The 286,525-nt window shown below is 40.6% G+C and overlaps 1 protein-coding gene and 1 non-coding gene across 14 annotated transcripts; one reads left to right on the top strand and one right to left on the bottom strand.

Moving 5' to 3' along the window:
* The first annotated feature begins 49,115 nt into the window (after nucleotides 1-49,115).
* NUBPL (NUBP iron-sulfur cluster assembly factor, mitochondrial) lies at nucleotides 49,116-286,282 on the top strand. Of its 13 annotated transcripts, none has more exons than XM_017348248.4 (11): nucleotides 49,121-49,356; nucleotides 49,852-49,999; nucleotides 55,025-55,059; nucleotides 109,975-110,065; nucleotides 158,722-158,761; nucleotides 158,848-158,938; nucleotides 226,955-227,048; nucleotides 249,808-249,893; nucleotides 273,285-273,405; nucleotides 277,393-277,475; nucleotides 283,156-283,832. In XM_017348248.4, the coding sequence occupies exons 1-11, from the start codon at nucleotides 49,249-49,251 to the stop codon at nucleotides 283,324-283,326; spliced, it is 1,068 nt and encodes a 355-aa protein (XP_017203737.1). In that variant the 5' UTR covers nucleotides 49,121-49,248; the 3' UTR covers nucleotides 283,327-283,832. The 13 variants fall into 13 exon arrangements, 11 of the variants coding, with proteins under 11 accessions (XP_017203739.1, XP_089165935.1, XP_017203737.1 ...); XM_002717939.6 differs by having other exon boundaries at nucleotides 49,126-49,356; nucleotides 283,743-286,282; XM_017348249.4 differs by lacking the exon at nucleotides 277,393-277,475 and having other exon boundaries at nucleotides 49,122-49,356; nucleotides 283,743-286,282.
* Nucleotides 148,227-148,328, bottom strand: LOC138844846 (U6 spliceosomal RNA). The gene has a single exon (XR_016218776.1). It is a non-coding gene; the product is annotated as a U6 spliceosomal RNA (small nuclear RNA).
* Nucleotides 286,283-286,525: the final 243 nt, after the last annotated feature.

Raw genomic sequence — 286,525 nt, 5'->3', positions numbered from 1 at the left:
TAGCCTATTGAGCTGCGGCACCGGTTTCACTTACATTTGAATCTCACCATTTTACCAAAGTATCATAGAATTTTGAAATTTACTTCTAATTAAACAAATTTTTCACTCAAAAGAAGAAGCTCACATAAGATCAATGAGCCAATGCAAATTAGATGGAGGGTGGAGGACTTCCAATTAAGGAAGCATTTTAAAAAAGCATTTAGTGTTGTGCATATTACTCAAATATATCAGGTGATTGGGAAAGCCACATTTCTCTAAACAGGAGGTTAATTATATACCAAATGTCTTACTAGTTATTAGTATCAAATTGAAGTATCTGTTATTTAGAGAATGGAGGTTCTTTGTGTATGTGTCGTAGAGAAACTGTAATTCAAATAAATCACTTCTAAAATTATGAGACACAGATTTAGGTACATTTTATATTTATTTACAACAAAATTGAAGGTTCATTCTCACCTTTCACCCATATTTAAAATCACCTTACCTGGTTTCCATTTTAATGAATTGTATTGACCACTAGAGGGAGAAACAAGAAAAGCTTTAAAAATGTTGATAAACCTGAGAGATGAGTTAAGTGCCAGCAGTGAATCATTCTAATTGTAGTGAAATATGGATTCAAGCAAGGCCTTGGCACATGCTGTGTGTTGTTGGTGAGCTAGGGACAACATGGCTCCCATAGAAGTAACGTGACAGAAAGAGGATGCGACTTCTCCAAAAAGTGAGAAACACCACGTTCTGTGGTTGACTAGCTCAGTTACAGTTTTGTTCAACTTGTGCCTTTGCCAAATATACCTGTCGGATATAAAGCTGTCTGATGAAAAAGTTAATTGCTTCAGACTTCCACGGTGGGAAAAGGCGAGAAAAATGGCAGTAAAAGAAACCAGTTTACCTAATCTTTTCATTAAGTATATTTGGCAATTAGTGCTTAAAATTCTAGTTAAATTTATACAACAGTTAAGGAAAAGTGATGGAAAATTGTCACCAACTTTATCTTAAACCAGCGTTTATCTTGAACTGCTCAATATGTGAATTCATTGAGACAATTTCTTAAACTCCATTTACTTAATTAGAAAATGTCTGATTATGTTTTTCTAAAGAAATTACTGGCTTTTTTAGCTGTAAGGAAAATGTATAAAATATATTAATTCAACAAATATTGAAAATCTACTCCTGTAAGGTACATGAGAGGCTCAAGACTGACTTGAATGCATACAATGTATACCTTTTTCTAAGTGTATAGACTACAGCCTATTTATATAAATCAATAAAACAAGGGAGGTGTGGGCCACACCCTTAGAGAAGCGGAGTCAAGGCACCTTATGTGTTGAGAAGGAAAACTCATTTCTAGTTTAATGTGTCTGAGGGGCATGGTCAAGGGTAGGGAGTATGAAGACAGTAGGTTTCAGAGGAGGCTTCGTGAAGGATGGAGCATTTGGACAGGGCCTGAAAAGATTTAGGGTTTAGAAATGTGGCAATTACAGAAAAAGCCTTTCAAGTGCAGGAAGTAGAATGAGCAAAAGCATAGAGGAAAGTTCCTTTTGTGCAAATGCAAAATGTATAAATACCGCAAGAGGAAAGAGCAGATAATCTTAGAAGATATAGACCCATGGAGTTGGTGATGTGGTACAGCGGGTAAAACCACTGCCTGTGGCCGGCGCCGCGGCTCACTAGGCTAATCCTCCACCTAGCGGCGCTGGCACACCGGGTTCTAGTCCCAGTCGGGGTGCCGGATTCTGTCCCGGTTGCCCTTCTTCCAGGCCGGCTCTCTGCTGTGGCCAGGGAGTGCAGTGGAGGATGGCCCGAGTACTTGGGCCCTGCACCCCATGGGAGACCAGGATAAGTGCCTGGCTCCTGGCTTCGGATCAGCGCGGTGCGCTGGCCGAAGCGCGACGGCCACAGCGGCCATTGGAGGGTGAACCAACGGCAAAGGAAGATCTTTCTCTCTGTCTCTCTCTCTCTCTCACTGTCCACTCTGCCTGTCAAAAAACAAACAAACAAACAAACAAACAAAAACAAACCACACACACACATGCACACACAAAACAACCACTGCCTGCAGTGCCAGGATCCCAGTTCAAGTCCCAGCTGCTCCACTTCCCATCAGCTCTCTGGTGTGGCCTGGGCAAGCAGTAGAAGATGGCCCACGTCCTTGGGTCCCTGCACCTGTGTGGGAGACCTGGAGGAAGCTCCTGGCTCCTGGCTTCGAATCAGCACAGCTCTAGCTATTGCAGCCAATTGGGGAGTGAACCAGTGGATGGAAGACCTTTCTCTCTCTCTCTCTCTCTCTCTCTGCCTCTACTTCTCTCTCTGTGTAACTCTGACTTCCAAATAAATAAATCTTAAAAAAAAAATGATGTAAATCCAGGGTAAGGTATGTGGTACAGTGGTGAGGATGCTACTTAGGATGCTTGTGTCCCATATCAGTGTGCTAGGGTTCAAGTCTTAATCTCTGCTTGCAATTCAGCTTCCTGCTAATGTGCCCTTGACTTCAGTCTGGCCCAGCCTTGGCTATTGTAGGCATTTGGGGGGTGAACCAGTGAATGCAGGACTCTGTGTCTGTCTCTCTGTTTTTCAAATAAATAAAAAACATTTATTTTTTTAAAAGACCAAAATGTTTAAAAAAAAGTCTAACATATGGCATAAATTCAGTTTATCCTGTAACTGTTTGTGATAGTTACTCCTATGTGTCAAATTGATTGGGCCACAGGGTGCCCAGATATTTGGTCAAACATATTTTGGACATTTCTCTGAGGGAGTTTTAGGAAAAGATTAACATTTAAATGCCTAGACTGCACAAGGCAGATTGTAGCACAAAAGGTTGACCCTTCCCTTCCTCAAGTGCAGGTGAATTCTCCTAGCTGACAGCCTTAGGAATGGGACTTGACTCTTCCTGGTTCTACGATGGCTGGCCAGCCTCCATACTCACTCTGGGACATCAACTCTGCTGATTTTGTATTTTTCAGCTTCCGTAATTATGTGAGCCAATTCCCTAGTATCTATTTATCCATCCATCTTAGTGGGCTGTTCTCTGAAAAACTCCAGCTATACACTGTTAACACTGCTTAAAAATATGGGGCAGGTTTTTGGCACAGTGGTCTGGAAGCTGCCTGAGACACCCAGATCCCATTGCAAAGTATCTGTTTTGAGTCCTAGCTCTGCTTTGGATTCCAGCTTCTGCTAATGTACACCCTGGGAGGCAGGAGGTGGTGACCCTAGCACTTTTTCCCTGCTACCCATGTGGGAGACCTAGATTGCATTCTGGTCTTCTGGTGTCAATCTGGCCAAGTTCTGCCTATTGTAGGCATTTGGGGGAGTGAACCAGTGGGTAGAGATTTTTCTCTTTCATTCACTCTTTCAAGTAAATGAAAATAAATTTAAAATTTGAACTTTGCATTTCATAAGTGTTTTACCAGTTTGTAAGGACACTGAGATAGATTCCATATTTGTCTAATATCCATTCTTACTTTCATTCATCAATATTTTGATAGAACGTGACTTGTTACAAAAACCTAACTACCCCCAGGTTCCCTTGCAGCTAGATGTGTCCGTATGACTGAGTTCTGATCTATGACAGTGTTGGGTTCAGTTTCTAGAAACTTTTTTTTAAAAGCTAATTAAAGGAACATGTTCAGCAGTCACACACTTTTTTTTTTTTTTTTTTTAAGTTTTATTTATTTATTTGAAAGGCAGAGTTACCGAGGGGCATTGGCAGAAAGGGAGAAGTCTTCCCTCTGCTGGTTCACTCCCCAAATGGCAGCAATGGCCAGAGCTGGGATCATCTAAAGCCAGGAGCCAGGAGCTTCCTCAAGGTCTCCCATGAGGGTGCAGAAGCCCAAGGACTTGGGTCATTTTCTACTGCTTTCCCAGGCCATAGCAGAGAGCTGGATTGGAAGTGGAGCAACCAGGACTTGAACTGGTGCCCAAAGAGGGGATGCTGGCACTGCAGGTAGTGTCTACCTGCTACACCACAGCACCAGTGCCAGTCACACACTTTTTCCTCTTTCTCCCATCATTCCTTCTTCCTGACTTCAAGTAGAACAGCTTTCTTGCAACCTTGAAGATGAAAGCTACAAGTTAAGGTGGTAGAACAGGAAGTCAGAAGGAGCATGAGACTTTCTGGAACATCTACATGAGCTCTAGAATCCTTTCTCTGTAATCACTGTTACGTGAGAAATCAATTCAATGAATTAATTCATGAAATTAAGACTTAGTTAAGCAATAAAAATATTGTATGATATCACAAGAAAACCTAGTAGTAATTTCATACCTGTGTAATTATACATATCCACAACAATGAGTATTTTCACTAACTGTCCAGGATAGGATACCATGTTAGTATTCTTGATTGCAAATAACAAAAACTTAGCCTTGCTAGTTTAAACAAAAAAAGAGGATTTATCGATTCAAGTACTGGGAATTATACAGGGTTTGAAATCAGGTTTTAGTCAATAGCACTGATTAGGTCAGCTCTCTTTCTCCCTTTCCTCCTTTATCTCCTTTGCTTTCCTGTGTGTGCTGGCTTCTCCCCTATGGAAAATGAACTTCCTCCATGTAACTGGAGAAACTGACTAACAAAGAGCTCCAGGCTTGTGCTGGTCCAAGGTCAGCAGAGAGAATGTCCCACTTCTGTCCATATGTATCAGTCCTGGGGAAGGACTCTGCTTTTTCAGGCCTATGCGATGTGCTCATCCAGGGGAGGAGGAGCCTAAGACAACCGTGATGATCAACCCCATCAAGACCCCTGGACTAGAGAAGCGTCAATGCCTCAAAGAAAAAGTGAGGTATTGACGTCACAACATTTGGAAAAGCTAAAACCACTCTTCATCAGTGACTATTTTTACTAGTAAGGTGTTCTTTCTTGTTATTCTAATTTACTGTTCTTTGAAGTTGAGGATTTTTTTTTCTATTTATTAACTGTATTTCCTGTTTTTTGAAAATCTCATCTTTAAGACATTGATGATATATTGATGAGCGATCAGTAAGATAAATTGGGCAATTCTCTTTATTTTGGATATGATCCCAATTTTTTGCTTGTAATCTAATATCCTGTACTTGCAAATGCCATTCACAAGGCAGAGAAAATATATATTCCTTATGATACCTATGTAGACATATACTAAATGTCTTAAATACGGTGAAAACAGTAGTAATGGTGCTGAACTTTAATCAATGAGTATACTTTAATCAGATATTATATTAAGGATGAAGAAGTTGAAAACACTGTAGATTCTGCCTTCTAGACGCTAATTAAGATTATTTGAATATACTTTCTAATAAAGCTTCCTTCCCTATTATACTGGCAGATTGGCCCATGAGTTGGTCCCAAAGACTCTGAATTATTCAAAATAAGATTTAAGTGTACATTCAGGATTTAAGCTCTAAATTAAAGCTTAAAAGTAAAGCCAAAACATTTTAAAAAGTAGTCTAGAGGATATTTTGGTAAACATTTAAAATATGTTATTGCCTTTTCATTTACTAAATATTCATTAAGTTGGTGTTTGTGGCCATTATTGGTGCGTTGCTATAGTCCACATGGGAATTCTTGGTTTTGGAGAACAGGGGCTGTGCCTGCAGATGCTCTAGTTCTTTATTTTTAGGCTTTGGTGTGAGGGTAGCTCTAGGGTATTGCTCAAGGCAAAGAGATGAGAAACTCAGTCATTACTGTGCACAACTTTCCTCACCTCATTGCACCAGAGTGAATTCAAATGCCCTTCAAGACCTACAAATAAATTATGTGTTGATCATGCCATGTATCAAATATATTAAATCACTTTGATTCTCATCTTCATTTCAGGAAAAAGCCCTATGCTAAAAGGGAAAGAAAATAATTTCTCTGGCTGTTAGAACTGCCGTGTACCTGTGGTCACGCACCCTGATGTGCTACTAGTTACTGAGATTTTTTTTTTTCCTTTGTAGAGTATAAATGAAATAACAGGTAAAAAATGCCTGGGACATGTTGCCTTTTTCTTTTAAGATTTTATTTATTTATTTGAGAGTCAGAGTTACAGACAGAGAGGGAGAGACAAAGAAAAAGGTCTCTCATCCATTGGTTCACTCCACAAATGGCTGCAACAGCCAGAGCTGGACCGATCTGAAGCCAGGAGCCAGGAGCTTCCTCTGGGTCTCGCATGTGGATGCAGGGGCCCAAGCACTTGGGCCATCTTCCACTGCTTTCCCAGCCCATAAGCAGAGAGCTGGATTGGAAGAGGAGCAGCCGGGACATGAACCTGGGCCCGTATAGGATGCCAGTGCTGCTGGTGGAGGCTTAGCCTACTACACCACAGCACCGGCCTCAGGCCTTCTGGTAAATATTAATTACATCTGCATTCATACTCTTAGGGCTTTTTCAGGGAAGTTTCCAAACTTGCTTTTTAGGCAGTTACATTTCATATTTAGCCCAGAGGAGATCAGATTTACTTTCCAATGGATACCTGGGGTTCTAGTTAGTGTTATATGAGGCTAAAAACACCCTGAGAGCCATGTGAGTTTGTATTTCTATACCTTGCTTGCTTTTCTTCAACTGCTTAGAATTTTGCATTTTGTCCCTTGGGATTTAGCATGGACTCATGTTCTCTCAGAAATGTTTTCTGACCATTTCCATTTTGTCATGACTTAGGCGCTCCTTGTTGATGCTTCTAGGACATCTTACACATAATCATATAATTGAGCTCTAATCTAATTGATTTTCTTACTTGCCTGTCCTCCTGTAATTTCAGGGTAGGATGCAACTATCGTATTCATTATTGAAACACTATGGCCTAGCAGAATACCTGCCCATGGGTACTCAGTGAATAGCTATCAAGTGGATGAAGCCACTGAAGTTTATCTTTGGTAGCTCCTCATCGCCCTACTTGTTTATTTCTCCTTTGTAGTGTCCAACCCTGTCCCACCTGACCTTGTCATTTTTTCGCCTTCGTCCATCCTCCTTTTGCCTTGCTGATGGTTTCCTTGCCCAACTCTTGATCGATCTGAGAAATGAGTTTGCTTATGGTATAAATTTCAGCTGATTGGAGGGTGGTAAAGGTATTAATCATCCATTCAAAAGCATAGCATCCTTCAGTAATTAGCAGAATGATTTCCATGCATTAGGTACTTATTTAGATTTTAGAATGATTGTCTTTTATTCATTTATAACATTAAGACATTAGATAAATTTTTAAAATATAGAATTCCATGAATAATAAAAATTACTTGTGCAGTACCATCAGTATTTTAGTACATTGACAGATGCAACAATTCCTCTCTATGTATATATACTCTTTGTTTTTGCAAAATCAGGATCATACTGGATAAATTCTTTTTTTAAGGTTTATTTACTTATTTGAAAGGCAGAGTTAGAGAGAGAGAGAGAGAGAGAGAGAAACAGAGAAGTCTTCCATCCTGTGGTTCACTCCCTAAATGGCCACAACAGATGGGGCTGGGCAAGGCTCAAACCAGGAGTCCAGAGATTCTTCCAGCTCTCCCATGTGGGTACAGGGAGTCAAGGATTTGGGCCATCTTCCATTGCTTTTCTGGGTGCATTAGCAGGGAGCTGGATTGGAAGTGGAGCTGCCGGGACTTGAACCAACACCCATATGGGGTTCTGGCATCGCAAGTGGTGGTGGCTTTATCTGCTATATCACGATACCAGCCTGGTATAAATTCTTCTATGCTGCTTTTTGCATTTAACATCATATCATGGACATTTAATCATGATATTAAATATCCTTTTATAATGTATTCATTCAAAATTTATGCTTGGACATTCAATCCATTTCTAGTTGTGTCTTTTCAATTTTTTAAAAAAGATTTATTTATTTACTTGAAAGAGTTGCACAGAAAGAAGGAAAGGCAGAGAGAGAAAGAGGTCTTCCATCTGCTGGTTCACTCCCCAATTGGCCACAACAGCCTGAGTTGCGTTGATCCAAAACCAGGAACCAGGACCTTCTTCCAGGTCTCCCACATGGATGCAGGAGCCCAAAGACTTGCGTCATCTTCTACTGCTTTTCCAGGCCATAGCAGACAGCTGGATCAGAAGTTGAGCAGCCAGGACTCAAACCAGCACCATTATGGGATGCCAGCACTGCAGATGGCAGCCTCACCTGCTATGCCACAGCACAGGCCCCATCAAATATTTTTTAAAAAATATTATATTTTTGGGGCCAGTGTTGTGCACAGTGGGTTAAGCTGCTGCCTACATTCCATATCAGAGTGCCAATTTGAGTCCTGCTCTCTTCCAATCCAACTCCTTGCTAATTCACCAAAGAAAGCAGGGAGAAGATAATCCAAATGCTTGGGTGTCTATCACCCATGTGGAAAACCAGAATGGAGTTCCTGGTTCCTGGAATTGGCCTGGCCCAGCCCAGCCATTGTGGTCATTTGGGGAGTCAAGTAGGGGACAGAAAATCTATATCTTGGGCTGGCGCTGTGGCACAGTGTGTTAAAGCCCTGGCCTGAAGTGTTGACATCCCATATGTGCGCCGGTTCTAGTCCCGGCTGCTCTACTTCCGATCCAGCTCTCTGCTGTGGCCTGGGAAAGCAGTAGAAGATGGCCATGTCCTTGGGACCCTGCACCCATGTGAAAGACCCAGAAGAAGCTCCTGGCTTCAGATCAGCGCAGTTCCGGCCATTGCGGCCATCTAGGATGGGAACCAGAGGATTGAAAGACCTCTCTCTCTGTCTCTACCTCTCTCTGTAAGTCTCTTTCAAATAAATAAAAATAAATATTTTTTAAAAAGAAAAAATCTATATCTTTCTCTGTCTCTCCACCTTTCAAATAAATAAATCTTTTAGAAAAGTATTTTACTTATTTGAAAGAGGGTGGGGGGAAGAGAGAGAGAGAGGGAAGGAGAGGGAGAGAGAGAGATACCTCCCACTTACTGATTCACTTCCCAAATGCCAGACTAAAGCCAGGAGCATGAACTCAATCTAGGTCTCCCACATGGGTGGTAGGAACCCAAATACTTTAGCCATCTTCTGCTGCCTCCCAGGGTACGTATTAGTAGCGGGCTGGAGTTAGGAGCAGAGCCAGGATTTGAACCCAGGTACTCTGATATGGGATGTGGATGTCCAAACCAGTGTCCTAACTGCTACATCAAATGCCTGCCCCTAGTTTTTTCTTTAACAAGCAAATTTGTGATGAAAATTCTGTGCATAAATCTGTAATTTCCATGAGATAAATTCCCATGAGAATCATTTGATCACTCTCTATGAATATTTTAAGGTCTTTTGAGACATACAGCCAAGCCAAGTTCCAGAAATGTTCTATTGCTTCATCATTCATCTACTCATTTTTGTAGAGATTTATTTATTTGAAAGCCAGAGATACAGAGACAGAGGGAGAGATAGAGAAAGGTAGAGAGAGAAAGAGCTCAAACCAGTGCCCACACGGGATGCTGGCTTTGCAGGCGGTGGCTTTACCTGCCATGTCCCAACACTGGGCCCTCATCCCCTCATTTAATGAAGGTTTATTGAGCCTTACTGTGTGCTTGTCACTGTGTACAAGATAGGAGAACAGGCCGGCGCTGCGGCTCAATAGGCTAATCCTCCACCTTGCGGTGCTGGCACACTGGGTTCTAGTCCTGGTCGGGGTGCCGGATTCTGTCCCGGTTGCTCCTCTTCCAGGCCAGTTCTCTGCTGTGACCTGGGAGTGCAGTGGAGGATGGCCCAGGTGCTTGGGCCCTGCACCCCATGGGAGACCAGGAGAAGCACCTGGCTCCTGGCTTCGGATCAGCGCGGTGTGCCGGCCGCAGCGCGCCGGCCGCAGCGCACCGGCCATGGCAGCCATTGGAGGGTGAACCAATGGCAAAACGAAGACCTTTCTCTCTCTCTCTCTCTCTCTCACTGTCCACTCTGCCTGTCAAAAAAAAAAAAAAAAAAAAAAAAAAAAAAAAAAAAAGAAAAGAAAAAGATAGGAGAACAATATACTTAATGTTTTTGCCCCTAAGGGACCTACATTCTACTGAGGGAGACAGATTAAACACAAATGAAAGGAATGAAAGCAGATAAAAGAAGCACATAGCATTTCTGGTGCTTGAAGGAAACTGAGAGTTAGGACCACACTGTGGTTCCAGTGGCGAGGGAAGGCTTTTCTGAGAGAGCCTGTTTATCTGAAACCTGAAGCACTGAGAAGGTAGCAGCCACGCAGGTGACGTGGACCATCTGCTGGAAAGCCATGGCAAGCATGGCGTGAGGTTGAGAAGGGTGGGCAGGAGCCACTGGGCCCACTCATGGTCCTCTGTGAGGTGACAGGGATCTATGAGAACAATCCAATCATGACAACATGGTTACAGGCATCAGCAGGAGAATGTCCTATCACTGTTAGTGAATGCCTGCTTTTTAACAGGTGTCTCCCTGGCACACTCTGCTTAACTCAAAAGAAGGCCTTCACTGGTCCACCATGGGAGTTCCGTGGATAGAGGGCATTTTATATCCTCTCAGATCACATTTTATATAGGGTGGCCTATATTTCCCACCTTAGATGTTTCTTCTCATGTTATGTCCTCTTCCATCGATGCCCAAGAGCCTGCACAAGTGTTTTGGATGTACACAGCCATCAGGCATGGACCATGGTTCATTTTGTTTCTTCTTCAATTAAGATGAATTTTTTGGGTTGATTATCTTATCTCCATAATAGTGGAATTCGTTAAGATGAATTTTAAAACAAATATTTATTTATTTTAAATGTATTTAAAAGGCAAAGAGACAGAAAAGAGTGGAGAAGATCTTTTTTTTTTAACTTTTATTTAATGAATATAGATTTCCAAAGTACAGCTTATGGATTACATTGGCTCCCCCCCACCCACCCCGCCAACCCCAATGACTTCCTTCCCACCCGCAACCCTCCCCTTAAGTGGAGAAGATCTTCCATCTAATGTCCCATTCCTCTGTCTGCAACAGCCATGGCTGGGCCAGGCTAAAACTGGGAGCCTGGAACTCAATCCATATCTCCCATATGGTAACAGGTTCCAAGTACTTGAGCCATCCCTGCTGCCTCCCAGAATGTACATTAGCAGAAAACTGGACTGGAAGTAGAGGTGGGACTTGAACATCATATCAGGTACTCTGCAGCACCTTAACCACTGTGGCAAGTGTCAGCCCCAAGATGAATTTTTAAACATTTAATTTAAATATGCTTGTCACATTTATTCTCTCTATATATCTCTAATATATATATTAGATTTTATATCTAAATTTATTAGATTATATAGTACATTACATAATTTTGTATTATAGACATAAAGAGAGTGATAATATATGTGAACGTTGAAAATAATCTTTTGTATAGAGAATTAATAAGGTGTTAATTCCAAAAAAGAAAAGAATTATATCTGAGATGCATATTGACATTCAACAGCCAGAGCTGTTTCAAAATCCAAATTCCTGGCTTTGATTAGATTGTGTTTATATTAGGAGTCAGGCTCTGTATTCAGCTTTCGGATTTATTTTTGAGTATTGTGCACTGATGTTTACTGCACGCATTCAGATTTATACATATTTATAAATGAAAAGCTTATTTATTTATTCTTTTTTGGATCTGAATTTTATTTCCTTCTTTCCCATCAAAAAGAAAATGATCCTTTATTAGAATTCAGGCTTTTTCAAGGCCAGTCTGAAATCAAACAAGATTGTAGTGAGAAGAGCATTCTTTTAGCTCTTCGTCTAAAAAAGATCTAGACGATACTATTCTGATTGTTCCCTTTGACAAGATATGTTATGATAAACAATCAAAACAAAACTGTCTTGCATAAAATCAAAGAGAATCAACAAATACTTTCCGAGTGTCTGCAATGTAGCAGGACCTGAACAAGTCAGCAGGCTTCTGTAGGGCAATGGGGAAACAGAATATGGAATCCCTGCACTGCAGGGGCTCATAGCCCAACAGAGATACAAAACCTGGGGTTACAGGGAGGCTGAGGACACTGACAGCTGTGCTGCACCTGCCCTTGGTCATCCTCAGTCTGCCTCCTTCATCTCCCACAGCCGGTCATCACGAAATTCTGTTTCTGGATCCTTCCGATGGGCTCTTGATAGATTCCGTTGCTTTTGTTCTCTTCCCTATCTTCCATCCATATTGCGGACAGAAAGAACTCTCTAGAATGCAGACATGATTAGATTAATTACCACTCTTCGGGGATTCAAATAACAGAACTCATTTTGTATTACTTAAGCAAAGGGGGTAATTTATTATTATGACTACAGCGGTGACTCCTGGGCCCCAAGAGCAGGATGCAGCTGGGTCAGGTAACAGAATGAACCAAGACGATTGTCCTTTCCTCTGACTCTTGTCTTTGCTCCTGCTTGCACGCTTCATTCCTCAGTGTAGACCACTTTTTCTTATTTCTGGTTTGTGTGGTGGAAAATGACAGCCAGCCTCAGCCTGGAATCTTTCAGTTCCCATTCTCAGTTCCTCAGGGAAGGGACTCGCTGGACCAGCGTGGATCAGGTATCCTGGCTAGATCAATCACTGTTGGTGGTCACGGCTACCTGGGAGGGACATAGCAACTGAAACCGTATTGCTGGACAGGAGTAACCACTCTCAGAAAAGGGTGTCTAAGCAGACAGATCAGGGGGTATTTCTTAGGGAGGCTGCACATGTAACTTGATGGAAGCCTATGGTTGTATCAGAGGTAACAACAACAAAAAAAAGATGGCAAAACTGACAGTTTGGGGCCAATTTTCAAGAATCTGTAGAGTTTGAACTTTATTCTGTAGCCATTGGAGAACTGTGGTCCATAAAAGGGAGTGACATGACAAAACATGGCTGGGATAATTAATTTGGAAGTGGATGAGATGAATTGCAGGAGTCAGACATGATGATAGGGGCTCTGGAAGAATGTGAGTTAAAAAAATCCTCAGAGGGGCACAGAGTACTTGGACATAGGTTTCTATTTTTTGTCTTTTAACCTTTGTGAAAGCTTTGTGATTATGATACTGTTATGGAATACAACAAAAACCAGGTCAAGCATTTCATAGTTGTTGAGGCTATTGCCATGTAGTTCTGACAACTCTCTCATGTTTCTTACAGTTTCAAATTTTCTTTCCACTGGGATACACAGGCTAGGATTTTGTAGTTCTCTCTCCTGTTCTCCCTATCCAGCCCTAACACATACTGGGAGGATTTTTATTAGACATAGAAATGAAGCTGCCAACTCTGAGGACTGGGTAGGCGGAGAGGCAGCGAGAATGACAAAACAATGATAAATTGTTTTCAATTCCAGATTGGAGTTATTGTAACAAGGGAAAAGCTAATATCATCAACTAAGAGTACTGTTAAGTAAGGTATTTTTCAGGAAGCTTCCATAGCCCTTTCTGTGTAAAGTTAATTTTAGCATTTGTCACTTTGCATTATAGTTATCTATCCATGTGTTGGCTCCACACTGGGCTTTGGAGGCTGTTCCCCAGGGCAAAGAATCTTGCTTGTTAATCTCTGTATTCATGGAGATTGGCACAAAGTTTGACTTGTCATAGGTGCCCAAAAATTGAAGATCTCTCATTCAAGGATGGACTTTTAAAGGCAGGTCTGTGTTTCTTCATACCCCTGCTAAAGCACTTGGAATGGGTAATTTAACCAACAATACTCATCCATCATTTCTAGCCTTTCCTCTGTCTTGATTCTTTGGATTTTTATACTAAGAACTGAGATCAAAGAGAATGCCAGAGAACAAGAGGGCCAGGGTTGGATGAAGAATATTCTGGGGGCTTGAAAAGGAAGAAGCAAGGGGTTATCTGGGATATGCGAGGACAGTGGATGGGAGGAATGTCAGGAGATGTTAAAAAGCATTGATGTGACCTGTGTCCTCTCTTCATAGTATTTGAATGACACCAGTAAAGTACTTGCCTTATTTTTTAACTCCTTTTTGTTCTTAGATTGGGTTCCTTTGATGACACTGTTTTGGGATAATACTATAAAGGACACCGGTGTGTATCATGTAAGTTTTGTGTTTATTTAGTGAATATCTATGGAAGAAAGGGGAAGAAAAGATAGAGTGAAAGATGGAAGACAATGAGGCTTAGAAGAAGACAGATGGAGGGATAAAGGGGAGCACTTAATTTCATAGAGGGATCATGACTCTCAACCATACTCCTCGATGTCCACTTTGAAACGGATGTAGTCCATTGACATGTTAATTTGTTTTCAGACACTGGTGAAATTCCATGCAGATATAAGGGCCTGGCTGAGTTTCAGTGAGCAACAAAAACATTAGGACAAGCTCATTTTGCATTAAGAAATTCAGCTGATACTTTATTATAAACAAAAGGAACACCAGATAGTAAATCTCATTAAGGAAAGGCAGCATTTGCCATCTTAAAAAGAACATGCTTACAATTTTTCAAAATTTTGTAGTAGAGGGCAGTACTCTTTTTTCTAAAGAAATTTTCCTCTTACAATTCAGAATTTTTATACAGGAACATCATTCCTGGGATAAATAAAAATATACTTGTTTCTGAATGATATATTTAGATGTTGAGGCTAATGAGGTATGGGCTATACCTCGAGGGGCTTTAAAATGGAACATTGGAAACATTCAAAGGGCAAAAGAAATAAAATGAATTTCAGGAATGAGTTAGTTTTTAGGGTCAAGGGTAGCTGCTGCTGTTACATAACATAATTCTGAATAAATAAATGGTGAGTGTGCATGCACAGGCTCGAAGCTTGTTTTAAAAGTTTCTTGAGGCTTTTTCACATTTTAAAAAGTCAAGCTATTGATTACAGAGTCATAGAACTTTATAAAAGAAAGGGACCTTTGAGGTGATCTTGTTCAACCTTCTCAGCTTACAGCCTACAATATGCTATTGAGGGAGAAGCAAACTGAAAAGTCTTCAGAGCTGGTTCTCTGTTGGGTTAACAATTCTAGGCCCAACCATTCCTTCACCAAATCACTACAACACAGAACTTCAGAAACACAAAATGAACAAAAGCAACAGCGTCAAGCCTCAGGGGTGGCTGGCATTTACAACATCCCTTCCCGCTGAGCTGACACAACCTTGAGTCAGCAAGGCCGACTTTTTAAATTGAGTTTGCCTCTGCTTTATCATGGTGGATTGAGAGGTAGGAGACCACTCTACTTGAACAGTTGTACGGCCGGAGAAGAATTATTCTTATCCTCACAAAATGTGGCCCAAACAAACATTGCCAGATGGTTCCATTAGAATATCAAGTAGTGAGATTATCATATCAACCTGAAGGCAGAATCTGTAGAACAGGCTGGCGTGCCCCCGCTGACACATCTATACGGTTAGAAATGGTAAAACGCATGTTAGTCTCATGAAACACACAAGTAAAGATAGTTCTATGAGCAAAGTGCACCTACATGGGAGACCCAGAGGAAGCTCCTGGCTCCTGGCTTCAGATTGGCCCAGCTCTGGCTGTTGTGGCTATTTGGGGAGTGAACCAGCAGATGGAAGACCTTTTTTTCTGCCTCTCCCTCTCTCTGTCTATAACTCTACCTGTCAAATAAATGAATAAAAATCTTAAAAAAAAAAAAAAGAGGTAGGGATCTAATTTCATTCTCTTTCCCTATTTCTACTTAATTTCTGCACTCTTAGGCAACCAGGAACTTACTCTCCATTTTTATGGATTTTTCTTTTCTGAACCTTTCATATAAACGGAATCATACATGGTCTTTTGTGACTGGCTTATTTCAGTTGGAATAATTTTTTTTTTTTTTTTTTTTTGACAGGCAGAGTGGACAGTGAGAGAGAGAGACAGAGAGAGAAAGGTCTTCCTTTTTTGCCGTTGGTTCACCCTCCAATGGCCGCCGCTGCAGCCGGCGCACCGCGCTGATCCTGGCAGGAGCCAGGAGCCAGGTGCTTTTCCTGGTCTCCCATGGGGTGCAGGGCCCAAGCACCTGGGCCATCCTCCACTGCACTCCCTGGCCATAGCAGAGAGCTGGCCTGGAAGAGAGGCAACCGGGACAGAATCCGGCGCCCCAACCGGGACTAGAACCCGGTGTGCCGGCGCCGCAAGGTGGAGGATTAGCCTATTGAGCCACGGCGCCGGCTGGGAATAATTTTTTTAAAAAATGGTAATATTTTATTTCATTTAATTGAAAGGCAGAGAGAGAGAGAGATTTAGAGAGAGAGTGAGAGAGAGCTTCCATTCTCTGGTACACTCCCGAAATGCCTGTGATAGCAGGGCCAGGCCAGGCTGAAGCAGGAAGCTGAAACTCAATTCAGGTTTCCCACATGGGTCTCTAGGACACAAGTACTTGAGACATCACCTGCTGTCTCCCAGAGTGAACAGTGATAAGAAGCTGGAGTAGAGAGCAGATCTGAGGGATACAGTATCCTAACTGCTACACCAAATGCTCACCCTTGCATAATTTTTCTAAGTTTCATCTATGTTACAGTATACTCATATATACATCATTTCTCCTTGTTGAATATATTAATTCATGTGGATATGGCATATCTTGTCATTTGATGGACACTTGGATTGTCTCCACTTTTTTGGTAGTTATGGATAGTGCCGCTATGAATATTTGAGTGCAAGGCGTTGTGTGGACATACATTTTCAGTTCTCTGGAGTGTAATTGCTGGCCACATGGTCACATGGGAACTGGTCACATGGGAACTCTAAGCTTAGCCCTTTGAGAAACAGACTGTTTCCAAAGGGACTGCTGTTAGCATGCTATGAGGGTACCTGTTTTCCATATCCTTATCAGTAGCTATTAATAAGTTAATAATTATTATCTGTCCTAGTGAGTGTGACATGGTATCTCAATATAGTTTTGGTTTGCATTTCTCTGATGGCCAACCAATGATGTTGAATGTCTTTTATGGGCTTATTGGCTATTTGTATATCTTTGGAGAAGTGTTTATTCAGATCTTTTAGCTAATTTTAAAAGAATTAATGAACTTCATTTTTTTAGAGCAACTTGTTGAAGTATATGGAGAAAATGAGCAGGAAGTTCCTATTTATTCTGCATCACCCCTCCTCACACACATACATATGTGGTTTCTGCTATTGCTAGCTGCTTGCATTAGTGTGGTGCATTGTTATAATTGATGAGCTAATGTTGATACATTATTACTTTTTTTTTTTTTTTGACAGGCAGAGTTAGACAGTGAGAGAGAGAGACAGAGAGAAAGGTCTTCCTTCCATTGGTTCACCCCCTAAATGGTCGCTATGGTCGGCATGCTGTGCCAATCCAAAGCCAGGAGCCAGGTGCTTCCTCCTGGTCTCCTATGTGGGTGCAGGGCCCCAACACTTGGGCCATCCTCCACTGCCTTCCCAAGCCACAGCAGAGAGCTGGACTGGAAGAGGAGCAACCGGGACAGAATCTGGTGCCCCAACCGGGACTAGAACCCGGGGTGCTGGCACTGCAGGTGGAGGATTAGCAAAGTGAGCTGTGGTGCCAGCCATTACCTTTTTTTTTTAAAAAGATTGATTTATTTATTTGAAAGGCAGAGTAATAGAGAGGCGGAGGCAGAGGCAGAGGAGAGAGGTTTTCCATCTGCTGGTTCACTCCCCAGATGGTGTAACGGCCAGAGTTGTGCCAATCCAAAGCCAAGAGTCAGGAGCTTCTTCTGGGTCTCCCAAGTGGGTGCAGAGGCCCAAGGATTTGGGCCATCTTCTGCTGCTTTCCCAGGTCATAGCAGAGAGCCAGATAGGAAATGGAGCAGCTGGGACTTGAACCAGCACCCATATGGGATGCCAGCACTGCAGGCAGCAGCCTCACCCACTATACCACAGTGCCAGCCCCAATATTATTAACTCAAGTCCAGAGTTTACATTAGGGCTCACCATTTGAGTTGCATATTTTACAGATTTTGGCAAATGTATAATGAGTTGAATTAATCACTGCACTATCATACACAGAAGCTTTTCTACCCTTTAAATCCCCTGTGCTCTACCCATTCGTCTGTCTAACCCTCCCTCCCCAAAATATTTATATATTCGAGCAATCACTGATCTTCTGACAGTCTTTTTCAGAATGTCTTATGGTTGGTATGATACAGTACATAGCCTTTTCACATTGACTTCTTTCAATAAATATGCATTTATTGTTCCTCAGTGTCTTTTTTTGGCTGGATAGCTCATTTCTTTTTATTATTGAATAGCATTTCATTATAGGGTTGTGCCACAGTTTGTTTATCCATTCATCTACTGAAGAATATCTTGGTTGCATCTCAGTTTTGGCACTAGTAAGTATCTTCTAACATTGGTGTGTAGATTTTTGTATGCACATATGTACTCAATTTATTTGCATAAGTGAGTACAATTGCTGGATCATATGGTAAGAATATGTTTAGTTTTGTAAGAAACTGCCAAACCACTTTCCAAAGTGACTGCTCCGTTTTACATTCCACTGGCAATGAATGAGAGTTCCTGTTGCTCCTTTTCCCCATTTATAATTGGGCTGTCTTTTGATTATTGAGGTTTTTTTGTTTGTTTGTTTCAAAGAATTATTTGTTTATTTGAAAGACAGAGTTACAGAGAGAGGTAGAGCGAGAACGAGGAGAGAGAGAGAGAGGTCTTCCATTCTGCTGGTTCACTCTCCAAATGACCGCAATGGCCAGAGCTGAGCTGATCCAAAGCCAGGAATCAGGAGCCAGGAGCTTCTTCCTGGTTCTCCCAGATGGGTGCAGGGGCCCAAGGACTTGGGCTATCTTCTACTGCTTTCCCAGGCCATAGCAGAGAGCTGATGGGAAGTGGAACAGCAGGGACTTGAACTGGTGCCCAAAGAGGGGATGCTGGCACTGCAGGCTGAGGCTTTAATCCACTACACTGCAGCACAGGCCCCCGATTATTGAGTTTTAAGAGTTCTTTATATATTCTGGACATAAGTCTCCCATCAGGCATGTGAGTTGCAAAATTTCTTATTTTATGGATTGTCTTTTTATTTTCTTGTCAGTGTCCTTGAAAGCCCAAAAGTTTTAAATTTTTTATGAAATCCAATTTATCTTTTGTTTCTTGTTCTTTTTTGGTGTCTTGTCTAAAAGGGCTTTGCTGAATCCAAGATTATAGTTTATTTCTGTAGTTTTCAAAGAATTTTTCCAGGTTTTAGCTCTCTGATTGTTTTGTGTGATGATACACTACAGTCCAGCAGCATTTGTTGCAAGGACAGTTCTTTCCTTGTTAATTGCCCCAGCACTCTGGTTAAAATCAGCAAAGCCGTACAAGACAGGGCTGCTTGTTGAACCCTCTATTCTGTTCCATTGATTTGCATTTATATCCTCATGCCAGTAGCACACTGTCTTGGATATGGTTGCTGTGTAGGAAATTTTGAAATTGAGAAGTGTTGAGTCCTCCAACTTTGTTCTATTTTTCTCAGTATTTTTTTAATCTGTTTTGGGTCTCTTATATTTTCTTTTTTTTTAAATATTTTATTTATTTATTTGAGAGGTAGAGTTACAAACAGTGAGAAGGAGAGATAGAGAGAAAGGTCTTCCATCTGCTGGTTCACTCCCCAAATGGCTGCAATGGCCAGAGCTACGCCGACCCGAAACCAGGAGCAGGAGCTTTCTCTGGGTCGCCCATGCAGGTGTAGGGGCCCAAGGGCTTGGGCCATCTTCCACTGCTTTCCCAGGCCATAGCAGAGAGCTGGATCAGAAGAGGAGCAGCCAGGATTAGAACCAGCGCCCATGTGGGATGCCGGCACTGCAGGCGGAGGATTAACTGCTGCGCCAGGGCGCTGGTCCCAGGTCTCATATTTTCACACAAATTTCAAAATTGATTTGTCAACTTCTGTAAAGAACTGTAGGACTTTGACAAGGATTTTATTAAATATGTAGATCAATTTTGGAGGGCTATTGCCATTTTTTTTTTTTTTTATTTTTTTGACAGGCAGAGTGGACAGTGAGAGAGAGAGACAGAGAGAAAGGTCTTCCTTTACCGTTGGTTCACCCTCCAATGGCCACCGCGGCCGGCGCGATGCGGCCGGCGCACCGCGCTGATCCGATGGCAGGAGCCAGGAGTCAGGTGCTTTTCCTGGTCTCCCATGGGGTGCAGGGCCCAAGCACCTGGGCCATCCTCCACTGCACTCCCTGGCCACAGCAGAGGGCTGGCCTGGAAGAGGGGCAACCGGGACAGAATCCGGCGCCCCGACCGAGACTAGAACCCGGTGTGCCGGCGCCGCTAGACGGAGGATTAGCCTAGTGAGCCGCGGCGCCGGCCAAGGGCTATTGCCATTTTAATAACAAGAACTATGAACACGGAGTGTCTTTCCATTTTTAAAAAAATAATTTTGGCCGGCGCCGCAGCTCACTAGGCTAATCCTCCGCCTTGCGGCGCTGGCACACCGGGTTCTAGTCCCGGTTGGGGCGCCGGATTCTGTCCCGGTTGCCCCTCTTCCAGTCCAGCTCTCTGCTGTGGCCAGGGAGTGCAGTGGAGGATGGCCCAAGTCCTTGGCCCTGCACCTGCATGGGAGACCAGGAGAAGCACCTGGCTCCTGCCATCAGATCAGTGCGATGCACCGGCCGCGGCAGCCATTGGAGGGTGAACCAAGGGCAAAGGAAGACCTTTCTCTCTGTCTCTCTCTCTCACTAACTCTGCCTGTCAAAAAAAAAAAAAAAATACTCTAATTTTGTTCAACAACATTTATCGTGTTTAAGTCTTACCCTGAAAATCTACACTTATTCCTAAACATTTTATTCTTTTTGATACCATGTAAATGCAGTCTTAAAAATTTCATTTTTGGATTATTTATTTCTACTGAAGAGAAATAAAATTAATTTTTCTCTATTGATCTTATATGCTGCAACTTTGCTGAACTTATTGATTAGCTATAGATTTTAGTAGATTGATTATGATTTTCTACATGACATCATATCATCTGCAAAAAGAGGTAGTTGTACTCTTTCCTTTCTAATCTAGATGATTGTAATTTCCAATTCTTTCATATTTGATCTGGCTAAAACCTCCAGTATAAAATTGAATGAAAGTGATGAGACCAGAGATCTTGGTCTTGCTCCTGATCTTGGGGAAGTAGCATCCTGTCTTTCACTACTAAGTATAATGATAGCTGTGGGCTTTTTATAGATTTGTTTTATCTGGGGAAAGAAGAAACAGCAAGGAAGCAGTGGAAAAACAGATGCTGATGGATGTTTCATTGGCGGTCCTGTGCTCTGGCTTCTGGACAAAGCCCCAAAGAGAAGGTAAGCCCTGTGATTGTCTAAGACATCAGCCGACAAAGCCAGGCTGTGCTAACTCCGTCCAGGCAGAATTCAAGTGCAGCATAGAAGTTGATAGAAGTCGTAGGAAAATAAAGTTATATTTCTTGCCCATCCAATTGTGAGCTGAGATTCATTATCATTGTGTCATTACTAATCACTAAACAGCTTTTATATGAAGTCCTTTTTACTCATAACCAACAATGGGTATATATAATAATAATTTTCAATAATATATTCTTGTGTGACTGTTCACTCAATATGAATCAATCCAGTGTCTTATTGAATAAATTTTAAAAATGCTAAAACATTTTTTGTAGTTAGCATTGGTTTTTTTTCCTTAGGTATCCTCCTGTGGCTATAGAAGGGTATCTTGAATAGATTTGGAGTCATAGAATAATATATTTATAGAAAAGACAATCTCATTTTACATAGAAGTCAATTACATTTTAATGTAAAGGCTTTTGGAAAGCTGACTGAAGATTTGAATCTTGGAACATTCCCTTTCATACTTTCAAATGAAACATTTATTCATCTGCATAAAATTAAAATTATACTTTCTTATTTTATAGGATTTTTGTGTAATTGGTAGCAGGATTTTCATGCAAAATGTGGGCATAGATTATGGTTTTCCTAGCAAGATAATTACTACAGTGCATTTTGATTTTAAAAATCACTTAGGTTCTTGAATTTGATTCCATAATTCAAAGCAAAAATATTTTAAATATGGTTTTATTCTTCCTTTTTATAAATTTATCCATTTTTAAGACACCTATGTTATTTTATCTGAATGCTTACTTGTTGAAAACTTGGAAAATGGGCAGGTGTTCGGCCTAGTAGTTAAGATGACGGTGGGGACACCCGTATCCCGTATCGAGGTCCCTGGATTGGAAGACTGGCTCCAGCTCCTGATCCCAGCTTCCTGCAGACCTTGGGAAGCAGCGGTGATGGCTGAGTTAATTGTGTTCCTGCCATCCGTATGGGAGACCTGGATTGAGGTTCTTACTCCCAGTTTTGGCCTGGTCCAGCTCTGGCCATTGCAGGCATCTGGGGAGTGAACCAGTGGATAGCAGTTCTCTGTCTATCTGTCTTTGTCTTTTTTGTTTTTTACAAAAGAAAAGAAAACAGAAAAGCATTGATACTGTGTATGATTATTATAATACAGTGGGTCTTAATCCTGGGTATGTTGGAAGCAACCAGGTTACTTTTTAAAAATAACAACATCTGTGTCCTGTTCACCCCTGGAGCGACTGTGATATTCACTGAAAGCTCCCAATAATTTATTGTACAGCCTCGGCTGAGACTGTTGTTTTAATGGTAGCCATAACCAGTGAATTTTATGATATTCAAATTTGACCTCAATGCAATGTTACTTTCCCACATGTGAGCCTTTTAGTGCTAAAACCAGGAGAATCTTAGGCTCGTCAATGTTTAATGCAGAAGAGATCAGCTTCCTGGATAGAAGAGGGCTTTTTCTCCTCCTTGGTCAAGGTCATTTGAGAAGAGAGAGAGAGATGGTGCTGGCTTTTTGCCATTTTAGGAGGCACTCATTGCTGCTGCTTTGCCATACTCTCCTTCACTGTCTATTTGCTCTTCAGCTTCACACCCCACCACCGCATGTCAGTCATCCTCTTGGGGATGACCAATGACTTCCTCGTCTCTAAAGCCAATTTTCCCCAGTGTCTGTTGCTGAGACTTCCCTCCATCTTTCCATGTGGCGTAGTAGGAGCTGCTTTTGCTGTATCCTCAAATGATTCGCATTTCCTTTGTTGGCTCCATTTCTTCTTATTCTTGTTCCCTAGGTGTAGGCATTCTTCATGGTTCTGTTCTTGGCTCTCCTTTCTTGCCTAGATGTGCTTATGATTTCATCTGATGCATTTCTGTAGATATTTTCTGTTTCCAGTAGCTATTATCATAACTGGGGCAGCCTTCCCTTCTTAGCATCCCTGGCTTCACTGGAATAACAGGAGAGATGATCAGACACGGCTTATAAAATCTTAGAAAACTTTTTCATGGTGAGTCCTGGTATGATAGGGGGCAGGAAAAATTCACAGGAATGAACTTTGACAAAGGTTTTTATCTCCTGTCTCAGTAAATCTCAAACTGTATGAAACTCTATTGTATCCCTATCAACCAGCAAAGTGCCTGGCATATAGTGTGTGTGTATGTATGTATATGTGTATATACATATATATATATATATATACACACAAAAGACTAATGCATCTTCAATAGCAACACTTTTTAAGTAGCTTCTAGGTTCGGTCTCTCTTCAACTACATCACGAGAAAGAAACTAGCAGAGGGGAATGGGAGGAATCTCACTGAAGATGAAGAGGTTTGTTCTGAGTGTATTCTTGAGTTCTTTCAATATCTTGTGATGCATAACATCTACTCATGAGCCCTGGAAGTGTTCCAGGGTGGATTTACATTATTTAAGATGAAGGTGTTGTCATTCCAATGTCCATCAAACCTCAAATTTCCATAAATCTTGACAATACTAACTGTATCCCAGTCCTATCAGAGCTATACACTATTGGGTCGGTAAAAGCCTGTTAGAAAGGGAGTGTAAGGGGAAGACTTTGACGTCATGTCTCCATCTTGGTCTGGGAAGACGGTGGACAGGTCATCTGGCAGAGGCATTATTGCCCCTTTCCAAATGTCCCTCTGTGGGGTTAATGAGTACCCGAGATTGTCCTAGCTCTCAATATTATTGACCTCATTCTATCTGTGATTTTACATCAGTACATAGTTTTAGCATGTGCTAGTTGTTCCAAGTCCAGTCAACTCTAGTTGCCTTGACAAAATAGAATGTTTTTTTTTTTTTTTTCCTGTAAAACTGAAAGAATGTGCTGGTTATATCCAGGACATAGCATGACCTGGAAGGCTCAAGTAATTTGGGTTCCTGCCACTAATGTTGGATGAGTTCCTGGCTCCCAGCTTTGGCCTGACTCAGCTCCAGATGCAAACATTTATGGTGTGACTCAGTGAATGGAAGCTCTCTTGTGCATGAACTCACTTGCACTCTTTCTCTTTCTCTGTGCCTGTTTGTCAAATAAATTAAGTAATCCATTAAAAAAGAGAAATATATCTTGTCTTATTTCATGACTGTGACCTTCTCTTTTAAATCTCTGGCTGTTAATTAGTATTATGAAAGGTTTTCTTCTGCTATCTGAATAGTGTCTTCTGAGTTCGTTTTTCCTGTTTGTTGGCTTTTGAGACTGCAGGTACTCCTCAATTGTTGAATGACACTAGCTTGTCTTTTTAAATTTGCGAAAAGATCCTAAAAAAGTTGCATGGAGCTTTTTGTAGTAAGCTTTTGTGGTAAAAGGTTCCGAAGTAGAATTATCTTTAGATCTTTTCTTTTGGGCTTTTAATTTCTCCAAACAAGAATCCTGAAAAGGGGTACAGATACATGCAAGCATGCTGGGAGCAGGATGGGTGAAAGGGCTGCTGGGCCCAGAGTTCACTGCCTACACCTTCACTTAATCCTTCTCAGCGATGTGCTGGTTAATTTTAACAACTAGCTATCCCAAAGGGTGTGGGAGGAAACATTGTTTTATAGCATTTGCCAAAATCTGCAATATAAATATTCCCACAATGGCCAACTTCAAACTAATAACATTGTGCCACTCAAAGTGGACTTGGAAAACTGTGCACAGTAGCTCACCATTATGTAATTTTCCTATTATACAGATAGACGATGTAAATAACATCAAGAACAGATAAAGGTCAAATATAGTGGAAATGATTAGATTGCTATAAACTTTGAGTATCTCTTATTTTTTAACTCAATCTATTGATTTGTAAGTTTGTGTTCATTTTTAATTGTTTTTAAAAGATTTATTTATTTGAAAGACAGAGTTGAGATAGAGAGAGAGAGAGAGAGAGACATAGAGATCTTCCACCCACTGGTTCACTTTCAAAATGGCCACAGGGACTGAAACTGGCACCCATTTAAGATGTCAGTGTATGGTTGGTACCTTAACCTGCTGAGTCACAACACTGGCCCCATAACTTAATTAAAAAAGATTTATTTTATTTATTTGAAAGGCAGAGTGACAGAGAGAGATGGAAAGACAGAGAGGGAAAGAGATCCTTCATCCCCTCGTTCACGCCCCCAAAATCTGTAATTGTTGGGTCTGGGCTAGGTAAAAGCCAGGGGCCAGGAACTCCATCTTGGGCTCCCACATAGGTGTCAGGGACCCAAGTACTGGGGCCATCTTCTGCTTTTCCAGGTGCATTAGCGGGGAGCTGGATCAGAAGCAGAGCTTCTAGGACTCAAACTGGTGCTCTGATAGAGGATGCCAGTGTCAGGTGACAGCTTAACCTACTGTGCCAAAATGCCACCCTCATATGTGATATTTTTTTAAATTTAATTTTAACAAATTAGCGTGTTTAACATCTAACTTGCAAAACTCCTGAAAATTTAGAAATCAATTCTTTTTAGCTCCTGAGTTATAGAGCATCCCTGCTATTTCTATTCCTAGGTCTAATCCTTACCTGACTTCAATGGGTCTGGTGTCCTAAGGATCTTCTATTGCTGATTTTCTCCTGAGAATATAGTTCTGGTAATCTGCAGGGAAGTGGAATTGAAAAATAATGAGTGGTGACATAGGGGCTGGTATTTAGTTATGTGGTTAGGATGTCAGTTAAGATGCCTGGGTCCCAAATTGGAATACATGGGTTTATTTCCTGCCTGCAGCTCCTGATTCTAGCTTCCTGTTAATGCAAACCCTGGGAGGCAGCAGATTATGTCTCAAGTAATTGGCTCCCTGCCACCTATGTGTGAGATAGAGATCCTGTCTTTTGTCTTTGGCCCAGCCCAGTTCTGGATACTGTGGGCATTTGGGAATGAACTAGTGGATGGAAGATTAATTAATTTTCTCTCTCTCTCTCTCTCTCTGTCTCCCTCTCTCCTTCTCCTCCTCCTCCTTCTCCTCGTCCTCCCCCTCCTTCCTCTCTCAAATAAATAGTTGTGAGCAAAGCTGGGGATCTTCAGTTTCCTGTATAGGTTTTTGACAATCCTTGTATTTTCTGCCCTACACCTACCTCTTGCCTTCTGTGGGGCCTCACACTGCAAAGTCCTGCGCCTTCTTTGGCTCTGTCAGTTGAACAAGCTTCTCTGCAGGTGCATAAGAGGAGTGCTTCTACCCTTCCGAGGCATTTGCTGCTGTCCCATCTGCTTCCTGTCTTCTAGGATATTGACACTATTTATTGATTACTGTCTTCTTTTCCATTCTTTTCTGTCCTTGTGGGTTTATACCTTTTACATTTCCTTTCCACATTTCCGTGGTCATAGACAATGCAATTAGCCTTGTGTAACTGGAAGGATAGCTCAGTAAGTAAAATCTGTTGAATTAAGACTCTTACAGGGGCTGGTGCTGTGGCATAGCAGGTACAGCCGTCTCTTGCAGTGCTGGCATCCCATGTGGGTGCCTGATCAAGTCCCTGGCTGCTCCACTTCCAATCTAGCTCTCTGCTATGGCCTGGGAAAGCAGTAGAAAATGACCCAAGTCCTTGGGCCCCTGCACCCACGTGGGAGACCTGGAAGAAGCTCCTGGCTTTGGATGATCCCAGCTCTGGCCATTGCTGCCATTTGGGGAGTGAACCAGCAGATGAAGACTGATTCTCTCTCTCTCTCTCTCTCTCTCTGCCTCTCTGTAACTCTGCCTTTCAAACAAATAAATAAATCTTTTTTTTTTTAAAGTGTGTGATTGCTGAACATGTTCCTTTAATTAGCTTTTAAAAAAAAGTTTCTAGAAACTGAACCTAACACTGTCATAGATCAGAACTCAGTCATACGGACACATCTAGCTGCAAGGGAACCTGGGGGAAGTTAGGTTTTTCTAACAAGTCACGTTCTATCAAAATATTGATGAATGAAAGTGAAAATGGATATTAGACAAATATGGAATCTATTTCAGTGTCCTTACAAACTGGTAAAACACTTATGAAATGCAAAGTTCAAATTTTAAATTTATTTCTATTTACTTGAAAGAGTGAAAGAAAGAGAAAAATCTCTACCTACTGGTTCACTCCCCCAAATGCCTACAATAGGCAGAACTTGGCCAGATTGACACCAGAAGACCAGAATGCAATCTAGGTCTCCCACATGGGTAGCAGGGAAAAAGTGCTAGGGTCACCACCTCCTACCTCCCAGGGTGTACATTAGCAGAAATTAGAATCCAAAGCAGAGCTAGGACTCAAAACAGATACTTTGCAATGGGATCTGGGTGTCTCAGGCAGCTTCCAGACCATTGTGCCAAAAACCTGCCCCATATTTTTAAGCAGTGTTAACAGATTTCTCCTTATAAAGTTAACCTTTCTTCCCACCCTTTTGATACTGTATTTTTTTTTTAATATTCATTTTAAAGGCAGAGTCAGAGAGAGAATGAGAGACAGACAGAAAGAGATCTTCCACCTGTTGGTTCACTTCCCAAACGGCTGCAATGGCCTGGGCTGGGCTAGGACAAAGCCAGGAGCCTGGAACTCCATCCAAATCTTCCATGTGGATGACAGGGGCCCAGGTACTTGGACCATCTTCCACTGCTTTCCCAGGCCATTAGCAAGGAACTGGATTCAAAGTGGAGGGGCCAGGACTAGAACTGGCACCTATGGGATGCTGGTGTTGCAGGCAGCAGCCTAACCCATTCTGCTGCAATGCCAGCCCCTCATACTATATTCTGTGGAAGGAAGTCATTATGTTGTGTGGGGCATCATGCTGAAACTTCTTGGGCGGGGGGAGGATCCGCATTAAATTATTTAACAAGAGAGATTTATATCTTCCCCCATTTATTTATTCATCAATTATTAATATCAGTATGGATTCATGCATATTTAATACTTTGGTTATAACCTAATGGTATTTGATTTACTGTTCACATTGTCACCAGCCTTGATTATTGGGAACTCCTTTGATTGGATCCTGTGTCGTTCTGATATATTCCCATCATTGTGTTTGGGTGTTTTTGCACGTGTTTGTTTTTAGTGCTTCCTTACTTTATTGCACTCCGGGCTCGAGGTAGTCTCAGCTCACCTTACACATATGCTTCTCCAGTCCTAGAGCCAGCCGTTTCTTCAAGGAGCATTGTCTCCTTTTCCTGGGGCATAATAGTATCTACACTCTTTCCAACCACTTTTTCTTCCTGACTCCTTGTTTAAACTTTACTTTTGGAAATCATATTACTAGTCAGTGCTTGTTTCCGTTCTGATCTGGATGGGATTATCAAGATACAGGAACTCTAACTCATAGTCTTCTTTTTCTCTTGCACAGGAGATAAAAACAGAGCCTCAAGTAAAAATTGTGATTGTAAGAACACTGAGTGTTTCATCTCTGATAACACTCAGTCCCTGAAGGGGGGCGTCATCTAATATGAAAGAGAGAAGCACAGCTCAGGGAGCTGTAGGATCAGGCTATGGTAAAGAGCTAGAGAAAGCATGATTTTGACTCCATGATTTTTGTCCCAATTTTTATTTTGGATATTTAGCATTGGAGTTTCATCTCTGGGAGGCCTAGGATATCTTTTTTTTTTTCACCAAGATGTTGTTATGAAAAATTCAAACATTTATGAAGGTTGGAAGAATTTTAGCACTAAATTATTTTATGGTGGCATTTACTAATAGCATCTAGATATTATCATTAAATTTTTACTATATTTGTTCCATCACAAATCTAGCCAATTGTGCCATCCATCTATTAATACATTTTATTGATTTACTTTGATAAATTTATTTATTTGAGAGCCAGAGGGAGAACATGAGCGAGCCAGCGAGACAGAGAATTCCCTGCTGTGAGTTAACTCCTCAAAGGCCCGTGATGGCCAGGCCTAGGCCAAGGGCCAAAACTAGAGATGGGAACTCAATCAAGATCTTCCATGTGGGAGGTCGGAACCCAATTATTTGAGCCCTCACCACTGCCTCCCAGGGTCTGCATTAGTAGGAAGCTGGAGTTAGGAATTATAGTCAGGACTCAAACCCAGATACTCCAATGTGGGATGTGTACCTCTCTACTTATGACTAAACCACTAGGCTAAATGCCTGCCCTGTTAATCCATTTAAATTGCAGGCATCAATTTAGTTCCCCTTAAATACTTCAGCATGCATATCAACAACTGTGGCTTAATATAGTATTTGTTCACAGTTTTTAAAATAAAACATTTACATGCAATGAAATTTGAATATTTGTTCATATTCACTAAGTCTCAACGGATACATATGCATGGGTAACTCAAACCATTATGACAATATACAATGTTACCATCACTACTGAGTTCTCTTATTCCTCTTTCTAAACAATTCCAGTGCTCACCTCTTCCAGAGGAAATTGCTATTCTAATTTTTTCTCCACCATGAATTAGTTAGATATACAATTCTATTCTATTTTATATGACAGAATTATACAGTATGTGCTCTTATACATCAGGTTCCTTTCATGTGAATGTTTTGAGATTTGTCTAATGTTGCGGGTTTTGTTCATATTCATTGTCTTTTACTTACAAATACACTACAATTTTAAATCTATTGATTGATTCGGGCTGTTTCTTTTTGGTGTTAATGTGAAGACCTCAGTAATGAACATTCGTATTCAAGCCTTACCACTCATAGGTATTCATTGTGTTTCCTTGGGAAAATGGCTAGGAGAGGAAATGCTGAACTCAGAGTAAGTATGCTTTTAGATCTTTTTTTTTAATATATAAAGAACTTAATTGGGGACCGGTGCTGTGGTGCAGTGGGTAAATCCACCGCCTGCAGTGCTGGCATTTCATATGGGCACCGGTTGGAGTCCTGGTTGCTCCACTTCCGACACAGCTCTCTGCTGTGACCTGGGAAAGCAGTAGAGGATGGCTCAAGTGCTTGGGCCCCTGCACCCGTGTGGGAGACCCGGAAGAAGCTCCTGGTTCCTGGCTTCGGATGGGCACAGCTCCGGCCATTGCAGCCGTCTGGGGAGTGAACCAGCAGATGGAAAACCTCTCTTCTCTCTCTCTGCCTCTACTTCTCTCTCTGTGTAACTCTGACTTTCAAGTAAAATAAATAAATATTTAAAAAAAGAATTTAATTGGTATTTTTAGATTCAGGAAAAATTTTTTAAAGATTTTTTAAAATTTATTTGAGTGGCAGAGTTACAGAGTGAGTGAGAGGAGACAGAAAGGTCTTCTATCCACTGGTTCACTCCCCAAATGGCCGCAATGGCTGGAGCTGGGCTGATCCATAGTCAGGAGCTTCTTCCGGGTCTCCCACACAGGTGCAGGGGACCAAGCACTTGGACCTTCTCCCATTGACTGATCAGGTCATTAGCAGAGAGCTGGATTGGAAGAGGAGCAGCTGGGACATGAACTGGAGCTCAGCTGGAGGCTTAGCCCACTATCCCACAGCACTTGCCCAGGTTCAGAAACTTCTAATTGTGATTATCAAATGTATTTTAATTTTATTTCTTTTTAAATATTTATGTTATTTATTTGAAAGGCAAAGTTAGAGAGAGGGAGATATAAAGAGAGAAAGTTCTTTCATCTGTTGGTTCACTCCCCAAATGGCCCACTGGCCAGGGATGAACCAGGCTGAAGCCAGGAGCCAGAAGCCTCCTCCTGGTCTCCTGCATGGGTTCAGGGGACTGGAACTGACACCCATATAGAATGCTGGTACTACAGGACTATGCCACAACATTGACCCCAGCATTTATTTATTTTTTTAAGATTTATTTATTTATTTGAAAGTCAGAGTTACAGAGAGAGAGGTCTTCCATCTGATGGTTCACTCCCCAATTGGCCACAATGGCTGGAGCTGAGCAGATTTGAAGCCAGGAGCCAGGAGCTTCCTCCAGGTCTCCCACATGGGTGCAGGGGCCCAAGGACTTGGGCCATCTTCTACTGCTTTCCCAGGCCATAGCAGAGACCTGGATTGGAAGAGGAGCAGCCAGGTCTCAAACCGGAGCCCATATAGGATGCCAGCACCCCAGGCCAGGGCATTAACCCGCTGCGTCACAGCGCTGGCCCGGCCCCAACATTTAAATCTTACAATGGTAGACCATCTTCCAAAGTGGCTGTGCTATTTTAAATTTCCTACAACAGGGAAGGGCATTTGTCTAGTAGCAAAGACACTGCTTAGGACACTTATGTCCCAGACTGGAGTTCAGTTCCTGGCTTTAGCTCCTGATTCCAGCTTCCTGCCATTGCAGATCCTGGGAGGCAGCAAGGGATGGATCTGGATAGCATTATGGGCTCAGTCCTAGCAGTTGAGGGCATTTGAGGAGTGAATCAGCAGATGGGAGCTCTGGCTGTATGTGGTCTCTCTGCCCCTCAAATTACAAAAAAATTAAAAGTCTGAAAGTACCAGTTAGTACCCTCGTCAGCCTTTTATTTGGTCAGTTCTTTAAAATGTAACTGTCTAGTGTGTATGTACTGACATATCATAAAGTTTTAATTTGCATTTCTCCATTGAGTAGTGATACTGAGTACATTTTCTTTTACTTATTGGCCTTCATGAAGCTTTACTTTTATGAAGCATCTTTTCAAACATTTTCATCAGTTTCTTAACTGGATTTTAAAAACTGTGAATTGTGACATTTCTTCATACTCTGGATAAGTGCTATCCAGTAGACTTTTCTCCTTTGTTCAGTTTGTTAGAGTGAAATGTTCCTAGTGCAAATGAGGAACTTAATTATTTTTTAAAGATTCAGAAATGAAAGAGTTAGAGAGAGAGAGAGAGAGAGAGAGAGAGAGAGAGAAAGTCTTCCATCTGCTGGTTCACTCCCCAGATGGCTGCAATGGCTGGAGCTGAGCCAGGAGCTTCTTCCGGGTCTCCCACATGGGTGCAGGGGCCCTAAGGACTTGGGCCATCCTCTGCTGCTTTCTCAGGTGCATTAGTAGGGAGCTGGATTGGAAGTGGAGCAGCTAGAACTTGAACTGGTGACCATATAGGATGCTGGCGCTACAGGCTGGGGCACTGCAGCACTGATCTGGAGGAATTTAATTTTTACTTCTGTTTCATTTCAATTGATTTACATTGAAATAACTACTTTGATTAATAACAACCATATTTGATAGTGTAGTTCTAGCTAACGCTCCTTATCAGACATGTTTTATAAATAAATTTCTTCCAGTCTGTACCTTGCCTGTTCATTTTCTTAATGGAATTTTTAAAAAGATTTATTTATTTATTTGAAGACAGAGTTACAGAGAGGCAGAGGCAGAGGCAGAGAGAGAGAGAGAGAGGTCTTCCATCTGCTGGTTCACTCCCTCGATGGCTGCAAGGGCCAGAGCTGCGCTGATGCAAATCCAGGAACCAGGAGCTTCTTCCGGATCTCCCATGTGAGCGCAGGGGCCCAATGACTTGGACCATCTTCCACTGCTTTCCCAGGCATAGCATCCAGGACTCGAACCGGTGTCCATATGGGATGCCTGCACTGCAGACCGTGGCTTTACCTGCTATGCCACAGGGCTGGTGCCTAGAATCCTTTTGATAAGGAGAAGTTTTAAATTTTGATCAAGCCTAATATTTCAAATTTTGTTTTTAATATTTGTTCTGTGACCCATCTAAGAAATTTTGGTTACCCATGAGTCAGGAGTGAGTCCTGCAATTTGCTCTTTTTCAGGACTGCTGTTTTAGATAATTTAGGTCCTTTGAATTTCCATGTGAATTTTAGAATTGGCTTGTTAATAACTGAAATTATAACTTGGATTTCATTGAATCTATAGATGTGGTGATAGAAATAGTTATTTTAATGTTTCTTAAAATTTTATTTATTATATTTATTTGCAAGGCAGAGAGACATCTCCTATCCATTGGTTTACTCTACAAATGCTCACAATAGCCGGGGTGGAGCCAGGGTGAAGCCAGGACCCCAGAACTCTACCAAGCTCTCCTTTCTGGGTGGCAGGGATCCAGCTACTTGAGCCATTGCCTGCTGCTACTCAGGGTTTGCGTTAGTAGGAAGCTTGGGATTGGGAGCAGGGCAAGGACTTGAATACCGGCACTCCAATACGGGACGTGAGTGTCCCCAAGCAGCCTCTTAATCACTGTGCTAAAATGCCTGTCCTTATTTTGATATTTTTCATTTGAGATTTTAGAGAGGAATGTCTACGTAGGTTGAAAGATTTTAGATGAAAGATTTATACGATCTGAAGAGAAACCAGAGTATAAGGTTTATAGATTTTTAATACCTTGTCAAAGAGTCAAACAGACTCCGATCAGTCTTCTGTGTTTTAGGTCAGAACTGAACCAGTAACGGTCTCTGTTTCCTACATTTTTGCACTGTGTCCTCAGCAGGTGTTTGAACAACAATTTTATGAAGAACTTGGGGTCGGAGCTGCAGACCCCCTGGATCCTGAAAAGTCAAGGATCTAGGTTCTAAAAGATAAAACAGAAACCATTTCTAAGATGAATCAATGATGGAAAATATGAAAAATTCATGTATAAATCTTTGACTTGTATCCTACTCAAGGAAGGCTTTTTCTGGTCTGAAGCATTTCCAAACTATTTGCTTGTTTTTCCTCAAAAATTATTTTAGGAACGTCAAGGTACACGACTTTTTTTTGTCTTTAATTCTTACTGTAATTCAGTAAGAGCTTGGAAGACAAATCTGCAGATTATTTGACTCAGTCCCTTCATGTTGTATGAAATAAGTAGATCTGAGGAGTTAGTGATTTGTACACGATCATACAGCTAGCAGTAGAGTTCTGCCCGTATTCCAGGCTTTCCAATCTCTCAACTCCATTGATAGTTCCACTGAGCATTGCTGTTATAATATCTAACTAGCCAGTAATTCTGAGTCCCTACCATGTACCTCCCTTTGTACTCTGAATCGTACAAATTATTACGATGTAACTCTGACTTTCAAATACCACAGAGTCCTATGTAAGATAAGATAGAACTAACAAATAGTGTGAGGAGCTAGGTAATAAAGTTCAAACTTAGATAGAATTAAAGATAAAGTGGTAAGGATAAACTGGCATAGAAGTGATATTGTATCTCATTTTAAATAAAACTGGCTGTGGTAGGCATTAGTGAATTGTGATTGAAAAGTGGCTGTACAAGAGAGACCTGGTGGAGATTAGCTTTGCTATCAGAATGTACCTTAAGTTCATGTTCTGTTAAATAAAATGTGAACAGCTGTTACGGAAGATGAACACCTGATGAAATTATCAGAGACCTTTTTTTTTATGGCAAAAGAAGGACTTGAGACAGAATTTCAGGAAATGATGAAATTAGGAAGGGCAGAGGGAATAGAAACTGCTATAACTGGGAAATGAACATTATTTTAATGAAAACTTGAATACCTTTATAAATTAAAATGTGATTTAAAAGTAATTGAAAAGAAGGACGTTAAATATGTTTATGGGTCTCTGAAATAAATTACTTTTAATCAAAGCTAATGAAACAGAGTTCTGTGACAAGCTTAGAGGTAGACATGCCTACTGAATTGAGTAGTGGAGTAGGAATCTAGATTTCTTTTTGGGGAGGGGGTATTATTTTCCCCAGGTGCTTCTCTCATGGGAGCTGATTTTCATGGGTAATAAGAGATCTTCATTTCCATTTTACATTCAACAATTTGTCCCCAAACAAATCATCTAACCTCTCTGATTTCTCATTTCCATGTCCAGAAATGGGACTAACAGATTGAACAGATTATGATTCAATAGTGATTCTATTTGGATATTTTTAGGTATAAATTCTGCACAGTTCTCTGCAGCATTGATTTGTATTGTCTTCAAAGATTCTAATAGAGATTATTCTGCTTTCCTTGAGGTGTGGACAACTTTATGATATATGTGCAGTGTTTAATTGAATGTTTTATATGAACTAAATCATCTTTCATCTGCAGGGCTGATTTCCAGCTCTGAAGTTAGCTCTTATTTAGAGTATCATTGGAAAATTCTTATTTGTATTACATTTTATTTGTACCTTAAGTATTAAAAATTGCTTTCTTCATGCTTGCATTCAGATTAATTACATTATTGAAGAATGGTAATGGACTGTTAGCGCAGGCTGAGAACAGAGCTGGAACTCTAGATTCTCACATAACCACAGAAGAGGAGACTATTTGGTTATCAAATGAAGAGCAGAATAAGAACCATAATAGTATCTAATTTTTCTTTCACTTGGATGTACTTGTGATAAGCCTTTCTTCTAAGAAAACAGAACTTGGTTTGTAAAGTAAATATTAAATATATTAAGTATAATAATATTTTAACATTTTATGGGTTTCATAATGTCATAAAAGCAAATGAATTTTTAGTACTCAAATAATAACTTTGAACAAAGGTCAGAATTGGCAAAGGATATCATTTCTTTAACGAAATAGGCACGTTCCTTCTCACCAAAATGGTGAAAAGAATTGCCCATGGAAACCAAACTTTGATTGTAGTCTTATTCTGATCTGAACTACTGAGTATGTCATTTATTGCTGCATAAGAAATTATCATGAGTTTGGCTTAAAAACCACACATTTGTCACTGCCCATTTTCTGTGGGTCATAAATCTGACCAGGAAGTCATTTACTTCCTGGTCTCTCCCAAGGCTGCAGGTAAGACACCAGTCCAGGTTAGAATCTCTTTTGGAAGCTCACATGGAAAGGATCCAATTCTAATGTCATTCAGTTGGTTGAAGTCAGTTCCTTGCAGCCTTTTGGACTGAGCTGGCTATTGGCTGTTCCTTGCCATGTGGAGGCTGTTCCCCAGGGTAATTCGTACATGCAGCTTGCCCACTGGCATTTGACGTAGTGATTAAGTCCCAGGATGTCTGCATCCCATATTGTGGAATGCCTGGTTTGAGGCCCTGCTCCTTCACTTCTCATACAGCTTCCTGCTAATATGCATCCTGGGAGGCAGCAGGTGATAGTTTACGGAGCTGGGTCTCTGATACCCACGCCGGAAACCAGGATTGAACTTCTGGGTCCTATTTTGTTGTAGACTTTTGGGGAGTGAACCAACAGATGGAAGATAGCAGTCTCCACCTTTCAAATAAAATGAAAACAAAGAAATAAAAATGTTTTTGGCTTGTTTTGAAATTTTTCCCTCAGAAACCTCTTATTTAAATATAAAAACTTCATGCATTTTGTAACTATAACTTTAGGAACATAGTGATAGTGATTCTTCCCACAGTACCCACTCTCCCAACCCCACTTGCATTCTTCTTCCTCCTCCCTCTCCTATTCCCATTCTTATCTTTTACTAAGATCTATTTTCAATTAACTTTATACACAGAAGATTAACTCTATATTAAGTAAAGAGTTCAACAAATAGTATGAAAAAAAAGACCTGTTCCTCAACAGTTTTTTTTTTTTTTTTTTTTTAAACAGGCAGAGTGGACAGTGAGAGAGAGAGAGAGAGACAGAGAGAAAGGTCTTCCTTTTTCTGTTGGTTCACCCTCCAATGGCCGCCGCAGCTGCGGCCAGCGCATCGCACTGATCCGATGGCAGGAGCCAGGTGCTTCTCCTGGTCTCCCATGCAGGTACAGGGCCCAAGCACCTGGGCCATCCTCCACTGCCTTCCCAGGCCACAGCAGAGAGCTGGCCTGGAAGAGGAGCAACTGGGACAGAATCCGGCGCCCCAACTGGGACTAGAACCCGGGGTACTGGCTTAGCCTATTGAGCCGTGGCACCAGCCCTGAGTTGCTGAGTTTAAGCTTCATTCCATTGTGGTCCAAGAAGATGCATGATATGATTTTGATTTTCTTCAAATTTGGTGAGACTTGCTTTATGGCCTGTGGTCTATCCTAGAGAAAGTTCCATGCACTGGTGAGAAGAATGTGTATTCTGTAATTGTAGCATGAAACATTTTGTAGATATCCTTTAGGTCTATTTGGTCTCTAGTGTTGATTAACTGTTGTTTCCTTTGCTGATTTTCTATCTAGTTGATCTGTCCGTTGCTAAAAGTGGGTTATTGAAGTCCCCCATTACTATTGTAAGGGAGTCTATGTCTCCCTTTAGATCTATTAATATATCTTTTAAATAGTCAGGTGCCCTGTAATTAGGTATGTATGCATTTGTTATAGTCACATTTTCCATTTGAACTAATCCCTTAATCATTGCATAGTGCCCTTCTTTATCTCTTTTAACAGTTTTTGTGTTAAAGTCTACTTTGTCTGGTATTAAGAGGGCTATGCCAACTCTTTTTTGGTTTCTGTTGGCATGGAATATCTTTTTCTATCCTTTCACTTTCAGTCTGTGTGTATTTTTATTGGTGAGATGTGTTTATTGTAGGCAGCAAATACATAGGGTTTTGCTTTTTTCCCCCATTTTTCCAGTCCATATTCTTAAGCCATTTGCATTCAAGGTGACTATAGATATGTAATAACCTGACCCTGCCAGTTTTCCATAAATATTCCTATTGCATAGTTTGAGTTTCCTTTGTACTTTGTACTTTTACTATCCCTCTGTGGATTAGTGGAATGTCTGCTCTTTCAATGAATAGCCTGAAGCATGTGCTGGGTGTAGTCAGGGAGCTCTGGTCAGTGCTCCAGGGTGAGGGGAGTATCCAAGGTCACTCCCAAATTGGGCATGGTAAATCTACTCTTTTTTTTTTAAATTATTATTTGAAAGACAGAGTTACAGAGAGAGGTGGGGGCCGGCACCACAGCTGAATAGGCTAATCCTCCATCTGTGGCACCGGCACACTGGGTTCTAGTCCCAGCCGGGGCGCTGGATTCTGTCCGGGTTGCTCCTCTTCCAGTCCAGCTCTCTGCTGTGGCCCTAGAGTGCGGTGGAGGATGGTCCAAGTGCTTGGGCCCTGCAACCGCATGGGAGACCAGAAGAACCTGGCTCCTGCCTTCGGATCAGTGTGGTGTGCTGGCTGCAGCGGCCATTGTGGGGTGAACCAATGGAAAAGGAAGACCTTCCTCTCTGTCTCTCTCTCTCACTGTCTACTCTGCCTGTCAAAAAAAAAAAAAAAAAAAAAAAAAGAAAGAGACAGAGAGAGAGGTCTTCCATCTGCTAGCTCATTCCCCAGATGGCCGCAATGGCTGGAGCTGCACAGATCCAAAGCCAGGACCCAGGAGCTTCCTCCAGGTCTCCCATGTGGGTGCAGGGGCCCAAGGACTTGGGCCATCTTCTACTGCTTTCCCAGGCCATAGCAGAGAGCTGGATTGGAAAAGGAGCATCCGGGACTAGAACTGGTGCCCATATGGGTGCCAGTGCTTCAGACCAGGGCCTTAATCTGCTGTGCCACACTGCAAAAGGGGAGGTTTACTCAGCTCTGTTGGTATAGTCTTGTTAGGTAGGAAGTCAGAAATGAGCTTATGTTTGTGTGACAAAGGCCTAAGGAGTTGACATCTAGGTCCAGCATCCTCATCTCAAAGTCATCCCGATGACCTTCAGGTGCAGCCCAGTATCTGCACTTCAAACGCCCTGCCCCTTCTACCCAATAGCCATCCTTCCTCTAGGGCTCCTCTAAGGCGGGGCAACACCAGCCAGGCTTCCCCCTGTCTGATAACTTCAGGAGGAAAACTCAGAAAGGAATTTTTCATATTTACATCCAAAAATTCCTTTGTTCAGGAGGAGGAGAAGGAGAGGGGGAAGGGAAGGCAAGACCCATCCCCTTAAAAATCCTGGCCTCAACCAGACTGCGCGCTCAGCCCTCTGCCTCTCTGCTGAGCCGCCTGCCTGGCCTGCCCAGGTGTGATCTCTCCACTCAACCATGTAACCCCGCTCTCCCTCAGTCTGAGCGACTGGGACACTCTCTCTCAGGTTCTGTCTAGAGAGGTGCCCATCCGTTCGTATGGATGTCCCTACCCTGATAAACCTTGCTATTTTGCTTTCCACTTACTCTCTGTCTCACGCCTGAATTCTCTCTTGTGCAAAGACAAGAACCCTTGCTTCTCTGGTAACAGTCTCACGCTCACCTCCTTTCCTCAAAGGAGACCAATGCCCAGGTGCTTGCCCCAGAGTGAACAATATTAGCTTGCTCTGCCACAAGAACCACACAAAGGATCCGGGAAGGTGTGAGCATGGATCCTGCAGCAGTGCCCCTCACAAGGGAATCAGGGAGCCCCGAGCATGTGGAGCCACTCACAGTGGCTGCCCACAGACCTGGCCACACCCTGGGCCCTCACACGCAGCCTGTGTTTTCATGGTCCCAGCACACAAGGCTTCCACAGTTACAAGCACCCATCCCCCTGTCAATTCTTGCAGCCAGACTCAAGTGTCTCCTCTCCACTTGTTGCTGGGCACGCAGATACCAGCTGGAGAAGCTGTTATATGTGTCCAAAATGGTGCCCTGAGTATGTGGAGCCACCCGCAGTGACTGCCTAAAGTCCCAGCCACACTCTGCATCCTTACATCCAGCCAAAGTGTTCTCATAGTCCCAGCATGGGGACCCAACCCCCTGTCAATTCTTCCAGTCAGACTCAGGCATCTCCTCTTGGTTGGTTGCTAGATGCCTGGACAGGAGCTGACGTAGCTGTTATGTATGTCCAAAATTGTGCCCACCTGTCCTCAGCTAGTTACAGGATATTGGTGCTGGGTTGTTGGGGAGAGAGAAATGTGCCCCCCTTTCCCTCTGGGTTCATGGGTACACTGTCCCCTATGGGGCTCCAAGGCAGACTCACGCCAGGTTCTTCCCACAGCTTTCTCGCCAGTGGCTTGGGCTGCTGCAGTCTGGTCTCACCTCACTCTCCAAGGCTGGTGCTGAGGCTCTCGGTTGCTGGGGTCCTGAGTTGTACACATACACATCCTCCATGTAAATCCACAGAAATAAAAATAGTAAATAAGAACACCACAGGAGTTTTCAAGATGGCAGAATAGGGAGAGAATTTACTGCTTCAGTCTAGGGGAAGATAGTTTAAAAAACAAGTGGAGGGAGTGCAATTTCAGGGAATAGTCAGGGAGAAAATGACAGAGCAAACACCACACAAATTTGAGGGACACGTTGGACCTACGCGGCAGCTTGCTTCTTTACAATTGGCTGAGGGGTCTCCTAGCAAGACGGAAATTACAATTTAGGTAACATAATCACAGAAGTGACATTCTATCATGTCCACTTGTGTTCTGTTGATAGCGGCTTACAGGTCCTGCTCATTCTCCAGGGAGGAGGATTACATCAGGATGAGAATACCAAGAGACAAGGATTACTGGGACCATTTTAGAGTCTGTTGGATAAGAACTGATTAACTTGACACATGGTATAGGCAAAAAAGAGAGAAAGTAGGTTTAGACTCTCACTAACAAATTATATTCAATTAATTCCATAATCCAGAAGGAACTAGTTGGATTGTTTTAGGATTGCCAGCTAGCTACTTTTCTATGGTATAATAAACCAGTAAGTATGAAGTACTACATATGCTATTTTTTTCTATTATTTTTCATTTTCTTCTGTGCTGTCAGCTATGAAATGAGAAAGTCTCATATCAGATCCTGGAAAAATAGTAAAGAATTGTACTTCAGAAAAGTATATAATCCTTTAAAATTATTTGAATACTGAATTTCACCTGCAAATACTGTTGATTTTGTTATACTAGTAACTTATGTTTATTAAAATGGGATTTTCAATAGCATTTTGCCAAATTTTCACCCTGTAAAAATTTGCCTTAGGTGAATAAAACAACAATTCTTTCATATGACTAGAAATTTGCAAAAGCGATTAAATGCAGCATTGATATAACAAAGTCTTTGATTTTGATTAATTGACAAGACTTCATCAGATACCTAAAAGAGCTGTTTATATTCCTAACCAGGTTAAAACATCAGCTATTATACTCCTTAAAACAGTTAGGCCCCAAGTGAACATATTTCATGCAAAACCCTTTTAATCTGTTTTGAAGACCAGCAAAGGCTGGCAAAGCATAAAATGAGAGAGATTAGAAGTTATTACTTCAATAGTGGTTGGATTGTTGAGTTTTAGTTAGTGGATGGGATTTAATAGGATTGAGAGTAAGTTCATTAGCTTGTTTCATGGGTGGCCAGTAAAATCCCATTTTCAAAATGTAATATAGTTAAGCCACGAAGAAGATGCTGTGGGAAATTGACCCAAATACTGCCTGTAAGGGTGATTGGTATGAATTGGAGCACTTCAAGCAGCAACAGAAGACAGAAACAGAGATAAACTTCATACTTTGAGGTTTTCCAGTCTACCCAAAAATAAATTGATATTATAATCCTTAATGTTGATCTTTCTGCTCTATTGGTCTAAATAAGAATATACAATGTATTTTGAGAGGTTATAATGATTTGTAAGAATTCCTCATTCACCTAAATGGGTTGAATAGACTTTGAACCTGCTATGTTTATTATTTACAATATATAATATTTTAATATATGTTATAAATTATAAATAGAAAAGGTTAATAAATGAAGCAATAAATTTGGTATAGAACACCAACTAGACTGTGATATTATCCTAGCCAGATGATTATAGAGGACATGCTCACATTTTGGTTGCAGTGTATAACAGACAAAAAGTTGCATTATTTCCTTTTCCCTGAAGAAAACCCAACTTGACATTAGCTGGAGTGACGGTTTGATATCTTGGTGGGGTTGGGCTTTGTCATTGTCCTTGGTATTTCATCTAAAATGCGAATAGGAAAATCTCTTCTCAATGTGTAATGAAGCAGGATTTTAGCAAAATGTTGTAGAATTTATGTACTCTAATCTTTAGGACAGATTTGAGAGGTGGGGAGGGCTTGGTTGAAGAGCATATGTTGAGAGTTGGAGAAAATGAATTAAAAAAACAAAAGCATGGGAATGCTAAGTTTCCATATGTAGCAAATATTTGCCTTGGATGACAAATCTGTCTCCCAAATTCTGATTGTGTGACTCCTTTCTCAGGATAGGTTCCTCTTTGAAGCTTTAAACCTTAAATGGAGATTATACTAAATTTTAATCCAAACCTGTGAGCTTCGTCCAAAGATTCAGCTCAAACATACAAATCAGAAATTCAGATGTCCAGTCACCCATGATTTTCTAGCTTTCGAGATTGGCATTTGGAAACTTATTGTGTCATATTTTAGATGCACATTTTTAGTCATGTGGAGGCAAATTTTCAGAAGTCTACCCAGTTAAGAATATATATGTACATTTGCTTTGTGTGATTAAAAATTATGTATCTATTTGTGAGACAAAGAGACAGAAAGACAGATCTCCCATCTGCTGGTCCACTCCCTGAATTCCCTTAACAGTCAAGGGGTCAAAGCTGGGAGCCAGGAACTGAATCTGGATCCTCTATGTGGGCAATAGGTAACTAACCGCCATCACAGTTGTGTCACATTAGCAGGAAGCTGGGATCCGGATCTGGAGGTGGGTATCAAAACCAGGTACTCTGTGTGATGTGGGACTTGGGAATCCTGCCCAGTGTCTTAATCTCCAGGCCAATGCCCAACCCTACTTTGTGTAACTTTTAATTAGAAAAATGAGGAATTTCTTTGACTAGTTGATGTGAACTAAGACACTGAAAGTTTAGCAAAGTCTTTGCTTCAGGAAAGATTGCAAAAAACTTCCTTGACTAGGTTTCCTGTAGAGAGATTGACTCATTGGGATGACACTCACTTTTACAGAATAACTCTGTATTTTAGTGTGCAAATCAGTATTTGATGTAGATAAGGGACAGTTTCAAGGTTAGAGTCAGGAGCAGAGGTTTGAAATAGATCACGTCATGAGGAAGAGTAAGGTCAATTAGTGGGGTTATCCTTTGCACAAGTCCGAAAGATGGGGTGAGGTTTTCTTTTTGCTGCCCTTTGGATAGGATGAGAGGTTCATTTGTAGGCAGTATCCTTAAACTGAAGGAAGTGACATTAAGTTTTTGAGCCTTATTTACATATTCAAGAGAAAAGAAATTGTTCTTCTTTAGTGAGTCGAGCATGGGAGTGAAGAGCATGTTCTCAGCTGTCACTGAGACAGTTGGAGGCTTTTGGACAGGCAATGGGGTAATCTCATTGTGTGGCAATCACACTTCCAGCGAGTCTTTGGTTACTTAAAAAGGTTAGTTGTATGTTTTTAAGGAGGGATCAATCTAGCAGGTGCAAATACATCCCTTCTAGAAAACAATGTATTATCCTGTAATTCAGAGACATACAAAGAAATCCTCTTTGTTTTCAGCAGTGTTTATCTATTTATGCATTTCTGTCAGGGTGGTTGAAACATAACCTCTTTCAATTCAGATTGCACTAGGCTTGTAACTAAGTTACAGAGAGCCTGTGTAGTATCCAGATGTCCACATGGTAAAGTGAATTTAATCCTCAAGGTCTTTATCCATTCATCCCAGCCTCCATGGAGATGCCAAATACCTAACTGTGCAGATTGTTGCTAAGTGTTCCCTCATTCTTGACCTTGAGGTCTCTTTAGGATCAGCTTTCTTTCAGCTACTTCTGTGGCTCATTCAGACTTGTCTGCTTAAATCTCACACTCAAGCATGTATATTCTATGGCCCTGCCATGGTACTGAGCTCTACCTGGGAATAGGGGCATTGCTGCTGCTGTTCTCACACCCCCAGAAGGATTTGAGATCCTGTTATCTCCTCCCCACTGGGAATTGACTTTCTGTGAACAGGGCAGAGGTAGTCACAAAGTATGAGGATTCTTTTTAGGAGCTGTAACAGGCATAGATGATTTTAGCTCAAGTAACAGTAACGCTAGCCAGCAGTGTGGCTTAAGAAATAATCTCACACAAGAAGCCTGGAGATACAGACAGGGACTGGCATTCAATTCCACTAAGAATTCGTCTTCCTGACATTTTTCCATTGTCATTCTCAGTTTTTGGTGTCTTTTTCTCATTGTGTTTGTCACCATTGTATTTTTTTTGTTTGTTTATAAAACTGCCACATCTTCAGGTATCACACCCATGGGTAAGGTGGGAAAAAGAAGTGGCACCAATTGTGTTCCATTGTATCATGAAAATGAAAACTTCCTCAGAAGCATGCATCCCTGAGGATTTTCTTTATACTTCATGCTCAGAATTAGTCACCCACATCTGAATGACACCCAGAGTTAGCACATGACACTGGGAAGTAAGTATGTGGATTTCCAGTCTCTACATTTGAAGGTGGCAAAAGAGAGGGGCTTGAGAAAGCTACGGGTTATTTAGCTATGAAGTTTGTCCTAAGAACCCATGGACATCTAAGTTACCACTTCTGTCTGATCTCAGGAAGTTTTCCATGGTTCTTCAGGAGCCCCTGAGACGACTCACTCAATCCCCATTTCTAGTTGCCTCTCCATTGCTTTCCTCTACTCTGCAACAGAGTTAGAGACACCTAAATGCTTGATTTCTCAGCGTTGCTTGCTTGTGAGAATAGTCATATGACCTGGTTCTAGCCCATTTGGGGTAAGTGTGTGGAGAAATGGGGTGGGGGAAGCTTCCTTTCGCAAATTAAAAAATGCAGATGCTCAGAAGGGAAAACTCATAACTTGTGTTTTTCCCTTCTCTTCCTATAAGGAACACAGCCTTAAGGCCTGAAGGTACAGTGGCCATCTTGCAGCTGTGAGGGGATAAACATGAGGATAACAAGATGTTGAAACAAAAAGAATTAATGTGGTACGTGATGACCCTCGGGATCTACTGTATTAGCTCTGTAAGTCTGCCTGTGAATCTTTGATAAGGGACTAACATGGCCCTTCTCCTTTAAGACAATCATAGACTTTTCTGCTACTTGCAGTCAAGCATAACACTAAAAAAGATAGGAAAGAAACCATTTTTTTTTAAAGATTTATTTTTTTATTTGAAAGGCAGAGTTACAGAGAGGCAGAGGCAGACAGAGACATAGAGAGGTCTTCCATCCTCTGGTTCACTCCCCAGATGGCCACAGTGGCCAGAGCTGTGCTGATCCAAAGCCAGGAGCCGGGAGCTTCCTACAGGTCTCTCACATGGGTGCAGGGGCCCAAGGACTTGGGCCATCTTCTACTGCTTCCCAGGCCATAGCAGAGAGCTGGATTGGAAGTGGAGCAGCCGGGACTTGAACCGGTACCCATATGGGATGTCAGCACTGCAGGCGGCAGCTTTACCCACTATACCACAGTGCTGTCACCCCCCCCCCCCCAGGATTTATTTCTTTATTTGAAAGTCACAGTTACAGAGACGGAGAGGCAGAGGCAAGTGGGGGTGGGGTGGGGAGAAAGAGAGTGAGAGGAATCTTCCATCCACTGGTTTACTCCCCAGATGGCCGCAGCAGCTGGGGTTGGATCAGGCTGAGACCAGGAGCCAGGAGCTTCATCAAGATCTCTCACTTGAATGCAGGGGACCAAGGAATTGGACCATCCTCTGCTGCTTTCCCAGGTGCATTAGCAGGGAGTTGGATCACAAGTGGAGCAGCCGGGACACAAACCGGCCCACATATGGGATGCCAGGGATGCTGGCACTGCAGGTGGCCACTTAACCAGCTGTGTCACAGCACCGACCCCGAAACCATGTGTCGCTCCCCCTCTTCGTGGAGGAACGACACAGGACCCTGCGTTGTTCTTTCGTCTGCTCGGCCCTCCCCGGGTTTGCTGCTGGTTCTTCCCGGGTTGGCTACCGACTCTTCCACCTCCGTGGAAGGGCGGTTCCCCCTAGCCACTTTCCCCACTTCCGCGGGGGAGCGGCACACCGCCGGCCGGCTCTTCTCGGGGGCTGCACAGGTGTTCCTTCAGATAGATGTTCCTGGTGCATGCTGTCTGTCTCCTCCTTTATAGTCCTCTTCCACCAATCCCAACTCTGCTACCCACACGCTGCTCTCCTCCAATCAGGAGTAGGTCCTACAGTTTATTGGTTGAACTGGAGGCAGCTGTGTAGAAGCTGTTTCTCCCTTCTCAGTGCCATATTGTGGGAGAGCAGATGCATAGAATAAGTCTTAATTCCAGTAACTTAGTCTAGTCCGAGTTGCTCCCCACACCATGCTCTTATATCATCATGAGGTCTTCCAAATCTACTGTCTTTGTCAGAGCTGTCCTCATTCTCCTGAAAGTTCCAAAAATTCAAAGTCAAGCAAGCAGTTTTTTTTTTTTTCTCTGACATTTTGCAGTGTCAGGCATTTCTCTGTGTCTGGAATGCCACATAATGGAACTGGTACCCATATGGGATGCTGGCATTGCAGGCGGCTGCTTTACCCACGGTACCACAGCACCAGCTCTGGGAAAGACTACTGAGATATAAGCACTTCTAGGGCGAAGATTCTTGGTGATTATTAAAAAAATATCTCTCACAAGTAAGCAGAATCTCAACCACATTAAGGCTAAGGCAGAAAAAGAATTTATTGGGTATATGTAATTATATCTTAGATCTAAGCATGAAAAGTGCAGCTGAACCTCACTACAGACTACAGTCATGAGCTGGAAAGTTGCTCTGAACCATGCGGCTGTTCTCCCATCCTTCCATGGACACAGAGACTCTTTCGATCTGCTTCCTTGTTCTCTATTGGCCTTTCTGCTTCTCTGGAACATGGTTGAAAACAATCATTGCAGCTCTCCCAGTTCAAAAGCAAACTAAGAGTGAGCAACATTTATTTCTTATGTTCTCTGGAGAATCTGATTAGACCAATTTTCAGCTGTGTGTCAATCTTTTATTGGATTAGTGGCCATGGCCATGGGGTCAAATGGGGTCAAGCAAGTCTTAGGAGCTAAGAAAGAATACTGTTTTGAGAAGAAACCATGAGGATATATGTGGGAGGCAGTGAGTATTGGAGAAGAAACAACGGGCAACTCTGCTACTCTCCTGAAATTTTAATCTACTGTACTATAAACCAAATCAATGACTCTTTCTCCAAACATTATAGTCTCACGTGTTCCTTTCCTATGTTCTCTCTCAAGGAATGCCATCCATTTATCTAGTTGCCTAAGTCATAGAGCTTTACACAAGAAACAAGCATCACAATAGTTTTCATGTATTGGCTGTGTACGCTATGTGATAGACATTCTACATTTTTAAATTCAACTCATTACAGCCCCATAGCTAGGTATTATGTGTTTTACTGATAAGTGAAATCTAGAGATGTTAGTTCAAGGATTCAACATGCCTTTTGGATTACTAAAATAATCTATGTCTTCTTGCCTCTGACATTCCTCCACTGTTGCCCTTTCAAACATTTTTTTTAAATCTAGTAATCATAGTGATATTTCCTTTTTCTTATGATTTATTTATCTACTTGAGAGGCAGTGTTACAGACAGAGAGAGGGAGAGACAGAGAGAGAGATCTTCCATCTGCTGGTTCACTCCCCAGATGGCCTCAATGGCCAGAGCTGGACTGATCTGAAGCCAGGAGCCAGGAGCTTAGGTGCAGGAACCCAAGCACTTGGGCCACCTTCCACTGCTTTCCCAGGCCATTAGCAGTGAGCCGGATCACAAATGGAACAGCAGAGTTTAAACCAGTGGCCATATGGGATTCTGGGTCACAGGCAGCAGCCTCACCCAATACACCACAATGCCAGCCCTATAGTCCATTTCTTAGCTCTGTACAACAACTTCCTAGCTGCTTGTTAATTCCTGTTAATTCCTACATGTTACCACACTCAGGATTCAGCTTAGATGTTACCCTATCGGAAACCTGACTAAATTGAACACCTTTTTTTTGTACTCCGGTGTCACCTGGCACCTTTCTCCTATATTTTTTCACACCATAATGTCATTATTAGTTAATTTATTATATCTTTTGTCTGGGTGGTAAAATCCTTGAGAGGAAGGTTGATTTCTGGTTCAGTGTTGAGTATCCTGACTACAGTAGTGCTTGGCATGTAGTAGTTACTTAAAATATATTTCTTAAATGAATGGATCTAAGGTAGAAGTCTGGGGTGGGTGTTTGGCACAGTGCTCAAGTTGCCGTTTTGGGATGCCCTCATCCCGTGTCAGTGTGCCTGATTCAAGCCCCCATCCTTCTTCTTTGGCCCCAGCTTCCGTTAATGAGCACCTAGGAAGCAGCCGATGATGGCTGAAGTACTTGGGTTCCTGCCACCCCTGTAGGAGACTCAAAGGGATTTCTGGGCCTGCTATTGCAGGCACTGGCGAATGAAACAGCAGATGGAAGAGCTCTCTTGCTGCCCTCTGCCTTTTAATAAAAGGGAAAAATAAAAAATTTGGAAGAACTTTCAAAGGTATCTGGAGAGAAACAAATATTCAGCATTTCTTGTTTAGGGAGTAGATCATGCTGACAGCTGTTCCTCTTACCCTTATGCTTTTGGCCTACACACCAAAAAATACTCATAAACCAAAAAGTTGCAAAACTATAAATTAGTTGAGCAAATATTTCACAATATACGTGATGTAAAACAATAAGCTAAAAGCGTCAAACCTAGTGTAAGATAAAACTGAATGGAACACTAAAGTTATGAGAGTAGGGAAGAAAAAGCAAGGAAATAAGAATTTTTTCAGAGTTTACCAAATGGAATGTACTTTGCTGGTAATATCTCATTCATGCCTTACAGTCATTCTTTGAGATTGATGCTACACCTGTGTTAAAAGCAATTAAAGATCAGATTAGAGCAAAATAAGGTGAATGATCTTGTATCTTTGATACAACAAATATCAATAAACAGCAAATATAAGAAATTAAAATCAGTCCCGAAAAGCAGCCTGGCAAATATGTGAGCATGAGCAGTCTTACACCCCAGATGGTCCTTTTGCTGGGTCTGGCTTCCTGTGTCAGCTTTTGTGATTTCTTTCACTCTCTCATCTACTTTGGAGGTAGGGATATTTCCTCTCCTACCAGCATGAAGTCTATCTCCTCCCCACCTCAAGGTCTTTTTGAGCGAAACCAGCTTTCTGACTTATCTCAGCTTTTGCTAGTAAAGCACCTTGACCTCTCATTCAGGGAATTATTAGAGACATAAGCAAGGCAGACTGGTGAATCACGTAGGAAAAAATCGAAAGGTGAAATCTTTAACTGAGGCCATGTTTGAGCGACCATGTAAAGTACGATGCAATAAGAAAACCTAGAGTCATTTTCAAGTTCCACCATTTCCAACTTCTGTTCAAATCTCAAATTTTCCGTTTCACTTTTCTTACTAGCAAAAGAGGATAGTAGTAGGTCCTCTGCCGGGAATTCTGTAAGGACCAGCTGAAATGTATGCGAAAACGCTTCGCAAACATTTGGGAAAACGCTGCAAAATGTATGTAGCTGGCTATAAACATAAATGCAAGTTGGATTCCTGGGCTGAGGAAACCCAGACAGCCGGTTGCTATGGAGAGGAAGCCGCGTGTTGCCACGTGACGTCATTACCCTGCGTCCGCCGCGACGGCTTCCTGGCAGTTCTCAGGGCCGCGTTTCGCGCCATGGGGACTTGGCAGCGTTTGGTGCATTTTGGTGGGGCGTCGCTACTGGGTAGTGGCGGGGCCGCTGCCCTGCTTCGAGGAAGCCGGGCTTTGGTTTGTCGGCGCCAGGTCCGTGGTGGTGCTGGGCAGGGGGAGGCGAGCTGGACGGCATTGTCTGCCTGCAAGGCCGCAGGTGCCCTGGCCTTAATCCTCGTGGGCCCGCGCCCACTCGATGCTCTGTAGACCCCAGTCTGTACGTTCCCACTTTCCAGGCTGGCACCCTGGCGTGGCCAGGCAGAGGCGGAGGGGGCCTGAAACAGATGGCTAGAACATGGATGTGCATTGCACGTTGTAGGTTGAACAGAAGGAAGACACGTGGAGGCTTTAACTGTCAGACTCCGTTTTTGAAAACAGCGTATTCTGGTAGATAAATTTCAGTTTTAACAGTGTGTCTGCAGTTGTGATCAGTAGCAGTAGGTAAATAGCAATAAAAAGCCGAAATAGTGGATTTGAACAGAATCCGAAAACAAAGACCTCTTAATTTCAAACTCCGAATTTTTACTTTTACAGCATGAAAATAGAACTCGTTTAATTTTTTTTAAATCTTTTTTTTTTTTTTTAAAGTTATCTGGCGCTGACAGCGAGACCCTAAAAGAAAGAAGAGCGCAAATTATGGCCCGAGGACTTCCAAAGCAGAAACCGATCGAAGGTGTTAAACAAGTTATAGTTGTGGCTTCTGGGAAGGGTGGAGTTGGAAAATCTACTACAGCAGGTATTATAGGATATTAATTCTGATCCTGATTAAGAATTTATGCCAACTGGCAAGTGTGCCTATTAACATTATGGCTTTATTTATTTATTTTTTTAAGTTTAGTAGTTATATATTTGTGACGTTCCTAACAGCTGATTCCTTAGTGTTAGGTGTTGCTAGTTACAGAAGCTTAGATGTTTGGAGCTCAATAAAAACAGATAAGGAACCTGATGACCTCTCCACTTGACAAAAGATGGTCAGGTTGCTCAGCAGATCTTAGTTCACTTACCTGTAGAACGGGGTGTTGGTAACCTTTTTTTGTAGAATGATATGTAAGTTAACTAAACTACCCACTTAACCTAGTGTCTCCTGCATTGTGTTAAATAATTGGTTGCTTTTATTTTTAAACCATTGAGTAACTTGAGTACTAAATTATTTCTGTTCTTTGATGTTCTTTTCTAGTTTTTATGAGTGTACAAATAGCTATGTATTTGCAATGAGGTTATTTGTTATTGTGACCTTTTTCACTGAACTATAATTAATTTTCACCATTTATAAAGTCAGCATAGATGTAATATTTGAAAATGCTTGAAAGGGATTAATATTTTACTTAAAATGTCATCTAGCCTTCATATGTTTTATATTAATGTACTATTAATAGCAAATATTTTTGGTGGCCCTTTTTATTGATTTTAGTTGTCACAAAAATGCTGCTTTCAGAATTCATACAGGAAGTACTACCAGAAATAGAGTTAACAATCAACACTAAATAACCAGCATTGCCAAAAATTTTCAAAAGGATCTTTAGAGTTAACAATCAACACTAAATAACCAGCATTGCCAAAAATTTTCAAAAGGAACCTTTTATTTCTAAAAAGATCATTCTAGTATAATAATATAAAAGGAAAACTTCTTTCTTACTAACCTTACTAACTAGAGATAATTCGTATTACTATTTTTAAGCTATTTTGTGTAACTTGACAAAAATTACACGTATATCAAGATGTTTTGATATATGTGCACATTGTGAAATGATTTCACAATCAAGCTAATATATCATCATATTACCGTTTTAATATGTGTATGATGAGAATACTTAAAATCTCAGTGAATTGCAAATGTACAGTATGTTGTTATTAGCAATTGTTACCTTGCTATACATTAGGTCTGCAGAACTTATGCATGTACAAGTTTATACTCTGACTTTCATTATATCCTTGCAACTCATATTACTAATTTGGAGTCATAAAGCACTCAAATGTTATTTTTGTCTCATACTGAATTTTCAATCATTTCAATGCAAATGATTGCTAATTCTCACCCAAATGATCTTTTTTAACCCTTTTTTAAAAATGATTTATTTACTAACTTGAAAGTCAGAGTTAGAGAGAGATTCTATCCGCTGGTTCACTCCTCAGATGATTGCAACAGCCAGGGCTGTTTATTTTTAGGCATTTGTGGAAATACTCATTGGTTTTCTTCTCTGATCTCTTATATCTTTGAAATATGCCTCTGTGGCTTAGTGCAGTCTCTGCTTCTTCATTGAATATCCAGAGGCTTGTGCTAGGAGGGACCAGGGAGATCCTGTCAGTGCTCAAGGATGGCGCAGGTGTCGGGGCCAAGTTGGGCGTGGTAAATCTCCTCTGTTGTTGGTGGGGGGAGAGTGTGATCACATCGCCTGGTGTGATCACAGCCTCACCTCCTCCCTGCCAAGGTGATCAATGCCTGCAGTTAGCCCACAGTGGCTACACACCCTACCCACACAGGTGCATGAGCCACACAGACGATCTATATGGTCCCCAATGTGAGCATGGAACCCTCTTCAATGATCCACCTCAGGTACTCAGGGAGCTCTGAGTCTCTGAAGGCAGACCAGTGATTGCCCCAAGTTCCAGCTATCCCTCACACCCTATTGTGTAGTCACAGAATTCCCACAGTAATATTACACAAGGCACCTACAGCCCTGTCCATGGAGAGAGCAGATGTGTTACCAGAGCCAGCTGTCTGTTGATGCTCTGCCTATACAGTATGAGTCTGGGTGCCTGTGATAGACTAGGGAGAAGGTAGTTCTTCACAGGCCTAAGTGGGCACCCTACCCCTGTCAACCCTCCAGGCCAGACTCAAAGTCAGTGGGGACTGTGGATTTATCCCTCTGATAAAATCTCTTTCGTCTCACACACGCATGAGCCATACCAGCATCTACTCATGTTTTTAAGATGGTGCTGCTGGGGTCAGTGTTGTGGAAGTCGTGGTCAGTGTTGTAGGAAGTTAAGCCTCTGCCTGTAATGCCAGCATATTGTATGGGCACTGATTCATGTCCTGGCTGCTCCACTCTTGATCCAGCTCCCCGCTAATGACGTGGGAAAAGCAGTGGAAGGTGGCCCAAGTGCTTGGGCCCCTGTACCCATGTAAGAGGCCTAGAGGAAGATCTGGTTTTGGCCTGGCCCAGCTGCTGCTGTTGTGCCCATTGGGGAGTTAACAAGTGCATGGAAAATTTCTCTGTCTTCTCTCTATGTTACTCTGCCTCTCAAATAAATAAAAAATAAATTAAAAAAAAAAAAAAAAAAGATGGCACTTCCTCCTTGCTTGTCACTGGGTGCTCTTGTTGGGGGATGAGGAGAAAGAAATGTGTTCTCCCTTCACAGGGTTAGGTGGGTACCCTGCCCCCCTACTTGCTCTCCAGCCCAGACTCAAAGTCAGTGTGGTCCACGTTGTGATGATATTTGATATTCTCCTTCAGGGAATACCACCAGTGACATGAGCTGCCACAGACTTCTCTCACCTCTCTGCAAGAAGATGGTATCTCTTCTAGCCCCTGGCTGTAGGAGACACTGGGGCTGTCCCTGCTCCCTGCTGCGTGTTTACACGTCTGTGCTGCTCCACAGTGTCTCTCTTTCTATAGAATTTCCACTGCAAACTTCTGTCCAACTCTATCCTGGGAATTCATTTTCTGCTTTTCTTTTAACTTCCTTTGATCAAAATTAACACATCTTTTCCCTATTCAGCCATCTTGAATGCTAATAAAGGTTTTATAATTATTAAATGAGCTACAGATTCACCCAGTTAATGTTGTTAGCTCCATGTCTGAATTGTGAAAGTGTTTGGTAGACGATTTGAAGAAATTAGGGTTTACCAAATATTGTACTTTTAATAGACCCCCAATCTGCTACTATTTGATAGATATATTGTTAGAAAATGATTAGTGATTTGTACTTAATGAATTAATGCTATAGCCTACACATTTTTGTTTTTTTCCTAAGGGCCTATGAATCATCTCTTTGATATTTTGTTTCCAAAATCTAGAAGATCTTAGTATTTTGGTTCTAGAATCTGCCTCTTCCTGTTTTTTTGAAGATTTGTAGTACATTTACCTTTTTCAGTTGTGTGAATCGTGATGCATGTACTGTGATCAAATGGACTGGGTAAAGTGGAAAGTGTTTTCATGATCAGAGCCATAAATTCTTTGAATTTTGCAATGTAATTTTTATGTATGTCTGCTGGTATTATATTTCTTTCCATTATATCCATTACATATATTTATACTTGTTCTTTCTTTCTTTCTTTCTTTTTTTTTTTTTTTGACAGGCAGAGTGGACAGTGAGAGAGAGAGAGAGAAAGGTCTTCCTTTTGCCGTTGGTTCACCCTCCAATGGCCGCCGCGGCCGGCGTGCTGTGGCCAGCGCACTGCGCTGATCCAATGGCAGGAGCCAGGTACTTCTCCTGGTCTCCCATGGGGTGCAGGGCCCAAGCACTTGGGCCATCCTCCACTGCACTCCCTGGCCACAGCAGAGAGCTGGCCTGGAAGAGGGGCAACCGGGACAGAATCCGGCGCCCCGACTGGGACTAGAACCCGGTGTGCCGGCGCCGCAAGGCGGAGGATCAGCCTAGTGAGCCGTGGCGCCGGCCTATACTTGTTCTAAATGATTTAAAAATTCCTACCATTTGAATATGTATGCTAGAGATATTTTATGTTAGAATGATGACATCTTATTAATACAAACATGCTCAGTGATTCTGTTGTATAAATGCAGGAAGAACCTAAGTTTAAGACGAATTATTCTCTAAAAACTTCTGCTTAGAAGTGAGATTATGTTTAACCTATCATGTACCTGAAGCTCAGAATTAATTTATAATTTATAAGAATTACAAATTCCATGACCTAGGTTAAGTACTTTACATTTAGTATTTCATTTAAACCTCACACAGTTAAGAAGTAGGAATTACCCTTATTCTATAAAGGAAGAAACAGGCTTATTGGTAAAATAACCTTTTCAGGTTTACACAATGGAAGTTCATAGAGATTTGAACAATCTGCCCTAAAGATTTATGTTCTTAACTACTTTAGAGGAAATACCCCTCACATAATTTAAAACATTCTTCTCTAAGGAAATGTGTTTCACAGTATTCTAGTCTACTGATAGCAGTCTTGGAAATATGCTATTTGTGGCCCTTTCTTCTCAGATATCATATATCTCTAAAGCTGGGCTAAAGATGACTTTGGGATTTCTGCTTTCCTCTTTTATGTCTCTGGGATTTACTTGCATAGGTAGTTTTGGGAAAGGATTTTACTTTTTTTACCTTTTTCTCTTCCCTCTGTGTACTGTGGCCAGGCCTTTTGTATACATGGGTACTTATGAGTTAAGTACTTTGAAGTTCAGTTTTAGCATTTATGTTTCAAGGGCAATAGGATCATATCTTTTTATTATAGCTACCTTTTGTATTAATATGCTGTTGAAAATAACTCAACTAAATATTCTCTTAATATTTGTCTTAAAAACCAAAGTGGATCATTTGAACAAAATTATAACAGATAAGTGGACTATTTAAAATTATAATTTTGGTGCAGGCGTCGTTTGGTTATGTGGGAAAATTATTTTTTGTATGTTTACTTTCTGAATACTCTCCATGTCTTTGTTCTTTACTGGTAAGAAAAATATACTGAAAATTTCTATGCTTTGCTTATTATTATGTTGAAAGTATTAAAAGACAAAATGAATTTTAATAGAAGGAAAGATACTGACTTTAATTACATTTTTGTTTCTTACAGTGAACCTTGCACTTGCATTAGCTGCAAATGATTCAGTAAGTGTTTATTAATAGACATACTATTTATTAAATTTATTAAAATATTTTTAAGGCAATGATAGTATATTAGTATTTTTAAGTTAGTCTGTCAGAATACATTTTGTATACATATGCATTATATATAATATATAATGTATATATCATTTACACACTATACTTAATATGTATGTAATTAATGTAATATGCCATATATAATATATTATACATACATGGTGTCATTTAAGGCAGTTGTATGTCTTTATGAAACTTAAAATGTTGCTGTTAGTATGGTTTCATTTAATAGTAATGATTGTGTATTTAAGTGTTGCCTATATATTATTTGCTAGATATCACATTAAAAGGCTTCTGTGTTCTTGCTTGGAAGCTATGTCTCAAACCAGTTTTCACCGTCTATAATCTACTAAAGAGTTGTTCTAAGGGTTCAGTTGTAAAATGGGTAGTTCAGTTTTCTTTTAAGACAATAAAAGGTATTCTACAAGTAACATATGTCTATTGAAACAAAATTCAAATAAAGTATTTGAGTAATATAAAACCAAAGGTTCATATTGCCCCCCTTTTCTTCAGATGGCTTACTGTAGGCTGTAATAATTTTATGTGTATCCTTTTAGTTCTTGTTTTTTGTTTTTTTGTTTTTTTTTTGTTTTTTTTTTTTTTTTTTTTTGTTTTTGACAGGCAGAGTGGACAGTGAGAGAGAGAGACAGAGAGAAAGGTCTTCCTTTGCTGTTGGTTCACCCTCCAATGGCCGGTGCGGCCGGTGCGCTGCAGCCAGTGCGCTGTGGCCGGCGCACCGCGCTGATCTGATGGCAGGAGCCAGGAGCCGGGTGCTTCTCCTGGTCTCATGGGGTGCAGGGCCCAAGCACTTGGGCCATCCTCCACTGCACTCCCGGGCCACAGCAGAGAGCTGGCCTGGAAGAGGGGCAACCGGGACAGAATCCGGCGCCCCAACCGGGACTAGAACCCGGTGTGCCAGCGCCGCAAGGTGGAGGATTAGCCTAGTGAGCCGCGGCGCCGGCCCAGTTCTCCGTTTTTTCATGTTAAGTTTAAAAATGCATGTGTATATGTGTGTACATGCATCTTTCTGTGTTATACATCATTTTTAATGGCTGCTGCATTAATGGTTGACTGTATGTATTTCATCAGTTCCCTGAAATGTTTGGGGTTGGTTCCCATTTTTTTCCCCCTTAATTTACATGGAGCTCATTGGAATTCTTATATAGTATTATTACAATAAGTAATGATATTTTTGTAGGACAAATTCTTGGCAGTAAAACTATTAGGTCAAAGATAAATACATTTTATTTTTCTAGGATTTATTTATTTATTTGAAAGAGCTACAGAGAGGCAGAGAGGCAGAGAGGGAGAGAGAGAGGGAGAGAGAGAGAGAGAGGTGTTCCATCTGCTGGTTCACTCCCTAGATGGCCACAACAGCCGGAGCTGGGATGATCCAAAGCCAGGAGCCAGGAGTTACTTTTGGGTCTCCCACGCAGGTGCAGGGGCCCAAGAATATGGGTCATCTTCCACTGCTTTCCCAGACCATAGCAGAGAGCTAGATTGGAAGTGGAGCAGCTGGGACTTGAACCGGTGCCCATATGGGATGTCAGCACTATAGGCCGTGGCTTTTATCGCTGTGCCACAGTGCTGGCCCCTCTACATTTTATTTATTTATTTATTTATTTTATTTATTTATTTTTTGACAGGCAGAGTTAGAAAGAGAGAGACAGAGAGAAAGGTCTTCCTTTTTCTGTTGGTTCACCCCCTCAAGTGGCTGCTACAGCCCGGGCGCTGCGCCGATCCGAAGGCAGGAGCCAGATGCTTCTCCTGGTCTCCCATGTGGGTGCAGGGCCCAAGCATTTGGGCCATCCTCCACTGCACTCCCGGGCCACAGCAGAGAGCTGGCCTGGAAGAGGAGCAACCGGGACAGAATCCGGCGCCTCAACCAGGACTAGAACCTGGGGTGCCGGCACCGCAGGCAGAGGATTAGCCTAGTGAGCCGCGGTGCTGGCTGTACATTTTGTTTTTAAAAAATTAATTGATTACTGCATTTGAGAAGCAGAGAGACAGATATATAGGACTCTTCCATCTTCTGGTTCACTCCTCAAATGTCCATAATAGCTGGGGCTGGGCCAGGCCAGAGCCAGGAGCATGTCTGCCACATGAGTGGCAGGTACCCAATTACTTGAGATGTTTCCTGCTTCCTCCCAGGGTGCACATCAGGAAAAAGCTAGAATCAGGAGCAGTGTTGGGACTCAAACCCAAGCACTCTGACATGGGATGTGAGTGTGACAATTGGCATCTTAACCACTAGGCCAAATATCTACCTGATATACATATTTTATAATTAAAAACATTTATTTATTTGAAAGGCAGAAAGAGAGTTCTCCCATTTGCTGGTTCATCCACAAATGCTCACAACAGCCAGTGCTGTGCCAGCCTGAGGCTGGGACCCAGGAGCTCAGTCTGGATCTCCCAAGTAGACTGTAGGGACCCAAGTAGTTGCGCTATCACCTGCTGTCTCCCAGGGTGCATTTTAGCAGGAAGTTGGAATTAGAGGTGAAACTGAGACTTGAATCCAGGCATTCAGATAGGAAGTGTGAGAATCCCAAGCAGTGTCTCAACCATGACATCTTATTTTTTTTTTTTTTTTTTTTTTTTGACAGGCAGAGTGGACAGTGAGAGAGAGACAGAGAGAGAAAGGTCTTCCTTTTGCCGTTGGTTCACCCTCCAATGGCCGCCGCTGCAGCCGGTGCACCGCGCTGATCCTGGCAGGAGCCAGGAGCCAGGTGCTTTTCCTGGTCTCCCATGGGGTGCAGGGCCCAAGCACCTGGGCCATCCTCCACTGCACTCCCTGGCCATAGCAGAGAGCTGGCCTGGAAGAGGGGCAACCGGGACAGAATCCGGCGCCCCAACCGGGACTAGAACCCGGTGTGCCGGCGCCGCAAGGTGGAGGATTAGCCTATTGAGCCACGGCGCCGGCTTACCATGACATCTTATTACTGCACCAAATGCCTGCCTTCAGTATATGTTATATACTCTTGAAATTTAAATTGTATAATGTGCTCCTGAAAGTTTGCTGTATCTGTTGTATCAGCTATGAGAATACACATTTTTCAGACTCTCCTTAATGTTAGGTATCTAAATATCTTTTTAGATAATTAAAATAAAAATATAAAGGAACATTTTATTTATTAAACAACTTTGTAAATTTTCATTTAGTGATTAAAAACGTACATACATTTCAGAATTTTTTTAAAAAAAGTTTGTTTATTTGGAATGTATAGTTACATAGATATAAATCTTCATCCCAAATGGTTGCAACAGCCAGGGCTTGGCAATATCTGAACCAGGAGCCCAGTACTCCATTCAGGTTTTACATGTGGGTGGCAGGGGCCCAGGTATTTGGACCATCATCTGTTGCTTTCTCAGGTACATTATCATGGAGTTGGATTTGAAGTGGAAGTGGATCAGCCAGGACTCAAACAGATGCTCCTCCTATATGGGATGCTGATGTTATAAGCATTGGCTTAACCTGCTGTACCACAGTGCTGGCCCCCATTTCAGAATTTATTTTGGTTTCTCCTTCATACTTACTTGATGAAATACAGGCAAAAAAATTTTAATGTTTTATCATTGCTATGTGACTTCAGTTCCCAATAGATAGCACTCTGTTAATCAGTTTTTTCTTACTATAATGAAATGCCTGAGGCTGAGTGCTGAGGAGGTTTGTTTGGCTCACAGTTCTTTTTTTTTTCTCCTTCAAATTTTATTCTTTAAAAAGATTTATTTATTAATTTGAAATGCAGGTTTACATAGAAAGGCAGAGGCATAGAGAGAGAGGGGTCTTCCATCTGCTGGTTCACTTCCCAGATGGCCACAATGGCTGGAGCTGCGCTGAGGAGCCAGGAGCTTTTTCCAGGTCTCCCACACAGGTATAGGGGCCAAGGACTTGGGCCATCTTCCACTGCCTTCCCAGGCCACAGCAGAGAGCTGGATCGGAAGTGGAGCAGCCAGGACTCAAACTGGCGCCCATATGGGATGCCGACACTGCAGGCAGTGGCTTTACCCTCTATGCAACAGCACCGGCCCCTGGCTTGTAGTTCTCTGCTGAAGATCTCACAGTGGATGGCCTCACAGTGATGTGAGTATGTCAAGAGAGAGCGCTCACGTAGCAGAACAGGAAGCCAAAGAGCCACACTGGGGACTAACCAAGGCCTCACAAGAACTGTGTTAATTCCTTCTGAGGGCCAGCCCCTGACAGCCCAAGCACCTCCCACTTGGCCCTGACTTTGAAAGTGTCCATCACCTCCCACATTGTCACGTTGGAGACCAAGCTTCTATCACAGCCAAACCATAGCAAGCACATGTGGAAAGCAATGTGTGGTGTCTGTGTCAGTGTACTGTCAGTGTATGATGTTCAAAATCTGCTAGCATCCAGAACGAGGCATGTAGATATTCCTGTCTTTTGATGTTTAGTACTGTTATTTCTGAAAATTGGAAAAGAATCAAGAGCATTTAAAATATTTTGTTTATGTAAATTTTATTCACTATAGAAACAAGTAGCATAATTGGACATTTAGAAAAGAAGTTGTAATCATGTTAGAGTTACTCCTCTAGTATGAGAGAAAATTCCAATGTTGAGATCAGAAGTTTTCTTTTTAAATTTCAACACTTTTTTTTTTTTTTTTTTGACAGGCAGAGTTAGACAGTGAGAGAGAGACAGAGAGAAAGGTCTTCCTTTTTCCGTTGGTTCACCCCCCAAATGGCAGCTATGGCCAGCGCGCTGCACCCATCCAAAGCCAGGAGCCAGGTGCTTCCTCCTGGTTCCCATGCTGGTGCAGGGCCCAAGGGCCTGGGCCATTCTCCACTGCACTCCCGGGCCGCAGCTGAGAGCTGGACTGGAAGAGGAGCAACTGGGACAGAATCCGGCGCCCCAACCAGGACTAGAACCCTGGGGTGCTGGCGCCGCAGGCGGAGGATTAGCCTAGTGAGCCGCAGCGCCAGCCAACACTTTTTCTTTTATGGGGGACGTATTTTCTCATATCCTATCTCTGTCTTGCTTGAAATTCATGTTTTTTTGTTTTGTTTTGTTTTTGTTTTGTTTTGTTTTGTTTTTAAGCTATCCTTGAGTCCTTCTGTTGTTTGCTGTTAAGAATAATGGCCAGCCAGGATTGTCTGTCTGCATCCTAATTCCTGGAACTGATGAATATGTTAGCTTTCATGGTGAAAATGACTTGCTAATGTGATTCAGTGAGAGATCTTGAGACAAGAAGATGATTCCACATTTTCTGTGAGGGTCTAGTGTATACCTAAGGATACATATGAGTGGAAGAGGGAAATCGGAGAGTCAGGGAGTGATTTGATGTTGGAAGGACTCAGTCCAACATCTAAGAACTTTAAGATGGGCAAGGACCATGAGTCAAACATGAAGGTTGGCTTTCTGAAGCTCGGAAGGGCAAGGACATGGATTCTTCCCTCGAGCCTCTAGAAGGAATGTAATTCTGTCTGTAACTCAGTTCACTGGAAGTCAGTTGGACTGCTGTAATAATTAATTACAGAAGTAGGAAACTAATACATCTATCAATTTAACTCTCTTTGTTCTTTAATTTTCAAAGATGTATTTATTTTGCCTTTATATTTGATAATTTAACTGGATATAGACTTCTAGGTTAAAAATGATTTTCTCCCTGAACTTGGAAACAGTATTCCATTTTCTTTCTAGCCTGCTGATGAAATGCCTGATGCAAATCTGATTCATGTTCTTTTGTAACAACATGTGTTTTCCTCCTTAAGACTGTTTAAGGTTTTCTTTATGAATTTTAAGTTTAAAAGTGTCACACATATGTGTTCAGTTGTTACTATTAGAAAAATTTACCTGCTCAGAAATTGGTCCTGCAGTTCAAAGCTTGAGTCTCTTTCGGTGTGGGGAAAACTCCTGTTTATTGATTACTTCTTGTGTTGTTTGTTCTTTTTCCAGAAACCTATTAGGTAGATATTGATTCTTTATGTTTGTTAATTCTTCTCTCATATTCTTCATCTCTTTGTCTTTTGTGCTTTGAAAGGTGCCTTAGACTATTTTTCACATTGCTATATTGGATTTTAAATTTTTTTTAAATTTGGAAATTACATTTTTTCCCAATTCTCCAGCGCTGTTTATTTTCTACTTGCTATCTCCTGAAACAACAAAAAAATGGTTTACTCTTTTTGTGATTATCTCCGAGGATGCTAATTAGAATTTTTAATAAAATATGTTTCCTTTAATGGTCTCTGTTTACTTACAGTGGTGGTTTTCATAATGTGACTCTCTGGCCAGCAGAACCAACATTACTTGGGAACATAAAATCTTGAGCCCCACCCCAGACCTACTGAATCAGAAATCCAGGGATTGCAGATCTGCCATTTGTGTTTTACTCAGCCTTCTAGGTGATTTGATACTAAAATTGGAGAACCATGGATTGAGAGTTGTTTTTAAAAAACCTCTAATCTGCTGTTAGCATCCTTTTTTGTTTTCTTTTGTGGTGATTATCTAAATTATTTTTTATCTTGTCATTTCAGTGGAATTCTTAAAAAAGATTTATTTAAAAGGCCAGGTGACGGAGAACAAGAGGGAGAAACAGAAAGTGAGAGAGTGAGAGAATAAGAGCAATGAGAGAACATCTTTCACCCATTGGTTGACTCCCCTAATGCACATATTAGCTGGGGCTAGGCCAAACTGTGAAGCCAGGAGTCAGGAACCCCATCCAGGTTTCCCACATGGATGGCAGGAACTCAAATACTTGAGCCATCATCTCCTGCCTTTCTAGGTGTGTTATTGATAGGAAGCTGAATGGGAAGCAGAGTAGCTGGGCTTTGAGCCAGGAACTGCAATTTGGGATGTGGCCTTCTCAAGTGGAGGCTTAACCTGCTGTGCCACAATGCCTTCCCTGTTTCAATGAAATTTGAAAGACAAGGGAGATAAACATGTCTGTTTATGCAATCTTATTGAGGAAAAAGCTAATAATAATTTTTTCCCTAGCAATTTTTTTCTTTTTTAAAAATTTATTTATTTGAAAGGCAGAGTTGCACAGAGGCAGAAAGAGAGAGAGAGAAAGAGAGAGAGAAAGAGAGAGAGAGAAAGAGAAAGAGAGAGAGAGAAAGACATCTTCTATCCACTGGTTCACTCCCCAAATGGCCGGAATCAGCTGGGCTGAACCGAAGCCAGGAGCCAGGAACCAGGAACCAGGAGCCAGGAGCCAGGAGCTTCTTCCAGGTCTCCCACATGGGTTCAGGGTCCCAAGGACTTGGGCCATCTTCCACTGCTTTCTCAGGCATATTAACAGGGAACTGGATTGGAAGTGGAGCAGCCAGGACTTGAACTGGTTGGCCATATGGGATGCTGGTACTGCAAGTGATGGCTTTACCAGCTGAGCCACAGCGCTGGTCCCCCTAGCAATTTCAGTTAGGGCATTTAGTCACCAGGGAGAAAGGATTCTGTCTTCTTTAAAGGAGGAAGGAAACAGGGAAAATTTAATGGTTGGGGAGGTAGATAAATTTGTAGGTGTGTTCTATTAATTTGGTTAGCATTTTAGCCAAAGCTTTGAATTTTAAAAGCCAATGTGAATAATAGGGGATAAAAGGTGAAGAGAAAAGTAGTTTGAAAGGGATTGATACCATACCTTCAAATTAAATGTTGCTTTTTTTGTTTGCATGTTTGTTTATTATTTTTAAAATTTTTATTTTTTTTTTGTAAAAAATGCTGTGTTAAGCTACAGTATATTGGTTTCTTGAGAGCAGAACTTTTTTTTTTATTTGACAGCTAGAGTTATAGACAGTGAGACAAAGAGACAGAGAGAAAGGTCTTCCTTCCGTTGGTTCACTCCCCAAATGACCACTATGGCTGGCGCTGTGCTGATCTGAATCCAGGAGCCAGGTGCTTCCTCCTGGTCTCCCATGTGGGCGCAGGGGACCAAGCACTTGGGCCATCCTCCACTGCCCTCCTGGGCTGCAGCAGAGAGCTGGACTGGAAAAGGAGCAACCAGGACTAGAACCCGGGGCCCATATGGGATGCCGACGCTGCAGGTGGAGGATTAACCAAGTGAACCATGGTGCCGGCCCCTATTTTTTTTTTTTTTTTTAATTTATTTATCTGAGAGGCAGAGTTATGGACAGAGAGGGAGAGACAAACAGAAATGGCTTCCATCTGCTGGTTCACCCCCCAAATGATCTGAAGCCAGAAGCTTTTTCCAGGTCTCCCACATGGGTGCAGGGGCCCAAGCACTTGGGCCATCCTCTACTGCTTTCTCAGGTGCACGAGCAGGGAGCTGGACCCGAAGTGGAGCAGCCAGGACTTGAATCAGCCCCCGGTTTGGGATGCTGGCACTGCAGGGGGAGGCTTAACCTACTGTGCCACAGTACCACCTTTTTTTTTTTTTTTTTTGGTATCAAGCAGAGCGTGTGTGAGAGAGAGCTCCCATCCACTGGTTTACTCCCTGTCTGCAACAGCTGGGGCTGTACTGACCTAGAGCCACGAGCTGGGGACTCAATCTAGGTCTCCCTCGTGAGTGACAGGGAACCAGCCACTTGAGCTCTCACCTGCCACCTCCCAGGGCTTGCACTAGCTGGAAGCTGAAATCAGAGCTGGAGCTGGGAATCAGAACTTCGCCACTCTGATATGGATGTGGCCTTAATCTGTGACTACAAACTATCCCTCCCGCAGCATTGCTAGTTTTGGTGAGCTGAGAGAGATTAGTTTAGAATTTTCTGTTTTTGTTTTTTAAAAAATTTTTTCTTTGAGGCGGCAGGATGAGAGCTGCTTCATCTTTTATGCTTATGTGTATGATAGGGAAATGAGAAATAAGAAAAGCAGTGAGACTATTGATGGGCCACTTCGTCAAAGCATTTAGTATCCTTAAGTTTTTTTTAAATATGTTTGTAAAATCTTCCTGATGAGGATTTTATGTATTTTGTGATCCTGATTAAGATGTGTTTTTCTCCTCTCATTTTTTGATGTTTGGTATTAAAGTTATTGTAGACATTTTGAAGAAGAAAGCTAAAAAATATTAGCAGTATATAATGATCATTCTAAGATAATAGTACATACATACACTAGTATTTTATATTTGGCTGCTGTCTTGTCCTCTTTAAGAAATCAATTGGAACATGGTGCTGCCATGTATTGCTTTATGAGTTAAAAGTTCCAGTTAGAATGGTGTCTTTGGAGCCTCTAATAGTGATTTATTACCATGGCAACTTTATTCCATGGAGTTCCTGTTGTAACAGGGGTCTCTGACCTGTTTCTGCTTGAACCAGTGTTGCTTAAGACCTTGGTAACTCTTTGCTCTCATCTTTTTCAATGATTTGTGACCATTTTTCAGTATTGGAGTGGGAGGATCTCAGAATGTAGCCCTGGAAACTATTCATTTTACTTTTTTTCTAAGATCATTGGCAGAGTTACAGAGAGAGGGAGAGACAGAGAGGTCTTCCATCTGCTGGTTTGCTCCCCAAATGGCCACAACAGCCAGAGATAGGCTGATCAAAAGCCAGGAGCCAGGAGCCAGGAGCTTCTTCCGGGTGTCCCACATGGGTGCAGTGGCCTAAGCACTTGGGCCATCTTCTACTGCTTTCCCAGGCCATCAGCAGGGATCTGGATCAGAAGTGGAGCAGCCAGGACTTGCACTGGCGTCCATGTGGTATGGCGGCGGCCACAGGTGGATGCTTAACCTACTACACCACAGTGCTGTCCCCTCATTTGGGACCCAGTGTTGTGGTACAGCAGGTTAAGCCGGCACTTAGGATTCCCACATCCCATATTAGAGTGCTGGTTTGGGTTCCAGCTACTCTGCTTTCCATCCAGGAAATGCACCTGGAAGATAGATTACAGGCCAAAGTAATTGGGTTCCTGCCGCACATGTGGGAAACCTAGTTGGGTATCCTGGCTCCAACCCTCTGCCTGGCGAAGACTTGGCTGTTGCAGTCATTTGGGCAATGAACCATTGGTGGCAGATCTCTGCTTCTCTCTCTGTCTCTAACCTCTAGAAGCCATCATTTGTAGCCTCCCAGTGCATCAGCAGGGAGCTGGATCATTAGCAGAGTAGCTGGGACTTGAATGGGCACTCCAGTATAGGATATAGGTGTCCCAAGCAGTGGTTTAACCTGCTTTGCCAGAACACCTGCCTCTCATTATACTTTTTTAAAAATATGTTAAATGTTTTTTAAAATTAATTTGAAAGGCAGAGTTACAGAGAGGAGAGGCAGAGAGTGAGAGAGATCTTCCATCTGCTGGTTCACTCCCCAAATGGCTGCAATGACAGGAGCTGGGCCTATCTAAAGTCAGGAGCCAGGAGCCAAGAGGTTCTTCTGGGTCTGCCATGAGGGTGCAGGGGCCCAAGGACCTTGGGCCATCTTCTACTGCTTTCTCAGAGCATAGCGGAGAGCTGGATTGGAAGTGGAGCAGCTGGGACTTGAACTGGTGCTCCTATGGGATGCTGGCACTGCAGGTGGCAGCTTTACTCACTATGCTACAGTGTCTGCCCCTCATTTTACCTTTAATGTTGGCTTTGGTAATGTCTAAAGTAGATGGGGTAAACCCCATGGAGGATATGTAGTTCCATTGGGGTATGGGAGGAAAATTTTGTTTATTTTAATTTTTATATTATTTTAAAACTTTATATATGCCTTATAATTTATATAATACTAGTACAGTAGTTCTAATATAATTTATAATCAAACATATTAACATATATTGAGGATGTACATTCAAATTAAAAGAATATTTCAGAGCCAGTGCAGTACATGAGCTCCACAGAGACAGTGCCAGGACAAATGAGAGCTGGATGGGAACTGGGTGATTCTGTGTGTCACTGAGGAAAAATAACTGAACATGGGCAAAGGAGGTCCTAAGAAGCCGAGAGGCAAAATGTCATCGTATGCATTCTTTGTGCAGACTTTCTGGGAGGAGCACAAGAAGCAGCACCCAGATGCTTCCATCAACTTCTCAGAGTTCTAAGAAGTGCTCAGAGAGGTTGGAAGACCATGTCTGCTAAAGATAAGGAAAACTTGAAGACACTGCAAAGGCGGACAAAGAGAAATGAATACCTGTGTCCCTCATAAAGGGAAACAAAAAAGAAATTCAAATATCCCAATGCACCCCAGGGTCCTCCTTTAGCCTTTTTCTTGTTCTGTTCTGAGTATTGCCCAAAAATCAAGGGAGAACATCATGGGTTATTTATTGGTGATATTGTAAAGAAACTGGGAGACATGTAGAATAACACTGCTGCAGATGACAAGTGGGCTGATGAGAAGAAGGCTGCTCAACTGAAGGAAATCTATGAAAAGGATATTGCTGTGTACCAAGCTAAAGAAAAACCCAAGGCAGCAAACAAGGGAGTTGTAAGGCTGAAAAGAACAAGAAAAAGAAGAGGAGGAAGATGAAGAAGAGGATGGTGATGAGGAGGAAGATGTAGATGAAGAAGACGATGATGAATGGATTTAGAAAAGTATTTTGTGGATTGAGGTAAAAACCTTAACTGGAATAGAGTAGATTTTCCTTGCCTTTTATACTCTTTTTCAGGAACATAGGGACATAGGGACATAGGACATAGGACATAGATGAGTAGAATTGCAGAGAACAATTTGAGAATCATGTGTGCTCTGCCTCAAAAACTGTATCCAGAAATATATTGGAGCTGGAGAGTCAATTGTTCGATTTTCAAGAGTTTTATAAATTCAGTACATACCATGTTGTTAGCTTGAAAAAGGCCATAATGGGAGTATTTAAACCCAGAACATTGTAACACTGAGCTACCCCCTCCTAGGCTGGTTGTTAAACACTTGTTGGTGCCCCACTGAGCATACATACTGATGATCTGATTTTCTGATACTTCTTTTTTCTATGTCTTCTAAACCACCTTTATTATACATTTCATTCTTTTAAGGTGTATATTTAAGGCATGGTAGGGAGGAACACAGAGATTGGGAGAAGGAAATATAAAGGCCACTAGAAACTGTTGATAAGCTCTGTAAGAGTCCTAAGTTAGTTCACTTTAGTTTAGCGAATTTATTGAGCACCTGAAACACTTCCAGATACACTGGGAATGTAATGAAAAATAAAACTGCTTTGTAGAACCTCATGGCCTCTAAGGCTACAGTCACAAAAGTGTTTTATGTACATAAATATGTATACAGTATAGATTTTTATAAGTGAATGTCTGTGTCTATCTAATCTGTATTTTTTGTGGTATATAGCTGAAACCTGCTCAATAATAGTTTCTTCTGTGAATGAGAAAATGTTAATGTAACATTTAGGGTTTTATTGTGTTTCATAACCATAGATACTGGGTACTCTCAGGCTTTATAAACTAGTGAAGACAAAAGGAAGACAAATGTCTGAAAATGAAGAGCTATATCTATGTCATACATAATAGTAAATGTGCTAAAGATGAGTAGCTTTATTCCAGAGAAAAGTAGTCTTTTTTCCTCATAGAGCATTTTCATGAACACAATTATATTTGATTTTCACAGAAACCTGTAATGCATTCCACGTAGTATTTATCACTTTTATAGTTCTTATTGATTCTGGCCCATCTTTGCCACATTTCATCAGCCAACAAATATCCTTGTTTCTATCTCTGTAATAATGTATCTTTTTATTTCCACTATTCCCACTTCAATTAAGGCTCATGTTACTTCTTTTTGACTCATCCATTCATTTATACCCCAAATAATGATTGAGTGCCCACTGTGTCTCAAGTGTCTGGTTTGGAGTGTTCAGAAATGAGCGAGACATACAGTCCCTGCCTTAGAGGAACTTACAGCCTCACACACCCTGCTATGACCTCTTTCCTGCCTGTGCTCAAATCCTTCTTGTGTGTCACGCCAGATTGGAGTCACATTCCTCCCCTGCTCTGAGTCACAGCTAAATGCCTTCATTGGTATTTAAGATCTTGTATCTGCTGGCTCCAGTCTACCTTTGTTGGTTTATTTTCAGCTCTTCTATTTTTTTTTCCCTCCTGAAACATGGTAGGGAAGGTGAGTGGCAGCTGCAGATATGGTGCTGACCTGAGCTGTTCGTGGCTTCAGTGAGCTTTTCTCCTAACTGGTTCCTGTGCTCTAGCTAATCTGAATTATTTGCCAAAACCAATTTGGGCTGAGTATACCATGCTCCTCAGAGCTTATAGTTTTTCTTTTGACATTTCTTCTGGAATGTTCTCTTGACCTTTTTTCAGCTATATATGTCCTATTTCCCAGGCTACCGTGTATGACTATCTTGGTTATGTCCTACACAAGGAGCTTGAGTGATGACAGAAATCCCAGCTACTCTCCTCTTGATGTGCACTTGTGAACTGCCTTCTAATTCACAGTGAAGCACTGTATCAGCTAGCCTTGCCTCAGTGGAGTGTTCCCTGAATTGTCCCCAAGTGAAGGACCTTTCTCTGCCTCTGAAACCCAGTAGTCCTATTTATTTGTATTATTATTATTGTACTCACACGGCCACTCTGGTAATGTCTTTAATAACATGACTCATGTTAGTTGAGTTTTTATTTTATCTAGCACTATTTGTAGTTGTTTTATATGGACTAATTTAATCCTCATGATGTGGCCCTTAGCTCATTTCCTCTTCAGAGCAGTGACATGAAAATAGGTACTATTATGATTCCCACTGAACATGAGGAAGCAGAAACACTTAGAAGTTAAGTAATTTGCCAAAGATCACCCAGGAAATAACACAGAGCTAAAATTTGAATGGTAACCACAATAATGTGTTCTTTTTATTTTTCATTTCATTTATTTTTTTAAAGATTTATTTTATTCTATTTGAAAGGCAGACTTACAGAGAAACAGAGGGAGGGAGGGAGGAGAGAAGGGAGAGGAGAGAGGAAGAGAGAGAGAGAGCGAGATCGATCGATCGATCGATCTTGCATCTGCTGGTTCATTCTCCAAATGGCCACAAGGCCAGGGCTGGGCCAGGCCAAAGCCAGGAGCCAGGAACTTCATCTGGGTCTTCCATGTAGGTGCAAGGACCCAAATACTTTGGCGGGCTGTGTTCTGTTGCTTCCCCAGGTGCATTAGCAGAAAGCTGGATCAGAAATGGAGCAGCTGAGACTTGAACTGGAGCTCATATGAGATACTGGCATTGCAGGCAGCAGCTTAACCCATTGTGCCACAGTGCTGGCCCCAATCCTGTGTTTTTAGCCCCAGTCTTCTGTTATTAATCTACTTGCTGTGCTGCTCCTACTTTAGTTAAGTTCTAATGATGAAGAATTAGGTTGTCCTCATCTGTGGCCATCCTCAGCAGATAACACAATGCCTTGTGAGTGTTTGCTATGTGGATGAATTGAGTATGTAGAAGGTGTTCACAGTGTGTAAGGTGCAAAATTTTGTTTTAATTTGCTTTTTGAGGAATGTGTGGGATGGGAGCATTTGTTTGACTTAGTGGCCTACACATGGCCATTGCAGCCATTTGGGGAATGAACCATTGGTTGGAAGACTTTCTCTCTCTACCTCTGCCTCTCTGTAACTCTGCCTTTCAAATAAATAAATAAGATTTATTTATTTATAAGATTTATTTATTTATTTATTTGAAAGGCAGAGTTACACAGAGAGAGAAGGAGAGGCAGAGAGAGAGAGAGAGAGAGAGAGGGAGAGAGAGAGAGAGAGGTCTTCCATCCTCTGGCATTGTGTTACCTGCTGAAGATGGCCACGAATGAGAACAACCCTGTTCTTCATCATTAGAACTTAACTAAAGTAGGAGCAGCATAGCAAGTAGATTAATAACAGAAGACTGGGGCTAAGAACACAGGATTGGGGCAGCACTGTGATATAATGGGTTAAGCTGCTGGCTGCAATGCCAGTATGCCATATGAGCTCTAATTCCTCTGGTTCACTCCCCAATTGGCTGCAACGGCTGGCACTGTGCTGATCCAAAGCCAGGAGCCAGGAGCTTCTAATAGGTCTGCCACACGGGTGCAGGGGCCCAAGGACTTGGGCCATTTTCCACTGCTTTCCCAGGCCATAGCAGAGAGCTGGATCGGAAGTGGAGCAACCGGAACTTGAACTGGTGCCCAGATGGGATGCTGGCATGGCAGGCGGTGGCTTTACCTGCTATACCACAGCACCGGCCCCAATAAATCTTTTTTTAAAAATAAATATTATGCTTTTTTTTTCTCTGAGAAAATACAGCACTTAAAATAAGTGAGGTAAGGATAGGAAATGCTCAGCACAATGGTAAGTAAGTTCTAAATCAATTTTTAGTATGAGTAGCTAAATTAAAGTTTTCTGTAAGTAATATTTCAAAATAAAAGTAGATATGCATTTTACTTACTAGGCTGTTTCAGTAAAATTTCTTTTGAGTTCCTACTTGTTTTCCATCACTAGAATGAATCATTAACTAGAATTTTAATTATACTTAAAAATGGAAAAGGAAGCAATATTATCTTCAAAGAGTTTGTAGTCTTTGTTTTTTCCCTATTGATGTTAATCTGAATATTTATTTTTTCCTATGGTCACATGTTTTTACATTTATTCTTTCCAGATGTACTGCTTTTTTCACAAATTGTGAGTGGTTATTTTAGCATAATTAAGATTATCTAAGCTTTTGAAGTTCTGAGATCATGTTAGGACAAACTAGGAAATTTTAAAGATTTAGGTTTTGGTATTTATAAAATTGAGCATACCTGTAACAGAACAAATGATAGGATCTGTCATATAAAGAACATATTATAAAGAAACTGCATGGAGTCCAAACTTTTTTTGTACTCCCCCAGAAGCTTACCATTTAATTCTGTTTTCCCACAAGCTTTTTGAAGTACCTTCACATATCACCTCTTATAATTCTGTGATATTTTTGATTAATGGTTGTACGTGTAGTAAACAGTCTAGCTTTTTGGTATGGAACAGATATGATCTTGATTCTGTTTCTGCCTCTTGCAAACTGAATTGACTATTGTCTACCTACTTCATAAGGTTGTTGTGAGTATTAAAGGAGATAACCATATAAAGTGGACACAGCATTGGAGTCTGGTGCAGAGTGAATGCCAGTAAGGGCTACTCTTATTAGCTACTACAAAGGCCAGCCTGTACATACTTTGACAATCTGGAATATTAGTTATGATGTAGATTTGGACTAATATGGACGAAACTATGTTCCTCACAATTACATATGGGATAATTTGTAGTTTTAAAGATTATTTATTTGAAAGTCAGAGTTACAGAGAGACAGAGAGATCTTTCATCTGGTGGTTCACTCCCTTAGATTGCTGCAATGGCCAGAGCTGAGCCAGGCCGAACCCAGGAGCTTCATCCAGTTTTCCCAGTGGGTGGCAGGGCCTAAACACTTGTTCTGTCATCCTCTGTTCTTTCCAGGCCATTAGCAGGAAGCTGGGTTGGAAATGGAGCAGCCAAGATATGAACCAGCACCCATATCACCCATATGAGATGCTGCTGTCGTGGGTGGCTGCTTAAGCTGCTGTGCTGCAACACTGACCCTGATATGGGAAATGTTGATATAAACTACTTAGTTAAAATTGATGAGATTGAAGCTTATTTTTTTTTAATTAACACCAGCTTTTTAAAGGATTATACTATAGTAAAGTATCCTATTTTTAAATTTTTTTTTAACTTGAAAGGCAGAGTTACAAAGAGAGAGGGAGAGACAGAGAGAGAGAGAAGTCCTCCATGTGCTGGTTCACTCCTCAAATGGCTGCAACAGCCGGGATAGAGCCCAGAGTTTCTTCCAGGTCTCCCACATGGGTGCAGGGGCCCAAACACTTGAGCTATTTTCTACTGCCTCTCAGGAGCATTAGTAGGGAGCTGGATCAGAAGTGGGGCAGCAGGGACTTGGACCTGTGCCCATATGGGATGCCAGCACTGCAGGCAGTGGCTTAACCCACAGTGCCGGCCCCCTTACTGTTTTTATTATAACTTAGAATTATGTACATAGATACATTTATTATGAAAAAAGTTTTTGTTTCAGTATTATGGTTAGCCATTTTGGGAGGAAAGGTACCTTATTTGTGTTTACAGTTATTTTAATGCTAGAGGAGAAACTGGGGCAAAAAGTTACATCCAGAGGAACGCTTGCAAAATCATTTTCTTTTGCTTTTTGTTCTTTCATTCAGAAGTAATTCTTTCTAAGAAGTGTGTTTTATGTTTATAAGTACATTTGAATTCACAAATTTTTGTATTTATAAAGGAGACAGAGGGACTCAAAAATATTTTATAAGTATAGCAGGAGTATCCAGCAAAACTAAGAATTTCTTTTAGGATAAGAAATAAAAGTATCATTGTTGATGAATTTTCTTAGAGATATTTTATAATTGTGGTGTCTATATACATGCATTCATATGTAGTAAATAGATTTCTGATGAAATTGCCTTTTCTCTTACCCCTTAATATATAGGTTTCTTTATTTATTTGCAAAGCATTTATTGAGCGTGTTCTGCTTGTGATGATGGAGTATGCAAAGTTCAAAGAGCCCAGTCCCAGCCTCATCTTAATTTACAGATGGGTGACTGGGGGAGGTTGTTTGTAACAGTGTCTCTCTTCAACTTTATAATTCTTTGCTTTGCCTCTATTCTAATTCTCATTTATCCCAGACACACCTCCTAATCTTTCCCTATCTTGTTTAGTCTGTTTTTTTTTTTCAATAAGGCTTTTTTTAAAAAAAGATTTTATTTATTTGAAAGGCAGAGTGAGAATGAAAATGAGAGAGAGAGTAGAGAGAGAAATTATATCCACTGGTTCAGTCCCTAAATGCCTGCTAGGGCTGGGGCTCGATGAGGCAGAAGCCAGAAGCCGGGAACTTCATCCAAGTCTCCTGCAGGGACCCAAGCACTTGAGCCATCCTGTGCTGCTGTCCTAGGTGTACTAGGAGGGAGCTGGATTGGAGGTGGAGCCAGTACTCAAACCTGAGCTCTAACATGGCATGCGGACTTCGAATTCAACTTCGTTTGTAGCACCTTAACCTATGTGCCACAAAACTGGCCCCTCTCCTTAAGTTTTTATCCTCTTCCAGCTTCTTCATTCCCATCACATGGTCTTGCTTCCTATTCCACATGGAAAAAGGGCTTTGCATTGGTAACTTCTTTAATGTTCTCTTCCTCTCTCAAGTATATCTTAGTCAGCTTTTCAGTACTGTCACAGAATACTTAAGGCTGGATACTTCACAAAGAAAAGGGATTTATTTTGCCTTATAGTCCTGGAGATTCAAACAACTTGATGCAGACTTTGATGAGGCCCCCCTGGCTGTCAGATCATGGAGTGTGTGTGTCTGTGTAAATGGGTCTCTCCTTATGAAGACACTCAGATTCCATCATAGTAGCTTCACCCTATGACCTCATCTAATCCTGTCTCTTTCCAGAGGCCCCACTTATAAATACGAAAATTGAATTATGTTTCCATTCTTAATACCACTTTTGAGTTTAGGGGGACGAATCATATTCAAATTGTGGCATTTCTTCCCTTTCTGTCTCAGAGAAAAGTGATGTCAGTCTTGATACCTTCATCTGTGCTCTTGATTCTGTTTTTGTTTGTTTGTTTTTGCCTCTTCTAAAACTTTGATTCCTTGATTCCTTTTGGTTAGTTTTGACTAATTCCTTCCCTTTGGTCTATAGACCTACTCATCTTTTGTATACACACTGAGGTATAACGATGTGTTTGTTGGATGGGTCACTGAATCAGACCTTCTGTAACTCCTGCTTTCCCTCAAGCTGCCATCCTCCCTATTACTTTCTAGTTACATGCATATTTGAGAGTCTCCCCTGGCTATGCCAGTTTACCCAGTTCTTATTCATTTTTCAACTATTTAGTTTGTTCTCATATCACTACACTACTGAACCTCTCCTACCCTAGTTGCCCACAGTTTACCAAATACATGAGGGAACTTCAAAAAGTTAATAGGCAAATGGAATTCAACAATGTTTGTTTATTTATTTATTTTTGACAGGCAGAGTTAAACAGTGAGAGAGAGAGAGAGAGAGAGAGACAGAGAGAAAGGTCTTCCTTCCATTGGTTCACCCCCCAAATGGCTGCTACGGCTGGCGCGCTGTGCCGATCCAAAGCCAGGAGCCAGGTGCTTCCTCCTGGTCTCCCATGCGGGTGCAGGGCCCAAGCACTTGGGCCATCCTCCACTGCCTTCCCAGGCCGCAGCAGAGAGCTGGACTGGAAGAGGAGCAACCGGGACAGAATCCAGCACTCCTACCGGGACTAGAACCCGGGGTCCGGTGCCGCAGGCGGAGGATTAGCCTAGTGAGCCACAGCGCCGGCCACCAATGCTTATTTTTATTTTTAAAATATTTATTTATTGAAGTTACAGAGAGAGAGAGAGAGAGGGAGAGAGAGCGCTCTTCCACCTGCTGGTTCACTCCCTAGATGACCACAACAGCCGGAGCTGGACCAGGCAAAAGCCAAGAGACAGGAACTTCTTCCAGGTCTCCCACATGAGTGGCAGGAGCTCAGACACTTGGGTCATCTGCTGCTTTCCCAGGCCATTACTAGGGAACTGGATCAGAAATGGAGCAGTTGGGACTCAAACTGGCACCCATATGGGATGCTGATGTTGCAGGTGGAGGCTTTACCTAATATACCACAATACCAGCCCCAAAAGATGTTTATTTTGATGCAAGATATTTTGAAATACATCTATTTTTCCCCCTCAAAATGTGCATTATTCGAATGTTTTGAAGACCTCTCATATGCATGGATTTTAGTTTTTTTGTTGCCAAAGTAAACTTTTAATTCCATTTTCCACAAACTTTTTGAAGTTCTCTTATCTTTGTTCCTTTCTCTCTTGATTCTACTTGATTTCCTGCTGCATTTGATATCATTGACTATAGGTATAGACACCTTAAGAGAATCTTTATTTGCCTGACTTTTCCAACATCATTCTGTCTGTTTTATTTTTTATTTTATTTGAAAGGCAGACACACACACACACACACACGTACACATGAGGGAGTGAGGGAGAGAGAGAGAGGGAGAGATCTTCCATGTACTGGCTCACTCCCCAAATGCCTGCGACAGCAGGGCTGAGCCAGACCAAAACTAGGAGCCAGGTACTCAAGGACCTGGTCTCCTACCTGGGTGTTAGGGTCCTAGGCACTAGAGCCATCACTTGCTGCCACCCAGGGGACACATTAGCAGGAAGGTGGCTTGTAAATGGAGGTGAGAATCAATCTCGGGCACTCTGCTATAAGATGTGATCATCTCAAGTGGTGGCTTAACCCACTGTACTACAATGAGCACTCCCAGCATCATCCTTGAATCTCCTCTCTTTCTTTGGCCCTTTCAGTTTCCTAACTTTTCACGTTGCTTCAATAATTTACTTTCTTATTTCCCCCCTGATACATCCTCCCTTTGTCTTCATATACTGTTTCTTCAGTCTCTACCTCTTCTTTAAAGACCCAGATCTTGGGGCGGGTGTTATGGCTACTTGGGACACTCACATCCTGAATTGGAGCACTGGTTGGAGTCCTGACTACTTTGCTTCCAGTCCAGTTCCTTGCTCATGCATCTGGGAAGCAGGAGATGATGGCTCAAGTACTTTAGTCTGTGCCACCACTTGGGAGACTGTGCTGTTGTGGCCCTAGAGCAAATGGAAGATGTCTCTTCTCTCTCTGTCTCTATCTCTCCAATACTCTGCATTTTAAGTAAATAAATGTCTTTTAAAAAGCCCAGGTTCCTCTTTCCAGAGGTTTACTCAATATCTGCATTTCATATTCTGTAGATATGTCAAATTTAAATGATGTAAATGGAACTGCATAATTTTCTTCCTTTCTAAAACCTTTTGTTATATATTATTTCGTAATTCATTTATGTACTGCCACCACTTGTTTTGATTATTGATCAGTATTTAACACACTACCTTAAACTTAATCATGTAAAGGAACAACTGTTTTGGGAGTGGGCATTTAGAATTCAGGATGCCTGCGTCCCATGGAGTGCCTGGGTTTGATTCTTGGCTCTAGCTCCTGCCTCCAGCTTCCTGCCAATGCAGACCTGGGAGGTAGCAGTGAAGGTTGAAGTAATTGACTTCCTGCCATCCTTGTGGAAGACATGAATTTTTTCCCATTTCTTGGCTCCTATGGCCATCATTTTGGGGAATGCACTAGTGGATAGGAACTCGCTCACTCTTTCTCTCAAATAAAAATTGAAAAATACAGCAGCAACCATTTTATTATGCTTATAGTTTCCTATGGGATAGAAATTTGGACAGAGTAACAGGGGTGGCTTATCTTTGTTTACAATGTTTAGGGCTGACTCTGGGAAGACTGAAATGGCTAGAGACTGGAATTATTTGGAGATTTTTTTACTTACATGCTTTGGAGCCTATTCTAAGATGACTTGAAAACTGAATTCAGCTGAGATCATTGATTGGAGAGCCTTTTCATGATAACTTCATGTTGCATGAGGTTCTTCACAGAATAGCAGCCTCGGTGTCATTGAATTTCTCATTGATAGCTATGAGCCAAAAGTTAGTGTCCCAGTAAGTAAGGAAGCTGTTTGGCTTTTTCTGACCTAGACATGGTATTCAGGCTGGTTTCTTTGTTGAAGTAGTCATGCTTCAACCTTCCCAGGTTCAAAGTGTAGGATGGGGAGAGGAGAGGATACAGTTCACTTCTGATGGGAGGAGGATCAAAAACCTGGAAACCTTGACATCATCCTTGTTTTGCTTCTCTTTCATCCCACTCCACTTTTTGATGTCATTTACTGAGTGTTGACCTTTTTATTTGAGAAATATTTCCTTTTCTCATATCATGAACCTAGGTAAGGATTTTATAACTTTTTAAACTGGTCTATTTAGTCTCTCTCACCTTTAATGAAATAATGATTCTCCATATTGATTATAAGATAGTTCCTATTGCAGGTAAGCCTTTGTCAAAATTACTTTGCTTGCTTCTTAAAGGCTGATTCTGCTTGACTTTGTACTGCTCCTTTGCACTGACTGACTTCATTGCTGTCTTCACCTAGCTCCTGTCATCCTTCAGTTTTCGTGTTGGAATGTATTTCTTCTATGAAGCTTTCTGAATTGCTTCAAATAATGTCACTTCCTCTGTTGGTTTATATGTTTGTCTCTTACCATTGCAGTGTCCATGACTTCCATGAGGTTAAGGACTGTATCTTAAATCATCTGCCACTATTGCCTAGCCTATCATTACATATTCAGTAAACACTTGCCAAGTGATTGAAAACAGATTACACTTTGGTGGAATTTTCCAAAGATTTGAATGAGTTATTGGGTTTTTTAAAATGTCCATAAACTTACCAAGGACTACTTTTTGCCTTGGGAGAATTGTGCTTAGAGAAGCTTTTAAATAAAGGAGTTTACATCCTGTGCTTCAACATTTTTATTTCTGTTAAAACATAAACAGCAAACTTCCCCAAAGTTTTATGTTTGAAATGTTATTCTTATGTATCAGAAAATTTAGAGAGGTGGGCAAGCATTATATTTAAAATATGCTTCACTAAGATTAAAGGCTATGAGAATAAAATTGAAATCCAAGAAGTTTTGGTTTTGATTGTAGCATTTTAAAGCTTTACTTTTGGCCATGAACTATTTCATATGACAGATTTTGTTCCAGCCTGTTTCTTTCTGGTCACGAACGTGTGATAGTTCACTTTTGGCAGTTGTACTGTGTGAAAAGGACTGGGGTCAGCACTGCTGTGCGAAATGGGTCAATGAGTGTTCACATGAAAGGGAGAACGGTTTTAAAGAGCCTTTATTTATTATGGTGTAACAAGACAGAATAATTAAGCGCTTGAACCTTTCACCATGTTCTTGCTTCCTCTTTCATCCCTTAAAAGCTTTGCCAAATTAACCACATCAACCAATTTTTATAGAAAATGGATTCCTGTTTTAAATAGTTCTTTAGTTATTATTCATAAGAAGCATCTTCAGAAAGTCTCTCTTTTGTCTCTAAAAGGACATAAGTTTTCCTTGTACTTCAGTAAAAATCATAAATGGCTGCTTACAGAGAGCAGGCAGCGTGTTCTACTTCAGTGTATGATAAAGTACAACCACCTATTTTTCAGCTGAGCTGGAAGAACTCTATCTACTGTTGCTTTAAAAGGTGATTTTATTACTGTCAGAACAGATAACCAGCCAGGATTTTCTGAGAGCAATAAATGACAAGGTAGATTATTGCCTGTGGCTCTGAAACAATGTAACATTCTTGAGTTAAGGGAAGAAAGTACTCAGGTAGTCTTTGAAAGCAGTGTAGAGGGAGTGCATGGAGATAAGGTTGCTCTGTTTCCATTTTTCCTGAATAGAGCAGGAAGCAAGTACTGGAACAGCTTTGCCCACACATTTGTGCTGGAATGTTTTTGGAGTGTGAAGAGGCTCTTTGGCAGTCACCATGGAAACTGACCAAGGTGCTAGTAGCCCTGTTCTTTTTGGGCTATTTGGGGTGGCTTAAATAAAAGATGACCACCATGTATAATTCTATTCTCTATACATATGTGTTTTCTTTAAAAATGATAAAAAAAGAAATGACACAGCTTACTTAGGGGAGAATAGGATACCTGTTTCTATTGGGATGTTTAAAATGTTCTATGTAGCTGAAGAGTACCCTGTCCAAGAAAAAATGAAAATTATCATTTTGGATGGACATAATTCCATTGGTCTGTGATTTTTTTTCTGTTGGCCTCTTTGCTTATATGCAACAGGATAATAACAAATGCCAAATTTCCATTTACCTGCTTAGAGATGGAGAGGGATTTGTTGCTGAAATTAAGGCCTGTATGGAAAGCCAAGACACTCTGGCAAAAAAAAAAAAAAAAAAAAAAAAAAAAAGAAAAAGGACCTAAATGAAAGATCTCTATGAGTGAGGTTCCAGTGGAAAGAACAGGTCTTCAAAGAAGGAGGTACCTTTCTCTGAAGGGAGGAGAGAACTTCCACTTTGACTATGACCTTCTCTAAATAAGATAAGAGTCGGAGAACTCAAAAGGCTTCCATAGCCTTGGAAACTCATGACTGGAGCATAGGGAGATTACTGATGCCATAAACAGGAGTGTCAATTGGTAAAGTCAACAACAGGAGTCACTGTGCACTTACTCCTCATGTAGGATCTCTGTCCTTAATGTGCTGTACATTGAGATTTAATGCTATAACGAGTACTCAAACAGTATTTTTCACTTTGTGTTTCTATGGGGGTGCAAACTGTTGAAATCTTTACTTAATGTATACTAAACTGATCTTCTGTATATATAGAAAATTGAAAATGAATCGTGATATGAATGGAAGGGTAGAGAGCTGGAAAGGGGAGGGTTGCGGGTGGGAGGGAAGTCATCGGGGGGTGGGGGGAAGCCAATGTAGTCCATAAGCTGTACTTTGGAAATCTATATTCATTAAATAAAAGTTAAAAAAAAAAGAAATTAAGGCCTGTGTATTATTTTATTATATCATTGCCACGTGAAAGGTGGTTTAAGTGATGGTGTCAGAGACTTAAAGTTAAAGATATCTTGGGGCAATTAGATACTCAGGTATTATAGACATCTCATAATGCACATTCTAGCCTGTCTAGTCTGTAGCTAAAATAAGGGCAGGCTTCATGCTTATGGTAATCTTTGGAAGTCTGGACCTTGACAGTCCCTCCTATTCACTCTGGGGAACTGGTGAAGCAAGGAGGAAGATCTGGACAGAACCATTCTGGAGAGTTATCTGGTGATGATAGAACAGTGTTTTTTTAATTAGTTAACTTAAAAAAATTGAGGTGAAATTCACAAATATAGAAGAGTGTTTCATTGTGAGGTATACTGATTGCTTTAGGAAGGGTTTGTTTCATTTTCAAGGTCTAACCTTGACTAAGGTGACAAAATGGGATCAGTGATAGGCAATGCTGTTTTATTTATTTATTTATTTGAAAGGCAGAGAAAGACAGCCAATCAGATAGAGATCTCCCATCTGATGGTACACTCTCTAAATGCTCACAACAGTTGAGGCTAATCCAAGCTGAAGCCTAGAGTCGGGAACTCAATACAGATCTCCCAGGTGTGTGGAAAGCACCCAACTACTTGATCTGTCTCCTGCTGCCTTCCCAGGTATGCATTGGCAGGAAGCTAGAATTGGAAATAGAGCCAGGACTTGAACCCATGCACTTTGATATGGATGTAGGTGTTCCAGGCGATGTGTTAACCACTATGCCTGCCCCATGGGTATGCTTTTTAAGATAGGGTTCTTGGGGAGGTGGTCTCAGGAGACATGACATTTGAGTAGAGATCTGAGTGAATTGAAAAATGGGATACATGAAGAGCAAAAGCCCTGAGGTGGATGCACTTGGATTGTTTGAGGAACAGGAGGAATGTCTGTGTTAGGATGGATAGAGGAGTAAGGTAGGTTGGGGCATGTTATGGTGGTTCTGTATGGTAGAAATTGGATTTTTTTTTTTTGAGTATGATTTATTGGATTTTTGACCAGGGCAGTGACCTTATTTAATCCTTAAAAGGAGCTGGCTCCGATGGAGAGAATACACTATAGGGGAATAAGAGAAACTAACTAGTTTCTAGTGTTAGAATCTAGGCTAAAGATGGTAGCTTGGGTTGTAGTGGTAGAGGTGGGGTAAGTTCTTGGTCTCCAAAGATATTTTGAAGGTAGAGTCAGGAAGACTTGCTGTTGAATTAGATGAGGATGGTAAAGGAGAGAGGTAGCCCCCACCTTGGTTTTTCTTTCTTTTGCTATTGTAAAATATACATAACATAAAATTAATCATTATAATCATTTTTTTAAAGATTTATTTATTTATTTGAAAGTCAGAGTTAGAGGGAGAGAGAGAGGACTTCCATCCACTGGTTTACTCCCCAGTTGGCCACAAAAGCTGGAGCTGCACCGATCCAAAGCTAGGAGCCAGGAGCTTCCTCTAGGTCTTCCCACATAGGTGCAGGGGCTCAAGGACTTGAGCCATCTTCTTACCACTTTCCCGGGCCATAGCAGAGAGCTGTTTGGGAAGTGGAGCAGCTGGGTCTCGAACTGGTGCCCATATGGGATAGCTGGCACTTCAGGCCAAGGCATTAACCCACTGCACCATAGCACCGGCTCCCGTTATCTTTTTAAAGTGTGCAGTTCATTGGCATTAAGTATATTCATACTGTTGTACAACCATCACTTTTTTTTTTTTTTTTTTTTGACAGGCAGAGTGGATAGTGAGAGAGAGAGACAGAGAGAAAGGTCTTCCTTTTGCTGTTGATTCACCCTCCAGTGGCCGCCACGGCTGGTGCGCTGTGGCCGGCGCACCGTGCTGATCCGAAGGCAGGAGCCAGGTGCTTCTCCTGGTCTCCCATGGGGTGCAGGGCCCAGCAGAGAGCTGGCCTGGAAGAGGGGCAACCAGGACAGAATTCGGCGCCCCGACCGGGACTAGAACCTGGTGTGCCGGCGCCGCTAGGTGGAGGATTAGTCTAGTGAGCTGCGGCGCTGGCCACAACCATCACTTTTATCCATCCCCAGAACTTTTTCATTATACCAAATTGAAATTACATATTCATTAAACAGTAACTCTCCAATCTTCATCATGTCTAGCCCCTGGTAACCATCATCTGCTGTCTATCTGTATGAATTTGACTAGTCTAGGTACCTCCTGTAAGTGGAATCATAAAATCTTTTTCCTTATGTCTGGCTTATTTCAGTTAGCAAGATGTTTTCAAGGTTTGTCCATGTTGTAGCGTATATCAGAATTTTATTTCTCCTCAGTTTGAATGGTAGCAGTATTTCCTGAGATGGAAAGGGGTTTTGAAGGAGAGGATGTCAGATAAAATCAGTTCTATTTTGTACATGTGAAGTTCAAAATACCCGATAGACACCCAAGGGAATGTGTTGAGTAAGCCCTGATATTAACTTGAGAAGAGGTTGGAGCTGGAAATTTAAATTTAGGTATTATCATAGGCCACAGATTTGAATAAGATCACTTGATCACTTAACCAGTAGTACATTGTAGGTTGTGACAAAGGAATAAATATATTTTAAGGGTTACCTAAGTTGCTAAATATTTTCTAATTGGTATTACACACTGATTTTAAACAGTTGTTTGCTTATTGTTTTGTTACCCAGTTCCCTTATTTTCATTGGCTTAAAATAGTGGTAAAGTTTGTTTCAGGTTCTCTGAGGAATTAAAGAAAAATTGTGTTAGGATGAATTTGGTACTGGTTGGAATGGTTATTTCCGGCCGGCGCCGCGGCTCTCTTGGGTGATCCTCTGCCTGCGGTGCCGGCACCCTGGGTTCTAGTCCTGGTTGAGGCGCCGGATTCTGTCCTGGTTGCTCTTCTTCCAGTCCAGCTCTCTGCTGTGGCCCGGGAGTGCAGTGGAGGATGGCCCAAGTGCTTGGGCCCTGCACCCACATGGGAGACCAGGAGGAAGCACCTGGCTCCTGGCTTCGGATCAGCGCAGCGCACTGGTTGCATCACAACGGCCATAGCGGCCATTTGGGTGGTGAACCAATGGAAAAAAGGAAGACCTTTCTCTCTGTCTCTCTTTCTCTCACTGTCTAACTATGCCTGTCAAAAAAAAAAAAATGGTTATTTCCAAAAATTACATAGGAAAGAAATTTTATTATGATGGAGACAATTTGAAAATTAATAGGTGCCAGTGAAAATAGGACAGAAAGGCTTGTTTATGAATGGAGTATTTTAGTGAGCAAACACCAGCAGTGCATGATGAATGGTAGCACCTATCCAGGGGACAGGCAGTTTTGGGGAAAAATACTTGAACTTTTTTTTTTTTAATAGCAGAAAGGGTTTTTAGTTAGACTGTTGGTCTCTTTGCTTTCCAAAGGATTAAATTTCAAAAGAAGGATCAGACCATTCTAGTGGGGTGAGATGGGAGTGGAGGAAATATTTGGAACAAGAGGGATGTTTGCAGCAGTGCTGGGGCAGAAGTTTTCCTAGACACTATTGTTCATAGGCATTTGACCAAGGACTTAAGAGGCAAATCTTAGTCCTACTTGTTTTTCTTCATTTAATGAGAATCGCTCAGCTTGATTAGCTCCCAGTTTTGTCTTTACAATAATCCCACCATGAAGTGTGTGAGTCCCGACTCTTAAAAGAATCTTCCCTATTAGAAGAAATATTTAATTTGTTAGCATCAGATTTTAAGTAGTAGTCTGTAGTAGAAATGTTTTCCTAATGGAAAAAAAGGAGTTTTGTTTCATGTTACTGAAAGATGTAAATAATCAAAAGAAAAGGGAAAATTTGAGAATCTAGATAGTCTAACAAATGCTATTTTTAAGAGAGGAAATTGAAATCAGGAAAGAATAGATTTGCTTGGAAACAAGTCCTATAAATGGAACTCGAGTAGCTAACATCTGCCTCTGACAAAATCCCATGCAAGGCTGTTCCTTTTTCTTGTAGTCCTTGAGTTAGGGCTCTGACATTTTCATATTTGCCATGGAAGTGCTTGTGATAATTTAAATGGTGTTTTATTTTTATACATGATTAGATAGGGGAGATGGAAGCCAGCTGTTGTTTAAGTGTGTGTCTTATAAAACGCTGCAGGAAATATGACATAGGCAATAGTAAATCAAAGGTGACAGTGTATTGCTGAGGCTCATGAACGCAGGAATGGGGCAGATAACCTTGATTGTCTTAAGTGTCTTGATTTCAGCTTTGGCAGAGTTGAGTAGGTTATTCCATTACATCACATCATCTGTGGTTTTATGATTTAGTTTGTGAAATTGAAATCTCAACACATTCCTTTAAAGCATGTTTGTTAACTACCTGCAGTTTGTCAGATATGGTGGAGGAATTTTGGGTAGAGTGGTGAATAAGACAGACCAAGTTATATATTTACATCTGTGATAAATGCTACAAAGGAGAAATCTTGGCAGAGAGCATATGACAGGATACTGATTCTAATCTGAGGACTGAGAGAAGACTTCCCTCAGGAAGTTGTAGTTAGCACATCTGCCTTCTTTCAACTGCCTTTACTCTCCATCACATTACTTCACTTTATTTTTTTATGGTAATCATTGTTATTGCCACAAATTCTTTTTTTTTAATATTTATTTTATTTATTTGAAAGACAGAGTTACAGAGAGAGGTAGAGATAGAGAGAGAGGTCTTCCATCCGTTGGTTTACTCCCCAAATGGCCTCAACGGCTGGAGCTGCACCAGTCTGAAGCCAGGATCCAGAAGCTTCTTCCGAGTCTCCCATGTGGGTGCAGGGGCCCAAGGACTTGGGCCATCTTCTACTGCTTTCCCAGGCCATAACAGAGAGCTGGATTGAAAAAGGAGCAGCCAGGATTAGAATCGGCACCCATATGGGGTGCTGGAGCTTCAGACCAGGGCTTTAACCCACTGTGCCACAGCGCCTGCCCCCACAAATTCTTACTATTCATCTCCTTCCGTATCCTCCCTCTCCCTTCATTATAATGAAGCTCTTGGAGGGCTAAGACCTGAAAACCATAAGTTAAAGAACCCTGGGGAAGTGGAAGTGCCTAAAAGATCTGTAAGGTTGCAGTCAGTGTGAGACGGGGAGTAGCAGCTTTGGAAACCATGTTAAAATTTTTTGAATGTATTCCAAGGGCGGTGGGAAGCCAATTTAAACAGGATATAGACTTGATTTGCTTACAAATTACTTAGATATTTCATGGAGGATGGGGGAGGAGGTTGCTGTGAACACAGGAAACCAGTTTAAGATATTACAATAACCTAAGAAGGACAGAATGGTGATGTGTTAGACTCAGGTGTTGGCACTGGAGCTGCAGAAGGAGCTCAAGTTGCCAGGTCTCTATTCCTTTATGTATTGGATATGAAAAGGCAGATCAGGGAGGCAATGGTGACCTCCAGTCCAGGTTTCTTGATGGTACAACTGAATTGAGGTCCATTTGATGCATTTTCCCAATACAGCTGAAAAATAATATGCAGATTTTCAAGTTGGGTATACAGAATTGCCCCTGCCTATGAATAGTCATAAATGTGTTGAACTCTGCTGGTCATCTTTTATTCAAAGTAGAAAGCACATTACTTTTTGTCCTGTATTGTTTTACGTACTCATGAGTCACCTACATCTAAAGTCATGCTAATTTTCACAATTGACTGGAGTCCTACCAGTTTTTTTAAAGGAGTTTTATTGATATATAATTTGAATATCATGTAATTCATTCATTTTCGTTATAATTCTGTACCTTTTAGTGCCTTTTGCATTTATGATAATCGATTTTAGAACATTTTCTTTACCCCAAAAGTAACCTTCTACCCCTTGGCTATAACCTGCTCGATTCTCCTATATGCCTAGCCCTAGGCAACTACTAATTTACTCTGCAGATTTGCTGATTTTGGACATATCACGTAAATGGAATTGTCTTACCCTGGGTTTCTATAACATACTACCATACAACAGGTGGCTTAAATAACAAATATTTATTTTTGAAGTTCTGGAGGTTGTGAAATCCAAGATGAAGGTGCTGACAGGTCTAGCATCTAGTTGAGGTCCTGTTGTTTTGCAGATTACCTTCTTCTTGTATCTTCACCTGGTGGAAAGAGTGTGAAAGATATCTCTAAACCTGTTTATTAGGGCTATTCCTTCATGACCTGATTATGTACCAAAGGCCCATCTCCTGATATTTTCACTTGGGGTTTAGGTTTCCAACATATAAATTTTGGGGAGCCACAGACATTAAGTCCATCTTAGGAATCCTGCAATATGTGGTCTTTTGTGACTAATTTCTTTTACTGACTATAGTGTCTTCAAGGTTCCTCCATGTTATAGTACAGTAGTTCCTCCCTGTCCGCAGAGGCTATGTTCTAAGACCTGCAGTGGGTGCCTGATCTGAGGATAGTATGGATCCTTATAATTTAATTCCTTTTCTATCTTAATGAAGCACTTAAATACTTGAGCCATAACTTTTGCAGTTTGAGATGTGACAGCAAAACTAGCACAAATTTGTTTTTCATCTTCATGATTTCACATATAGTATGATTTCACATATAGCAGATTAATTATTACTATGTTTTTTTTTTTAAAGATTTATTTATTTGAAAATCAGAGTTACACAGAAAGAAGGAAAGACAGGGAGAGAGAGAAAGAGAGATAGAGACAGAGCGAGTGAGCACTCTTCTAGCTGATGGTTCACTCCCCAGATGGTCACAATGGCTGGGGCTGTGCCAGGCTGAAGCCAAGAGCTTCATTCACATCTCCCATGGGTGGCAGGGGCCCAAACACTTGCGCCGTATTCTGCTGTTTTTTCCAGGTCATTAGCAGGGAGCTGGATCAGAAGTGGAACAGCTGGAACTTGAACCAGTGTCCATATAGGATGCCAGTGTTGCAGGCAGCAGCTTTGATGCTATACCACAATGCTGGCCCCATTACTGTAGGTCTTAGCAACCTCAGCATATGATTTGTTTCTTTCCTTAAGTCAAGAACTTTCCTAAAGGAAGCATTTTATGGTTTCTCTTTGGCACGTGAGAATTGCAAGCATCACAACTCTTGCTTTTTGGGACCATTATTAAGTAAAATAAGGGTCACCTGAACATAACTAGTGTAATACCACACCATGATGGTTGATCTCATAACGGAGATGGCTACTCAGTGACTAATGAATAGGAGAGTAGTACATACAGTGTGGATACACTGGACAAAGGGATGATTCGTATCCTGGGCTGGACTGAGTGGGACAAAGAGAGATTTCATTAGAATAGTGTGTAATTAAAAACCTATGATTCACTTATAGAATTTTTCCTTTAATATTTTCACATTACAGGTGACTGAGACAACAGAGAGTGAAACCACAGTTAAGGGGGGGGGGACTACCATATATTCCAATATCTCATTTCTTTTTATTGCTAAGTATTATCCTATTGTAAGAATATACCACATTCGGCCGGCGCCGCGGCTCACTAGGCTAATCCTCCGCCTAGCGGCGCCGGCACACCGGGTTCTAGTCCCGGTAGGGGCTCCGGATTCTGTCCCGGTTGCCCCTCTTCCAGGCCAGCCCTCTGCTGTGGCCAGGGAGTGCAGTGGAGGATGGCCCGGGTGCTTGGGCCCTGCACCCCATGGGAGACCAGGAAAAGCACCTGGCTCCTGGCTCCTGCCATCGGATCAGCGCGGTGCGCCGGCCGCAGCGCGCCAACCACGGCGGCCATTGGAGGGTGAACCAACGGCAAGGGAAGACCTTTCTCTCTGTCTCTCTCTCTCTCACTGTCCACTCTGCCTGTCAAAAAAAAAAAAAAATTAAAAAAAAAAATAGTATAAAAAAAAAAAGAATATACCACATTCTATTATTACCTCAGGTGATGGACATTTGGGTTGTTTCTACTTTGGTTAGTATGAATAATGTTGTGAACATTTGTGTTCTAATTTTTGTATGTACATAGGTTTGAATTTCTTTCAATGAAATTGCTGGGTCACATGAAAACTCTATTTAGCTGTTTTAGAACCTATCAGGCTGTTTCACATAGTGGTTGTGCCATTTTTCATTCCTATTTTTTTTTTTAAGATTTACTTATTTATTTGAAAGTCAGAGTTATTCAGAGAGAGGAGAGGCAGAGAGAGGTCTTCCATCCGATGGTTCACTCCCCAATTGGCTGCAACGGCTAGAGCTGTGCTGATCTGAAGCCAGGAGCCAGGAGCTTCTTCCGGGTCTTCCACATGGGTGCAGGGGCTCAAGGACTTGGGCCATCTTCTACTGCTTTCCCAGACTATTGCAGAGAGCTGGATCAGAAGTGGAGCAGCCGGGACTCGAACCGGTGCCCATATGGGATGCCAGCACTTCAGGCCAAGGCATTAACCCTCTGTGCCACAGCGCCAGCCCCCCATTTTTCATTCCTACTAGCAATCTTTGAGGATTTCATTTTCTCCACATCCTTATCAGTACTTATTTTCTGTCTTTTGGATTATAGTCATCTTCGTGGGTATAGCGTGCTATCTCATGGTTTCTGTCTGTGTTTTCCAATAATGTTTCTAGTGAGCTAAAATGATAATGAGATTGAAGGTGGGCAGTTTGCTGGCTGACATAGAATTTTTTTTTTTTTTTTTGACAGAGTTAGACGGTGAGAGAGAGAGAGAGAAAGGTCTTCCTTTCATTGGTTCACCCCCCAAATGGCTGCTACGGCTGGAGCTACTCCGATCAGAAGCCAGGAGCCAGGTGCTTCTTCCTGGTCTCCCATGCGGGTGCAGGGGCCCAAGTACTTGGGCCATCCTCCACTTCCTTCCTGAGCCACAGCAGAGAGCTGGATTGGAAGAGGAGCTACCGGGACTAGAACCTGGTGCCCATATGGGATGCTGGCGCTGCAGGCAGAGGATTAACCAAGTGAGCCACGGCACCGGCCCCTGACATAGAACTTAAGGAGTCATTTTAATCACTAGATAGTTTAGATATATTGGTATATACTGTAAGTATTTGACCTTTTGTAAGACTTTACATTGTCCTTATGATTTGCACACTCAGCAACTTACAGTTAAAACATTTTGTTTTGTGCCTTAAATTCAATGATTTTGAGGTACCTCAAAAATGAATTTTCTAAAACCCTCAAATATTTTTATTACAGCTTTCCTTGCCCTTTAAAGTACAGTCATCATTCCTTTGGTCATTAAACAACATAGTCAAGAATATCTAAGTGATTATGGACAAATGTAATTGAACAATCCAAGGCCCATCATATCCTAGACACTGTTTACCCGTGGGTACTCCCTTTAGGAAGCCTCCAGCCTGTGGGGAAAACAGTCATATGTATTACATATATGTAAGGAAGAATGTGGCAAGTGCAGCAGTTGGTAGGTATAGAGAGAGTTTGTCAATACCACAGCAGAGGGAAATTACTTCCAGTTCTTGAAAGGCAGTACTTTGAATGTGAGGTAGAACTTTGGCAGGCAGAATTATAGCAGAAAAGTTCAGAATGGCAGATAGAAAGAACTATGTGAGCAAAGTTGTAGTAATAGGAAATTACAAGCTATTTGAAAAGAATGGACTTCATTTAGTGTATGGTGTATTGGGATAAGAGGGCTGGTAGGGAGTCCAGTTGAGGAAAGCTTGCATACATATGACATATAAAGGAGTTTGGTTTTATCCAGTGATTAGTGGGTTACTACAGAAAGTTTTCCTCTAGTGTACTCTTTGTGATAAAAATATGTTCTTTCCAAAAGTAAGATTTGCAGTGGTGTTGAGGAACAGGATTAGATAGATTGGAGGCACAAAAGGCTGTTGTGGTAGCCAGAGTCAGAGTTTGATTATCAACTAAAACTGACTTAAAAATAGGAGTTTCACATAACAGGAGGTCTAGAAGTTATAGAGTTGGTTAAAAAGCTACTCAGCTATATCAGGGGTTTTGGGGTAGGGACATTTCTGTATTTCTCTTAGCTTAGTCCTTAGGGTCGTAGATGGTTATCTCAATCACAAAGAGGAAGAAAAACGGTATAGTCCCTTCTTTGTTGTTGAGGAGGAAAATTTCACTGGGGACTACCTAGTTTTACTGACCAAGGTTGGGTCTCAATACCATGTTTCAGCTGTAGAGAGACTGGAAAAGTGACAGATCTAACATTTCCCACCTTTATAGTACAGATGAGCTTTGCCCATGAAAAGAAGGTGGGGGTAGGGGTTACAGTTGGGTAGCAACCAACAGTATTCACAAATTATGTCCTCTAGTTAATAGTAAAAAGACAAAGAAAGGGATAGATTTAAGGGATGGATTAGAAAGGAGGGATGCATTGAAGGTGACTCCAGGCTTCGTTGGTGAATGAAAAGATGGTGATACTGTTTCCCAAAATGAATTTCCCAATCTAAAATTGAATTAGGTCCTTTCTCTCTTAATATCACTTATTTGAATCTGAAGCTTGATGTCTGGGACCCTATAATCCCACTTTTTAATCACTAAACCTGATAGAAAATAGAGTAGGCATTTGGAAATTATACAGTTTATTATTATTATTGTTATTTTTAGATTTATTTATTCAAAAGTCAGAGTTACACAGAGAGAGAAGGAGAGGCAGAGAGAAAGAGGTTGTTCATCTGCTGGTTCACTCCCCAGTTGGTTGCAATGGCTAGAGCTGTGCCGATCTGAAGCCAGGAACCAGGAGCTTCTTCCAGGTCTCCCACGTGGGTGCAGGGGCCCAAGGACTTGGTCCATCTTCCACTGCTTTCCCACGCTATCACAGAGAGCTGGATTGGAAGTGGAGCAGCTGGGACTTGAACCGGCGCCCATATGGAATGTGGCTTTACCCACTATGCCACAGTGCTGGCTCCAGTTTTTTTTATTATTATTTTTTAAAGATTTTTATTTATTTATTTGACAGGTAGAGTTACAGAGTTAGACAGTGAGAGAAACAGAGAGAAAGGTCTTCCTTCTGTTGGTTCACCCCCCAAATGGCTGCAACAGCCAGAGCTACACCGATCTGAAGCCAGGAGCCAGGTGCTTCTTCCTGGTCTCCCATGCAGGTGCAGGGGCCCAAGCACTTGGGCCATCCTCCTCTTCCTTCTAGGGCCACAGCAGAGAGCTGGACTGGAGGAGGAGCAACCGGGACTAGAACCTGGTGCCCATATGGGATGCTGGCGCTGCAGGCAGAGGATTAACCCAGTGCGCCATGGCACCGGCCCTGGGTAGCAGGGACCCAAGTAGTTGGCCCATCGTCTGCTGCCTCCCCTGGTGTACATTAGCAAGAAGTCAGAATCAGGATTAGAGTTGGAACTCAAGCTCAGGCACTCCAATATGGGATGCGGGTGTCCCAAGAAGCATCTTAACCACTGTTCCAAACACCTGGTCCAGTACAGTGGTTTTTAAATACAGTCTAGCACCAGTGCCAGCTTGCTGGAAGAGAATCGTCTAGGGGTTTATTAAATAAATCAGAATCCCTGAGAATATGTATTTTTAGGTCTGTAATTTGACCATCGATTTTGTTAACAAGATCCACAGGTGAATCTGATATAAAGCTAGATTTGGGAATGTTTGTTTGGTGGGAAAAACATACATGGGCTTTGGATTTAGGCAAACCTGAATTTGCATCTCAACTCTTCACTTATTAACTGTGAACTTGGTCAAGAAACTTGACCTTTCAGAGCTCAGGTTTCTCCTCTGTGAAATGTATTATAAAAATAATGGCTACTTTACAGAATTTTTGCAAAATATAGAAAGAACACTGCAACTAGGAAGATGGCATGAAGGAAGGGTTCAAGAACTGAATTTGGTTATGTGTGTCTACCAGTAGTAAGTGTTGTGTATTTGATTTCACATAGAAACACAGATTTGTACAGTGGGAGCAGATATAAAATAAGAAGCAGAATTCTTCTTCTTCTTCTTCTTCTTTTTTTTTTTTTTTTTTTTTTTTAGTGGCTCAGTGTCCATTGTAATCAATAGCTAATTTCTTTTTGGCTCTGCTGAATCTTTTCAGAATTGAGTAAGTGATTCTTTATTTTCTTAACTGCATTTTTGACTGTATTATGTAATTTATATATAAGCATATAACTTGGAATGTGGCTAATATCCCAAAAACTCTAAATCCAATTTTTGTGAAATACCTAATGTTTAGCAGAGTATTTTTTAAAAAGATTTATTTATTTATTTGAAAGTCAGAGTTACACAGAGAGAGAAGGAGAGGCAGAGAGAGAGAGAGAGAGAGAGAGAGAGAGAGAGACAGAGAGAGAAGGGTCTTCCGTCCGTTGGTTCACTCCCTAAATGGCTGCAGCAGCTGGAGCTGCATAGATCCGAAGCCAGGAACTGAGCCAGGAGCTTCTTTCAGGTCTCCCACATGGGTACCCACATGCCATCTTCCACTGCTTTCCCAGGCCAAAGCAGCTGGATCAGAAGTGGAGCAGCCGGGACTCGAACCGGTGCCCATATGGGATGCTGGCACTGCAGGCTGGGCAGCTTTACCCGCTACGCCACAGGGCCAGCCCCTAGTAGAGTTATTTTTCAAAATGACCTTATATAAAATCTTAAACAGGTTAGGTTTCTTGCTCTTAAACAAGCAATAGTCAATATCATTCATATAAAAATATTAAGTGCACATTAAGGATCATTTTGTTATTCCCAAAGCCTACATTATGTAGTTGCCTGGGTTAATAATTAGAATGTTGGTTGGTTGGTTGCTTTGTGTGGTAAATGCTCTCTGAGAATGCGTGTTTATTTTTCCTGCTTCAGTTCATAAAGAGATCTTTGTGAAGTGAGAAAGACACGGACATTGATACGTGCCTTGTGCTTCGAATTGGACTGAATTTGTCTTTGTAACCTGTGGTGGTTACCTGCAGACTCTGAAGGTGTACTGCCTGGGTTCCTCTCCCAGTGCCTACAGTGAGGGCTGTCTGACCTTGGGCAAGTTATTACATAGTGTGTGCCTCAGCTTCCTCAGTGACAGTTACCATATACTCACTTCATAGAGTTGGCATAGTAGGCTAAGCCTCCACCTGCAGCACCGGCATCCCATATAGGGATGTCCCAGCTGCTCCTTTTCCTATCCAGCTCTCTGCTTATGGCCTGGGAAAGCAGTGGAAGATGGCAAAAGTGCCTGGGTCCTGCCTCCACATGGGAGACCTAGAAGAGATCTTTGGCCCCTGGCTTTGGATCAGCTCAGTTCTGGCTATTATGGCCATTTGGGGAGTGAAACACAGATGGAAGATCTGTCTCTCTCTCCCTCTCTCTGTAATTCTACCTCTCAAATAAAATCTTTAAAAAAATTTTTAACAACCTAAAAATACTAATCACTTATGTGATTCATATAATCTTCAAGTAATGTTGATTTTCATTTATCAAAAATGTTTTTTACTTCTTTTTTTTTTTTTTTTTTTTGACAGGCAGAGTGGATAGTGAGAGAGAGAGAGACAGAGAGAAAGGTCTTCCTTTTTGCCGTTGGTTCACCCTCCAATGGCCGCCGCGGCCGGCGTGCTGTGGCCGGCGCACCGTGCTGATCCGATGGCAGGAGCCAGGAGCCAGGTGCTTTTCCTGGTCTCCCATGGGATGCAGGGCCCAAGCACCTGGGCCATCCTCCACTGCACTCCCTGGCCACAGCAGAGAGCTGGCCTGGAAGAGGGGCAACCGGGACAGAATCCGGCGCCCCAACCGGGACTAGAACCTGGTGTGCCGGCGCCGCTAGGCGGAGGATTAGCCTAGTGAGCCGCGGCGCCGGCTTGTTTTTTACTTCTTAGGAATAGAATTAATAAACTATTTTTGAACTTTGAGTAAGATTTTTTAAAAAAGATTTATTTATTTATTTGAAAGTTAGAGTTACACAGAGAGAGGAGAGGCAGAGAAAGAGAGAGAGAGAGAGAAGTCTTCTATCTGCTGGTTCACTCTCCAGTCAGCTGCAATGGCCGGAGCTGAACCAATCCGAAGCCAGGAGCCAGGAGCTTCTTCTGGGTCTCCCACGCAGGTACTGGGGCCCAAGGACTTGGGCCATCCTCTACTGCTTTCCCAGGCCATAGCAGAGAGCTGGATCAGAAGTGGGGCAGCTGCAACTCGGACTGGCGGCCATATAAGATGCCAGCATAGCATAGCTTTACCCGCTATGCCATAATGCCAGCCCCAAGAAATTATTTTTTAAAAGATTCATTTCATTTATTTGAAAGGCAGAGTGACAGAGAGGGAGGTAGGTACAGAGAGGGGGAGAGAAAGAGATCTTCTCTTTGTTGGTTTACCCCCTCAAATGGTCACATCAGCTGGAGCTGGGTCAGGCTGAAGCCATGAATCAGGAACTCTGTCTAGTTCTCCCACATGGGTGACAGAGACCCCCACTTGGACCATCTTCTGCTACTTTCACAGGCACATTAGCAGGGATTTGGGTGAGGAATGGAGCTGCTGGGACTTGAACCAGTACTCTAATTTGAGATGCTGATGTCACAGGTGGTAGCTTAACCTGCTATGCCACAGTGCCAGCCCCTAGGTGTTAATATTTTAAAGTAAATTGATTATTGATCCTTATTTTAAAGTAGTGCATCAGGGTACAGCTAACCAAAGATATTTAAAATATACTTTATATTGCAATATACAATAGCAGTTCAATTGTGATTAGCTATATAGTTATAACTAACTTACCTGGTCTTGGGTAATATTTTTATGGCCTTGTTTTTAGGTAATAACCATTGTCAATTGAAATAAAATGTGGCTGTTTGAATAATCAAAGTGAAAGTTTATTCAGAATCAAAGATGAGTACTTCAGCCCCAGAGGAAAGTCTGTCAGAATAATCTGAATGGCTGCTCCAAATGCTCCAAAGACAACTTTGTAAACGTTTTACAGAAGTGATTTCTGCAGGAAGCTAGTTATACATCAAAGCGGTGGTATTGTGCCTCTAGTTATGCTTTACATAGCATATTTTGTTATAGTTTGAAAGAACAATGTACTTGGTGTAGCTAAACAACCTTCATTCTTATGGCATCTGGAAGATGCCATAAGGAAGAGGTAAGTTCTGGGATGGTTAACTACTCCCTTAAAGATTGCTCTGAGGGGCCTGAACTGTGGTTTAGCCGGTAAAGTAGGTAAAGCTGCCACCTGCAGTGCCAGTATCCCATATGGGCGCAGATTCGAGTCCAGCTGTTCCGCTTCTGACCCAGCTCTCTGCTGTGGCCTGGGAAGGTGGTGGAGGATGGCCCAGGTCCTTGGGGCCCTGTGCCTGCATGGGAGACCTGGAGGAAGCTCCTGGCTTCGTATTGGTGCAGCTCCAGCCATTACAGCCATCTGGGGAGTGAACTAGCAGTTGGAAGACCTCTCTCTCTTTTTCTGCCTCTGCCTCTCTGTAGCTCTGCCTTTATAAATAAATCTTTAAAAGCAAAACAAAAAAAAGATTGCTCTGAGATATGAGGAGTGTGCTTCTATTTATCATCTTCTTTAAGCTTCTCACCGTTTTAATTAATTAGTTAATTAATTAGTGAGTGTGAAAGAGAGAGCCCTACCATCTGATAGTTCACTTTCCAAATGTCCACAACAGCTGCAAGTGGGTCAGGTTGAAGCTAGCAGTCAGGAACTCAGTCCATGTCTCCCATGTTGGTGGCAGGGATTCAACTACTTAAGCCATCACTTGCTGCCTCCCAGAGCCCATATTAACAAGAAGCTGGAGTTGGGAGCTGAGAGTTGGGACTTGATCTCAGGTACTTGGATATGGGATGCTTTGGATACGGGATACAGGTATCTTAAACGCGATACAGGTATCTTAAACGCTAGGCCAAGTGCCCCCTACTCCTACTCCCTGCCATTTTTAAGCTTTAAGCAGAGTTTCTACAGTCATGGGGTGAAGGTTGCTGAAGTCTCGCTGATGTAATAGAAAACCAGATATATGACTTTTTCACAGCATACAACTAAACCATTCTGACTGATTCTTGGCCTCTATAGCTTTAATAAGTTATATAACTTCAATATAGAATGTCTTTAACTTTACTCATAATGGTGCCTTGAGGATTTTTCATAGTTTTTTTGAAGTTTCATTTGGTTTAGTTATATCATTATGTTTTTGAATATAGTAAGTTACTTCATTTATGATATTGATGCCATCTGTTAAGTAGAAGATCTAAACCTAAACATTTAATATATTTTATTAAAAATATAAGTAGTTATATTTGCTAACTGAAAACCATTAATGTGGAGCTGGCGCTGTGGCATGGTAGGTTAAGCCTCTGCCTGTGGCCCTTGCATCTCATATGGGTGCTGGTTCATATCCTGGCTGCTCCTCTTCTGATCCAGCTCTCTGCTAATGGCCTGGGAAGGCATGGAAGATGGCCCAAATGCTTGGACCCCTACACCCACCTGGGAGACTAGGTAGAATCTCCTGGCTTTGGATTGGCCCAGCTCCTGCTGTTGTAGCCATTTGGAGAGTGAACCAGCTGATGGAAGACCTTTCTCTCTGTCTCTCTTTCTCTGTCACTCTGTCTCTCAAATAAATAAATTTTTTAAGAAGAAAACCATTAATATATATAAATAGCATTAATTGACTTGGGACAGCAAATGACTACCTCTTTGGTGTCTTTTAAAAAAATTTTATTTATTTATTTAATTGAAAGATAGAGAGGGGCCAGTGCTATGGTGCAGCAGGTTAACACCCTGGTCTGAAGTGCTGGTATCCCATATGGGCGCTGGTTTGAGACTTGGCTGCTCCACTTCCGATCCATCTCTCTGCTATGGCCTGGGAAAGCTGTAGAAGATGGCCCAAGTCCTTGGGTCCCTTACCCGTGTGGGAGACCTGGAAGAAGTTCCTGGTGCCTGGCCAGGATCAGCTCAGCTCTGGCCATTGTGGCCAACGGGGGAGTGAACCATCGGATGAAAGACCTCTCTCTCTCTCTCTCTCTCTGTAACTCTGATTTTCAAATAAATAAATAAATAATCTTTAAAAAAAAAAAAGAAAGAGAGATCTATCTGCTGGTTCATTCCCCATGTGCCCACAACAGTTCATGCTGGGCTAGGCTGATGCAGGGAGCTGGGAACTCATTGTGCATGTACCACATGGGGGGCATAGACCTAGCTACCTGAGCTCTTACCTGCTGCATTAGCATTAGCAGGAAGCTAGAATCAGGAATGGAAATGAGACACAAACTCAGGCACTTTGATAAGGGATGTGGATGTCTCAAGTGATGAGTTAACCACTTCATGAAATGCCTACCCCTATAGTGTCTTTTAAAAAATAAATTTAAATATTTTTCATTATAAAAAAGGCTGAGAAACAGAGTGAGCTTACATCCTCTGTCTCACTACCTAAATGCCCTGTCCAGTTAAATTTAAACTCCTAAGAATAATTGTGTGTTAACAGTTCAACCAATGGTATTAAGTAGAATAAAAAAATACTAAAAGGAATAAAGTAGTAAGTTATTCCTCGACAGTCAGGACAAGGGCTGATCAAGTCATTGTTTCTCATAGTGTCCATTTCACTTCAACAAGTTTCCTTTTAGGTGCTCGGTTAGTTGTTGCTGATCAGGGAGAATATATGATATTTGTCCCTTTGGGACTGGCTTATTTCATTCAGCATGATGTTTTCCAGATTCCTCCATTTTGTTGCAAATGACCGGATTTCATTTTTTTTTTACTGCTGTATAGTATTCTTTTATTTATTTTTTTATTTTTTTGACAGGCAGAGTGGACAGTGAGAGAGAGAGAGAGACAGAGAGAAAGGTCTTCCTTTTGCTGTTGGTTCACCCTCCAATGGCCGCCGTGGCCGGTGCACCGCGCTGATCCAATGGCAGGAGCCAGGTACTTATCCTGGTCTCCCATGGGGTGCAGGGCCCAAGTACTTGGGCCATCCTCCACTGCACTCCCTGGCCACTGCTGTATAGTATTCTATAGAGTACATATCCCATAATTTCTTTATCCAGTCTACTGTTGATGGGCATTTAGGTTGATTCCATGTCTTAGCTATTGTGAATTGAGCTGCAATAAACAAGGAGGTGCAGACAGCTCTTTTATTTGCCAATTTAATATCCTTTGGGTAAATTCCAAGGAGTGGGATGGCTGGGTTGTATGGTAGGGTTATATTCAGGTTTCTGAGGAATCTCCAGACAGACTTCCATAGTGGTTTTACCAGTTTGCATTCCCACCAACAGTGGGTTAGTGTCCCTTTTTCCCCACATCCTCGCCAACATCTGTTGTTGGTAGATTTCTGTATGTGAGCCATTCTAACCGGGGTGAGGTGAAACCTCATTGTGGTTTTGATTTGCATTTCCCTGATTACTAGTGATCCTGAACATTGTTTCATGTGTCTTTTGGCCATTTGGATTTCCTCTTTTGAAAAATGTCTGTTGAGGTCCTTGGCCCATCTCTTAAGTGGGTTGTTTGTTTTGATGTTGTGGAGTTTCTTGATCTCTTTGTAGATTCTGGTTATTAATCCTTTATCGGTTGCATAGTTTGCAAATATTTTTTCCCATTCTGTCGGTTGTCTCTTCACTCTCCTGACTGTTTCTTTTGCAGTCAGTACAGAAACTTCTCAATTTGATGTAATCCCAATTGTTAATTTTGGCTTTGACTGCCTGTGCCTCTGGGGTCTTTTCCAAGAAGTCTTTGCCTATGCCTATGTCTTGCAGGGTTTCTCCAATGTTCTCTAATAATTTGATTGTGTCGGGTCATAGATTTAGGTCTTTAATCCATGTTGAGTGGATTTTTATGTAAGGTGTAAGGTAGGGGTCTTGCTTCATGATTCTGCACGTGGAAATCCGATTTTCCCAGCATAATTTGTTGAATAGACTGTCCTTGCTCCAGGAATTGGTTTTAGATCCTTGATCAAATATACGTTGGCTGTAGATGTTTGGATTGATTTTTGGTGTTTCTGTTCTGTTGCATTGGTCTATCCATCTGTTTCTGTACCAATACCATGCTGTTTTGATTATAACTGTATATAGTAGTATGTAAGACATTTTCTTTACTTCTTCTTATTCCACAAGCACACAGATATATGTACCACACTCACCTAGCAGAATAATATAAGGCTTTGTATTAAGATGATCTTCAGACAGGTTAAAAAATCCCAAACTGCTTCCCTCCCTGTATTATCTATATGATTTTAAGTAGAAAGCATTAGCACAACATGCTTTGAGATTTGCCATTAGAAACAGTAGTAATTTAATTTTTAGTAGTTCTAAAGAAGCTATTGAAAGGTTTTTCCTCTTCAATATTCCTTGGGTTACCTTTTACATTTCTTTTGGTAAAGTGCAGGTTGCCGCCAGTGATTGATTGTCTCATTTTATTCAAGGAATTTGCTTATGTGTTAAAACAGTTATGCTACTTTTACATTTAATATATTATTCTGTAGTTTCTTTTATAACATACAGGTGACATAACTATTGTGCATCCTTTGAATTTCATTATCTGATTCTGTCTAATAAGAATTTATATTGAAGCAGGTGTTTAGCCTATAAGATGCCTGAGTTCCACATTGAAGTGCCTTGATTGAATTCCCAGCTCTGGCTTCTGATTACAGCTTCCCCTCAGTGCAGACTCTGTGAGGAAGTGGTGATAGCTCAGATATTGGATTCCTGCTACCTGTATAGGAGATCTGGATTGCTATGGGCTCCTGGCTTAAATCCTGGCCCAGTCTCAATTCTCAAGAGCATTTGGGGAGCTGTGGGGAGCAACTGAGACTAGACTAAATTACTGGAACTAAGACTAACACTATGCATCTGATCTCCCACAATATGGCGCTGAGAGAAAGCAAACAACTTCTACGCAGCTGCCTCGCTAATTCGACTGATAAACTGCAGGAGCTGATCCTGCTCCTGATTGGAGGAGAGCAGCGTGCTCAGCTTGTGGGCAGCAGAGTTGGGATTGGTGGAAGAGGACTATAAAGGAGGAGAGAGACAACATGCACCGGAAAACATCTGAGGAACATCTGAGGAACCCCTGAGAGCCAGCCGGCAGTGTGCCTCTCCTCCGCGGAAGTGGGGAAAGCGGCGGGGGTGCCGCCCCTCCGCGGAGGCGGGTGGGGGTGGGGGGCTGGCAGTAACCCAGTTAGGGCCTGGCAAAAAGAACGGCGCAGGGTCTGGTGTTGTTCCTCCGTGAGAGGGGGAGCGACAGGGAGCAATAATTAGATGGGAGTTCTCTCTCCCAGCTTCTCAAGTAGATAGAAAATTAAAAAAAGAAAAAGCAAAGTTTATACCGATATTTTGCAGAGAAAATTTCTCCCTCTTTTTTTTTTTTTTATAAACAGATATCTGTTTACTTATTTGAAAGACAGAGTTACAGAGAGAGAGAAAGTAGAGACAGAGTTCTTCCATCTGCTGGCCCACTCCCCAATGGCCACAATGGCCATGGCTGGGCAGATCTGAAGCCAGGAACCAGGAGCTTCTTCAGGGTCCCCCATGTCAGCACAAGGGCCCAAGACCTTGGGCCATCCTCCATTGCTTTCCCAGGTGCACCAGTAGGGAGCTGGGTCAGAAGTAAAGCAGGGCCGGCGCCGCGGCTCACTAGGCTAATCCTCCGCCTTGCGGCGCCGGCATACCAGGTTCTAGTCCCGGTTGGGGCGCCAGATTCTGTCCCGGTTGCCCCTCTTCCAGGCCAGCTCTCTGCTGTGGCCAGGGAGTGCAGTGGAGGATGGCCCAAGTGCTTGGGCCCTGCACCCCATGGGAGACCAGGATAAGTACCTGGCTCCTGCCATCGGATCAGCGCGGTGCGCTGGCACAGCGCACTGGCCGCGGCAGCCATTGGAGGGTGAACCAAGGGCAAAGGAAGACCTTTCTCTCTGTCTCTCTCTCTCTCACTGTCCACTCTGCCTGTCAAAAAAAAAAAAAAAAGTAAAGCAGCCAGGACACAAACTAGTGCCTATGTGGAATGCTGGTGCTGCAGGCTGTGGCCTCACCCTCTATGCCACAGTAGCAGCCCTTCCCTTTTTTAAAAAAAGATTTATTACAGAGAGAGGGAGAGACAGAGAATATTCTGTTGACTGGTTCCATTCCCTAGATGGCTGCAACAGTTGGTGCTGACCAGGCCTGAAGCCAGGAGCCTGGGGCTTCTTCCTTGGTTCCCTCATGGGTGCAGGAGCCCAAGCACTTGGACCATCTTCTCCTGCTTTTCCCAGGCCATTAGCAGGGAGCTGGATCAGAAGTGGAACAGCTGGGACACGAATTGATGCTCATAGGAGATTCTGGTGTTGCAGCCATCAACTACCTCCTTTGCCTCGATGCCAGCCCCCTACCCTATGTCCTTGAGCAATAAGGAAGGCCCTTAATTCTCAACAGGGCAAGGTTGGTCTCCAAGTAGAAGAGAGCAGAGCACATGGAGTTTGGGTTAGAGAACCAGCTGCTTGGCTGCCATAGTTTTGACTCTGGAGGATGGCACAAGGGCTCTGTATATGATTCCCGTGACTGCTTTTCCTTGGAGGAGCTGCTATCAGGATTATAAATGCTATTTCCTGCATTGCAATTTAGTTAAAGACACATAAGGAATTGATGTTTGTTTTTCAGTGCTTTGCTGCAGTGCTTTATCTGTTTTGGGAACGGTTCTTATTTAATTAGGTTTTTAGGTCCCCTGGCTTAGATTCTGCCAACAAAATGACAAGTTGATATTAAAAAATAAGGTGACTATTATATCTAGGGCTGTGTGTCTATAGGCATGTTTTTCTGTGTTTTGTAAATGTTCTATGATGATAGAACGCTTCTAATTTTCTCTGTATTTGAAGTATTTACTTACTAAGGACATTAGGACATTCTTTTAAAAAATATGTAGACCAAGGATTTAAGTTTTTTTTTTCCTTAATCTTAGTCAAATCCACTTCTCCCTGTTGCTTACTAAATGAAAATGTGGAACTTAAAGCTTTGCTTCCTATTAAAGAAGGTGCTTCTTATCCTTCTCTGGAAAGGTTTTTTTCATTTTCTTTTAAAGCTCCAAACCTCTCTGTAGCCTTTTTAATATTTAAAGTCCTGTTTTACTTGATCTTACTAGTTTGCAGATTTAAAAATAACTGTCTTTTTGGTTAACTTTTCATACCATACTACATCAGTGTCCACTCATGTGCCATATGATATTTGTTAGCAACAGGCCACATACACCACTGGGGTTCCATAAGACTATAATTGAGCAGAAATATTGCTATTGCCTGGTGATGTAGCAGCCATCGTAACACTGTAGCACAACATACTAGTGATATGTTTGTGGTAATGCTGCTGTAAACAAACCTGCACTGTCAGTTGTGTAAAAGTACCGGTTTAGTGCATCCAATTATATAGGGTCCATAATACTTGTTAATGATAATTAAATGACTGGTTTATGTATTTACTGTACTTACTATTATTTTTGAATTTACCCATGCTACTTAAAAAATCCTTACTGTAAAACAGTATGCTCTTTTTTTTTTTCCTTTTTTTTTTTTTGACAGGCAGAGTGGACAGTGAGAGAGAGAGACAGAGAGAAAGGTCTTCCTTTGCCCTTGGTTCACCCTCCAATGGCCTCCGCGCTGATCCGATGGCAGGAGCCAGGTACTTCTCCTGGTCTCCCATGGGGTGCAGGGCCCAAGCACTTGGGCCATCCTCCACTGCACTCCCTGGCCACAGCAGAGAGCTGGCCTGGAAGAGGGGCAACCAGGACAGAATCTGGCACCCCGACCGGGACTAGAACCCGGTGTGCCAGCGCCGCAAGGCAGAGGATTAGCCTAGTGAGCCGCGGCGCCGGCCTAGCAGTATGCTCTTAACATGGGCTGCAGTCTTGTGTATCTTGTGGTTACTTTCTCTCTTGCTTGTACCATCTCTCTTGAGCTTGATTTAATCTTGTTTTATTTATCATGACCCTAGCAGCAATAATCTGTATCATATATATGCCACATAGTCTAGGTGTGTGATAGGTTATACCTTCTAGGTTTGTGTAAATATTGTCTATGATGTTTGCTTAATGACAGTCTATCCATTCCCATTTTAAGTGCTGCATGACTATATCATATTTTTTGTTTTTCAAAAGTTTCTATATTCATTTTAAAGGGAGAAAGGAAGAAGGGAGGGAGGTGAGAGAGAGAGAGAGAGAGAGAGAGAGAGAGAGATCTTCCATTTGCTGGTTCACTCCCTAAATGTCCACAACTGCTAGGGCTGGGCCAGTCTAAAACCAGGAGTGTTGCAGTTGATTTCTCAACAGTGTTGCAGTGGATTCGTTTCTGAGAGAAGCGTGGTGGGGGCAAGAGGCACGGAGTCACCACACAGACCCCGGGAGTCGGGTGAAAGCAGGCTTGAGGCAAGCAGCCCACAGACTCGTTTATTTCAGTTAGTACACTAGCTTATATAGCCAAGATCAGCTAATCCGGTCAAGGGGTGGTCTGTGCCCCAACCAATCACAGCCTGTTGCCAGGCAGTTTCCAAAGCCATCCAATCACAGCCTGTTGCCAGGCAGGCTCCGTTTGCCATGTGGGTTTCAAATCCATCCAATCACAGCCTGTTGCCAGGCAGGCTCCGTTGCCAGGTGGGTTTCAAAGCCATTCCTGAGTAACTGATGCTTGCTTGCCAGCGGCCATCTTGGCATGGCCTTCTCATTCCACCACACAGGAGCTAGGGACTCAGTCTGGGTCTGCTGAGTGACAGTAACCCAAGGACCTGAGCCACCACCTGCTGCTTTCTAGGGTATGAATTAGCAGGAAGCTAGAATTGGAAGCTGGATGTGGACATCCCAGGGGCATCTTAACCACTGTGCCAAACATCCATCTCTCTATCATAATTCTTTTGATAGCAGCCCACCATAGTTATTATTTGCACAAGATTTTCTTTTATGAAGTCCTGTTTTCTGGAGTTGAAATTACTAGACAAATGAAGATGATATTAGAATTTCTAGGAAAATTGGTGGTTAGGAATAGACTGCAAGGAAATTTATAGCCTCTTTTTTAACCCCATGTGTTTTTAAGTTTGTATATATGATATAATTCTAAGTCTTATAACTTAAAATGATAGTACAGAAGTATTAGGAGAGAGAATTTTATAAAATCATGGAATGTTACAGCTAAGAGGGAACTTTGGGATTATGTAATTAGCAATTCTGATAGTCTGCAAAGGAACACAAAGAGGTTTTTAATTCATTTATAAGTTCATTCATTCATTCACCCATTTATTTTGAAAAACATTTAATTCTTACTTTTGTATATATTTGGTGATATCCATGCTCTTATATAGACAATACATATCATAATTAAATTAAATAGTATGTTAGAAGGTTATTGGAGTAGACTGGGCTGGGGGAGAGAAATGCTTGAGTCTGGCTTTGCAGTGTAAACCGTTGAGCAGGGATTTGAAGGAAGTGGGCGGGTAGGCGGTGTGACTGTCAGGGAGAAGGAGCAGCTGGTGCAAAGGCCAATAGGTGGGAGCGTGCCTAGTTTGCTGTTCAAGGAATAGTAGGAAGGTCAATGTGGCTTCTAAAGGAAGTTGAGTGGAGCAATAGGAGATGAAAAGTTAGTAGAGTTGGGATGCAGAAGGTGGCTGGGGATCTGGCTGTATTATGTAAGGTCTAGTAAATGATTGTAAGAATTTTGCCTTTAACATGAATGAAATGGGGGAAGGGATTGGTGTCAATGAAGGGTTTTGACCAAAAGAATGTTGGTGTCAATGAAGGGTTCTGACCAGAAGAATAACAGGATCAGACTTACATTTCAGCTGAGTACTTCTGGCTGTTCTGTTGAGAAGAGATGCTGGAGTAGGATTGCCAGATTTATCAAATAAAAAAGATAGGATATCCATTTAAATTTATATTTCAGATAAACAATAATTTTTTGTATACATGTCCCATTCAATGCCTCTAAAATACTTTAAAACAGAACCACTTTAATGTGACTGTTGATTACTGTGGATTATTATTGCTGTGATCCTCCTGGTCCCAAGGCTTGGGCCCTTACAGCAAATTTTCACCTCCTTTTTTCCTGTATATTATGTATTTCTGTTTATACATTGTGGTATCCTTTTACCCTAGAGTGTTACACAGGCAATTTGTTGGAATCCAGCCTAGCCCTGGTGAATCAGAATTTCTGGAATAAAATAGGGAATCTTCATGACTGCTAGCTATTGTAGTTTCTAGGTAGTAGTTTCTGGGTTGCAGTTTCTGGTAGTGAACAAAACATAGAAAGCCCTTACCCTCGTGGAATTTACATTCTAAAGGGAGGGACACAATCAATAAGTAAATGTATAGTATATTGAATACCGATGTAGATGCTAAAGAATCTGAGAAAAGCAGGAGGGGAAATGGGAAATGGGTGGTGTGGTGGTGAGGTGATTGCCATAATTATTTAAAAAATGGACTTCCATACCAGACTTTCCCTTGGTCTGTGAGGGGAAAGAGAGAGAGCGAATGAGAGAGACTCTCCCCTCACCAAGCTTTTTGTGATCTTCAAAAAGTGGAGTGGTTACATGGTCTGATTGACAGGTGGCTTGATAGGATTACATGGGTTTGAAGAAGGTGTGGCCTCGAGCTCAAGAACTATCAACCTTGGGGGCTGGTGCCATGGCTCACTTGGTTAATGAGGAGGCCAAGGCAAGATTGCCATAATTAAATAGGGCAGCCAGTGAAAGCCTTTACTATGTGGGTGTGTTGCGTTAATGCTTGAAGGATGAGAGCGAGACCACGTGGATGGGGGAGTTGGGGGTCGTGGTGGTGGCAGGAGCAGAACTGCAGGCTGAAGGAGTGGTAACTGCAAAAGCTCTGAGGCAGGTGCAGGACACATGTGTTTAAGAAACTCCAAGGGGCAGTGTCTGCAGTGAAGTGAAAAGAGGGAGAGAGGAAGCGAAGAGGAAGATACAGTTGAGTGGCTGGTGGTTGTTAATGGAAGGGTTTTTGCTATGTTGTAGAAAGACTTGGATGCTAGCCCAGCGTTGGTGTTCTCTCTGGGCTTCCCTTTCTCTATCCCTGAAAAATGAGTAGAAGACAAGAGTGATCCTTCAGGTTTCTTTCTGCTGTATGATAGAGTATTCAATTTGAAATCTAATATTTCCCCATATCTATATTTTTAGCTTTTTTGCATCAGTTGCTGTATCATTTGGGATCTTTCCATACTTTCTGTGAAGTCATCTCTGATGTGCTCCAACCAACTGGAAGAACTTTTCCCTTTGTACTGCCTTGGTTGTCTTTCTTTCCTGACTGGAAGATTTAGACAGTGCTTTGATAGACAGCAGGAAATTGTTCTCTTATCATCTTGTTCAACCCTTAGTTCTTCTGACAATCAGATTCTTATTTAATTCTAGCTAATAGAATTAGGAAACACGCATTTTTCTCTACTAAGAGATTGAAATTCTTATGGCAGCTTGACATAAAGCTAGGGAGAAACTGAAAGATGGAGGAGGCTTCAGTCAACTCTAAATTGAATAAATACCAATTGCCAGTCTAAGATTAAATTGAATATAATGTGCACGGAATCATGGGAGTCTTACTGGCTACTTCTGTGGAAAGGATGACCTTTAGGTAGCTCTTAAAGGAGTGTTTATTTAGAAGTAATTGGGTGGGAGCGCTCTAAGGTGTTGTTTTGATAGATTCTATTAGCAGACAACATGGATAAAAGAGCATGTCATGAAGCTTTACAGTCTTCTGTAGTATAAATTCTGTCAGAAGAACAAAGCAGTATCAAAACTGTTGTTGGAGCCTTTGAAATCCAACACAAAAAAATAGGGCTTGTAGGCTCTCAAATTGCAGCTTTCATGCAGTAGTAATGAAACAGGATAATCACTCTGAATCATTCTGCCACCTTTTACAGCTTTCACAGGTTGTTATAAATTGTAAAGAAACAAATTCAGAAATCTAAGTGATATCTTAGGGGTTTGATCTGTCTTGTTTTATGTCATCTGCTAGATTTAAGTACTGCAGGAGAGTCAGAAAAAAGATTATATTATGTTATTAGATACCAGCATTTTACATTTAGTAGGTGACATTAAAGAGGACAATCAAATTTTATAATAGTAAGTTTACACTTATTTTTGCTAAAAACTATTTTTTTTATATGTTGTATATTTGTAAGACCTTTTTAAGTGGTTGTTATTTTGAGCCTGGTTGAAATTAAAGATAAAGAAAATCCTAATTGGAGCTTTCTTGACTCATTGTAATTATTACAGGAGGAGTGAGGTGGAAAGGATTCATAAAATTTAGCTAGTTAAACACCCAGCTGCATACATTTATTTATAGCCTTGTACCTGGCTCATTGATTTTCCCATGGTATAATATAACTATCTGTTTGGAAGTTTAAATTGAAAGACTATGTATGTACTTACAGAAGCCTACTTAAAAATGATGGAGTAAATTAAGAAAAACAGTTGAGGTGTTTTTGGTACCTTTTGAACATGATTGAATTCTAGGCTTGAAAATCTGTTTAAACTTATTTTTATAGCAATGGTAATTGGTCTAGTAGCAGTACTAATTCTAAGTACAATAGGCTTTAATTAATGTTGGCTTTGGTGTTTCTGTTGATGGACATTGATTTTATTAATGATATATAAAATAAAAGCAAGACAAAGCTAAGTTAGTTCCAGGGAAATAGTCTGAAAAGTATGTTCTTTATTTTTATTTATTTTTTAAAGATTTATTTATTTATTTGAAAGTCAGAAGTACACAGAGAGAGGAGAGGCAGAGCGAGGGAGAGTGAGTTCTTCCATCCGATGGTTCACTCCCCAATTGGCCACAACAGCTGGAGCTGCGCGGGGTCTCCCACATGGGTCCAGGGGCCCAAGGACTTGGGTCATCTTCTGCTTTCCCAGACCTTTGCAGAGAGCTGGATCGGAAGTGGAACAACCGGGACTCAAACCGTTCCCCATCTGGGATGCTGGCGCTTCAGGCCAAGGCGTTAACCCGCTGCACCTCAGCGCCAGCCCCTATGTTCTTTATTATTTAAAAAAACTATCAATTAAAGATGAGGAAGTAAAGCTTTACTGAAATTGCTCCTCTGACACTAAAAGAGATGACTATATTCTACCTACTCTTTGCTTTCCAAAATTACTTTGTTGGCTGATTGAATATCTTGGTCATAAAAAGTTTATCCTGTAAATTGGATGTCAACGAGCTTTGGCTTGTGGACTAAATTCTATCTATTTTTGTTAAGTTTTATTGAAACATAGCCATACTGGTTAATTTACATATTATTTTTGGCTCTTTTTTTTTTGGCTATAATGTCAGTGTTGAGTAGGTTTTACAAGGGACGTATGACTATAAGGCCTAAAATATTTGCTGTACATGAGAAATGTAAGTAAGATGCTTAGATCAGTGCTTGACACCCAGAAGGAATTCGAATAATGAAGAGATATAATGAAGTCTTGGTGTCCAAGATTTAGGCTGGCATATTTTAGCAGTTATGATTATGCAGTTATGATTTAGCAATTTGTGATTTGTCCATAGGTCTGGCTCTAAAGGCCTAGTTAACTCTGGGTCTTAATATAATATTGTTGTTTAATTTCCTTCCTTTCTTCTTCCCTCCTTTGGCATTGTCTCCTCTTCTTTTTCCCTCCTTTTCTTCCCAGTCGTCATACTTTCCCTCCTTTGTTTCCTTTTTGCTGTATGTGATCATTGGGATCTAAATTTAGGCCAGTTAGTAACTACAACTAGAGAGAATATGAAGAGAAACTAATAACATAGAAGATTCTGCTGCCTTCCCTGGCACATTAGCAGGGAGCTGGATTGGAAGCAGAGAAGCTGGGACTTAAATCAGTGCTCTGGTATGGGATGCTGGCATGCAAGCAGCGTCTTAACCCTACTGTGCTACAACACTAGCCCCTGCGTTACCTTATATTAGAACACTTGCTGTGTTTTTGTTTTATGAACACATAATTGTAAAAATGCTGTTCTTTTCCTTAACAGATTTTAGAATACCAATTTGAAACTTAGGATCTAACCCCTTATAGTTATTGCAAAATTAACAATGATACTATCTAAGGGTCGACCCTTAGATAATAGTATTAATAACCACGTTTCTAAAGGTTCTATGTGTACTCATTTGAAAATCTTGGTAATCATAGTAAATTTAACACAATTTTAGTTAAATTAATTTTTCTTGTTTTTGATTTTGAAAAAGGCTTAAATGGATCAAAATTTCTCATTGAATGTTCCTGTGTTTTAAAGCTTACACCTTAGTTCATTGAAACTAGAATTTTATATATCACTACTATACTAAAAGTAAAACATCCTTTCTGTTTTCCCATTTTGTAGTTAGCTGCTGTTTTGGTAGAGACGGATATCAGTCCTATTTTCTCCCCTTCTGAGGATACTGAATCACACAGGGATATTAAGTGGTTTTCTTAGAACTGCAGTTTGTGTCAGTATAAAGTCTTGAATGTAATTGCTGAATTTATTTTATAAATTTGTAAGAACCAGACAACAAGGTTTAAGAAGTATTTTTTTTCTGAAAATAGATGGATAGCATGTAATTGAGGGAGTGTTTTAGTTTTTAAGAAATTATTGTTGAGTGGTTAAGAGTTTTATCTTGCCAGGATGTGAGGAGAGGGGGAGGAGAGTCATAAGACTGAGTAAAATGAGACTCCAAGACATAAAGTTAATATCAGCTTTCTGTCCCCCTTGTAGATGACGAAAACCAGCACCAGCATGATTTCATCTGTAAGGGAGAGAAGAAAGAAAAGAGACATATTTGGGAATGAATTTTGCTTTTCATTCTTGGCTAAGCTGCTGATTAACTGGCAGCTAGTGAGGAGACCGGTTAGGATATTCTGCCCTACAGCAGCTGGATGGGTCATAAAAGAAAACAGTTTTAGTTTTTTATGAATCTTTCTGAAGACTTTGGATGTCTAACTGTGACTTACATGTAAGAGGTTGTCTGCCAGTAGCCTTGTTAGCACTGCTGTCTCTTTTTATGCCAGATCTGTGTACTTGTTTCTTATGATCTTATTCCTATCATCTTCTTTCATTTTGTATTCTTTGGTGTCTTAGGTTGGCTTTTCAAAACTTAATGCTTCATCTTCCTAGGGTTTTGTTTGATACTATAAATCATTATTTCAACATTGTTTACATGTAATTTGTGCTCAAAATCATGTTCAGGTTAAGAAGACATTAGTCTGTGTAAGATTATATGGGAAACCTGAACTACAATATGTAAAGCATATGGGTAGATGTCTCCAGTCAGTTATTTAGAAGATATTAGTAAATCAATAAAAAAAATTTATCCTAAACAATTTATGCTTTTACTTACTGTTGCTTTGAAAGTTTAGGTTGTGGGGCTGGCGCCGTAGCTCGCTTGTTTAATCCTTCGCCTGCGGTGCTGGCATCCCATATGGGCGCCAGGTTCTAGTCCCAGTTGCTCCTCTTCCAGTCCAGCTCTCTGCTGTGGCCTGGGAGGGCAATGGAGGATGGCCCAGGTGCTTGGGCCCCTGCACCCTCATGGGAGACCAGGAGGAGGCATCTGGCTCCTGGCTTCGGATTGGTACAGCACTGGCCGTTGCAGCCATTTGGGGAGTGAACCAACGGAAGGAAGACCTTTTTTCTCTGTCTGTCTGTCTGTCTGTCTCTCTCTCTCTCTCTCTCACACTGTCTATAACTCTACCTGCCAAATAAAAAAAAAAAGTTTAGGTTGTGATTTTGGATTAGTTTGCAAATTTCTGTAGTCAGAGTTGTTGTTGTGTTCTTTTTCTTTGATAAAGAGAATAATCTTACGGTAAATTCTGTTTGTTTTTTTTTTTTTTTTTTTTTTTTTACAGTCAAAGGCCATTGGTTTGTTAGATGTGGATGTGTATGGCCCTTCAATTCCAAAGATGATGAATCTGAAAGGAAATCCAGAGTTATCACAGAGTAAGTAAAGCAGAGCTAAATGGTACAATCATAGTTGAATTTCTGTTTAGTATCGATGAGTGTCAGGTATTGTGCCAGATACTGTGTACCCTTTACTCAGAAATCAGGTAAGGCACCATACCGTCTGAGTTTGAATCTCTGCTTTGTCACTTGTCACTGACTATGTGGTTTTGAATAAATTGCTTAATCTCTTTGTACCTTTCCTCCTCCCCTTTGCCATTTGTAAAATAGAATTACTGTTATTTATGGTGAAGACTTATTGTATGCATTGAGCAAAGGACCCTGGCACATTGTAATAAAAAATATTAGATCATCATCATTGTCTCTTTTCATCGAATGTGTGGAAAGATACAAATATTTGAATACAAAATGTCAAAGTACTTCAAAAACTTCATAGAAAATGGAATTAAAATGTAACATTATTCTGGTGCAAAACATTTTGAAATATGTGCAAATTTTTTCATAATAAACATTTACATGACTGCCCTAGTACAATGTAATTGCAGTGATAGAGATGAAAATTATTTTCTGTAAACTGACTTCTGTCAGAGTTTTCTTAAACATTGATTTCTCTCCCATTCTCTTCACCATCATCAAAAGGAGGAAGTAGTAATTTGAATAAATCTTTACTACTTTATTTATTTAGCTTTTCTTATAAACCTGTTGTATAAGTCAGCTCTTTATTACTTTAACTGAAATACCTGAGAGAAGCCACTTGGGAGTTAAAGAGGTTTATTTTGGCTTATAGTTTTGGAGGTTCACAGTCCAAGATCAGGAGGGCCTATTAGTCTGGTAACTTATGAAGGTTGTGGATGTGGAGCATTGTAGAGGGAGCATAACATGGTGTGCTTGGAAGCACAGAGTGAGGTAGGCCAAATTTGGCTTATATTGCCAACCTTCTCCCATAAACTACCTTCTTTTTTTTTTTTTCTTTTCTTTTCTTTTTTTTTTTTTTTTTTTTGACAGGCAGAGTGGACAGTGAGAGAGAGAGAGACAGAGAAAAAGGTCTTCCTTTGCCGTTGGTTCACCCTCCAATGGCCGCTGTGGCCAGCGTGCTGCAGCTGGCGCACCATGCTGATCCGAAGCCAGGAACCAGGTGCTTCTCCTGGTCTCCCATGTGGGTGCAGGGCCCAAAGACTTGGGCTATCCTCCACTGCACTCCCTGGCCACAGTAGAGAGCTGGCCTGGAAGAGGGGCAACCGGGACAGAATCTGGCGCCCCGACCAGGACTAGAACCCAGTGTGCCGGCGCCTCAAGGCGGAGGATTAGCCTATTGAGCCGCGGCGCCAGCCAGAAACTACCTTCTAAGGGCAAAGCCTCCTAGATGTTATAATTAGATCTGGTCCTTCATCTTAATCCATTAACCATGGATATTAGTCCACTAACTATTTTTTAAAAATATTTTATTTATTTATCTGAGAGGTGGAGTTACAGATGCTGAGAGGGAGAGACAAAGAGAAAGATCTTCCATCTGCTGGTTCACTCCCCAAATGGCCGCAATGGTCAGAACTGGGCTGATCTGAAGCCAGGAGCCAGGAGCCAGGAGCCAGGTGCTTGCTCCAGATTTCCCTCATGGGTGCAGGGGCCCAAGCACTTGGACCATCTCCCACTGCTTTCCCAGGCCACAGCAGAGAGCTCAACAGGAAGTGGAGCAGCCAGGACTAGAACCGGGTCCCATATGGGGTGCCAACGCCACAGGCAGAGGATTAACCTACTGCGCTACAGCAGTGGCCCCTATTAATTATTAATAGAAGACTTTTGGGACCAAGCCCACAATATGTAGACCCTTAGGCTTCACTCAAACTATTTTCTGAACCATAATTGCTATTTAATATAAAGCTTTAAGAACAAGAAAGTGCTATGTTCAAGAAGTGAACAATTGGGGGCTAGTGTTATATTACAGCGGGTTAATCCACTACTTAGGAGGCTGGCAACCATATTGGAGTACCAGTTCTAGTTTTGGCTGCTCTGCTTCCCATTCAGCTAATGTGTCTGGGAAGGCAGTGGAAGATGGTTCAAGTACTTGGGCTCCTGCCACCCATGTGGGAGACCAGGATGTAGTTTCTGGCTCCTGGCTTTGGCCTAGCTTGGATCTAGCTGTTGTAGTTTTAAGGAGTGAATCAGCTGATGGAAGATACCCCTCCCTGTCACTCTGCCTTTCAAATAAATAAACGAATCTTTAAAGAATTAGAAAAATCAATATTTTTTGAAAAATTATGTGAAATTGGTTTAAAAATTGAAATTGATTTCTAATATAAGAAGAATATAAAACTGAATAATATCTTTTTGTTTCTTATTTAGCTTATTATTATTCATAGGTCCACGACAGAATGACTGGGTTTACTGATGAATCTTTATTGGATTATCTATATAGGCAATAGAAATATTTTTTATCTTTATTAAAAATTAATTGGATATTGCTATTTAAAGTGCTTTTGTTTGTGTTTTAGTTGTTAGAGTCGGTTATAATAAGTTTGGACTATTTTTTATGACACAATAAAGATAATCCCTAATATTTTGAAGAAAACTTGAAGATCCAGAGATGTTAAAATTGGCTCTAGCTGTCTGATATTGCTAGTTTATATAGCTGTTTTGTTTTATGAAAACATAAACTTAAAAAGCTATTATTCTCTAGTTTCTTTGTTCATATTCTTTTAGTGAAATACATACTTAGTTTGAAACTATGTGACAGGAGCCAAGATGTCAAACTTTCACAAAGAAAGTATAATGAATTTGCATACTTTCAATGATTCATGATGTCTACTTCTTGATTAAAGTAATGTAAAAATTTGTTCATGTAAAACATGAGTGATGGCAAAATGGAGCCCTCAGTGTCAGTCTTTTCTAATTGGTCTGTTCAGTGTTTCCAACATAAATACTTGGAAATGAAGTTTCATTTCTTTCTTCTTGTTTTACTGAATCTGTAGTCTTAAATTTGATATTTGCAAATTGGCTGCCACTAAATAAGATTTCTGGTAAAGATGAGATACTAGAAATCTTAGAAAGCTTGAAAAAAATTACTTTTTTTTCATTGATAAGCTGATTTTAAGTCTCCCAAAAAATAAATTGAATGATTTCGGCCTTCACTTAAAAGAGAGTCAGATCTTAAAAACCCAATTTATAAATTATTTTTCAAATCTTAGAAAAACCTTCTACCATTATACTAATTGGCATCATTTTGACATTTCTACATTTTATCATGTTAATTTATCTGGTTATAATCTCTATTACAGAAAAAAAAACTATGCAAGGTAAAAATAATTCAGTTAGCAATAGTGACAAACTGTGAAATACTTGTTCCTAGCAGTTCAGATTTGGGAATGATAGATAGACCCGTGTGCTGAATCCCAGCTTTGTAGGCCATCCTCTGTTTTTACACTAAGCTGGACAAACTCAGGGGCAGTAGGACTTAAGTGTTGTCTCCTCCTCTTCATTGTTTAAGCAGATGTTTGATTATGTAGTTTTTGTCTATTTATTTATTTATTTATTTATTTTAAAGACTTGTTTATTTTAAAGGCTGAGTGATAGAGAGGAAGAGACACACAGAGAAAGAGATCTTCCATCTACTGGTTCACTCCCCAGATGATCGTAATGTCTGGGGATGGGCCATTCTGAAGCCAAGAGTCAGAAGCCAGGAACTTTGTTTGACCCCTCAAGCATTTGACTGCCTTCCAAGACAGAGAATTGGATCAGAAAGGGAGTAGCCAGTACTCAACCTAGTATTCAAACACACACTGTGATAAGGGATGCTGAAGATACTGCTGTACCACAACACTAGCACCACTTTGTTCATTTTTGAAACTTAAAACTTAGAACTGGCAGATTATATACTTTATTCCCTTCATATCATTTTTCTTTTGGATGGAATTTTAGAAAATCAAACTTTTTGCATTTACATTATTTTAATCTTGATTATCGGGTTAACATTTATATTTGATTTTAGAAAAATGGATTTATTAAAAAATTTTATAATAGTTTGAAATTTTAAAAATGTTTCTATCAGTTTGAAATGACATGATATTTTATATTATCAAATAAAATTATCATAATAGAAAGTCTAGCCAGTGTGTAGAAAGGGTATTGCACAAAAAAATGAACATATTGACAAATTAATGACTATAATGACCAGTTCCTTTGTGAACCTAATGGAATTTAGAATAAAATCTGTGTATTGGAGAAACTAGCATCTAACCATGAATATACCTTCTTTTTAAATAAGAACAAATGCCAGTTTTCCCTCTCTATTTAAATTTTCCTAATAACATAATATTCAAATTTCATATAGTGAACCAAATTATAGTCCTAGGACTAGAAGGCTTTCAGTTGAAATGATAAATGAACATTAAATGGTAGGTAGTTGTATGCAGAGATGTGTTGCTACATTTCACCAATGTAATATACATTTGGTTACCATATTGGGGGTTTTCATTAAGCTTTCCAAAATTACTCTTATTGGTGGAAATGTCTGCTTTCTTTCCTAGTTTTGTGATGATAAATCACTTTAAGAATACTTGTGCATTTATTACTATGTAGTTTTACTGAAGAGTGTCTTTTAATGTACTGAGCTAATAAAGCAGGAAATTTTTAAGACCTGTGGAGAGAGATTATTAAAACAGAAATGTCAAATAATTTTATTGGAGGTGACACAGTGCTTATTAATGACTAAATGGGAGACTTTTTGCATGGAATCCACTTGCCTTCTACTGTGAGATAACGATTTTGCACTCATGTCACTCATTCCTGCTCTATCTGTGTTAAGGTATTAAATTTCTTTCAAGCTTAGAGGTGAATGTATATGTGGGCTTATGAGACAGATATTGTGGAAAATCAGTTTGGCCAAATGACCTTTTATAAAATAGCACTCAACTTTGTTTAAAAAACTATGAGGAAGGGATTAAGATTACTTAAAGGTAATTTAAGTGTATCAAGAATGAGAGTGAGCTCTAGTAATCCCTCAAGCAACTGTGTTGTTTGTTTTTCCTTTCAAGGAAGAAATATAGGGGTGTTGGTGAAATTGCTGATATACGTGGCACATTCTGATGTGGTGGACAGAGCTCCCAAAGCTTCTGGTTTTTAATTAGCTGCTTCTGGTCATTTCTTTTTTTTTTTTTTTTTTTTTTTTTATTTTTGACAGGCAGAGTGGACAGTGAGAGAGAGAGACAGAGAGAAAGGTCTTCCTTTGCCGTTGGTTCACCCTCCAATGGCCGCCGCTGCAGCCGGCGCACCGCGCTGATCCGATGGCAGGAGCCAGGATCCAGGTGCTTTTCCTGGTCTCCCATGGGGTGCAGGGCCCAAGCACCTGGGCCATCCTCCACTGCACTCCCTGGCCATAGCAGAGAGCTGGCCTGGAAGAGGGGCAACCGGGACAGAATCCGGCGCCCCAACCGGGACTAGAACCCGGTGTGCCGGCGCCGCAAGGTGGAGGATTAGCCTATTGAGCCACGGCGCCGGCTCTCTGGTCATTTCTTACAGATCCTGGGTTTAATCTGATGCCAGAGTTCCGCTGATTATTTTTGGATGAGATTTCTTAATTTCAATGTTATTCTGTAATTACAGTGTTACAGAAATGACTTTTTTCGTGCTTTTTTGGATTTTGTTTATATTCTCCTTTAATCTACAATAATAAGACAAGGTGATATCCTTAAGAAAATCAGGTGTCAAAGGGGTCTTAAAAGTTGTTTTGCACTGGCTTTGGTCACCTTTACCTCTGAAATATCTGAGAGTTGAGGTCTTTGTCTTTTGGAGAGTTCTGCTTTCTAGCTTATCAAAACAAAAGACCATACATCTCTCCTCCTGGCTTGTGGTTCTTTGTGTAGTTCATTGAATAGACTTGAACTAAATACCTGCCTGGTGTGGTAAAACCCTTTTCATTTTCCTCTGACCTTCTCTTGCTGAAGAAGAGACAGCCTCTTTTTGGAGTTTTACCTGATCTGCTGCAAATCGTCCTAGCTGGAGGCTGCAGCAAGTGCATTCAGTGAAGAATGCCTTGTATTTTCATAGCTACAGTCTGTTTAATTATTAATATTGATAGTCTTCCATAGAATGGCAGCAAATACGGTTAGGTAGTTAAATCTGTCGGTAGTCAAATAGGCCATATCTGTTTATGATTAGCACTTGCCAAAAGAAAAGATTGGTGTTCTCTTCTACCTCTTTAACTTCCTGTTTAACTAAGGAGTGCTGTCTTGAGATTTGTGGGTTTGTGGGGCTACACATTTGTAATATGGGCTGTTTTACCTCACATTTCTTTTTACTAGAGTAATTTCAGGTTAAAATAAAACTCTGTTGTTCTTATTTTTTAAACTTTTGATCGCTTTTAATGTTTTCAAAATTATCTCAGAATTTTCAGTATCTTCTCTCAGATGAGGAAAATCAAATTGTAATTTTATTTAGAATATTCTGTTTCTTTTATGGCCCTGTGATGCATCTGCTTTTTTTTTTTTTTTTTAAGATTTATTTATTTATTTATTTGAAAGGCAGAGTTAACAGAGACAGAAAAGGAGAGACAGAGAACTTCCATCCACTGGTTTATTCTCCAAATGGCTACAATGGCCTGGCCTAGGCCAGATTGAAACCAGGAGCCAGGAGCTTCTTTCAGGTCTCCTATGTGGTTGCAGAGGCCCAAGCACTTGGGCTATCTTCTGCTACTTTCCCAGGTGGATTAGCAGGGAGCTGGATAGGAGTGGAGCAGCCAATATGCAAACTGGTACCCATATGGGATGCGGGCACTGCAGATGATAGCTTAACTTGCTGTGCCACCATGCCAGCTCCAAAATTTTGCTTTTTTTTTTTTTTTTTTTTTTGACGGGTAGAGTTATAGACAGAGAGAGACAGAGAGAAAGGTCTTTCTTCCGTTGGTTCACTCCCAAATGGCCACTACAGCCGGTGCTGTGCTGATCCGAAGCCAGGAGCCAGGTGGCTTCTTCCTGGTCTCCCATGCTGGTGCAGGCACCCAAGTACTTGGGCCCTCCTCCATTGCCCTCCCGGGCCACAGCAGAGAGCTGGACTGGAAGAGGTCAACCAGGACTAGAACCCGGCGCCCATATGGGATGCCAGTGCTGCAGGTGGAGTATTAACTAATTGAGCCATGGAGCAGACCCCGAAATTTTGCTTTTTAAAATAGGCATCATTGTTATTGCCTCATAGTTCCTATAGTAGTTCACTGGGTACTTCAGGAACCTCTAAGGGTCACTTAACAAAACAAGTACTACTTTTTTTTTTTTTTAAAGCAACATAGTTTGGTGCAAGTAGGATATGAAGTGAGTTTCAAAAGTAGAATATGAAGTTGAATATGAAAGAGAATATGAAGAGAATGGGAACTCCATGGAACAAATCAAGAGGACATAAATAATGACACTACACTAAGAGGCAAGGAAAGATTTGATGGTCCAGATTTGGTGAGGCTAACTAGAGAAAAGAGAAATCACACATACTACAAAAACAAAACAAAGCAACAAAGCAAAAAAGAAACACACACAAAACAAATACTGAAATAGGGCATCTTTTTCTTTAACTTTCCTTTTGGATTCCTGCTCTAATTTCATTTATGTGGCACACATAGTGTATGGGGTGCAGGATTGAAATGCGGTCCTATTCATCAAGATTGGACAGATTTGGGATGGTTTATTTAGAGTAGTAATTAAAGACACCTGAATCCCATGTTGGAGTACCTGTTTCTGGTTCCTGACTCCAGCTTCCTGCTAATGTGGACCCTGGGAGATTATAGTGATAGCTCAAGTAACTGGGTTGCTGTCACACATGTAGGAGACCTGGATTGAATTGCTGGCTCCCAGCTTCTTCCTGGCCCAGCCCCAACCCACCTTTGGGCCAGCTTGTGCAACTTTGGGCATTTTGGAAAAGAGAATCAGTGCATGGGAGCACTTTTTCTCTGCCTCTACCTTTAAAAAAAAAATTGGCTAGATTTGCTCTGCCAGTATTACCTACCAGTGCTAGATACAGCAATACAGAGCTTCTGTAGTAGTAACTATGATATCAACCCACTGAATCAGCCTGCTTTTGAAAGGGTGATCATTACAGAACTGGAGGGAAGTAGAATAATGATGTTTCACTGGGAGACTTAGTTTATCTATTAGCCTTCTTTAATTTTCAGTTTGGAAATTTTAGCAGCCCACCAGTATAAATTATGACGTGAAGTTGTATTATTCCTTTTGACTTATATCAGTCCTTAATATTACTGTTACCACTATTACCATATGTACTATTACTAGTATTAGAAAGCTTTGCATGGTGTGCTCCCAACTACCTCATCTTCTACAGCCTTCATTCTAACAAGTTACTTTGTTATCCGAAGAACACCAGTCACAGTGGCCTCTATTTCTCTAACATGCCAACCTCTGTGCTGCCCAAGAACCCTCAAATAAGAGTGTTTCCATTCTCTCTGCCTGGAATGCCTTCTACCTCCACTGTTCACTGAAAACCCCCTTCCCCCAGTAATTCCTTCTCACCAAGTCTCAATTTTGCTATTTCTTCTTCCTCAGTCTCCTTATTGCAATATCAAAGATAAAGCTTTTGTGTTATTGTGTTTAAAAAATTTCCCTTACAAGATAATACAATACCCACACAAGACTTTTTTGCTTGGTTTGTTTCTCTCATGCTTATTATAAAGTACATACTTATTATAAAGTACATGTGTACAGTAAGTCTTAGTTGAATAAATGAATAACATAGTCACCCCTTCTGAGTTTCTTGTATGTTAGCTACATAATTAATTTTCTGCTTTGTATTTTAGATAACTTAATTGGCAAATACATTTTTTTCCCTAAGGCCACTTAAGATATTATCTTGGTAGTTAATCGTTGCGTTATATCTGAGTGGCTGTCTTATACTGCTCCTCACATTTAAAAAAAAAAAAGAGTGAAAAGATTATGTGGTTAGTAATTTGACTTTTCAGAATTATGTTATATGGAGTGAGATGATTTCTCACATTGTTTCTGTATGATAGGATAGTTTTGGTTTTATCTCCCATCTTAGCTTTGAAATGCTCAGCATTGCTCTGCTGGCTTACCAGGGTAGAATTCTTTGAGGCTTGAATTTGAGTTGTAATGTAAAGTGTCAGAATCCCAAGCCTGCAGACAATGAATAACTTGGAAAGAGAGAAAAAAACTTGTAGGTCAGCATCCATCATCATTATTTCCTCAGACCATCCTCATGTGAAGCTACAATAGTACATAGACACTAACATCAGGGAACTTCAAGGAGTCTGTGGAGGGGCTGTTATTGTGGCAAAGTGGATTTAGCACTACTTGAAACAATAGCATCCTATATCAGAGTGCCATTTCATGTCCTGGCTGCTCAGCTTCCAATCCAGCTACTTGCTGCTGGGCCTGGGAAAGCAGTGGAAGATGGCCCAGGTTCTTGGGTCCCTGCCACCTATGTGGGAGACTAGGATGGAGTTTCTGGTTCCTGGCTTTGACTCAACCCAGACCTGGCAGTTGTGACCTTTTGGAGAGTGAACCAGTAGATTGAAGATCTCTATGTTTCTTCCTGTCACTCTGTTGCTCTGCCTTCCAAATAAATAAATAAATCTATTTTTAAAAGTTCATGGAAAGGAAAGAAAGAGAAGGATGAAGGGGATGGGGAGATGGAGAGAGTGAGAGAGAGAGACCGAGAGACCAAGAGACCTATTCCATCTGCTAGTCCCCCCTGCTCTGAATTTGGGTCCCCTACATGAGTGTCAAGAATCCAAGTACTTGAGCCATCACTGCTGTCTCCTGAGGTGTGCATTAGCAGGAAGCTGGAATCAGAATCAGAGCCATGACTCCAATACAGGCACTCTGACATGGGGTATAGGATGCCCCAGCAACATTTCATCTGCTGTGCCAGATGCCTTTTTTTTTTTTTTTTTTTTTTTTTTTTTTTTTTTTTTGTCATAGGTTAGGAGAAGTAGCGAGGAAGCTGTGACAATAAGGTTTTGATTTTATTCTGCTGTCTCTGAGATTTTTCAATTAAGGAAAAGAAAGCAGAAGTAACAGCTTGCAGTTTAGTGGGCTTTGGGAATTCCCTTGTGATATACAAACCATAGCTGCTTTTTGGAGTGGTGAGATGTCTTAAGCTGGCTTTCCCAGAAAGTTGAGTCTTTCACACTTCTAATTTATTATGAAGTATAAAACCAGAGTGAAGAAGGAAAGGGACATGAAAATGTGGTACCAAATTGCCTGTTGCCAAATGTGACATTGCTTGACTGCATGGGCCTGTGTAATCCCCACCCCTATGTCCTATAGATAGGACTGTCTGCTGGGGGAAATACGGGAAGAACTTGTCTAATGGTGCCTGGCTTCTGTTGACCAAAGGTTCATCTCAGGAGATATAAACTTGCCTGCATTTTTGACTTGTGTATGTGTGAGTGCTGGGAAGGGTTTTCTGATGACTGTGGTTACTGTGGGAGCTTTTGGCTGGCAAGTGAGATGCACACAGGTATAGGCCTGAAATGAGGTGTTTTCAGGTAGCCATCTCTGTGCAGTTGGCCTGGTTGTTTTTGAGGTGATAGGAACAAAAGATAGGCGAGGCTGACAGGGTCTGAAGTGGTGCACAGGGCTTTCTTATGCATGGGGGCAGGGTGCAAAGCTGAACTCTTGTGTAACCCATAAAGTGGTTCCAGTTAATTTCCCTCCCGTATTGGCTGATGCTGGGGTACCATGGCAGGAAACCTAGAAGGTAAGGGATTCTTTCCAAGTTTTTTTTTTTTTTTTTTTTTTTTTTTAAAGATTAATTTATTTGCTTGAGAGGCAGAGGCAGAGGCAGAGGCAGAGAGAGAGGGAGTTAGAGAGGGAGGGAGGGAGGGTGGGAGGGAAGGAGAAGTCTTCTGTTGGCTGGTTCACTCCCCAGATAGCCTCAATGGCCGGAGCTGTGCCAACATGAAGCCAGGAGCCAGTAGCCTCTTCCAGGTCTCCCACATGGGTGCAGGGGCCCAAGGACTTGGGCCATCTTGTACTGCTTTCCCATGCCTTAGCAGAGAGCTGGATCAGAAGAGGAGCAGCTGGGACTCGAACTAGCACCCATATGGGATGCCAGTGCTTCAGGCCAGGGCTTTAATCCGTTGTGCCACAGTGTTGGTCCCCTATTTATAAATTTTTTTAAAGATGTATTTATTTGAAAGGCAGAGTTAGAGAGAGGGAAAGAGAATCTTTATTCCGCTGGTTCACTCCACAGATGGCCACCATGGCTGGAGCTGGGCCAATCCAAAGCCAGGAGTCTCCCCATGTGGGTGCAGAGGCTCAAGGACTTGGACTGTCTTTTGCTGCTTTCCCAGGCACATTAGCATGGAGCTGGATTGGAAGTGGAACATCCAGGACTCAAACTGCTGCCCGTATGGGATGCTGGTGTTGCAGGTGGTGGATTAATCCATTATGCCGCAATGCTGGCCATTCAGTTTGATGATTTTAAAACTATTTTATTTATTTGAACGGCAAAGTTAGAGAGAGAGAGAGAGAGAGAGATTGAGATTGAGAGGTCTTCCATCCATTGGTTCACTACCCAAATGACTGTAGTGGGCCAGGCCAAAACCAGGTGCTTGGGTCTCCCATGTGGGTGGCACAGGCCCAAGTACTTGGATTTTTTCCTCCTGCTTTCCCAGGCATATTAGCAAGAAGCTGGATTGGAAGTAAAGCAGCTGGGACTCAAACTGGTGTTCATGTGGGATGCCAGACTCACAGGCAGCCCCTTAACCCACTGTGCCATAAAGCTGGCTCCAGTTTTTGGTTTGTAAAATATACAATTTGGTAGTATCAAAGTCTAGAAGTGCAATCTTGACCTTGCAGTTGGGCTTTTGGTAATTCATTGGATATGACTGAGAAAAAGATTTCTAGGATGACTTTTGGATTGATTGGTTGGATCACTGTGGAGATAGTTGTATCATTCCTCAAAATAGAGCAGATAGGAAAAAGGAGTGACCTTAAGTAAAGCAGTGATGAGTTAAGATTTAGTTATGTTGAACTTTATATCTAAAGAGAGTTGAATACAAACAGGTAGTTGGGTATGTGCTTAGTGTTTAGGAAAGAGCTTTGGGCTAAGGATACAAATTTAGGAGTTCACACTATATGAGGTAACTTCAGAAAGTTCATGGAAAAATGGAATTAAAAGATAACATTTATTTTGGTCCAAAAATATTGAAATCTGTATCTAGCTTTTTCAAAATAACACATTTCCCATGAACTTTTGAAAGACTTTTTGTATGTGTGGGTAATAGTTGGATTTGTTACTTTAAATTGGTGATTCGGGGATCTTTTGCCCCAGGAGACATTTGCCAATGGCTAGACATTTTTGATTGACACAAAGGGGGGATACTACTGACGTCTGGTGGGTAGAGACCAGGGATGCTGCTAATGCGTAAGACATCCTCCCACAACAGTTTATTATCTGGTCCAAAATGTTGGTTGTACTGAGGTTGAGAAAAGTACCTGATTTTGGCAAGGTAATGCAAGAAAGTTTTAGAGCCGGCCAGCATTGTGGCGCAGCAGGTTAACACCCTGGCCTGAAGCACCGGCGTTCCATATGGGTGCCCGTCCGAGACCTGGCTTCTTTTACTTCTGATCCAGCTGTCTGCTGTGGCCAGGGAAAGCAGTAGAAGATGGCCCAAGTCCTTGGGCCCTTGCACTGCATGGGTGACCCGGAGGAAGCTTCTGGCTCCTGGCTTCAGATTGGTGTAGCTCCAGCCATTGTGGCTAATTGGGGAGTGAACCATTGGATGGAAGACCCCCTCACCCCCCCCCCCTTCTCTCTGTCTTTCTTTCTCTCTGCCTCTCCTCTCTCTTTGTAACTCTTTCAAATAAATAATAAATAAATCTTTAAAAGAAAAAAGAGAAAGTTTTAGAGGAAGTCAAGTAGAAGACTGAGGATACAACTTTGGGAAATGTCAGCCTTAAGTTAATCAGAGAAAGTGAGGAAGAATGACCAGAGAGATAGAAAGAAACCTTGGAAAGAACTACACCCTGCAAGATGGGGAAGGAGTGGTGTTTTAGGAGGAAGTGTTCAACATTTTCAGAGTGGCTAAATAAAATAAGGTTTGATAATATGTCCGTATTTTCAATTCATTTAGGTACTGTTTTGAAGACCTAGTACAACTGTGTTGTGTTTCTTGAAGAAGCATTGTATCTGTCCTTTGGAAATGAATTACTTAGGAATAATTTTGGAGTATGTCTATCATAGTACAGTTCTGAGTGATGGGAAAAAAGATGAGTAAGACATAAATTTTATTCTTTTTAAGAGTTCACATTGTAGTGGAGATGATAGAAATGTCTGCATATTAAATGTCATTTTAAATAAGTAAAGTATAAACAGAAGACCATGGATCAAAGAGAAACTTGTACTCTTTCTGTGATGTAGTTCAGCCAGCCCTGGACTCTGATCTGGTTTCCGATGAGGTCACAAAAAGGAGCAAGAGACTTGAACATATTTTTACAAAATAATGAAAAGATCACGTTTATCTTTTAAACTTTGATAGTAAACAAAAACTGATAGTAAAATTGGGTAATACTTTCTATCTGTTGTGACCATCATGAGCAAAATAAATGTGGGATATTTTATTTATAAATCACTTACTACCTCTATCACAAAATAACTTTTTCCTCTAGAATATGCATGTGGCTTGTATCATCTCTGCCATCTTCCTCATTTTTCTCAACTGTCGCTTCTGTTTCTTTGTAATTGCAAATACTCAAGTCCAAGTAGCCATTGTTTGTCTCTCAGACTATTTTTTTCAAGTAAAAATGGCAGCCCATGAAAAATGCCATCTAGCACAACTTGCAACTCAATTGCACAAGGATTTTGCTTGAGATAGCCCTTTTATTTAAGTATATTGCAGAGATGCTTTATGTGTACTTCCCTGTTTGTCATGCAAAATATTACAAAGACCTTTACTCAAAGATTGAGAATTAATAAGTGAAACAATTTTTACTACTTCATGTGGGATAGTCTTCAATGAAACTGACATTTGTTTTTTATTATGAGTACATGTTGGTGAAGAATATGTTGGCTACCAGTACCATTTGGTACTATTGCCTGCTAAGGTGGTGGCAGTTTTACCTACCATTGCTTTTGGACCATTTATGAAAAGCTTAGCCTGGTAAACAGCTAAATAATATCTATTCTCCCTGCAAGATAATATTTTAGTATTATTATGAAAATAGGCTTACCCTCTTGGATCACCTGAATGGTTCTTTGGGATCTCAAGAAGACCATACTTGAAAAACTGCTGTTTTCATGGGAAGTTCTTCAACCACAAGGCAGAAGTCTAGTTTTTAGTTTACTAATGCTTATTGTGGATCTCAAGAAACTGTTGCTGTCATTTTTCGTACATTCTTTCTTTATTAAAGTTTTGTGGAAGTAAGTGTTTTTCAAGTGAAGTATCTTGTGTCTAGTGTCTGAAAATATTATTTTAAATGTGACACATTGTAGAAAAGTCCTGTAGAAATTTAAAGTAGGTCTTTTCTTTCCATGTATTTTATTTACAGTAGTATTACCTGGGTGCCTGGAGCTGAGATATTGTTGCAAAACTTGTGAATACTTTAAAAATTTAATACTTGAATATGATCATAGTTATTAACAAGGACATTGGAGTTATGTTGAAATATAGACTATAAGATACAGAAGTTGTCCTCAAGATGTTTTTAACCTGATTAATATACACACAGATATTGTAATATAATGTGTTTTGTGCTATAGTATAATTGATTTAAATACTGTATAATATAAGAGATCAGAGAATGGCTCAGTGAAGTTGGTAGAATTAAATTATACCTTAATAGAAATGAGAAAATATATGTTAAGGAGCAAAAGAATATTACAGTTCTTCTCCCAAACAAATACCCGTTTCTCATCTCCCTCTCCTTGTCATTTGTGGTTTGGAATGTCATTTGTCTCATATGTCTTGTTTGGACCATTCTGAGGCTCATGATTTGTACTCTAAGATACTGAATGTGGTGGAAATATCTTGGGTTTTGCAGCCAGTCTGATCCAATCCCTAATTTCTAATGGTACATTTTGAAGGCGGTGTGAAAATTAAGTGAAATAATGCATTTAAAGGTTCTTAATAAATGTTGTCTTTCCTTATTATTATTAATAGTGAACAGCAACATAATTTGTTAATTAAGATAATAGCATGCTGTGGTGGAATTTATCTGTTAGACCAGGAGAGCAAAAAACTTGTGGAGGGGCCTGCGCTGTGGCACAGCAGGTTGACGTCCTGGCGTGAGGCGCCGGCATCCCGTGTGGGCTCTGGTTCTAGATCTGGCTGCTTCTCTTCTGATCCAACTCTCTACTATGGCCTGGGAAAGCAGTGGAGGATGGCCCAAGTCCTTGGGCCCCTGCACCCATGTGGGGGACCTGGCTTCGGATTGGCGCAGCTCCGGCCGTTGCAGCCATCTGGGGAGTGAACCAGCAGATGGAAGACCTCTCTCTCTCTCTTTCTCTACTGCTCTCTGTAACTCTGTCTTTCAAATAAATAAATAAATCTTAAAAAAAAAAAAAAAAAGACTTGTGGAAAGAGAGGAGAGAGGAAGAGAGGCAATAAGGTATAGCGGCTGCCATGTACTTTAGAGTCAGAGAGGATCGTAGTCAACTGCTAACAGTAAGAAACCCTTGTTATCACCCTATAATAGCTTTGGACAACTTGACATAAATTTGCTAAGTGTTACTTTCTTTTTTTTTTTTAAGATTTATTTTATTTATTTGAAAGTCAGAGTTACACAGAAAGGAGAGGCAGAGACAGAGAGAGGTCTTCCATTCTCTAGTTCACTCCCCAGTTGGCTGCAACGGCTGGAGCTGCACTGATCCGAAGCCAGGAACCAGGAGCTTCTTACGGGTGTCCCATATGGGTCCAGGGGCTCGAGGACTTGTGCCATCTTGTACTGCTTTCCCAGGCCATAGCATAGAGCCAGATCAGAAGTGGAGCAGCCAGGACTAGAACTGGCACCCATATGGGATGCTGGTGTTTCAGGCCAGGGCTTTAACCCACTGCTCCACAGCGCCGGCCCTGTGTTACTTTATTTCTATAATAAATGGAAATGGTTTGGAGAGGATAGTTAACAGTACTCATGTGGGTACTGATGAATATAGTTTTGTTTAGTTCCATAGGGGATATTGATTAGACCGGGCCAATCAATGAATGTCATCACTCGGGACCTAGTCTTTGGTATGAGAGTGGACGTATGTTCTTTTTCAAAGGTAATAAATATCTTGACATATGCCTAGTTCACAAGGTTCAACTCATACATACCTCTTCAATGTCTAAAGTATTTGCCATTTGGCTGTTTACAAACAACTTGCATAGTTCTGTCATATGCAGTTAAGTTGCCTGTGCTCAGTTTCATTCTTTTGAGGCTTATTTTTTACTGTTGATTGGAGAGGTCAAGAGCAGCCCAATTTACCCGTCTTCCAAGGCAAGACCTTTCTGAGGGTTCTACCTAAGGCTCCCTGTATTGTGAGACCTTTTCTCTTTGACTGATGGTAACATAAACTACTCCCAGCTGTGCATGATCTCTGGCAGTTATGCAGTTTACAGTCTCCAGTGATTGTTTCCTCAGTCCTGGGCAGTTTTGTCTCACGCAGGAATGACTTCAGGTCCCCTCTGCAGTTCTGGGGAATCCTTGTTCTGTGTAATGCCTTTCTGCCCAGTTTTCTGCCTCATAAATTCAAGCTTCCTTGACTTCCCTAACTCTTGATTGTCTTTTCTCAACTCAGAAAAGTCACTAGGCGGTGTTTAGATTTTACCCTCCCTGTGCTGTAGCCTGGAAATTGCCTCTAGGGCAATAAACTGTGGCAGTCATAAGTCTTTTGTTTTGCTTTTCCCATTGTGACCTCTCTGTCTATTGTCTGATGTCTGAAAGCATGGTTTTTATGTTTTGTCCAGTTTTCCAGTCTTTTAAAGACAGAGAGTGCATAGGGACAGTTAGGGGGTAAATTCTGTTCCTGCTGTTGTTTTGTGGTCAGAAGCAAAGATCTTTTCATAACTTTTGCTTTTTCTTTCTTCCGCTAGGTAGCCTCTAGAGCTCTAAGAAGCCAGATAAGTCCATCATCTTTATAATCACTTTTGTCTTCTTAGCAATTGAGTAGCCATTTGTATTAATCTGTGTTCTCCAGTGATATAGAAAAATAGATACACACAGAAAGATTTATTATGAGGATTCAGCTTCCATGATTATGGAGGCTGACAAGACCCAAGGTCTGTATTTGACACGCTGGAGACCTAGAAGAGCCAATGGCATAGTTCCAGTCTGAATCTGACAATGGTGTAAGTTCCATGCTGAGTTCTGAGTTCATGTCCAAAGGCTGAAAACCTGTATCTGAGGTTGAAAACAATTAGTCAAAGGAGCAAACTGTCTCTTCCTGCAATTTATTCTGTTCAGGACTTCAGTGTATTGAGTGGTGCTCACTCACAATAGGGAGGGCAGTCTGCTGATTTGAATGTTAATCTAATCCAGAAACACCCTCACAGACACACCCAGAATAATGTTTAATCAAATGTCTGGCACTCCATAAGCCAGTCCAGTTGACCTATGAAGGTAACTATCATGCCACTCAATCTCATAACCTTGTCCTTCTTCTAGTTTTGTAATTACAAGTCAGGATAATATTAACTGCATTACATGTGGTCCCATTTCCTCCCAGCATGCAGACTATCCCTGAGTTCTTAGAGTAACTTCAGTCTCAATCTGAGAATCTTTCCTGGAGCCACTTTTCAACCAAAACACATAGCACATTCAAAATAATGTCACATGGACTGTGAAGATTGTGGGGAGCAATCCGGACTAGACTGAGTTACTGGAATTAAGACTTATTCTATGCATCTGCTCTCCCACTGTGGGGAGCAAACCGGACTAGACTGAGTTACTGGAATTAAGACTTATTCTATGCATCTGCTCTCCCACAATATGGCGCTGGGAGAGAAGTAAACAGCTTCCGCACAGCTGCCTCCAGTTCAACCAATAAACTGTAGGACTTGCTACTGATTGGAGGAGAGCAGCGTACTCGGCGTGTGGGCAGCCGAGTTGGGATTGGCGGAGGAGGACTATAAAGGAGGAGAGAGACGGCATGCACCAGGAACATCTATGGGGAACATCTAAGGGAACCCGTGCAGCCCCCCAGAGAGCCGGCCGGCGGTGTGCCGCTCCCCTGCGGAAGTGGGGAATGTGGCCAGGGGGAACTGCCCTTCCACGGAGGTGGAAGGGACAGTAGCCAACCCGGGAAGAACCAGCAGCAAACCCGGGGAGGGCCGAGCAGACGAAAGAACAGCGCAGGGTCCTGTGTTGCTCCTCCACGAAGAGGGGGAGCGACAAAGATGTGGAAAAGATGTGGAAGAAGTATAGGGCAACCACAAGAGGTAGTGTGGTAACTGGTGAGTAACAGTGGGTTAGACACTGTCTTTAGGTCTGAAGATGTGAGAACAGGGAGAAGAGGGAGCACATCCAAGCTGGGATCCAGTGACAGTCCTTTAGAGATATTTGTCTGTTTTGGGAGTAGCAGTGGCACTTGGACTATTATCCAGTCCGCCTGAGGTCACTTTACAGGGAGGAAGCTAGGAAATCAAATGCCTTGTTCTCCCTCTCCTTCTTTGCTCTCAACTACTGCTTTTGAGATAGTCCATGTGGGAACCCCTGGGCCAGAAGGTAGAGTGAACTTGAAGGCAGATGACAGATATTGTCAAAGACAGAGTTAAATTGTAGTAGTCACCTGGCCTCTTTCTTTCAGAAGCAGAGATATTTCAAGACACAAACCTGTGATTTGAAATGAAAGGAAATCCAGTATATAGGTTGTTACCTTCTTACCTTTCTGACTACTACTACTTCTTTTTAAAGATTTATTTATTTATCTGGAGGTAGAGTTACAAAGAGAGGTCTTCCATCTGCTGGTTCACTCCCAAATAGCCACAATGACTGGAGCTGGGGCTATTTGAAACCAGGAGCCAGGAGTACTTTGGCCATCTTCCACTGCTTTCCCAGATGCATTAGCAGAGAGTTGGGTCAGAAGTGGAGCAGCTGAGACATGAACTGGCACCCAAATGGGAGGGATGCCAGCACCACAGGGGGAGGCTTAACCTAGTATGCCACAGTGCCAGTCCCTCTGGCTACTGCTTCTGAAGTAGTCTTCTGTGTATACCCAGAGAATTGAGGAAAGCAGGGAGAAATAATGTTAGACAATATTTAGAATTGATTAAACTCATCACCAGCATGTTGCTGTTATTGTGTTAATAAGGAGGATAATGTAAACAATTGATGTTTGCCTTGGTTAATACCAGGGGACTCCAATTTAATCCCATCAAGGTGGCATGTACCAATGCCATCTCACTAGTCCAAGTGATCAACTTCAGTTCACAATTGATCATAATGAAAGGACTAAGAGTCAAAGGGAGCACATAAACAAGTCTAGTACCTGCTAATACTAACCGATAGAATAAATAAAGGGGAGAGTGATCCAACATGGGAAGCGAGATACTCAGCAGACTTATAGAATGGCGGATGTCCTAAATAGCACTCTGGCCTCAGAATCAGCCCTAAAGGCATTCGGATCTGGCTGAAAAGCCCATGAGAGTATTTCAGGCATGGAAAGCCAAGACACTCTGGCAAACAAAACCAAACCAAACCAAACCAAACCAAACCAAACCAAACCCACTAAATGAAAGATCTCTGTGAGTGAGATCCCAGTGGAAAGAACAGGTCTTCAAAGAAGGAGGTACCTTTCTCTGAAGGGAGGAGAGAACCTCCACTTTGACTATGACCTTGTCTAAACAAGATAAGAGTCGGAGAACTCAAGGGGCTTCCATAGCCTTGGAAACTCATGACTGGTGCATAGGGAGATTACTGATGCCATAAACAAGAGTGTCAATTTGTAAAGTCAACAACAGGAGTCACTGTGCACTTACTCCTCATGTAGGATCTCTGTCCTTAATGTGCTGTACATTGAGGCTTAATGCTATAACGAGTACTCAAACAGTATATTTCACTTTGTGTTTCTATGGGGGTGCAAACTGTTGAAATCTTTACTTAATGTACACTAAATTGATCTTCTGTTAAAAAAAAAAAGAAGAAGAAATTATCAACTCCCAACTTGACTCTCACTGGGATTAAACATGACAATAGGTCTGATCTGATTTCATCATCATTTAAAAAATCATCTATTATTTTTCACTTTATGTTTCTGTGTGGAAGCAAACTGTTGAAATCTTTACTTAATGTATGCTAAACTGATCTTCTATATATAAAGAGAATTGAAAATGAATCCTCATGTGAATGGAAGGGGAGAGGGAATGGGAAAGGGGAGGGTTGCGGGTGGGAGGGACGTTATTGGGGGGAAGCCATTGTAATCCATAAGCCGTACTTTGGAAATTTATATTCATTAAATAAATGTTAAAAAAAAATAGTAGGCCAGAATCCAGATTCTCCAGATTCTCTATAATCCACAATGTATTTTTAAGAAAAGGATCCAAAAGAGAGCATATTCATTTTATCAAAGTGGTCTATTCAACTGTGAAACATAGTAATGACATTATTTGTATGTAAGCTGTATTTTATGTGTCTCTAATACTTTTAACTTATTAATAGACAAGGATGGGTTATTTAGGTTTAATTCAGTCTTTGTAATTCATTAGGAAGAAGCTTGTTATAAACACAGACTCTGAGCCTTTATTGGTGATAGCTGATCATTATTAACCAATTTGGAGCAGCAGGGAAGGGTGCTGCTGCTTTGTATCTTTAGCTGTGTCTGAAAATTTTGAGTTTGTAGAAGCTCGATCCTGGCGTTCAGTGCACTCTACCTGGCTTCTGGCTGCCTTTGTGCAGAAGTATCTTTAAAACTGTACCTCCTCCTGCAGCTCTGAACTGAGGTAGGCTGCATATTGCAGTGGTGCTGTTGCTACACATTATAGGCACATATTTAAATTATTCTAAAAATGAGAGATGTATTTTTAAATTTATTTCACAAACTTACTTGAGTATTTTAGGAGCCCTGAGTAGAAATCAGTTTCATAACATTCTTGAGTTGGGAGAGATCTGTGCAGGTTTATTTAATAGATGAGATTGAGCTAAAGTCACATGGCTTATTAAATGTCTTAGATACAGTCACATGGTTCATTAGTGAAGTGCAGACATTGGAACCCAGATTTTAGGGTTACCGTCAGTAGTATTGTGCAGTACTGATGCTCTTTGTAGATGTTATACAATCACAGAATCCATAAATGCGTGTTAAACGAGGGCTTGGCTTCTGCCCGAATTCTGGCAGTAAGGGAGATTTTGCAGCATCATGTAGCAGTATTTGCTAATGGACTCTTCCTTATTTTGACTAAAAATTTCTTTCTTATAGCTTTCAGATTTTTTTCTTAGTTTTATCCTAAGAACCACCTAATTCTTTTTCCTTTGATAATCTCTGACCTATTCCTATACCATGATCACTTTTTTTTGTTTTGCATTAAAATTTTCATATCTTTAGTGGTTTTTTTTTTTTTCATATAATGCAGTTTGCAGGACTCTTACCATTTTGTTTGTCTTTTTGGCCATGGATGATTTTGCCAGGATCCCATTTGGAAGATTTCCCATTTTTGAACATCATTTTCCGACACATTCTGAAGGAATGTACTGAATGCACTTTTAATCACTCATTACAAAATGAAGAGCAAATGCAGTAAAAGATTAGTGACAGAATCAGGTAGTTTACTTCTTATTGCTTGTTCTTACCCAACTCTCATGGTTATGGAAATAAATAAGGAAATACTGATTGGATTAATCAGATTTACTTAATCTTTTGTGTTCCTATTTTTTTTAAAGGTTTTATTTATTTATTTGAGAGGTAGAGTTACAGTGAGAGGGATAGACAGAAAGATATTCTGTCTGCTGGTTCACTCCCCAAATGACCACAGTGGCTGGAGCTGTGCCAATCTGAAGCCAGGAGCCAGGAGCTTCTCCTGGGTCTCTCAGGTGGGTGCAGGGGCCCAAGGACTTGGACCATCTTCTACAGCTTTCCCAGGCCATAGCAGAAAGCGGGATGGGAAGAGGAGCAGCCGGGACTAGAACCGGCTCCCATTGGGATGCCGGCACCACAGCAGAGGATTAACCTACTACACCACAGTGCTGGCCCCATGTCACCATTTTTTTTTTTTTTTTAAGATTTTATTCATGTATTTTAGAGTTGGAGTTGCAGACAGAGAGAGGGAGAGTCTTCCATCCACTGATTCATTCCCCAGATGGCTGCAAGGGCCTGAGCTGAGCTGATCTGAAGCCAAGAGCCAGGAGCTTCTCCCAGGTCTCCCAGTTGGGTGCAGGGGCCCAAGCACTTGGTCCATCTTTCACTACTTTCACAGGCCATAGCAGAGAGCTAGATGAGAAGAGGAGCAGCCGGGGACACGAACTGTTGTTCAAATGAGATGCCGGCTCAAATGAAATGCCAGTGCTGTAGGCGAAGGCCTAGTCCACTGTGCCACAGCGATGACCTCTATTTCCCTATTGATTGTATCTCTTTTTCCCTGAAGATCATAATTCCTCAGCTTCTGTGAATAGACAGATTCCCAGTCACTGTGAGACACTTGAATGAATATATTACAGCTTTATCTGCTCATGCTCATTTTTAAAACCCCACATGGTTCTGGCCTTTTGACTGTTTTGATTTTGTTGTTCCATTTTTGCTGATAGCTGTTGCTACCCATTGGAAAATTTGGACTGTTTTTGTTTTTTGGACCTTTTAAGATATTTGGTCACATTTTAAAAATTATGAGCCTTTATGGTTAATAAGGTTGTTGAATTAACCACCCTAGAAAGTCAAGTAATAGATAACAGTGGTCACATAAGTTTCTGCTTTATAGTTTTGATTGTATAATGCCCAATTGTTAGTTACAATTTTTTTTAAGATCTATTTAATTTATTTATTTGAAAGAGTTACAGAGATGGGTAGAGATACAGATAGAAAGAGAGAGGTCTTCTAACCTCTGGTTAGAATCCCATCAGACAGTGAAGAGATTAGTGAAATCCAAGTACGCTACATAGAATATCTTCAGTTCAAAGCAGGCAATTAAAGATTGTGTTAAGAAGTTGGCTAGGGGTGGACGTTTGGTATAACAGTTAAGATACTGGGATTCCCACATTCTGAATCAGATTGTCTGGGTTTGAGTCCTAGCTCTGCCATCCAATTTGAGCTGCAAGCTAATGCCCATCCTGGGAGGTAGCAGCAGGTCATTGCCCAAGTATTTAGGTTCCTGTCACCTATATGGGAGACTCGGACTGAGTTCCAGACTCCTGGCTTTGGCTGATGTGGGCAGCCAACCAGTGGATAGAATAGCTCTGTTTGTCTGTCTCTCTGCCTCCCAAATAAATAAATAAATAAATAAATTTTTAAATAAATTTGTGTAGAAAATAGAAAGTGTGTGTGATATATTGGATTGCAAGGTCAGTCATGGGCTTGAAAAGTCCTGTTAACTTGGGGAGGAATTTCTCACAGTAGGCAGGTTGAACTCTCCTAAAAGAAGACCTTGGGTTCTGTGACCCTGCCTTGACTGTTTGACTACAAATCCATTTCCTTGTCCCATATCTTGGTAAATTTTAGTTATGAAGTAGATAACATCCATTGGTATGAACCTTTTAGTGTAATCATTTTGATAATATGTGTCTATTATTAAAAGTGTTTAATTCCTTTAAGAGAAACATGTAGCATTGTGACTTCAATTTGAAATGAAGATTAGTTTATACACATATACTAACTAGGATTATGTTTGGTTATGAGTGAAAGAAACCCAACGCAATGCTGGTTTAGACAAGATTGTTTATTTCTCTTTCATGTAGGAGTTTGGAAGCGGTTTCATCAGTACTGTATAACAGTTGTATTTCACAAAGTCCTCAAGAGCCAAGTTTTTTTCCATTTCACTATTACATCATACCTAGGAGATTTTAATATGAAAGATATAAAATAATCTGGCTAAGTGTTTTGATAGTGGGAGAAGACTTAAGAAATTGGATTTATTCTATGTATTAGTTTGGCTTATTAAATTTGTAAGAGTTGCTGGAGTGATTTTGGTTATTAGGTTTGCAGGGTTACCCTGGCATACATTTGAAAGGCTTGAATGAATTAGATGTATTTGATTTTGATTTGTAAATGTAGTTTTAAATGTTTAAGGCAACTTAACTAGCCTTATAATTGGGGATAATTGTTTAGGAGAATTTAATCTATAATGATTTGATTGAACTAAGGAAAAAAAGAATATGTGGAAGTAATTGTTTTATTTTGTATTAAAATTATAAATTACCTACAAAATAATGAGATTCATAAGATGAACTTAAACATTTGTAAAAATAGTTTCAAAACATATGACTTTAATTAAATATTATAACTACCTGTTGATAACCATTTTTACATCATAAAGTCTCATCTAAGGTGACATTCCAAAAAGTAAGCTTATTGCCGGCGCCGCGGCTCACTAGGCTAATCCTCCACCTCGCGGCGCCGGCACACCGGGTTCTAGTCCCAGTCGGAGCACCGGATTCTGTCCCAGTTGCCCCTCTTCCAGGCCAGCTCTCTGCTGTGGCCAGGGAGTGCAGTGGAGGATGGCCCAAGTGCTTGGGCCCTGCACCCCATGGGAGACCAGGAGAAGTACCTGGCTCCTGCCATCGGATCAGTGCGGTGCGCCGGCTGCGGCACGCCGGCCGCGGCACACCGGCCGCGGCAGCCATTGGAGGGTGAACCAACGGCAAAAAGGAAGACCTTTCTCACTGTCAATCTCTCACTGTCCACTCTGCCTGTCAAAAAAAAAAAAAAACAAACAAACAAACAAACAAAAAAAGCTGTCTTGGAATATTGATACCATTTTAGATCTTTGGATTTTTTTTAAGATTCTAAGTTGTTTCTAAAACTTTAACATTTTTTTTTTTTTAACATGGGTGATATTCTTGAGGAAGGGGGATAACTCAGGCATTGAGTAATACATGTTTAAATTCTCCTTCTTTTGTAACTTATGTAATGGGAGAAGATACTTGCAAAGTGTATGTCTGATAAGATATTATTATCTAATAAATAAGGAACTCAAATAACTCAATAGCAACAAAACAAATAACCCAAATAAAAATGGGCAAAGGATCTTAATAGATATTCCTGTCTCCCTCCAAAGGAAAAAAAAAAAAAAGAATACAAATAAGCAACATCACTGATACACAAGGAAATGCTATTAAAGCCACAGTGAGGTATCATTTCACACCTTGTGTGGCATGGTGAATATAGTTAATAATAATGTATTGTCCATTTGAAAGATGCTTAGAGATTTTAATACCACAAAAAAGTGATGTTTGTGACGTACTGGATATGTTAATTAGCTTGATTAAATCACCCAACTCTGTGTGTGGGTGTGGGTGTGGGTGTGGGTATGTGTGTGAAAATGTCACTTTGTATACTGTAAATATAGACAATTTTTTGTTAGTGAGAAAACTAAATTTACAAATTTACCTTATAGAAATGATGGCCTTTTTCTGTCTTCAGTCATAATATTTCCAGTATCTGTGCTTTAATTTTAAAGAAATCAATATATAAAACCAAAATTTATGAAAATATCAAGTGTATTGGGAGCTTTCTAGAATTAGGACATTTTCCTCTGTATCAGATATCCCTGAGGCTAGACCATATCCTACTCTTTCTTTTGTAGAACTAGTTTTGGTCACACATTTTTAAGTTTTCTGGTGATTATTTGGTTAGTGTCTTTCTTTCCTAAAGACTTTATGTTTCTTTATGAAAGGTACTGTATCTGTTTTTCTTTTCCACTGTCAACCCAGCATCAAACCACATGCTTGCTGTAAGGTAGGCATTTAATGAATATGTTGAAGGAGTGAGGGAACAGAAAGAATTGTCTTAGATAGCAAGTGTTCATTGAGACTTTAAAGTAAAATTTCTGGGTGAGGGTTGAGGTGCAGTGGGTTGAGCCTCCACTTAGGACTCCTACATTCTTTATTGGTGTACCGGTTTGAATCCCAGTTACACTGCTTCCAATCCAAGTCCCTGCTAAGATGCCTGGGAAACAGCAGATGATGGCTCACGTACTTGGGTTTCTGCCACCCCTTTGGAAAATCCTGATGGAGTTATTTGTTCCTGGCTTCTGTCTGGCCCAGCTCTGGCCTTTGCAGCCATCTGCAGAGGGAGCCAGCAGGTAGAAGATCTTTCTCTGTCTCCTCTTTCTCTCTCTCTTACTCCCTATCCTCCATTACTCTGCTTTTCAAATACATACATACATAAATATTCTTCAAAAATGAAATAAAATGTCTTTTAATAGAAATGTAATTTATATGTAGTCTTCTTTCAAGGAGTACAGCCACTACAAAACTTAATAATTGCCTATAACCATACATGGCACAGAGTGGAATCTTTAAAGCAGTCAGTACTTTAGAAGTGCTTTATTGGCAACCTTGTAACCCAAATCACAAAGCTCCTCAACTCTTCAAAGTTTCATTACCATCCTGGACAGCCTCCCATGTACTGTGGTATCTGAGACCTCTGTTACTCTCTGCTTCTTATTCCTTCTTTCCACTGATTTCTTATCTGTAAAGTCTTAAGCTCCTAAATCTGTAGTATATCTAAATGAGTGATATAGTAAGACTTTTATTGTCTATACAGTACCTTTATGGCAAGGAACTGGCTTCTGAGTATTTGTAAATGTGTTGTTTTTAATGTTAGCTTTTCCTAAAATTTGTTTATTTACATTCTGTAGTGATACAATTCTATTATACCTTTTTTGTTATGTTAGATAATTTTTTTCAGTAGTACTCTTAAAATAATTGTTCATTTTTATGTTTCATCCTTTCCCTTTTCTCTAAAAACAAATTGGGTTATGTAATTCATACTGATGTTACAGAGGCCACACTAAAGCCAGTGTCTTGTGTTTGCTGTGTGTCTTTGTTCTGTTATGTACTTTTTGGGTTCTTAATTGCATCTTTTTGTTTGCAGTCATAATTTTTTTTGTTAAGCATTTAAAAATTTTTATTTCTTTTCTTTTTCCTTTTTCGGAAAGGCAGAGACAGAGATCTTATATCTGCTGGTTCAGTCCTCAGGTGCTCTCAACAACTAGGGCTGGGCAAAGCCTGGAACTCAATCTGGGTCTCCCATATGGGTGGTAAGGACTCAGCTATACCCTAGGAGGCTCCTAAGGTGCACAGTGGCAGGAAGTCAGAATTGCAAGTGGAGCTAAGACTTGAACCCAGGCACTCTGATAAGAGATGCAGGTGTCTCAAGTAGCATATTAACTGCATCAACCACCTAACTCTTACTTGTTTACATTGTTTTTTTGTTCCTTCACAGCATACACATTCACAGGCATTTTAGTCACTGTGGAAGCACAATTTTATGTTAGGCCCTTCTTGTGTGGCTTAGATGCATTTTTCTTATCCAGGCATATCACTTCCATTTTGCCATCTTGTTGCCAAACATTTTCTTTTTTTCTGTGTCCATTTATTGCTACTGAGTTTCAAATTCCAACTTATGAATCCCTTGTACTCGTAGCTCACAATTGCTGCTTAAAAATGAATTTGAAATTTTTAGAAGCCTTGTGGACTGATAAAAGAAAATTAGTCATATATGTCATATACATCTGATAAGAAGGCTGGAAACATCACTATATAAACAGAATGACTGAGCCTAAGAGAAAGCTAATTAAAAGATATGTCAGAACAAACAAAAAGGTCAACTGCACTATTACTAGCTAAGACCTTTTAATTAGTTTGAAAGCTGCTTCAAATTAAATACAGAATAGCATGGTATGTGAAAATATTGGTAAATAGTTGCAGAGATCTTATTTGGGCATCATCGACCAATAGAAGAAACCTGTTCCTGTACTAACTAAACTTCCAGCTATGTGTTACCTTCTGGTTTCATAGGTGTTACAATGACCTCAGACCTGCTTTTTTTGGATATGAATGTGGGAAGAACGTGGAATTGAGGAGGAAGTAGGTCTTGATTCAAATTTTTAACTGCTTCTTTACTGTTTAACTGTTTAGCTGTTTAACTTTGGCAGCTTAATTTAGTTTTCTTATCTTCAGGCATTCTGTTAGAAGCATGACAGGACTGGCGCTGTGGCATAGTGGGCTAAACTTCCTCCTTTGGCACTGACATCCCATGTAGGTGCCAATTAGAGTCCTGGCTGCTCCTCTTTCTATCCAGATCTCTGCTATAGCCTAGAAAAGCAGTAGAAGATGGCCCAAGCACTTGGACCCCTGTACCTATGTGGCAGACCCAAAAGAAGCTCCTGGCTTTGGATCAGCTCAGCTCCAGCTGTTGTGACCATTTGGGGAGTGAACTAGTAGATTGAAGACCTTTCTGTCTGTCTCTCTCACTACTGTAACTCTACCTCTCAAATAAATAATAATAATAATAATAATAATAATAATAAAAAAAGCATGTCATTTGAAGACCTCATGTATTATATGATGACAACATGTCCAAGGTCAGAACTACAGAGTCACTGTCTTAGTCTGCTTTCTGCTACTGTAAGAGAATACATGAGACTGGGTAATTTATAATGAACAGAAATTTATTTGGTTCATGATTCTGGAGGCTGGGAAGTCCAAGAGCATGGTCGTTCAAGAGTGAGGACCTTCGTGCTGTGTCATCTCATGTAGTGTTACCAGAAAAGCAAAGGGTCCTTATATTCGCACAAGAAAGAATTCAGGTGTGAGACAGAGAGTAGTGGAAAGCAAAATAGCAAGGTTTATTAGGGTAGGGACATCTGTAAGAACGGAAGGACACCTCTCCAGACAGGACCTGAGAGAGAGTGTGTAGTTTACATTTAGGCTGGGGCTTTTAAGGGGATGGGTCTTGCCTTCCCTCCCCTTCTCCTTCTCCTTCTCCTACTGAACAAAGGACTTGTTGGATGTAAATACAAAAAATTCCTTTCTGAATTTTCCCCCTTAAATTATCAGAAGGGGAAGCCTGGCTGGCATCACCCCGCCTTAGAGGAAGGATGGTTATCGGGTAGAAGGGGCAGAACCCCCTGGAAGGTCATCAGGATCTGGGTAGGATGTTTGACATGCAGATACTGGGCTGCACTTGGAAGGTTATCGGGATGACTTTGAGAGGTGGATGCTGGGCCTAGATGTCAATTCCTTAGGCCTTTGTCACATGCACATAAGCTCATTTCTGACTTCCTACCTAACACTAGAACACAGAAGGTCAAGAGAGGGAAAGAACAAGAAGGGGCTGAACATGCTTTTGTAACAACCCACTCCTTTGATAATGATGTGCATCCTGCCTTTATGACCTAATCAACTTTTTTTTTAGCGATTTATTTATTTATTTGAAAGTCAGAGTTACACAGAGAGAGGAAAGAGGAGAGAGAAGAGAGAGAGAAGAGAGAGAGGGAGGGAGAGAGGTCTTCCATCCAATGGTTCATTCCCCAATTGGCCGCAATGGCTGGAGCTGTGCCCATCCGAAGCCAGGAGCCAGGAGCTTCTTCCGAGTCTCCCACATGGGTGCAAAGGCCCAAGGACTTGGGCCATCTTCTACTGCTTTCCCAGGCCATAGCAGAGAGCTGGATTGGAAGTAGAGGAGCTGGGACTTTAACCGGCGCCCATATTGGATGCCGGCACTTCAGATCAGGGCGTTAACTCGCTGCGCCACAGCGCTGGCCCTGACCTAATCAACTTTAATTAATCCCTACCTCCCAGCACTCTTGCAATGGGAATAATTTTTCCTACACATGAACTTTGAGGGACATTGAAATCATAGCATTCCAATCCCAGTTCCCCAAATATATATCTTCGCAATGCACAAATACATTCTTGCCATCTCTGTAATCTCCACAATGTTTTTTTTTTTTCCCAGCATCATGTCAGATTTCCCAAGTGTAGAATCTCATCTAAATAAGTTCTAGGAGAGACAAATTCCTCTTCACCTGTGAGCCTGTGAAATTAATAAGTTATGTGCTTTCCAAAATACAGTGATGGGACAGGCGTAGGATAGACATTCCTGTCTTAGTGCACTTTCTACTGCTATAACAGAAAACCAAAGACTAGATAATTTTGTGAACAATAGAAGTTTACTTGACTCATGATTCTAGAGACTGGGAAGTTCAAGAGCATGGTACAGGCCTCTTGTGCTGAATCAAAACACAATGGACGGGCAAACAAGGACCTTTGAGTTGGAGGATGGAAAGAGAGGTCTAAAGGTATAACAAATCCAAAGTCGCAATAATTAATTTGATCCTGTGATAACAACACTAATCCATTCTTGAAGACAGAACTCTCATGACCTGATCACTTCTAGCAGTTCCTACCTCTTAATGGTGTTATAGTGACAATTAAATTTCTTTTATTTTTTATTATTTTTTATTTTTTGACAGGCAGAGTGGACAGTGAGAGAGAGAGACAGAGAGAAAGGACTTCCTTTGCCGTTGGTTCACCCTCCAATAGCCGCCATGGCCGGCGCGCTGTGGCCGGCGCACCGCCCTGATCCGAAGCCAGGAGCCAGGTGCTTCTCCTGGTCTCCCATGGGGTGCAGGGCCCAAGCACTTGGGCAATCCTCCACTGCACTCCCTGGCCACAGCAGAGAGCTGGCCTGGAAGAGGGGCAACCGGGACAGAATCCGGCGCCCCGACCGGGACTAGAACCCGGTGTGCTGGCGCCGCAAGGCGGAGGATTAGCCTAGTGAGCCGCGGCGCCGGCTGTGACAATTAAATTTCACCATGAATATTGGAGAGGACATTAAAGCATAGCAATTTCCATTCTAGAAAGGGGAAGTAGGCAAGAAGTAAAGGGTAATTGGTTCTGAATTTTCCAAAATCCAGCAGATAAAACATTATGCTTTTTCTATTTTAAAAAGATTTATTTATTTAGTTATCTCTATCCATCCATCTATCTGAAAAGCAGATTTAGAGAGGGAGAGACAAAGCACAAGATCTTCTATCTGGGCCGGCGCCGTGGCTCAATAGGCTAATCCTCCACCTTGCGTCACCGGCACACCGGGTTCTAGTCCTGGTTACAATGGCAGGACTTGGCTAGGCCAAATCCAGAAGCTTCATCTGGTTGCCACCTTCTGCTACTTTTCCAGGCACATTAGCAGGGAACTGGATCAGAAGTGGAATGGCCAGGATTGAAACAGTGTCCGTATGGGATGCTGGCATCACAGGAGGGTGGCTTAACCCACGGTGCCACAACACTGGCCCCAACGTTAAGTTTTAAAGCTGGAGAATAATCTCCTTTAACCCATGTCTTACATCTTGAGAAAATTGGACTTGAGGTTGAACCCCAATCCTCCCAGGTGGCTCTTACCCTGTGGTTTTGTGGGGCTAAGTCTACCTGCAACTGTCATGGGTTGGAGTCTTGTGCCTTTAGCTTTCCTAGATTAGATTTGCATGCTGGTCACTCTTCAGTTCTGGAGTCTTGGTAGCTGTCTCACACCCATGGCTTCTCTAGGTATTGCCTTAATGGAGCTCTCTGCAGTGACATCACTCCTATGGCTCTACAGCCCATTGTCATATTAGGGCTCTTTGTAGTGGATCTGCCCCTGTGGTATCTTCCTGAGTCCCAGTGACTGTCCATGACCCTTGGAAATCAAGTTGGAGGCTTTCATGCTCCACAGCTCTTAAATTTTGTGCTTCTGCAGAAGCAACACCATGTGGACTCTGCTCGAGTTTACAGCTTGTACCTTCCAGAGCAGTGAGTTGATCTGCACCTGGGCTTTCTTGCACCTTGCTTAGGTTGGCCAAGTCCTGTTATGCTGGAATTTGAGGATCAGAGGTCTGAGGTGCGTTAGGTAGTGAATGCTGAGGTCTCACAGGTACTTCTCTAAAACCTTACCTTCAAGGTCCTGCTCTGGTCCTGTGGTGAGAGGGAACCCTTCAAGGAACCCTGAAATGCTGTCAGTGTATTTCTCTCACTGTTTTAATGAATAGAACCTTGACTCCCTGACTTGGTAATCTCATTAGCAAGTAGTGTCTTGGCCACACCCTTTGTGTTCCTAAAGAACATATACATTTTTAACCCTCAACATGGTCAGACTGCGAATTTTCCAGATCTTTCCTCTCTGCTTCTCTCTCTTTTTTTTAAGTTTTATTTCTGTTTATTTGAAAGACAGAGTTACAGAGAGAGGTAGAGACACAGAGAGAGGTCTTCCATCTGCTGATTCACTCCCCAGATGGCTGCAATGGTTGGAGCCGGGCTGATCCAAAGCCAGGGACCAGGAGCTTCTTACGGGTCTCCCATGTGGATGCAGGGGCCTAACGAGTTGGGCCATCTTCTACTGCTTTCCCAGGCCATAGCAGAGAGCGGAATTGGAAGAGGAGCAGCAGGAACTAGAAGCGGTGCGGGGATGCCAGCGCTTCAGGCCAGGGCTTTAACCTACTGCGCCACAGTGCTGGCCCCTCTGCTTCTCTTTTAATTATAAATTCATTTCTAAATCAGTTTGCTCTTCTTGCATGTTTCAACATGTAGTTAAAAATACCATACAACTCCTTTAATATTTTTCTTAGAAATTTCTTCTTCCATATATGTCACTTCACCACTTCTACATCCTATCTTCCACAAAGTCCTCTAACATGGACAGAATTCTGCCAAGTTCTTTGCAGATGTTTAACAAAAGATGGCTTTTATTCCAGTTTCTTCATTTCTGTCTGAGGCCTCATCAGAATGCCCTCTTACCATCTGTATTTCTACCAAGGTTATGATCACGAGGACCAGAAATCCCTAAATGATTTTGACGCTCCCTACATCATTTGTCTTTTTCTCAGCACTCACCAGAATTACCCTTAATGTTTCATTCATAGAAACCCAGACTTTTCCTAGCCCACTTCTCCATGTTCTTTCTTTCTTTTCTTTTCTTTTTTTTTTCACATCTCCAACAGATTTATTTTTTAAAGGAAGAATTGAGAGAAAAAAACATGGGAAAGACAAATATGGAATAGAAAATAAATACAAATGCAAGCTGTTTGGCTAATTGCTTTATAGCCACAACAAACTGGTACAGAGAATGCCCTGTACAAAACGCAATAAAGATTCAAAGATTGAGGTGTTCCCTTAGCAAGGCTGAAGATTCAGTCTCTGGTATTTGGAATTTAGGCTACAGTTATTTTTCGATGGATCATTGGGTTTATGGTAGAGTCCATGCTTTTAACCAGATTTGAACAGAAGAATGGCCACCTGGCCCAGGTAGAAGTAGATGAAGTGTTTGGTTTCCTGTGTCACATAACTACCGAAGTTTCTCCCCACAATAGAGTACCAGGTGGGGTTGTACTTTTGTCAAACTGCTTGTTGTGGGCTGTGATGTTGTATTTCTCCAGCACTTGAGTAGCGCACGTCACTGAATTCTGTTGCATCTCTTCAGACTTGTCTGCGTGTTTTTTTGTTTTTTTTTTTTTTTTTTGACAGGCAGAGTGGACAGTGAGAGAGAGAGACAGAGAGAAAGGTCTTCCTTTGCCGTTGGTTCACCCTCCAATGGCCGCCGCGGCCGGCACGCTGCGCTGATCCGAAGCCAGGAGCCAGGTGCTTCTCCTGGTCTTCCATGCGGGTGCAGGGCCCAAGCACTTGGGCCATCCTCCACTGCACTCCCGGGCCACAGCAGAGAGCTATCCTGGAAGAGGGGCAACCGGGACAGAATCCGGCGCCCCGACCGGGACTAGAACCCAGTGTGCTGGCGCCGCAGGTGGATTATCTTATTGAGTTGCGGTGCCGGCCTGTCCACGTTTTTTGATGACCGCACATGGTTACAGTGGAGCTGGGGCTGACTGACTGGACTGATCTCCTGGGGGAGGTGCTGACACTGAGGCCAGGCAAGAGACAGCGTGGCTACTGAAGCCGTGGCACAAGTCTCCATGTTCTTTCAAACTACCCATTACCCAGCTCTAAAGTCACTTCCATGTTTTTAGGTGTGTTTTAGAGCTATAACCTCAATTCTGGTACCAAAATCTGTTTTAATCAAGATTCTCCAGAGAGACAGAACTGTAGGAGATAGATACATAAATACGTATGGGCCAGCTCTGTGACACATTGGGTTCAGCTGTGGTGCTGTCTGCTTCAGTTCTGATCTATTTCGTTGCTAGTGTGCCTGGGAAAGCAGCAGAAGATGGCCCAAGACCCTGGGTCCCTCCCACGTGGAAGACCTGGAAGAAGCTCTTGGCTCCTGGCTTGAGCCTGGCACTTTCCTAGTCATTGTAGCCATTTGTGGAGTGAACCAGCAGATGGAGGATCTCTCTCTGTCTCTCCCTCTCTCTCTGTAGCTCTGCCTCTCAAATAAATAAATAAATAAGTCTTTTAAAAAAGAAGTACACACATACACACAGAAGGACAATTTAAAAAGCTTATGGAAAGTAGAATTAAAGGATACATTTATTTTGGTGCAGAACACTTGAAATCCATGTGTAATTTAAAATCAATACACATTTTGCATGAAATTTTTGAAGATCATTTTTATGCATGGATTTCAAAAATTTTTGCACCAAAATATATTGTTCAATTCTGTTGTCCACAAACTTTTTGAAGTCCCCTTGCATGATAGGAGATATATTAGGAGAATCGGCTCACATGATTATGGAGATTGAGAAATCCCATGACAGTGTGTCGGCAAGCCAGAGACCCTTGGGTTCTGGTCGCATGGCTCAGTCCAAGTCTTGAAAGCCTCACATCCAGGGAAGCTGATGGAATAATTCTCATTCCAGGACTGATGCTCTGAGAACCTGAGTAGGACTTGCTAGTTTAAGTCCTGGAGTCCAAAAGCTGGAGGGCCTGGAGTTCAGTGTCCAAGGACAGGAGAAGAAGGCTATAGCTCCAGGAGAGAGGAAGGGAAAGAGCTTTTCTTCTGCCTTTTCTGTTCTGAGACCCCAACGGATTGGATGATGCCTGCCCACATTGAGGCCAGATCTTCTCCACTCAGTCCATCAGCTCACATGCCAATCCTCTGTGGAAATGCTGCACAAACACACCAAGAAGTAGTGCTTTGTCAGGCCTCTAAGTATTCTTTATTGCAGCCAAGTTGACACCTAAAATAACCATGACAGCTAGTTTCTTACCATAAATAATATTTTATGGCAATAAAAATGCATAATGAGCAAGTATGGGGGCAGAAGTCTCCTTTAATATCTATTTCCTTTTTGAATATTGAGCTACTTTCAAGATTGTTGTGGCCAATATATAAACATGGGTTTATGAGCACCTGCTGTGCTCAGCAAAGGGAATATAATAGTTGGGGAGGCTGAATAGAGACATAAACAGATAAATAAACAGGATAACATTTGTGAAGTGTCAGGTGCTGGAGGAGATTAGAAGAGGGGACAGTTAGGAGGGTAAGGGGCTAGCTTGTAGGCAGCTCTAGAGGAAGGGGAGTTAAATAAGCAGAAGGGAGGATGAGGATACCCTTGTAGTTTTTTCAAGTATAAAATGGAGATAGTATTTTCCTAAAAGATTTTTTATAATGATTTAGTAAAATGAAGTGTCTAAAATACCTGGGTACTTTGTGACACATATTGTAACTTCTGTTATTGTTATTCTTTTAGACTAAACATAAGTGTTTCTTTGGATTTACCTTTGTAATTTTTCCTTCTTAGATGCCAGACTGCTTTTTTAACTTAGAGATGATCGTTTCATCTTAAACACCAACTAGTTACTCAGAATATAATGTTGAAAAAATTCTCGGATCATACCTGGTGTCAGAATGGGAAGGGAAGAATGCTCTGATCACTCACTGATGCCAAGGCAGGTATAAAGTAGGCTGGAGGCAGGAAGTGGCAGTATATAGGTTATTGGAGTAACAATATATAAAAAAGTATTTATCATCCTTGCTTGAAGTCCTGTTATCTCCTGTTTGTAGCCTTCTATCTATTTTTTTCTTATTAAACCATGCAATATAAAATGGCAAGATTTGGAAAGTAGGATACTAAATTTATTCCTGCATGTCTAGTTATTCACTAAATTAGCTCCAGAGTAGACAGGAATCCGAGATGTCACCCCTGCACCAAAATATCTCTTATGCCTTACCACATTTATATTCTAGAGGGTTAACACTTTCCACTTAAAAAACAACACTTAATATCCTCTGAAAGGCTTAAGTTCTGAATGTGATTTACTTCAATCAAATTGTTTTCCTAATGGCAACTGTCTACATGAGAAAGTGAGAGTTTTGATTATGGAAGAGATGGGTTGGAAAAGAGGGGCAGGTTTTAATTGGGAAGCAGGCTGGATTATGGGAAAGATATGCCTGAACGACTTCCAGCTTTTAGATTGTATATTCTTGAATAACTTACAACTTTTAGATGTCAGAGTGTCTGGGGTGGGAGAGTAGAGTTCCTAGATGTTACTGAAAGTGTGTTGAGGACAATATTTTTAATACTAAAAGAGCATAAAATTGCAAAAACATTAAAAATTTTCTTTATAATCTATTCTCTAGTTTCCTAAATTCCTTTCCTTTCTACTTCTGTATGCAGCATTATTATATTGCTTTTTCGCTGCCCAGGTAGGCATTTATTTGCCCTCCTTCACTCACCTTCTTTATCTAAATCCTTCTTTTCTTCTGAGTGAACACATAAGGTATTTAAACCTCTTCTGGATACCATTGTTTATAACTACTGTCTCACCCAGCCATGGAGTTCTCCTAAGAGAACAGTAATGAATACAGCTCATTTCTTGCATCTGATTTCTTCTAAGAAAGGACTTTGTTTCAGAAGGAATGGACAAATGCATGGTGAGGAAGTGGAATTGTACAGTTTACGCTGGAAGACCTCTCCTACTTTCTGAGTAGTCCTGAGTCTCTGCATGTTTTCTCATTAACATATGGATAAAGGCTTGTTTTTATAAAACCGGTTTTAATAAATTTTTCATTTTTAAAATATATATTTTACTTACATAATCTTTAAAATTTATGAAATGAAGTTGTATGTTCTTGGTTGTATTCTCTGTCCTCATTTTGAATAATGAATTTAATGCTTCTAGTTGTATGATTTTAATTTTTTTGATATACAAATATATTCCTGAACCTTGTTATTCAACTATATTTAAACCTCTTCTTTTAGTGTAGGGGACCCAGGGAACAGTGTAGAAAGTCCAGATGTTTCTCAGGCTTAATGTGAATATGAAGCAAATGGTAATGTCTACCACTGAGTTGTTTCACAAATGATAGTGTCCTAACAAAAAGAAGATTTGATTCTAGATCGGCTGTCCTTGGAACATTTAGTGCTGTCAACTTTAATTGGGAGATTTCAAGCAACCTTTCTTTGTCTATTTCCTTTTTACCTAGCTTTTCAGTTTGACATAGTCACAGTGCCATTCTTTCTAGGTTGGCAATTAATTTATAATATAAAAGCAGTGTCTAAATCTGTTTGAAACCTACTTGTGACATAGAGTTGGTAAATTAAATTCACACTTGTTAGAAATTGTAGGACTTTCTTGTATCAGAGTGAGGAGTGTACAGCAGAATGTCATTCTGTGAGTGTCATTGTGGCCATTGAACTAGTCTGACTTACAGTAAGAATATTTCTGTGCTTTAGTATGTGAGTTATCATGAAGATATGATGAGATTAGAAACAATGATCTCTGTCATAATAACTTAGATTTATGATGGCTTCTTTAAAATGTTACTGTTCACAGAGCAGGGAGTTACAAAGTTTCTGTATAAACTTTTCTTTCTGTTAAAATTTTAAAGCTTTATTTTATATATTTGGAAGGCAAAGAGATAGACAGAGGTTGCCCATCTGGTGGTTCATTCCCCAACTGCCTTCTGGCTGAGTCAGGTTGAAGCCAAGAGCCCACAACTCAAGGTCTGTGTCTGTCAACTTGGGTGTTTGAGCCCCAGTAATTTGAGCCATCAACTGTTGCCCCCAGGGTGTGTATTAGCTGGAATCAGTAGCAAAGCTCTCAAACTCAGTTGCTCTATATGGGGTATAAGTTTCCCAAGAGAAGTCTTCACTGTTGAGCCATCAAGTAGTATCTTGTAAAATTTTCTTTGAGATTTACGTAGAGGAATTGCTATATACATTTGAAAAAAACACCCTCTAAGGTGAAAAATAATTTGTGCTTGTATTCATGAATTGTTCAGAGGCTTTCTTCATTAGTTAAATATGAGTTCAGACTATGCAACATTTCATTTCTGGGAATTTTATTAATCAATTTAAAGTAAAATGCTTTTAGGCAGTATTAATTCTGTTTTCTGATGTATGGAAAAGATAATGAAGAATGGGACTGTAATTTTGTTTTTAATGTATATTCTTGACATTTTTAAGAGTTTTCTATACATTTTTCATGTTAACATTTTACATATTATCCTTGAGCAGGGGCCATGCTAGTCTCTGTATCATTCCAATTTTAATATGTGTACTAGAAGTGAACACCTGTTAAATTTTGAAGAAACACATTTCCCGTGGGGATGAATCTGCCCACGTTGCTGAGCTTTCTATTTGTAATTCATCATTCATTAACTGTAATAAATATTTAGAGTTACATAGTCATTTTCTTTGGTTTGGGATCTAACATACTGATGAAGTAAATCAAAGATTAGTTCTTAATTTAGTGTTATAGATTTTGTTTTTTTTTGTTTTGTGAAAGGATTTTTGACTATCCTAGTTTCAATTTTCAATGTCAGTTTGAACTTCAAGCCATGTTTTGAACATAGTTGAACTACTTACGTCACTGTCTTCTGATAGAGTTGTAAGTGAAGATATATCTTTTTTCTTCTATTTTATATTGGTGTACTTTTTACCATATTATGTTAGCGAAAGTTAATGAAGAAGAAATTAATTAACTGGATGATAGATGAAAAGAATAGCCTGACCATATTACAAGGAAAGAGTTTAAGAAAAAAACCAAAGTGTGAAGAATAGCATGAAAAGCTCCAAAGGAAGTCTACTAGGAGTTCTAGAAGGACGTAATAGAGTAAATATGATTGAGGGCAATATTTAAAGAGGGAAGAGTTGAGAATTTTTCAAAAATAGAAATAAAATTCAAGACAATGATAGCAGATAGGTTGGCCTAGGGGGAAGGATGATTAGTTTTGATCTATTCAAAAGAGAAGAGGATAGAGGTATTGATTCATTTTATAGGAAATTCATAAATATGTTTCTTTATATTACTTAGTAATCACTATGACAGATGGGCTGATTTCCACACTAAAAGACACAAAAATGCAAAAGGGGGAAACCCTCTCAATCAGAAAAGAAGGCTACCAAAAAAAAAAAAGTGAGTCTAAAAAATATTCAAAGTAGGACGATAGAAATAAATCAAGCTACTTGCATATCAGCACTATAAATATAAATGTATACACTCTCCAGTTAAAAGACTGATTGTATGCAAAAACCAAACAATTCAGATAGATAAGGACTGCTTGCAATCTATATCACTAAAACCTAAAATGTAAGTAGAATAAAAGTAAAAGGAGTGCAAATCAGGTGAAATATTAACCAAAAATATATAGAATGTACTTTTCAAGCTCACTCTGAACATTTACAAATATTGACCATTTGGGGCCAGTGCTGTAGTGCCAGCATCTGATCCAGCTCCCTGCTAGTGTTCCAGGGAAAGCAGTGGAAGGTGGCCCAAGTGCCTGGGCCTCTGCACCCATGTGGCAGACCTGGATGAAACTCTTGGCTCTTGGCTTTGGATCAGCCCAGCTGTGACCATTGTGGTCATTTGGGGAGTGAACCAGCAGATGGAACATCTCCTTCACTTCCACCCTCCCCCTTCTCTTGTTTTCTCCTTCCCTCTTCCTCTCTGTAACTGCCTTTAAATAAATAAAAATAAATAAATAAATATTTTTAAAAGAATGGACCATGGCCATAAATTGACCATGCCACATAACAAGTTTCAATGCATTTCAATCATTGGTATCATTCGTATGCACATTTCCTAGTCTCATTGCATAGTTAATTTAGATGTTTGTAACAAAATGGCCACCAAAGGCTGGCGCCACGGCTCAATAGGCTAATCCTCTGCTTGCGGCGCTGGCACCCTGGGTTCTTGTCCCGGTTGGGGTGCCAGATTCTGTCCCGGTTGCTCTTCCAGTCCAGCTCTCTGCTGTGGCCCAGGAGTGCAGTGGAAGATGGCCCAAGTGCTTGGGCCCTGCAGCCGCATGGGAGACCAGGAGAAACACCTGGCTTCTGGCTTCGGATCAGCGCATTGTGCCAGCCGCAGCACTCCGGCTGCAGTGGCCATTGTGGGGTGAACCAACGGAAAAGGAAGACCTTTCTCTCTGTCTCTCTCTCACTGTCCACTCTGTCTGTCAAAAAAAATAAAATAAAATAAAAACAAAATGGCCACTAAAAATACCTGCACAAAAAAAAAAAGAAAAAGAAAAAAACTGCACATTTGAAAATTAAAAACAGTTTCCAAGCAAACTCTGGTTGAAATAAATACTGTTGGGAATGAAAACCTGTGGAATATAGCTAAAAACAGTGCTATAGTTTGCAAGTGGCTTCTTGCACAAGAGTTCATGGGTTGAAATTCTGTACCCATTATGAGGTATTAAGAGGGTGGTAACTGGAGCAGAAGTGTAGCCAGGTGGCTAAGATGCCAATTAAGATGCCTGTGTCCCAGATTGGAGAGTATGCTTGTACAAAATGCAGACCCTGGGGGATAGTGGTGATGGCTCAAGAAAGAAATTGAAACCTGGACTGAGTTCCTGGCTCCTGGTTTTGGCCTGGCCTATTCCCTGACATTGTAGGCATTTGGAAAGTGAACCAGCAGGTAGGAGTTCTCTCTCTCTGTCTCTCAAATTAAACAACAAATGTGATAATCTATCATGTAATAGAAAGGCTTCAGAGAATTCAGGTTGGGCTTAGTGGGAGAAGTCACTGGGAAACCTACTCTTGGAAGGGGATTAAGGTAGCTCTCATGGCACCCCTAGGCTCTCAAAAGAATCAGTTCTTTTGAGTGAGCCCAGTGCGTAAACTGCTTTTTGGCTTCCTGTTTGGCAATGTGATATCTCACATATGCTCCTGCCATTAGGCCCTCAAGGCCTTCATAGAGGCTGGACTAGTTTGGCTGAACTGATCTTGAACTTTGAGTTTCCAAAACTGTGAGCTAAATAAACCACTTTATAAAAAATTAGCCTACTTCAAGTATTTTGTTAAAGTTGTAAGAACACACTGATTCAGATGTTTAAAATAAATGATTAATTTTGAATATTTCTATGAAAAGAAATAAAAAGACTGAAAATAAATGAGCAGCCATTTAACTTGAGAAGGTAAAACAATTTGCTAAATCCAAAGTAGAAGGAAGTGAAATTAATAAGCAGAAAAGAATAACTTGAAAACAGAAATGCAGTAGAGAAGCAGAACAGCAGCAGCAAAAAAAATTTTTTTTTAAACCAATTAAGTAGGTAAATGCTTGATATTGTAGAGTTTTAAAAATAGTGTTTGGGGTGGAGTAGTGGTGAAGACAAGATCTCAACAAATACGTTGAAAATAAAAGAGACTTGACATGTGTAACATGGGTTCCAAATATAAGACAGTATTTGGAAAGTGAACCAGCAGATAGGAGTTTGCTCTCTCTGTCCGTCTCTCAAATTAAACAACAAATGTGATAATCTATCATGTAGTAGAAAGGCTTCAGAGAATTCAGGTTGGGCATAGTGGGAGAAGTATTTGGATGGTGCTACCACAATGCTTTTGAAACATTTGTTGAAATAGGTACTTTTTAGAAAAATGTGTAACACCCAAGCAAATTTAGGAAGAAATAGAAACCAGGATTACACTATACCTATCCAAGAAATGAAATCAATGGTTAAGATCTTCCTACCACAGAAATACCAATCTGACCTCATGAAACTAATCATTCTAATATTATACAAACTCATTGAAAGAATAGAAAATATTATAATTTCCTAGTTATTTTCTGAAGCTAAAACAACCATAAAAGGATAGAATGGAGGGGAAAATTACCGAATACTTCCCCTAGTTCATATATGTAAAAAAAAATTAGCAAAATTAGCAAACCAAATTCAGCATTATATAAGTAGCGACATTGTGATTAAATTGGTTTTAATGCAGCAAAGCAAGTTTGGTGTTCAACAGTGGGGAAAAAATCTGTTACGATGACTCACCCTTTTAGCAGATGGAAGGTGAAAAAACATGTGATAATTCAGATTCTTTAATCTCTGTGTGTAGGTAATTGAAGACAATAGAAAGTAATATGTCATGTATAGCACAATGGAGAAAAGTTTAAGTTGGATGGTTTGGAAAGAATTGAAAAAGTTACATGGAAGTAAATTACTGCTATCAAATTAGGCATGGGAAGAATGAACAATTTAGTCAGAAGTTAAAGGAAACCATAAAAATGCACCACCTTTTTTTGAAAGACTGTGGCCTTTTTTTGAATTTTGAATATGATGCAGTCAATGACATTCTGCAATGGATTTCTTGTATAGACTATGTTTATATGTTTTATTTATGATGTTTGATTTCAGTCTCTTTATAGAGAACAAAGAATCTAAAGAACATATGGTGAAGTCTGAATACAGAATACTGCAATATTTTTGTGTTTTTGCCCTAAACTTTTACTTCAGTATAAATCCAAATCACACAAATTAAGAGAACATCTACTGTGGTTTGTTATAGTAGAGAAGGAGGATATAGAAGCAAGGGTGAGTGCATATGTAGTTTGAATAAAATAAGCAGGCAAAGTTACTTATTGAGGCTTTTATTAGAAACATATTTTAAAATAAAGCTATATCCCTACTATTTTTGCTTGTTTTGTCTAATGAGAATATTAGTAGTACACTTGATATAATGTTTAAACAGTTGTAAATTGAGTTGAATCAATTAGAGTTAAATTGCAGCAGTATGAGTAGCCTGTTTGTAATTCTATTAGTTTGGGTCTTCTCCCTCTTTTTTTAGTTAGTTGGGCCAATGGTGTATCATTTTGTTTATTTTTTCAAAAAGCCAGCTCTTCATTTCACTGATCTTTTATATTTTTTGTTTCAGTTTTGTTTATTCTCTAATTTTAATTATTTCTTTCTTTTTATTATTTTTGGACTTGGTTTGTTGCTGGTTTTCTAGCTCCTTGAGATGCATTGATAGCTTATTTGTTTGGCACCTTTCTCTTTTCTTGATATAGGCACAGATTGCTATAAACTTCCCTCTTATCATGGCTTTTGCTATATTCCATAAGTTTTAAAATGTTGTATTGTCATCTTCATTCATTCCTGGAAATTTTTTGATTCCCCTTTTAATTTCTTCTGTGACCACACACTGTTCATTCAGGAGCATTTTCAGTCCCCATGTATTTGCATATGCTCTAGAGATTCTTGAGTTGTTAATTTCTAGCTTCATTTCATTGTGGTCAGAAAAGAAGGATGCTATGATTTCAGTTTTTTTGAATTTGCTGAGACTTGCCTTATGGCCTAGCATATGGTCTGTCCTAGAGAAAGCTCCATACACTACTGAAAATAATTTGTATTCTGCAACTTTGGGATGAATTGTTCTGTAGAAATCAATTAGGTCCATTTGGTCCATAGTATCAATTAATTCTGTTGTTTCTCTGTTGATTTTCTGTCTAGTTGATCTATCCATTGATGAAAGTAGGATGTTGAAGTCCTCCATTACTATTTTGTGGGAGTCTATGTCTCCCTTTAGATCCATTAACATTTGTTTTAAGTAGCCAGGCTCCCTGGCATTATTATAGTCACATCTTCCTGTTGAATTGATCCCTTAATCATTGCATAGTGCCCTTCTTTGTCTCTTTTAGCAGTTTTTGTGTTAAAGTCTATTTTGCCTGATATTAGGATGGCTACAACTACTTGTTTTTGTTTTCTGTTAACATGGAATATCTTTTTCCATCCTTTTCACTTTAAGTCTTTGTCTATCTTTGTTGGTGGGTGTGTTTCTTATAGGCGGCAAATAGATGGGTCTTGTTTTTGAATAAATTCAGCTGGTCTATGACTTTTAATTGGAAAATTTAGGTCATTTAGACTCAAGGTTATTATTGAAAGTATTGACTTGGCCTTGTCATTTTCCCAAAAATATTGCTTCTGTTTGCTTTGGATTTCCTCTGTACTTTTACTGATAGATTTTTTGCCTTTACATTCTTTCATAATGATGACTGTCTTTTTGTGTTTTTGTGTGTAGCACATCCTTAAACATCATTCGTAAGGCTGGATAAATGGTGACAAATTCTTTCAATTTCTGTTTGTATGGAAGGTCTTTATTTCACCTTCATTTATCAATGAGATCTTTGCAGGGTACAGTACTCTGGTTGACAGTTTTTTTTCTTTTAAGTCTTGGAGTATGTTTCTCCATTCTCTCCTAGCCTGTAGGGTTTCTGATGAGAAATCAACTGTGTTTCTAATGGATGATCCTCTTAAAGTAAATGTGGCATTTCTCTTGTGCACATTTTAGAATCTTTATGTTTTATTGTTGAAAGTTTGACTACAGTGTGTTGTGTTATGGTGAAGATCTTTTCTGATCATGTCTATTGGGAGTTCTGTGTGCTTCCTATACTCTAACGTCCCTTTCTTTATCCAAATTAAGGAAGTTTTCTGTAATTATTTCACTGAATAGGCCTTCTAATCCACTCTCTCTTTCCATGCCTTCAGGAACTCTTAAAACCTGTGTATCGGTTGTTTTATAGTATCCTATAAATCTTCAACACTGTTTTTAATTTTTCTAATTTCTTCTTTTTTGTTTTGAGAGATTTCCGATGATTTGTCTTCTAGCTTGGATATTCTTTCTTCTGCCTCATTAAGTCTGTTGTTAAGGCTCTCCACTGTATTTTGTATTTGATCTATTGAATTCTTCATTTCTAATATTTCATTTTGATTTCTCTTTGAAATCTTAATCTCATGAGAAAATTTTTCTTCCATGTCATGTGTGGGTTTCTTTAACTCATGAATTTGCCTCCATTTCTTCTAAGTCATCCTGTGATTAATCTTTTTGAATTCCTTTCAGGCATTTCATCAATCTTTTCATCTTCACATTCTAATATCAAAGTATTGTTGTGTTCCTTTGAGTGAGTCATTTTGTCTTCCTTATTCTTGTTTCTTGAATGTCTGCATTTATTTTTAGGTATTTATGGAAATACTTGTTGGTTTTCTCCTCTGATGGCTTTTATCTTTGGACTATGCCTCTTTGGCTTAGTGGAATGTCTGCTCTTTCAGTGAATACCCAGAGGCATGTGCTGGGTGTGGCCAGGAGTTCTGGTTAGTGTTTCAGGGTGGGGTGAGTATCCAGAATGACACCCAAGTTGGGTGTATTAGATCTCCTCTATTGTCAGCAGGGGAGAGGGTATGATCATCTCTGTTGGTATAATCATACCCTCATCTTTTCTCTACCAAGGTGATCAGTACCCTGGGTTAGCCCACAATGGGTGCAACAGTCACCTGTGATGCCACATGAACTGCACAAAGTATCTGTGCAACCTTTGTGTGGGTACAGATCCCACTACAATAACCCACTCTAGAAAATCAGGGGGCTCTTAGCCTCTGGTGCCTCACACTGTGATTACTCAGAAATCCAGCCTCACCCTGTGCCCAGTGGTGCATTCACAGAGTTTCCACAGTCTCAGCACACAAGCTCCCACAGTCATGGGGTGCAGAGGAACTGCTCCACCCTGCTAGCTTGTCTGTTCCACAGAGAGGCAGAGATATTCTCAGAGCCAGCTGCCTGTGGGTACTCTGACTTGGCAGTTTAAGCCCTGGAGCCTGTAATATGTTGAGGGCTTGGGGGCACCTCACAGTTTTATGTGGGCGTCCATCCCCCTGTCAATTCTCCCACCAGACTCAAAGTCAGTGAGACCATCACTTTTTCCCTCTGGTAAAATCCATGGATCACATGTGTAAACAAGAACCGCCATGATTGTTACTCATGTCAAAATGGTGTCCTCTCCCAGCCACCAGCCAGTTGCCGGGCACCATTGTCAGGGTGTTATGGAGAGTGAAACATGCCTTTTTTTTTTTTCCCTGTGTTAGGTGGGTGCTCTGTCCTCTTTAGCACTCCAGATCAGACTCAAAGGCAGTGTACTCCACCAGGCTCTCCCTCCAGCTGTAAACCAGTGGCGTGGGCTGCTGCAGTCTTCTCTCATCTCACTCTGCAAAGCTGGTGCTTCCTCCAGCATTTGTCTGTGGCGGTCCTATGTTGTGTCTGCACTTACTGCTGCACTTCCACACTTGCCATGCTCATCCATGGTGTCCCTTTTCCTTCTATAGGATTTCCACTGCAGATTTCTCTCCAACTCTCCATGGAAAATGTGTTTTTTCTACTTTTTTTGCTACTATTTTCCCCTAGCCTAAAGCAGTATATCCCTTCCCTATTCAGCCATCTTGGAAGAATTCTATTTGTAGTTCTGATATGGCAATTTGATAAGAAGCTTGGGGTAGACATGAAAGGGGAGTTGTTTATCAAAGTTTTAGTTAGGAGGAGTAAGTACCAATGACCTATTCTTTCATAGCACATTGACTGTTATTACTAATAATGTCTTGCAAAATTGCCAAAAGAAGACACGTCAGGTGTTCTTATCAGAATGAAAGACTGTGAGGTGATCACTATATTAATTTAGCCTGATTCAATCATTGTGCAATATATGAGTTGTAGTATGACAGTATACCTCTGCATATCCACTGTTGTGGGAATGTAAACTAGTACAGCCTTTATGGAAGACAATAAGGAGATATTTCAGAAAGCTGAAAATGGATCGGCCATATTTCCCAGCAGTCCCACTCCTGGGAATTTACAAAAATGAAATGAAACAGCATATGAAAGAATTGTTTGTATCTCCATCTTTATTGCAGCTCAGTTCACAGTAGCTAAGATATGGGATCAGCAAGATGTCTGTCAACTGATGACTGGATAAAGAAATTGTGGTATATATGTATAGTGTGGAATAATACTCAATCGTAAAAAAGAATGAAACCCTGTCTTTTTGCAACAAAATGGATCCAACTGGAAATCAGTATACCTAGTGAAATAAGCCAGTCCCAAAAAGACAAATACCATGTTTTCCCTGATCTGTAGTACCAATAGAGTACCAAAAAAATGTAATGTATAGAGTGAAATTGACATTTTGAGATTTGATGATTTTTTTTGGTTTGTTTGTTTTGTTTTTGACAGGCAGAGTGGACAGTGAGAGAGAGAGACAGAGAGAAAGGTCTTCCTTTGCCCTTGGTTCACCCTCCAATGGCCGCCGCGGCCGGCGCACCGCGCTGATCCGAAGCCAGGAGCCAGGTGCTTCTCCTGGTCTCTCATGGGGTGCAGGGCCCAAGGACTTGGGCCATCCTTCACTGCAATCCCGGGCCACAGCAGAGAGCTGGCCTGGAAGAGGGGCAACCGGGACAGAATCTGGCGCCCCGACCGGGACTAGAACCCGGTGTGCCGGCGCCACAAGGCGGAGGATTAGCCTAGTGAGCCGCAGCGCCAGCCCGAGATTTGATGATTGTTTAAAGCCCTGTCTCATACCATTTGCTGAACTCTTTACTTAATGTAGGGTTAATCTTATGAGTATAAAGTAAACTGAAAGATAATTGTGAAAATTAAGAGAGGGAATGAGAGGAAGGAAGAGGAAGTGGGGGAGCATGGGCAGGGTGGAGGGTAGAGCAGGAGGTATCACTGCATTCCTAAATCTGTATATATGAACTTTAAAAGTAAATAAATAAATACATACATTTAAAAATTACTACTTGTCAATTAAAATGAACTAAGTAAATTTTTTTTAAAATTTTTATTTAGTAAATATAAATTTTCAAAGTACAGTTAATGGATTACAATGGCTTCCCCCTCCCATAATTTCCCTCCCACTCACATCCCTCCCATCTCCCGCTCCCTCTCCCATTCCATTCACATCAAGATTCATTTTCAATTATCTTTATATACAGAAGATCAATTCAGTATATATTAAGTAAAGATTTCATCAGTTTGCACCCACACAGAAACACAAAGTGTAAAATACTGTTTCAGTACTAGTTATAGCATTAATTTACATTGGACAACACATTAATGACAGATCCCACATGAGAAGTAAGTACACAGTGACTCCTGTTGTTGACTTAACAATTTGACACTCTTATTTATGGCGTCAGTAATCTCCCTAGGCTCTAGTCATGAGTTGCCAAGGCTATGGAAGCCTTTTGAGTTCGCCAACTTCTATCTTATTCCGACAGGGTCATAGTCAAAGTGGAAGTTCTCTCCTCCCTTCAGAGAAAGGTACCTCCTTCTTTGATGGCCTGTTCTTTCCACTGGGATCTCACTCACAGAGATCTTTCACTTAGGTCGTCTTCTTCTTTTTTTTTTTTTTTTTTCCAGTGTGTCTTGGCTTTCCATGCCTATAATACTCTCATGGGCTTTTCAGCCATATCTGAATGCCTTAAGGGCTGATTCTGAGGCCAGAGTGCTATTTAGGACATCTGCCATTCTATGAGTCTACTGTGTATCCCGCTTTCTATGTTAGATCATTCTCTCCCTTTTTGATTCTATCAGCTAGTATTAGCAGATACTAGTCTTATTTGTGTGATCCCTTTGACTCTTAGACCTATCAGTGTGATCAATTGTGAACTGAAACTGATCACTTGGACTAGTGAGATGGCATTGGTACATGCCACCTTGATGGGATTGTATTGGGATCCCCTGGCATAATTCTAACTCCACCATTTGGGGCGAGTGCCATTGAGCATGTCCCAAATTGTACATCTCCTCCCTCTCTTATTCCCACTCTTATATTTAACAGGGATCACTTTTCAGTTAAAATTTTTAAAGGTCAAACAACAAATGATTTACTCTTCTAAAAGAGATTTTTTTCTTATTTCAGGTAACCTAATGAGGCCTCTTTTAAATTATGGTATTGCTTGGTAAGCATATCTTTTCTTACTTTACAATTTTTAGAATAATACTAATTAACTTAGATCAATTGTGCTTGTGTACATTATTTTTTTAGTATGTCTATGGGCTTCCTGGTTGAAGAGACTGCACCAGTTGTTTGGAGAGGACTTATGGTAATGTCAGCCATTGAGAAACTGTTGAGACAGGTAAGAAGTATGCATTAAGTATCATTTTATTATTGGCAAAGCTGTGGTTAATGCGTTTGCTGAGTAGAGAATTGTTAAAAATTTGCAGTCAGGTTTGAGATGTTTGACAAAGAAATCCAGATGGGCTGAATGTATAATGAGTAATTGGCACCTAATGAGTTATGTGGACCCAAGACCAAATTTTCATGTTATATAATTTAATCTTTCTCTTTGCTTATGAGGACTAAAAATCCTAATGTCTTATTTATGGCTTAGTTGAGTCTGCAGCAAGAAGAGCAGATCTATTTTATAAGTAATCTGTGTTCTTTACATTTCTGATTAGTCTCATTATGGGGAATATTGAGTTATAAGGGTGTTATAGAAATTCCTCAGATACAAAAATAATTTTTATACACCATGGTACTGTGATTGGAAATTGTATCAGAAAAAAGTAAAATTTTGTTTTACTTTGAGTTTGTACTTGAATGGTTATATATTTGTGCATAGAATTTCTGTCCAATCAATGGTGACTTATCCTTAAGAAAAGAATATTTGGGTAATCTAATAAATTTTATTTTTTTCTCAGATATCAATGTATAATTGTATTCTAGGTAAACAGTAATAGTAATTTGAATTTACCTCATTACCTTATGATAATTGCCCCTTATTTATTTACATTCTACGTATGGTCAGGCACCTATAATTATTAGTGCTATAGAATGATAATTCTAATGGTAGATATTTTTAATTCATTTTCAGGTGCATAAGTAGGTAGATGAAATGTATCTTGAACTCTGAAACTCTTTCTCATTCCACCATGACTTCTTGCCTTCCTACCATTTTTTGCTGATTGAGTTTTGATAAATGTGCTCTTTGATCGTTTGTTCTGGACTCCTCCTATTCTCCCAGTTATATCAGTCTCTTGGCTGCATTTCCTTTTCTATTAGTCAGATCCTGTAGTTTGTTAATTTCAGTTAGACTCACCAATTCCTTTTTGACCTTGGCCTTTATTTGTCTAGAGTAACCATGCCTCTCTTTTTTTCTACTGCTGAGTACTATCAAGGAATATAGAATAATTCATAATTGCCTGCATTATACGTTTTTGGATTTTAAATCAGCCATGCTGTCAACACAGTCATCTGATTTTATTCATTGTTCTTCTCAGTATGTATCAAAAGCTCAGCCTAAAAATTATTTAGGGAATTTGGTAGTCTGGCAAAGGATCAAGTGGAGTTTTTCCGAAAATGAGCTCTCTGACACATAAATTGTATAAAAGTCACAGTTTATTCTGATAAGTGCTGAAGATACATTTTTGGCATATATACTGTAAAATATCAAGATGAAAGATAGGGTGAGAAAATGGATGCGTATCTTATTTTCTCAGGATGCTTAGCGGTTACCAAGAGCAGTAAGTGGAGTGCATATCCACCTACAGGCTTGTGTAAAGTCACTTTTATCTGCATGTTTTAATGGGAACTGAAAAGCTGCTATTTTGAGACTAACAGATTTGCTTTAGAAAACAGACCAACATTTGGTAAGTTTAACATCCTTTGTAAAAATTTAGTAGCTGGATAGAAGCTTTGTACATCAGTGGACTGTGAGGGACACCTGATTCATTGGCTGTTTAAAATTTAGATACAGCATAGAAGAATGTACAAATCATAAGTATATAGAGAAACCATCCTGAACTACAAACACCTGTGTAATTATCATTCAGAACAAGATAAACAATACAGTACCAGTGTTCCAGAAGCTATTCTCATGTCCCCTTCTAGTGACTATTTTTTGGGGCAGAAGAGAAATACTGTGGTAATTGGGGCCGGCACTGTGGTTTTGTGGATAAAGACACTGCCTGTGGTGCTGTATCCCACATGGGCACTGGTTGGAGACCTGGCTGCTCCACTTCCAATCTAGCTTTCTGCTATGGCCTGGGAAAGGAACAGAAGATGGCCCAAGTTTTTTGGCCCTTGCCACCCACGTGGGAGACTCAGATGAAGCTCCTGGCTCTTGGCTTCATCTTGGCCTAGCCCTGGCCATTGCAGTCATCTGGGGAGTGAACCAGCAGGTGGAAAATCTCCCTCTGTCTTTCCCTCACTTACTGTAATTCTAGCTTTCAAATAAATAAATAAATAATTTTTTTTTTAAATAAAGAAACGTAGAAGTTTAAGTGGAAGGAAAAGAACTAAGTTTAATGTCATGAGGATTGTTTGGAGCACTTATTCTCCAATATATGTGCACATTAAAATCATTTGGGCATTTTTAAATTTCAAATTTAATTTCATACCCCAGGCCATTTAAATCACAAGTTCTATGTGTGTACCTAGACAGCAGCAGTTTTAGAACCCTTCATAACTTCAGAAATCTCAGGTTTGGAGAGTTTTAAGAATGGTAGATCAATGATAATGAGGATTGAGATAGAGCAGAGAGATGGTAGATGTTGGATAGCCATTTGTGAACCTTTGGTGGAATAGGGAATGGAAGAAAGTCAGCTTATAGGAGCTGAAGAATAAATTTATGTAAAACCATGGTGGTAGAGGTATTTTCTGCTTGTAGGATAAAATAGGCCATCTGGGGAGTTGGGAAAGGGGGGAAAAGGAAAGAAAAGTAGGAGGGTAGTCTAAGGAGGAGTGGTATCAATTGAAAGCCTTTTTTGTTTGTTTTCCAAAAGGGAACAGTCATACTTTTTTCAGAGTAATGGGATTCAGTAAAGAGGGCCTGAGAATTGTAGAAAATGAGAGAATTATTAGAAAAGGAATATTTTGAAAGAGTTAAAAAGGAATGGGCCAGATAGATTATGAGCTGCTTTTGGAAAAGAAGCCTGCACTTCATGTTTAAAATTAGAATGGGCCGGTGCCGCGGCTCACTAGGCTAATCCTCTGCCTTGTGGTGCCGGCACCCCGGGTTCTAGTCCCGGTCGGGACGCCGGATTCTGTCCCGGTTGCGCCTCTTCCAGGCCAGCTCTCTGCTGTGGCCCGGGAGTGCAGTGAAGGATGGCCCAAGTCCTTGGGCTCTGCACCCCATGGGAGACCAGGAGAAGCACCTGGCTCCTGCCATCGGATCAGCGCGGTGCGCCGGCCGCAGCGCGCCGGCCGCGGCGGCCATTGGAGGGTGAACCAACGGCAAAGGAAGACCTTTCTCTCTGTCTCTCTCTCTCTCTCACTGTCCACTCTGCCTGTCAAGAAATAAAAAAAGAAAAGAAAAGAAAAGAAAATTGGAATGGAAAAAAGGGCAGATGAAGTATCTGCGTCATACCTGACTGTACAGAGAGGTTGACCAAAGTTGCTCTTTCCTTGATTTTCTCAGTGGAAGGAAGATGATGGTGAGTTTACTTAATGGAGCAATGGTGTATAAATTAGGTTTTAATAAAAATTACCTGGGGAGATGGTAGAATATTCAAATATATAGTCTCTTCCTTGTACTCCCTCCTGAAGATTTTTATTCGGTAGGTCTCAGGCAGGCCTAAGGTATTTGCATTTTTCATTCAATTATCCCAGATGACTATAATGCTGATGGTTCTGAAATCAGGTTTAGCCATGCAGGGATACAGAGATAGTGCTTTTTAAACTGTTTTTAGAGAAGTAAAGAGGGAGATGAAGCAGTAAATGACAGAATCTATATAGCAACAAATATCCAATGTAATTGCTAAATATTAAAATTTGTAGCAAGGCTGTCTTCATTAAGTCTCTGAAGCTTAGAATATGGGCAAATCTTTTGTTGGACCCAGGATTAATAACTAGCATGGCAGATAGTCTAAAGGGAGAAAGTATCCAGGGAATTAATGAAAGATACGTTGAAGTTGTATCCTGGTTTCAAGGAAGACAGGTTGTCAGGAAGGATCAGGAGACTGGGATCCAATAATTGAAAGTCACCTGTGGTGGGGAAGAAGTGATTCAGTAGCTTTGGGAGGAATAGGTGAAAAGAGACAGATAAATTGGTTTTGTTCAGAGAAGGGATGTTGACAGATTAGATTTTTTTTCCGAAAATAGAATTTGGAAAGAAGGTGCATGTTGTGAGAAAATTGTCACAGATCAAGGTATCTTCTCAGAGGTGTGGGGTCAAGGTTGACAGAGTAAGTTTACCTAGTGAAGTCTGAACATCAGGCTCACAGTGAGTAGTTTGGGACACACCCACACAAAAATTATTTGTTGTGTATTTGGTTTTAAACTTAGTGTTGAGTGTTTCCTGTGGTTTTCTTTGCTAAATCTGGCAACCCTGGTGAAAGTGATGTTCATAAGACACAGAGGAAGGTGAGTGATAGTAAGGTTGTGAGAAGTAGGCATTGCAGTGGAGTAGAACTGAGTTGCTTGAGGATAAAGACTTTGAGGTAATATTAAGGTAAGGGTTAGCACAGAATGACGGGTGTTGGTCTTTGAAATGAATTTGCACATGAGATCCGGAAGTGGCATGAAGAATTCATACTAGCATGAGTGAGCCCTGCTGGGATCATTTGTTATTTAGGGAAGGAATGTGTTTTGCTGACTACTTTTACCAACCTGCAGTTTCTTCTGAAGGCTAACTTACTTTTCAGGATACAGAAACAGTGGGAATCTCTTGATTCTAACTGGCCAACTTCTAGCACTTCCAACTTCATCTGCTTGAAGGGAAAGATTCATAAATAAATATGGTATATGTTCATGAATGTATTTAGTGATTCACTGTGACAAACTATTAAGACATTTAATAATGAAATAGAATGAAGATACAAGTTAAACTTTAGGATCAGGTAGGAACACTAGGCAGATAAATGTTAGAATGTCATTTTGAGTGTTAGATTTAGCAGTGTGTGTTCCTTTTTATCCTCCTGATATTTGAAACAGTTCTCCTTTTTAATTTTGACTTTGAAATTAAAGGCATAAACCTGTAGTACATTTTACTCAACAAATAACTACTAGTTAATATTTTTTCTGTTATTTTAAAAAATTCCTGAGTAGAATTTTTTTCCCCTGAATTTTGCTCAACATAGATACAGTTAGGTTAACTCAATTAAGGAAGTCTTAGAATCTTGGAGTTTGCAAATGTGAGATATTGGAGAAAACAATTTTTATTTTTTATTAGAAAAAGAGCTACAGAAAGGACAACTTCAAAGGCTGGTCTAGTGCAAGCACCTGCTGTGGTCACAGTGTAAACCCTGGAGACCAGGGGTTTTGGCCACAGTTTCAATGCTTTTACTTCAATCTCCAGTATCCCCAAATGTGAAGCAGATGCTGGTTTGCTTCTCTAGGGTTCTGATAATGGCATATAATGAGTTGGTTGTTTCCTAGCAACTGAAGAAGCAGTTTCACTTTAGCTGATCCTGCAATAGGAATGAGACATTTTCCCTTGATACTTGGTATTAGTGATTTCCCTGACAATGGAATTTCACTTGTGAATAAGGAATGTTCTCAGCCTTTGGTTTCCTAAAGAATTTTGCTTTTGAATTGGGCTTAGTCTGCTTAATCCTGTATAAAATTAAAAAAAAAACCACACACACACAACATTTTTGAGCCCTCTAAGTACCTCTCCTGGGAAGAGCCAAAGGAGTTTGATACATAGTTTCTCAAAAGCAAATGATTATACAAGAAGCTATAATAATATAATAGGTATATATTTTCCCAGTGTTTAATAGAATAATTAGCCACCAAATTCTTCTCTGTATTTAATGTTTGTTGCAACAGAGGTATATTAGGTAATGGCCAATGTGTTGTGGAAATAAATATGCATGAAATTGTATTATGGGTACCATTTTAATGTAAAGTCTAATAACAAAAACTTATTTTCTATTCTGTAACCCATTTGATTTCAAACAGTATTCTATACCAAAATTATCATACTCAAATATTATAAATAGGCTCTTTATAGTTCAGTTTAGGTGAATTGTTAAACAATTCAGGGTTTAAATAGTAGTTGCAAGGCATCTGTTCTTAACTGAATCATTTCTAAATCCTTCTTATTTGACAGTAGTAATTGATCTAGAGATCTTCTGACTTTTAAGATATATGGAGGCATGAGAAAATTACTTCAGACAACCTTTTTTGTAGTGATTCATAGTTTAAACAATTTCTAAGGAAATTATCCGTTTTTCTTCCTTTGACACTGCATAACTAATACAAATTACCTCCTACTCCAGATTTATGATATGATATATTAAGCTTCAGAGGTTCTAAGACACTTATGCAAAGAGATAAAACATTAAATGCTATTTGTAAGATAATTAAGTTAGCTATATCTAAATATACCAAAGAAATTTATTGTCTTGCCAGTGACAAGGTTCATAGACTGTGCATTAGCTATAGGTGAAGTCATTGCATGTCTTTATTGTCAGTTTGAGGCATCTGATGGTATGCATTCCTCTTTATGATTTCTGTATCATCAGGTACTTTAGCAGGTCTCATATTTAAAAATAATTTATTAGGTTTCCGTGAAGCATTAAGGACTGTAGAACACTAATTAATTCAGTTGGACAGGGCAGTAGTCTTTCAGGCACCTAAGATTTAGAATTTAAAAAAAAAAAAAAAAAAAAAAAAAAAACCACCACCCTTTAGACATGAAGCAGAGTCAGCATATAATAGAGTTCAATTATTGCTCTTTGATTTCTTTGGCAGCTTAATCTGAGGCTAGAGAGCCGAATGTGTTCAGGCTAGTTTTGAGTTCTCTTTTCGCTTCTAAAACTATAGATGAGTGAAAAACAAAATAAAAATGTAGTCTCACTAAAGCCTAGTTCTTTGCAATAATTTTGTAAGACAGTGTTATGTAGTAAGTAGCTTATTTTGATTAAGCTAACAGAAGTTCCTTTTGAGCACCCCACATTTATTCACACAATTAACAATTATTTATTAAGCTGGCATCAGCTAATTATTACTGTTCTTGTAAAATGCCATTGGACTGGCTGTCATACTCAGCAGTGGACATTTATTGGCTGCTTGCTGTGTTTGGGGCATTGATTAGATGCTGAGGATACAAGGATGTGTAAGACACAGCTCTAGACTTCAAAATTATTAAATGAAGCCTTTAGTCACAGGCCTGTTTTTGACTAGTATTCATAAGCAAGACATTTAGATATGTTAGAAATTGTGATAATTTTCTAATACTGCTGTGCAAGGTTTTATTTAATGCAATCAAAGTTGGCACTTAGGACAAGGCTGAGTGTCATAAAGTATTAACTATTCCAGTTGTTGGCATTGCTACAATATATCAGATTTTGCAGTCTCATTTAGGTTCCATGTCATAAAAGAAACCCTGCGGTCAACATGGAAAGAGAACAAGTTGTTAGGAGGAATTAGAAACAGCTGATGAATATTAATTGCTGGTTATTTCCTCCCACTTGAAATGTCCTTCTTTCTGTGCTAATTATCAGTGATGACTTGCCTGACTATCTCCAGCTCACTGTGATGACTGAGTACTTACATAGGCAGTTTTGAATATTGTAATATAATGTTCTCTTTTTACGTGTTGCTATTATAGCTGACTGAGACCAAAAGCTATTGCTGTTTTTTAGACTGGCACCAACTGCTTCAACTTTCCCACCCAAGTAATTTATGCCAGATCTCTTACATGCAAAAGTAGAGCTTGTCAGTGTTATTATTTTACCAATGTACTTTTTGCTTTTTGGAATTTTTATTTATTTGAAGGAAGAGAGAGAGAGAAAGAGAGCGAGATGGTCAGTCAGTCAGTCATCCATACATTGGTTTATTTCTCAAATACCTGTAATAGCTGGGGCTAGACTAGGCCAAACCAGGAGCCTGGTACTCATCTGTGCCTCCCACTTGAATGGCAAGGACCCAAGTACGTGAGCCATCACCTACACATCTCTGGGTATGCATTAGCAAGAAGCTGGAATTAGAACCAGTACTGGAACCTAGACACTCCTCTATGAGTTGCAGGTGCCCCAAGTGTCAACTGCTACATCAGATGCCAGCCCCTACCCATGTACTTTTGTCTTTTGGTCCCTACTAACATAGAATAGAGAGTGCTTTCAATTAGCAAAAATACTTAGTGATCTGCAGCTTTCAGTGAATAACTTTATCAAGAAAGCAATAGAAATGAGCAACCAAAGTGTAAAGAAAAGGAATGTTATTTTTTTAGTGTCAGCTGCCGATGTTCTCACTTCTCTTCTGTGTAATTTTGGATTGGAATGATTTTTAAGGCTGGCGTTTGGAGCTTTTTTCCTAACTCAACACTGGAGAAAGCTTCCTGCTGCAGCACTCTGATTTTAAATAATTGACCTAAATCTATGTCAGTGACAGAACTTATTGGATCAGCCTGGTTCTAGATGAGGACACTTTACTATTCTTGGCCCCTAATTTCTTTCTTAGGTTTAAGGCCTTTCAGACATATCTTGCACTGCCCTAGAAGGTAGCAGTCCTCTCCCCTCAGTGTATTACTAGCAGTTCTCAAGCACAGGGTCTCTCCTGTAATTACCTAGTTACATGGTCTTCTTCCCTACCACTTTTCAATATGCTATTAGGATTCTCCTCCTTGATCTTCCTCTTACTTCCTAGTCCAAAGCCTTTATTTCTTTTGCAAATATCTTTTTGCCTGAATCTCAAACTTTTAAAATTTTTTTAAAAGAATTATTTATTTATTTGAAAAAGTTACTTAGAGAGAGGAGAGGCAGAGAGAGAGAGAGAGGTCCTCCATCTGATGGTTCACTCCCCAATTGGCCGCAATGGCCAAAGCTGAGCCAATCAGAAGCCAGGAACCAGGAGCTTCTTCCAGGTCTCCTACGCAGGTGCAGGGGCCCAAGGACTTGGGCCATCTTGTACTGCTTTTCCAGGCCACAGCAGAGAGCTGAATTGGAAGTGGAGCAGCCAGGTCTCAAACTGGTGCCCATATGGGATTGCTGGCACTTCAGGCCAGGGCGTTAACCCACTGCGCCACAGCGTTGGCCCCTGAATGTCAAACTTTTCTTCAGAATATTTACAGGCTGATCCAACCACTGGAATGATTGAAGATGTGGCCTCAGGTTACCAGCTTTACTTCCTCGTCGTTGACTCACGTGCTTTCTAAGGAGAGGTGGGCCTCGCCCTGATTTTGTCCCCTTATTTATGTTTTTAAAGATTTATTTATTTATTTATTTATTTGAAAGGCAGAGAGAGAGAGAGAGAATGAGAATGAATGAATATCTTCTATCTGCTGATTCACTCCCCAAATAGCCATAATGGCCAGGGCTGAGCCAGAAGCCCAGTCAAGAGCCAAGAGCCTCATCCTGGTCCCATGTGGTTGCAAGGTTCGAAGTACTTGGGCCATCTTCTGCTGCTTTCCCAGGTGCATTAGCAAGGAGCTGGATCGGAAGTGGAGCAGCTGAGACTCACATCAGCACCTGTATGGGATGCTGATATTGCAGCAGGTGGCTTAACCTGCTGTGCCACCTTGCTGGCTCCCCCCTTCATGTTATTTTGATTCTCAGCAAGTAGATACAGCGCATAGAATTAGAGGTACAATTTGACTATTCAGTCCAACAGATTTCACTGGTATCTAAGTTAAGAAGTAAAGAACAATTTGAGAAAAACAGGGCATTTGATCTAATTCCTGGCTACAAGAAAGAGAAAGGATAGAAATGTACTAGGAAATTGCAATCATCAATGTCGTTTTAACTGAGCCAGTGTTTCCTTGGCTAAACAGAGATACCTGGGTATGCTTTTGTCTAACAACACAGAAGTTACCCTATTTCCTTCTTTGTGTATGGGCCCAACCAAAGTAATACAGCAGAGATCCTGGACCGTTAGTTCACAGTAGGGACACACTCTAACCTTAGTTCTGCCACAGTGAAAATCTTATAGAAAGCTGGCTTGTTCATAAGCGAATTGTTAAAACAATACTGTCTCATTCAGTTGAAAGCCAGCAATGAAAATTAGTGCAAAAGGAAGCGCTGTTAGAAAAAAATGTGCTAGGGGCTGGCGCCGTGGCACAGTAGGTTAATCCTCCTCCTGTGGCGCCGGCATTCCATATAGGCGCTGGTTCTATTCCCGGCTGCTCCTCTTCCAATCCAGCTCTCTGCTGTGGCCTGGGAAAGCAGTAGAAGATGGTCCAAGTCCTTGGGCCCCTGCACCCACATGGGAGACCAGGAAGAAGCACCTGGCTCCTGGCTTTGGATTGGCACAGCTCCGGCCATTGCAGCTATTTGAGGAGTGACCAACTGAAGGAAGACCTTTCTCTCTGTCTCTCCCTCTCACTGTAACTGTACCTCTCAAATAAATAAATCTTTAAAAAAAAGAAAAAGAAAAAATGTGCCAAGCTACTGAAAAATATTGATCAAAGGGGGCTGAAAGATATCAGACAAAATTCATTAGCAGCAAAGAAAACAAAACAAAACAAAACAACAGTGAAGCTCAAGTAATTTGTCTTTGAAAATGAATAAATTTAAAAGAAGGCTAATTACGAAACACAACATCCCATTTCTACTTTGAACGCTTCTAGAAGGATTCTACTTTTTAACTATTCTCCTCTCCTCTCCTCTCCTCTCCTCTCCTCTCCTCTCCTCTCCTCTCCTCTCCTCTCCTCTCCTCTCCTCTCCTCTCCTCTCCTCTCCTCTCCTCTCCTCTCCTCTTCTCTTTCTTAAGAAAAGACAGCATGTGTGTTCATCAGGTTGGTCTCTCTCTCTCTCTTTTAAAGATTTATTTGTAAGGCAGAGTTACAGAGAGGCAGAAAGAGAGAGAGAAGTCTTCCATCCACTGGTTCACTCCCCAAATGGCTGCAGTGGCCGGAGTTGGGCTGATCTGAAGCAAGGAGCCTCCTCCGGGTCTCCCACATGGGTGCAGGGACCCAGTGACTTGGGCCATCTTCTACTGCTTTCCCAGGCCACAGCAGGAAGCTGGATCTGAAGTGGAGCAGCCGGGACCCAAACCAGTGTCCACATGGTAAGTCAGCGCCACAGATGGCAACTTTACCCTCTATGCCACAGTGCCGACCCCTTTTGCACCCTTTCCTGTTGAAGCTACAGACTTTGAAGAATAACTTATGCTGGTTTGAACTGAATCTAAGACAGGGGTAATTAATAAAGGTAGAATCTTCTGCAGTAATGGCAAAGAAGCCTTAATAAAGGTCATTTAAGATTATTTTCCAAACTCTTAGGAGAATTTCTTAGAACTGTATTCCCTGTTGGATGGATAAAAGCTTACCCTATATTTTTAGGTGCAGATGGGGAATCATGGGATCAGAGGAAAATGTCAGAAGCCTGCTGGAGATGTCCAAGCTCCTGGAAGACTTAACCAGACACAAGGCAGGATATGAGGAGGGTTGTGAATGTCAAGGATTTCATAGGATTGTGACTTCCTTGTACTACTTAAGCAGATATCACATATTTCATTCATTTTTTAAAAAGATTTTATTTATTTATTTGAAAGGCAAAGTTAGAGAGAGGCTGAGAGAGAGAGATCTTCCATCTGATGGTTCACTTCCCTAATGGCCTCAATGGCTGCAGGTGGACAGATCTGAAGCCAGAAGCCAGGAGTGTCTTCTGGGTCTTGCACATGGGTACAGGGACCCAAGGACTTGGGCCATCTTCTGCTGCATTCTCAGGCCATAGCAGAGTTGGATAGGAAGTGGAACAGCTGGTTCTCAAACCTGTGCCTAAATGGGATGCTGGCACTGCAGGAGGTGGTTTTGTCCTCTATGCCACAGCACCAGCCCATATTTCATTCATATTAAGGCGTGTATTTTTCAAATTTTAATATTGCTGAAGTTGGAGCATGTTCTAGAATCAATAACATCTTAGCATTGTGTCATTTTAGAGTTTAGTATTTTTCTGTTTCTTGGTGGTATATGAAATAATGATATATCTCACAATCTCTTTTTTAAACATATGTATAATACTTATTTTTCTCATGATTACCTCTGATTAAATATTTCCATCTTCATCATTATTGCTTTAGAGTGATTCCATAATGTTCATTTTGGTCAGCTTTTTTGTGGTTTGAAAGACTATTTTAAATGGCTAGTGGCAGTTTTGTAACTTTTTTGTTCTCTTTCATCCCCTCGTTACTAAACTCATTTTTTCTCTTTTTATCCAGAGCCTGCCAGAATATTCTTTCCAAACCTCAGCTCTATGTTGCCAGTCCTTTCAAGGACCATCATTGTCTATGTTACTTTTTTTTTTTTTTTTTTTTTGGACAGGCAGAGTTAGACAGTGAGAGAGAGAGAGGACAGAGAGAAAGGTCTTCCTTTTCCGTTGGTTCACCCCCCAAGCGGCCGCTATGGCCGGTGCGTTGTGGCCGGCACGCTGTGCTGATCCGAAGCTAGGAGTCAGGTGCTTCCTCCTGGTCTCCCGTGTGGGTGCAGGGCCCAAGGACCTGGTCCATCCTCCACTGCACTCCCTGGCCACAGCAGAGAGCTGGACTGCAAGAGGAGCAATCGGGACAGAATCCGGCACCCCAACCGGGACTAGAACCTGGGGTGCCGGCGTTGCAAGTAGAGGATTAGCCTAGTGAGCCGCGGTGCCAGTTCTGTGTTACTTTTAAAGGCAACTTGCCCTCTGGCTTTATGTATTATTTCAATGGATAGATTTTATTTTATTTTATTTTTATTTTTTTGACAGGCAGAGTGGACAGTGAGAGAGAGAGACAGAGAAAGGTCTTCCTTTTCCGTTGGTTCACCCCACAATGGCCGCTGCGGTCGGTGTGCTGCGGCCGGTGCACCGCGCTGATCAATGGATAGATTTTAGACACACTGTTATAAGCAAGAGAGACTTGAAACCTGCTCCTATAGATTCTTTTGTCTGTTGTGAACCTTTTCTTACTGATTAAAAAAAATTATCAATGCTATTGTGACCATTCATTATAGTTTGAGAATAATGCCCTACTGTTTGCATTCATAGATGTATTGTGTGTGTGTTTAAGATTAGCTTATGTATTTGAAAGACAAAGGTTGGGGAGTGGGGAGAGAGATCTTCTATCCTCTGGTTCATTCTCCAAATGACTGCAACAGCCAGGGCTGGGCCAGGCCAAAGGCAGGAGTCAGGAACTTCCATCTTTTTCTCTCACATGGGTGGCAGAGACTCAAATATTTGGGCCATCTCCTGCTGCCTTTCCAGGTTCATAAGCAGGAATCTGGATCAAAAGCAAAGTAGCCAAAACTGAAACCAGCACTCCGAAATGGGATGTAGATGTTGCCCTATGTGGCAGCTTAACCTGTTGTGCTACAGTGCTTGCCCTGTTCGTATTTAACCCTTGTTCTGTTTAATATCATTTGATGCTGATGTAACACCCACCAGACAGAAATGACTCATAATGATCTAAACATCATTTATTTGTGTTTCTTTTCTGTGTGTTTATGCCATGCTTTTGTGTCCGTAGAAACTAGTATGATAGGCCTCTTCACAGTTAGTTTATTTAGGTAGAGTCCAAGTTTTGAGATATTAGCTATCTAACATAGAAAATATCAGTTAAGTAGATTGAATTAATATATTACTCCTAGATAAAACTGTATTTCTAGGAGTAGGTACTTACTGTTGAGTACTTACTATATGCTAAGCCTTATCTTGTTTATTTGTATTATTTCATTTAATCCACGCAATTCTGTGTAATAGGTTTAGTTACTATTGGCAGGGTCTCTGAGCAATCTGTTTTTCCAAATTGTAACTAAACCATGTTAGTAAAGTTCAAAAGTTTGAGGTTTTCACTTAGAAGAGTGAAAACACTTTTTAATAGTATCCCTGAGAAGTTAATTGGTATATTGGTATATATGTATATGATCTTCCTTTGTCATTTGACTGAAGTTTTTTTTTTTAGTTTGAGAGATAGACATAGAGAGCCAAAGAGAAGACAGAAAGCGCTCCTGTCTGCTTGTTTATTTCATAAATGTCAGCAATAGCTGGGATGTTGAACCTGGGAGCTGGGAACTGAATTCAGGTCTCCCAAGTGGGTGGCAGGAACTCAACTACTTGATCCATCCTCACGGCTCCCAGGAGCTGGTTTGGAAGAGCCACAGCCTGGAATTGAACCCAGGTACTTTTTTGTGGGTACACGTGTTTTAGCAGACAGCTTAACTGCCAGGCCACATGCTCTAGATTTTGTGTTTTATGGTTTATAAACCATTTCTGAGAGAAGGCTTTTATAAATCTCCTAACTCATTCTGTTTACATAAATGCTCATCTGTCATTCCATCTCAATTGCATTTTTATTAATTTAGATAATATGTTATAGTGGGGTAACTTTTATGTAAAGAGATGAATTATAAAGTCTTTGGCAATGAAATGTTTATAAACCTTTCTGTTATGATATTAATAACTGCAGTAATAGAATTTATTTATTAATGTAGAAACTCTGAGATTAGATTTTAAATGTTGTAACCACAAGAAAATGATGGGTATGTGAGATGATGTGTATATGAGATAGTTTGATTTAATCATTCCACAATATCAACACATATCAGAATATCACGTTGTACTCCATCCATTATTTGTCAATTAAAGAAATCTTTAATTTTAAAGATTTAAAAATTGATTTTAAATAGTCTTAATTAAAAATTAAAATTAATATTCACTGATTGGACTTGATCACATTCCACTAAGGTATGGTGGCATTTCTCAGTTACCTAAAACAAGATATTATTCAGTAAAGGGAAATGACTTTCTGATTTAGTGATACAGGAAGTTCCTCTTTCATTCGAATTGAAACTCAACAGTACTTTTCCTGATGGTTAGTTGTTAAGACTTCTGCACTGCTCACAGGGATTTCTCCAAGCAGATGGCCGTTAGTAGTTCTGTAGACTTATTGCTGTTCAGTTTCAGCTAGCCTCAGATAGTGGGTTCTTTTTGAATCATTTTCTCCCTGTAAACAAACGTGGTGAATAGATACTGGGAGGAGTTTAATTAAGCTGCAAAACAAAGTTAGAGGGAATAGTCCCTACAAGACTGCCCTTGTTTCTGACACTGACTGAAGCTCAGAGGTTCCCATGATCATCCCTAGATTCAACAATTTCTCAGGAATCAAAGAACTCACTGACTGCTCAGCTGATGACTTATTGTGTGTAAAACGATACAGATTAAAATCAGCCAAGAAAAGAAATAGGTAGTGTGGAAGTTAGAGAATTGATAAATGCGCACCTTCCATTGTCTTTTCCCTGCAGTCAGGATGTGTTCATCACTTGGCAAGCCTTATTGCCAGTTAGGGAAGATCGCTTGAGCCTTGATGTTCAGAATTTTCATTGTGTGCCTACACACAACATGAATGTGATTGATTGTCCAACTGGGTAATCTCATTCTGTAGTCTCTTGCCCCTCCAGGTCTAACCCCAAAAGCCCACACTCTAAATCATACTGTTACTCTATATCTAGCTTAAAGCTGCAGGCAAGCAGAGACTTTGGAGACTACATCTGAGAAACTAAGGTCAAGGGCCAGTTATTTTGAGGACTATCCTGGCAAGGGTACGGTTTTTACTATACAGAAATATAGGTTGAGCATCTTTAATGTAAAGATCTGAAATGTGAAATGCTTCAAAATCTGAAATCTTGTTAGTACCTATATGATGCCACAGAATTCCAAACTTGACCTTGTATGATGGTCCCAGTGAACATGAGGCATGCTAGAAATATTATATAAAATTACCTTCAGGCTATGTAGTTAAAATGTGTGCGAAACATCAAATGAATTTCATATTCAGACTTGGGTCTCATCCCTAAGATATCTCATAATGTATAATGAGATTCATATTCCCTGTCTTCTAGGGCAGCTTCTACTCTGAAGCTCCTCCATACTTATATTCTTTCTGATGTCATGGTTATTAAAAGTGGACTCAGCTTCTCTTCCTCTTCACTAGCCACATTTTCTCATTTTTTGAAGATGATGGCACTTTCTTTTCACTCCAGCTCTACCCATCATCCTGGATGACTTGGATTCCATGTAGATGATTCACATCCTAACCATTTGGTTTCTTCACCTTCTTAACTTCCGTGCCCTGTCACCTGCATTCTATTCAGGTGCCCATTCTCATGGCACACCATTAATCTTGTCTGCTAGAAGTACTCACCTTATTAATCTCACCATAGGTTTTTATTCTTTCATCCCTCTTATTACCAATATGCCTCAGGTTGCTTGAGTCTTCTCCCACTCTGTTTACCTTTTCATTCCTTTCATTTCTTTCCTAAGTGATAGATGACCATTACTTTGTTGGTTTGCTAACAACCTCAACTCCCTTTGTGCCCTGTGTTTTCATTTTAGTGCCTACCCATTGATACATTCCTTTTCCTGTAAACCAGTTAACTTCCCTTTAGAGTGGATCCAGCATTCTGCTTTTTTCTGTTCTTACTCTTAGACTACTGGGTGTTGCTAGTGAAGTTATGTAGTAGCGTGAGTAGCAGTATGAATTAATAATTTATAATGTTGCCCAGTAATCCCAGGGAAATATTTTTTCCATTCTTTTGTTTCCTCTTTCTTTTCTTTCTTTCTTTTTTTATTTAATAAATGTGAATTTACAAAGTGCAACTTTTGTATTGTTGTGGCCCCCCCACCCCCAACCTCCCTCCCTCCCTTGGCCCTCCCCTCTCCCACTCCCTCTCCCATCCTGTTTCCTCTTTCTTGCCTAGAAACCTGTCATCCTTGGCAGCCCTCTTTTATTTTTTATCCTTTTACTTCCCCCTTGTCTTAAAAAATTGTTATTATTTTAATTTTACTTGAGAGACAGAGAGAGAGAGAGAGCAAGAAATAGATATTGAGAGAGACTGAGACAGAGACAAAAACAGAGGACAGAGAGAGATCTTCTCTCTGCTGGTTTACTACTCAAATGCAAACAACTGGGGTTGGGCCAGGCCAAAGCCAGGAGCCAGGAACTCCATTCAGGTCTACCCCATGGGTGGCAGGGACTAAGCACTTGGCCTTCATCTACTGCTTCCCAGAGGGTGCAGTGGTAGGAAGCTGGCTTAGTAGTGGAGCCAGACTCTTTGATATAAGATGTGGAGACCCCAAGTAGACTCTTAACTGCTGGGCCAAACTTCCCTAGCCTTGACTTTTCATGGGTAATCCCATTTTCTTCCTCACAAAGGAAACTAAATTTATATGGAAAAATTAAATTTATATGGCACAAACTTTCCCAAGTCCTGACGACCCTCTTACAAACTTATCTATGTCTGAATTCATTTTTGTTCTTTCTGTTCTATGGTTTCTTTCTCTTCTCTCTATAGCTTTTAAATTTGCATATGGCAGTCAGTATTGACTCTCTTTGTGTCTACTACTGCTTTCAAATGGAGCTGGAAACTCAGATAATCTCCTATCTGCTCTTCCAGCTAAGTGTGGTCATACAACCCAGTTTTCACCATTGAAATATAAGGGAAAGCCTGGTTGAGGAGGGATTGAGGAGGGGGCGGCTCTAGGTAGGATATTTTGCCTCTCAATAGAAGGACACATTTTGTTCTTTACCTGTTTCTGCTAGGATTGTGTTATATGGACATGATCCCTGACAGTGGTAAAGAACCTTGGTCTTTGATGTTACCACTGAGATTTCAGGGTGTTAACTAAACAATGATTTAAGCCTTATGAATTAGAATTTCTGTTACTTGAAGCTAAAGGCATATTACTTCATGAAGCATACTATTTTGTCAGTTAAAACACACACACACACACACACACACACACATATACACCAAAAGCAGAGCTAAGCAACCCTATCTTAACTCTGTCTTCTACTACATGCCCTCCTAATATTTATTCTCCCCGATGTCAAGCTTCTTGAAAGAATTTTCTAAACCTGTTGCTCACTCTTTCATCTACCATCTACTGCTCTCTGTGTTTACTTCTGTGAAGTCCAGGGTCACCAGAGATACAGTTTTTAAAAATCTATTTGTATGTACTTTTCAGTTCATATTTTAACTGATCTGTCTGTGGTATTTGATCAGTGGACCTTAATCATGAAATATTCTTCCACTGGTTTCCCTAACATTGTATTCTCTTGTGTCTACTTTTATCTTTCTTTTCCATTCTATTTTATAGTTTCCTTTTCCTCTGCTCATTTCTTAAATGTCAATCACCAGCATAGGTTTATCCTAATTTTATAGGTTTAGAAACAAAATGTTCCGGTGTAATCTGAGGCTTTTTGACAAATCTTTCTAAAATTTAGATCTCATCATGTTGCTTTCCTAATTTAGACTTTTTAGTGGTATCTTCTTGTTTTATGTGCCAAAGTTGCAAATCTCACTGGAGAAATAAAGCCCTTCTTGATCTGATCAAGGCACAGTTCCCTGCTCCCACTCTGTTTGAACTGTCCTAAACAATTATTCTCCCTATATTTATTTTGCCTTCTCCTGCTTCTATGATTTATTTTTCTTTTACATTTATCTTTTATTTTAATTAACATATAGTAATTACTCATAATCATGGGTGGGAGAATTTTTTTTTTTTTTTTTTTGGACAGGCAGAGTGCGACAGTGAGAAAGAGAGACAGAGAGAAAGGTGTTCCTTCTGCTGGTTCACCCCCCAAATGGCAGCTATGGCCAGCGCGCTGCGCCGATCCGAAGCCAGGAGCCAGGTGCTTCCTCCTGGTCTCCCATGCAGGTGCAGGGCCCAAGCACTTGGGCCATCCTCCACTGCCTTCCCAGGCCACAGAAGAGAGCTAGACTGGAAGAGGAGCAACTGGGGCAGAATCCCGCGCCCCGACCGGGGCTAGAACCTGGGGTGCTGGCTCCACAGGCGGAGGATTAGCCAAGTGAGCCATGGCACCAGCCGGGAGACTTTTTTTTTTTAAGATTTATTTATTTATTTATTTGAAAGGGGAGATGCAGAGAGAGAGAGAGAGAGAGAGGTCTTCCATCCACTGGTTCACTCCCCAATTGGCTGCAATGGCCAGAGCTGCGCTGATCCAAAGCCAGGAGCCAGGAGTTTATTTGGGGTCTTCCCATGTGGGTGCAGGGGTTCAAGGACTTGGGCTATCTTCCACTGCTTTCCCAGATCACAGCAGAAAGCTGGATCGGAAGTGGAGCAGCCGGGGCTTGAACCAGTGCCCATACAGGATGCCGGTACTGCAGGTGGCAGCCTTACCCCCTAAGCCACAGTGCTGGCCCCAAGTAAGACATTTCAATACCTGTATGTAGTGGGTAATGATCTGTCACCTCAGACATACATTATTCCTTCATGTTGGGAATAATCAAAACACTCTTTAGTAGCCATTTTGAAATATTCAGTTAATTGTTGTTGACTATGGTTATCCTACTGTGCTATATAGAACAATAGAGGTTAATTATTTCTCCTATCCAATTGTACCTCTGTATCTATTAACTATCTTTCTCCATCCCTTTCTCATTCAACTTTCCCAGGCTCTGGTAACTACTAATCTATTCTCTACTTCTCTAAGATAAACTTTTAGACTTCCACATATAAATGAGAACATGTAGCATTTTTCTTCATGTGCCTGACTTATTTCATTTATATTAATGTCTCTATTTCCATTCAAGTTGCTGCAAATGACAAAGAGTTCATTAATTTTATGGCTGAATAGTATTCTATTGTGTATATGCTTTTTAAAAAAATATTTATTTATTTGAAAGGCTGATTTACAGAGAGGCGGGGTGGGGGGAGGGAAGGTCTTCCATCTGCTGGTTCAGTCCCCAGATGGCTGCAATGGCTGGAGCTGCGCCAGTCGGAAACCCAGAGCCAGGAGCTTCTTCTGGGTCTCCCACGCGGGTGCAGGGGCCCAAGGACTTGGGACATCTTCTACTGCTTCCCAGGCCAGAGCAGAGAGCCAGATTGGAAGTGGAGCAGCCAGGACTTGAACCAGTGCTCATATGGGTACTTCAAGCAGAGCCTTTACCCTCTAAGCCACAGTGCCAGCCCTTTATATGCTTTTTATTCATTCATCCATCAATGGATGTCTAGGTTGATTTTGTATCTTGGCTTTTGTGAATAGTGCTGCAGTAAACAAATGAGTTCAGATATCTCTTTGAAATACCAATTTCAGTTTCTTTGGGTGGGATTTCTTTGGGTGGGGTTTCAGTCAGGGTTTGTTGGATCACATGGTAGTTCTATTTTTAGCCTTTTTTTTAAGGCATCTTCATATTATTTTCCATAATAACTGCACTAATTTACATTCCTACCAGTTGTTTATAAGAGTTCTCTTTTCTCCATATCCTCATTAGCAGTTCTTTTTGTCTTTTTGGTAATTACCATTCTAACTGGGGTAGTTGGTATTTCATTTGGTTTTGATGTACATTTTCCTAATGATTGGTGATATCCTTTTGTATATCCTCTTTTGAGAAATGACTATTCAGGTGATTGACCAATTTTTAGTCATTTTTTGGGGGGAGAAGATTGTTTTCAATTTCTTAGATACTTGTATTCTAGAAAGTAATCCCTTATCAGATGAGTATTTTGCAAATATTTTCTTCCCTTTTATAAGTTTTCTCTTCATTCTGTTTATTGTTTCTTTTTCTGTTCAGAAGCTTGTTAGTTTGTTGTAATTCCATTTGTCAATTTTTGCTATTGTTGGTTGTCATTTTGAGGTGATTTCCAAAATATCTTTGCCCTGAACAATGTTGTGAAGCATTTTCCCGTATCATCTTCTAGTAGTTTCATATTTTATATTTTCAAGGCTTTGACCCATTTGAGTTGAGTTTTGTATATGGTGAGAGGGGGATGGCTATAGTTTCCTTTTTCTGTGTGTGGTTGTCCAGTTTTCTCAGCATCATTTATTTAAGAACTTTTTCTTGTTCTAATGTGTTTTCATGCTGCTTTTGTAAAAAAAAAATAATTTGGTTGTAAATATGTGGATTTATTTCTGAGTTCTCTGTTCTCATTGCTCTCATTGGTTTATGTGTCTGTTTTCATGCCTTGTACCTATCTCTTTGTAGTATGTTTTCAAGTCAGATATTAACATGCCTCCAGCTTTATTCTTTTGCTTTGGTCATTTGGGGTCTTTTGTGGCTCCATGGAAATTTTAGATTTATTTTTTTTATTTCTGTGAAGAATGCCATTGGTATTCTGACAGGAATTGCATTGAATCTATACATCATTTTGGTATTATAGATATTTTAAGAATATGAATTCTTCCACTCCATGAACATGGGATATCTTTCCTTTGTGTGTGTTTGTGTGTGTCTGTGTCTTTCCTTTGTGTGTGTGTGTGTGTGTGTGTGTCCCCTTCAGTTTGTTCATCGCTATTTTGTTCCTAAGCATTTTTTTATATGTTGATTTTTTTATATTGCAACTTCACTGAATTTATCAGTTCTAACTTTTTGGTGGCATCTTTATGTTTTTCTGTATATAAAAGTATTTCATTTGCAAACAGGGATATTTTTACTTCCTTCTTTTGTATTTGGATGTTTCTTGTTTCTTTTATCTTGTTGGTCTATGGTTTCCAATACCATATTAAATAATAATGATGAAAGTGGCCCCAACTACTCTCCTGCTACTCCGGAAGCAGTCACATGGCCCTACCCATAAATATTTGATACCAAGAAGCAACCAGGCAACCAGCCCCGCTTCTCAGGGTATCAGTGGACCTAGCTTTAGAGAACAGACCTCTTAGCTGTTGGGATCTGTAAGAGAGTGGACAGGGCTGCCTGGTTGCTTTATGGTGGCTTCAGTGGGAAAAGACAGCTTGGCTACCTCAGAAAAGTCAGCTTGGCTGTCTCAGGAAAGAGTTTAGCTACCTCCTGGGCCATGGGCAGGTTGATGGGACTCTAGTCTAATTCTCTGGGTTTCTGTAGACCAAGTTGTTCCGTGCATGCTGCCTGCCTTTGTTCTGGTATCAGGCAGAAGAAGGGATGCTGTCTGGTTGCTTCTCAGGGCAGTGGGAGAGTGTGCAAAGCTATCTGTTTGCTTCTAGGGAGCATCAGCAGGCTAAGCTCATCAGGGCTGGTTGCCTGGTTGCTTCTCAGTACCAAATATTTATGGGTGGGCCATGTGGCTGCTTCTGGGGTAGCAGGAAAGTGGTGGGGACCACCCAACCTTTTCTGAGGCTTTTGCAGGCTGAGTCACCTAATGTGAGTCACTCAGGTGCTTCTTGGGGCCCTGGGAGAGTTGGCAGGGCCTTCTTGCTGATTTACAAGGCTAGATTGGCTAAGCTGTTTCAGGCAACTGATTGGCTGCCTCACAAGATCCCAGTGAGTTGGATCTCAAGAAGGGTCCATACATCAAGAGCCCAGGTAGGGGACACCCATGTGGACTGAGCTTTCACCAAGGCAGTGCAGTAGTGCGGCAACCCAGCAACTCCTCAAGTCAGGCTCAGGGCCTGCAAAGGCCACAGGGTTCTCCAGTAGTAAAATATGTGTTTCTGGACTACTGAAGCCTCCTGCTTGCCCTCTTCCTCCCCTGTGAAGCCGCTGTTAGTGCTGGGTTGATCTCAAGAGATAGAGTGGGATATGCTGTGTACTTTATTTCCTTTATAAGGTAATGGTATATCTCTGTGCTCTGCAGGGTCTCTAGCGCATCCCTACTGCACTCAGACATTCTGCTGAAGCATTTCAGTGAAGTTACTCTTTTCTCTTTGTTTTGTTCCTTTGCTGTGGAGGGAAATACACCAGGTACCTGTAGTCTTCCATCTTGTTGATATCACTACGTTTCTTTTTTCTGGAATTCTCTCTGTTGTAATTCCATCTCAGGGTTCACCTCTTAACTCTGATGTCCCCTCCTTTGGGAGAGCCTTCTGTGATAGCCCCTCACTCTGGCACTAAGTGCTTTTATATGCTCGCAGTGCCTCAAGAAGGCCACAAGCTGTCTTGTCCCAGGGCTTTTGTATAGGCAGCTTTCTCTGCCTTCTGTTTCTTGAATGCCTCCTCCCTGGCCACTTCAGAAAGTGTTCTGTGGTACACTCACATTCCCACTATCATGACAAGACATTTTTCTGTTCACTTTGTGAAATTAAAATAATTAGTTGCATTCCTATGTTTTAGAAATTGAGAATTTTGGTCAGTTTTCTTTTAATTCATGTCTCCTTCCTCTTTGATCTAAGCCTTTAACAATGAAGCAGAAAACTCAAGCCTGATCTTGCATTTCTTCAAGAAAGCTGACATTGCCTAATTTGTGAATCGATTATGTGCCAGAAGTCAGCTGATACTGTTTGTTTAAAAAATATATATATGTAGGCCGGCGCTGCAGCTCTATAGGCTAATCTGCCATCTGCGGCGCCGGCACACCGAGTTCTAGTCCCGGTCGGGGCGCCGGATTCTGCCCAGTTGGCCCTCTTCCAGGACAGCCCTCTGCTGTGGCCCGGGAGTGCAGTGGAGGATCGCCCAAGTGCTTGGGCCCTGCACCCCATGGGAGACCAGGAGAAGCACCTGGCTCCTGCCTTCGGATCAGCGTGATGCACCAACTGCAGCGTGCCTGCCGCAGCAGCCACTGAAGGGTGAACCAATGGCAAAAGGAAGAACTTTCTCTCTGTCTCTCGCTCTTACTGTCCACTCTGCCTGTCAATATATATATATATATATACACACACACACACACACATATATATACATATATGTATATATATGGTGTTTTTAGCTTTCAGTCCTAACCACTAAACCTGGCAAGTTCTGACATCTCTTCTCTTGGCTGTGTCTTCTTTTTCTGTTTCCATGGAAATGGACATCAGATCATGGAAACATTGTAAGAGAGTGGTAGCTAATTGCTGTTGAAGATTTCTGAATTCCCTTTGTTGTGGCATGATTATTTCAATAACTTTGGCCTACCGTGTGGTATGTGGTATGATCCAAAGCATCCAAGGCAGTTCCTGGGTTTGAGAGCTGGATGAAGTTTCCCCAGGGACACTAACTGATATCCTAAAATGTATTCCTTATTTTATCTCTCAGGGAAAATGTATTTTAATTTAAACAATGTAATTTTGTCAAAGAGGAGCACAAGATTACAAACCAGGAGACCTGGCTATAGTCCCAGATCTGCTACTATCTCATTGTTTGACTTCGGTCAATTTTGTTATATTTGCTAAATGAGCCAATTGCCACTCCATAGTCCTGGGGCTTATTTACAAGTATCCCAGAGAAAAGACTGCCCTTGTGCCAATGTGTTTTAATAGGAAACACAGAAATAAGACCTACAGCTAATTTTAGTTAAGGAACTCAGACGAGGTTTCTAAATAGCTAAGCTGGAAAAATGCTTTTAACTTCAACCCTTTATTTTCTCCTTCTGTAAAATGATCAGAATAAGGCTTGCCATCTGGCTAGAAATGTTAGTCTAAGATTATCTCTTTAATATACATGTGATTCCCCAAGACAAGTACAACCTATCTTATAGCACAGTAAAGTGATTAACATCATAGTTGAAAAAAAAAGTTTTCACTTTCTATTTAATGAAGAGAGTTACTATATTGCTTATCTAATTTGTATTTTATTCACATGCAGGATGTGTTAGGATTTGCCATAGCCTTGTACCTCTGTGGTAGGCTTATCTATGCTGAATCAGGATTTCTTTGTAAATCTAAATTTAGAACTTGGCAAGCCAGGTTTTTGGTAAGTGCAAAATATGGAATGACATGTACATATAAAAAAGATTAGTATTTGTTGAGCTGCTTCTTCAGCATATAGTGTCTGTTTTATATCAAGTGAACCTGAGTAACTGAAATTGAGTAAGAACAAAATAAATCTTTTTTGCATGACTACACAGAATAAAATAAAGGATTATGCTAAACTCCCACTTATTGTTGCAAGTATACAGACATAAGCCATTTGTGTGTTCTGAGAGCTCCCACCTAAATTAGGGTTCCAATACCAGAGTGACCAGCAACCTGCTGTAACAGGAAATGAAGTAGAGCCAGACATGGGTGTTCACAGTGTGCCTTTATTGGGTTTCTTCTTTTACTTGGCAGACAGCCCAATGCCTGGTTGTCTGACCTGAGAGTCCTTCACATGGGAACCTTGTTTATACTGGCAGATGCTCTTGTGGCTCTTGACTGACCTGTGTCCCTAGTATGCCTGCCTGCCTATCACTCTGGCACTGGGAACCCAATCTTGTGTTCTCGCTGGTGTTCCAGGAGAAACCTGGCCAGGCATAACCCCTGGTTTTCAGTAGACTGCCATTTTAGGAAACAGGTTCAGATATTTATTACTTTACAGATTCTGGGCAGGGAGGTTAGCTGTTAGTTCCTGGGTTGATTAAGGCAAGAATGGAGAGTCAAGTGGGGAGAGATGGAGCCTGGCAGCTAGCGGTGTATATAATGGAACAGGGAAGGGTCACCTTATGTTTGTGTGTAAATGCTTGAATGGTCTATTTAAAGAAAACAGTGGGAAAACAGAATGTGATAGGCAGAAAAAATGCCTCTAAGTAGACTATAGACTTGGTATATGTCCTGCAATTGATGATAATGCTGTATGTGTAATCTACTTGGATGTGGCCTTCTACTTCTGATGCCTAGACAGCAACCTTGGCTAGTTGCTCCTTTTACAGCATAAGATACTATAAATAAGTTAAAAGGAATTGAGCTGTATTTTTCTAAGGAAAAAGAACTGCTTGATTTAATTTGCTGTGAGTTTAGTCATCCATGTTGAACCCATAGTAGACTTGGCATCCGTTCACATCAGTTCCCTCTGGGACATAACTATAGGCTTCAGTAGATCCCAGTGCTTTTAGGTGTAAAGCTTAGGGAGAGCATTTATTTTTGTGAATAAAAAGTATTCTGTACTTATTGAAGTAAAAGTAGTTAATCATAAAAAAATGTTTAAGAAAGAAACTATAGGTGCCGGCACTGTGGTGCAGTGGATTAACACCCAGGCCTGAAGCGCTGGCATCCCATATGGGCTTCGGTTCAAGACCTGGCTGCTCCACTTCCAATCCAGCTCTCTGCTGTGGCCTGGAAAGCAGTAAAGGATGACCCAAGTCCTTGGGCCCCTGTACCTGTGTGAGAAACCCGGAAGAAGCTCCTGGCTCCTGGCTTCGCATTGGTGCAGCTCCGGCCATTGCAGCCAATTGAGGAGTGAACCATCGGATGGAAGACCTCAGTCTCTCTCTCTCTGCCTCTTCTCTTTCTGTGTAATTCTGACTTGCAAATAAATAGATAAATAAATCTTTAAAAAAGGAAGGAAGGAAGGAACTAAGGAACTATAATGGCCTATTATCCCGCTGTCAAAATACAACATTACAGACTTGGTAGCATAGTCCTTCAGTTTATTTTTACCATTTCATGGACATTTACTCTATTATATGTTCTTCAAAGCTGATTTTAATAAGTCTATGGTGTGCCACCTTGAATGAATAATGTATTTAACTTTTAAAGGCTTATTAGATTATTTTCTTACATAGAACATTGAGAACTCTTTTTGTAAACTTTTTGTTTCAGGATTTGTTTTATTTTATTAGAAAGACAGAATGACAGAGAGGGAGACACAGAGAAAGAAGCATATCTTCCATTTGCTTGTTCACTCTCCACATGATCATAATGGCTAGGGCCAAGCCAGGCTGAAGCCAGGAACCTGGAACTCAATCAGGGTCTCCCACATGAGTGGCAGGGGCTCAAGTACTTAGACCATCTTCTGCTGCTTACTCAGGCACATTAGCAGGGAGCTGGATCCCAAGTGTAGCAGCTGGGACTTGAGCCACTGCTCCAATATAGGATGCTAGCATCATACTACAGAACTAGCCCCTCTAAACTTTTTAAATTCCTTTAGTCAGTATAAAAAATGCCAAGATTCTGTGGTTTTCCAGGATGGTACTTCAGTAACTTTTACCTTGATTTATCTTATCTACTTTAAAAAAAAAAAAAGATTTATTCATTTTACTTGAAGTCAGAGTTACACAATGAGAGGAGAGGCAGAGAGAGAGAGAGAAAGAGGTTTTCTATCTGATGGTTCACTCTCCAATCAGCCATAACGGCCGGAACTGCACTGATCTGAAGCCGGGAACTTCTTTCGGATCTCCCACGCGGGTACAGGGGCCCAAGGACTTAGACCATCTTCTACTGCTATCCCAGGCCACAGCAGGGAGCTGGATTGGAAGTGGAGCAGCCAGGTCTTGAACCGAAGCCCATATGGGATGCCGGCGCTTCAGGCCAGGGCATTAACCTGCTACGCCAAAGCACCAGCCCCATTATCTACTTTTTTTTTCTAAAATGTCTCTTGTATTTGCTCCTTCATCTCCATTCTCACTTTATTGCAGTAGTTTGAATCTTCATCATCTTCTTTGGAGTACTGCAGTAATCTCATCTGTTGCTGGTCTTCCCATAATCTTCCTTTCCTTTCTTACAATATATTATCAACTTTTGTTGTGGATATGGCCATATAATCTCTGGCTTTAAATTCTTTGGTGTTTTACCATTGTCGTGGTATAAAACCTTAGCCTGGTTTTCAAGGGCATTCATATTTTGACCCTACCTCCCCTTTTACTTTGTTACTATCTTCTTTCCATATCCCATTCCACACTAAGGTGTCCTCACAGCCCTTCATATGGTTTCCATCTTATCCCTTTCAAGACTTTTGCTCAAATATTAATTTGTAAAGCTCTGCTTTTCAGTACATTGACTGCTAGCTACATTTGGATATTTAAATTAAAATTAAACATGGGATAAATTTAAAATTTAATTTCTCAGTCAAAAGCATGTTGTAAGTGCTCAACAAGCACATGTAGCTAGTGGCTATTTTATTGGATGGCACAGACTTGGGGACATTTTCATTATTGCAAAACTCCTGTAGGACAGCACTACCACAAAGCCTTTCCTAAAAGAATTGATTTTCCCCACAGAGCTTCCATAACTCTGAACATTAACCATTAAAAAAGACCATCCATTCTATCATGATAAGTGAGGGACCAAGCCTTGTTCATTTTGTCTAGAGCACCTAGGATATATGTGGCATGTAGTTGAATTTCTTTTTTTTATTTATTTTTTTTTTTGACAGGCAGAGTGGACAGTGAGAGATTGACAGAGAGAAAGGTCTTCCTTTTGCCGTTGGTTCACCCTCCAATGGCCACCGCGGCCGGCGTGCTGCGGCCGGCGCACTGCGCTGATCCGAAAGCAGGAGCCAAGTGCTTCTCCTGGTCTCCCATGGGGTGCAGGGCCCAAGCACTTGGGCCATCTTCCACTGCACTCCCTGGCCACAGCAGAGAGCTGACCTGGAAGAGGGGCAATTGGGATAGAATCCGGCACCCGTACCGGGACTAGAACTCTGTGTGCCAGGGCCGCAAGGCGGAGGATTAGCCTATTGAGCCGCGGCACCAGCCGAGTTGAATTTCAAGATGCATTTGTTGGATGAATGAACAGGTAGCTAAACAAAAAAAAAAAAAAAGGGTTGAGTTGTTGGGAATCATGTTATAATGATAATGTTAGGGAGCTTTTAAATGTAAAGAAATGCAGAGGTCTGGCTCACTTGGTTAATCTTCTGCCTGCAGCGCCGGCATCCCATATGGGTGCCGGGTTCCAGTCCCGGTTGCTCCTCTTCCAGTCCAGCTCTCTGCTGTGGCCCAGGAGGGCAGTGGAGGATGGCCCAAATGCTTGCGCCCCTGCACCTGTGTGGGAGACCAGGAGGAGGGACCTGGCTCCTGGCTTCCAATTGGTGCAGCACTGGCAGTGGCGGCCATTTGGGGAGTGAACCAACTGAAGGAAGACCTTTCTTTCTGTCTCTCTTTCTCACTGTCTATAACTCTACCTGTCAAATTAAAAAAAAAAAAAAAAGAAGAAGAAGAAATGCAGAGCTCCCTTTGTAAAGTGCATGGTTATTATTTTTACTTCCTCAGTCACTCAGAGCCTTAGGCAAATTGTTCTGTTTCTTTGATTCTTTTATCAGCTAAATATTGGGAAAGTATGTATGATTGCCCTACAGAATTTAACATAAAGCCAACATTCACTGAGTCTGTGGTAGATATTGTAGATATTTCATAAAGCTATAAAACATTTCTATACTGTAGTCTTGAGTCTATAGTCCATGAATTGAGAGAGCAAACATTTAGGGCAGTTTAGTATATGCCTAGAATTTTTGCCTCCTTTATTTTGTAGGTAGGGTAATTTTTTTTTTTTTGTTTTGCTGACAAGGAAGCAGGGCTTAGAGAAGCTTTGAATAGTTAATACAAGGTTACTTCAAAAAGTTTTTGTGAAGTGCGATTAACAGGTAATGTGCATTTTCCAGGAATTTTTTAAAGACTTATTTTATTTATTTGAAAGGCCGAGTTAGAGAAAGAGGGAGAAATAGTGAGGGAGTGATCTTCTATCCACTGGTTCACTCCCCAAATGGCCAAAATGGCAAGGGTTGGGCCAGGCAGAAGCCAGGAGCCAGGAGCTTTATCTGCCTTTCCCATGTGGGTATCAGGGGCCCAAAGGCTTGGGCCAGTTTCTGCTTTCCCAGGTGCATTAGCAGGGAGCTGGATGAGAAGTGGTGCCACTGGGACTCCAACTAGCACCCATATGGGGTGCCAGTGCTGCAGGCGGTGACTTAACCTGCTATGCCACAGTGCTGGCCACCTTGTCTAGGAACTATTTTGATGACCCTTTATACATATAATCCTTCTGGGTAGCTTTAGTGATTCATAATTGGTAATTGTTCATGGCCATAGTATGTCTTGAGAAACTAAGCGGTCAGAAAAATACTGAAGAAGGAAATTCTAATGCTTCACTGTTAACATTTTGTGATCAACTGCTATGGCCTGGTACTATGCTTGGGCTAATGGAATCTAGCAGATTAAGTGCAAGTACTGAATCCCAGAAGCTTGTTGGAGGTGCAATTAATTACTATCATCATCCTATGCTATTGATTCTCTTGCTAGTTTTCAGAGTATCCCACACCCAACACTAGCATTTTTAAAAATCATAGGGTACAGTGCTTGGCACAGAGTTAGTGTTCAATGATGATTTGCTTAATGAATCTATGAAAAATAGCAGTGATACTGCTAGTGACAGTAGTAGTAGCTGACATTGTTTGCTCTGTTTGCCAAGCATTGTAAGCCCTTTCCTTGCATTGTTTCACTTTATTTATCGATTGGCTGTTTATGTAGCACTTATAATGTGCTAAGTACTGTGACTAGGGGCCAAAGAGATGATGGTGAAACAAAAACGCTGCTCTGTGGGAGAGACAGAAATAAACAAATAAATAAAAATATATTGGCTAATGATCAGTGCTGTGGACGCAAAAGCAGATTTTAGCATATGGTCATGGAAGGCTTATCTGAGGAGGTGACATTGATGCAGACTTGAATGGAAGAAACAGGGAGCGAGCCATCAAAGTTTCTGGAGGAAGATCTTTCAGCATGGAGAGAGCCAGTGTAAGCTCCAAGTAAGCAAGGAAGCCAGGTTCTAGATCAGCTAGAATCAGATAGGTTGTGATCAGGACTCTGGATTGAATCCCAAACATGATGGAAGTTATTGGAGGTTTTTGAGCAATGAAGTGACATGATTGGATTTTTGATTTAGAAGATCACTTTGGTGGTTTATATAGAGAGTTGAACTGTTTGTGATCAGAAAGAAGAGGTGAGGCTGGCGCTGCGGCTTACTAGGCTAATCCTCCACCTGCGGCGCCCGCTCCCTGAGTTCTAGTCCTGGTTGGGACGCCAGGTACTAGTCCCGGTGGCTCCTCTTCCAGTCCAGCTCTCTGCTGTGGCCTGGGAGGGCAGTGGAGGATGGCCCAAGTGCTTGGGTCCCTGCATCTGCATGGGAGACCGGGAGGAAGCACCCGGCTCCTTGCTTTGGATTGGCATAGTGCCGGCCGTAGCGGCCATTAGGGGAGTGAACCAATGGAAGGAAGACCTTTCTCTCTGTCTCTCTCTCTCTCACTGTCTATAACTCTACCTGTCAAATAAAAAAAAAAGAAAAAAGAAAAGAAGAGGTGAGAAGAATGGAAATAGGGACACCAGTTAAGACCCTGTTAGAATAATAATATATAATAATATACAATAATAGGTTCTATTATTTTCTCCATTTCTAGGCTAAAACTGAGAGGTTAACAAGTTTGTTCAATGCTACTTTTCTAGTCTTTTCTTAATCCCTCCATTATATTACAATTTCTTACTTCTGTGTATGACTTTTATTGATTGTTGGTGTTATATATTCTAATGTAGCTAAAGGGTATCTCAATTTCAAATAGATGTTGTCTTTCTTAAATAGATTCTTTGCTTTATAGATAGCAACTTCGGAGAGCACATATTAATTAGACTTCACTAATCAAACAAAATTCAATTTATCTATTCAGAGTTGTGTAGGTGGTAAAAGAATAAGTATATTCTTGTTTGAAAGCACTTGATGTTAGAATTTTTTTATTAGAACAAGATTCTTCTGTATGTGAGTCTACTTCTCCAAGATTTAGCTTCATTGTAAAACTGGTTCATGAAAATAATGAAAGCTGAATAATTGAATTAAAATGTGAAAATCAGCATTAATTTTAAGCAATCTATTACAGCAAAATGATTATGGACCTATAAAAGGGATATCATCTTGGGAAAATTCCTTTAATCTTTCTGATTTCATTTTCATGTCTATTGTGAAGATAACATTACTTTCTTTATAGGATTGTTGTGATAATTAATATGAGAATGCATCTGAAATGTCAAGCATGTTGTCTTTTATATAAAAGTTGATAAATGTTATTTTTTTCTCATAAAAAATCAGGGTTACAAATTTGAGGATAGTTCAAGAAAATTTATATAGCAACTAGTAAGTAGTAGACTAAATTATTATATATTCTTAATATTTCTGCTCATTTTTTCCAGTCTTAGGGATTATGTTTTATAAAGAGCTATGTGAAGCACTGATAGAATTGTTTTAGCCTTTAAGAGACAAAATTCAGAGCTGTATGGTGCTGTTTTTAAATATGTAAATTTAGGGCTGCCATGTGGAACAGAGATTTGTTCCTTATGACTCAAGAGACCAGAACTGTGATCCAAGGGTGGAAACTACAGGGAAGGTTGTTTTGGATCATTAAAGTGAAGACATTTCCAAAAATAGAATGCATGCTCCTTCAGTGGAACTGTTTCTGCATAGATACATCAGTTCCTGAAATGTGTCAGGTAGAGAAGATGTTTTATTTAGTTTTAAAATTTCTTCAACCTGAGATTGACTAAAATATAAGCTACACAAAAGCAGAGATGCTGTCTGTCTTGAGGACCACAGCATCCTCAGTGCATAGCACGGTGCTGAACATTTTTGTGGAGTGAATGAATGGGTTCTTGGAGGTTATCTGCTTATTTTTCTTCTCCTCTTTGCTTAAGCTCACTCCTGATTTTTGGTTGTTGATTTGAGTATTTATTGAGATTAAAGATAAATGAAACTGTGGGGAATTGCTTTTTGGTAAGGAAACAACGGAGTTAGTACAGGGTTTCTCAAGAGCAGTGCTGTCAATATTTGGGGCTAATGATGCTTTGTTTGGGGATGGGTTTCCTGTACATTGTGAGATTTTTAGCAGCATCAGATATCAGTAACAAAACTCCTTATCTACCCCAGACATGCACAGTCATGACAATGTCTCCAGACATTGTCCAATGTCCTTTTGGGGACAAATTGTCCCTTGTTGAGTAGTTAAAACACTGGAACACACCCTTGCAAATAGATAAGTCCAGTCATTTCATTAGATAAAATCAAAGGAGATAGTGTCATTTATGAAAGCTCCTTGTACATTATTTTGGAATGAACTGTGCAGTGGTATAAAATGAATGTTGGGGTATGCATATAGTTTTATATTAAAGAAGTTGTCAATGTGAGCTCCTGAATCTCTTCTTTTCTTTGAAATATGACTTTCTTTTTTTTTTTTTTTAAGATTTATTTATTTATTTGAAAGAGTTACACAGAGAGAGAACAGGCAGAGAGAGAGAGTATCTTCCATCCCATGGTTCACTCCCCAGATGGCCGCAACGGCTGGAGCTGTGCTGATCCAAAGCTGGGAGCCAGGAGCCCCCTCTGGGTCTCCCACGCAGGCGCAGGGGCCCAAGGACTTGGGCCATTCTGTACCGCTTTTCCAGGCCATAGTGGAGAGCTGGATGGGAAGAGGAGCAGCCGGGACTAGAACTAGCACCCATATGGGACAATGGCACCCCAGGCCAGGGCGTCAACCCGCTGTGCCATAGCACTGGCCCCATGAAATATGATGACTTTCAGTTGATTCTTCAGCTTCTTCAGTAGATAAAGACTTGCTGTATTTCTGTTTTGGTGGTAGAATTATTTATGCTGGGTTTTCAGCCCCAAATTGCTTTGACAACCATTGCATGTCACAACAGCAAAACCAGGGATTGGCAGAGATAGTAGCTTTTAACTATCAAGAGGAAGTGTGTGTTGTAGTACCAGAAAAGGGTACCAGCAGCAAAAATCTAAAAACTGAAGTTTTCTTTTAAGTTATGAATATATTTTGAAACTTATAGTTTGATCTTAGTCTTACAGTACAGTTATGTCATGATGGGTGTGGTTTCATAAATAATTTTGGTACACACTAACCACACTAGAAATCGGTTATTTATTTTTAGGCCATACTGAGTTTGTATTTTTTTATTCCCCTCCCTAGTATTTATGTTCTATTTCTTCTTATTTAAACCTGAATGGAAAGCTCTAATAAGTCTCTGCTTGCCTTATATTTTAACTCAGTGTTTTTTCTTGTCACATCACACTTTCTTTATAACCTATTTTACTGAACTGTTCATGGTCCTGATTTAATTATAAGCTAGGTATTGTTGCATTTTAATATACAACACTTGCCTACGTATTATGATGTACTCATTTCTAAAATAGAGTAGTATTACTAGGCATTGTTATAAAGGAGCATCTGTCAGCATTTCCATTATAAACTCTAATTTATTTTTAAAGAGTTTCTGACTTGTCTGTTTCTAAATTGCTTTGGGCTGAAAGCTAGTATAGAAGTTGTCAGCTAAAATCGAAGTTTTGTTATATTATAGAAGGAAAAATTGAAACAGTATTTTTAGCTACCTTGTATCACATCATTCAAAACCTTCATATTTTTAGTAGATTCAGGTGCTTTTATTTGATATGTATTTATTTTTCACAAACTCAGGTGAGGAGATGGAAACTGACAGTTACTTAAATGGGCTTGTTTCTTTTTCACTGTTTTGCCATAAACTTTTTAGTTTATTTTTCTTTTTTTAACTTATTAAGTAAATATAAATGTCCATAGTACAACTTTTGGATTATAACAGCTTTTTCCCTGCATAACCTCCCTCCCACCCACAACCATCCCATCTCCCACTCCCTCTCCCATCCCATTCTTCATCAGGATTCATTTTCAATTATCTTTATATACATATAAAGATATGTATAAAGTATATAGTATATAAAGATATACTATATACTCGGGGCCAGCGCCGCGGCTCACTAGGCTAATCCTCCGCCTTGCAGCGCCAGCACACCGGGTTCTAGTCCCGGGCGGGGCACTGGATTCTGTCTCAGTTGCCCCTCTTCCAGGCCAGCTCTCTGCTGTGGCCAGGGAGTGCAGTGGAGGATGGCCCAAGTGCTTGGGCCCTGCACCCCATGGGAGACCAGGATAAGTACCTGGCTCCTGCCATCAGATGAGCGCAGTGCGCTGGCTGCAGCGCGCCAGCCACGGCGGCCATTGGAGGGTGAACCAACGGCAAAGGAAGACCTTTCTCTCTGTCTCTCTCTCTCACTCTCCACTCTGCCTGTCCAAAAAAAAAAAAAAAAAAAAAAAAAAGATATACTATATACTAAGTAGATCTTATTTACTAAGAAAAGATTTCAACAGTTTGCACCCACACAGACACACAAAATATAAAGTAATGTTTTAGTGGTAATTTTACCGTTAATTCACGTAGTACAAGACATTAAGGACAGAGATCCTACATGGGGAATAACTGCACAGTGACTCCTGTTGTTGATTTAATAATTGACACTCTTATTTATGACGTCAGTAATCACCCAAGGCTCTTGTCATGAGCAGCCAAGGCTATGAAAGCCTCTTGAGTTCACCAACTCCAATCTTATTTAGACAAGGCCATAGTCAAAGTGGAAGTTCTCTCCTCCCTTCAGAGAAAGGTACCTCCTTCTTTGATGGCCCATTCTTTCTGCTGGGATCTCACTCACAGAGATCTTTCATTTAGGTCTTTTTTTTTTTTTTTTTTTTTTGGCCAGAATGTCTTGGCTTTCCATGCCTGAAATACTGTCATGGGCTTTTTAGCCAGATCTGAATGCCTTAAGGCTGATTCTGAGGCCAGAGTGCTGTTTAGGGCATCTGCCATTCTATGAGGCTGCTGTGTATCCCGCTTCCCATGTTGGGATCGTTCTCTCCATTTTAATTCTATCAGTTAGTATAAGCAGACACTAGTCTTGTTTATGTGATCCCTTTGACACATAATCGTATCATTATGATCAGTTAAGAACTGAAACTGATCACTTTGACAAGTGAGATGGCCTTGGTACATGCCACCTTGGTGGGATTGAATTGGAATCCCCTGGCATGTTTCTAACTCTACCATTAGGGGCAAGTCCGATGGAGCATGAGCCAAACTGTACATCTCCCTCTCTTATTCCCACTCTTATATTTAACAGGGATCACTTTTCAGTTAAATTTAAACTCCTAAGAAAAATTGTGTGTTAATTAAAGAGTTCAACCAGTGGTATTAAGTAGAACAAAAAAAGTACTAAAAGGAATAAAATGGTAAGTTATTCCTCGACAGTCAGGACAAGGGCTGATCAAGTCACCGTTTCTCATAGTGTCCATTTCACTTCAACAGGTTTCCTGTTAGGTACTTGGTTAGTTTTAAAGGAGTTTACTGAATAGCTGCATCAAGTATTTTGTTAGAACCATTTTATAACATGAAAGTTATAAAAGTGTATAAAGTTAAAAAGTGTATAAAGCTTATAGATAACTAGATGCAAGTTTACTGTGAACGGAGGCAGCGTATAATGATCAGTTGTTGGGATTCCTTTTCCCTTGAAGGGTGATATTAATTTGCAGTCACTAGACCAGTTGATTTTTGCCCCTACTCACTCTTTGTGTGATATCCTTGCTCTTGTAGGTGCTTCTATGACACCATTCTTTCAAATTGCTTTTAAGTCACTTGAACACTAAAGTTATTACTTATTATCTGATTTTGAACCTGAGATTTTGGAATCCTCTCATGAAACTGATTATATAAAAGGTGAACTTCTTTAGCATAAAACTTCATACAAAATGAAAATCATTAAGGAGTTGGGGAATCAGAAATTGAATGAGCTCATTAACTTATAATTTTTTTTTTGACAGGCAGAGTTAGTGAGAGAGAGAGACAGAGAGAAAGGTCTTCCTTCCATTGGTTTATCCCCCAAATGGCTGCTACAGCTGGTGTGCTGCGCCGATCCGAAGCCAGGAGCCAGGTGCTTCCTCCTGGTCTCCCATGCAGGTGCAGGGCCCAGAAACTTGGGCCATCCTCCACTGCCTTTCCTTGCCACAGCAGAGAGCTGGACTGGAAGAGGAGCAACCAGGACAGAATCTGGCGCCCCGACTGGGACTAGAACCCGGGGTGCCAGCACCACAGGCGGAGGATTAGCCAAGTGAGCTGTGGTGCCAGCTTCATGCACTTAGAATTATTCAATAAATGTGTCTGTCTCACCTCCTATGTTTGAGGCACTATATTCAGAATACATAATGATGAATAAAATTATCCTGTTGGATAATACAGTAGGTGAAATAGATGATATATAAGTAGTGAGTTATAGAATAAATAGTGCTGATTTTTTCTGGTCAAGTTAAATAATATTCTAAAGGCTAATCCTTGAATCAACAATCCATAGTGCAGAAATGTACATTTAAATGTATATGTTTTTATGTTGATTGGAATGTAAGAATTAAAGCACATGTTTTTAATTGAACCTAGATTATTGTTATTCTCACATTAATGGAATATTCCTGCTTTTATATATCTCAATTAATAACTGCTGTTGTCTAGGAACTTGATTTTGTGCAATTCTCTTGTGTTTGACCATCTTAAACTTTACTTATTCTAATAGCTTTTTAGTAAAATTTGTAGGTAGATGATCCTTTGTTTTGCAGTGTTTGTACCTCTAAATTATTTTACTTTTCTTATTGCGTTGTCTGGCATCACTAGTTGAATTTTGAATCATGACAGTGATAGTGGCCATCTGTATATTATGTATGGTATTTATAGCATTATTACTCCTCTTTCACTATTATATGCTGTTTTCTATGGATTCCTAGTAAATTGTTTTAGCGAGTTAATGGCATTTCCTTTCCTTCCCAGAATACAAAGACTTAGTTGTTTAAATCAAAAAGGATTCTTTTTTTGTAATTGCAGTATAGATAGTTTGAATCAACATCCCTGCACAAGATAACTGAAGAAAGTAGATAGGGGCCGGCACTGTGGCATAGTAAGTTAAGCCTCCAATTGTGATGCCAGCATCCCATGAGTGCTGGTTCATGTCCTGGATGCTCCTCTTCTGATCCAGCTCTCTGCTATGGCTTGAGAAAGCAGTAGAAGATGGCCCTAATGCTCGGACCCCCTGCATCCACTTGGGAGACCCAGAAGCAGCTCCTGGGTTCTGGCTTTATTAGATCAGCCCAGCTCTAGCAGTTGCTGCCATTTAGGGGGTGACCCCGCAGATGAAGACCTTTCTCTCTGTCTCTCCTTCTCTCTGTCTATACACTGCTTTTCAAATAAATAATTTTTTTTTTAAAAAGCAGAGCAATGTTAAAAAAAAAACTGGATCAAAGATGAATAACAGATTCTTACAAGTATCTAGAAAAGGATGAGAACCATATAAACAAGCTCATTTTTGTTAAAAACAGTTTTGCTTTAGGGATTTTTTTGTTTTTATCATAGCTTACCAACTTTGAAGTTGAGTTCTGTGTCACAGTACCGAGGGATGTAAGTCAGAATCTGGAATCTGCCATGGGTAGGGATTCTACCTACTACTATGATCTGGAACCACAAAAAGCTGAGCCATTGAGATAGGTATGAACTCACCCTTCACAAGAAATGCGGCACAGTTTGTCATCCTCTGCTGGATAGGAAATATTTAGTTTAGACCTTGGGTTAAGATGATCTCGGACATATATGAACTCTGTCAGAACAAATGAAAGTTCTCTGTGGAAAAGGTTGTCATTATTCAATATATCAGTTTATTTTGTCAAGTAACTTTTTTTCAAATATGTTGTCCAGCACAAAGTATGGCCGTAGATAATCAGACATGGATGGACAAAAGATAACTTGAGTAAGAACTAGCAGTTACAAAGGAAATAGAAGTCAATGCAATAAAGATGAAATACTGGAGTTATTAGATACAGATTATAAAATAAGTAAGCTTGATGTATTTAATGAAATAAAACCAAAAGTGGTGGGTGTTTGGTTCATCAGTTAAGATGCCAGTTGGGACATTTGCATCCTGTGTTGGAGTGCTGGGTCCAAGTCCTGGCTCCACTTCTGATTCCAGTTTCTTACCATTTCACACCCTGGGAGGCAGAAGATAATGGCTATGTGGTTGGGTCCCTACCACCTACAGAAAGGTCCTGGCTGTTGTGGATATCTGGGGAGTGAACCAGCAGATAGAAGATCTCTGTCTCTTTCTGTCTCTCTGCCTTTCAAATAAAAAATGAAAATGAAAAAAATTTTAAATGTATTAAAAAATAGAACCAAAAATGGAAATTTAGCAAGGAACTAGATAGTAGAAATAATTACCCAGCAAATTTGAAAAAAAAAAAACCTAGATACTTATAAAACTGAAATATGTGCTGTTTAAAACTTACTAAGTTTTACATCAGATTAAATACAAGTATAAAGAAAATTTATGAATTAGAATAATTCGTAGGTCAGAATAAACAGTCCACAATGCAATGTGAGAACTCAGTCCAGGTTTCCCATATGGGTTGCAGGGACCCAACTACTTGAACCATCACCACTGCCTATCAGGCTTCCCTAGGAATCTGGACTTGGGAATCACACGTAGGTACTCTGATATATCATATGGGCATCCTAACTAGTTTCTTAACTGATAACCCTAATGCCTACCCCTGGAACATTTTGTACCTTCACATTCAATTCTCAGTCCCAGAGAAAATTAGCATATGCTTTCTTTAAAACTAGTTTTACCCATCCTTTCACTTCATATAAGTAGAATCTTTTATGTCTTCTTTCTTTCATTATAATGCTATGAGATCCATCCATGTTTTTGCTAGACTCCTATATGTGTTCCTTTTGTTGTTATATAGTATTCTATCATAATATATTCTACAATGTATCTATTCCTTTGTTGATATCTGTTTCTATATTGGGGCTATTATAAATAAAGCTGTTATAAACATTCTTGCACTTATTTTATGGTATACTGAGGCACTCTTTTTTGGGGTGGAGGGGTGCATACCTAGAAGTGAGGTTGCTAGATTTTGGCTAGAGTATGTGTTTAGTTTTTGTTGGTTCTGCCAAGCAGTTTTCCAGAGAAGTTATGCCAATTTAATCTTCAGACATTAAAGTATGAGCATTCCAGTTTTTCTGTGTCCTTATCGATACTTGGTAAGTCTGTCCCGTTGTGGTTCCGGTGGGTAGAAATGTTTTGGTATCTCATTGTGGTTTTAAAAATGCATTTCTATATTTCATTTCCCTGTTGAATAATACTGGCTGTTTGACTATCCTTCTTCATCAAATACTTCTTTGTGGCTTTGTCCATTATTTCATTTGCATTGTCTTCTTATTGATTTACAGGAATTCATTTTATACTCTTGTTATGAGCCTTACATATTTTCACTCACTTAGTGGTGTCTTTTGATATAAAAATTTCTTTAATTAAACCCAGTTTATCATTTTTTCTTTTTTTCTGATGTATATTATTTTTTCTTTAATTCTCATGAATATTTCCCTATTCTGATCAGAAAACATTCTCCGATGTCTTTTTCTAGAAGCTTGATTTCAGTTTTCATATAGAGGTCTACCATCATTCTCAAATTAATTTTCTTGAATGGCATGAAAAAAGTGTCGATTGGCCGGCGCCGCGGCTCATTAGGCTAATCCTCCGCCTTGCAGCGCCAGCACACCGGGTTCTAGTCCCGGTCAGGGCACCGGATTCTGTCCCGGTTACCCCTCTTCCAGGCCAGCTCTCTGCTGTGGCCCGGGAATGCAGTGGAGGATGGCCCAGGTGCTTGGGCCCTGCACCCCATGGGAGACCAGGATAAGTACCTGGCTCCTGCCATCAGATCAGTGTGGTCGCCGGTCGTGGCGGCCATTGGAAGGTGAACCAATGGCAAAAGGAAGACCTTTCTCTCTGTCTCTCTTTCTCACTGTCCACTCTGCCTGTCAAAAAAAAAAAAAAAAAGGTTGATTAATTATATTTTCCATGTAGTAACCTGATTGTTCTAGCATATAATCACAGTGAGATCTTGGCTGTATATCACATGATCATCACCCAAACCTTTGATAGCTCTCTTCATTAGTACTCCACTTCCACATCTTTGCTTTAGAACATATACAGTAGGGGTTATATAACTGTTCATATTAGTTTTATTTTTTTTAAGATTATTTATTTGAAAGTTGGAGTTACACAGAGAGAGATGGAGAGGCAGAGAGAGAGAAAGAGAGGTCTTCCATCCGCTGGTTCACTCCCCAATTGGCCGCAATGGCAGGAGCTGCTGCTCTCACAGGCCATAGCAGAGAGCTGGATTGGAAGTGGAACAGCCGGGTCTCGAACCGACACCCATATGGGATGCCGGCGCTTCAGGCCAGGGCATTAACTTGCTGTGCCATAGCGCCAGCCCCTCATATTAGTTTTATCTAATAGTTTAATCTCACCTGTCTTCTCACAAAGAGTCTAGACAATCTGAACCCATAACTTTTTCATCTCTGACCTTTTTATTAATTTATTCTTTCTTTGAAAATCTTTATTTTTCATTTACAAGGATATTTTTTACTTAAGACATAAAAGTAATGTCCAAATGGTATCTTTTTATATGATTACCCTTATATTTTAATATAAAGTTGAGATTTTAACCAATTTTTAAAACGGCTGTTGTCACCATTTATGTCATAACACATATTCTGAACAAAGGTGTTTAATATGGTTGGTTTCACTTACATTACTTCAACTTATTTTACATTCAGCTATATGACAAATATAACAGAAGCTCTGTCAGTTACTCAGGAAAGAAAATAATTGGAAAATAATTGGAAAGAAAATAATTTGGAGGCTGAGATAAGAGGTTGCCAGTTACATGGGTTTTATTGGGATTCTTTTCACCAGAGGCTACAACCTGATATAGAATTGTGATCAGTGATTTTGTGTTGTGAGTTTGCTGTTTTATAGACTAATTTTTAAGAGTCTGGTGGGGCCAGCACTGTGGCATAGTGGGTTAAGCCGCCACCTGCGGTGCCAGCATCCCATTTGGGCACCGGTTTTAGTCCTGGCTGCTCCACTTCTGATCCAGTTCTCTGCTATGGCCTGGGAAAGCAGTAGAAGATGGCCCAAGTGCTTGGGCCCCTGCACTGGCGTGGGAGACCAGGAAGAAGCTCTTGGCTCCTTGGCTTCAGATCAGCACAGTTCCGATTGGCTGTTGCTGTCAATTGGGGAATGAACCAGCAGATGGAAGACCTCTCTTTCTCTCTGCCTCTCCTTCTCTCTGTGTGTAACTCTGACTTTCAAATAAATAAATAAATCTTAAAAAAAAAAAAAAATAAGAGTCTGGGTCTTAGATACAGATGATTGGGAGAGGGGAGTCCTTGACAGTTTCTTTTGTTTTTATTTTATACTCTATTATTTGTTATGCTCACAGATACCTTGAAGAATAGACTTAAGTTTTATCTAACTATGCATTTTCTTACACTCAAAATACATAAAAAAGATGATTTGGACCACCCAAGGAAGGAAGGTATCACCAAAATCTCATGAAAAAATGGGAGCTTTTGATATCTCTGGTGGTGTTTCAAGCATTTATTAATTGATTAGAAATGAAGATTATTTATTTCCCATATGAAGAAATGTTTTTAAAATGAACTAAGCTTTCTGATTTTTCCATTTTCTAGTAGTGATTTATAAAAAGCTGTTATTAAAAATTACATCTTCTTGTAGGTATGCCCACTGCCTGTGTTTCATAAGGTAGATTTCAGAGAGAAAATGGGAAGAAGTTTTTTGGTTACATAATAAATTATCATTTGTAGTGAACTTCAAATTTTTAGGGGTGAAGAGCTGACGCTGTGGCATAGAAGGCTAAGCCTCCAGTGCCTGCTCTGCTGGCATCCCATATGGGCACTGGTACGAGTCCTGGCAATTCCACTTCCCATCCAGCTCCCTGTTAATGCTCCTGGGAAAGCAGTAGAAGATGGCCCAGGTCCTTGGTCCGCTTCACCCACATCGGAGACCAGATGATGTTCCTGGCTCCTGGTTTCAGCCTAGCCCAGCTTTGGCTGTCGTGGCCATTTGGAGAGTGAACCAGCAGTTGGAAGGTTACCCCCCTCCACTCTTTCCCCTCTTCCTTCTCTCTCTGTATCTCTGCCTTTCAAATAAATAAATAAATCTTTAAAAAAAATTAAGGGCAAGGCAAAGAATATTTCTGTTATATAAAGATACTTCAAAAAGTTTGTGAGAAAATGAAATTAAAAAAAGCTTATTTTGATGTAAAATTCTTCTTTTATTATTTTATTTATTTGAAAGACAGAGTTATAGAAAAAGGTTTTCATCCCTGCTGCCTGCTGGTTCACTACCCAAATGGCTGCCAAAGCCAAGAGTGGGCCGGGCCAAAGCCAGGAGCCAGGAGCTTCTGCTGGGTCTCCCACGTGGGTTAGGGGCCCAAGGACAAAATAATCTCCTGGTGCTTCTTGCAGGAGGAGGGAAAAGGTAGCCACTGTGCTCTTCTTAAGGAAGTTCTACCATCAGAAATCAGCCTTCAAAAGAAACCAGAGCCTAACCTGCCAGGTTAATATCAGAATCTAACGGGCCGGCGCCGTGGCTCAATAGGCTAATCCTTCGCCTTGCGGCGCCAGCACACTGGGTTCTAGTCCCGGTCGGGGTGCCGGATTCTGTCCTGGTTGCCCCTCTTCCAGGCCAGCTCTCTGCTGTGGCCGGGGAGTACAGTGGAGGATGGCCCAAGTGCTTGGGCCCTGCACCCATGGGAGACTAGGAGAAGCACCTGGCTCCTGCCATCAATCAGCATGGAGGCCGTGGCGGCCATTGGAGGGTGAACCAACGGCAAAGGAAGACCTTTCTCTCTGTCTCTCTCACTGTCCACTCTGCCTGTCAAGAAAAAAAAAGAGAGAGAGAGAGAGAATCTAACGTACCTGAGGGAAGGGAACTACCCTCCCCAGCCTCCTCTACCTATTCTGTCCACCTTCTGGGAAAGAGGATGACTGGTACAAGTCTGAGAAGCACTTGTGAACCTCACATTCCAGTGGCACAGGTTCGTTAAAAGACTGATACATACTCTTAGGACTATAAAATTCCCCCACCTCCCCAACACACACGTGCACACACATGCACACGTGCAAGGAAAACATTGCGTAAGACCTGTTTATAGCAGTTCCTTTCACTCCTTACAGCATGTCTGGCCATCAGGAGAAAGGGACTATGCATGCTAACAGGCAAAAAGCCCAGTGGGAGAGATCACTAGAAAGCTAAAGGAAATGAAAATGTGTGTTGCTATGTCAGGGTAAGCCATAATTATTCTTCTCACCTTTCCCAGGTTAAGGATAACACATTAGATGATTGTTGAAGAAACTGCCAATTTATTCTTTCTGGGAAAGTTGTGGTATTTAAATAGGGAGAAGATGAAGAAGAAGATATACAGGGTAAATTTTTACCCATTTGGAGCAATGGAAATGAAGCAGAAGTGGAAAAAAAGTTGTGTTCTCTCAGGTGGAAGAAGGTAGATTAGCAAAGGAATTTGAGGCTGAGAGTTACTCAGCCTTATGTCATATACATGAATATAAAGAACCTGTTTTGTATTATCAAATAATGCTAATAGCTATGTCATCTGGCTTTGTACATTTTGTGTTTAAACAATCATTTAGGAAATGTTCTGATTGTGCATTTTTAAATAATTGATATTCAGCATAGAATTTGTCATTTATGAAGGTGTTTGATGGAATGAATTTGCATTTAAACATTCCTGATGATTCTAAGTAACAAAAATACACAGGAACACAAAGCAATTAATTATAATACTTTAAAAGCAGGTGTCAAGAAAAACATTGAAAAATAAGATAAAGTGTATTAAAGAACAATTATATCTCAGAATTCAAAATATTTTGTAACTCTAGCTAAAATAATAAAATTATTTTATATACTTTAATGTATAATTTATATTGAAAGATTTGTGGACTCTCTTATTCTTCAGGCACAGTTTAAATATTACTCTTATTTTAAGCCTTTATAAATAAACTCAGCCTCCTTCCTTTTAACAGTTCCCTATAGGTCTGTGACATATTCCTCTCTAATTATTGAAATATTTGATCTGCCTTTGTAATGTTTAAAATTATGTCTGGGTTTGTCCTGTTTTCTCACTTTGTGGTTTGTTTTTATCTGGTAGGACTGTTTATTCTTTAAAAGAATGTCCACAGAGTCTAATTAACAGGGGCAGTGTTGCTATTGGGAAATGTAACCCAGAGCTATCATTTGCACATGAGAAAAGGACATTCTGTCCTAGAACCCAGCTACTATTTAAGTTATGTTTATACAGAAGTGTAATTAACAAGTCAAATGGAAATCATAGGATTTGTTCCTATTATCCATTATATTATCCATAATACAATTTATATATGAATGATCCATTACATAGGAGTCATTTCACTTGTCATTTTTATTTCACCAATTAGATACTTTGTAAATATATTTTATCAAAGTGAAGTAACAATCTAAAAATTTTCATATGTGGTAATGATTTATGACTGTTACTTTCCTGTATGAAAATGTGTATACTAGGACTAACTCTTTTTTTCTTTCTTTTACCCCATTCATGCAATGTATCAGCCAGTCCTCTACTCTAGTCTTTACTGTCCAAGTATGTTCCATGACTGTATATTTCTCTTGGTCATCACCACTATTCTAGGAAAAACTATCATCATTTCTTATTTAGAGTATTGCAAGGACCTCCCTAGTTGTCACTTTCTTACATGTCATTCTGTTCAAGCAATATTCAGATGATATTTCAACACTTCTCTGCTTCAAACACCCCACTATGCTGAGCAACCAGTTCCTTCTTTGGAAAACTTGGAGACAGTCAAGTATTTATTCTACTTTTCTTATACTCTTAATCAAATATTGGTGAGAAAAATTTTTCTTTGGGAATGTATTTCAGCTGATGAGTAATGAAGAAATAATATTACAGTACTAAAATTTTAGAACTCTTGCTAAAATATTGTAATAGATCTAGGTAGTAATTATCACTGACTTTTAGTATCAGAGAGAGAGTGAGCAAAAGGGAGATGGGGAGGAGAAACACTACCTTATCTGCCTCTTGATGGAAGTACATAGCATAAACTGTGGAGTAGTAGTGTCAGGAACTCAAATATGAATCTGATAAAACATCTAGATCTAGCTATTAATTTATGGGAAATACATGAAACAGAGGAATGCGCTAAGTAACGTTATAGGACTGCAGTCAGAAGCTCCAGAGTATGAAAACTCATATAGGACAAATAACCACATTTTTTTCAACAAATAAATGGCAGGGAAAAATGCAAAATAAAGGAAGGATGAGGCATATATTTAAAAAGTTGTCGTTATATTTACAACAGCCCTTATCTTTCAGAGATACATATTAAAATATGTATAGATGAATTGATATGCTGTTTGAGGAGTGAATAGGGAATGAGTAAGCATATAGATTAAGCAAGATTGGTCATGCGTTGGTATTTGCTGAAACTCAAATGATGAGTAGTACATGGAGTTTCACTTTGCTCTTCTTCTTCGTATGTGTTTATACTTCCTGTAATTAAATCTGCAACAAAACACAAAGCCATTGTGTTTAGATCATAACCCAACCTCTTTTTAGCTTCAAGATTATACCTAGTTTGGTCTTTGCTTAGGTCATCTCTCACATGCTCACTCAAACAGAACATATCTGTTTTCTCCTTTTTCCTCCTTCTTCCCCAACATTGGACCCTTGAACTTAGGGCTGCTGACTCTATCTGGAAACTGCTTTGCTTGATTTTTATTTTTATTTTTTTTCATAGACAAATGATTTTATTACTTATACCTATAGGGTAACCAGAATATCAGCATTCATGTAAATTTCCCAAGTCCCAATTCCCTTAGAGATAAATGACGAATGTTAACGTAGTGACCTACATTATAGGAGAGTAACTCTGAATGTGTGAATTCTAAATCTTTTATAACAGGTGCCTAAACTTTGCATCAGAGTAAGACATTAAATTTATTTTACTAGACAGTAAACAACTCAGTTTGCTCTACAGCAGAGGTGGGGAACCTTTTATATACCAAGGGCCACTTGATTATTTATAACATCAACTTGTAGGTCATACAATATTAGAAATTTCACAATTAGCTTGCTATATAGATTTATTGAATTTTGATTCCCAAATGATTTTGTGGATTTTATATGCTGGAATTATATACAGAAGATCAGTTTAGCATACATTAAGTAAAGATTTCAACAGTTTGCTCCCACACAGAAACATAAAGTGAAAAATACTGTTTGAGTACTAGTTATAGCATTAAATCTCAATGTACAGCACACTAAGGACAAAGATCCTACATGAGGAGTAAGTGCACAGTGACTCCTGTTGTTGACTTAACAAATTGACACTCTTGTTTATGGCATCAGTAATCACCCTAGGCACTTGTCATGAGCTGCCAAGGCTATGGAAGCCCCCTGAGTTCACTCACTCTGATCATATTTAGACAAGGCCATGGTCAAAGTGGAAGTTCTCTCCTCCCTTCAGAGAAAGGTACCTCTTTCTTTGATGACCCATTCTTTCCACTGGGATCTCACTCGTGGAGATCTTTCATTTAGGTTTTTTTTTTTTTTTTTTTCCCCCAGAGTGTCTTGGCTTTCCATGCCTGAAATACTCTAATGGGCATTTCAGCCGGATCCGCATGACTTAAGGGCTGACTGATTATGAGGCCAGAGTGCTGTTAGGACATTTGCCATTCTATGGGTCTGCTGTGTATTTCACTTCCCATGTTGGATCATTCTCTCCCTTTTTGATTCTATCAGCTAGTATTTGCAGACACTATTTTTGTTTATGTGATCCCTTTGGTTCTTAGTCCTATCATTATGATAAATTGTGAACAGAAATTGATCACTGGGACTAGTGAGATGGCATTGGTACATGCCACCTCGATGGGATTGAATTCGAATCCCCTGGTATGTTTCTAAGTCTACCATTTGAGGTAAGTCAGCTTGAGCATGTCCCGAATTGCACATCTCTTCCCTCTCTTATTCCCACTCTTATATTTAACAGTGATCACTTTTCAGTTAAGTTTCAGCACTTAAGAATAATTGTGTATTGATTACAGTATTCAACCAAAAGTATTAAGTAGAACAAACAAAAAAAAAATAGACATCCAGAGCTCAAATATCACCTCAGAAGAGCTGGCTCTCATTTTTTTTTTTTTTTTTTTTTTTTTTGGACAGGCAAAGTGGACAGTGAGAGAGAGAGAGAGACAGAGAGAAAGGTCTTCCTTTTGCCATTGGTTCACCCTCCAATGGCTGCCGCGGCCTGCGCACCGCGCTGATCCAATGGCAGGAGCCAGGTGCTTCTCCTGGTCTCCCATGGGGTGCAGGGCCCAAGCACTTGGGCCATCCTCCACTGCGCTCCTGGGCCACAGCAGAGAGCTGGCCTGGAAGAGGGGCAACCGGGAAAGAATCTGGCACCCGGACCAGGACTAGAACCCGGTGTGCTGGTGCCGCTAGGTGGAGGATTAGCCTATTGAGCCGCGGCGCCAGCCTTCTCATTATCTTTATCATTTTATTTTATTTTGTTTCAGCACAGCACTTTGGATTATTTGACATTTTCTTTTACATTGTTTACTGATGACTTCCATCCTTTAGTGTAAGTTCCATGGGAGTGGTACTATCTTTTATTTATTAAAATATGTAAATTATGTATACATAAACATTTATTTATTTACCTGAAAGTCAGAATTACAGAAAGAGAGGGAGAGACAGAAAGATCTTCCATCTGCTGGTTCACTCCCCAGATAGCTATAACAGCCAGGGCTGGGCCAGGCTGAAACCAGGAGCCTGAACTACATCTAAGTCTCCCATATGGGTTGCAGGGGCTGAAGCTCTCAGGTCATCGTCTGCTGATCCAGCATTGGCAGAGAGCTGGGTCATAAGTGGGGCAGTTGAGGCTCAAACTAGTGCTTATATATGGATTGCCAACATTGTATGTGGTGACTTAGCATACTGTGCCACAACGCCTGCCCCTGGTACCATCTTGTTCACTATTAAATTTCCAGCACTTCAAACAAATGCTTGGTGAATCTGTTGAATTCCAAGAAAATTACTGATCTTTTAATATGTAGTATCAGCTACATATACTGCTGTTGCCTAGCAAATATATTTAAAATTCAGATGACATTTTCATTATTAAGGTTTTCAAAGGCTCATATGTGGGAAAATTAGCTCTGTTAGCAAAGCTTCAGAAAAATTTTAAAAATTCACAAAATGTCAACTTTTCTTTTAGCATTTATTTTAAAATATTTGTATTTTGGTTAATTAATGTCACATCATGTCTAAACTCTGTATTTTGATATCTAGGTAAGCAGAGATTATATTTTGTGATATGTTTTTGTATAAGAATATCTGACAAGCCAGTTATTGGCTCATAAGAGTAATAATGAAGCACTTGTATCTTCCATCAAGACAGAACTATGAATGACTATATAGATAAAATACATTAAGGAGATGAGACTTGAAAATTAGGAGGTAATGTTTTTTTAAAAAAGTAGAAAACCTTGTGTTTGTGTGTGTAGGTATGTGTATGTGTTTTCAGCTGTCATTCAAAATAGAGTAGTTAATAGTAGTGGTTACTGAATGAAATAATGTGTGCCAGTGATAGAGTATATTTTCATCCTACTGTGTGTTATTGGAGGTATGTGTACAATATGAATACTGGTTGGTTCCTTCCTCCTTGTGTCTTAGAGAAGCTTTTCCTCCACAACACAATAGGGGCTGCAGAATTGCACTCATGGTTATAGGAATTAAAGATCATGGCCTTCCCACGAGGAGAATGCCACTGGCAGCTTCTCTTTGCCACTGTTCCCTGTGAAGTGTTGCCAGTCTGGAAGCTTCTTCAGATTTGGCTCATTGCCAAGACAAATTTAATCAGAGTAGATTTGCTTGTTTGCTCATTTCTTTTTTTTCCCCCTTTATTCTGTACAAGTTTGTTATGGCTTGTCATATGGATACACCATCTTTGAGATTGCGGGGAATAATAGATGAATTTCTCACGATAATTTCATTTTTGGAACTTTTCTTTTGAAATTGCCTTTAGAATGAGCTTTTAAGTTACATATATGCTCAACTAGTCCTGTCCTTTTTTTATGGGAGACCAAGTTCTTTTATTTTTTTAATTATTTTTTAAATTGGCAAAGAAAAAATTGTATATATGAGTATTTGTGGTTAAAAACATAATGTTCTGGTATGTGTATACATTGTAGAATGACTAAATCAAATGTATTCACATTTCTGTTATATATTTTTTGTATCTAGAACATTTAAAATCTATTATTTTATCAGTTTTCAAGCATGTAGTATATTATTAACTTTAGTTATCATGTTGTAGAGCAGATCTCCTGAACTTCCTCCTCGTTTGTAATTCAAATTCTGTATACTTCAATCAACGTTTCTCCAATCCCCCAGGATCCCCTAAGTCTTATAACCACAATTCTACTACTTCCTTCTATGAGTTTAATTTTTTTAGAGTCCACATATAAGTGTCAGCACACTGCATTTTGCCTTTCTATGCCTGTCTTGTCCTTCAGGTTCATTCTTGGTGTCACAGTTGATGACATTTCATTCATTTTTTTCTTAAGATTTTATTTTATTTATTTGAAAGACAGAGTTACAAAGAGAGGTGGAGACAGAGAGAGAGAGGTCTTCCATCTGCTGGTTCACTCTCCAAATGGCCGCAACAGCCGGAGCTGCGCCGATCCGAAGCTAGGAGCCAGGAGCTTCCTCTGGGTCTCCCATGTAGGTGCAAGGGCCCAAGGACTTGGGCCATCTTCTGCTTTCCCAGGCCATAGCAGAGAGCTGGATTGGAAGAGGAGCAGCCAGGATTATAACCAGCACCCAAATGGGATGCCAGCGCCTCAGGCCAGGGCTTTAACCATCTGTGCCACAACGCTGGTCCCATGTATTTCATTGATTTTTAAAGGCAGAATAGTACTCCATTGTGTATATGTACCACATTTTTTTATCCATTCATCCACTAATGGACACTTAGGTTGATTCCATATTTTGGCTAATATAAATAATATAGTCCTATCTTATATTGATTCAAAACAGTATTGTTTATTAGATCTGTTTACCAGATCTGACTTCCACTGCTTTTTGCCTTTTAAAATTCAAATCCATCTGTTACCAAGGTATTGTAAAATGTCGCAGACTTTGAAAATAGTTCCAAGAGATGTGTGAAAAATGTTTAATGGGTCACACCACCATGTAATTGTGTATGTAGCCTCTCAAGCTTATAACTTTAAAGGGGATAACATTTGTAATTTTTCTAATTATGAAGAAAGTACATATGCTATATGAAAACTCATGCAGCACCACTACAGAAATGTAAAAAGTGTGAGTGAGTTTCTTGCCTCCATCTGTATCCACTCTTTCACCATTTGGAATAACTCATGATTGCTTAGTAAGAATTGTCCCAGCATTTTTCTAGGTTCATATGTGTGTGTCTGTGTGTGTATTTGCTATGTTTGTTTCTCCTTAGTAGTAAAAATCATAGCACTCATGTAGTTTAGCAGCCTGCCTTTATTCACTTAGTCTGCTGTGATCAGTACCTATATTTATAGCTTATCCTGTTGATTAATTTAGTATCCCAGAGAGGTGAGTGATGATAATTTATTAAAGGACAGTTATTCAGTTTTTCATTATTAAAATAATACTGCTCTGGGCATCCTTATGTAAAGGATAGCACTGGCATTGGATTTGTAATTTCTATGTTCATGAGATAATCTAATAAAACATGGGTTAAGAGTGTGCATATGTATGTGAGCTTAGTAAACCAAATTCTTATCTTTGTGGATTTTATAGGATTTTTTTAAAAGATTTATTTGAAAGTCAGAGTTACAGAGACAGAGAGAGAGAGAGAAATCGAGATCCTCCATCCGCTAGTTTCACTTCCCAAATGGATGCAATGGCCAGGGCTGGGCCCCGCCAAACCCAGGAGTCAGGAGCTTCATCTGGATCTCTCACATGGGTGCAGTTGCCCAAACCTTTGGGCCTTTGCTGCTTTTTCCAGGGAGCTAGAACATAAGTGATGCAGCTAGACCATACAACACAGCGCTCATATGAGATGCCAGTGTTGCAGGCAACGCTTAATCAGCTAAGCCACAATGCCAGTCCAGGCTTTCATTTTTTTTTTTTTTTTTTTTAAGATTGATTTGAAAGGCAGAGCTACAGAGAGGCAGAGGCAGAGGTAGAGAGAGAGAGAGAGAGAGTCTTCTGTCCACTGGTTCACTCCCCAAAGGCCTGAGCTGGTCCGAAGCCAGGAGCCAGGAGCCTCTTCCAGGTCTCCCACACAAGTGCAGGAGCCCAAGGACTTGGGTCATCTTCTACTGCTTTCCCAGGACACAGCAGAGAGTGGATTGGTAATGATGCAGCCAGATCTTGAACCGGCACCCATGTGGGATGCTGGCATTGCAGATGGAGGCTTTATCTGCTACGCCACAGTGCTGGCCCTCAGGCTTTCATTTTATAACAAGATACTTTTGCATTTGCATGTCTGCTTTTAGAGCACAAGATTTTTGATCAATAGATATTTGCTGCTGAGCATAATTTAAAATTGTTGCCCAAATAATTTCTATAGTATGCCTTAAATGATTGCTTATTAAGAACCTAGGTAAGGAAAAATAACCATTAATTCTTCAGTTTTCATCATAGATCACTATGAAAGCTTGTTGAATTTTCTTCATAAAACCATGAAAATGTTAGTTATATTTTGAGCTTTCATCAAGGGCCTATAAAAGAAATGTCTATAGTTTTGTTTCTTTTGGAGGATGATGGAGAATTAGAATTCGGGATGAGGGGACCTGTTTTTGAAGGGCAGTCCAATATATGTAAAGAATGTGGACTTTGGTTCCAGAAGGTCACTTGCTTTGGTGGTGGGAGGATGTGGAAGATCTCTTTGATTGCCTCTATGCTTATTCAATAAAATAAGACGATTACTGGGTCCATATGTCACTGGCAGTCTGCTTGGCCTGAAGATAAAAATGTAAATAAAACTTGTTCTCTTCAAATTTTTGGCTTGTGTTTACGTCTTGGCATTGGTTTTTTTCTCAATATGGGTCCCTCCTCCCATATTTTCATATGTCATTGATTAGGGAGGAGAAAGAGATTGATGAATTTGTATGTATTCTTTTTTCTGATTTATTGTGTTAGGCATTAATATTTCAGAATTGCCAAAAGAATGCTTGATTCAAAGAGTTAATCCTTATATCCAAATAGTCTCATTTCCATTGCAAAATAAAGCTTGGTCAGAACTTCAACCTTTAATTTATTTTTCTATTCATAACGAGTTTGTCTTTTGAAAAAATATGTGTAATTTCTTTTTCAAAAAAGATTTATTTTATTTATTTGAAAGGTAGAGTTACAGAGATAGGTAAAAACAGAGAGGTCTTCCATCTGCTGGTTCACTCCCCAAATGGCCACAAACACCAGAGCTGAGCCATGCAGAATTCAGGAGCCAGAAGCTTCTTCCAGGTCTCCCACATGGGTGTAGGGGCCCAAGCACTTTCCCAGAAGGGAGCTGGATTGGAAGTGGAGCATCCAGGACTTGAACCAGTGTCCACATGGGATGCCAGTGCTGCAGGCTGGACTTTAACCTGCTGCACCACAGTGCCAGTCTAATATAATTTCTTTTTGTGTATGTTCTGTTTTTTTTTTTCTCTTTTTTTAGATTTATTTATTTATTTGCAGGGCAGTGTGATGGAGAGAGATAGACCATAGACAGAGAGAAAGAGGTCTTCTATCTGCTGGTTCACTTCCCAAATGGCTGTGACAGTAAGGGATGGGCCATCTTTAACTGCCTTCCCAGGTACATTAGTAGGGGGCTGTTTCAGAAGCAGAGCAGCCAGGACTGGAACTGGTGTCCCAGTATGTTATCCGGCATCATAGGTGGCAGTTTAACCTGTGGCACCATAATGCCTGCCCTAGTTTTGTCTTAAATGCAATTACCAAACAGCAGACTGTATGTCACTTTTGATGAAATTTTACAAAAAATATGCATTCATGCTTCAATTTTCATGTTAGACTTGTAATTTATGATCTGATTAACATTAGTCTAGTTGATAACAAAGATTTTGAACTTTGAACCAAGGTTTTGAACATTTTTACTTGAAATAAAAATGACTTATTTGGATATTTGTACTGAAACGAGATAAAATATGCTCCAAATAGTTGTGTTTGTCATTATAATCTTATTTGAGAAACCATAGCCTAGCTAACAGCTCTAACTTCTTTTCTGCTCACTTCTAAGCTCCTGGTTTTAATCATTTACATATTTTAGGTTGTATTTTGACTCAATATTTTTTACTCTTGGGAAATTTCCTTTTAATTTTCAAAACACCATGTAAGTTATATTTGAGTCATCTAGGCATATGGAAAAGATACTTTAAATTACTTGTTCAGCTCATTTTGGAATGTGGCTACCTCACAAATGGACAATCTTTTCATAGCATTTGATGGTAAGGATAAAGATGGTATGCTTCTTAACAAGAATTTTAATTTTGATTTGAATGATACAACAAGCATTTCTATCAAGTAACTTTTTTCAGTATACTAGTACTACTTAATTATCTTGACTTAAAAAAAATCCACCTCATTTCCTCTTTTGGAAAAAAAAACTATATTGCAGACAAAGACTTATTTTGTTGTTAATATTTTTTAATAGTTTTTGTTTTTGTTTTTGTTTTTTTTTGTTTTTGTTTTTTTTTGACAGGCAGAGTGGGCAGTGAGAGAGAGAGACAGAGAGAAAGGTCTTCCTTTGCCGTTGGTTCACCCTCCAATGGCCACCACAGCCGGCGCGCTGTGGCCGGCGCACCACGCTGATCTGAAGCCAGGAGCCAGGTGCTTCTCCTGGTCTCCCATGGGGTGCAGGGCCCAAGTACTTGGGCCATCCTCCACTGCACTCCCGGGTTTTTGACAGATTCAGTATAGTTTGTAGATACAGTTCCAAGAATGACAAAGAAATTTTTGTTTTTCTTATTTGGATGAATAAGTTTTGGGCAAATGATTTGACTTCTGAGTTACATTTTCTTTATCTGTAAAATAAAGGCATTGGACTAGGCAGTCTGTTTTAAATTCTTGTTTGTTTGAACGATAGAGAGACATACAGAGAAAGTGAGTGACAAAAAGAGATCTCCCCCAAATAGTTCTCTCCAGAAAGGCCTGTAACTGCCAGAGCTGGTCCAGGAGGAAGCAAGGTGCCAGGAATTCCATCTCCCACCTGCCTGTGTGTCAAGGGCTGAAGTACTTGAGCCATCACCTGCTGCTTCCCAGGGTGGGCATTAGTGGGACGCTGAACTGGATGCAAAGCGGAGACTTGAACCCAGGTACACCAATATGCATTCAGGAATCCCAAGCACCATTTTAACTATTGTGTCATATGCCCACCCCCTAAGGTTTTTTTCTAACTCTAAAATTCTCTTTGTACTGTTATAAGATGAGGAAACAGAAGTACAGAAAAGTTAAGCAATTTGGTGAAATTCATCAGTGTATTAAAAACTTCAGTATCTGACTTTCAGCTTAGCATGTTTGTTGACATTTTCACATAGCCCCTATGTTGTTGCCTATTTCTGTCTTTATTGAAAATGCAGCAGTTTATATAAGTGTGCTATAAATATGACTATTATAAATTTGTTTGCAAACCTAAAATATATTTCTGCAAATCCAAAGTTAAATCTGTGTTACTTAGTTATCAGTTACTCATATTTAAAAACGGGAGAATCTTATGAGTATAATAACAGCTTTCCTAGTAACTATAAGGGTAACTCAGAAAACAAAGCATATCTGAAGTTCATAGTCAGTGAGAACCAAACGAATCTCAAATGTAGCAAAACAAAGTAGGAAAAGATTAAGTAACTATTTTTTCCATTCTTTTACTGATCCAAAATTGATATTTAGATGTGTGAAAAGCACCAGATTTCAGCTAGCTTTTGTGGCAGAGTGTTTTTAGAAGAAAGTTGTTATCTATTGGAAGTTGATTTAGACGCATCATCCTTCAGAGTTTGTGACTGAATCCCTGCCCTACTCTTCATCTAGGGACAGGGGCTGGCATCCCCTCAATAACTTTTCAGGAATGCATCTCTTTTGTAAATTATGTTTTGTTATGATCTAACTCATTAACTCCTAGATGAGCTAAGATGTGGTATTTTAGGGCAGCAGTTAGAGTAGCTTATAATTCAGTATAAATTAAATCTGAGTTTTCTTCAAAATCAGCTAAAATTTCCAAAGAAAATACAGTTGTTTTATAACATAAACTTATTATATGTACCAAGTAGTTTAGGGCTTTCTTGTTATTATGTGAGGTGTACCCTCTCCCCTTCTTTTTCTTAAAGTTTGTTTTGTTACATTAATTCTTTTGGATAAACCTAGTGTATAAGAAGAACCAGCCATCAAAAGTGGAAGAGGCTGAGAGATAGGAAAAGGACAAATCCAAGATTACATAGAATATAATTTGTTGGAGAGCTCTGTGAACAGAAGCTGGTCTAGAGTAGAGCCTGAGAGACAGTGGATCCCTATACCCCCAGTCAGTAGTAAAGATTTCTGCTCTAAGTTAGACAGAAGCGGCCTGGTGTCAGCCCAAGTGCAGTTGAACTTTCTCCGGAAACATTAACATTCCAAGTGTAATATAAGGGACCCTCCAGGTTCACCCTATCATAGAGTTTAGGATGGCCATCAGCATTACCTAAAGGGAAGATAATGGCTATGTACAAAATGGCTTCAGTCATGTCAAACTGAATCCCTACAGGACCCAGTACCTTAAAAAAATTATATTTTGAAATTTATTTGAGAGGCAGAGAAGAAGGGAGGGAGGGAGGGAGGAAGGAAAGGAGGGAGACATCTAGAAGTGCAGTCCAAGTCTCCTATGTGGGTGGCAAGAACCCCATTACTTGATTTATCCCGGGTGCCTCCCAGGATGGAGTGGCTTGGAGTCAGGAATCCAACCCAGGTATTCTGATATTGGGAGGAAGGCATCTTAAGAGCTGGGCAAAATGCCTGCACCCATTAGAGTAAGTACACTTTACTGACCTTTTCCTGAAAGCAACTCCCTCACAAACAGTTGTCAGTGTACACAAGCAGATCACTGGTACACTTAAAAAAAAAAAGTGGTTGGAAGGAATTTTAGTGCCACCACTAGATATAGAATATTTTTATTTTACAGGTGAGAAAACCAGGGTCCAGAGCGGTTAATTGACTGGTCTATGGTCATGCAATTAATTTGTGACAAAAATGATTGAAATTTAAAATACTAGTTTCCCAGACGAAAACTCTCCATCTTTTGATAAATAGATATCTGGATTCTTGTCTGTTGCCAGCTAGATGCATAGTCTTGATTTTTGCCAAATTTCCATTTCAATGCTGTTTTTTAAAAAAAATCATGGTAATTAATGTCTGAATTGGAATTTAAAATTCAAAAGGTTCATTATAATAGCATATACTTAAAATATAACTTCATATGGAGCTACATTTTCTCACAGTTGGTTTCTTATGTGATCTGATTTAGATCTTTAAAATTCTAAAATAAAATCTGACCCAGTTTGAAGAATATTATGATCAAAAAGCTGTATTTTTAAAAAGAATCTTTCCAATGTTTGATCTATTCGTAGTCATTATAGGTTATTTACTTTGATTTTCATTTAAACAATTACTTCACATAATTTTCTTGTAGATGGTCCATAGAGTTATACTTATTGATTTAAAACAAAACTTGAGTTTAATGGTAGATTATTGGAAGTTAAAATATTCTTCACATCTTTACTTAGTATATACTAAGTTGATCTTCTGTATATAAAGATGATTAAAAATGAATCTTAATGAAGAATGGGATTGGAGAGGGATTAGGAAATGGAATGGTTTGCAGGTGGGAGGGTGGTTATGGGGGGAAAACTGCTATAATCCAAAGTTGTACTTTTGAAATTTATATTTATTAAATAAAAGTTTTTTTAAAAATTCTTCACTAGCACAGTCAAGAAATTTATACCCAAGATTTCCATGGTTACTAGGACCCTTGCTTTATAACATGAAAGGCTCTCAAAGGATCATGTCAGGAAACAACACCGATAAGCCATTAAAAGCTGTACAGAAATAAACATTATAATGAACCAGAAAAAGAGACAATATGGGGAGAAAATGATTCTTTGATTTCAAACTGACATTGTCTAAGTAAATAATTTTCTGTGAGTCTACAGCTTCCATTTTATATATCTTTTATCAAACAGAATATGTAATGGAATAAAGCACTTCTGTTTGTGGATTATGGTGATGCTGTTCCCTGCTCTGTGGGAGCCTGGGAACATGATTCTAGTTAAACATACCGGGATCTAAATCCCAGCTCTGTCACTCATCAGGAGCCTGACCTTGGGCAACTTTCATCGCTGCTGTCTTCAGTATCTTTATCTGTAAAATAGAGATTAAAATGCCTATTCTACAATTGTTGTGTAATCATCTATGTACAGAAGTATCTAATGCTAACCTTACAATAAATCCTGAATAACCACTGATCTCCCGCTCTCCTTCAACTTTTACCTATTGGCCTGTCCTCCTCACTTTTCCCCAATCACCAGCTCAGTTCCACCTGAGGAATCCTAGGGCTCAAAACTAATACGTGACCACAAGTGGCAGGTTCCTTGACTTCAGGAGTAGACTTTATTGGGACAGTGTTTTTAGCCCATCTCTAATATACAGTGCATTGTATAGAGTGATCTCCTGGAACAGTGGTGGCTATCAGGTGCTCTAAGTGCCACCACTGAGCAGTACAGAGCTATGGGTACTCCTGAGGGGTGCCAGCAAGCAGCCTTTGTGGCAGCTGTAATCCTTCAAAGTGTAATATAGTTTGCTTATTAGAGTGCTACGTGTCTGAATATATTTTAGAAACTGTCCCAGATTAAGTTAGTAAAGTAATTTGTTACTCCTGCTAGATCAAAACAAAAATAAAATGAAACAAAGTTTAACATTTTAGTTATCTAGAAATAATTTTAACTCTTGAAAAGTTTTCCTCTCTCCACCCCCAACCCCCATTTCTTTATTTGAAAGAGAGAGAGAGAGAGAGAGACTCTCCCAACTGTTGGTTCACTCCTCAAATGCCCACAACAGCTGGGGCTGGGCCAGCTTGAAGCCAGAAACTCAGAACTAACCCATTTCTCCCGCCAGAGTCCATTTGCAAGAAGTTGGAATTGGAAGTGGAGCTGGGATTTGAACCCAGGTACTCCCATATAGGATGTGAGTGTCTCAAGCAGTGTCTTAACCACTGTGTCAATGCCCACCTCAACAATTACTTGATTGTCAAGCAGGTTTGTAATGTTGTAGGCCTTTTTGGTAGCAGTGCTATCCTTCACTAACATCTGCTTCCTAGGTTATGATTATCTGTATATACAAGCAGGACTCCAGAGAACTTAGAGATGTTCTCCTAACTAACTTTTGGAGTAGTCATTGTTTTTGTATTTGAAATTTTATTGCTTCACCTGTACTATGATTTTCATAGGCATTGGTGGGCTGGCCTGGGAACTGCTTATGTTTAAAATACTATTTCAGGAAATAGGTTCAGCATTAGCAAAACACTGATATTAGCAGTGTTTGTGAGTTGATGCTGTCTCCACGTTGGGTCTAGCCTGCTCTGTACCTCAGCTAGGAAGACAACTAAGGAGATGATAAAGGGAACCATGATGACTGTCATTCTCCTCTTCTTTCTCAAGACATTGACTACTGTCAAAGTGACCTTGAAAGGATTTATCCAAGTAGCCTCCCCTGCTTCCCCCTTTTCCTATTTAAAAAAAAAAAAAAAAAAGAAAGAAAGAAAGAAAAAAAAGGAGACATGTGAGAGTGAGAATGGATTAGAGAACTTTATCATTTGCAGGGGTAGGGGAGGTGAAAGGATGAGGGAAAAAAGTTTTATAACCTTTTTGTAACTTGAATGATCTGTTCTCATGTTGTAGTTGTATCATCTCCTGTCAGAACAGTTTCAAAGCTAAGTTTAGCAAATTTTGTTGTGTGGGGCCTTCCTTGTGGAGTACCAGATTAAGCCTCCACTGGCATCTCATATGGACCCCGGTTCGAGACCCGGCTGCACCACTTCCAATCCAGCTCCCTACTAATGGGTCTGGGAAAGCAGCAGAGGATGCCGCAGGTGCTTGGACCCCCTCACCCATGTGGGAGACCCCAAAAAAGCTCCTAACTGCTAGCCTTGCCCGTTGCTTCCATCTGGGGAGTGAACCATCAGATAGAAGATTCTCTCTCTTTCTCTCTCTCTCTCCCCTCCTCTTCCTCTTCTGTAACTCTCTGTTCCAAATTTTAAAAAAATCCTAAAAAAAGAAAGAAAAACTGAATTAAAATTTTTTTGTTGTATCATTTACTTCCATATGTTAATATGCCATCAACTGAAGTAAAAGTCTTTTTATTATTCATATCTTTACTGTGGAATTCATACTTGATTTTCATGTGTAGCAGTTTTCTTCTTGCAATCAAAATAAAATGTTGCATGATTTTATAAATAGGTTGCTGGGCAGAGCAAAGCCTATAGTTTTTACTTAAAGAAAAACACTTTATATTCCATATTATACTTTTATTATATGTAAAAGTGTCTCACATGACTGAAATTTTAATTTTAGTTGTTTAATAAAATGTAAAAGGCAACTTGGTTCATAGACTTATTCAGTGGATGTTGACTAAACACTGATAGAACATCACTGATAGAGGACTGGTATAGAAAGAAAGTCCAGAAATGCATGCAAATATTCTCTTTTGTTGAGGAGCATGCGTTGAAGTTGAGGAGATAGTTGTGTGTAGAAATAATTAACCTCAGAATTCTTAGAGCTGAAAGACCCATTCAAACCCTGGAATTTGATAGAGATAACTCACCGTGGGAAAGAGTATTAATCCCTTCCAAGAGTGCGACCCTCACGACCTGATTCCCTTGGTCTCAGTATGCTCTTTGAAGGGCTCTCACCTCTCAACACCATCACGCTGAAGACCAAGCTCCCAGCACATGGACCTTTGGGTCAAGCCACATGTAAACCGTGGTACTACTAGTGGAATGCTTTCATGCTCTGCGATTCAAGAGTGAGTACTATTCTGGTGGCTAGTAGGGTACCACTATGCTTAACTGAGATTAGAGAATCTGGAGATTAGGGACAGATGACGAGACTGGTTACAGAATAGAAGTAGTGACAGTTACATGGCCAGAATTAGGCATGAGGAGACCGATCCACTAATCGTGAATCAGCTAGAACTGAGAGTCAAAACTTAATAGACAGAAACAATGTCTGGCTCAGGATGACTGCCTTGCAGAAGCAGTCCTTGAGCAGTTGTTTCTCTAGGCAGCTAAGGTGCCCACATTCCACACTGGAGTGCCTGGGTTCAGTTTCTGACTCTAGTTTCCTTCCATTGTATACCCTGGGTAGCAGTGATGATGGCTCAAGTAACTGGTTTTTTGCCACCATGTGGGACACCTAGGTAGTGTTCCTAACGCCTAGCTTTGGCTCCAGCCTGGCCCCAGCTGTTGCCAACATTTGGAGTAGTGAACCCGTGGGTAAGAATTCTCTGCTTCTCAAATACATAAATGAAACTTAAAAAAAAAATAAAAGATGTCCTAATACTTACAACATTTTCCATATACCACACAAATGGGCTCCCTGGACACAACCCACATTTTTTTTTAAATTTCATTGAAATTTTTTTTACTTTTGTATTAGAGAGAGAGAGAGAGAGAGAGAGAGAGAGAGAGAAAGAAAGTAAGTGCTTCCATATATTGGTTTACTCCCCCAGAGTCCTTCAACAGCTGGGACTGGGCTGAACCAAAGCCAGGAGACAGTAACTCAATCCAGGTCTCTCCCATGTATGTGGCAGGGACCAATTCCTTGAGCCACCATTACTGCATCCTAGGGTCTACGTTAGCAGAAAGCTGGAAACTGAATCCAGGTACTCCAATGTGGGATGTGGATGTCCTAACCAGCAGCTTTTACTATGTTAGGCCAAACGCACCACACAGCCTACTTTTGAATTGTTCAAACCATTCTATATCTTGTCCTGTTTCTCTTGCTTCGTGATTTCTTGGTTTGTATTGTGGTTACACGTTTTCCTTGCCTGTAAGATTTTAATTCTCCTTGGTCACTACTTTTTTTTTTTTTTTTTTTTTTGACAGGCAGAGTGGATAGTGAGAGAGAGAGACAGAGAGAAAAGTCTTCCTTTTGCCGTTGGTTCACCCTCCAATGGCCGCCACGGCCGGCGCGCTGTGGCCGGCGCACCGCGCTGATCCGATGGCAGGAGCCAGGAGCCAGGTGCTTTTCCTGGTCTCCCATGGGGTGCAGGGCCCAAGCACCTGGGCCATCCTCCACTGCCTTCCCGGGCCACAGCAGAGAGCTGGCCTGGAAGAGGGGCAACCGGGACAGAATCCGGTGCCCCAACCAGGACTAGAACCCCGTGTCCTGGCGCCACTAGGTGTAGGATTAGCCTAGTGAGCCGCGGCGCTGGCCCTTGGTCACTACTTTGACTCTATAGGGTATGTTTCTGTCTCAGCATTGGTTTTCCTGCCTTACTCTGCATGGCTCAGAGTTCACCCCTACTGTTGTTATGTTCACATGGTTCACATTGCCCTTGTTAGCAGAATACCTTACCTTTGCTTTGGAGAAACTGAATTGACCCTGTTGGCTTTGTACTTGGGCTAAGTAATGCTGATGATGGAAGCTGCTCTCCTGGAGGCTGACAGTGCTAAACTGCTAAACCAGCTGAGAGGCCAAAAATGGAACTGTGGGCTGTGCATTCATGGGCCCATTCTATTCAGCCTTACAACTCAGGCTGTTTGCATTTGTCTTCCCAGCGTCTTTTGGAGCAAGGCCTGATTGCTACTGCTTTGGTCTGCTTCTTAATAGAAGTGTCTCTGGAAGGTGACCCTTTTTTTCCTTGTTCGTAGCACCGTGTTCTTCCTAATTGATGTCCTGAGAAAATGCATTGCCTTATCTGTCCAAATATAAGATAGTTTTGTCTCCCAGACATTCCTCTGAAAAAAGGGAATGTCTTTATTTCAATTTTTGAGTTACTTTCAGACTGTTGGACATTATCTTGAATATAAAATATTGTTTGGGGAATATAAAATATATTTTTAGCCTAAAATTGCTAACTTGGATTATTTTTCTTGACAATATATGTAAAAGAAAAAGGAAAATAATTTAACCGAGGCTTAGTTATTCTTGGTGCTGTAACCATCAAGTGTTAGATATCTTAATAATCAAAGTGAAACTGAAACTTTTAAAAATACTATAAGCTGTTAAGTGTTGCAATTGCAAGCAAACATGTCTCTATAGGATTGTGGAAATACAAGGAAAATAACCAAAGTCATCTTCACTTGCTCTGTACTTTCATACACCCAGTCAGTACTTCTGGTGGCAGGTGTGACAGGTGTTAACCCCCAACCGCAACCTGTTCTGCAGCAGACACTTAATTGCTGTGTGCCCTCTAATTCAGTTTAGTTCTGAGATATCTGGAGTTAGCTGCAGAGCCCACAGTAGAGGGCTCAGTCTGAGGGCCGCTCCCTCTTCAGATGCTAGTTGCACACATAAGTTGTCACCTGTGCTCCTGACAGTCTGGTGTTATACTTCAGGGTTCCCAGGCCCCCTGCCTTGAGTTTGATTAATTTGCTGGGGCTGCTCAAAAAACTCAGGGAAACACTTACATTTACCCATTGATTATAAAGGGTATTACAAAGGATACAAATGAACCGCCAGATGGAAGAGATGCATGGGACAAGGTATGGGAGAAGGGGCATGGAGCTTCTAGGCTTTCTCTCAGCGGGCTGCCCAGCAGGAAGCTCCATGGCAGGAAGCTTTTCAGAAGCCCCCAGAACTCTGTCCTTGTGGTTTTTTATGGAAGCTTCTTTATGTAGGAGTGATTGATGACATCATTGGCCACGGGTTTATCAACTCAACCTTCAATCCCTTCTCTCCTCCCTGGAGGCTGGGGGATAGGACTGAAAGTTCCAACCCTCTAATCACAGGATTGGTTCCCCTGGCAACCAGCCCCATCCTGAGGCTAGCTAGAAGTCCCCAGCCACTAGCAATTCATTAGCATACAAAAGACATTCTTATCACTCTGGAGATACTGAAGGATTTAGGATTCTATGTCCAGAAATGGGGACATAGACCAAATATATTTTTCACTATATCACAAAAATAAATAAAAAATCAACTGTTACTTGAATGGCTTTGGACAAAAGCTCAGTGACAGCGTTGTATTTGGATCCAAAAGTGCTGGATCTCTTTAGATATACTGTAGAGGAAACACTTTAGTAGAGAATGAAGATCATGTGTATATAAAGAGGCATCTAGCTGGGCAGATTCAGGTCTAAACCGCTGCTCCTAACCTGTGCTTCATCTCATTTTTTTCAGCTATCATGGTCCTGGTTGTGGTTGGGTGTGTGTATATGTATGTTTGTTATTTTTGATTGTCAGATAACTATACATATTTATGGGTGACATTGTGGTATTTCAATACATGTATATCTTGCATAATGATAAAATCTGAGTAATTAGGGTATCTATTACCTTAAAGTTTATCATTTCCTTGCAGTGAGAACATTCAAAATCCTCTCTTTTAGCTATTTTGAAATATGTGTGAAGTGTATTACGGGTAACTATAGTTGCCCTACTGTGTTATAGTTGGACCAGAGGGAGAAGGTCTGGTTTTGATTTTGATTTTCCCACTTTCCTGTTTACATATCTGTCTTCAGATCTGATGCACTTCTGTGACTTTGCAACCACATTTCTGAATTCCCTGCTGCAATTTCACTTCTATCCAAAGGTCATCCCTGGACTACCTTAAAGAACTCTAATTTGGGGCTGGCCGGAGCTGTGGTGCAGTGGGTTAACACCCTGACCTGAAGCGCAGTCATCCCATATGGGTGCGAGTTCGAGACCCAGATGCCCCTCTTCTGATCCAGTTCTCTGCTGTGGCCTTAGTGTGGTGTTCTCATGATGCTGGGCAAGCGTCATGGAGCTGCAGCTTCCAGTGAACCCTGTAACTGAGCACAAGGAGAAACAACTGTGTTGTTAAGCTGTGAAGTTCAGAAATTTAGGCGTATTAAATGCATTTTTGATTAACAATATTTTCGGCTCACAATGGACTTATCAGGACATTATCCCCATCATAAGTTGAGGATAAGCTGTACCTAACTTTGCATTTGTAATTTTATTTTCTTATCCTTAGAGAGGACCACTCAAATTGCAAATGCTTCAGACCACACAAAATCTGGATCCGCCGCCAGGTTTCACTAAATGAGATTTTTTCTTTTTAATTTGTTTTCATCAACTTGAAAGGCAGAGTGACAGAGAGAGGGAGACAGAGAAAGAAAGAATGTCCATCTGCTGGTTCACTCCCTAAATGCCCACAACAGCTGGGCCTGGGCCAGGCCAAATGAGAAGCCCAGAACTCCGTCCATGTATGTCTCATAGGTGGCAGGGACCCAAACTCTTGAGCCATCATCTGCTGCCTCCCAGGATGCATTAGCAAGAAGCTGGATGGTAAGTGGAGGTGCTGGGACTGCATCTCACATGCCAGTAAGGCAATGGGTGTTCCAACCTGTGCCTTAACCCCCTGTGCCACAGTGCCTGCCCTCCCTGGGTGTTTTGCCAATACTTATTTCTTACACTTTGTAAAACATAGAGTAAACAAGTAAGTTTTGAGAATCCCCAAATCATTGTAAAATGAGTGCTTCTGATGGATGTTTTACAAGTTAACTGGAACTTACTGGCAGCCAGTGTATTTCAATGTTAGTGTGAGTGAGTGCTATAAAACTGGAATTCAGAAAGTAAGCATTGCAGTGCAGCAGGTTAAGCTACCACTTGTGATACAGGTATCCCATAATGAGCTCCAGTTTGAGTCCCCACTGTTCCACTTCTGATCCAGCTCCCCGCTAATGTACCTGAGAAAGCAGCAGAAGATGGCCTAAGTGCTTGGGCCTCAGCCACCCGCATGGGAGACCTGGTTAGAGTTCAAGGCTCCTGACTTGTGCCTGGCCAAGCCCCAGACCTTGTGACCATTTGGGGAATGAACCAGCAAATCAAAGACCTCTCTGTTTCTCCTTTTATCTTTGTAACTATGCCTTTCAATTAAATAAATGAAAAACAAAGCAAAGCTGGAACTCAGATACTCAGTATAGTTTCAATTCCAAACAATATTTATGTGAAACCTACTGTGTGTGATGAAGATACTGATCCAGATTTCTTTGTTTCTAGATAATTTAAATTCCATTTAAGAATTCTTTGTAATGAACTGCCTTAATGGTGAATTTTAGTTTCCAGTCCCTTGGAATCTTAATAGCAGTTCTGTTTAAAGAAATAAGAACTTGGAGGCAACAAGATCAATGTGACTAAATGCCAGGGAACAGCAGTGAGAAATTTTTGGAACCAGTCATTTGATGTTTGCTGAAACAATGAAACTTGTCAGGCTGCTTGTGCTGATGAAATTGTTTATTTTTAAATTATTAACTATTTTAATATTAATATCTCAAGGGTCCTTGTCATATATTTAGATAAGAATTCTAAATATCAACTTGAATAAAAGAGGCGACGTGGTAAGGTTTAAAATTTATTTGGTGAAATGAGAGAAACACACAGAAACGGAGGGCTTTATTTAAGTTCCATACCTAGTGAGAGAGCAGACCAGGGGCCACGTGCAGGTGTTCATAGGGCAGAGCTGCATGGGGAGAAGAACTGCACAGGCAGGAATGACCGCAAAACCGTGTGGTGCAGGGGCAAACAGGGCGAGGGGCAGCCAAAAGGCCATAAGCCCAGAGGTGGGAGAGCAAGGTGGTGGGGGAGCGCGCTCCACGTTTTTTATTCACTCCCAAAAGGGGAGTGGTTACATAGTCTGATTGGCAGTTGGGTTATACAGGCGGGATCATATAGGGGTATGAGATCACGCACTGGGTGGAGGGGGGGGCAATGTCTTCAGCTCACAATTACAATTAATTTAATCTCATCTGTCTGCCCATATCACTATGGATTTCAGAGCATAGGATGTGAAATAAAAAGTATCTTTTTGGGAGAGAGAAACACACACACACACAGAGAAAATATCTCCCATTTGCAGGTACACTTCCCAAATGGCTAGAACAGCGAAAGCTGGACCAGACCAAAGCCGGGAGCCAGGAATTCCATACTGGTCTCCCATGTGGGTGGCAGGGTCCCAAGTACTTGGACTATCTTCCCCTGCCTTCCCAGGTCCATTAGCAGGAAGCTGGATAAGAAGTGGAGCAGCAGGGACTCCAACTGACACTCGTATGTGATACCAGCACTGTAAGATGTGACTTAACCTCCTGCACCAAAATGCCGGCCCCTCATCTAAACTTTTTATTTAAAAAAGTATGATTGTATGGGAAAGGAGTATTATACTTTATTAGATTCTTAAGAAGTAGAACATGGAATTATATACCTAGTTTCACTTGAATTAGAAAAAAGAAATCTTGGGGCCAGTGTTACAGCATAGAAAGCTAAGCTACCTCCTGAGATGCCAGCTTCTCATATCAGAATGCTGGTTTGAAACCCAGATAGAGTTCCAGGCTCCTGGCTTCTGCCTGGCCCATTCCTGGCCATTGTAGCCATTTGGATAGTGAACCTGCAAAAGGAAAATTAACCTCTTCCTCTCCCTCTCCAGATCCCTCTCCCTCTCCCCCTCCTTCTCCCTCTAAAATCTTAAAAAAACAAACAAAAAAACTCAAAACCTTTGCATGTGTTCATTCATTCATTCATTCATTGAAAGAAAACTTAATTAAGCGCTTCCTGTGTATTCATTCTATGTTTAGATATACCAATTCAGCTTATAGTTTTATAGGAAGACAAATCATGAAAAAGAGTACATGAATGGTAGTCTTTCTCATTCACTGCTCTCTTAGCCATGCTAGTCTTTCAGTTTCTGAAAGTTAATACTCTTTGCACTTGGCTTCACAGTGCTACTTGTGAATATATTTATTAGGATGATTATCTCCTTAATATCTGTTTCTCTAGATATTGTAAGTTCTGTTATCAGGGACCATAAAACCACTTCATTGTCAATACCTAACCAGTGTGAGGATCCTGGGGCCATTTGCAAAGGAATCTCCAAGGGAAAGTGCCTGAAGTGCCAATGAGACCCATCTGCTTTCTGGCCCTGGATTAAGGACTTGCTTACACACTGAATATTCTGGGTATAGGTACTTTTTTAAAAGGCTGGAAAGGGGATGGGCTTTGTGGCATAGCGAGTTAAGCTACTGCCTGAGATCTAAGCATCCATATGGGAATAGGTTTATGTAGTTCTTGGCTTAGATCTGGCCCAACCCCAGCCATTGCAGCCATTTGGGTAGTGGACCAGCAGATGGAAGAGCTCTCTCTCTCTGTCTCTCTCTCCATAACTCTGTGTTTCAAATAAATGAACTTTTTAAAAAAAGGAAAAAAGCCTGCAAAGAAAAAATTAAAATGTTAATGGCACTAAGACTCTAGTTATATTTAATTTTTTCTTAGTTTTGTTTCCTAATTAATGTTTTATTTTTATAAAAAAACTTAAAAATTAAAGCAAACGCTATCCCAAAAACCTAAACGACTGAACAATAAGATTTCTCAGACAAAACATTGGCTAGACCCAGTAAAAATAAGTGATTGTTCCAAATTGTGAAAAGGGTTTGCCATTAGTGTGTGTACATGTGGAAGGTTCATTTGGAAATTTAAGATTATCATTCGGGAAAGATGTGCTCAAAGCAGTGATTGTCACTAGCTCATCCATGTATCCTAGGCCTTCAGCACAGTGCCTGGAACCTAGTGATGGTTCAATAATGGCTATTAGTAGAGATTTGTTATTGATGCATTAATTTTGTTTATGTCACTGTTCATTGGAATTGATGCACAATGATGTTATTTCTGTCATCTTGGTTTTTAGGTAGATTGGGGTCAACTGGACTATTTAGTTGTTGACATGCCACCAGGAACCGGAGATGTGCAGTTATCAGTCTCACAGAATATTCCTATTTCAGGTAAACCTTTACGAGTTTAGAGTCATTTCTACTTTGATATATTGATATTGCTATGGAGAAAAGCAAATACCGTGGCAGGCAAACCTTTTTATGTATTAAAAAGGAATTATCTCCAAATTTTTCATTAAAGGTCAGAGGGATACATTGAATTTTTCAAAAATATTACCAGCATGAGTATATTTATAAAAACATTAAGATATTTTGAAACAGTGTTGATATAAATCTGTGTTCCAGAGAAGCAGCAACATTTGTCTAGTAGAACATGGCTGTTTTATGCACTTCTATCCAGCACTTATGGTATTGGTCCACAGCAGGCACTGAATACTGAACAAGACTAAATATTAGGAAAATTGGCTTTTTAGTAAATACATCTATGGAAGAATTTTATATTCTGTTAATTCTTTAATATTAATGCAAATTTTTTAAAAAGCACCATTGAAGCAATTAATCAAAATAGCTTATGTCAAAATATAGTATTTTAATATGTAGTAGGTAGAATATTTATGATGTAGAATCTAAACTTTATATATTGAATCTGAATATAAAGATTTTCCTGGATTCTGCTGGAGAAATACATATGAGAGGTCTTCAAAGACTTAAAGGAAAATGCGTATCACAGAAAATTATGCATAGGTATACAATTTCAAAAATTGTATATATTTTGTATTTATTTTATTTATTTGAAAGGCAGAGAGACACAGAGAAAGAAGGAGTGAGACAGAGACAGACAGAGATCTTCCATCAGCTAGTTTACTACTCAAATGCCCACAGCAGCCAGGATGGAGCCAAGCTGAAGCCAGGAGCCTGAAACTCTATTCAAGTCTCTCATCTGAGTGGCAGGGACCTGAGTACTTGGTCCATCACCTCATGTCTCCAGGGTGCACATTAGCGGGAAGCTGGATTCTGAAGCAGAACTGGGACTTAACATTAGTTGCACTGATACAGGATGCGAGCATCTTAACTGCTGTACCCGACACCCAACCCTGCCTTGCCTTGTAATTCCATTTCCTGTGAACTTTTTGTTGTATTATGGTTTATAACAATTTCTGGGAAAACAGCATTTTTAAATGTCTTTGCCAATCATTTACTTAATGCTTGTCCAAGTTATGACATTGACATTTAATTGCCAAAAGATTTAGAATCAATTTTTTGACAATTACATATGTTATTTGGAAAATCAATATAGCCTCCTTAATATAGATTTTTTTCTGTTTTAGTACATGTTTAGCTTTAATGGAATATAGGAATTCCCTTTATAATCATCATGATATAGCTTGCTTTTTCTTTTTCTAAGTAGTTTTGTGATCATTTATAATTCTTTTTTTTAAAAAAATTTCTTTAAAGGGTAATAATTGAAAGAAAAAATATTCTTTTGCATCTATAATATTTTGTTATTTTTAGTGAAGACATCAATATCATCTAATAGCGCTTTTTTTTTTTTTTTTAGATTTATTGTATTTATTCGAAAGAGTTACAGAAAGGCAGAGAGAGAGGGAGAGAGAGAGGTCTTCCATCCACTGGTTCACTCCACAGATGGCTGCAACTGCCAGAGCTGCGCCAATACAAAGCCAGGAGCCAGGAGATTCCTCTGGGTCTCCCACATGGGTGAAGGGGCCCAAGGACTTGGGCCATGCTTTCCCAGGCCATAGCAGAGAGCTGGATCAGAAGAGGAGCAACCGAGACTAGAACCAGTGCCCATATGGGATGCCAGCGCTTCAGGCCAGGACTTTAACCCACTGTTCCACAGTGCTGGTCCCAGCGTGTTTTTTTTTTTTTTTTAAGATTTATTTATTTATTTGAAAGAGTTATAAAGAGAGAGGAGAGGCAGAGAGAGAGAGGTCTTCCATCCAATAGTTCACTCTCTAGTTGCTGCAATGGCCAGAGCTGTGCCAATCTGAAGCCAGGATCCAGGAGCTTCTTCTGGGTCTCCCACATGGTACAGGGGCCCAGGACTTGGGCCATCTTCCACTGCTTTCCCAGGCCATAGCAGAGAGCTGGATCGCAAGTGGAGCAGCCAGGTCTCAAACCAGTGCCCATATGGGATGCCTGCACTGCAGGCGGTGGCTTTACCCACTTCACCACAGCGCTGGCCGCTCTCTATTAGCTTTTGCTTTCTATTGAGCAACTTTCTTTAGCAATTCTTGTACTGTAGGTATATTAGTGATTAACAGTCTTAGTTGTCTTTCATCTGAAAATATATTTTTTTTATTCTTGAGGAGTATTTTCTGTAAATACAGTCTTTAGGATGGTTTTATTTGTTTGTTTATGTTGTTTTCATTTAGTACTTTAAATATGCTTTAATATTCTCTTCAATCCTCTATGGTTTTTGATGAAAACTCAGCCATAAATTAACTCATTCTGTTATTTACTGGATATTGTGCCCTTCTGTTTCTCTTGATGCTTTGAAGACCTGTTACCCATCTTGAGCTTTCAGAAGTTTCACTGTACCTTTCTCTGAAGCGAGGAGAGAGCTTCCACTTTGATTATGGCCTTATCTAATTAAGGTCGGAGTTTGTGAACTCATAAGGCTTCCATAGCGTTGTCAGCTCATAACAAGAGCCTCAGGTGATTACTGATGTCATAAATAAGAGTGTCGATTGTTAAATCAACAACAGGAGTCACTGTGCACTTACTCCCCATGTAGGATCTCTGTCCTTAATGTGTTGTACTATGTGAATTAATGGTAAAAATAGTCTTCAAACAGTACTTTATACTTTGTGTGTCTGTGTGGGTGCAAACTGTTGAAATCTTTACTCAGTATAGAGTTGATCTTCTGTATATGAAGATAATTAAAAATGAATCTTGGCCGGCGCCGCGGCTCACTAGGCTAATCCTCCGCCTAGCAGCGCCGGCACACCAGGTACTAGTTCTGGTCAGGATGCTGGATTCTGTCCCGGTTGCCCCTCTTCCAGGTCAGCTCTCTGCTGTGGCCCGGGAGCACAGTGGAGGATGGCCCAGGTCCTTGGGCCCTGCACCCCATGGGAGACCAGGAGAAGCACCTGGCTCCTGCCTTCGGATCAGCGTGTGCGCCGGCCACAGCGCTCTGGCTGCGGCGGCCATTGGAGGGTGAACCAACGGCAAAGGAAGACCTTTCTCTCTGTCTCTCTCTCTCTCACTATCCACTCTGCCTGTCAAAAACAAAAACAAAAACAAAAAAAAACAAAAACAAAAAAATGAATCTTAATGAAAAAGGGGATGGGAGAGGGAGTAGGAGATGGGATGGTTTGGGTTTGTGGGTGGCAGGGTGGGTATGGGGGGAAGAACTGCTATAATCTAAAAGTTGTACTTTTGAAATTTATATTTATTAAATAAAAGTTTTCTATTAAAAAAAAGGTTTCACCATGAGATACCTTAACATGAGGTTGTTTATGCTGATTTTACTTGATGTCTTTTTTTTTTTTTTTTTTTCCGACAGGCAGAGTGGACAGTGAGAGAGAGAGACAGAGAGAAAGGCCTTCCTTTTTGCCGTTGGTTCACCCTCCAATGGCCACCACAGCCGGTGCGCTGTACTGCGCTGATCCAAAGGCAGGAGCCAGGTGCTTCTCCTGGTCTCCCATGGGGTGCAGGGCCCAAGCACTTGCGCCATCCTCCACTGCACTCCCTGGCCACAGCAGAGAGCTGGCCTGGAAGAGGGGCAACCGGGACAGAATCCGGCGCCCCAACCGGGACTAGAACCCGGTGTGCCAGCGCCGCAAGGTGGAGGATTAGCCTAGTGAGCCGCAGTGCGGGCCACTTGATGACTTTTGAGCATGTCGAATCTGTAAATTTTTGTATTTATAAAATTTGAGAGGTTTTTTTTGCCTTTTTAAATCAAACTTTTTTTTCCTATTCCTTTTTCTCCTCTTCTCTCCTTCTGGGATTCCAACAATACATTTATTAGAATATTTAATATTTATGTAACATCTCCCTGCTGCCCTGTCCAATCTTTTTTCTCTGTATTCTTTACATGGAATAATTGTTGTCCATCTTTGTGTCCATTTACCTTTTCTTCTGTCACTTCCATTCATCTGTTAAGACCACTCAGTGAATTTTAGAATCTTTTATACTTACAAATTTTAAAAATATTTACTAAAGTGTTCGCTAAATAAAAGATGCTCTTTGTACCTTGAAATGCCTATTGCAAGTTGCCAAAATGCTTATTATTTATCTGGATACTACATTGATAAAATTGACATGAATTATCATTTTTGTCATGCATAATGACATGACACCTTGAAAAAGTTTAATTTACTTCACACAGATAACAGATGTCTGTAAGTAATTTTTTGTGTTCTGAGCTTGACTATTAGCCTGCACCAACCTTGACCATTGCAGCCATCTGGGGAGTGAATCAGCAGATAGAAAATCTCTGTGTGTGTGTGTGTGTGTGTGTGTGTGTCTGTGTCTGTTTGTCTGTTTATGTCTCTCCCTACCCCCCTGTCAAGTAAATAAATCTTTTTTTAAAATGTTATATTCACAAATTTTTGTCCATATGGAAGGTCGATTCTAAGCACTGTAGAGGACAGAAGAATGCCTTTTACAGTCCTTTATTACACTGGAGTTCCTTAACTTTGTTTTTGACTCTCAGATCAGTTTTGAGAATTGGTGGAGAACTGTAGATCTCTCCAGGAAAATGTGTTTATAATTGTTATACTGAAACACTAATTTTATGTTTAATTCCATGAGTTTTACAATCCCCTGGTTGAAAGATCCAGTTATAAAAGATAGAACAAGGTGAGGAAGAGAGAGTAGCTGATAAGAAAAGAATATAGTATGTAACTATAAAATATGAATAGCTATAGTCTAGAATATGGTAAGTACTATATAAGAGATCTGTACAACAAAGTGATAGAAGGGTCTATGAGGGTTTGAGGCAGATGTAAGACACTCCACATAGATGGGCCTTAAAGAAAAATGATGCATCGTCAAGCATTCATGATTGCACCATACCTGTTTGCTTTGCTTTTTCTTGGCAGGTAGAAAACTGAAAATGAAATTGTGGGGCCAGCGCCGCAGCTCAACAGGCTAATCCTCCGCCTTGCGGTGCCGGCACACCGGGTTCTAGTCCCGGTCGGGGCGCCGGATTCTGTCCCGGTTGCCCCTCTTCCAGGCCAGCTCTCTGCTGTGGCCAGGGAGTGCAGTGGAGGATGGCCCAAGTGCTTGGGCCCTGAACCCCATGGGAGACCAGGAGAAGCACCTGGCTCCTGCCTTCGGATCAGCGCGGTGTACTGGCCACAGCGCGCCGGCCACAGTGGCCATTGGAGGGTGAACCAAGGGCAAAGGAAGACCTTTCTCTCTGTCTCTCTCTCTCTCACTGTCCATTCTGCCTGTCAAAAAAATAAAATAAAATAAAATAAATTAAAAAAAGAAGAAATTGTAAGTGGCTTATAATTCCACTAAAGAAAATTAACATATGTTTCACTTTCAAATCCAATCTGTATCTATCTATCTATCTATCTATCTATCGTATATAAGACACACACATATTTTTAAAAGATTGGGGCAGGGCAGGCATTTAGGTGCAGTGGTTAAGACCCTGCTTGGGACACCCACATCCTATAGTGGAGTGCCGGTGTTCAAGTCTCAGCTCTGCTTTAAATTCTAGCTTCCTGCTAATACACATCATGAAAGTCAGCAGTAAAGCCACAAATGGTTGGGTCCCTGCCCCTGTATGTGAGACCCAAATTGACTTCCTGGTTCCTGGCTTCATCTTGGTTCAGGCTCACCTGTTGCAGGCATTGAAGAAGTGAATCAATGGAAAAAGACATTTCTCTCTCTCTTTCTCTCTCTCAATAAATAGTATGAGGAGAAAAAAAAACACTGTTCCTCAACAGAAGAGACAAAGACTAATACAAGCATCGAATCTCAAAAATCTATTTCACTCCAATACATTACATTTCAGGTACTCTATTAGTTACCTTAAATCAGGGGAAATATGACATCTGTCTTTTTGGGACTGGCTTATTTCAGTAAGTATCATGGTTTCCTGTTGCATCCATTTGTTGCAAATGATAATTTTATTTCTCCCATTACTATGTTGTATTGGAGTCTATGTCTCTGTAGATCCATTAATGTTTCTTTTAAATAGGCAAGAATCCTGTAATTAGGTGCATATATTTAATATAGTTACATCTTCCTGTTGAATTGATCCCTTAATCATTATGTAGTGCCTTTCTTTGTCTTTTTTAACAGTTGTGTTAAGGTCTAGTTTGTGTGATATTAGGGTGGCAACACCTACCCTTTTCTGCTTTTCATTAGCATGGAATACCATCTTTCATCCTGTCACTTTCAGTCTGCATGTATCTTTATTGGGTGATATGTGTTTCTTGTAGGCAGCAAATAGCTGGTTCTTGTTTTTAAGTCCATTCAGCCAATCTGCCTTTTATTTATTTATTTATTTATTTTTTGGACAGGCAGAGTTAGACAGTGAGAGAGAGAGACAGAGAGAAAGGTCTTCCTTCCGTTGGTTCGCCCCGCAAATGGCCGCTACAGCCAGCGTGCCGATCCTAAGCCAGGAGCCAGGTGCTTCCTCCTGGTCTCCCATGGGGTGCAGGGCCCAAGCACTTGGGCCATCCTCCACTGCCTTCCCCGGGCCACAGCAGAAAGCTGGACTGGAAGAGGAGCAACCGGGACAGAATCCGGTGCCCCGACTAGGACTAGGCCTGTGCCAGTGCCACAGGAGGAGGATTAGCCAATTGAGCTGTGGTGCCAGCCCAATCTGCATCTTTTAACTGGAGAGTTGAGTCCATTTATATGCAAGGTGACTATTGATAAGTAAGACTTGGCTCTGCCATTTTCCCATAAATATTCCTATTGTTTACCTTGGATTTCTTTTGTGCTGGGAGATTTTCTGCCTTCACATTCTTTTATAACATATATATTTTAAAAATTTTAAGAAGTTAATAAAAGGCCTAGATCTTTAAAAAGACTATAGGTTTCTGTATAAAGTGGTACTGTGATGGACATCTGTTCAAAGTAAACTTATATTTAATGACAATTTTCACTCTCACAGGTGTTGTTCCTTTTTTCTTAAATTTTAGAGTAATTTTCTCAAGGTCTTACAGTTACCATGGTTCATAGTTAAGGTTCACATTAGTCCTGATTGGGTTTAAAACTCATGCTATTAAGCTCTATATCAAGTAGCCTTAATGCAAAACCCAACAGTATTTGACTCATTTATTTTTCTGAGTTCAGCCTCTTTGCCCATTCAAACCTTCTTAGATTATGAAATAATTCTATTATTCTAATCTAGGTATTCTAGATTAGAAAATCTAGTAAAAATATACTTTTCTGTGAATCAGCCTAAATATGTGTACCCCTCTGTGATGACTGTCCAACCAGGTATCTGTATGGGTGCTTCCTGTACATGGTAGCTTTTTGAGAAATTATTTTGTGCCTCTGTAACTCACACATTTAGGGAGAGGTCTGGAGGCCATCTATTAACAGTTCCTTTGGCTTTAGCAATATAGCCCCAAGTGATTCTTTAAAAGACCATTATCATTTTGGGCCTGATTTACACTAGTCTTAAATATGTGGCTTGTTTCTAAATATTCTGCTTCTCTATAGAATTGTAGCAGTTCTGGTATGTTCATATTGTGTGTTATTATGTTAATAATGAAATTGATAATTTAAAAAACTGTATTTTCTACAGTGAACATATGAATTTCACAACTAGAAAAAAATAGCAAACAGTAAAAATACCCTACTGAAAAGGATGGAGGAGTACAGAGGGGGCACATGCGATTGTGCCTCTGTGTGTATGTAATTGATAAAGCATTTTTGTTACAGGTGTAGTTCCTGAGGTTTGGCTTTATTCAGGCCAGTGTCAGTTCACAGCTCACCAGTCTAAGGAGACAGCAAAATTGAGCCAACCTCCAGGATTTGGAGAGAATAGTACCAACTTAAGAGCTGCTGGCTTGACTGAATCCAGGCCTTCTTCCATTCTAATTATCTGGACAGCCTGTCAGAAACAGATCTGCCTGTCAAGGCTTAGCTAAGTTATCTGTTCTCTAATTAAAAATCTAAATTTCCTTTCCTTTATTATCATTGACTTTAAAATTCTTTTTTGTTACCCTGTGTTGAGATACTCTCTGTCCTGCCTTTTCTTGTATCCTATATCCTTTAGACTCCCATTTGAGGCCCCTTATGATTGTCTTCCGCCCAGAAAAACCTTACATACTGCCAGTCCCTTTCTCCCCTTTACATGTATTTGATCCTCACTTAAAATGTCTTTCTGACTGAATCAATGAGTACCCAAATCCTGCATAACCTTTAAAAGAAACTGCTACCCTCCTCAGTCCTCCAGTTGGGAATCAGCTCCCTCTCTCTTTGGAATTCACATAGGGTTTTATTTGAATCAGTCCTACAGCACTTCTTTTGTTCTTCATTCTATTCCTTCATAGCTGTGTTATCTTCTCTACCAGACTGGTCACTCCCTGGGAGGCAAAGCTGTTTCATTCATCTTTGCCTTTTTCTCTGTACCATACTCACTGCCTTCCTGCAACTACTCAGGAAAAATGTTCAATCAGTGAGTGAGTGCTTCCTATATGTACCTATATTGTCTCCCCTGCTAAGCTATACACTGCTTGAATGCAAGAATTTTTTCCTCTTCGTCCTGGTAGCTCTTTGAGTACCTTAGGCAAGAGGTTACATAATTAATATTGACTGAATAAATGACAAAGCTAATCTTTCACCGTTTATGTGAAGATTCATGTCCCCTTATCTTCCTTTCCATCCTGCTAACTCATTCCTGTAATCCACCCTTCCATCCTGTTTTCACCCAAGTGTTTTTCTGTGTGTAAAAGAAACATTTAAAAAAAGCACCATACATTTTATTTTTAAAGAATATTTTCATTTGGGGTATTTATTTATGCTATGCTTTTTAACTTTTCTAAATAAAATATCCTTGTCCATTGGTGCCTTTTAGTATTCCTTTTGTTTTAGTGTCTGGGATAATAATGTGTATGTGGTTACCTGCTGTTTGGTTACATAGAGGCTGTGTATTAAATTACAAGATATAGAGTTCTTTGATTACTTGCTATGATGTTATCAAGGTGCTAAAGGCCTCTGACTCTCATATCTTTACCTATGGGACATCTGTGTACACCAAAGACTAATGAACTTCAAATGAGCCAGTGAATGTAAAAGTGCCACATACATGTTTGGTATTTCTTAGAAACTACTTGAATATTGTAAAAGAGCTTTTGGGGATGAGGAAAGTGAAATGTGCATTGGAAAGAAATGTTCTATGAGCTCTGCATTTCTTCAAACCATGTTGAGAATAAAATTAAATGCTTTATACTTGGAAAAAGACATTCTTTTGGGAAATTCATAGAGGCAGACCGGCACAAGCAAAAAGATCCTTATTTTGAATGCTAATTAGTAACTCTTTTATGTGTTCTATTTTGTTCCATGGAATGGATGACAAGCTCATTATAAGAAGAAATGTTAAAGAAAAAAAATCACTTATTTGTGTTAAAAAGTAGTGTATGGCAACAACAGAGATAAATGTGTTGACAGAAGTAATAGTGGCTAATGAAATAAATTTGAGCATACATGGACTACCAAATCATTAAATATTACAAGTGTAGACTAGAACCCTACTTAGTAATCGCTGTAGGGAAAACAGATAGGATAAAGGATGAGAAATACCAATTATAGTCTTTCGATTTTCTCTCATCTTATTGAGCTTGCCAAGGGGAAGAAGACAGAGTTGTTAGTACTGGGTTTGTTTATTTTATTTATTTATTTTTGCATTTATGTGTGTGAGAGAGAAAGAGAGAGAGAGAGGGTTTACTAGGTTTTTGCTTGTTTGTTTAGCTTGTAAATTAGTTGTTACTGTGTACTGAATTGGGTAGATTCCAGGGATGACTCATTTTTTTGTTTTGTTTTGTTTTGTTTTGTTTATAGTGCATGCTGATGCAGTCTTAGAGATTATTGATCAGTTAACTGCTTTTCCGTAATAGAAGAGGATTAATATTTCTTTGAGAAACATTACAATTTCCTGGAAGTTTTGAAAATATATGCAGTATTTTAGTATTTGAATTCTGATAGAAGTTGCCTAAAATAGTTTTCCTTTTTTCCTTTGCTTGAGCTGAAGTCCTCTGTAAGACTATCTGAAGACGGTCTTAATTTGATTTTAACTCTTGGGATTAAATGAAGAGTTTATGCCTCACCTAAAATACGTGAAGAACGTTTCAGTACTTTGTTTGTCTTAAGCTGCTGTATTAGCTAAAGACCTTGCAGGAAACATATGGAACATTTTAAGAAGTGTTAACATTCAACCAAGGGTCTTGTTACAGAGGTGTGGGCAGCATTAAGGAAACCAACAAGGGATGGTGAAGTGTCCAGGAACTAATGACAGTAGGGATCGTTTACTGCCCCTCACCCTGCAGAGGTACAGGAGTAAACTCCTCACAGAACCTCACTGCCTGATGGAAGGTCCAGCCACTGCCAGTACTGCTGTGAGTACTGCAGAGTGGCTGGTGTGAGGGCGGTAACAATACCGCAAACTCTTTCTCACCCACACTCTTCTTCCCCGGAGAAAACTCAGGTGTTGCAGTCCACAGAGGCACTGCTCAGGCAACTCCGCAGGCACTGTTCAGGGTAGAGAGGGATACATAGTGATAATGGCGTGATATCCTTGATGTCCTTTCTTGTCTAGGACTCATCCTATCTCAGCCCTTTAGATAGAAGGAAAGCCAGAGGTCTTTATTCTTCTCATTTACTTAAAAGAGATGGGTAGAAATTTTAAATTATCCACTTAATATTTCAGTATTGTTTAAAGACATTTATTGTTTGTGGAAGGTGTTGGGCATATTGCCACAATGTCTGAATTCCCATTGACTCATCAAAATTCTCGAAATAGAACCATGCTCATTTATGTCCACCATGCTGTTTTCCCTTCTGCCAGCGGCTGACTTGCTTCAGTCAGTTATCTCTTCTATGGAAACATTTTTTGACTGCCAGTTTGAACAGTGGTTTTTGTAATCCAGTTGGGGACTTCAAGATCAGAAATTTGTTATTGCCATGTTAAATAAGTGAATGATCAGGGGCCGGCGCCGTGGCTCACTTGGTTAATCCTCTGCCTGCAGCACTGGCATCCCATATGGGTGCCGGTTTCTAGTCCCAGATGCTCCTCTTCCAGTCCAGCTCTCTGCTGTGGCCCAAGAGGGCAGTGGAGGATGACCCAGGTCCTTGGGCCCTGCACCTGCGTGGGAGACCAGGAAGAAGCACCTGGCTCCTGACTTCGGGTCGGCGTAGCTCCGGCCGTAGCAGGCATTTAGGGGGTGAACCAATGGAAGGAAGACCTTTCTCTCTGTCTCTCTGTCAAATAAAAAAAAAAAAGTGAATGATCATACGCCGTTATTTGAAATAATTTTCTTGATTGTCTGGTGTTTTCTCTTTCAAACTTAAAAAAAACAAAAACCTTAGTTTCATTTAGGTAAACTAAATAAAATTCTGGTTTGTTTGGTGGATTTTTTAAAAAAGGTTTATTTATTTATTTCAAAGTCAATGTTACACAGAGAGAGGAGAGGCAGAGAAAGAGAGAAGGGGGGGGGTGTCTTCCATCCGAAGGTTCACTCTCCAATTGGCTGCAATGGCCAGAGCTATGCCGATCAGAAGCTAGGAGCTGGGACCTTCTTCCGGGTTTCCTACCTCTTACGGGTGCAAGGGCCCAAAGACTTGGGCCATCTTCTACTGCTTTCCCAGGCCATAGCAGAGAGCTGGATCGGAAGTGGAGCAGCTGGGTCTCGAACCCGTGCCCATATGGGATGCCAGCGCTTCAGGGCCAGGGCATTAACCCGCTGCGCCACAGCACTGGCCCCTAGTGGATTTTTTAAATAGCTTTTTTTTTCTTAATTGTTTTCAGATATATAAGAAAATTATTTAAAGGCATTAATATTAATCTTTTGAAAAACTGTTGAAAACCCAAAGAGAAGTATTTGGTTACTTTGGATATCAGTGCTATGTTTCCTCTGTATTTTTACAATTCATAATACTTCAAACTGTACAGCTAGAAACATGCTTGCACCTTAAAGGAAGACAGGTTATAGCTTTTTCTAGTATTCAGGGATACTAAATCTTCATTCATGTTTTCAGTTTCCAGAATGGAATGGTAAAGGAGACAGTTAATTTTGAACTTCTTCCAGGTGCACTGTCTTCCCATACAAGTATTGGGCAGAGTTATAATGAATGGATCCTTGGCAAGAATTGCATGATGTGGAGAGTGTTATTATTTTATTTGTCAAATTATAAAATTCCGTTCCAAAATAAATTTGTCTTGTTGTTATACAAATCATGACCAACTGTTAAAACTAGAAATTGTACTCCAGAGTTTTATCTTTTAGGACATTTGAAAGGCCACCACAAAATACACCCAACACCAGAGTTAAAGGAAAGGTTTATTGTCGGGTAGGGGGAAACCTGACAGGCTGGAGAGAGATGGCAAAAAGGGAACTTGTGCGGAAAAACAGGTCTTATTGTAGCTCTGCAGAGGTGAGGAAGTGGAAGCAGCGAATCCCATTAGAGTTGGGGGGGAGTTGCTGCTTATGGTTGGGCCATTTGGTCTCCTGGCTCATAATAAGCCAGGCAGGGTCCTGGAGAGGCCAAACCCATTGGGCAGGCGGTGACTGGGCCAGAGCCCAAGCTGGTGTCCAGGGCTTGAAATGGCACCCCAGATAAGACGGCACCATTTTACTAACAGCATTCCTGGTATTTCAGTCTGCAAGTTCAGTCCTTGTTAGATTAAATATAATTCCAATGGCTAGTGAACAGCATTTCTGATCCAACTTTAAGAAGAAATACTTATTCAGTGTTTGTGTTTTTTGGCTATTTAACTTATGCCTACTACAAGGTTAAGTTATATTGTATCAGTAATTCGAAGAAATAGCCTGATAATTAATAACTTCCGAACTGGGGTACATTTCTCCTAGTGCTTAAGACACTGCATCACATTTTGACGTGCCCTGTTCCATACCCGATTCTGGCTTCTGATTCCAGCTTCCTGCTAATGCCTACCCAGGGATGCAACAATGATAGCTCAAGTAATTGAGTCCCTGCCACCCAAATGGCTGACCTGGGTTGGGTCCTGGACTCTTGGCTTTGGCCCAGCCAAGCTCTAGCCATTATGGGCATTGGGGAGTAAAACAGTAAGTGGGAGTATTCTCTCTCCCACTCAAACTACTACTACAAATAATAATAATTAGCATTTCTGAACATGATATGAAAAGACCCAGGATCTTAAAAGCTTTACCTTATTATTGTTACAAAGTCAGCCTTCAGAATCACTTGTCTAGACCAGTCCATCTGATATTTGAATTCCTTGAATTCCTACCTGGTATTCATCTAGCCTGTGTTTGGATAATAAGCTTCTGAGGTACTTTATTCCGTTTTGTCGTTTAAGAATTTCTAGGTATTTCTTTCCATGATATACCAGACAGCTAAATTTTCTGAATATCTTGAAGTTCAGTGAATAGGATAACAGCCAATGTGTAATTAGGTCCATATTAAAAATTACTTTTGAATCCATTAAAATATTTATATGTGGAAGAAGTACAAATCCCACAATCTAAAATTGTTTTGTACTTGTGCATAAATGTTATAAATTTTGGTTAGGCTATGAAGTACAGTATAACTCTGAAGAATGTCTTCACATCTGAAGTATGACACTATTTGGATATGGACCAAAGCTTTTCCATATAAAATCTTAGCCTCTGTTCCTCTCTTTCCTGAAATATACCTGAATAAATAAAGTTAATGTAAGCAGAGGGCAGTGATTTTTCTGTCTGGAGTTTCCTTTAAAGAAAGAATATGAACAAAAAGGAATGTGTTCCATTATTAAAACTGCTTTTGCTGGTGGCTCATGCTGATCATGGGCATTCTGAGCTGTATGTATGTGTATCTAAGAAAATTTGAAATGAAAAATATTAAATCTAAGAATTCAGCATGACCAGATGTACACACAAGGGCAAAGGAGCTTTTTGAGCTGTAGAGACATATGTACAACTAGGAGGCTCCCTAAAGTGTTTTCTTATAGGCACAAGGATGGATTGAAGACTGGAAAGAAGCAAGGATTTTATCTTTACTGAAGACATGGGAAGGAGGGGATGAGAGAGAGAGAGAGAGAAAGAGAAACATGCACACATGACAGAGCTCTGTAGAGGCCTCACCTCTCCCAGGGCTTCCCTAGTGAGTGTGGCCTGGAAAACCTAAGGTAGCTCTGTATAGCATCATTGAGGTGAAGTGACTGAAAGCTCATTACTTATTGACTCCATTATATTAAGGAGCCAGTCTTTGTCCATAAATAGCAGATGTGGATCCAGATTCTTTTGATGAACTTGAATCCTAAAGTTCCAAATTGGGGGCCAGCATTGTGGTATAGTTGGCTGCCTACAATGTGTGCATGCCATGTGGGTGCTGGTTTTGTACTGGTTGCTCCACTTCCCATCCAGCTCCCTGCTAATGGCCTGGGAAAGCAGCGGATGACTAAAGTGCTTGGAACCCTGCCACCCACATGGGAGACCTGGAAGAAGCTCCTGACTTCCAGCTTTGGCCTGGCCCAGCAACTGCCATTGTGGCCATCTGGGACTTTAACCAGCAGATGGAAGAGCTCTCTCTCTCTCTCTGAAACTCTGACTTTCAGAATTGTACTCTCTCTCAACAGTAACTTTTCAATACTATGATTTCTGCTGATTATTGTATTTGATAATTCTTTTTAGTAACAACGGACACAATTTTATATAACAAAATTCATTTCTGAGGTGAGCAAAATAATGACTTATCTTTAAGTTGATAAAAATATACCCCCTATTGTGGGCCTGCACCGCAGTTCACTAGGCTAATCCTCCGCCTGCAGCGCCGGCACTCCGGGTTCTAGTCTCAGATGGGGTGCCGGTTCTGTCCCTCGGATCGGCGCAGTACGCCGGCCATGGCAGCCATTTGTGGGGTGAACCAATGGAAGGAAGACCTCTCTCTCTCTCACTGTCTAACTCTGCCTGTCAAAAAAGTATATATATACCCCCTATTGTGATCATAATAAATTCTCTACTCTGTTGGAAGGGAGGATAGAATCCAAAACAGTGACTCATTCAAGAATTATTTATATTTCCTATTGAAACAGTCTGTGAATACATTTGCAGTGAAATTACCGTTTAAATCATGTTTTACTTAAGCTGATACTGATATCAATGCACACTCCTTGAGTAATATTTATAATTTAGAAAGTTTGAGAGTGACAGACAAGAAAGGCAGGTTGGAGCTAAAAAAAAATAACCAAAATCGGTCTGCTTGATATTTAATAAAAAGTATAAATATGTCTGCCATTTTTTATGATAAGCCACAGAAATTGGTTGTTTTCTTTTGCTACAATTATATCTCTAAATAAATCAAGCAGAATCAGCAGCACTAAATATTAAGAGCCCTGTGAATATTAAGAAGAGCAGTTGAGGGTAAGCACTGGCCTTGGCTCAGTGGTTAAGATGTGTTAGGGTGACTGAGTCCCACATCAGAACACCTGGGTTCAATATCTGGCTTCAGTTCCTGACTCCAGCTTCTTGCTAAAGCTGACCACAGGAAGCAGTGGTGATGGCTCAAGTAGTTGGCTTTCTGCCACTCATCTTGGAGACCTAGATTGAGTTCCTGGCTCCTGGCTGTGGTCTGGTCCAACCCTAGCCATTGTGGGTGTTTGGGGAGTGAACCAGTAGTTAGGAGCTCTCTTTCTCTCTCTCTCTCTTTTTTTCTCTGCCTCTCAAAACAAAAATTTGCAATTTTTTTCTTAAATTTCAATTGATTTTGCATTGATGTACTCAAGAATTTTAAGTTACAGAATTATTTCTTTTGTATAATTCTGAGCAGATTTTGTCATATGTGTTTATTGGGTTTCAACACAGAAGTTCTCAGTCAAGCGTGGGAATTAGATACAATCTATGCCCTGGAGACTAGAATGCATAGTTGAGTAGTTCCACACTGGCATAATTATGATCAGACTAACATCTGGAGTAATCAGTTTTAAATGTTTAACTACTCTGAACTCTGACCCAAATCCCGCTATCTAGCATAAATATATTTTCCTTTTAATAGTCAAGAGAATTAGCAATTAAAGATAATACTCTAAATAATTAGTTTGAAGATGTTTACACATTTTCCAGAATCTGCCAGATAATTAACCTTTTATAGTAAATCTAAATTGATAAAAAAAAAAAAAACCTTTAAAAGAGACTACAAGTTGAAAAATAGCATTTAAACAATATTGTTTGTTTGAACTTAGACATGTATTCTAGAAAATGGATAGAAAATTCTCAATGGAATTCTTGAGGTAGGCATATTACCCCAGAAGGTGATTCTATTTATTTACTATTAAACATTGTTTTTGCTGCTGCTGACATTTCCCTACGGTCAGTAGAGGGAGCACAAGTTTTCTAGCAAGCTATCACAGAGCTGAAGTGACATCATTAGATTGGTAAAAAGGGAGAAAATTTTAGGCTAGTTCATTTTGGTTCATGTTTCATAAGCTATGTGAAAAATGAAAATTTATCAGGTAGGAAGCCAAGATCCATAATGAAAAGATTTATAATATCAGTTTTTGGAGACCATATAGTTCCTTTAAAATGTAAAAATATGGATTATGATGCATAGATTAAGGATTAATTAGTTTTATTTGAGATTTTGTTTGTTGTTTATGGTTTGTTTCCTTATCACATATTCTAAAGGTCATTATAGGCCTATCTGAAATTATTATTTTTATAATGTACTCAATTTTTGACCAACAAGAAGTAGTAATTTAATGCGTGCACCAGTTTGTTTTTATATTCTTCAAGAAAGACTGGAAACTTTTTTTCAGGAAAGTACCCTAAATGTTGATTGAATTAGATTAAGGACTTAAGTCATTAATTAAGAACGTACAATTTAGTTGAAAAAAAAAATCTTACAACAAAATGTCTTCTATAAACATAGCTGACAGTTCCAGTGGGATGTTTACATGTTTTATGAGCATCTGATGGGACATGAAAGATGATCATTGTCCATGTCAAAAAATTGTTACTAATTTGTGGTTCAGTGGTATTCTACATAGAAACTTCTTTGGCATGGATGGTTTGTTAGTGACACTGTGTTAGGGTTAAGTATGAGAAAACCAAATCACCTTGATTCACTCTCTTTAGGATCTTAAAATAATGAGCAAAATAATGTCGCTGAACATTTTTTAACATTTGTCCTTTTTTTTTTTTTCATGGAACAGCTCTTCAAGGTAAATAGAGCCAGTGGAAATAGATTCATTTTATAGAGGAATTAATTGAGATGTATTGATACTTAATGAGTTATTCAGAGTTATACAGTATATAACAGTCAGCAAAACCAGAATCCTGAGCTCCTGACCAGTTCAAAGAGTTACCAAGTAAAAATTTGTGCTGTAGTAATTGAAGAGAGCTGATTCTGAAAATCTAGGCAGATTTGTTTAAATCACTGATCCTTTAAGTGATTATTTCATGCAAGATAGTTTTGTTTGATAAAAAAAAAGGGGGAAAAGTGTTGCCCTTGAAGCAGTGTTACACAAAGTATACAAATAATATTTAAAAACAGAAACATATTTACACTATATGAAAGCTAAGAATACTGTTTAGAGCCAGTACAATAGAGAAACCCCTATGTACTAGTCCATATTTAAGGAGAGGATTTGTAGGAACTAGCCAAGGAGATTCCCTGTTTATGTGTGACAAGAATGGCTCTGAGATTAAGGGCCAATGCTTCTTGGAGGACCTGGCATTTAGTATTTCCTTAAATAAGGATACTGGAGCAGTCAGGTTGAGCGGGAGTGGTTTTGGAAATCTTAGTTAAGAGGCAATGCTTAATCATATAATCATAGAGACAGATGAGGCCTTGGAGACCATGCAGTGCATGCACTGGTTTTAAAGTGAAGGAAACAGAACCAGAGTGATCCTGAATTACTTCCCAAGGTTAGTCTCACAACTAGATGGGGCCAGAGCTGGAGTTCCATTTCTTCTAAATGTCTGGATATGAAAAAAACAGTGAAACAGATTAGTAACACAATCTACAAGATAGCAAATTGTGGAAATACATTGGATGTGTAGAGTATAATTTTTTCAGAGATGTGACTTCCATCAGTCTTCAATTAAGGAGAAAGAGAAATGTTGACTAACTTTTGGCTTATTGTGCAGAATACAAAAATATTGCAGAATGTAATGACCCATGGAACTATTTGAAAAGTAACGGCTGGCACCACGGCTCAATAGGCTAATCCTCTGCCTGTGGCGCCGGCACACCGGGTTCTAGTCCCGGTCGGGGTGCTGGATTCTGTCCTGGTTGCTCCTCTTCCAGGCCAGCTCTCTGCTGTGTCCCGGGAGTGCAGTGGAGGATGGCCCAAGTCCTTGGGCCTGCACCTGCATGGGAGTCCAGAAGAGGCACCTGGCTCCTGGCTTCGGATCAGCGAGATGCGCCGGCCACAGCGGCCATTAGGGGGTGAACCAACGGAAAAGGAAGACCTTTCTCTCTGTCTGTCTCTTTCACTGTCCACTCTGCCTGTCAAAAAGAAAAAAGAAAGAAAGAAAAGTAAGATGACAGCCTTGTGGGGAAATGCATAAAGCCATCACCTACAACTCCAGCATGTTATGGGCACTGGGTCGAGTCCCAGCTACCGCACTTCCTATCCAGCTCCCTGCTAATGGCACGAGGGAGACCTGGTTGAAACTCATGTCTCCTGTCTTCTGTCTGGCCCAGTCGTGGTCATTGTGGCCACTTGGGGAGTTCAACCAGCAGATCGAGGATCTTTCCCTCTCCTTTTTCTCTTCTTCTCTCTTTGTAACTCTTTCAGATCTTTGCAAAACAATTATATAAACACAGAGAGATTCATTTATAAAAAAAAAAAACAAAAGTAAGATGAGTGACTTGATGGCAGTTAGGAAAGTGACCTTCCTAATAACTTGTAAGGCTTTGTATTAATAACAGTAATAAACATAAGAGTGATGGTGATATTATTAACAAAAGCACCAGTGTCACTTATTGGATGTTAGATGTATCAGGCATCTGTGTATAGTAGTTCATTGAATTATTGTAACTCAATGACTTAAGTATTACTGTTCCACTTGATAGGTGAAAAAACTGAAACTCAGGTTAAGCCACCTAGTCACACAGGTTGTCAGCTATGGAATCAAAATTTGAAACTCGAAATTTGATCTGTTTGTATTCTAAAGCTAGTATATCTCAAACTTGAGCTATGAATAAACACCCTGTCTTAGAAAAATAATCTGCCCCTATACTCTATATCGACTTATTTTAATTAACAGGTTTTTAACTAAATGTGACCATGTGTCCCTTAAGGTCATACTCATATATAATTGGAAAAAAATATCTAGGGAGCTGGCATTGTGGCATAGCAGGTTAAGCTGCCATCTGGAATGCCAGCATTCCATAACAGCACCAGCTCCCATCCTAGCTGCTCTACTTCCAATCCAGCTGCCTGCTAATGCACCTGGGAAAGCAGCAGAGGGTTGCCCAAGTACTTGGATCCCTGCCACCTACATGGCGGATATGGAGGGAATTCCAGGCTTCTGGCTGTAGCCGTTTGGTAAGTGAAACTGGATGTAAGATCTGTCTCTCCCTCATTGTCCCTCACTCGCTATAATTCTGCCTTTCAGAGAGATAAATCTTAAAAAACAAAAATACAAACCAGAGCAGGCATTGTGGGCACAGCAGGTTGAGCTGCCACTTGGGATGCCTGCATCCCACATGAGAGTGCTGATTTGAGTTCCAGCTTCTATGCTTCTGGTGCAGCTTCCTGCTAATGTGTCCTGGGAGGCAGCAGATGATGGTAGCTGAAGTGCTTGGAATGGACACTTACACCCCAGTGGGAGACCTCGGCTGGTGTGAGCATTTGTGGAGTGAATCAGCTGATGGAAGATCTCTGTCTCTCTTTACTCTGCCTTTCAAGTAGATGAAAACAAACATTTTAAAAACCAACAATATTAAGTGCAAGGAAAACAAATTCCAAATTAATGACATTAATTTGAAAGGTGAAGTTTTTGCTGAAATGCTCATACTAATTGCAAGTGCATTTGTGGCTGAGGACCACTGCACAGGTGTTTTGAGTTTGTGATGGCTCTGTTGCCATGTGTGTTGGGATAACTTGGTTCTCTCATCACTTTCCTGCATTCTGAATTATTCAAAATCTCTCTTCAGACTTTATTCTGTAGTATCAGGTTGACTTAACGTGGTCTTATCAGTTATTTAATTCTGCCTTTGTTTTCATTAGCCATGACAGAGATTGCTATTTGGTACCAGTGAAATGGTTTGGGGCTCTTTGTGTGTTTGGTTATAAGGTGATGGTCAGCCTTGTGACCTATATGTTTCTGTTAATTATTTTTCAGATTGTTGTCTAGAGGAAATTTAAGAAATTCACAAACTGCCAGTCATCACCAGGCCTTCATTGTTTCCACTTAAGGAAAAATTGTAGTACACTTTCCCTCCAGACACCGTCCCTGGTGCTGTCTGGTTCTGTAGGGTAATAGTGGAGATCCAGGAAAGGCTCCATCTCCATGCTCTGCAGTGCTGCATTAGTGCAGACCACCATCATTTCCCACTGTTACCCCCCCCCCCCACTGTCCTCTAGAGTCTGTGTTTACGAGTGCAGTCGCATGTTGCTTAACAAGGGGATAAATTCTGTGAAACAGATCACTAGGTGCTTTCATTGCTGTGCGAACATCAGAGCATGTGCGTACCTAAACTCAGGTGGTGTAGGCTACTACATACCTCAGCTCTCCGCTACAGTATGTTGTTCCTGAGCTACCAAGCTTTACAGCATGTTACTGGACTGGGTACTGTGGGCATTCTAACACAAATGGAAGTACTTGTGAGTTTAAACATACCTAAATGTAGAAAAGGCACAGTAAAAATACGGTGTAAAAGATAAAAAGTGGCATATCTGTATAAAGCACTTACCGTGAGTACAGCTTACAAGACTTGGAGTCGCTCTGGGTGAGTCAGTGAGTGGTGTGTGAATGCCAAGGACATTTCTGTCCACTACCGTAGACTGTGTACACATTGTACACTTAGGCTACACTAAACATATAAGCACTTTCTTTTTCTCTATTGAATAATAAATTAACATTAGCTTACATTTTTTACCTTTAAACTTTTTGATTCTTTTGTAATACTTACTTTAAAACACACACTGGGGACCAGCGGTTGGTGCAGTAGTTAAGATAAGTTTGTGATGCCTGCATCCCTTATCAGGAGTGGCTAGGTTTGAGTCCTGGCTCCACTTCTGACTCCAGCTTCTTGCTAGTGCATAACCTTGGAGGCAGCAGATTTTTCACTCAAGTACTTGGGTTCCTTTCACCCATTTGGGAAACCTGGATTGAGTTCTGGGTTCATGGCCCAGCCCTGGCCATTTGGGGTGTAAACCTCTGGCTGAAGGAATACCTTCTCTGGACACCGCCTGCAGGACCTGCCTGAGGCGTTTTGTGAGCAGGTGTCGCTCCCTACAGGGCCATCATTGTCTATTCTATGCTGTCATTGGCTGAAGTGTCATTGTGTGGCAAATGACTCCAGGTCTCAGCTTAGGAATCACCTTTTTCTGAAAACTTTTCTCCGGTTGCTTCTACTTTCCTCTTGCTTTACCCCTCTCTTCTCATCTATCATATTTCAACGTCCTTTCTCCCAAACTGAAGTTAGTTAGCTTTCCTTTCTGTTTCTACTTCAAAAATTTAATACCCTATTCATACTTCTCTTACAATGATTAGTACTTCCTATTAGGATCCTTGATTTTTAGTCTCTGAAGTAAACTATTAACTTATTGGAAGTAAGCCTTTGCCTTATACGTCTCTCTAACTAACACCTTGTACACGTGCCAAGAAGGGCCCAATGATATATATCAGCTGTTTTCCTGAATCACTGATCAGTTAGCTGAATTTTAATTTTTTTAAAAAGATGTGTTTAATTTTATTTGAAAGAGTTAGAGAGAGGTACCAACAGAGAGAGAGGTCTTCCATCTGCTGGTTCACTCCCCAGATGGCCGCAACGCTTGCAGCTGCGACAACCCGAAGCCAGGAGCCAGGAGTTTCTTCCAGGTCTCTCACGTGGGAGCAGGGGCCCAAGGACTTGGGCCATCCTTTACTGCTTTCCCAGGCTATAACAGAGAGCTGGATCGGAAGAGGAGCAGCCAGGACTAGAACCGGCACCCACATGGGATTCTGGTGCTTCAGGCCAGGGCTTTAAGCTGCTGTACCACAGCACTGGCCCTTTAGCTGAGTTTTTAGAAGTGAGGAGTCAGAGGTAGACAACAGTAAAATATAGATTTCCTCATCTTTCTTGTTCTTTTTTTTTTTTTTTTTTGGACAGGCAGAGTGGACAATGAGAGAGAGAAACAGAGAGAAAGGTCTTCCTTTTCCATTGGTTCACCTTCCAATGGCTGCTGCCGCCGGTGCACTGCAGCCTGTGCACCGCACTGATTCGAAGCTAGGAGCCAGGTGCTTCTCCTGGTCTCCCATGCGGATGCAGGGCCCAAGGACTTGGGCCATCCTCCACTGCACTCCCGGGCCACAGCAGAGAGCTGGCCTGGTAGAGGGGCAACCAGGACAGAATCTGGCGCCCCGACCGGGACTAGAACCTGGTGTGCCGGCGCCGCAGGCGGAGGATTAGCTTATTGAGCTGCGGTACCGGCCTCTTGTTCGGTTTTGTAAAGATTACCTAAATATTTAATGTAGTGGACTATCTGACATGTAAGCAGTGTAATGTTGGCAATTATCCTGTTTCATTTGTCTTTTGGCAGGTGCTGTGATTGTCTCCACACCCCAGGATATTGCACTGATGGACGCACACAAGGGTGCTGAGATGTTTCGAAAAGTTCACGTGCCTGTAAGCATTTCTAGCTTTACTGTGGAAAAGTATGAAACTCTTCTAACTAGAAAACAAAGTCACAGGAAAGCAAGGCCTGAGTCTTAATTTAGTTGTGTGCAGAAATCTTTACAAGATTTGTAGTTCATTTTTATGATTACTTTAAAAACACACTTAGGAGCGGCTGTTCTGCCTAGTGGTTAAGATACCAGGTTAGATGCCTGCATCCACATCAGAGTGCCAGGCTTCACTTCCCAGCTCCAGCTCCTGACTCCTACTTCCTGCCATTGGCATCCCAGGGAAGGCAGGATTTGATGGCTCAAGTAGTTGTGCCCCTGCTACCCACGTGGGAGGCCTGGACTGTGTTCCTAGTTCAAGGCTAAGCTGTTGGGTATCTGAGGAGGAAAGTAGTGAATAGGAGCTCTCTCTGTGTCTTAAATACAAAAATTAAAACACTTTTGGCACAAACATGTCTGTATGTTATATTATTCAAGTAGAATTTCAAAACATTCTTTAGGGTGGTATGAGTTTTCTGAAGAAGTGCCGCCATTCTCAAACACAGCCGTCACCACCAAGTCCCGTTCCCCTCAGGAAAAAAAAGAAAGCTAAAGAAACCTAAAAGTATAAGAGCATTTTAGGGAATTAGATAGACTTGAATAGATTATCTGTAGGGAAATAGGTGAAGAAACATTACTTTTTTTCTTCTGTTCCTTATAATTTAACTCATTTATAGCTTGACTTCTTCTAGAAGGTATTTTCTGCCCATATGGCAAAATACAAGTTGAAAATATAAAAATAGACAACAAATAATTAAAATCAGGCAGAGTCAGAAGTGAAGTCATGCCATTAAGCCACTTAAACACATGCTAGGGATAGCCTAGAAATGCTATAGCAGCCCAAGGGAAGGGATCAGAGTACATTAAAAACTGTCCATATCCACAAAGCTGGAGAGAACTGGGTATTCAAGACAAAGGGAGCCGAGACCAGAGACGTATCTTCCCTAGTTTCTCAGGAAGAAGAAACTGTATAATGAACACAGTCACACCACGTTCTTTATAGTACAGCGAAGGCCCTTACTTCCTGTTTCTCTCAACAAAAGTAATCGAATTGTGCCCGAGTACAGACAGAACAAGGCCAGCATGCTGTTCTCGGCCATGTGACTCTTTAGTGGCCTTGCTTATCTCAAGGATAGATTTGAGGGCTCATAGAGCAGAGCTTTCTAAACTTTAGTCTGTGGATTAGCTTCAAGTGGCTCATGATTCTTGCCCCCTCATTTCCCCCACCCCAAATTGCGTGCTCAGGTAAATGCTTGCTTTGATAATGAAAGAGCACACACCCTGTATCAAATTCTTTAATGAGACAGGACACAGGATGAAGCCCAGTAATGTGTTAGAGCCGACTCTCAGGAGAGCTTCTGAAGAGTGTACAGCAGTATACTTAGCAGGGCTGAGGTGGTTTCCTAGACTAGTACCTCGCCTCCCACGCCACTTAGTACGCACAGCGCCGTGTGCATTGATAAGCGTGCAGCTCTAGGTTGGATCCACGAGCTCTTGTGAAAGCTGAGGAGCCCCGTGAGCATCACACCTGTATGCCCACCTTCCTGTGATCTGAAGGTGTTTATGTCAGCAGACGTGACACTGTGGTCAGCAAGCAGTTTGGAGCTGGTGTTCTGCGCTGTGAATTTTAGCCTGGAGAAACTTCAAAACGATAACTAAATGGCCACCTCAGACATGAAACTGTCTCTTGGAAGCAAGTGCTGTCTACCCAATAACTAAAAAAGGGTAGTTGTTATATAGGATTTTAAAACATAAATCAGCAAAAAGTTAGAGGACGGGCTCTCCACCAAAAATAATGACAGAGTTAAAAACTAATCTGTGATCCTTTCTCTGGCAGGAGTTAGTTGATGGAGCCAATGCCTGTAAAGACCACTGAAGGTCAGGATAGAATCCGTTCTGTCTGCCCGGACTGTGTAACTTCTCATTCTGTAAGAAGATGGAGGCAGATATCTACCTCACTCAAAAAGTTTTAAAAAGTGCAGGAGCCAGAGCTTTTTTCTGTGTTTTCCTCCATGAGTTATCATTTTGTATACCCACAGGTCATTGAATTCATACTGTCATTTGCGGTAACTGTGGCTCTGGGGCAAGTCCTATGTGGATTTTGCTCTTTGGGTATTAAATAATTTCAGCATATTTACCTTTCAGTTCTTACTTATTTTCACTTGCCTTGCAGCCTTTTATACTGACTGCCTTGTAAACAAGAAGGCAAACAGTCTCATACTGTCTGACAGATTTTCCTCTAGACTCCAAGGCAGAGGTTGGGGCCGATAATCCTCTGGCACACACCAGGGGGCAGAAGGGTAGTCAGTGCATCCAGGTTGGGCTGTTGCTTGTTGCCACTGAAGGATAAAGGCTGAGGATTTTGGCAAGGGGAATATTGTGAGGAGGTATTCCAAGTGAAGGATGATGGATCGCATAAGGCTCTTAGGGCTAATTTAGAAATTAGGGAGTGAAAAGTAGGATCAGAAAGTTAATTCTGGAATTCAGTTTTGTGGGACTGGAGCAGTTTTGGGTCATGACAAGGTCCAGGATGTGGTCATGGATGTGTGGGATGGAGGGGAGTGGACGGACATAAAAGTCACAGGATCTGTGTAATCTCTCCAAGTCACAATGAAGAGTTTCTTCCTTGGCTTTTTGAACATCTTTATGTATCTTCTTTTCTTACTCCTAGTTTTAATTATTTGTCTTCTAAAACTGCAAAAATTTTAAAAAGAGGGATAGTGTCTAAATCATCTCTTAAACCATAGAACAACATATTTAGTTATGTTTGCAAGTGAGTGTGAGAACTTTCTAGAATGAGCTGTGGAAGCTGATGGACTACTGATTGTAAAGGAAGACATAGCTGTGAGTGATGGATTTGATGACTTCTGGGATACCTCCAGCCCTTAAGAGTCTCAGAGTCTAAGTAATAGTAAAGCATTTGAATTAGAGAGCATGCCTTAAGTGCAAAGGAGATGTTACGCTTTGTTTATACCACTTTATTCCTGGTTGTTAGTCTTGCTTTCCATTTTCCCCCCTTTGGAAGTGCATTAGTTACCATGGAAACAGTGATGTCATTGGAATTCATTGGTATGGACAGAGTTTAGTGATGTCTGCAAGAATATTTTGAAATTAATTCAAATGATTGCTTAAAACTCACGGCTTAGGGGAAAGAGGAGCAGAGATAAACTATTAAATTCTCTGTTCTCTGCCTGACATTATTTCAACTATGACAGACTCTTGATTTTCTTCATATTTACAGGTAGGCTATTTTTTTAAAAAATGAAAACATTTCAGTCATTCATTTCTAATGAAGAGTGAACTATGTGCTGTGTCATTCTCACCCATTTTTTGGTGCCTTACACACCTTGATTGGGATCCCATCCCTGGCTATTTTAACTTGTGGAGTCACAGGGATTTCAGTAATCATCTTCTCTTTCTTTGATAATCTCCTAACCTGCTCCTGAAAAGTATATTAATGTGTATTTGCTGTTTTATTCCTTCCATGCATAAGTTAGCAGAACTAATTCTTTTTTATTCAAGAGCTGGGGGCGGAGGGGGAGAAGGAAACAGAGATGAGACAGAGACTGAGCTCCCACTTCCTAAATGTTGCAGTAGCTGGGACTGGGCTGGGACTGGACCCAGGAGCCAGAAACACGATCCAGGTTTCCCGGGTGGGTTAGGAATCATTGCTGCCACCCAGGGTCTGCATTAGTAGGAAGCTGTAGTCAGGAGCCAGAACCAGGTATTGAACCCAGGGGATACCAGCATCCATCTTAGCTGGGGTCTTAACAACTAGGCCAAATGGCCACCCCAGAACTAATTTGAGTTTAACAAATAGTTAATTTATCTATTCCACAACTCTGTATTTACTGATAATGAGTGGCATTCTATAAACAAAGCACTACAAAACTTCTATTAGTCATTTCTTTAAAAAACAACGAAAAAGGTGAAATCTCTTTTTTCAAGTACTTCATCACCATCTAGGCTAACACCTTTGTGGTGCAGGGGCCCTAAATTCAGAGGAGGATGAAAAACATTCTCCTCTGGACTCTCATGGGCAACTTGAACGAAAAGCTGTGATTTTTTTTTTCACATCCCTATAACTCTGTGCATCCTGGTCCTTTGCCTTATAAATCTTTGTCAGGTTAGGGGAACTCACATTCATTTTTCAAGTCTCTGCTCCAACATTATTTCTTTGCGGTAGCTTTTCCCAATGTGAACTGTTTGTGCCTATATCTAGAGTGGCTCTTTCCCCACTACAGGTTTACCTGTCCAGCTCGAAAGAAGAAGGTAAGCTCCTAGATGGCAAGAACACTACCGAGTTACCTGCAACTTAGCAGGCACAGTGGGTACTCTGATCTGGGATTTTGTGCCATCCACAGTCTGCCAGTCCCTTTACCCCATCTAATGGGCTGCACTGTCTTAGATTCTCCGCTACAACCAGTCTGGTCTTCTCCCACATCTTCCAAGTTTTCCTATAACTCTTTCTCTCCTCAGGGCCTGTGGTGTGCCATTTCCCTACCTGAGAGCACTTTATCCTCTCTTTGTAATCCCCCAGCATTTACACTTGTTAAGTGACTTTCTCTGGGAGACGTGCCCTTACCCCTTAAATAGCCAACCTCTCTCTATTCTGTATCCATTACTCTGTTTCCCTTTTGTAGTTGTTTTCACATTTTTCAGGATTTTCACATTTACAGTGCCATATTGTAAGTTTTGTGTGGATCACCTGTCCCACTCTGTGTCTATAGCATGTAACAGCTCACAACATATATACTGGATAAATGAGTAGGGTAGGATTTTCATGGGCATATCTGGGGACTAGGGAGGAAAAGGACTCTAGAAAAAAAAAATCAGGAAAGTAAATTGTGTTCAGGATTGTTAGTCTGTCTAGTTGTTGAGGTAATATTTATAGGTGTATCTATGCCAGAGCCAGGTTTGGGCTGACAAATTTGAACTTTCTTCCTCAGATTATAAAAGGAGTCCATAAAGAAGACTGGGTAGAAGATAGACATAATTAGGAGTGAGTGTTTAATTAAAAAATGTGATCTGGTGGAGATAAATACAAAGGAAGGAAGCCAGGAGAGCTTAGAGGCAATAAGGAATCATTTGCAGTTAAACACACTGCAGATCGTGACCTACCAATTAGTTAAGAAATGACTACAGTGAGAGATGAAACCATGCTTTTGACAATACTGGGGTAAATTGCTCTTAGGAAGAGAAAGTCTTGCAGAGAGGTTTGGTGTAGGTTGTAAACACAGTACATGTATATTTGTATTGCATCAGGATGTGAAATATTTCTCCTATCAGTAAGACAGTAGGTGATAGGTAGTAAGATCTGATTTAGAATAATGGCAGTAACAATGGAAAGGGTGGTGTATGTAATTGACATTTTGAAGGAAGAATTGACAGGCTTGGCAACTGATTGCATAGGGTAGGGAGGTTAGAATAAAAAAAAGCCAGAAATCAAAGGAAATTTGAAAGTTACACTGTCATTAATAAATTTATCAGGAGTTGTTTTTTCACTCGGGATGACAACTAGAAATAAGAGGTTAGGTTCTCAGTCACAAATCCCTGCCCTTATTTTTTCTGAGCATTGTGATTTAATGCTGTTTGTCAAGGAAGAGACTGGTAGAGAAAACAACTTGGTGCTGGCCATTTCAGTACTTTTCACAGCAGACAGAGCCAGATTTATTACTCATCTGTATGTTTGTGGCCTCTTACATGCAGATTTATTTTTATTACTTAGAAAGATATCTTTTTAATAGCTTTGTGGTTACAAATTAAATTACTTTCCAATTTTTATTATAATTTTATATATGATAGAATAACACTTGCAGGCACATTTTTATATAGTAGTGAAGAGCGTGAACTCAGGAGTTCGGATTTTAGAGTTCAAACCCCAGATCTGTCCCTTTGTACTTACATTACCGGACTGAGTTACTTATTCTGTGCCTCAGTTTTCTCATTCATAATTTGGGGATTATAGTAGGACTTCACTCCAAGGACTGAAATGAGAGATGTATGAGATAATGTACACAAATGGCTTAGAACAATTTTTGACACAATCTAAACTCTCAATGTGTTATATAGTTCATGTTTCTTATTAGTATTATTTATTAGGATTTTTTTATGAAACAGAGCTATAATTCACAGATATTTATTTGGCATAGACTTTTTTTTGTTTTTGTTTTTTATTTTTTTTTATTTTTTAAATTTTTTTTTAACTTTTATATAATGAATATAAATTTCCAAAGTATGGCTTATGGATTACAATGGCTTCCCCCCCATACCGTCCCTCCCACCCAGAACCCTCCCCTTTCCCACTCCCTCTCCCCTTCCATTCACATCAAGATTCATTTTCGATTATCTTAATATACAGAAGATCAGCTTAGTATACCTTAAGTAAGGATTTCAACAGTTTGCTCCCACACAGAAACATAAAGTGAAAAATAATAGATGATTTTTTTTAAATGATGATGAAATCAGATCAGACCTATTGTCATGTTTAATCCCAGTGAGAGTCAAGTTGGGAGTTGATAATTTCTTTCTTTTTTTTTTTTTACAGAGGATCAGTTTAGTATGCATTAAGTAAAGATTTCAACAGTTTGCACCCCCATAGAAACACAAAGTGAAATATATTGTTTGAGTACTCGTTATAGCATTAAATCTCAATGCACAGCACATTAAGGACAGAGATCCTACATGAGGAGTAAGTGCACAGTGACTCCTGTTGTTGACTTTACCAATTGACACTCCTGTCTATGGCATCAGTAATCTCCCTATGCTCCAGTCATGAGTTTCCAAGGCTATGGAAGCCCTCTGAGTTCTCCGACTCTTATCTTGTTTAGACAAGGTCATAGTCAAAGTGGAGGTTCTCTCCTCCCTTCAGAGAAAGGTACCTCCTTCTTTGAAGACCTGTTCTTTCCACTGGGATCTCACTCGCAGAGATCTTTTGCCAGAGTGTCTTGGCTTTCCATGCCTGAAATACTCTCATGGGCTTTTCAGCCAGATCCAAATGCCTTTAGGGCTGATTCTGAGGCCAGAGTGCTATTTAGGACATCTGCCATTCTATGAGTCTGCTGAGTATCTCACTTCCCATGTTGGATCACTCTCCCCTTTATTTATTCTATCGGTTAGTGTTAGCAGGTACTAGACTTGTTTATGTGCTCCCTTTGACTCTTAGTCCTTTCATTATGATCAATTGTGAACTGAAATTGATAACTTGGAATAGTGAGGTGGCCTTGGTACATTTGGCATAGACATTTTGATAACAGCCTTTATTTGCTAAGAATTTTAACAAGAAAAAATATTTAATATAGATGAAGACTACCTTTGAGATTTCCATATTCCTTGAGTATTTTAGTTGAGCCTAATCCATTCTCTTCATATAGATTGATTAAATTTCTAAAATTATTTAGAATCTAAAATTCTGTTATTTAAAATCTGCGGGGCTTGCATTGTGGCATAGCAGGTAAAGCCATCATCTACAATATTGGTATCTCATGTGGGTACTCGTTCATGTCCTGGCTGCTCCACTTCCATTACAGCTCCTTGCTAATAGCGTGGGAAAAGCAGTGGAGGATGGCCCAAGTGCTTGGGCCCTTGCACCCACGTGGGAGACCTGGAAGAAGCTCCTGCTTCCTGCTTCAGCTTGGCCCAGCCCTGACCATACTGGCCATCTGGGAAATGAACCAGCAGATGGAAGATATTTCTCTTTCTGTCCCCCCCACCCCATCTGTCTGTCTGTCTTGCTCTCTCTCTCTTTCTCTCTTTCTCTTCCTGTTTCTGTAACTCTGACTTCTAAAAGCTGTAATTGGAGGAGGAGCAGGACTCAAACCTGGGCACTTCAACATAGGATGCAGGTATCCCAAGTAGCGTCCTGACCACTGTGCCAAATGCCTGCCCCTGTGGCTTATTATCTTTCAGGCAAAGTAACCGTTTATGGCAGTAAGTTATCCATTTGGACTGAATTTCATATCTTCACCCGAATGCCTTCGAAACTCATGTGTTTGTGCTATCTGTTCTACAGATTTATCAGCATGTAGCTTATCATAAGTGTGTAACACTCTGGCCTACTTGCCTTAAAAAACAATTTAGAAATAGGAAATCTTATATGAAATGGAGGCAAATGACGCATTTATTTTTTCCTTTTCATCTCTGAATGTAGTATTTCCTCTGTGATCGGCAAGTGATCTCACTTGATTCTCTGGGAAATGTATTGCCTTTGATGTATTTAAAGACTCTGAGATTGGCTTTGGAGTCCTTGCAGAGTGCTTTTGAATTCGTTTTGAAAACACATATTAAGTCGTTTGCACACTACTTATCACATGTGGCTTCCTTTTTCAAAACTGGATACTTTTTTCATTTTTCAGAAAGTGACTTTTGTAACGTGAGTGAGACTCTAGTGCGGCCATAATTATGCCTCAGCGGGTGCAGGTGTTTGCTTACATGTGTCCTTCCCCAGGATCTCTCAGAAGTGCACGTGTGCTTTCTCTGTGGTGTACGTGAATTAACCTCAGCCAACTCTCACAACTACTCTGTGAGGTAGAGAGCATTGTTTCCCCCATTTTGCAGATGGAAAACTGGTATGCTGAGGTCAAATAACTTACATGAGCTCCTCTGTCTATTTAGGGGGGTGTCTGGGTTCTTCTCCGTAGCAATCTGCTTCCCAGAGCCCACATGCTTATCTGCAGTTTCTGTGGATTATCAAAGTTGAAGTTTAATACCATGGATATCACAGAGTGAGAGAGTGGGGGGAAGAAGGGGCGCTGCCATCAGATTGGCTTGTCACTGGCGCATTGATTGTTCAGGTAGGCAGATGGAGCCTGAGGGACCTGGTGGGTTGAAAATGGGGGGTGTTTAGGAGCCGTGGAATCTGTTGACAGGAGATGCAGAATGAGGGTGACAGGAAAGGGGAGTTCATGCCTGGCACCTGGAAAATGGGATGAAGTCTAAGACTTGACCGCAGCACTGAGTGGTAAAGGATGGCCAGCTAAGAATCCAAGGCAAAGAGAAGTTAAGCTACATCCCAGGGGCCCACAGCTTCCAGGCTGGTCCCCGAGAGGAACATGGGCACAGGCCTGTTCATTCTTGTTCTCTCCAGGTCAGAGCAAACAGGAAACCCTGTTATGATGTCTGTACCCAGGCATGCAGGAATATTCCAAAGCTAAGGGAGAACTGAAAAGCACTTAGGAATCTACGTATTTTGGTTATTATTATTCATTCTCTATTAACAATGAGTTGTTCCTCCTTACTTTTAAAACGAAATCATAGCTTTAATCCTCGTGACAAGTTCCAACCAGCAAGCATTTAACCTGATTGTAACCTTGAGAAATTGGATTATATAGTCACCTGGAAACCTTGCTTGTTGCTTACCCGAATCTGGATTTAAAATGCCAAGGAGAAATTAAAATTGGGGCCTTTTGAGTCTACTTAATTCAATACATTTAGACACAAAAATCCATATTATGAGAAATGTTGATATTTCAAGAGAGTCAATTTTTTAATAGTTAAAAGAAGTACCCTTCTGAGCCAATGATGGATTGGAATAGTGTAAGAATAACATGTAAAAAGGGTTTGTGGTGGCTGATGTCAGTCAGGCATTCAGTATTTGCTTTCTTCCAATGAAACTAGCTGAGGTAAGAAGAAAAATGGACTTCATACTGAGATGAGGCATTAAGAAATGATTGTGCGTGCTTCCAGCTGCATCTCAATGTTGTTATGTAAATGAAGCTATAGCAAAGTGAGTTCTAATGTTTCTGCTATCAAAGGATGCATACAGTAGCTCTACAATAAACAAACAGCTTAACAACGTAGAAAGTATTCACAACATGTAAGGCTTTTTGGGAAGGAGGGGAGTCAGGTGGAGAGAAATTCTTTTCTATTTCAGAGAGGATTTTTTACAAAAATAATTTCCCATGTAATTTTACATGTTATAATTTTACAGAATTATAATATTGATATCTTCATATTCTTCCTTATTAGCTGACTTGCCTATATCCAAATCCTTGTTGATTATAGAGGCCTGCTTGCTCTCTAATGTAGTAGAGCTGTAGCTTCTAAGCTTGGTAATATTCAGGCCTTTCCTTTAGATGTCTCTTCCGGTTAACTCCATGCTTTGGAAGAATTGCTTGCCATACAGCCTACATGTTAGTTAATAACTGATTTTCTCGGCTGGCGCCGCGGCTCACTAGGCTAATCCTCCGCCTAGCGGCGCCGGCACACCAGGTTCTAGTCCCAGTCGGGGAGCCGGATTCTGTCCCGGTTGCCCCTCTTCCAGTCCAGCTCTCTGCTGTGGCCAGGGAATGCAGTGGAGGATGGCCCAGGTGCTTGGGCCCTGCACCCCATGGGAGACCAGGATAAGTACCTGGCTCCTGCCATCGGATCAGCGTGGTGCACCAGCCTCAGCGCACCGGCCGTGGCGGCCATTGAGGGTGAACCAACGGCAAAAGGAAGACCTTTCTCTCTGTCTCTCTCTCTCACTGTCCACTCTGCCTGTCAAAAATAAATAAATAAAAATAAAAAAAAAAAAAAAGGAAGCAAAGCAGTTCGAACTTGAACCAGCACTACAGTTTGACAGGCAGCACTTAACATGCTGTACCACAATACCGGCCCCCCAAATGTTAAGTCTCTGTTTGCTATGCCAGCATCCCATATTGGATTGCTAGTTTGAGTCCTGGCCATTCTACTTCCCGTGCACCTCCCTGCTAATGTGCCTGGGAAAGGAGCAAAAGTTGGCCCAAATTCTTGGGTCCCTGTCATTCATGTGGGAGATCCAGATGGAGCTCCAAGCTCTTGGTTTAGGCCTGGCCCAGCCCCAGCTATTACATCCATTTGGGGAGTGAACTAGCAGTTGAAAGATCTCTCTCTCTCTCTCTCTTTCTCCCTCTCTCTCTATAACTCTGCCTTTCAAATAAATAAAATAAAAATGTTTAGAAAGGTAAGTTTATTTTGGCACAGAAAGGTTGAAATTCATGCTTACATGCTTACAAGGCATCTTCAAAAAGTTTATGGAGGAGGGGGCCAGCGCCTCCGCATATGGGCGCCTCCCCATATGGGCGCCGGTTCAAGTCCCAGCTGCTCCAGTTCTGATTCAGCTCTCTGCTATGGCCTGGGAAAGCAGAAAAAGATCTTCCAAGTCCTTGGGTCCCTGCACCCGTGTGGGAGACCTGGAAGAAACTCCTGGCTCCAGCCGTTGTGGCCAATGGATAGAAGACCCCTCTGTCTTTCTCTCTCTCTGCCTCTGCCTCTCTGTAACTCTGCCTTTCAAATAAATAAATAAATCTTTAAAAAGTTTATGGAGGGGCCAGCATTGTGACATAGCAGATAAAGTGAAGCTGGCATCCCATATGGACACCAGATCATGTCCTAGCTTCTCCGCATCTGATCCAGCTCCCTGGTAATGCACCTGGGAAAGCAGCAGATGAGGGTCCAAGTGCGTGGGCACTTGCTGTCCGTGTGGGAGACCCCTATGGAGTTCCAGCCTCCTGGCTTCAGCCTGACCCTGCCCCATCTGTTGTGGCCATTTGAGGAGTGAACCAGCAAATGGAAGATATCTCTCTCTCTCTCTCTCTCTCTCTGTAATTCTACCTTTCAAATAAATTAACCTTTTTTAAAAAGTTTATGAAAATGCATTTTATGAAAACTATGAATTTCAATCTTTTTTGCACTAGAATAAACATTTTTTAAAGATTTTTATTTATCTATTTGAGAGGCAGAGTTACAGACAGTGAGAGGGAGACACAGCGAGAGAGATCTTCCATCTGCTGGTTCACGTCCCAAATAGCTGCTATGGCTGGAGCTGTGTGGATCCAAAGCCAGAGCCAGGAGCTTCTTCCAGGTCTCCCGCATGGGTGCGGAGACCGAACCGCCTGGGCCATCTTCTTCTGTTTTCCCAGGCCATAGCAAAGAGCTAGATCAGAAGAGGAGCAGCCAGGACTAGAACCAGCGCCCATATGGGATGCCAGAACCACAGGTGGAGGCTTAACCTACTGCGCCACAGTGCTGGCCCCAGAATAAACTTAAATTTCAATTTCCACAAACTTTTTGAAGTATCTCTGTATATAGAACTATTTATACACACACAGTGAATTATATATATCTTGAATGCATGGATTTCAAAATTTTGTATACCAAAAGAAAACTATTGGGGCCAGCCTTGTGATATAGCAGGTAAAGCTGCTGCCTATAACACTGACATCCCATGTGGGTGCTGCTCCACTTCTGTTTCATCCCCCTGCTAATGCACCTGGGAATGCAGCAGAAGATGGCCCAAGAGCTTGGCCCCTGCACCCACATGGGAGACCCAGAAGAAACTCCTGACTTCAACCTGGCCCACCCATTGTTGTTGCAGCCATTTGGAGAATAAGCCAGTGGATGGAAGACCTCTCTCTCTGTCTCTGTTTCTGTCTGTATGTCTCTATGTCTCTCAAATAAATAAAATAAATCTTTAAGAAAAAAAAAGAAAAGAAAAAGAAAATTACTTTTTAATTCCAATTCCTACAAATGTTTTGAAATACCTTTGTATATGTCTATCTCTGTATATATAACTGTTTACACACATAACTATATATGTGCTTATGCACATACACACAAATGCACACAAAATTGCATTTGTCTCATATCATGGAGTTCATATTTCTTTTGCACCAAAAGAAAGTGATCTTTTAATTCCATTTTCTATGAGCTTTTAAGTATCCCTGGATAACAGTTGCATTCACTTTTGCCTAGAATGAGATAACCACCTGAGAATGTTACCACACTTGGTTGATATAGTTTTAAATAGAAGTAGAGAAGCTTGCTAGTTTATCTCTTGTGTCTTAAATGTAAATATTTTATTTCTGCTCATTTTAAAAAATATTCAGAATCAATTGTGGAACCTAATAAAAGTGTTTTCACGCATATTTAGGGTCTTACACATTAGATAAGAAAACTACCCAATAGGTTCTATTGTCAGACTTTTAATTGTCTAGAACAATTCAGAAAGAAATAGAATGTGAGCTATAAATGTATTTTTAACGTTTTTAAAAGGGACTGTTTCATTCATTCATTCACACATGGAGATATTTCATCAGCTGGTTTAATCCCCAAATGCCCACAGCAGCCAGAGCTGAGCTACGCCAAATCCAGGAATCAAGAACTCCATCCAGGTCTCCCACATGGATGGCAGAGATCAAGTGCTTTGGTCACCATCTGCTGCTTTCTCAGCCACATTAGCAGGAAGCTTAATCAGAAGAAGAGCAGCCCAGGACTCTGTATTCGGAGAAGGGATGCTGGCATCACAAGCAGCAACTTAACCTGCTGTACCACAATGCTGATCCCTAATTTCAAAGTTTTGTTTTGTTTTGTTTGGCCAAGATAATTTTTTTTAACTTTTATTTAATGAATATAAATTTCCAAAGTACAGCTTATGGATTACAATGGCTTCCCCCCCCCATAATTTCCCTCCCACCCGCAACCCTCCCCTTTCCCGCTCCCTCTCCCCTTCCATTCACATCAAGATTCATTTTCAATTCTCTTTATATACAGAAGATCAGTTTAGTATATATTAAGTAAAGATTTCAACAATTTGCACCCACATAGAAACACAAAGTGAAAAATACTGTTTGAGTACTCATTATAGCATTAAATCACAATGTACAGCACATTAAGGACAGAGACCCTACATGAGGAATAAGTGCACAGTGACTCCTGTTGTTGACTTAACAAATTGACACTCTTGTTTATGGCATCAGTAATCACCCTAGGCTCTTGTCATGAGTTGCCAAGGCTATGGAAGCCTTTTGAGTTCACTGACTCTGATCATATTTAGACAAGGTCATAGTCAAAGTGGAAGTTCTCTCCTCCCTTCAGAGATAGGTACCTCCTTCTTTGATGACCTGTTCTTTCCACTGGGATCTCACTCGCAGAGATCTTTCATTTAGGTTTTGTTTTTTTTTTTTTTTTTGCCAGAGTGTCTTGGCTTTTTCATGCCTGAAATACTCTCATGGGCTTTTCAGCCGGATCTGAATGCCTTAAGGGCTGAGTCTGAGGCCAGAGTGCTGTTTAGGACATCTGCCATTCTGTGAGTCTGCTGTGTATCCTGCTTCCCATGTTGGATCGTTCTCTCCCTTTTTTATTCTATCAGTTAGTGTTTTCAGACACTAGTGTTGTTTATGTGATCCCTTTGACTCTTAGTCCTATCATTATGATCAATTGTGAACAGAAATTGATCACTTGGACTAGTGAGATGGCATTGGTACATGCCACCTTGATGGGATTGAGTTGGAATCCCCTTGTATGTTTCTAACTCTACCGTTTGGGGCAAGTCCGATTGAGCATGTGCCGAACTGTACATCTCTTCCCTCTCTTATTCCCACTCTTATATTTAACAGGGATCACTTTTCAGTTAAGTTTCAACACTTAAGAATAACTGTGGGGCCAGCACCGCGGCTCACTAAGCTAATCCTCTGCCTTGCGGCGCCGGCACACCGGGTTCTAGTCCCAGTCGGGGCGCCGGATTCTGTCCCGGTTGCCCCTCTTCCAGGCCAGCTCTCTGCTGTGGCCAGGGAGTGCAGTGGAGGATGGCCCAAGTGCTTGGGCCCTGCACCCCATGGGAGACCAGGAGAAGCACCTGGCTCCTGCCTTCGGATCAGCGCGGTGCGGCGGCCATTGGAGGGTGAACCAATGGCAAAGGAAGACCTTTCCCTCTGTCTCTCTTTCTCACTATCCATTCTGCCTGTCAAAAAAAAAAAAAAGAATAACTGTGTATTAATTACAGAATTCAACCAATAGTATTAAGCAGAACAAACAAAAAAAATACTAGGAGGGATAAATTATTAAGTTGTTCATCAACAGTCAGGGCAAGGGCTGATCAAGTCAAGTTTCTCAAAGTGTCCATTTCAAAGTTTTTAATAGCCATTTTTTTAATGTAAAACACACACAGGTGAAGTTAGTTTTAGTAATATACTTAATGCAATGCATTCATAATATTATTATTTCAGCATAAACTCTATATAATATGCTATTGACAATTGACCAACAAAGGAATTATATTTAAAAACATTAGGAATTCTTATAATTCACTAAGGAAAAAACTCAACTGAAAAACTAAACAAGGAACCTAAACATCTTACAAAAGAGTATATACAAATGACCAATAATTTTTATTTTTAGATTTTATTTATTTATTTGAGAGGTAGAGTTACAGACAGTGAGAGGAAGAGACAGACAGAAAGGTCTTCCTTCTGCTGGTTCACTCCCCAAATAGTCGCAACTGCCAGAGCTGCGCCAATCCGAAGCCAGGAACCAGGAGCTTCTTCCTGGTCTCCCATGCAAGTGCAGGGGCCCAAGACTTGGGCCATCTTCCACTGCTTTCCCAGGCCTTAGCAGAGAACTGGATTGGAAGAGGAGCAGCTGGGACGCCAACCGGTGCCCATATGGGATGCTGGTGCTGCAGGCAGAGGATTAACCTATTGTACCACAGGGCTGGCTCCACAAATGACCAATAAATTTTTAAAAATATACTCCACTTCATGGGTAATTATGACAATATGGATAAAGACCACAGTGGAAAGGTTAGTTGGGAAGAGTCTGGAAGAAAGAGGACAATTTGGAACGCATCTGCATCTTTCTTTCATGGCCTTTAACCAAAGGAAACCAGTAGAGTGTAATGGTTACAGCTTCGCTTCCATTTCCCAAATCTCATCCCACTGGGATTTTGACAAACTTTATACAGGAATTAAAAATCATATCACATTCAGAACCAGACAAAATTAATTTGTAGTGTTAGAAATCAGGTCAGTGTACCTGTGGCAAAGTGTTTATAGGACCAACAAGGAGACTTCTAGGGTGCTGACAATGCTTTGTTTCTCAGAGGATCCTGGTCACGTGGGCATGCTTTACCTAGGATGAGTGCATTCAGCTGTACACTTTAGAGTTACTTTTTTATGTTCAGATATATCTTGAAAATTTTAAACAAGTATTGAGATATTTTACCTTTTTCTACTCTTACCAAGTCTTTAATATCCAGCGTGTTTCTGACACTTTAACACATTGCAGTTCAGACTAAAGTGCTCAGTAGCCACATGCGACTAACGGTTACCTGATTGGACATTGCAAGTCTACAGCCCCATCATTTCAAAACTTTTCTGACTTAGACTTCTATTTCAGATCTCTTCTCTTTGGAGTATTAGAAAGAATAGGGGATTGTTCCTACCAAGGAACTTATCTTAATTTTATCTCTACTTCTTTGTGTTTGTAGAATATTTTCTGTCTAAAACAGGAAAAAGGAGGTCTTATATACAAGTTCGCAAGACACTTAATATACCATTTTTTATGGTTTGTGGTTACTGCTTTATTTCCATTTTTTGATGATCACCTTTTTTTAAAGGCAAACTTTTTATTGAAGTGTGACAAACACAGAAGAGCATAAATTATAATGGAACATACTCATTGTGTGTATTCAAGAAACAGAATAACAGAGAGCCCAGAATAAACCCATACATTTATAGCCAATACATTTGTAACAAATGTATTAAAATCACACAATGGGAAAAAGAATAGTCTCTTTAACATGGTAAGAGAAAACTAAATATATATATGCAGAGGAATGAAATTAAGACCCATATGCCACACCATACATTAAAAAAAATCAACTCAAAATGGATTAAAGAGTTTAGTATAAGACCTAAAGCTTTAAAACTGTTGAAATAAAATATAGAGAGAAAGCTCTGTGAGTATGATTGGTGCTGTGATTGGTGCTATTTGGAACCCAGATGATATTATGAACTCAAAGGTACAGGCAGCAAATGTAAAAATAGAAAAATAGGATGACCTCAGACTGAAGAACTTCTGTCCAGCCAAAGAAACTATCAGAATAAAGAGAGAACCTGCAAAATGAGTGAAAATATTATACATCTGAAAAGAGTTTAATATCCAGAATAAATAAGGACTCAACTCAATAGCAAGAAAACCCACTTTAAAAACTGACAAGAGATCTACATAGACATTTTTGAAGAGGACATAGAAATGATCAACAGATTAATGAGAAAATGTTCAACTTCACTAATCATTAGAGAAAGGCAAATTACAACTACAATGAAATACCACCTCACACCTGTCAGAATGACTGTTATCAAAAAGAGGAAAGATAGATGTTGGAGAAAGGAGAAGGATGCGGAGAAAAGGGAAATTCTGCACACTGCGTGTAGAAATGTAAATTAACTACAATGGAAAACATTGTGGAGTTTTCTTTAAAAATTAAAAATGGCAGGAGGAGGGTGCAGAGGGCATTTGGCCTGGTATAACAGCCTCTGACTCATATCAGAGTACCTCATTTCAGTCCCTGGCTCTGGTTCCTGACTCCACCTTCCAGCTGATGCTGACCCTGAGAGGCAGTAGGGTCCTGCTGTCCATGAAGTACACATAAACCGAGTTCCCAGCTGTTGGATCAGTCCCCTTGGCCCAGAGCCATCACAGATAGTAGGGAAGTGAACCAGCACGTGGGTGCTCTCTCAAGTTGTAGCACCTATGGATATCCAAAGGAACTAAAATTCATGTGTCAATGAGATATCTGCACTCCCATATTAATTATCGTATTACAATACCCAAGATATAAAATTAACCTAAGGGTCCATTAGTGGATGGATGAATAAAGAAAATGTGACATTTATACACAATGGAATTCTATTCAGCCTTTAAAAAGTAGAAAATCTTGTCATTTGAAGAAATGTGGATTAGCCTGGAGGACATTATATGAAGTGAAATAAGCCAAGTACAGAAAAAACAATCTCCTCATAATCTCACTGATATGTGGAATCTAAGAAGTTGAGCTCATAAAAGTAGAGAGTAGTGTGGTGGTTACCAGGGGCTGGAGTGGGGGCGCCATAGAGATTTTTACCAAAGGGTACAAAATTTCAAAAACAAGAAAAAGCAATAGAACATTACCAGCACCCCAGAAACTATGCTCTGTGCCACCTTTAGTCACTAGTTCCAAAGTGAAATCCAAATCATAACACCATATATTAATTTTACCTGTTTTAAATTTTTTATAAGTGGATTGATGTATATGCTTCTGCTTGTATGGTTTATGTTGTTTAAAATTATAAAAGTCTCTTATACTGCTGATTATAATTATAGTTTCTCTATTATCATTGTAGCATTTCATTGTATAAATATACCACAAGTTGTCCATTTTACTGCTGTTGCACATTTGGGTAGTTTTCCATTTTTGGTTATTGAAGTTAGTGCTGTTACAAACATTTTTGCATGTCTGTTACTGAATGCTGTGTTCATGTTTCTGATAGTACATAACTGGGAGTGGAATTGCTGTGCCACAGTTTAAGTCTAAATCAGTTTCAGTAGAGCCATACACTTTTCCAGAGTGGTTGCACTCATTTGTACTCAACTGAAACAGTGAGTCTTAGTTGTTTCATATCCTCACCAACATTAGATTTTTTTTTTTTAGATTTTTATTTTATTTATTTGAAAGGCAGCGTTTGGGTGGGGAGGCATAGAGAAATCTTCGATCCATTGGTTCACTCCCCCAAATGGCTGCAATGCCCAGGGCTGGGCCAGTCTGAAGCCAGAAGCCAGGAGCTTCTTCGGAGTCTCCCATGTGGGTGCAGGACCCAAGGGCCTGGGCCATCTTCTACTGCTTTCCCAGACACATAGCAGGGAGAATATTTGATTTTTGTTTTTATTTTAATCGTAAAGTGATGCTGACTTGATTTTCATATTTAGCTCTACAATCCATCTGGAATTAATTTTTGTGTTGGTGGTGAGATAGTGAGTTAAGACTCACAAGTTACTTGCAGTGCCATGTTGTGTCCAGTGTAAATCAGTGACTTGCATGTACGGGTCTCCTGTGGGCTCTCTGTTCTCTTCCATTACAACCAACTTGTAAGTTTTTACCAAACAAAGTGATATATCTGTGAGAAGATCTTAAGGTGAAGGAGTCTTTGAGTTAAATGGAATTAGTTCATACAGAATGCTGTGGGAAGCAATATTAGGACTTTTGTCCTTAAACTAGACAAAGGCATATATTATCCATAATAAAGCTGAGCTTAATTGTCAAACCACTGTTTCAAACATTGGGCATTCCTGATCTCCAAACTTTTTTGATTGTACATCCTTATCAATAAAAGATATTTGAGCATGGATGTACATTTATAAGCATATGTTTGAGCATGTTGTGTATTTATGTTACATTTGCATATATATAGTATACATATATACTATATATACATATGCCACATTATGTGTGTTCTGTCCATTATAAAATACACACTCAACTGAAATTTAAAAAGAAATCATAAAATAGAAATTCTAATATGCCCATATAGCTGTCAGCCATGATGAGCTAGGTTATGTCTGTAAACATGGCTTGAATTTCAGTGGTTAAAACCACCCAGTTAATTTCCCTCATGCTACATGTCTGTTTTGTTTGGCTTCAGCGCTCCTCTCTGTTGTTCTTATTCCAGCACCCGATTGACACAGGAGCTGCCATCTGGAGGCTTGCTGGTCACTGGGACAGAGGGAAAAGATAATGGGGAATTAGCACCTAAAGCTTTGGCCTAAAAGTGACACATGGCACTTCTCACATTTCATTGGCCAAAATAATTTACATGTACTCACCTAATTTCAGAAAAATCCTAACCTAGTGCCCAGCAGGAGAGCTGGACATATTGTAGTCACCTAAAAATAGCCACCTGTCTGAGGATTGATTTTTAGAGAGCACAGCCCTGGATCTGTGTTTGTATGGAAAAAAAACATAAAGAGACAAGTCCTTTAAAAAAAAAAAATGTATTGGGCCTGGCATTGTGGTGTAATAGGTTAAGCTACTTCCTGTGATGCCAGCATCCCATAAAGGCACTAGTTCAAGCCCTGGGTGCTCCATTTCTGATCCAGCTCCCTGCTAATGTGTCTGGGAAAGCAGCCCAAGATGATCCAAGGCCTTGGGCCCCTGCACCCATGTAGGAGACTTGGAGGAAGCTGCTGGCTCCTGGCTTCAGCCTGGCTTAGCCCCAGCTATTGGGGCCATTTGGGGAGTGAACCAGCAGATGGACGATCTCTCTATTTCTCCCTCTCCCTCTCCCTCTCTGTAACTCTGACTTTCAAATAAATATATCTTTAAAAAAGTGTATTCGAAAGGTCTTCCCTGTTTTCCATTCTTTGTGTTGTTTTAAGTAATGAGGCTGTGACAACTGCCTGGCATGGTGGGCTTACTCTCTTCCTCAAAACCCTTTAATGACTTCTCTTTGTACTCCTTACATAACTGAGACACCTTACCATGAGGGGTCTTCAAAAAGTTCATGAAAAATGTGTGTTATGAAAAACTATGCATAGATTTCAAAAGTGCTCTTGCACCAAAATAAACTTATCTGGGTAGGTGTTTGGCCTAATGGTAAAGCCACCAGTTGGGATACCTGCATCCCATATCAGAGTGCCTGGGTTCAAGTCCCAGCACTGCTCCCAATTCTAGCTTCCAGCTGACGTGTACTGTGGTAGGCGGCTGGTGATAGCTCAAGTGGTTAGATCCCTGCCACCCTCTTGGGAAACATGGATTGAGTTCCTGTCTCTTGACTTTGCCCTAGCTCAGTCTTGGCTCAAACCTGGCTGTTGTGGGCATTTAAGTGGGGAGTAAACCAGCAGATGGGAGTTCTCTGTCAATCAGTCTCTGACACACTCCTTTGGTATATTTCTCTCTCTCTTTCTCTGTCTTTCGGTTTCTCTGCCACTTGAATTACAAAACAAATTTTAAATAAAAAAAACTTTCAGTTCCATTTTTCTATCAACTCTTTATTTTTTTAAAAAAGACAGAGTTACAGAGAGAGGTAGAGCAGAGAGAGAGAGGTCTTCCATTCGCTGGTTCACTCCCCAGATGGCCAGGGCTTTAATCTGCTGTGCCACAGCGCCAGCCCCTCTATCAACTCTTTGAAGTGTCCTTGTTTGCCATATAAACACTACCTTTGCAGCCTTGTCTAGTGACATTCACCCCACCCCTCAGAGGCCTCAGGCTGGCCTTGCAATTCCCCACAGAGAGATATTTGCTCTCTGTTTGTGTCTTGAATGTTTTTCTTCCATTTCTGCTTGGTTTTTGCCTGGTTACTCTGTAACTTTTAGGTCAAATACTTGGCTTTCTTCAAGGAAGCCTTCTCTGACACCAAGCATGAGTTGAGTCCCCTCTTTTCTACACTCTCATACCACCCTAGCCTCTGCTTCCAGAGATGCTGCTCTATTTTATTCTGTGTTCAACCCATTTCTCCAATTAGAGTGCAAGCTCCAAGGGGGCAAAGACCAAGACCAAGTCTGCTCACCACTGTATGCTATCCCTTGGGGTTAGTCCACTTGTTGGCATGTAAATAAGAGCTCATTAAATGTGTAACTATTGGTTACACTTATGTTTGTGACATTTATGTAATCTATAGAGAACATATCTGAGATATTTATGCAGTCCATAGGGAATGATCTGATAATGAGGAATAAATCACACAAACTATAAATACATTCTTGCTGCATGTCTCTCTGTCCTGGGGAAGCTAAGAGATCCCAAGGTAAGAATTCTTTTCCTGTTCTCTCTGCATTGAAATAAACCCTAACCTGGATTTTTCACTTTTTAAAAGTTTTTTTCCTTTTGTCATTTATTGAATGATGTTTTCATGTGTAAGTTGAAAGCCCTATAGTCAGGGGATATATAACATTTAACATAAATGGCTGTAAAACTGCCTAAGCAATGAGTGTGTTATACAGACATAGTGAATAAACCAATAAGCTGTGTTTTCCTCTAGCTTTCTGGAGATGTTACTGAATTACCAAAACACAGTGTGATTTATTTTCCATGATACTTTACATCAGCAAAAGGGCATATATTAGATCCTTGGGAAATGCTTTGCTGCAGATTCATGTCCTCTATTATTTGTGTTCATTTGTGCATGATATGGTCAACTTTAGCCTTCTCTTGGAAAGAATAACAAATTTTATCACCTCGTTTCTATGTTTCATTGTGGACTGTCAGAGCTATTCCTGATTTAAAATGCAAATGTCCTGATAATCTCCTACGATGATAATCTTATGGTGCAGTTGACAGGGTGATGCAGCCACTATTGTCTCTAAGCCTCTGTTGGTAGCGGTGCACATTTTTATTCTACAAGGGAGCCCCTGCTTCTCATCAGTAAGAAAGTGGAGTTAAAAGGAACACGAGTAAGGATTATATTTGCAGAGCATCTCTTTTTATTCAACATCACTGTTGAATAATAATGTTTATTAAGTCACTGTGCCAGAAGTTGGAGAAAGTACAGAAGAGGTGGACATTTTCTAAGAAACTTTGAAATTTTTTTCAAGTGCTGAATTTCAGTCTTTTGCCAGCACTGTGGGTTTTGTCAGCTGTAGAATGGGGAGGAGGAGTATAACGTACCTCTATCATGCAGTTCCTGTGAGGCATATGTGAGCTAGTGGCTTCAAAGTGCTTCCCCCCAGCACCTGGCCTGTCGTGAGCACTCGGTGCATGTTAGCATTGTTTACTGTGAGACTTCATCCACATCTTACGTCTTATTTTCCTTTGTTTCTCCTCTCTTCTTTTTCCCCATATTGTCATTGGAGCTAGATTTCTTTTTTTTTTTTTTAAGATTTTTATTTATTTATTTGGCAGGTAGAATTACAGACAGTGGGAGAGAGAGACAGAGAGAAAGGTCTTCCTTCTGTTGGTTCACTCCCCAAATGGCCGCAATGGATGGAGCTGTGCCAATCTGAGGCCAGGAGCCAGGTGCTTCTTCCTGGTCTCCCACATGGGTGCAGGGGCCCAAGCACCTGGGCCTTCTTCCACAGGCTTCCTGGGACACAGCAGAGAGCTGGGTTGGAAGAGAAGCAACCCGGACTAGAACTGGCATCCATATGGGATGCGCCACAGGTGGAGGATTCACCTAGTGCGCCATGGCACGGCCCGGAGCTAGATTTCTAAAACACAAATCTGATTGTGCAACATCACCTCTTTAATGCCACCTTCTCAACTTTAAAAACCACAATTCATGTTGTCTGAAGAAAAGCGTCTCTCAAATCCCTGGGTGGCATTTTGCTTCTTACCTTCTTGCCCTGACCTTCCTCACCACATCATCTTCTGCCTCCACCACCTGCTGGCTTGCAGCCCAGATCCTCCCACGATTTTGGCTTTGCTGCCTGCACTTGGCCTCTTCCTCCTGCTCAGAATTCCTGCTGTAAGCTCACCCCTTCTTGTCACCAGGCCCCCTCACAACCTAACAGTAGCTTGTGAGTTCCTGGAGAGCAAAGACCATACCTTGCTCACCTTTATCACTTCAGCCTACTGGGTGTTTGGTTAAAGAAGTTGTTGAAATAATGTGTTAGGATTTGTTTTAATTGCAATGTGTGTTTATTTCTCTAGGTCCTTGGCCTTATCCAAAACATGAGTGTTTTCCAGTGTCCAAACTGTAAACACAAAACTCATATTTTTGGTGCTGATGGTGCAAGGAAGCTAGCACAGACCCTTGATCTTGATGTTCTGGGTAAGACCATACGATGATTTTTGGCAGTGAGAGTTGCATAAGGGGAAGTGGGAGTGAAGCCTGGTCTTGAAGAGGTCTTAGGAAATGAGGAGTTGCTTGTGATTTTGTGTTTTAAGTTAGTGTAGCACAGTTCTGTGTGATAACATTTCTTTAGCTTTTTTGAATAGATTTGTTCTGCCAACTATGATAATACGTAATTTCTACTATAGGTAAAAACTGCGTATAACTTTGAAAAGAGTTTTGTTGTCCAAGTACTCTGATTTAAAGCCATACTTTAAATTATTTTCATCAGTTTGTTTGCTCAGTGGGATACACACCTCTCTTATAAACAGGTGTACATTCATGCACATGCCTATTTATAATTTCATAGCAATCTCTTGGAATATCAATTCTTGGTGCATAAGTAAAAATGCTTTCCTATTCAATTCTGTATTTGTTAGTATTTCTGCTTTAGAATGATAATATTTACTGTTTTCTGTAATATTTGTGTTTGCTATGTCTATAAAATGTGGCACGTGAATTTTAAACTATTCACAGCACTGCATTGAAGGATTAATTACTGCTATGAGAACTAAAATTTGGGTTAAATGAACAAATCACAGAGTTGGACAAAATCTGTATTCACAAATCCATGAGCAACTTTTAATGGACTTTTTAAGAAACATGTTTTGATATCTTCATTGTAAATGAGTTTCTGTTTTGGGCAAAAGCATATGTTAGATGCTGAATAAGTGAGGCATACAATGGATTATTAGTTTTAGGTTGTTAAAAAAATTGAGATTCCCCTGGAGAGCAAGGAATTTCAAAATATTCTATATTATAATGAAGTTTCTAGAAGTTAATGGTAAATGTATGATTGTTATTATGCATTTATATACTATAGCCTCCACTACAATACCAGGTGAATACTAATGATATATTTTGATGCATTGCTATAATTATAGCCACTAATTATATTCTGCAACTGTTTTACATTTAACTAACCTAGAAAGTTCAATTTTCCAAATTTGCATAATAACATAACAGATTGACATTCATTTATATAATAAAGTAAATGTATAATTATAAATTGACATTATTGAATTACACTGGCAAATTTGTAATTCTCTAACTTATAAATCAGTGGTACAGTTTTATAAGTCATTTGTTTAGGGTTTGAAGCATCTTATCAGGAAGTAATGTAACATATGAGAGTTATATTTTAACTAATGGCTCACATATGTACAGTTATCCTAAAAATGTATCAGAAACACTGATTACCAATCACAAAAGCTGGACACTACCCTAAACTGCTATGTCTAATGATGTTATAGGGAAGATCACTTGGAGTTCCAACTCAGGACACATCGCCCCTTAATGCAGCCACGTGTTCCCCCGGGCCTCCCATGAACTGCAATGGAAGGGCTGGAATTGGGAATGAGGACCTGAGATAAAAGTGTTCTCCCCTGTGGCCTCCTGGGTGGTTGAACCCCACAGGGAGCCCTTGGCCGTCCTTTACTCATTCCCAGCCAGCCTCTTAATTGATGTTCATCCTTTGGGTTGTGTTTGAAATGATTGGTAAAGTAGCTCTTCAGAACCTTATCCTTGTGGATATACTGGGGCAGTTGCTGTGCATCGTAGCTATGGTCAGACTGTCTCAGAGGAACCCTTTGGCCTACTCTGTGCCCTTGTTTCCTTCAGAATTAGCCTTCCAAGTGCTTAGTATGCCCGGTGTGCTCCTCACTCACTCAGCCTTTACTGCTTCTTCTGCCTCTCAAATTAGAACCATTAGCCCACCTGCATTCTCACTGTATTACCTCTGCCCGACAAGATACTGCCTGTATTACCTACTGCCCAGTCTACTCTTGTGTGTCTCTTGGTAGGATTGTGGGTCTCTGGAGGGCAAACACAGTGTGGATGAGTGGCTGTACAAAAGAGAAGGTTTAACTTTATCTTACTTCTGTTTCTTCAGGAGAAAAGAAATCATTCCAGATTTCTTCCTATAGTGGCAGTTCATAAATCAAAAGAAAAATTTTATGGGTTTCTAAGCATGTTCTATCACTTATTTTACCCTGCCTGCCCCGTCACAGTTTCCTGCAGTCTTAAATTGATCTATAGAATAAACATCAAATTTATTGAAAAGCTAATCTTTAAATGGCTGCTGAAATATTCATGTATTTTGTCACTTGGCCGTTGGACGTTAAGGGAAGACTTAAAGAGCTAAGATCACAAAATTTGCTGACAAGAGGAGCGTGAAATATCTGTTCCTCCACCATGTACTGTATAATAAATCGTAATGTTTTTGTAACATGCACTTCTGCATTATTTACACTGCCTGGCGTGGTACTGATGACTTATTTTTATAAAACACACACACACACACACACATTTCAATAACTTTTGAATGAATTTAGAATGGTTCTGAGGATGCTGAGTACCATAGAGTCTGTTCTTCTTTGTAAATCTCCACTTTCTGCATTTAATTTGAAAGCAGAGAGACAGAGATCTTCCATCTCCTCGCTTTTATTCCCTGAATGCTGACAACAGTCAGGACCAAGACTGGACCAGGCCAAAGCCAGGAACCCCAAACTCAATCCATGTCTCACTTGTGAGTTGTCAGGACCCTAAGTACTCAAATTGTCACCTACTGCCATGTAGGATGCACATTAGCAGGGAGCTAGAATCATAACACAGCTAGGACTTGAACCCAGGCACTCTGATACGGGATGTGGCGATCCAAGCAATGTCTTACCTGCTGGGCCAAATATCTACCCCCATTTACTGCATTCTGTCTCTCAGTCTTTGAAAGACTTCTGCCCTGAAGGTGTGGTAGAAAAGAGTGTATTGGATGATGGATAAGAACCTCTGGCTCCTAAATGCACCAATTAATAGTACTGTGCTCTCAGGAATCATACACAACCTCTCCAACTTTGGACTGTGTATTAGAGGTTTTTATTATTCAAAGGCTCTTCAAAAATTAGCGGAAAATGTATATTATGAAAAATATACATAGATTTTATGGGGGTTTTTTGCATGAAAAATAAGCTTACCTTTTCATTTTGCTTTTCCACCAACTTTCTGAAGTACCCTCATAACACTTCCTGAGACCTCAACAAGCTTACAAGTTAGATGTAAGTCTATGTAGATTAGTAAATAACAATAGAAAAAGATTCTATCTGCTAAAAAGGCAGAGAGTTGAGATAATATTTCTCTTAGCTCACTCTGCCAGCAGCAAGATTACATTGTTGTTCTTTTTTGGGGGTACTTTGCCTCCCCCGCCCCCCCCTTCCTCTTATCATGTGACACAGTGAGTCAGTATCAGATATTACAGAGAAATCATTTACAAATGTGTTCCAAGCCACTCCTGGATGGAAGACCTCCAGCAAAGATTAAATGAGAGGCTTCACCCTTCATTGGGTGCCACATAGCTATCATATGTGCATGTGCGATCCCTTTACTGCCCTCAAATGCAGTATTTTGCCTCTGATTTTCATTTGAAATTCTTTGTTCCAGAGATATAGTAAATTGCAGATAATCATGATTTGAATTGATTTAAATCAGTTTAATATAGGCTTTTTTTTTTTTTTTTTTTTTTTTTTTGACAGGCAGAGTGGACAGTGAGAGAGAGAGACAGAGAGAAAGGTCTTCCTTTGCTGTTGGTTCACCCTCCAATGGCTGCCGCAGCCGGCGCACCGCGCTGATCTGATGGCAGGAGCCAGGTGCTTGTCCTGGTCTCCCATGGGGTGCAGGGCCCAAGTACTTGGGCCATCCTCCACTGCACTCCCAGGCCACAGCAGAGAGCTGGCCTGGAAGAGGGGCAGCCAGGACAGAATCCGGTGCCCCGACCGGGACTAGAACCCGGTGTGCCGGCGCCGCAAGGCGGAGGATGAGCCTAGTGAGCCGCGGCGCCAGCCCAGGCTTTGTTTTTTTCCAAAGTTCAAATAGGTTCCAAATGGTTTTGTGAGCTTTCCCGGTACTGATGGATATCTGTCTGCTGTGCTCTTTCAGGAGACATTCCTTTACACCTTAGTATAAGGGAAGCTTCAGATACAGGCCAGCCAATTGTGTATTCACAGCCCGAAAGTGATGAGGTAAGTGGCATTTTTAAATACGACATTTCCTTCCTTCCTCCCTCTCCCCCCCTCCCTCCCTCCCTCCCTTCCTTCCTTCCTCCCACCCTCCCTCCCTCCCTCCCTCCCTTCCTTTCTTCCTTTCTTATTTATTTATTTATTTGGGAAGCAGAGTTGCAGGGGGGCGGGAAGGCAGAGAGTGACGGAGAGAGAGACACACACATCTTCCATATGCTAGTTCATTAGCAACGGCCAGGACTGGCCAGGCTGAAGACAGAAGCCTGGAGCTTCATCCACATCTCCCACATGAATGCAGGGGTCCAAGCATTTGGACCATATTCTGCTGTTTTCCCAGGCCATTAGCAGAGAGTTGGATCAGAAGTGGAACAGCTGGCACTTGAACTGGCACCCATAAGGGTTGCTGGTGTCTCAGGCAGAGGCTTAACCTGTTATACCACAACACTGGCCCACAAAGCATATTTCTTGGAAAAAGAAATAAAAAAGAACTGGTATTATAGTGTAGCAGGTTAAGCTACCACCTGCTTTACCAGCATCCCATATGGGCCACCAGTTCAAGTCCCAGCTGTTCCACTTCTAATCTAGCTCCCTGCTATTGGCCTGGGAAAGCAACAGAGGATGGCCCAAATGCTTGGGCCCTGCCACCCGCATGAGAGATCCAGGCCAAGCTACTGGTGCCTGGCTTCAGCGTGACCCAGCCCTGGCCATTGCAGTCGTCTGGGGAGTGACCAGCAGATGGTAGATATCCCTTTCTCCCTCTCTGTCTGTGTTTCTCCCTCTCTCTGTGACCCTACCTTTCAAATAAATAAATACGTCTTTAAAAGATATATACTTTTTGATATGCAGAAAGAAAATTGGGAAGATTCAGCTTATCTGAATAATTAAGTTGATGTAGCTGAAAGACAAGACTCCCTTCCAAATGTTGCCCTCTTTCTGTTGTGTAACCTCTGGGTCATATCCCAGTAGTTAAAATTTCCTCAGTTCCTCTTAAGAGACTGGTGTCATTGAGTATATTGAATACATTGTTTTATTTTATTCTCATAGCATCTTTATGAGGTAAATGTAATAATCTTCACTGTTTCAGATAAAAGCAAAGATTCATTTATATTAATGAATTTGTCCAAGATAATACTAGAGACCAGGTCCACACTCAGCTTTTTTTTTTTTTTTTTTTTTTTTTTTTTTTTTTTTGACAGGCAGAGTTAGTGAGAGAGAGAAAGACAGGGAGAAAGGCCTTCCTTTTCTGTTGGTTCACCCCCCCAAATGGCCACTACGGCCGGCATGCTGTGCCGATCCAAAGCCAGGAGCCAGGTGCTTCCTCCTGGTCTCCCATGTGGGTGCAGGGCCCAAGCACTTGGGCCATCCTCCACTGCACTCCCAGGCCACAGCAGAGAGCTGGACTGGAAGAGGAGCAACCAGGACAGAATCCGGCACCCTGACCGGGACTAGAACCTGGGGTGCTGGCGCCGCTAGGCGGAGGATGAGCCTAGTGAGCCGCGGCGCCAGCCCCACACTCAGCTTTAATGTACATTTCGTGCATTCTCTTCCCAGTGCAATCTCTGCCTCATTTCCTGATTAACTGCAAGGTTTATTAACTGTCTGCCATATGTATGTGCTAGCTTCCAGTTCATCCCATTTTCATAATATAACTGGGACTGTGCCAGAGCATAATGTAGAGGATCTTAACCTGGGGGTCCGAGAATCACCAGAGATGACATCCAGAGTGTGTGATGGTGCATTGTCTGGGGAGTTGGATAAGAGCTTTGTTAGGTTGTCATGGGTGGGGGGGGGGGGGTTACTCTTTCATGGCATTTAAAATCCAGAGTAGCAGAGTTTGAATCATGAGATGAGAGTAGAGTTCCCAACCTGGACATGGAAGATGTTCACTCCTAGCTGTGACTGAGTCCTGGAACCAGGATCTTTCTGGCTAGCCTCATGCTGAATCTTGCCTCCCAGTACTCCCTCCCTTTTCCTTATGAACTCAAAAGGAAATGTGTCCTCAGAAACTAGTTACAGCCCTTTCAACCAATCCAAATATTCATGGAAACTTAATGTTCATTCTGTTTGAATGTCTTCACTTAAAGAATGAAATGAACATTTATTTGCCCAACACAGTAAATCTGCAAAAGTTAATTGTAAAGAACCTATACTATTAGTTGGTAATAATTAGCCCCTTAGACTAAGCTAGAACTGACTGACACCTGCTATTTTAGGAGTTGATCCACATATTAATCAGTAAAAATTTCATTGTTATTCTCTTCTCCATATTCCATCACTTCCTCCTCCCAACATCTGATGTCAGGCTCTCATTCTCTGCCTATAAAGTCCTTTAAAATTTGGCATTAAGGATTCTCTCACAGTAATATTTAACTTTTAGAAGAGGCAAACACTACAAAGGCAGTGATTAATTTAAAGGTATAAATTGTGGTGGTTTTCAGACAAAATTAAGAAAGTTGGAAGGGCTGTAGTATCAGTTGAAAGCACTAACAGGCCGCTCAGACACAACTAATGGTCAGAACCTTCTGCCTAAGTGTACCGTTCAGAAAAGAGGTGTCTGGGAATCTCCCATTGTGAGCAGTGTAAAATAGCGAAAGAAGTAGCAGGACAAAAAGGGAGGTGCATACTGCAAATTCAGAACTCTTCAATTCAGTAGCATTGCCCCTTGCAGGTGCACTTCTAATTGTTGATTTAACAAACTATTTTTTGCTTTTGAGTGAAGCCAGGATACAAGGAACAGGCTGGTGATTGCCTGATTTTGTGGTTTTATTCTTTTTATCTCGTGAACATATTAGCATTCAGAAAGATATGTTCTAAGATATTCCTGGTAAAGATTTTCAAATATCAAATCTGTATGATATTCCTGGCAAAGACTTTCAAATGTAAATGGAAACTTTATTACTCTATCATTCCTAAATTATCACCTCACAGTCCTACTATGAAGTGACTGTGAGAAATAAATTATAACTTCAGTTACTTAAAGACAAAAACAAGGCCAAGAGCTCTCCAGAAAGCTTCTTGCACTTTGGATACTATTCATTCCCTTTTGCCTACACACAGGCTGCAGCTGGATTTTCTGGGCCACTAGATATGTAATAAAAAGACCTTAACTAGGAGGGAAGGATTATCAGCCTGTGTGGAATGGAATTAATGAAAGAAGAAAGTATTAATAGTTTTAGAAATCTCAGTTATATATTTTACATATAATGTATGTGTGTTACCTTTTTGCTAGTATGGATTAAACAAAAGGGATTTAATTTGATTATTACTCAGGCAGGAAGAAAACCCAAAGGCATGTTTCTATGAGCTTTTCAATGAGCTTGTAAATTACTTGAGGGCATGATGCTAATAGCAGCAACAACAAATATTTATTATTTGCTTCCTCTGTGCCAGCATTCTGCATGCCTTATTCTCACTTGCTACTCCCAAGGCCTGTGAGGTAGATACTGTTCTGACAACTATTTTACAGCTGTGGAAACTAAGCCTAGAAAGGTCACATAACTTGCCCAAAGCCTCTCTCTGAATACAGTAGTGTAGGCAAGGTTCCAGACCTGTCTGATCGGACTTCCAGACCCTAGTTCTTCATCAGTGAGCTGCTCTGCCTCCTTTTTATATCATTACATCCCACACATTTCCCAACACAATGCCTTGCATGCAATAAGAACTGAAATGTGTTTGTGGAAATGATACTGCAGTGGCTGAAAAAAAATTCAGTCTCAACAAATTGAAGCTGTTAAACTAAGCACTTTTAATGATTTCTCTGCAAAGGATAATCTAACCATTATTTTGAGTGTGATATACCGGAAGTTTAAACTTGGAGATAATCCATTAAAAAGCAAAGGTTGGTATTGGCATCGTGGCACAGCAGGTTAAGCTGGTGCCTATGATGCCGGCATCCCATATAGGCACAGGTTTGTGTCCTGGCTGCTCTGTGCTTCTTGTTCCCTGCTAATGAACCTAGGAAAGCAGTGGAGGATAGTCCAGGTAATTGGGCTCCTGCACCCACGTGGGAAGCCAGGAAGAAGCTCCTGGTTCCTGGCATGAACCTGGCCCAGCCCTGGCTATTGCGGCCATTTGGGGAGTGAACCAGCAGATAGAAGATCTCTTTCTCTCTGTAATCTGCCTTTCAAAGAAATAAATAAATCTTTAATAAAAAGGAAAGGTTGAGTGTAGCAAACTTAATTATTCTGAAATCGTTCAGTATTTTTTTTGTATTCTGATAGGTTTATTGTCTCTAACTTAAGATTAGTACTAAATAAGATTATAGAATGATGATGCTTTTGTTTTAGTGAACTTTAAATTTTCATCACAAAATATTAAGCATAAATACCTAGAAAAGCAATTAGTAGATAAAAGATATTTTTAAAGATGCAAGGATGAAAATCAACACACTAAATTTGAGAGAATTATTTCTTTATGAATAAAAGTTCTGTTTTTAAACAAAAACTATTGTTTCTGTTAACTGCAGCAGAGAGTGAAATCCTTTTGAGACTATACATTATAACTGCTTGAATCTGGGGCTTGCTAGTTAGTATGTTGTGCAGTAGGAAGAACTGGGCTTTGGCCGGCGCTGTGACTCAATAGGCTAATCCTCCGCCTGCGGCACCAGCACACTGGGTTCTAGTCCCCTTTGGGGCGCCAGATTCTGTCCTGGTTGCTCCTCTTCCAGTCCAGCTCCCTGCTATGGCTCAGGAGTGCAGTGGAGGATAGCCCAAGTGCTTGGCCCTGCACCTGCATGGGAGACCAGGAGAAGCACCTGGATCCTGGCTTCGGATCAGCACAGCGTGCCAGCCGCAGTGGCCATTGTGGGGTGAACCAACAGAAAAAGGAAGACCTTTCTCTCTGTCTCTCTCTCTCAAAAAAAAAAAAAAAAAAAAAAAAAAAAGAACTTGGCTTCAGCATTAGTTGAACTCAGGTTTGAGTGTGTTTTCCAGATCACTGACTTTCTAACCTTGAACAAATAGCTCCCAATTTCTTCATCTCAGTTGAGTGGAAAATGCTTGTTTTTCATGATTGAGATTACTACTTACTCAAAAGTATTTGACGCAGTATGTGCTAAGTTAAAATTGTTAAAGCCTTATTCATGTTTTGAGACCCTTTATTGTTGTTGTTAAGGGGAGTCTTTGAAATGAAATTTTAACACTTTTCTGGTAAAATTAAATATGATTCAGCTGTTAGGGCTCTGGTGTAGTCTTTGAAAAAGAAGATTGTGACACATGCGTGAAGCCTTCATCAAGGCAGGACACCCTGAACTCACCTCCTTTGATGGCTCAGAGCTTGGGAGTTAGTCAGACAGCACATATTGTACTTGCTCTAATGCTTTGGACAAGACTCTTCACCTTTCTTTGTCTTGGTTCTCTTGTCTAAAAAGTGGGGAATGTGACAGGATTTATTCCCTAGGGTAGCTATGAAGATAAATTCAATTATCCTTGACAAATAGCAAGTACTCGGTAAATTTTAGCTATTATCATGAGTAATGGTAACGTGTACATCACTGTTAGGGTATCATTGTAGAAATCAATGGTTTCAGAAAACCTGATTTATGTTTTACAGTTACATTTTATGAATAAGATGGGACAATATTTTCATTGTAATTTGCTAAAAAAAAAAAAAAGAAACTCTTAAAATGTAGATAAGGTGACCATTGTTCTAACTGGAACATCAAGGACATTGGGTTTGTTTGTAGCTCATTCCTGGCTTGGAAGCACTGTTAGTATCCCACTGCACTGAGGACCCTGGACGTGAGCTATGGAAGCACTCACTGCATCAGGCCTGCTTGCGTGATTCCCATCTTGAGGTGCTCAGAGCTGGAGCTGCACACAGTTCTCAGAATAAAGAACATGCTTTCCAAAGATAAGTCACAAAGTGGTAATAGAAGTAGCCCTCCTGAAAAGGACTAACAGTTCCTAGGCCAAAGAAGTTGTGACAGCATCTCTCAGGATATGAGTTTGTCAGAGGAGGAAGGTGTACTTTTTCTACACTGAGACTGGATTGCTGGTGTACTGGCACTGGGATCAAGTTTGAAAAAACAGTAATTGCTGGTATGAAATATTTTTTCAGAAAGTCATCTTCCAAATATAATCCTCCAGATAATCTGAAATCCTTCCCCCGCTGCTTCAGTTGCAATGTGTGTTGTCTTCCCACTTCTGAGTTTCCTCATCTCATCCAGCATTTTTAGCAGCAAGTATAGGGGTCATCTATGATCAGCTGTTCATGAGTCATTCTGTGTGTGCTGGGGAGAAATGTGGAACAAAGGACTCTATTCTTTTCCAGGCCAAAGCTTACCTGCAGATCGCTGTGGAAGTGGTGAGAAGATTGCCCCCCCCTCCAGCGTGATTCCCCAAGCATCTGGAAATTTCCGAATAAGAGAAATCAGAAGTCAGCAGTGTGGTGGTAGCACCTGCAGGGACAGGAAAACTCACAGTTGTTTTCATTTTTGTCTTAGCAAATATGTGTTATTTTCAGATTTGATTTGCTAAGGTATGACTCACAAAATTGTTATGTATCAATGTTAACTACTCTATTTCAAAATTTAAAAAAAAAAAAAAAAAAACAATGTGTATCAGCTGTGCAGAACTGCAGTCTCTCTTGTTGAACTACCTCTTGGGGAAACCTGAGTTCTTGTGAAAGCCCACCCTGGGAGAGAACTGTGCTTGTTTTGAGGACCACAGAGTTGGTCATTGAGAACGTTTGTTGAATGTGTGTGTGGATGTAGACAGTCGTGTTTGAATCGTGTCTCTGTCTTGCCGTGTTCTTAATATCCTTGAGCCTCTGCTTCTTCATCTGGACCAGACTCTACCCCAGACTTAGTGATTCTGAATCCTCAGAGGTAGGGCCTGGACGTGTGTATTTTTAACATGATCATGACAGTTTTGATGATGTTTCTGATTGTGATGGAAAGAATATAATGACAATAATAATGGGCACTCTGGGGAGAACTGTTCCTTCACCATGGATTCTGAGTGGTTAATTGGACTTACAGTTCAGATTGAAGCCAAGCAGCCATTTGTTGACTGGGGTTTCCCCCTGTACTCTTAACAGCACTGTGTTCCTGGAAATACCACTTTGCTGCCTGTGCCCCGTCATAATTCTGTTTCAACTGCCAAGATAAATCAGCTTCAGAATGTCCCATTTTGCCACCTGAACCTGGCCAGTGAACTGTGGCTTGTGGTCACTTTTAAAGGCAGCCAGTCAGAACTAGCATTTTCTCACAAGCCAGCAGCCCTCATTTGTTTACAGACCAGGGCAGGACCTTTTGCTCAGTGAAACAGCCCTCCCCTTGGTTCCTCTGGAGTGCACCTTCCTTTCATACCTGAAGGCTGTGTCTCACCCAGTTTGCAGACGACTTCCTGAACTAAAGCCTTCCCTTGTACCCTAAATTCTTTTCTAATGAATTTTTGTGTGCAACAGCTGACATCTATCCAGGGTTTTCTCCATGACCTTGTAATCTTCCGATTTTTCCAGTGGGGTACTGTTATCTCTGTTGTACAGATAAGGAAAGTGGCTTGCAAGAATGTTCAGTGTCTTGCTGAGGGTTATCATTTCTTCCTGCTCTCTCTTTTTTTTTTTTTGACAGGCAGAGTTAGACAGTGAGAGAGAGAGAGACAGAGAGAAAGGTCTTCCTTTTTCCGTTGGTTCACCCCCGAGTGGCTGCTGCGGCTGGTGTGCTGCGGCTGGTGTGCTGCAGCCGGCGCGCTGCGCCGATCCAAAGCCAAGAGCCAGGTGCTTCCTCCTGGTCTCCCATGCGGGTGCAGGGCTCAAGCACTTGGGTCATCCTCCACTGCACTCCCGGGCCACAGCAGAGAGCTGGACTGGAAGAGGAGCAACCAGGACTAGAACCCAGTGTGCCAGCGCCACAGGCGGAGGATTAGCCTATTGAGCCACAGCGCCGGCCTGAGGATTACCATTTCTAGCAAGTGTAGAGCTGGGATTTGAATAGGGTGGTTGGCTACAGGGTCCCTACTTTTGCACATCAGTGTGCATTCCTTAATTTCTTAGGAGGTATGTAGTATTCAGCATGGCCATGAAATCTGCTTCCTCTTTCAGGAGCATTCCATGGAGTTCATGCCTGTCTCTTGTCTAATTGAAGCCCAGAGAGAGAGATATCAGGGACTTTGCAAGGTCAGGTGGCAGATAGCTATAGAACTGGAAGAACTGAGATAATTGATTCATTAATTAATTGTCAATTATAAGGAATGTCCTATGACCTTTGACAGCTGCCTTGATGTCTTTTGCTTTCTAGTTATCAGCCAGAAAGTTAGGCAGAGAGTTGCATACTCTTGTAAACATGTTTCCATGCAAAAACTTATATGTGAATATGTTTAACAGCTTTATGTGTAATAGCCAAAACAACCCATATTTTCTTAAGTGGGTGAATGGTTAAACAAACTGATACATTCATACAAATACTATTCATCAGTAAAAAGAACACATTGTATATATAGACAATGACCTTGCTGAATTCCAGAGAAGTATGCTAAGTGAAGAAGCCAATCCAGGGGCCGGTGCTGTGGCACAGCAGGTTAAAGCCCTGGCCTGAAGCACTGACATCCTATATAGGCACTGGTTCTAGTCCTGGCTGCGTCTCTTCTGATCCAGCTCTCTGCTATAGCCTGGGGAACCAGTAGAAGATGGCCTGAGTTCTTGGGCCCCTGCACTCATGTAGGAGACCTGGATGAAGCTCCTGGCTCCTGACTTTGGATCAGTGCATCTCTAGCCATTGCAGCCACCTGGGGAGTGAACCAGCGGATGGACGACCTCTCTCTGTAACTCTCAAATAAATAAAATAAATCTTTAAAAAAAGGAAAGAAAAAGCTAATCCCAAAAAATTGTGTGCTATGTGATTCCATTTCTATACCATTTTGAAATGACAAAGCTATAGAAATGGAAAGTCGTGTTAACGAACGGGTTGGGAATGGACTTGAGTGTGACTTTCAGGGGAACATGAGGGATCCTTATGAGGACAGGAATGTTCTGTAGCATGACGTCATCAGTGCCGGTGTCTTGGTTGTGATGTACTGTAGCCACATGAGATGTCACCACTGGGGGAAATTGAG

The sequence above is a fragment of the Oryctolagus cuniculus genome, chromosome 12 (genome assembly GCF_051225735.1).
Source record: "Oryctolagus cuniculus isolate XC-2025 breed Fujian yellow rabbit chromosome 12, ASM5122573v1, whole genome shotgun sequence".
NCBI classification, from domain to species: domain Eukaryota; kingdom Metazoa; phylum Chordata; class Mammalia; order Lagomorpha; family Leporidae; genus Oryctolagus; species Oryctolagus cuniculus.
The sequence above is the reverse complement of the archived record's forward strand: the minus strand, read 5'-3'. Positions and strand labels throughout refer to the sequence as shown.

Bases quoted from the DNA above. Each gene is read 5' to 3' on its own strand.
- NUBPL (XM_017348248.4), top strand. From the start codon at position 49,249: ATGGGGACTTGGCAGCGTTTGGTGCATTTTGGTGGGGCGTCGCTACTG. The intron at 50,000-55,024 runs GTATTATAGGAT...TGTTTCTTACAG, and splicing joins TGGAAAATCTACTACAGCAG to TGAACCTTGCACTTGCATTA. The intron at 277,476-283,155 runs GTAAGTGGCATT...GTTTGTTTGTAG, and splicing joins CACAGCCCGAAAGTGATGAG to CTCATTCCTGGCTTGGAAGC.